At 46.9% G+C, this 283,580-nt stretch overlaps 20 protein-coding genes and 3 long non-coding RNA genes across 31 annotated transcripts; 10 read left to right on the top strand and 13 right to left on the bottom strand.

Moving 5' to 3' along the window:
• Positions 1-36,238: 36,238 nt before the first annotated feature.
• LOC135389979 (uncharacterized) lies at positions 36,239-40,672 on the bottom strand. Its single transcript, XM_064620008.1, has 2 exons — positions 39,938-40,672; positions 36,239-38,434 (listed from the first exon to the last, which is right to left on the bottom strand). Exons 1-2 carry the CDS (start codon positions 40,587-40,589, stop codon positions 36,375-36,377), a joined length of 2,712 nt encoding a protein of 903 aa, XP_064476078.1. The 5' UTR covers positions 40,590-40,672; the 3' UTR covers positions 36,239-36,374.
• An 8,751-nt stretch (positions 40,673-49,423) lies between these two features.
• On the bottom strand, positions 49,424-52,821 carry LOC135389978 (uncharacterized). The gene is made up of 2 exons (XM_064620007.1): positions 52,105-52,821; positions 49,424-51,594 (listed from the first exon to the last, which is right to left on the bottom strand). Exons 1-2 carry the CDS (start codon positions 52,754-52,756, stop codon positions 49,532-49,534), a joined length of 2,715 nt encoding a protein of 904 aa, XP_064476077.1. The 5' UTR covers positions 52,757-52,821; the 3' UTR covers positions 49,424-49,531.
• A 5,834-nt stretch (positions 52,822-58,655) lies between these two features.
• LOC135389976 (uncharacterized) lies at positions 58,656-60,743 on the top strand. Of its 2 annotated transcripts, none has more exons than XR_010421644.1 (4): positions 58,656-60,071; positions 60,139-60,258; positions 60,328-60,504; positions 60,592-60,743. It is a non-coding gene; the product is annotated as an uncharacterized LOC135389976 (long non-coding RNA). The 2 variants fall into 2 exon arrangements; XR_010421643.1 differs by having other exon boundaries at positions 60,571-60,743.
• A 3,756-nt stretch (positions 60,744-64,499) lies between these two features.
• On the bottom strand, positions 64,500-70,996 carry LOC135389975 (phosphate-regulating neutral endopeptidase PHEX-like). The gene is made up of 2 exons (XM_064620006.1): positions 70,912-70,996; positions 64,500-66,592 (listed from the first exon to the last, which is right to left on the bottom strand). The coding sequence occupies exons 1-2, from the start codon at positions 70,948-70,950 to the stop codon at positions 64,634-64,636; spliced, it is 1,998 nt and encodes a 665-aa protein (XP_064476076.1). The 5' UTR covers positions 70,951-70,996; the 3' UTR covers positions 64,500-64,633.
• A 1,137-nt stretch (positions 70,997-72,133) lies between these two features.
• LOC135389187 (uncharacterized) lies at positions 72,134-77,168 on the bottom strand. Its single transcript, XM_064619253.1, has 3 exons — positions 77,044-77,168; positions 73,775-73,838; positions 72,134-72,982 (listed from the first exon to the last, which is right to left on the bottom strand). Exons 1-3 carry the CDS (start codon positions 77,166-77,168, stop codon positions 72,134-72,136), a joined length of 1,038 nt encoding a protein of 345 aa, XP_064475323.1.
• Positions 77,169-86,920: 9,752 nt separating this feature from the next.
• Positions 86,921-89,878, bottom strand: LOC135389186 (uncharacterized protein K02A2.6-like). The gene has a single exon (XM_064619252.1). It carries the CDS (start codon positions 89,876-89,878, stop codon positions 86,921-86,923), a length of 2,958 nt encoding a protein of 985 aa, XP_064475322.1.
• Positions 89,879-95,692: 5,814 nt separating this feature from the next.
• LOC135389185 (uncharacterized) lies at positions 95,693-97,504 on the top strand. The gene has a single exon (XM_064619251.1). The coding sequence runs from the start codon at positions 95,693-95,695 to the stop codon at positions 97,502-97,504; it is 1,812 nt and encodes a 603-aa protein (XP_064475321.1).
• A 22-nt stretch (positions 97,505-97,526) lies between these two features.
• Positions 97,527-99,260, top strand: LOC135389184 (uncharacterized). Its single transcript, XM_064619249.1, has one exon. It carries the CDS (start codon positions 97,527-97,529, stop codon positions 99,258-99,260), a length of 1,734 nt encoding a protein of 577 aa, XP_064475319.1.
• A 36-nt stretch (positions 99,261-99,296) lies between these two features.
• LOC135389183 (uncharacterized) lies at positions 99,297-100,835 on the top strand. Its single transcript, XM_064619248.1, has one exon. It carries the CDS (start codon positions 99,297-99,299, stop codon positions 100,833-100,835), a length of 1,539 nt encoding a protein of 512 aa, XP_064475318.1.
• A 7,002-nt stretch (positions 100,836-107,837) lies between these two features.
• Positions 107,838-111,819, top strand: LOC135389974 (uncharacterized). The gene is made up of 2 exons (XM_064620005.1): positions 107,838-108,537; positions 109,127-111,819. Exons 1-2 carry the CDS (start codon positions 107,892-107,894, stop codon positions 109,411-109,413), a joined length of 933 nt encoding a protein of 310 aa, XP_064476075.1. The 5' UTR covers positions 107,838-107,891; the 3' UTR covers positions 109,414-111,819.
• Positions 111,820-115,774: 3,955 nt separating this feature from the next.
• On the bottom strand, positions 115,775-132,673 carry LOC135389182 (uncharacterized). Its single transcript, XM_064619247.1, has 6 exons — positions 130,364-132,673; positions 128,173-128,314; positions 124,565-124,634; positions 122,268-122,322; positions 118,298-119,174; positions 115,775-117,952 (listed from the first exon to the last, which is right to left on the bottom strand). Exons 1-6 carry the CDS (start codon positions 132,671-132,673, stop codon positions 115,893-115,895), a joined length of 5,514 nt encoding a protein of 1,837 aa, XP_064475317.1. The 3' UTR covers positions 115,775-115,892.
• Positions 132,674-151,455: 18,782 nt separating this feature from the next.
• Positions 151,456-160,841, top strand: LOC135389973 (uncharacterized). 2 transcript variants are annotated; one of them, XM_064620004.1, is made up of 5 exons: positions 151,456-151,619; positions 154,948-157,919; positions 159,790-159,866; positions 159,929-160,020; positions 160,676-160,841. In XM_064620004.1, the coding sequence occupies exons 2-5, from the start codon at positions 154,968-154,970 to the stop codon at positions 160,678-160,680; spliced, it is 3,126 nt and encodes a 1,041-aa protein (XP_064476074.1). In that variant the 5' UTR covers positions 151,456-151,619; positions 154,948-154,967; the 3' UTR covers positions 160,681-160,841. The 2 variants fall into 2 exon arrangements, with proteins under 2 accessions (XP_064476074.1, XP_064476073.1); XM_064620003.1 differs by having other exon boundaries at positions 159,929-160,841.
• A 1,829-nt stretch (positions 160,842-162,670) lies between these two features.
• Positions 162,671-174,906, bottom strand: LOC135388231 (ribosomal oxygenase 2-like). Its single transcript, XM_064617641.1, has 9 exons — positions 174,721-174,906; positions 171,867-172,227; positions 170,483-170,602; positions 170,221-170,352; positions 169,401-169,507; positions 169,193-169,313; positions 168,188-168,416; positions 163,597-163,682; positions 162,671-162,991 (listed from the first exon to the last, which is right to left on the bottom strand). Exons 1-9 carry the CDS (start codon positions 174,789-174,791, stop codon positions 162,827-162,829), a joined length of 1,392 nt encoding a protein of 463 aa, XP_064473711.1. The 5' UTR covers positions 174,792-174,906; the 3' UTR covers positions 162,671-162,826.
• LOC135388232 (arrestin, lateral eye-like) lies at positions 173,079-174,682 on the bottom strand. Its single transcript, XM_064617642.1, has one exon. The coding sequence runs from the start codon at positions 174,471-174,473 to the stop codon at positions 173,268-173,270; it is 1,206 nt and encodes a 401-aa protein (XP_064473712.1). The 5' UTR covers positions 174,474-174,682; the 3' UTR covers positions 173,079-173,267.
• Positions 174,907-175,510: 604 nt separating the features above from the next.
• LOC135388234 (all trans-polyprenyl-diphosphate synthase PDSS2-like) lies at positions 175,511-181,432 on the top strand. The gene is made up of 5 exons (XM_064617643.1): positions 175,511-175,913; positions 177,181-177,511; positions 178,135-178,383; positions 179,630-179,794; positions 181,158-181,432. Exons 1-5 carry the CDS (start codon positions 175,645-175,647, stop codon positions 181,308-181,310), a joined length of 1,167 nt encoding a protein of 388 aa, XP_064473713.1. The 5' UTR covers positions 175,511-175,644; the 3' UTR covers positions 181,311-181,432.
• Positions 181,433-185,070: 3,638 nt separating this feature from the next.
• LOC135388230 (autophagy protein 5-like) lies at positions 185,071-191,200 on the bottom strand. Its single transcript, XM_064617640.1, has 6 exons — positions 190,874-191,200; positions 189,535-189,665; positions 188,571-188,649; positions 188,187-188,441; positions 185,431-185,539; positions 185,071-185,368 (listed from the first exon to the last, which is right to left on the bottom strand). Exons 1-6 carry the CDS (start codon positions 190,982-190,984, stop codon positions 185,241-185,243), a joined length of 813 nt encoding a protein of 270 aa, XP_064473710.1. The 5' UTR covers positions 190,985-191,200; the 3' UTR covers positions 185,071-185,240.
• Positions 191,201-193,793: 2,593 nt separating this feature from the next.
• LOC135388229 (probable D-lactate dehydrogenase, mitochondrial) lies at positions 193,794-195,405 on the top strand. The gene has a single exon (XM_064617639.1). It carries the CDS (start codon positions 193,897-193,899, stop codon positions 195,340-195,342), a length of 1,446 nt encoding a protein of 481 aa, XP_064473709.1. The 5' UTR covers positions 193,794-193,896; the 3' UTR covers positions 195,343-195,405.
• Positions 195,406-197,842: 2,437 nt separating this feature from the next.
• LOC135389972 (membrane metallo-endopeptidase-like 1) lies at positions 197,843-201,865 on the top strand. Its single transcript, XM_064620002.1, has 2 exons — positions 197,843-198,011; positions 199,805-201,865. Exons 1-2 carry the CDS (start codon positions 197,973-197,975, stop codon positions 201,830-201,832), a joined length of 2,067 nt encoding a protein of 688 aa, XP_064476072.1. The 5' UTR covers positions 197,843-197,972; the 3' UTR covers positions 201,833-201,865.
• A 1,643-nt stretch (positions 201,866-203,508) lies between these two features.
• LOC135388227 (uncharacterized) lies at positions 203,509-231,664 on the bottom strand. 2 transcript variants are annotated; one of them, XM_064617637.1, is made up of 13 exons: positions 231,498-231,664; positions 218,904-219,055; positions 218,243-218,287; positions 218,134-218,179; positions 216,990-217,081; positions 212,697-213,758; positions 212,373-212,574; positions 207,398-207,557; positions 205,850-205,986; positions 204,701-204,827; positions 204,197-204,376; positions 203,993-204,139; positions 203,509-203,770 (listed from the first exon to the last, which is right to left on the bottom strand). In XM_064617637.1, the coding sequence occupies exons 2-13, from the start codon at positions 218,905-218,907 to the stop codon at positions 203,588-203,590; spliced, it is 2,385 nt and encodes a 794-aa protein (XP_064473707.1). In that variant the 5' UTR covers positions 218,908-219,055; positions 231,498-231,664; the 3' UTR covers positions 203,509-203,587. The 2 variants fall into 2 exon arrangements, with proteins under 2 accessions (XP_064473707.1, XP_064473708.1); XM_064617638.1 differs by lacking the exons at positions 218,904-219,055; positions 231,498-231,664 and having other exon boundaries at positions 218,134-218,190.
• On the bottom strand, positions 228,851-230,775 carry LOC135389971 (uncharacterized). Its single transcript, XR_010421642.1, has 2 exons — positions 230,690-230,775; positions 228,851-230,291 (listed from the first exon to the last, which is right to left on the bottom strand). It is a non-coding gene; the product is annotated as an uncharacterized LOC135389971 (long non-coding RNA).
• A 267-nt stretch (positions 231,665-231,931) lies between the features above and the next one.
• Positions 231,932-232,748, top strand: LOC135388228 (uncharacterized). Its single transcript, XR_010421309.1, has 2 exons — positions 231,932-232,227; positions 232,570-232,748. It is a non-coding gene; the product is annotated as an uncharacterized LOC135388228 (long non-coding RNA).
• Positions 232,749-233,833: 1,085 nt separating this feature from the next.
• On the bottom strand, positions 233,834-235,728 carry LOC135389970 (probable D-lactate dehydrogenase, mitochondrial). Of its 4 annotated transcripts, none has more exons than XM_064620001.1 (2): positions 235,578-235,728; positions 233,834-235,432 (listed from the first exon to the last, which is right to left on the bottom strand). In XM_064620001.1, exon 2 carries the CDS (start codon positions 235,402-235,404, stop codon positions 233,968-233,970), a length of 1,437 nt encoding a protein of 478 aa, XP_064476071.1. In that variant the 5' UTR covers positions 235,405-235,432; positions 235,578-235,728; the 3' UTR covers positions 233,834-233,967. The 4 variants fall into 4 exon arrangements, with proteins under 4 accessions (XP_064476071.1, XP_064476068.1, XP_064476069.1 ...); XM_064619998.1 differs by having other exon boundaries at positions 235,583-235,728; XM_064619999.1 differs by having other exon boundaries at positions 233,834-235,485; positions 235,578-235,727.
• An 8,242-nt stretch (positions 235,729-243,970) lies between these two features.
• LOC135388226 (gamma-tubulin complex component 3-like) lies at positions 243,971-271,409 on the bottom strand. Of its 3 annotated transcripts, XR_010421308.1 has the most exons (25): positions 271,145-271,409; positions 270,998-271,043; positions 270,874-270,932; positions 270,752-270,819; positions 270,334-270,420; positions 270,077-270,242; positions 269,886-270,010; positions 268,538-268,732; positions 268,354-268,471; positions 268,185-268,279; positions 267,913-267,984; positions 267,724-267,834; positions 263,874-263,979; positions 263,680-263,807; positions 263,538-263,602; positions 262,493-262,628; positions 260,355-260,423; positions 260,153-260,291; positions 258,643-258,731; positions 258,416-258,547; positions 258,197-258,325; positions 256,666-256,743; positions 251,263-251,417; positions 247,537-247,700; positions 243,971-244,151 (listed from the first exon to the last, which is right to left on the bottom strand). XR_010421308.1 is itself a non-coding variant. In XM_064617634.1 (24 exons), the coding sequence occupies exons 1-24, from the start codon at positions 271,218-271,220 to the stop codon at positions 244,061-244,063; spliced, it is 2,535 nt and encodes an 844-aa protein (XP_064473704.1). In that variant the 5' UTR covers positions 271,221-271,409; the 3' UTR covers positions 243,971-244,060. The 3 variants fall into 3 exon arrangements, 2 of the variants coding, with proteins under 2 accessions (XP_064473704.1, XP_064473706.1); XM_064617634.1 differs by lacking the exon at positions 247,537-247,700; XM_064617636.1 differs by lacking the exon at positions 247,537-247,700 and having other exon boundaries at positions 256,666-256,740.
• Positions 271,410-283,580: the final 12,171 nt, after the last annotated feature.

The raw sequence follows: 283,580 nt of genomic DNA, 5'->3' as shown, positions 1-283,580 counted from the left end.
CACCTGTGATTACAAGCTCAATTCCAAGCAAGATGTGTGACTGGGTACGAGGCACAAATGGCCAGAGCAGATGTGACTGATAAGGAATGTGATAGTAAAAGTACCTTTCCGAAGCTTCCAGGGGCCTTGCGGAGAGCCAGCATCATATGGCGAGAAACTCACTTTCGTAAGGAGGCGGCGTAATCCCGAAGGCCTACAGGAAACGTATTGTCCAACTGGGGAACGAAGAGGCCCACACCAGCCCTCTTCTCTGAGACAGACGCGTCTGTTGCGATGACAAGGTGATTGGGAAAGCAATACAGATAATCGGTCAACATCGCCTGGACAGTCCTCAACGGAATAGTTTGAACGTTGAAGTGAAATATGTACACATATCAGTGATGTTGACCGTGATTTATGTAATCGGGAACACAAGGTGAGAAAAATTCCCGGGCAACACTTTCAGGGGTGTCAGTAGTTGTTGAGCGAATGTTAACGGAGGTATGTTCGATTTACGCCAACCACCTCGCTAGCCAAAAGGAAATGTCTCTGAAAGAGGTATTATTCTTGTGCACAAGAGATTCCTGACATTGAGAGGGAGAGGCACTCACACCCGTGTAACGCAAAATGAGCAGCTTGGAGCAGTTTTCAAGGACGGGGAATCTGTCAAACAATGCTGAAGAATGCGGTTTAAAAATCGTGTGTCCACAAGTGCCAACTTAGTTGCAATGCCCAAGTTGAGAGGATGAAAAAAGGTGGACTACCTTACATCAGCACAGATGGAAGAAGCTGAGGAATTGTTAAGAGGTGAAAAAAAAGAAGAAAAGAACAAGACTTACTAAAGGAGGACGCACAGACAAAAAGAAAATCGTAGTCGTGCAGTACGTACAGAAGTGAACCCATATAATCTAAAAAGATTAGGCAATACTTATGGAGTGAGCTTAGTTATTTCGGCCCCATTAAGGTGGTGTCCCTTAACTGGAACTGAAAAGAAGAAGGTCGTATGCCACGTAGGCTGACGTAGCACATAAGACAACATATGTCCAATGTACGTCACGACTAGTGTAGCAGATTTCGCTGACGTGTAATCGAGTGTACATTGGGCAAACAGAGCGCTACCTAAATACGTGCCTTAAAGGAGCTCTGAAAGCCATCTCAAAAATCTCCCGTTCCGCGTTGTGGAAGCAGGTAACTGAACTTGATGAATAACACGAAAATTTTCTCTGTACGCGATGTTTTTCGTAGAAAAAGAGGCACTTGAACATCGCCGCGCGTGTTCCCACTCGACTCGCTCCTCCGGGTCAAACGAGGAGCAGAATGAAAAATACGTCATTGGTGACGTAATAAAAATTGAAAGCGGCGACTGCGCTTCTATCCGGGTCAGTGCTGACTGGTTCTCTTTTCTTTCTTTCCGTTTTCTTTCCCCCTGCTTTCTCCCTGTCAAGGGATGAATAAGGGAGGACCTCGGTATTCCTGGTCGTGAAACCCCCGTTCTCGAAATTCATGTTCCTGAAGCAAGGAAAACCACGGGAAATGCTGCTTCGTAAGATGATATACCGCGATTAAGAACATAACAGTTCTGCGCTGTCTCTTCTCGAGGAAGGTTGTGCTGCAACATGCCTCCCTCGTCTGACACGTGTGCATTCTGCTCCCAGGCCTTTATCGGCCGTCAGCAAAAACTTGTTTGCTCTGGCCCATGCGGGCAACGTTTTCACTGTAAGTGCTTGAACATTACTCCTGTTGAATATGACATGTACTGGGTGGACGATGCCTGCATCTTCAAATGCAAATCCTGCACAAAACGTGCAAATGCGGATGACTCTGTGATTCCCTCAAGCCCTGCTACTGGCGCTTCCATCATCGCGAGTGGTCCTCTTTCCGCCCAAGGTAACGCTGAACAGCTAATGGCCCTGTTGGTGCAGAAAGTCGATGCTCTCCATACGGAAGTGTCTGAACTGAAAGACGAAAAAATTCAGCTCCTGGACCTTGTACGAAGCTTGGACAAAAATGTAAGCTTTCTCCAAATTGAGCTCGCGAAGCAGAGAGCCGATTTCAACCAGAAGCTAGGTTCCTTGCGCTATGCATATGCCACATCTGTGAACTCCCCTGCAAGTTATTCTTCGCTTGTTAAGAAGATTCCTGCTCGTCTTCCCACCGTTCCTTCGACCGAAAGTTTGCCTTCTTCGCGTGTCGCGAAGAACGCCGCTGCTCCCGGCTCTTCACAAAACCAGGTCCATCATGGCATGGCCTCGTCGACAACTACTTTGTCTTCAACCGCCCCTCCAAGAGACACTATCGACGAACAAAGTGAAGATGCTGGTTTTACTACCGTCAGATATAGGCGAAAACAACGTCTTCCCGCTTCCACCGGGACTGCTTCTTCGTCTGCTCTTCGACTAGCTACTCGGCCAGCCCCTACCCGTGCACTCTTCGTGTCAAGGCTCCACCCGGACACCACTGAGGATGACGTCTCACAAGTCGTAAGAGAAGTCCTTCGGGATAAACCGTTTCGTTGTGTTAAGCTAGCCACTCGACATGACTCTTACGCATCTTTCTGTGTGGTGACAGACGTACTAAGTTTCACAGATATTAACTGTGCCAACGTGTGGCCTGAAGGATGTTTATACCGCGTGTTCATGGGGAAGATTCCCGATGCATCGGCTAACTCTGATCCTGAAATACCGCCTCTGTAGCCTCACCTAATTTCAAAATGGTGTGCCCACTTACCATTTATTACCAAAATGTGCGTGGTCTTAGAACAAAGTCTGCTGAATTTTTAACCAATGTAATTTCACTTGAGTATGACGTGATCTGCCTAACGGAGACATGAATCAACAGTTCCTTTCACAGCAGTGAATATTTCCCTTGTGAATACACTGTTTTTCGATGTGACCGCGATTACGAAAATTCTGGGGCTCGCTTTGGTGGTGGTGTGCTAACTGCCGTTCGTTCTTCTCTTGTTGCTCATCAACGTTTTGACTTGGCAACTCAACATGAAGCCGTCTGGGTAGAAATAACCCTTGGTCCTAACGACCCCCTCATTATAGGTAACTGTTACATTCCACCTAAATGCGACCTTCCCTACTTCACTTCCTTTTTGGAGACAATAGGGAGTGTTCCCCACCTTTTTAGTCATCTGTTTCAGCTGTACGGTGATTTCAACATTCCTAACATCGACTGGGGGCTCCTTGATATCTCTCGCACCTCTGGTCTGACGAGATCTAAGGCATCTTTCCTTTTTAATTTTATCAGTTTCCACGGTCTCCTGCAGCTTAATCAACTAAGAAATTCTGCTGACAACACGCTGGACCTGGTGTTATCTAATTTCACACCCGATATCTTTCAGGGTGTCGAAGTCCCGCTCGTTCCCTCTGATAAGTTTCACCCACCTTTCTACCTTACTTTTCCAGTCACTACCTTATCTTCACGACATACCAATCAACGTCTTGTCTCTCCGCGGTACGATTATCCCCGTGGTGACTACCTTGCGCTATACAATTGCCTCTGCTCTACAGATTGGCGCCCTGTGATAGAATGCGCCAACGTTGATAATGCTGCTGCGCTTTTTACTAATGTTGTGCAGTCCGCTATAGGACAGTTTGTTCCAAAGAAACATTTTCACTCGCCTAAGTATCCTCCCTGGTTCTCCCATGAACTTAAAGGACTACTAAGGAAAAAGCTGCACTTTCATCGAAAGTACGTGCGGACTAAACGCGTCGACTGGTATCTAAAATTCGAAGAAACACGTAAGCTCGTCAAAACTATCTACAAAAGGGACCGAAAAACACACGAGGACTTCGTCCAAGCATCTCTATCTGCTAACCCAAAGGAATTTTGGAGGTTTGTTAAGGATAGAACAAAATCTCGTGCTGGCGACATTATGCTGAAACACAATGACGATTTCGTCTCGGCGCCTTTGGCAGTTGCGAACTTGTTTTCCGATTTCTTTTCTTCTGTCTTCTCTAAATCTGCCCCCACAATCACTGCTCAAGCCTCTCCATCTAATCTTAGCCTCTCGAGCATTGTTATTGATGAACAGGAGGTTTCTCGTGCCATCTCTTCATTAAAATCAACCTTGTCCTCTGGCATAGATAATGTCCCTAATTTCATTGTCAAGGGTTGTGCCAATGTCCTCGTGCCTGTGCTGACTTCCCTTTTTAACCGCTCCTTACAAAGCGCTCAGTTTCCTGAGGTCTGGAAAAAATCTCTCGTAGTTCCTATACACAAAGGTGGTTCACGAGTTGAAGTCTCAAACTACAGGCCCATATCCTTGTTACCCTGTTTCTCTAAAGTATTTGAAAAGGTTATGTTTTCGCGACTATCTTTCTACTGTAAACATTTTCTTACATTTACACAACATGGCTTCCTACCTGGCAGATCTGTCGAAACCAATCTTGTTACATATATGAATTTTCTAGCGCATCATGTTGGTAAAAGCATGCAAGTAGATTCTGTTTATTTCGATATATCGAAAGCGTTCGATTCTGTGAGTCATCAATTACTTGTTGATAAATTATCCATCTATGGATTTTCATCAAACTTATGCAACTGGTTCACTTCTTATTTAAGTAACCGCAACAACGTTGTTATTTATAAAGGTACCCAATCCCGTTCATACTTGATGACCTCCGGTGTTCCTCAAGGCTCTATCCTTGGGCCATTACTGTTTAATGTTTTTGTAAATGACCTTTCCACTTGTGTGCAACACAGTAACATTCTTCAATACGCTGACGACCTCAAGTTGTTTTGTTGTATTAATCATGCTGACGAATGTTTGGATTTACAAAATGACATCACTCGTGTACAGTCTTGGTTTACACGGAACATGTTGAAACTCAACGCTCTTAAATCTCATGTAATCACTTTCACTCGGAAAACTACCCCCATCCACTTTACCTACTCTATGGCGTCAACCACCATTAATCGTGTTAACTGTATAAGAGATTTGGGCATCACTTTTGATAGTCATCTCTCTTTTCAAACGCACATTACGCATATCACAAATCTTGCATTCTCTAAACTAGGTGTCATCTCGAGACTTACAAAAAACTTCTCGCACCCCCTATGCTTCTTTCGCTTATTTTTTTCCACGGTTCTCCCTCTCATCGAGTTTTCCTCTGTTGTATGGAACTGTTTGAACAAATCTCTCACATCTGATGTCGAAAAAGTCCAAAGACGATTTATTCCTATTTACCACGACCGATACATTGGTAAAACTATGTATTATAACTACGACCACATTCTTGAAAAACTTAACCTACCCACCTTAGCTCATCGAAGGACATTGCGCGACTGTCATTTTCTTTTCAAGCTTGTGCACGGCATCATTGACTGCCCTGATTTGTTATCTTCGGTGTCTGTTCATCTACCATTGCGTAACTTGCGATCCCAACCTGTTTTTCATGAAAATATGACCCATTACTGTGCACCTATATCTCGCTTGCAGCGCACCATGAATACTCTCTGCCAGAATTATGATATTGACATCTTTTTTTTCTCATTCTCATCATTTAAATCTTCTCTTCCTAACAGCAACGCGAGAACTGTTTAACCCTTCACATTTCATTATTTGCTGTTTGTTGTTTTATGCTTTGTGTTGTGTTCCCTGTGTCGTGGTGCACCATCCGTTAGACCTCACGGTCGTTGATGGGTACCCTCAAAATAAAATAAATAAATAACATCACTATTTAACCACTAAAATTTAGGGGTTGTCCAAGTCGTCTTAGCGAACGAAAGACACATTTAGCAGTCATTTGGCTTAGCAAGGCGGCATGTTGGTTAGCTAGTTGCGTGCTTGCAATATTATGGCTGGGTAAGTCACAGTTAAGTCACAGTTTGCCGTTGGCAGTTTTCCGCGCGCGACATGTGCTTTTTATAGTCAGTTAAAATTTACTCCAGTCACATGTTGTTTCAGTGCATACCGATATGCCGGCGGACGCAAACTTAACCGGCGTTGAAAGATGAAAGTCACTGAAAAGGTTAGCCAGCTGTAGGACTCGAACCCACATCTTCTGGATTACCGGTCCAAGGCTCTACCGATTGAGCTAAGCTAACACGCCTTGTCAACGACTTCCAGGGTGTGTCGTCTGAAGGGACAAACCAGTCACTCTGTCTCACTCATCCTCCTTTCACTCTTACATTTTTGCACACTCATGCACACATTCATACGACAGGGATTGACGCAAATGGCAAATGTTGAACATGAGAGAACTGATGTTCAATTGGTAGAGCCTTGGACCGGTAATCCAGAAGATGTGGGTTCGAGTCCTACAGCTGGCTAACCTTTTCAGTGACTTTCATCTTTCATCGTTAATTTCTTAGGCAACTGAGGCCTTGTATGTGATTGTCCGTTCTATGTTGTTCCAGCCTCAGAACATCAGTTCTCTCATGTTTAACCGGCGTTGTCGATCACTATATGCCCAGACAGAACACCATCTCCTACGGACGTACGAAATAGATCCCAATGTCCATATCCGAAAACTGACCTCCGTGGGACTCTCCTCGGATATTCGTGGAAGGATATCCGTAGCCGTATATCCGCAGGAAGTCCTGTAGCGGCCGTTTCACGGATTGTCCCGATCAGCTCCTTGATGGGATGCTGTACGGATCATGTATTTGAAGAGAGAGAGAAACGCGGGACGATGTAGCACTGCAGAAATTCCGCTTTCCATGAACCAACTCACTCTCTCAAGCTACTTGAGTAAGAAACAGGGACATTACCTCTACGCCGACTTAATACGCCAAACAATTTCTCATTTCGCCGTTGTTTGTGCACGCAATCGAATTAAACTTAGACAGCTCACCCTTCATTTCGACTCACAGGCGAACAGGGCTCTCGAATGTGTAGAAGCTCGCGAGAACACCAATGTGTCTGTTCCCTGTTTGGAAGTGAATGCAACTTCATTTCCAAAGCATTTCGGCTGAGTGGCCCAATCTCTTGTTGCTGTTTCTTCTTTCTTTTCTTTTTATTTTTATTTATTTATTTATTTATTTATTTTTGAAACGCCGAGCTGATCTTCCCTCATGGGAAGCAAAGCGGAGCAACAGAAAGTGAAACGAGCGGCGACGGTGGCAGATGTAAAAAAAAAATGGCGGAAACACGCTTTATATTTTACTACAAAGCGTATACTGACTTCTGAAAAATAAAAAATAAAGTAACAAGCACTCGAGATACACGCTACATCCCAGAGAGCTCCTGTTTCTGTCCGTATCTCCTGGTTATGTCCGCAAAGTGCACGTTCGTAGGAAGTTCGAAGCCCGGCCAAGTGGATCTCCGTAGTATCTCCACTGGAGGCATGCCATTATTCTGCGGATATCCGTATCTCCATGAAAGTATATCCGATGGACATCTGTAGGACAGGATTTTCTGACTGGGTGGTGGATAAAACTGATGCACTAACAAAACAAATGGCGCGCAGCACGGATGAACTCAAACTTGTGTGTCTGCGTCGTCCACATTTGTAGTCTGCATCGGCCAATTCTCGTGTAGCTCGGTGATTGGTAAGTTGACCATAAATTGTGGTGGTCTTATGACACTGCTTGGTTGGTGTGTAACTCAGGCAATGAATGTTCAACTCCTGATGGAACGATGTGCAGGCGACAGCATATTGCGATAGATTTCACTGGATTGTATCTGACAACGTATGGGCAAGAACACTCCTCCAGCGGAATAAGGAATTAACTGTGTGGCTAACACAGTTGCTTGTCGAAGTGACGGGCACTAGTGATCATAGCGAATATTGATATTCTGACATAGCGAACGGAATTAGTGGTCATAGCGATGTAGCGATCATTTTGAGGCGTGAACTGAAGCAGTGCTTTGTGCTGCACTGTGTTTATACGTATTGCCACTAACAAGAAACAGTCACCACGATAACGAACAGCATACAAAACACAGACACGGACAGAAGAGCGTTCAACTGGCACCTGAAGTTTATTTTCATAATCACCTACTCCGGAAGGTCGCTTTAGGGAAAGCAAGGTCAAGTGGGGATAGGTTGACCTATTTTTGGTTGACTTCTCGGGGAGTTCAATGAGGATGGCGTCTACAACTCACATTCTAACCGTGAACGGTGTCTGTAGACCAACCTTCGTTTACTGTATTTGATAAACCAAAGAAAAAGCAATAAGAAACTTGTTCCACCGTTGCAGCGGGGTTCGGAGTGACAAATAGCAGACGACGTTCTTCGAAACCAATCAGCGGCTCCACTTTTCCGACGTCAAAAGGACGCAAGCGCCTCGACGGCTCGTTCGGGTAGTGCCACCGTTGCGCACGGTAGCGATTTTCAAAATCTAATTCTGCGATATTTGTGCACCTATTGATAGAATTACTTCGCATGGTGCATTTTAATAAGCTTACGAACCGCTTGGTTAAAAAAAATGGTAGTGATTAAAGTGCTTTCCGAGCTCCTTTAAAGCCCAGAAACAGATTTGTTCTTCCCGAGATATGGAAAATTTGGTCAGCTCAAGAGAGGGAAAGGAGAATTAATGTCGAATCTAAAATAACAAGAAAATGACATGTCTGGGCCAGCCCTTTTGTGACGCGGTCTCCGTGCGTTACCGCTATCTCTCAATGACACGGCTGCGTCTCTCGCCTGCAAAGAAAATATTTCCGTGACCTGGTCTAAAGGCTGGTTCACACTGCCACGTTCGCGCTTACGGGCTACGGGTTGCGCTTACGTAGTACCCATCTCGTTGCCGGCTACGTTCCTGCATCGTTGTTCTTAACTGTTAATGTTCTTAATTAACGCCATCGTCGACAGTGCAACGTACAATTCGCTACGTCAGTAGTATAGTTTAATACTGTATAATAACCGTTACGTACAACGACCACTTTTCTCTAATCCAAGATGTCCGACTCTAATCCAATTCTAAGCCTCAATCCAGCTCTAAGCCACCACAATCCAGTTCTAAGCCAACACAGTCCACTTGTAATCCAACACAAGCCAAATCCAAAGCCATCTGATTGGCCACCATTAGCCCCACCCACTTCACGTTGATTGGTCCACGCCAAGCCCCACTGATCACTGATTGGTCAATCGTAGCTCTGCTCCTTTATGCTAATTAGTTGGCTTGGCTCCGCCCACTTCACGTTGATTGGCGCACACCGAGCCTACTGATCGTTGATTGGTTGATCGTAGCTCCACCCCTTTATGCTAATTAGTTGGCTCCGCTCACTTCACGTTCATTGGACCATGCTAAGCCTGCTGATCGTTGATTGGTTCATCATTGCTCCGCCCCTTTTATGTTAATTACTTGACTCTTCACGCTGATTGGTGCACGCCGACCCCGCTATGCTAATTAACCGGCTCTGCTGATTGGTCCTACTCTCCAGGTGCTCCGATTGGCATGCCTTCACCTGCGCGACAGCAGCCCCACTGCGGCTTTATCTCAGATGTTCAAACTTTCCCGGTTCCGCCCACTTCATGCCGATTGGCCCGCGCTAAGCCCACCATAATGGCTAGCAGTCCTGATTGGCCTACTGAACATAGCCTTCACCGATGCCAGTCAGATGGTGCGCGGATCGCTCGGCAGTGGCTTCAGATGGTTCTAACCCAATTGGCCATCTCTATCTCAGATAGCTCAACGAGATCGAACAGACATTGAAAAAAATACCTTTCAACGTTTATTGAGTAGATGTTTGAGGAAAAGCATGGCAGTCTTGGAGAGGTTGATTCCTTTGATGCTGGGCGTGGTTCCGCGGAAGTGACGGATCATGTAGACGTCTTTGGGACAGCGTCTGAGAAAAATTTTGTCCTCTGTGAGTTGACACTTCCACGTGCACTGGATATCTTCGTAGCTATCGCTCACGTCCAGCGAGTGAACGCACGTACGCAGCGATCCAGTAACGTTCCTGTCCAGGTTAATGCCGGGCCGAATTGGTACCACATGCCATTCCCTGATGGCCAAGATTTCGCCCGGGCTTTCGTGCGCGTACGTGTGCTTATCCTTCTCCAGCTTGATGCTCGCCGTACAGTTCCCGGTGTCCAGCACCAGCGCGCACGAGACGAGCGAGAAGAGAACGAGGTACCACATCCTTCCAGAGATGCAGTCCAAATGATGCTACGCCTACTCATCCACTGCATTATCTGGGCGGCGGGGGAAAGAACGCCAGGTGAAATCCCACTATCTACGTCATCCACTCGAGCTCGCCATATTCGCAGCTTCCGTACGGGTAGGAGTCCACGTCACTGTAGAGGTATCGTTTGTCGTCGTACGCCATCAGACTTCTTTTCACATTTCTGATGGTGTACATGCACAATTTTTTTTTCCCATTATTGACACCTGTTCGTGCGATACGCTGGCGTGCTTGAATAGGGTATCGTGGTACGTATCGTGGAGGAGGTGTTTGCGCACAATGTTCATTTTGACCCCTTTAGCTCTTGCTATCTGTTTTCCCCCGGCTAATTTGATGGAATACATTTTGGCTTTCAAGCATATTACTTCTTCAATGGGTATGCTACCCATTTCACTTTTGAATGCGCCAAGCCTACCGCGATTCCTCTCCCTGTACAGTGGATGATCACGATCGAAGGAAGACAAGTCTAAATGGTCGTCGGCGATCGCACGTAACTGATATTCGTAGCCCTTGCAGAATAGGCCGAGGATCAAAGAATCCATGTCAAAGTAGCAGGTCATAACCGGACAAGTGAGTTTACTCAACAGGGTTTCATAGTAGAACGTGTACAAGAGTTAACTTACTCAGTTCTAAAATCGTGAAGCCAATCTGCAGGGGGAAATCGCATCGCACTTTTCTCTTGCGCATTTCGTATATGACGCAATCGGGGGATAAAATTTCCATTCGTACGCATTCCGCCTGACTCCCGAGGCGACTCGCGGTCTCCTCATCGAAGGCTACTCGAATGTCCCGCATATTAAATTTATTTAGCAACGTACGCCCGAAGACCGCATTATTTGAGATTTTATAGAAATTTCTCTCGAACGTCGTGCTGGAGGCGACGCGTCTGGCAACATTGTCCTCGATGTAGGGACGCACGAATGGTGCCTGCTGAAATTTTAGAATTCGGTGAATTTTCGTCACCCGCATGCCCAATCTACAATAGAGCGCGAGCAGCGCGTAATGAACCACATACTCGACCTTGTCCTTGCACATGAGCAGCAGCTTTTTGCTGTTCCCCGGCTGATACATCAATTCTTCGAGGGGCATCCGCTGAAATGGTGAGAGCCATTCCTTCAGGACGACCGCCTTATCAGGAGCCAGGGGGAAGTACCGCGTCAGCGCGTGGATAGATTTTGGATACTCCAAGTCGCACACGTACACGCATCCCACGTACGAATCCGTGGGGTGACGCATAAAATCCACGGAGCTAAAATCCTCGACCCATTCAAAATCACCGACTGGGAGGTGCTTTATCATACTGAATCCGTAAAGATTGTTGCAATCTATGTACGATATGGTACACCTCCTCTTTATCGGGATCGTAGCCACTGCACGGCGGGTTGTTAGCCCGTAAATGACGCCTGCTCGCCTGACAGAGTCCGCCTCTAACACTCGATTCGATGGTTCGGTACATGTCCTCGTCGATGATCAGTTCCAATTTTGCCCGCGTGTAATTTAGAGCGCATTGCCACGAATAGGATGCTAGAGAAACGCAATGAAGCAATTCCAAACCGCGCGCGTCATAGCACAGGCGTCGGAAGTGCTGCATTACGTCAGCGTGTAACAGGGCATCCGTTTTCAGGTACAATGCATTATAATCCCTCAGATTCGAGCATCCAAAACGTTCAAATATGTGCAGCGCGTACTGATAGTCTTCGTCGCTTACATCCTCCCCCATCAGATCGTTTCGTAAGGCGGATTTTGCCGGCAGAGCCAATTCGTGGTAGACCGCGAACGAGCTAACGTGGCTGTACGGGAATACACCTTTACGAAGCAAAATTTCGTAATCGTCTCCAAATACCTCCTTCAGGCATTGGAACGCCTCTGCGCCCCCCATGGATTTGACAGTTTCCACGAGCTCTCCCAGCGACGAATTTAGGTACTACATGGTATCTCTGAATAGGAAGGTGCCAATTTCGAACAATCAGGTTTTTTCCATTGAACTGGCCACGATGAAGGGAGCTCGCTTCCACCCGAGAAGGTGAAATTGCCGCAGTCCGGCCAAATCGTAGGCCAGATTGTGCACCATGATGGGCAGTTTTTCCCGCGTCGTGCACGCCACGTTACAGGGGTTGCACAGCGTCGCGATGTAATTTGTCTCGCCGGTAGTACAATGCTTGGAATGGTCGTGATGCCGGACACGTGGCAAATGTTGCGTGAACCCCCGCCTACAGTACGCGCAGTAGGTGGCAGCTCTGTGCCGCGCTCGTTGCTCATCATTCAGCACCATTTCGGCAGGGCATGCGTTCAGGGCGATCATCTCGTCCTGCATTTCTTTCACAAAGCTTTCACGCACTGCCTCGCGGAATCTTCACCGTGGTGCGTCCTGATGCGCATCACCTTCGAGTCGTGGGTGCGCACGAGCACGGCACAGAAGCTTGAGGTGACGTGACGCTGCATGTCCACACCACTGGGCGCGAGTACGCTCTCCGTGTCCAACGCGACGACGTAGTTATACTGCTGCGTGTACTGTATTTTAGTAAATTCTGGAGGGACTTGATTCCGAAAAAATGTTCATCTATAACCAATAAGTGAATTTTCATTTCATACTCGAGTTTTGGGGATCGCGACACGTGCACTCCCTGATCGGCGTACTCGTATACGTACACGGATATGTTGTTTTTGTCTTCAAATTCGTCCAGATCAGAGTAGGAAACGGGGAAGCGACTAGGCCACCAGTACTCCGCGGCATAGTTTTCACATTTTTTCCACGAATTCCTTTCCTGTGGGTGCAGGAGGGCGGGCGTATTGTATTTAAAACACTCACCCTCCTTACGTGTCGGTAAATGAATATTCGTTAGCACGTTCCTGCACTGAGCCAAATGATCGGGAAGTGCACCATTGCATCCGAATTTTTTAGTTTTAACAGCGGAAATACACATTTGAACGTTTTGGACGTCGGTGGACACGAACCCACTCCCTTCCCGCTGATAATTTTCGACGCGCCCCGTGGACTCCTGAATCACGTCCATTAGGGTATTTGCGATGGCTCCGTCGCTGTGGACTTCGCGAGCAAACGCCATAAACTGGGCGATGTGCGCGATTATCTCCCCCCGAGTTTCCTTCACCATTAAAACATCAGAACAAATGCAAAACCTAAAGGGTATTCGTTGCGCTCTCAATATAGCGACCATATCGCGAAAATGAATCATTAAATATTGTTGTAAATCCTCTACTCCCTGATCGTGAACAGGTGCCAATAGCACGTATCTTTTGACGATACCTCTAAATGCGGTGTCAGTCTGGAAGAAGGGCAGGAAGGATATATCCACGTCGGGGTGCAATCGCATCACATGAGCAGACAGTGTAGGAGGTGCGCCGTTCCGAGAATCGTCGTCCGATTCATCCTCGATATCATGAGGATCAAACAAGCAGAATACACACTGAGGCACTGAAAATAAATGGATCCATAAGAAATGTGCAACAAGTAAAGGGGATAACTTACTTGTGAAGCGAGTGAAAGCAGACTGTTGCGCCCCTGAGGCGACCGCGTCGCTTATAAACCAGCATCCACGCTGCACGCACCAACACGATGGAGCTTTCTTGTTTCCGCACAGTGATGAGGCCACGTTGGGGCCATCTGTCTAATATCAAAACGCGCTTCCACCCATCGCGGCGAAAATGAGAACTCTATGGTGAGCTTTTTTTTATCCCCATCGAAGAAAATGTTACGTGTGTTTCAAGGTGATGTACAGAGACCTTCTCCGAGAAATTGGGGCACCTTGAGGATGAGTCGGCTACATGTTCCAACACGTTGGGGCCGCATGTTTTATATCAAAACGCACTTCCACCCGTCATGACTAAAATGAGAATTCTATGGTGAGCTTTGTTTTATCACCATCGAAGAAAATGTTGCGTATGTTTCAAGGTGATGTAAATAGGCCTTCTCGGAGAAATTGTCTCACCTTGAGACAAGCCCCAACACGATGGTGCCATCTGTTTAATTTCAGAACGCACTTCCACCCCATCATGACCAAAATGAGAACTCTACGGTGAGCTTTGTTTTATCACCGTCGAAGAACATGTTGCATATGTTTCAAGGTGATGTAAATGGGCTTTCCCCGAGAAATTGGGTCACCTTGAGGATGAGGCCACGTTGGGGCCACCTGTCTAATATCAAAACAGACTTCCTCCCCGTCAGGGCCAAAATGAGAACTCTATGGTGAGCTCAATCGAAGAAAATGTTGTCAAGATGATGTAAACAGATTTCCGTAAAACGTGTAAACGTTTCCAGCCATTGCCTATAAATCGTATTGTCTGTTGAGGAGGGGTTCGCATTAAGTGAAACGACGCGCTTTATCCGAAAAAAGAAGAAAGAAAAGCTCCCCTCGCGAAGTTGTAAATCTTTATTTTCGGGGGTGGTATCCCGAGAGCGTTACTTGCCTCAGTCTCGCCATCGAAAGAGCAACCGTGAGTACCAACTTATTTTCACTCCATTAGGTATAGATTTGCACGCATATTTCAGATGCAATGCCCCACCTGCGGCCATCAATTACCTGAGGGTTCCTATATTCGCGTGCTCGTGGTGGGAGGCCCGGAGGCTCCACCGCCTCCCTATAGTAAAGCGCCTCCACTGAGGTATTTAGAGCAACAACAACAACAACCACTCGGTAGAGGTCGCGGGCGCGGGTTGGTGCTCAATACGCACACGAATGAACAACCTTTCGCCGTCGCCGGTCGAGGACAACGACGCGCACTGTAAACGAAAGTAAATAAAACACAGCGATAAAAAACAGTGTTCTATGTGTTCGTGATAATTTGCGGTGGGGTGGAGAATAAAGGACACCAGGGGCCCTATCCTGGTCAAAGTAATCTACCTCGATTACTTGAAATTTCTTCTGTCATTGGTGCACAATCGAAAAAGGCGTGAATATTAAAAGTGGTTGACACCTTCTATCAACCAATCGCCCCACGTGTTATCTTGGAAAGCGACCCGCCTTATCGGTGTTTCCTCCTGAGAATCCGAAGACCACACCTGTGATCTGCCTGCCCTGTTTGTTGCTTCGGTTCTTAGGTGTCGGAAACAGAAAACTCTACCGGCGTAAAACTAAATTTCGTGGAAAATGCGTGGAAAAGCACGCTCGTAATTTCCTTTTTTGCTGTTTGTCATTTTTCTTGACGTACAGGTGTGCAAGACGGCAATGTTTGTGTGACACCGTGATTGTACTTTGCATTTATAATTCGGTATGTGCCCGTGAGATGGCGCTGATGGCAGGCAACAAAACGATAAAAGCGCGAAGGATCATCGCAAAGGGTCGAACGGACAGTGTGGCGCGAGCCGTAAAAGCGTTTATGAGAAATCGGTTCGTGCTTTAAATCTTGAGCTTTATTTATGAGTTTTTCTTTATATTTTTCTGCGAAATGATAATTCGCATTTCAATATGCTTCTTTTGCTCGTGAGCTGTGGGGGTGGTAATGATACCGCAAATGAACTTTGATAGTTTTACTCAAGACACAGTGAACTTTGATCGATGAGTTTTTTGTGTGCACACCGCTACGTTGCAATAACATTGATTGTACGACGTACGGCTCGGACGACGCTTCGAAAAGCCCGCCGCTTTCACGCATACGATGCCGCGATCGGCGCAGAGAAACGGTGTTACACGGTGCTTCTTTCTCACTATATTAAACACAAACGAAGAAAGACATGAATTTGTTGTTGTGACGAGCACATACAGACTTTATACAACACAATAAACGGAAATGCACATGCGGACCCATCACGAAACCCATCGCCGCTCAAAGTAATCGACCCTCTTTCGCTAGATTACTTTTCAGCTTTGAAACTAATCTTTTACGTCATTGTTACGTCAAAATGACGTAAGGTCACGGTCCGAGACTGGGGCCGAGAGGCTGCAAAGGAAAACTAGGTATAAATTTCAATTGAAATGGGCGGGATTTAAGGGCGGAGTATTTCGTGGCAGCCCCGCCCTACAGCTTGTGACGTAAAGTAATCGAGGTCGATTACTTTTGACGAGGATAGGGCCCCAGGCGTTTTTAAGCAACAAACAACTTTTCTAGCAGCTTTATTGATTTTAGGTCATTAGCGGCGAGATTATCGGAAAACAGGCATACAATGCTCTTCAGTGATTTCCCTTTCGCAAACAATGTCGCCACGATACGACAGTACACACCACACAGGTGGAGAATAAGGCTTTGAATACAGACATCATGATATTCGTCGACGGTGAGGCGTTTCAACTCGGGTTCGATGGGTGGTAATCCGCAGGAATCAAAGTAGATGAGGTCATCCTTCATTTTCGCGTACAGAATCCAGTGCTCCCCGGCATGCTGTTGCCGATCGGTGTTCACTACGATTATTCCCGGTCTATCCAGCGCTGGCAGACTGTCGTCTCGAGCGTATACACCAGGAAGAGTGCCGAAGTGTAATCGTTGCACTTCAGGAGTCTCTCGATGCCTTTCTGGAACATCGCTAATCCAGTGTGACGTTCCTGTTCTTATCGATGGACATGATTCTCGCACTCTCGGACAGTATCAATACGGTCGTGGGTTCGGCCAAGGCACGTCAGAACTTGAGTTGCAGACGAACGTTTCCACGCCTGATCGGTGACAGGTGGATGGAGGAATACTCGAGATCCAGGTCATAGTACGGTAGGAACTTGTTTCCAATGTAGTGGTCGTATTCGTAGGAGACGTGCTTCGCACACAGCTGCTCCAAGAGGTTGAAGTAGCTTCAGTGGTCCAGGTTATTGTTGAAGTCGAACGTGTCAATTCGCTGCGTCCCGTGCACGGTGAGCGTCCCAGACTCAATGTCGCAGTTCACAAATCGGTACGGGTCCCGATGGAATGCTCCCTGGTAGGCTAGGGTGGGCACGAATGCGACCACTACCTTAGACGGGATCTTCTCTGGAAATAAATCTTCCAGGCATGCATCCAGGTTGCCAACTGGTAGTGAACGAATACGTGATTCACTTCCGGCCAGTGTGTAGAGAACCTTGCGCTGCTGCAATTCCGTTTCGTGCCCGAGGAATAGGCTGGGAGACACAGTGATTTTCTTTATGTACAAGGCAGCACTCATGATTTCCACTTTCTGCGTGTGCTGGTCCTGATCGGTCTTCATAATGCGGAATTCGTCGGAGCCTTGATAAAAAACAAGCCTAATTTCCACTCCCGATATGAGTAGCTTAGGCTGCAGGAAAATCTCCGAGTTGATCTTGGAAACCAGGTCGATGGTCTTGCCGTCCCGTGTGAGGTTATATCGTTCGGTCGGTCCAGGAGCGCGAATGTTGTTTTCCAGTTGACGCGCTTCTTCTTGCGTGTATACAGACCCGCTTTATGCACGGTATTTTGCTCCATGGTGTGGCGTGAAGCAAAATATCCAGGTAGCTTCTATAGCTATACAAATCATTATTCGTAATCATGGTCTGATTCAAGAAGACGGCGAACGGGTTCACAGGGTAGACCTCGTCGTAGGTCGTCCGTTTAGTTGCTGCGACCGCCGTCTTTTTTATGTACGGTGGTACGCGTTTAAAGAGTGGAATAGCGAAACGCCCGAGCTGAGAAAAGAAATTGCCTCCCCTCTGGAACAGGTGCGACCTGTATACCGTCGAAACGCCAAATCCGTAGATTGGTACCGCTTTAGTGTACATGCTTAAAGTGCAGCGTCAGCGTCGATCTACCGCGATTTTGTAGCTGTAGCTTGCGACCCGTGTCGTCGCGTATAGAGACGATGATTGAGGAAATTTCACGCTGCACTAACTTAAAATACTGAACGGGAAGAAAGCAGAAACTGAGTTGTTCTTTCGTTCTATCGTATACGAATGTAATTAATTTCAGTATCGGATGCCGCCCGTTTCCCACTACCGAGCGCGTGACGAGATCTGTGTATATCATAATACAGTTAATGGGAAGATCTATGGTCACATCGTCGACGCCCGTATCATTTTCGGTAAATACGGTTTTCGAGCCGAAACCCGGTAGGTACGCAAAGTAATCAGATAATGTAAGCGACACGTTCTCCCGCAAGCTCAACGAACACTTGCTTGCCCATGCATCGTACGTGAGGGAAGCCTCCGGCTACAGACGCTCATGGATGGCACTCAGAAGAGCTTTGGATGTTTCGTAGTAACTAGGTGGAAGTGAAATGCGCCGACTTTCCGTCTCTCGAGTGTTTATGTGGATGCGGTACGTCTTCACTATGGGATTACACGTGACGCGCTTTCAGGATCCTTCAACGTGGATGTGCTTCACCTGAATGAGGTCCAGGAACTCGCTTGACAAGTTGAAATTCGCCGGGAGAGAAAGCGAGTAAGTGTTGTCTTTGTATTCCACCCTTGATTCTGTATCGTTCGTCGCTCTAAAGAATTCGTTGAATATGTCGATCGGGGTTCCAAAACTAAATCATTATTGATCACTATCACCCGGCGAACTCGCATCATAACGGCTCTTTCCTACGCGAGCGGTAGCACGTTTGGGACAGCGCGTACTCTACCGCCCTCCGGGTGATCTCCATCGATGTCGACGATTCCAAAGGCGAGATGCAGCGGTCTGTTGATTAATTTCACAAGAGCGCACGCGCGACGGTAGCTTAAACACGTAGTGATCTTCCTCGTAAGTCCACCCTATCCCATATTCGGGGAATATTTTATTCAATAGCGTGTCCATGTCTTCGAACGTGAGCTGTTTTGTTTGCCACTTCTCCATTGATAGCGTTATCAGGTTATCCGGCGCATGGTTCACGTTCAGGAAGCTGTTGGAAATGGAAAATCCCTCTAGACCGACGACCTACGAATCATCCAGGTGTAGCGGCTTATCTAACGCGATCGTGAAGTCATTCAGCGTGTTGGACGAGTGCAGGTCCATGCTGGCGTTCGAGAGCAGATCCACGTCAAATTCATTTTCTGACATCACTGGCGGGCACCCAAGAATCGTGATCTTTGCGTATCCGAACCAACGAACCAATTAGTGCAATAACCCATTAATTTTCTTCTTTCTAATCACCGCGGATATGAGTCGCTTATCGTACGAGGAAAGATGGTGGACGGGCTGCAGCTCCTGCTCATAGAATGATCCCAGTATTTCTTTTCCCGTCGAATCTTTCACGTACAGTACGGGTGGATCGGTCTTTCTCGTTCGCGACACCTCGAACACTTCGGCCGTCCCCCTTTGATCGTAGCCTTTGGCGAACACGCCGCGATCTAACGCGAGCGTCACCTGGTCCCCTGCTTTATACTTGCTCTCGCGGGTCGTCTTACGATTCAATCTGTTGAACAGAGCTACTTCATTTCCGCCGTTCACGTTTTTCGGCTTTTCGCCCGTGGCGGAGTGTACCGAGTCGTTATAGTCGGCCACTATCTTCGCCAGCGCGTTGAAATAATTAAACTTCCCCGTACTAGTGAAATGCCTGGCTATTCTTTCTCTAATTGTTCTCTGCACGCGTTCACAGGAAGCTGCCTTTATTCCACTTTGCGTGCTATAGTGATTTAGTAGCGACTGAAAATACTGACGAACGAGGGAACCCCAAAATTCGCTTCCGCGATCAGTGAGGAGATTCTTCGGAATTCCATGACAGAAAACTCGTTGGAAAGCTTTCTTTACGTCTTGCGGGCGCTTTGTGCGAATGGGGACCACGTACATGTGCCTCGATAGCGTATCTATGACCGTTAAGATGTACCTGAAGCCCTTGTTAAATTTCTGATATTTACGCATATCCAGTAGGTCTGCCTGATATAAATCCCTCACGTGAGTTGCGATGATAGAGCGCCGCTTAAATTTTTTCTTCACTGGCTTGTGAAGGGTGTAAGCATCTTCTTTTTTCAGCTGTTCAATGGCTTCTGCGCGCGTGAGCCTGTGATAACGTCGGTACCAATCGACTCCACCTGACCCTTTCTTCGTGATCTTTTTATAAGGCCCCATATTTGCTCCAGCGAGCAATGCGGTGCATTTTCAGAGCGCTTATAATTTTCGATACTTTTTTGTACCATCTGGGTTTCTTAATGAGCGCCCTACGACGTGCTAAGTAGCTCACAAGGGCCACAATGTTTGAGCGATCGATTCGCTTCCCTCTATATACTAGTACATTATCCGCCTGCCAGGTGAAAACTTTGTTCAATTTTTTTAGCACAGATTTCGCGCGTGCTTTATCAACGCCGGAGGGTAGAAGATAAAAATCGAATTGATTCGGTTCCAGTTCGGGTGCCGAATGGACAGGTTCAGAGGAGGAGGAGGAGGGGAGGAAGATGATAGTGAGCGCGCTTCAGCAAGTAATTGAGGGCTTCCAGTATTTTGCCCACTTTTACATCATCCGAATCGTTAGATTTCAGAACTTCACCTATTTCTATTCTATGAGCCATGACCGATGGCTTTGGATATCGCTCGCCCGGCGACTCCCGACACGAGACTTGATAGCCCTGAGAGGAGCAGTGGAAGTATGGGAATGAGACCACCTCGTTGTTGCCTAATATATTTCTTCAACTGTCCGGGGCACTTATGAAGTGACTTGTAAGCGAGGAAGCGGAGGATTTTTTTTGTGTTTCCTCGAGTTTTTATGAAGTTCCGTCGAAAGTGGGATATTTCCACGTAGAATGTTCAGACAGATTTCCGAAATGATTCGAATGTCGTCGCAGCTGAGCTCTTTAAGTAGTTCTGCGTGGTGCATCGGTTTGCTGGTGGCCAATACTTTGAGGAACGTGAGATGTCTTCTAAGATCGGCCGTCATTTCGCGGGCGTAAACAGGAACTGCCCATCGTGCGGTAAAATACCCGTTCGCAGGCTATGGGAAGGAGGCGTTTGCGAGTGAAGATCTACAACTAAATAACCGTGCGCTTCCTCCGTTGCCTGGTTATATGCGTCGAGAAAATAGGAGAGCCTCTGTTTCCCGAATACCTGACGTCCGAAGGTTTCGATCTGTTGTACGGACCGAACGTTCCGGAACAATATGATATAACTGGCGTTCAGCAATATCGTTCGAAAAGAGACGTTGTGATAGAACAAGGCTTGTGCGATCAGGATCACGGACGCATTCTTATGGTGGCTACCACGCACAAACAGCGACTCTACCTCCGATAGAACCCCCCTTTTCTGTAATTTGATCGTCAATAACTATGAGGGTGGGATATTGTTCATCCCAATCTGTGAGTATCCTGTGCATAAACTCCACGCCATCAAAATCCTTTTCCCATCCAGCTGCATACTTTCATACGTAGAGTATCTTCTGCGGTGAAATGCTAAATAACTCGGGGTGCCTTATTATATTATGCGTGAACACTGTCTTGCTGCACATGGACAGGCCGGAGATGAGAATTCGAGTGGGGTGCTGGAACTGCGTACGCATCGTGCAATAACTTGAGCAGACTGTGTAGCGAGGTGTGATGCATCATTATTTTCATCCATAGCTCCTAGCGCGATTGACGATCGTCTCCAGGACTCTTATTTCTTCCTGACATAGTTCCTGATGCTCGCACAGTGATTGCTCCCTGTAAGCCGACAGGTACTCATTCAAGATTTCGCGTATGATGTCCCGCAACCTGTTTGCAGTGAAACGGGAGCGCAATATGTGACAGCACATCTCGACGAAGTTCTCTCGCTCGTGTGACGCCTCAAAACGGAACCGCGCAGAGTTGATGCACCTGAGTCGCGCCATCTAGTGGCATGAGGTAAGTTTGGACATATGAAATAGAGATACCCAATTGGGTTAGAACCATCTGAAGCCACTGCCGAGCGATCCGCGCACCATCTGGCTGGCGCCTGTGAAGGCTATGTTCAGTAGGCCAATCAGGACTGCTGGCCATTATGGTGAGCTTAGTGCGGGCCAATCGGCATGAAGTGGGCGGAACCGGGTAAGTTTGAACATCTGAGATAAAGCCGCATCGGGGCTGCCGTCGCGCTGGTGAAGGCGGGCCAATCGGAGCACCTGGAAAGGAGGACCAATCAGCGGAGCCGGTTAATTACCATAGCGGGGTCGGCCTGCACCAATCAGCGTGAAGTCAAGTAATTAACATAAAAGGCGCGGAGCTATGGTGAACCAATCAACGATCAGCAGGCTTAGCATGGTCCAATGAACGTAAAGTGAGCGGAGCCAACTAATTAGCATAAAGGGATGGAGCTATGATCAACCAATCAACGATCAGTAGGCTCGGTGTGCGCCAATCAACGTGAAGTCGGCAGAGCCAAGCCAACTAATTAGCATAAAGGAGCAAAGCTATGATTGACCAATCAGTGATCAGTGGGGCTTTGCGTGGACCAATCAACGTGAAGTGGGCGGGGCTAATGGTGGCCAATCAGATGGCTTTGGATTTGGCTTGTGTTGGATTACAAGTGGATTGTGTTGGCTTAGAGCTGGATTTTGGCTTAGAATTGGATTAGAATCGACCATCTTTCGATTAGAGAAAAGTGGTCGTTGTACGTAACGGTTATTATACATTATGAAACTATACTACTTACGTCGGACAGATTCATTGAGTGAAGATATCACCTGACAGACCCACTGCTATATGCTAATTGTCATCCATGAGTTTTCTTTTTGCATGACATCCCTGTAGTCGCTTCTTTTGCTATTGTATAGCCAGGGAAACTTCTGAACTTGGAGAATAAGAGCTTCTAAGATACCCAATGTTTGTGCCATCTTTGCAAGGAGACGTGCGAGACAAAACGCATCCGAACTTTGCTGCCATCCTCTTGGCCAGTGCGCTTAGGGTTACGGAGCTTGCAAGAGAAAAGTTGAAGTTGCCTCTACTAGAGTCACTAAATAAGCTACGCGAAGCGAAGCGAAGCTTATTTAGTGACTCTAGCCTCAACTCCTTGCGGAAACGAGCTTGCGGGCGCCGTCTCTTCGTCATCATGGCAACCCCCACCGTAAGCGCCCGTAACCCGTAGCCGCAAGCGTAAACGTGACAGTGTGAACCAGCCTTGACAATTAAAAGTATTTCTACGAGGGTGACATTTCGTCCCAGTATTCGCACGAGACATCTTTCTCCAGCAACTATGAGCATTTTTCGAGTTACTAGCAGTCGGCCGGCACTGGCAACCGTCATCAACCCCAGTTGCTCGGAATCGCTTCCCGACGGAAAACGTTTGCTCATGCACTGGCCAATCAGCGATGGAAGCATTGCCACGTGTCCGATGGTGTGATGTGATTTCGTTCATGGGTTCATGAGTTTAAATCCTGCAGCTGAGAACTACATTTTTTTTCATGTCAATGTATCCAGTTTTTGAAGATCATGATGATCTTTTGGCGTAATAAACTGACTAAAATTAGATAAAAAAACAGCAGCTAAAGAACAGACACCACTAGTTCGATTCGAGCTCACATCCTCCGTTCGTCGTACCAGTGCAACTGTGTTCCTCTGCTGCCAAGTCGGCAAGCTGGAGCCAGATCGATGTTGTTTTCTGCCGTCTCCAAAAGAAAAGAGTTGTCTGCGGAAGACATGTTCTCAGAGCTTAATTTGTTCTGGAACGTCACAGTATCATCACGTTGCTTTCTTTCGTTACCTGCTGTTTTATCCACCTAGAGTTCAACATTCCTTTGTTTCAACAAAAGGTCATACGCCGATGTGACAGTATCCAGGCAACATTTAATCCTCATGGCAAACGCAAAGCAACGTGAAGCAAAGTTAGATTTCTGCGACAAGTATGAGAATTGTGTTCAGCAGTACGGCCGATTGCGATATAGTAGTAGGTCGTGCATCCCCGCAATTACATTTGCAGGCGACAGAGCGAGCAGCGGACTAAAGACACACGTATAGTTGCAACTTCCAACCATTTACTTCACACTACACACAACCACATACAGTCAAGCCTCGCATTACGAACACCCTTCGTTTCTCAGAAAATCGTTCGTAAATCGGGGTATTCGTAAATCGAGGTCCGAGGTGTGCAGTGCACAAATACCTCACAAAACCACGGGAAATTGATTTGAATAAGCTTTGTTTTTGAAAATATTGCATAATTGTACTTTGCACCATACTTTCTGCAGGTCTATCCTGTTTAGAAGAGATGACAGAAGTCTGACACCTGACTCATCCACCCGGTCCTTAAAGTACCGTATCGCTCGCGGATGAGACTGTTTCTAACGGCAAATATCACGCTTGTCACCGGCTGTCAGGACTGAACGCCTTCTCTTGGAACGGCAAGATGTTTCCATCTCGGAGACCTCGTCCAAACTCACAACCGTTCGGCTGTAAACGTCCGAATTATTCTTTCAGGAAATGGTGAATCATGTTTGTGGAACGTAGTGGCGTTGGGACATTGTATATGTCTGACCTTGGCAGCATGTACTGAGGAACTTTCATTATCCTCCGATCAATTGGCCTGTCCTCTGTACGTTCATAACGCCCGTTCGTATATCGAGGTCAGAATGGCTTGGCTACTTTGGGTCCGTTCCCTAATAATCCGTTCATAGTTCGGATATCGAGGGTTCGTAAAACGAGGTCAAAATACACGGAAAAAGTTTGGTTCCCTGTGGAGCCGTTCGTAAGTTGAGGGAATTCGTATATCGAGGGTTGATAAAACGAGGTCCGACTGTATACACAACGTAACTCAGCTAAAGTACGCCACCTGATGCTCGAAGATTCGAAAGACCCAATATACCCCCGATCACAGAGCGCAGAGACTTGCCAAACCTTATCACGTAAATTTGCTACCCCGGTTGATAAGCTGATACTGCTTTATCGCTGTAGCCAAGCTGCTACCGCTATCTTTTTTCTGTGCAACTGTTTTTGTTTAGATGACATGATTATGATGCACGTCTTTCGAATGAAACAATACACTATATTCGTTGTATAACGGATGGCATCAGAGTGTAGCGAGGCAAGTTTGCGCCGAGGGCAGAGTAAATCTGAAGCGCCCCCCCCCCCTCATCCACTGCCGTCGGAAGCCCTGTAAGCAAAGAAATGAATGCCTAAGACAGCGCAAGAATCTGAGAACACCTTACTTGTAAAGTAGGTTGCGTTGTCGGTGATCAGCTGTGCGGGAAACCCGAACCGGCAAAAGGTGTCGAGTAGCTTTTCCCACACTCTTTGGGAAGTCAGTGTCCTGAGAGGGAACAGCTCAACCCATTTCGTGAAATGATCAGTAACCACGAACAAATACTGGTTACCTCTAGGACTACGGGGAAATGGTCCCATCACATCACAAGCAACTATCTGCCAGGGTCTACTGCTCTGAACAGGCTGTAAGCGCCCAGGGTGTAAACCACCACGAGGTTTCGCTCTCTGGCATACGGGACAAGTACGAACATACTTTGTTACATCCTGCCTCATTCCTGGCCATGTCGCAACACGACACAACTTTTCATAAGTTTTCCTGCCGCTGCTGTGACCTGCCAAGGCCGAGTCATGAAAGTAACGTATGAAAGATTTACGCAACTTCCGTGGCACCACGACTCTGAACGGGGATGAGCCGTCGTCCTCATCCGCCTGGGGTATGTATCTGAACAGGATGCCATCCTCGCCCAGCAATAGGAGTCGTGCCGTCCGTCAGTCGTTCCGGTGTCCGCCGAGTCTTGCTCAGCTATCCACTGCGACACCCGCTGACAAAGGCCGTCCGCTCTCTGAGCGTCTAGGAGCTGCTCTCTGCTCACGACCGTGCCCCAAGACGAAGATGCGTCTCGTGCCACCTGTGCTGCTGCCAGAAGTTGAGAAGGCGCCTCGGTGCCTTCCTCTTCCCCCTCCGGTAGAGGCGCGCGGGACAGTGCGTCTGCTACCACGTTCGTTGAGCCCCGCCTGTACTCCACGGTGAAGGAGTAGCCTTGTAGCATCAGGGCCCACCTAGCAAGTCGTCCAGACGGGTTATGGAGCCGCTGCAGCCAAGAAAGTGCCTGGTGGTCAGTCTGGACAGTGAAGGTACTGCCGTCCTGGTAAAGGTCGAACTTCCTGAAAGCGAAGATGATCGCCAAGCACTCCTTTTCCGTCACGGAGTAGTTCCGTTCTGCCGGATTCAGCGTGCGACTTGCAAAAGCCACTGGACAAAGAGTAGCGTCATGCTCCTGCAAGAGAACTGCGCCAACACCATAATCGCTTGCATCTGTTTGCACAACAAATGGTCTGTTAAGGTCGGGCAGATAAAGCCTAGCCGTATCAGCGATTGCTTGTGATAGAGCTCGAAATGATCGTTCCTGCTCTTCTCCCCAATTCCAGCACGTGTCCTTGCGCAACAACTGGTTAAGCGGCTGCGCTAGCTCGGCACAATTAGGAATGAATTGTCTGTAAAAACCAACCATACCTAGGAAGCGCTGCAAGGCTTTGACGTTACCGGGAACCGTAAAGTCGGTGATCGCCTTTAGCTTGTCGTCGTTAGGACGGATGGTCCCTCCGTCCACCACAAAGCCGAGAAGGCTGATCCTAGACGATGCCAGCTGCACCTTGCGGGGGTTGATCGTTATGCCCGCTTCGATCATCCTTGCAAGGACGATTGACAGGTGTTCCAAGTGTTCCTGAAAATTTCTAGAAAACACTACGACATCATCCATGTATGTCATTGCGAAATTGTACTTCGCATCTCCCAACACTGTATCCATCAACCGCTGGAAACTGGCGGGTGAATTAGACAGTCCGAAAGGCATTCGTACAAATTCAAACAAACCTCTATGACACGTAAAGGCTGTTTTTGGGACATCCTCTGGGGCAACTTGGATTTGCAAAAATCCTCTACTACAATCAAGCGTTGAAAACACAGTTGCATTGCCCAGGGAATACAAGATTGACTCAATGGACGGGAAGGGATAAGAGTCCCTTACAGTTACTGCGTTAAGTCGACGGTAGTCGACGCATAACCTAGCCGTACCATCACGTTTCGGAGCCAGAACAACAGGAAATGCCCAAGGACTCTGGGACCTTCGAACTGCACCGGTTTGGAGCATTTCGTTAAGAGCAGCGTCTAATAAAGCACGCTGATGCACACTCAATGGTCTCGGATTACAACGCCAGGGTCTAGCGTTACCGGTGTCTGTGCTATGCTGTAACACAGACGACTTACCCGGTTTTTCTGTAAAGATTCCGTCAAACTGCCGCAGTACTTGTTCAAGCTGACGGCGTTGCTCCTCGGGACCATGGAATGACCCCAAGACAGTCGGCAGCCCAGACGTTTCAACGGACGCTGCCCCAGCTTGCTGTGCTGCGGCGAAGCAGAAAAATCCCGACGAGCTGTGGTACACGTATCCTCCATTGGGCAGGTCCAGCACCAACTTCTGCCGGATGATGAAGTCTCTGCCGAGGATAACAGGAACAGCCAGGCCAGGAAGGTGCACGAAGCGCTGCTTTCGTCGTCTACCATCCAAACGTACCCAGAGCACAACTGCTGCCTGTGCTGGAACGGCGTCATTGGAAGCAAGACGAAGAGTGACATCTGTGGATTGCAATTCCACATGCCGTGATACGCAATGTTCGTAAACACTATCCCCGATAAGGGAAAGCGTAGCTCCCGTGTCGATAAGGGCAATGTAATCTTTACCCAAAATTCGAACGGCGATGTTTGGTTCCTTATCCTCGATGTAATCTCGGACAGAAAAAGCAAGAGGAGCCAAAGCATCTCTTTGCGTTATCTTACCGCTTGCAAAGCTAGTTTTTGACTGATCAAGGCCACGGATAGTAACCGTCTGCTCGCTTTCTTCGCAACTTGCCGACGTCGTTGAGCGAGCATTCATGGACGCCGGCTGCGACCGTTTCCCGATGACACATTACGGGTGTTTGGTCTTTGTCGCGGGCATTCCCGACGAAAATGGTCAGGGCTGCCGCAATTCCAACAGCCGTTAGGCGCTCGTGGCTGCGGGGGCGCAGGATGATGCCGCTCCCGCTGCCGTGGGGTTTCGCTAGCTGAAAGGCCAGGTTGACCGCGACTTCGGGGCGGGACGGGTCTGTCAAGGCTCGTTCCTGCGGGGATCGTCCTCTGGTCATAGAGGAACGGATCTAGGGCTCGGTGGGATGACTCCGCATTGTATGAATTACGGGGGTTGTCACCCAAACCTGTTGCATGCAGGCGTTCGACCGAGGTGGCTCCTCCCGACCACGCGCAGCGCGGTTCCAACGCTAGCTCCGGGGGCGGAGGGGGCCGGTATTCGAGCTCTGCCAGGAGGTCACCTTGTATTGAACGAGCCTCCTGGGCCAACGCCTCAAGGGTTTTAAAGCGATGGGCTCTTAAGTAGGGCCGGAAGCGCGGGTGGCACTGACGGATCGCCCGTGCGACGCGCTGCTCTTCGTAGCAGTGGGATCCGCTCTGCTGTACAGATCCTGCAATGCCCGAACGAATTCAGATAAGCTTTCCTCAGGATGTTGAGTACGCTTATGCAATTCCTCTAGGACACGGTATTCGTAATCCGGGGGAAGGAATTCGTTTTTGAACCGCTCCTGGAAGTCCTGCAAGGACGTAAACTCCGATTGCAACCGAAGCCAGCGGGCGGCGTCTCCGACCAAAGCAACCTGCAGGATGCGTTGGATTAGATCGTCGTCCGAAGTTCCCATACCCGTCTGATAGGCGGTAAGGTCGTCCAGGAAATCGGCAACGGACTTCTTATCGGTGTAACCTGAGAAGGTAGGCACCGGTAAGTTGAGTCGTAGAGGCGCTTGTGCCTGCGGCGGCGAAACCGACCCGGCATCCAGGCGTTGAACCACCAACGAGCACAACTCCGTCATGCGTGACAGGAGTTCTGCCGTTGCGATGGCGTCTGACTGCGGCGCGGGCACCTTCGCCTTGTCAGCCATCAGCTCCGAGGGCTCGTCCACCGGGTGGGAGCTGAAAAACTCAAAAACAAACGAAAAAACACACGCAAGAACACACACCCAAAAAACTAACAGCAACAACTGTAAACTACAAGAACTATTACAAACTCACAGTGCCGCATGTTCCCCGCCACGGGACGAACGAGCTCGAACCCCAAACGTTGGGCGCCAGTTGTGGAAACCTAAGTTCCCACAACCTCGGGGCGTCAGCCCGTCCGTTCCTTGCGCGAAGGAACAAGCAGCACAACAGATTCAATCAGAACACATACAGGTTTATTTTACCTTCAGCCGTCGAGAAAAGCCAAGCGAAAAATGACCCCAGTTCTACTGAGACCCCCGCTTTTATACGACGTTTGTCTGCCACGCCCCCTTGCTGTCGCTGTGGCACTGCGTGCCCCGTATCTTTTGATTAGATATCCCACAACACTTATTTGCACTGCCGAGATCGTAAATTCAAATTGTCTTCGTTCCCGCTTTATCCTGTCCAATCAACCTGCCAGGGCCTGCCGTTCGGCCATTCCCAGAAATCCGGGACACGGTTTCTTAAAGGGACTGTCGCATCCGGAACCGTGGTTACGAATCCAATACCATTGTGTTCGGTACACTACCACGAGCTATTTGCCAAATTTTCTCCTTCCAAAACGGACCGGGTGATGAGGAATCGAATTTAAAAGATCCGGTTTCGTTTTGATCCTCGAAAGCGCCAGCGCCAACAACATCGCGTGACGCAAGGTCGAATCTGGCTAATCCGCTGTGAAGGACGCTGTCGTCTGCCGCCAAGTCTGGGACTGCTTTGTTTTTTTCCGGCACGTCGCCCGTATTCACATGTGACACTTTCTAGTGACTCGGATACTATCGCTACGCTTGCATCCTTCGCGTGGGATGTCGTTTGGAAACCGACGCAGCGTTCCCGACTCCAGGAAAACTTCCTTCGAAAACTTCGATGTTTGATTTCGCACGCCAAGGATACAGCTACAGCCAGACCCCAGACGAAGCGAAAGTTGGAAACTAGCGGGTATCCAGATGAAGCAAGGAGTGTTCATGCTGTGCGTGTATGCTCCTCGCATTTCACCGATAATGTGTACCTGGATGAGAACATCATGGAAGTGCAACTTGGATTGACACAAAAAAGGAACGAATTGAAACTTGACGCCGTTCCGACAGTGTTCCACGAACAAAGCGAGCCAGCAACTTCGACAGTAAGTCACAATGTCTATGTAGTTTCCCAATCGGGTCTGTCACTCTTGCGCGTGAGTAACTTAGCAGCAAAAGACGAAATCGGTAAAGGTATCCCCTAACCTATGATTAATAACTAGATAAATTAAATACCATAAACAAGTTCAAGTGATGTCATTCATATGAACGTGATTGACTTTTCTCGTTGTCGGACGCGTTATCATGAAACTTTCACTGTTACTGAACCTGTGACTTTTGTGGAATGTGGTTGACATGATTGGTTTTCATGTGTATTACAGCTGCAGGCAGTTCGACAGGGTCAAGCGCAAGTGGTACGTATATTACTTAAATACATATAATGTGTTTAAAATTTTTGGACACAGAACAATTCGCAAACTATGAACCCCGATCACTAAAAGGAAGAACTGACGCTGTTTGTGTGCTGGTGTTAGAAACAGGCGCTATACAAACAGTACCTCTGTCCGTAACATAAGCGCCATAACCCACTTCCCAGTTACCTTTTATCTCTCTGTTTGTGAACTGTTTGTGTGCTGTAGGGCGGCGGTTTTTGCTGTTGTCGTAGCCAACTTGAGGTGCACTTTTGACGTTCTGTGTTATAGAAGGACCAGGTGCTGCTGATCAAGTCCCATCCATCCATGAAACGGCATCAAACAATGTACGTGTGTGCACGGCAATTTTGCTGAGAGACCTGGTTTTTACACTAATGCCTTTACGACGCCTCTGACAAATTGGGATCTTCCAGAACAGTGCTTTCTTCATCCAAGTTCAAGAAGTAAAGAGAATGACTTCATGGCTTCTACTGACATCTCACAGCTACATGCCAAGACAAAATAACTTGACAGCAGGAAATCAAAAGAAAAAAAAAAAAGGTCCGTTTCAGGTCCACCCAAATCTTTGTGCAGAGGCTGACAACAACAACGCTATTGTGAGATGATGAATGATGCTGATGCAGCGTTGAGCTTTTTTGCAATGCTATACATTACTGCTGGTTAAATGTAAAATGATGCACCTACCTCCAGACATTAAAGGGGCTACCAGAGATGTAGTGTCAATTCAACAGAAAACCTGCATGTTCTACGAGGCACTGTCACATAAGCATTGGCCAAATTTGCTGTCCTGTGAGCTTTGATAGGATATGCTGTAGATAGTAAGAGGCTTCTTACTGTAAAAGGGAGGTGCATTAATCGAGTAGTGGGGTCTGAGGCATGAGGGCCATTTCAGGATGTACTAACCCTTCTAAAATTTTACACTTGGTTATGCCCAGAGATCGATCCAGATCCCCCCCAACACCCCGAGTTTTTTTTCCTGTGTACCACTGTTATAATGAAACAGTCCAATTTACTGTCCAATCGTCCCGTTTTCATTGCAATTGAAGTACTTACAAAACTGTTTATTTTACTTTTTATTTTTGTGAGTCCCCGCTTCAGATCCCAAGGGACATTGCCAGTGTGGTGCACACTGATAACTGTCTGTGCATAGCAAATAATAAATATCTGTGCGTGAAGAGTTGGATGTGGACTTGTGCAATGGCTCTTGAATGGACAACACTCAGTCAACACAAAGATTTATTCACATTTGCGTAACTTATTGCCTGTCATTATAATAATTATTATAATACATAGACAAGAGGTAATGCTCTGCCAAGGATCTCTGAAGTTAGTCTTGAAAGCTGTTTTCAAGACAGTGGTGCTAAAAAATTGGATCAATGGCAGGTATCAAAATTTGTTTTGCTGTATCAAGGCAGAACAATCTTCCGTGGGAATGACAAATTTTGGACATTCCCAGACAGATGTATCACTTACTATGATAATGAGGTGTAACTGTACCATTAGTGAGTTATGAAACGTTACCTGAAATTATTTGACGTGTTATATCCCTCACATGCTATAATACTGCCAACGATAAGAAGCATTACACTATCATTAAAAGTATAACTGTCACTTATGGCCAGGTAGTTTATTGCTCCTGCCTATTCCTTTGCACTTCTCGGGATTACTGTGGTAACACAGATTCTGTTTCACACTTCTCAATTGGAAACTACGCAAGTCTATTATGGTGTAGGTGTGAACAGGAAATGAGGCACACTAAAGATGATAGTCCTGATAGGACCAGGATGGAAAAACGTTGGCGAATCATGCAGACGACACACCCAGGTATCTGTCGTCTGTTTTTCGGTCCAAGGAATCTCCAAACCCAGTTGTAAACACACAATAAGCAGTGAACCTGACGTAGTACCTGACCTACCTGACCGTAACCTGACGCAGTAGCTGTAAAAAGAAAGGACACTTTCCTAAACACGTAGCATAGTAATTTCCTGACAATCATTCTAATTCTAACCCGGCCCTTGAGTTGCACAGTTGGTTAGAGCCTTCGTAACTGTCATGGGGCATTCGTCGTGTGTGCAAACAACGACAACTACGAAAATAAGGATTGCTCGACGTGCCTATCTATCGTGGGCACAGTAGGCGAAGACTGTGATCGTCGCTGCAATACTGCGGTAGATACACCACTAGAAGTTCTGGCCGATGACAGGGAGCTGGGAACAAAGTGTGATGCGTGCATGTGGTGCGTGCCGTCATTGCACAACTCTACCACTTCACCAGCACTGCAGCATATAGGTACTCATCCAGTTCCTGAGGAACACAGACGCCGCACAAACACTTGGATTGTTTCCTGCGTCGTAGTGTGAATGTCACGGGATTAAGTATTGAGCACTCCGATCATGAACGTACCTAAAGCAGTGGTCCTGAGGCTCGTTCTGTTGCGCTAACGCAGCTGGGGCACGTACATCACCAGCGACTTGCAGAATAAGCGGATCCGTCGAATATGGGCCGTCATCAAACATGTATATTCGTCACGGGAGCTATTACTAAAGGCATTTGAACAGCACGACTCGCCACTTCCGCGTTCCGAGTCCGCCATCTCCGTATGTGCCTTCCCCTTCGTCTCCCTGACCTTGCTCATGCAAGCTGCAAGCCGCGGGGACTCCTCTGGCTCGCCGCGTTCTTATTGGTCAGATTCCATGTGACGTGGCTAAAGATTCTCAGCAGGGAGTTCCGCTTGACGCCCGCTTCCGTCGTCTGCTGTAGCGCCGCTTACACACGAATTATGCAAAAAGTATTCCGTCGATCGGAACGGGACTTTCGGAGTCATGGTCAGTGAAGGACGGGGAATCTCATTTCACTGTGATTTCGGAATCGATCTGTGGTCGATGCGACTGTCCCTTTAAAGTTGGCTTGACCGGCGTACCCGCTGCCCTCCATTGAAGCAATGCATTCCACCTGGTTTTGTTAGAATATCTGTTGGCGCTGAGCTTTAGAAAGAAAAGCCCACACATGGGTGTTGCTGTGAGAGGCCCATCGATGGTGTACTAGAGGAATGGAAGCGCAAGAGCGTCGCAGTTTTGTTCCTGGAGGACTTATTTTCGCCGTGTTGGCTTCATGGCAGAATGCACTGGTGTGCTATTTTTGTTGTACTTGGCTAAAACGGTGGGTTCTCCAGAAAATGCGCATGTAGGACATGACAGTTGAATTTGTCTTGTACGCTTTGCAACTTTGTGCTCTGTTGTGGGACGCCGCAATTTTGTTCCCACGACAAAAGAAGTATTGACAAGCTCGGTGTGGCTTGCGAAGCGTCTGTACCTTTATTCTTGCAGGGAGCAGGTACGGGCAGCGTTGGGCCAGTGGTAAAGATGTTGGTCACTGCTTTCGGGAGCCGTGGTTCGGTCTGCTCGTTTTTTTTCTTTTCTTTTTTTCCCTTTCTTCTTTCTTTACTTTTTTTTTTGTAGAGGTAGTTAAACAGAGGTAGGTATGAGAGTAACGGCAGGGCGAGAGCGTCAGAGTTTTGGCTTAATAATGCCGTACTGGACCTATGCCACACTGCATGGCGTTCAGTTTGATTTAGTTGCCCTAATGCTGTGCGATCGCCTGTGCAGTTAATACGTGAATAGCAGATGACTTCCCCTTGCACTCCCGCTTACTTCACCGCTACAGGAATCCCCTTTTTGCACAATACCATGCGCGTTTGTTGTAATGTAGATTATTGTCAATCATTTAAAATAAATTTCGGACTTGTGGCATAAACGCCCTTTCTTGACTGTAAACTCCAGGTCGATGTGACAACGGAATCAATTATGTGGGCCAACTTTGACGCGCTCTACTGGTAAGGGTATTTAAGATGAACGAATTACCACGCGTGTTCGTTGTAGCATTGATACATGATATATTTACCATAAATTTCGGACCTGTAACGAATGCAAACATCTCAGGGAAAAGAGCTGTAGCTTAAACGTCCTTGTCCCTGTCAAGGTGGAACTCATCAAATTTTCATGGATAGAGGTCGACCTGACACGGAATCGTCGTGCGGGTACACTGTAACGCTCCCTAATGGCGAAACTAATTAAAATGCACAGAGTGCCACGCGTGTTTGTTGTAGTGTAGAAGCCTGTCAATCATTGACGCTCAATTTCAAACATGTGGCTTAAACGTCCTTTATTCCCTATCAAGGCGGAACTCGTCAAATTTTCATGGATAGAGCTCGACCTGACACCGGAATCGTCGTGCGGGTACACTTTAACGCTCCCTAATGGCGAAACTAATTGAAATGCACAGAGTACCACGCGTGTTTGTTGTAGTGTAGAAGCCTGTCAATCATTTACGATCAATTTCAAACATGTGGCTTAAACGTCCTTTATTCCCTATCAAGGCGGAACTCCTCAAATTTTCATGGATAGAGGTCGACCTGACACCGGAATCGTCGTGCGGGTACACTTTAACGTTCTCTAATGGCGAAACTAATTGAAATGCACAAAGTGCGACGCGTGTTTCTTGTAGTGTAGATGCTTGTCCATCATTTACCATAAATTTGAAAGATGTGGCTTAAACGTCCTTCGTTCCCTGTCAAGGCGGAACTCATCAAATTTTCATTGATAGAGGTGACACTTCAATACATCACTAGTTAGCAATGAACCCTCTTCCTCGCCTTCATCCACTTTGCTGCGGTGCTCTCTGATTCTGTCATTCAGGCGCCTAGAAGTCTCCCCCACGTAGTCCTTTCTACACGGGGTAGGACTCGAGTAAACCACGCCCACGGCACAGTCCACAAAGCATACCTTATGCCTAACACCATACACACATGTTTCTCCTCATCCGCCGCAAACATAGCCGGAAAAGCACGCAATTTCCTGTTTACGCTTGGCACCACTTTTACTCCGGACCTCTGGCCGACCTTCACAAAACGACCCGTAAGTCCGTGGACTTCCGCGTAAGTCCCGTAAGTCCGGGATCACCACAACCTTTGCCTCCTCCTCCTCCTCCACTCCGTGTGCCTGAGGCCTGCGACTCTTTAGCATCCTTCTAACCACCGCCCTGACAAAGTCCTGCTGGTATCCCGCCTGGAACACCCTCTGCACATATTCGGTTAAGCTAACGGTGACACGATAGTGGCAGCTCTTCATTACACTTACTTCATTACTGGAACAGGGCTTTTACCACACCCATTTTTACGGTCTTAGTGCGGTTCGAAGTTGTCCTAGCTATGCACGCCTCTTCCTTGCTTCGGAGTTCCCTCCTAGTAGTCAATAATAATAATAAAAAATCACTGCACTCTTTAGTGCACTGCAGGACGCGTACGAAGCGCGATAGCATTCCAACAAAAAGAGTGCGGTCTTTGCGCTGTGACGCAACCGCAAACCCGACCTAGGTCGCCAATGGCCTCATTCAAACGACGTGTGCCACATCATGGGAGATGCGCTTTGCAGCCAGACTGACCGATCACTGGCATGGATCACTGGGCGTTCGCTCGTTGGTTCCAGCCAATATCGTATGCCAGATTTGGTTTGATTCCACCACCCTGGGTTTTGTCCAAACGAATGACGGCACAGTTCTCGCGTGAAGGCAGACCAGGACGCGCATCAAACCCCTTGTGTCCCCCCAGTCCTTCCTGCTGTCCTCTCTCCATCGGTCACCGTCTGTACGGTTGCTTCTAGAGGCTAACACGGAATTGAGAAAAATCACACATTAGGACGTTTTAGCACATCGAATGCGTTCCACAGAAATCAAAACAGGTCTGTATTGTATTGAAATTAGCTCTGAATTGGTGAAGTTCTGTCTGCCGCTGGAAATCGCAACACCTTCCGTGGATTTTTGTGTCTTGTACATTCGTACGCTTTTCGAGCGATGAATATGCTCACCCTTCGTTGTATTGACTTATTGCAAATCGTACTATATAATAAACGTAAAGGCAAGAAACACATCCAGACCTCGTATTTTGTAGGGGACATTGACCATTTATCTCCCAATATTCCACATTCGTGCATATATCCACTATTCCTTGCATTCGCTCGTTCTCAGACTACTGACGGAAACATACGAAGAAACAGAGTAATGTCAATCTGATGAACTGAGGCATCACACCAAACCCACGCAAGCAGTATCAGCAGAAGTTGGCTTCGATGGGCAACCGAAATGCTTCGTAAACTCGGGGTTGACTAGAAGTGGAAGGACACATCGCTCGTTGAAGACCATGTTGTATCCATAAACATCCCTAGACACGCAGGAGAGCAGACAGAAGCGAATAAAAAAGTACTGGCGAACTGTGTTCCAGTATTTTTTCATCGCAGATTCGCCCAGAGATTCTACCGTCGACCGAATGATGTAGAAAATGATGCTCGCTCCGTACGTCCAAACAAATGCTTCGCTGTCAAACGGATTAGCATTCTCAATAGCACCCACATCCAGTTCCCGGTCCAAGGTGAGATTTCTCAGACAAGAAGCCGAAAGGAACAGACGCTGTTGACCGAATCTTCGAAGACCCCCAGATGCTGAATGAAGTAACTCATTTGCGATCAGGACTCCGAGTGTGGCGAAGTTAAAGTAAAACGGGATTTCATCTCCGTAATAGATCGGCGGAACCTGGTAGGCAGTTGGTACCGTAAACAAGGGTAACGTGAACAAGTCGCGTCGAGTGTGCTCCACGATGGAAGACAATTGGCTCCTGCGAAGTGTATCCACGCGCTCGTTGTAGACTGTTTTTAGTAGCATTTTCACTTCTTTCACTCTAGCGTTAATCCTAATCGAAATAAAGTTCCCCGTCAGGTTCCAATTGGTGTAATCGATTTCTTTTTCCATGTCAGAGGCCAAATCCGCTTCGTCGTACGTATATATTTTTACTTTCCCGATTTTCTTTCTCGCTTCCTCAGCCGCGAAGTTGTTGAACATAGACAGCACTCGGCTGTCTTTCAAGAAGCTGCGTCTGATGGAATCCGCGAAACGTCGAGCCGCAGATGAGCTTCCATCATGTCCAGATAATTTGGCCAGAAGGTACGGCAACGTACGGGTCAGAATGCCGCTCGTTGCACGCAAACAGATGAAGCTGTACATATCTGCATTAACTATTCTACGAAGGAGGTCGTATCTTAGTACGCCAGCAAGGAGGTTGATGGCGTAATAAGCTTTCCTAACTTCTATGGCTCCTACAGGTGACGTTGTATTCTCCAGCACTCTGTACACAGCTTTGATGACATCAAACCCAACTATGCGGACGCTGTCGTCGATTTGCAATCTCAGCTGTGTCGGTACGATGCTGTTGATGAGACCTAACACCATTTGAGGATCGGTGCCCTCAAATAAGCCAACGAGATTGCGAAATAAATCCTTGGTCACCCGTGTGCGTTGCAATAGGAGCTGATAAATTGCTTCGTCCATTATTGCCACTTCTTTGGTAACGGCTTCCGTAGATGTTGCGCTCATGCCAGCTTGCTTCAACACCGTTTCTGCGAAGTCTTTCGTTAAATGACCCATGCCAGTCAACGCATATTCTGGAAGGTAGTCGTTATAGCCGGAATATATTTTTCCTGCAATGGAAGTTCCTGGCGCCAGACGCAAGCAGGTTTGTAAGCCTACTTTATGAAATCCCACTGTGAAGATCGAAAAAATACCCGTCTTGAGTCCAATTTCAAGAAGGCTCTTCAGTATTTGCGGAGTTGTCTCGGCTTGTAATAGTTCGTCCAGCTTCAGCTCGTTGATTACTTGCGCTAGGACTTGTCCGAACTTCATTTTGGGTGAACGCATGTGGTCCAGGCATGCTGTGTAGATCTTCACTAAGACGTGCGTACCGTATCGGTCGGGTTGAACACCGGTGCTGGATTCGATGGATCTAAAGATGGAACTGTCGAAAGCACGTTGAGCATCTATCAAGAAACCGCCTTTGTTAGCTTTGGCCCATTTACCACATACATAGCCGTAAATGTCTTTGCAAGGGTTGACGCTGGTGTCGAGTAGGTGGTCGGTGTCGCTCTGGATTTGTTTGCACTTTGCAGACGTGCACTCTATAATGAGCACCGGGTCAACGTAATGACGAATGGCGAAGAAGAGTACCACTCCAACGACGGAGAGAGAAACGACGATGCACAAGAGGATGGGCACTGAAATGCGTCGAGGCTTTGGGCTGAGTTTGTCTCTGATGGAGGCTGCAACAGAAAAATGTCCATGGGTGTACGGTTGTGGATTGGTATCATGAAATAATCTTGCCGAATTTATTGAAGAGAGCATTTGCTATGATTCCGCACCGCAGACGCGCAGTTGTTTAGACTGGGGTTGCCGAGTTGCCACTCCGGGGTTGGAATAATTCCAGATTCCGGATTCCAGAGCAATGGTTCCGGATTCATTCCAGATTTATCAGATCCCAGAATGGAATTGGAATGGAATGGCGGAAACTATCGTAGGAATGGAATGGGAATTAGGCATTTTTTTTTGCAGGCGGAATGGAATTGGAATGGGCTGGTCTGGGTACGTGCCACACGGTCAAGGGCGAAATAACCTTGTCTTTTTGCTTTTTCCGTGATGGGTAATGTCAATTTCGTCTATAGCACTGCTGGGCTACCTAGCACGGTTACCGGTCCCCGTTCTTTTATTGATGGAATTAAAGGAATGGAATGAGGTTGACAAGCCATTCCAGGAGTGAGAATTGGCCATACCTTTTCATTCCGAGGAATTGAAAGGAATGGAATGGGTATGGGAATGGAATCCCATTTCGCGACCCTCTTATAGACCATGAGGAAAGATGGGCACTAACTATTCGGGATCACTAACGCCATTGAATTGGCGGCTGTGAACTGTCATTTCACTGAAATTCAAGAAATTCTAAAGCCCTAGTGGCGACTGGACACTATTAAGCATTGTGCGCTTCGCTATTCACAAAAGAGTGTGTGTCAACCTCTTTGTTCTACAAGCTTTCCGGAGTACTACATCTAGTCATTTTCACAGTGCAGGAACCAGGACAGGCAGCGTCACGGCACCGGGAAAATAGATCTGCAATACGTCAGGCGGATGTAGTTCCGTATCGGGACCACTGTTTTTTTTTTAAGAAAAAATAATAAAAACAAAAATCAAACGCTTTTACGTGAAAGAGGACCTAATTAGTAACGAAATTAAACAGGAATGGCCGTCGTATAATGCATGAAACGTATAAAAATTAAATTTTGGCGCCCGTTTCTCGAAGGCGATCAGTCTTTACTGAGGACCTTCTGATCTAACATGAGGCACAGTCTCGACGCTTGCGGGGGGGGGGGGGGGGGGGGGGGGGGGGAGCGGCGACCACCCAGACCCCCAATCTGTAAAACCTAACGTAGACTAACCTCACTAAAGTCAGGTGATTTAGCCCAATTCAACGACTCTACCTCTTGCAAGATGGCCAGTGTCGAGTCCGTTAAGCTTAGCATTCCCGTGCTTCTCCTGCGCTAAAAGTGAATAAGATGGGGTTGTTCAAATGCATATGGAAAAACTTGTAGTCCACAGAATTTTATCATTCTTACATTTTTGGATTCAGTATATGACCTTCTTGCACTTCTATGTAATATTTACATTCCTAACGCATTCACTAATATTTAAAAACGAGTGGATACGGAACTACACCCGCGTGCTCGCTAGCTGGCAGACACAGTGTATAAGACACGGCTGCACAAAACACAAACCTGAAGTCTTTCTTCCCTCACTATCCAATTCCGTGTGGACAGTCGTCGACTTTCGCTTTCCCTTGTCGTATGCGACTGCCGATGAAGTCTTTCTTGCCTCCACTCCTCCAGGTAGAGGTTGTTCTGGAATGTCCGGCGATGGTTGTTTACGACCGACTTGTCCAGGGATAGCCTCCTCAAGCTTCGCGGGCACGTGTATCGATGCACTTGTCATCCTCCTGACCTGCTTGGCGACGTATTGGGAACGTGGCGACATCTTGGCATCGCCGACCGTACTTGCCGAGATCAGTGTGTCACCGAGATCAGCAGGTGGGGATGGTTCTGGAGGCGCTGCAAAGCTGGTCGCTCTAACCTTCGTAGCACCTTTAGTGGATGACTTGGCCGGTTCATTTTCCTTCACTTCTATGTTGGGTTTCTTTTCAGCATCGGGAGAATGCTTCTTAGAGGTGTGGGTGTGGCTCGGCTTGTGTACCTCTTTCGATGTCGAATGCTTCACGTCGGAGGCCCTGGACGGCAAGCCTTCTTTAGTGGCTTCCATAACGTCGTCTTTCGCGGACACTTTTGACGTTGTCGAACCATGCGTGCCTCGCTTCTTCGAATGTTTTTGGCTCTTGGTCGTTGAACACTTCCCAGTGTCGTTAGCCTTCGCCATAGCCTTGGACCATTCAGGTGTAGAACGTTGTAGTAGCGAATGAAGTGCACGCCTTCGCCGCGTGGAAGCTGTCCCAATCACGAGACCAGCAAGTGATGGCAATTCTTTTTCTTCTTCCAAGGAACAAGAAGATGGCAATTGTGTCTACCACTGATCTCGATTGTAAAAGGCTGGATCGCGGATAGGGAGCGCGAGCGTGCGGCAACCGGCCGCCATCTTACTGTACCCAAAACAGTCGCTGCAGCGATCATGGCAACTTTTTCCAATTACGGTCGTACCAACCGTACCGGCAAGGATACAGGGCTGAAATTTCTACAGGTGAGTCATTCTTTATCAAGGAATAAATAGGCGTCCATTTTGTACATTTATTTGACAATTATGAAGTGTTTTTTTGCCCAAAACCAGCACTGGGTGCAAGTTGATTGATCGCTCTTCCGAGGTTCAATCGAACACACTTGCATTTTACCCGGCGGCAAATACAGTTTGAGTGCATAGTATGCTGGAGAGAACATGTTACACTACACTGATAGTGTTGTCATCAATATGTGCGAGCACTCGAGCGCTTTTCTGCATGCATTGCTAGCACGGTACACGGTGTTCTCTACGGAAGCGAGTGCACAGTCATTTCTTTGAATCACTTTCGCGCACAAGTTCAGTATTACGACGTAATGAGACCAAGAGAGTCAATCTTTTTCATTTATTGGTATTGTTTTGTGCCTTGGTTTGATTTGTGACAAAGAATCCTACGTAACGTTGGTGTGGTGTGACTTAGATACCGCCTTTGTGTCTGAGCTATGTTGTAAGCTTGTTGGGATAATAATAATTTTTATTAATAATTAATAATGTTAATAATAGTTTGTAGCTTCTTATGTTATTTGTAGCAGTGTTTCAAAGGTGGTCTCTCAATACAGGTTTCCTCACGGGGGCTACCCAGAGGATCGTCTGTGCAGTGTGATGCGATCGAGCTTGCAGACAAGTATCATGTGTTCCTCATCCACGGGTTCCTACTTTACGGGGAGGAATCACCTCAGTGCACGCACTGTGATGAGCCTCTCTCAATTTTGCCCATTCTCTCTACATGTTCATATCATGGATCACGGATCATATCATGGAGAGTTTTATATGCACCTTAGGCCCTTCACCCAGCATTGTCTTGGTGATGAAGCTACAATTCTTTTTAAAACAGCGTTTAGACGTTGCAATTTCTAAAAGATATCGGGATTGTAAACCCCGTTTTAAACTGATGTTTTAAACATTTATGCAATGCTTTTGCTAAACAACATATTTATTTTTAACTAGTTGCATCCTAACCAGTGTTCTCTCCTTCAGAGCTGCCTCGACATACTCAAGAAATGGGTGCAAAACCTGAGCAGTGCCCACAAACTCCGATCACCGCAGCACCTCCAAAAAGTAAAAGCATATGTGTCACATGAGATTTTTAAAGGTATTCATAGTATATAATACCTTGTATTAACTGTTGTAGATCTAGCCCACCTCTACAGTATACACCCTCAGGAATTAAAACTTGTTGGGGAACTGTGATCATTGTTTCAGTTAATAGGCATGCACATATATGCTATAAGAAAATTATTTCTTGAGAATGCACTACTATTGATCACATTCGTGCAGCTGTAGGTTTACCTTCGGCCTCTTGAACTCTCTGTAGTTGCCTTAGCTACAGGAGGAGTGTCCTCCAGCATGTCAACTACTTGCAAAAATATTGGCGTATTTAAGATTATGACACAATTTGAAGGATTTCAATTCAGGGAATTTGCAGTGGCAGGGCCTGCCACAGTGAAACTTACTGAATATTTTATGGTGTCGAAGTGGCGGTTCCTTCAGGGTATGAATATCGTAGATGGGAGCGTGTCCGTCCTGTGTAGTTTTTCCCCCATTCGTTGCTCCTCAGACTCAAGGAGACGTTTCCGTTCAATCGTATACACCAGCTCGCTTGTCTACTCTACTTATGTCCTTGAAATTAACAAAGTGTGATTTGCATTAAGCAATTTGTAATACACTGAACACATAGGCAGCAAAACAAAAATTTAAAATTCAGCATGTATGAAAATTGGGTGCAACAAATTTACATAGTCTACCTGTACATTGTTATTCCTGAGATATATATTGTCATTGCAGGGAGGTCACAAAACAATAAACGTATTGTTTTGTCACCTCCCTGCACATTCATTGTATCTTGAAATGCATATATGCAAGAATAAATGTTGAACTTGAAAAATGTATATTCACTTTATTCACAGAGCATAACATCACTTATCTTCTTTACAAGAGCATATCGTGTTACATCTTTGTCATGCAGAATGCACAACCAAGAAAGCCATCTTCCACTAAACATCACGTTTGACATGATTCAGTTGGTATCATTTCATAGACAGTGTACACCAGGGCTCCAGTTTCAAGCTCCAAATCGTCATGTTGCAGTTTGGAAACCGTATATTCGTAGTGCAAGAGAGCCCTCGCACATTAAAATGTAAGATGGGACTCCTATGAGAGAGACTCACGCTGAAGAAAAGTGTGCAAACTGCGGAAAGTGTCATAGAGGAGATCTTCAGAAATCATGCCTGGTTTCACGGCAGTGCTACCACACTCCCTTTTAGATGACGATGATAATGATTGGAGTTTCAGATGTGCAGTTGCATTTTTTTTAAACGTGCTCCACATAACAAGCATGACAAAGTCAGCAGTGGATGGCAGGCCCCCGTCCCTACGCAGCTTTGTTCACGCTGCAGTTCTATTCAGCAAAAGCATGTGAGTACGCGAGAAGGACATTCAATTTCACCTGCAAATAATCAGAGCAAATGAAGGAAGAAACAAACAAAAAAAGAAGTGCTGTACTTGAAAAGGAGATATGTCTTGTGTCTCAAGGAGGTGTTACCACTTACTAAGTAACTTGATTAAGTTTACGTACATCAATACCTAAATTAACTGGCCTAAGCGTGATAATTGCGTGAAGTAATTGTTTGGGATGCTTCGGTGTGTCCATATTTGCGAGGCATTACGTCGAACACACCACTGTCGTTCACTAAAAGACCCTTTCTTGCTTGATATAAATCACAACGCATACGCCTGTCTAAAACAATGGCTGTGATTCTACGGTGCGATTTCTTTCTACCATGCGGGTATATCCTTTCTGGGACCGTTCTTTGTGGAACAATTTTTGTCCACAACGCAGCACGGGAGATTATTACATGGTCGTTGTTAATCTCACATCGTTTCTTATTGAAATATTGGCTGGGAAACGTGCTGTAGTACAATCCCCAGCGCTGCACTGCAGTGACGGTCTAGTTTCGGAATGAATGCAAAACATAACGTAATTAAGAATCGAACGGCAGGACACCTGTGAAACACTGTTAGGATACATCAGTATACTGGCACCTTACAAAATTGTGCGACGACAAACAACGATCAACGCCTGCAGCGCAATAAATACTCACAATCTCTGTTGCCTCCCATTGTTTTCTATGGGCACACACAGCGCTTTAGGGCCTCCCAACATGGCGGCCCGAATGCGTGCCTCTCCCCCACGAGCCCCTCTCCCATGCGCGATCCAGCCTTTATACATAGAGATCAGTGCTGTCTACCATAAACTGTCTTCAATAACGTCGTCATCTACCTCTTCGTCACTAAGTACACTGTAAACTTTTTCACACCTTTAAAGGTGTGCGCTATGCACATTCAATCTGGTTGCGTAACATTGCATCTCCAGGATGATATTTTACAAAATTCGGAAAGCATTACTAAAGATCAAGTGTCAGTGCAAATCTTGCTTTCATTATGTCTTGGATATCGTAGGTACGAGCTAATGCATATATGCATCGCCATCGATAATCGAGCACGCGCAAGTGTCTACAATGCTGTTGAACAATGTTGAGATGTTGCAAGACTGAATTTTTGGAGGACAGACAACACTCGAGTAAAGAAAATTTGTGCGAAACCGTGCTCCATTATGATGTTACCAAAATTACACCTAAAAAGGCGTGCGCCATGTACGCTATTACACCTTTAAAGGTGTGAAAAGATTTAGAGTGTAGTGGCAGTGACGGAAATTCTCCACGGCCGTACGGAACTACATGTAGAATATGTGTGCATCCCTATAAATGGTGCCCTGATATTACATGCAAGGTTTGTCTGCCCGGTGTGTCAACATGTTGCACGTGCCGCAAGGTAGGACTGCGGATAATTTGGGCCATCTGGGATGCTTTTGACGTGCGCCGCAAATCTCCGACACACAATACTGGAAGCAATGTTGACCTCCCCCACAATTGCTACCGTCCTCGGTCAGGATGGAGCCCGCGGTCTTGAGCTCAGCAAGCGTATCCCTATGAATTGTTGTTTCTCTTGTGGCATTATGCAGTTCATAATTGCCACAAACATAGCGTACACCCACCGTTTTTATCAAACCAAGGGAGAGAATCTGGTACGACTGAGCACTGCAACACGATGGCCGACAGGGAAGAAGACGAGCACTGTGCTATATTTCCAAGAAAATACGTATTGACGAGACCAACAGGCTTTTTAAATGCCACCGTAATCACCGTTCGCGTGTCACTTTACAGGAACCGGTCGAAAATTCACCCCCCCCCCCCTATCCCACTTTTATAGGAACAGGGCCTGCTCATCATGTAATGCCACCGATGCCTGGCTTATAAAGAGTGACCCCCCTTTTTCTTATAGTGACGTCCGACTCCTGCTCCTGCTTTCTCCACCAGCGGCATGGCCGGGTGGGCTAAGGCGTCAGCTCGTTGGTGGTAACCAAGATCGTGCTGAAGACTGGGAGGTGGTGGGCTCGAATCCTGCCGCGGCTGTGCTGTCTGAGATTTTCCCTGGATTTTCCGAAGACTTTCCAGACGAATGTCGGCGCAGTTTCCCCTGAAGTCGTCCCAGGACGCATACTAATCCCCTGTCCCCCACTGCTTCCTGCTGTCCTCTCTCCGTCCGTCCACATCTGTACGCCGCTCATAGCCACTGTTGCTTCGCGGCCCTAACACCCAATCAAAAAAAAAAATATCCTGCTTTCTGCCGTCAGCGCCACTTGTAGTGGCGCAGCGATAAGCTTTTTCGAGTAGCGTATATTCTCTCGTCACGTATGGTGGTGCGCTCTGTGAAGATGATTAAACTTTATTGCGTCTTCAAGATGGCCAAAAATATTGAGGATTTTTTTTAGTCTCAAGTTTGAGGAAGGGAAATCGACTCAGACCGCATGTTTTCACAGAACAATGTGTTCTCAGCCAGGCTGAAGATTGATACATTGCAAATATGTCTCCCAGTTGAAAGACTGCGCGGTGTACGACGTAAACACGCTTATAAGTTGTATACGTTCTTCCTGTATTTCGCGAATTAACGTACGCACCGAAGGGCACTAATATTCATTATTACATGTCAAACGTTCTTTTTGCGTACCTCTCAGCTTGACAACGTGTCTGCCATATGTACTAGTAGCAGGCAACGCGGGCACATACAATCATGCTGCCGCACTTCGTGTTTACGTAAACAGTGCAGAAGATGTATGATGCACGACAAACAACAGTGGGGAAAACCCCAGAGGGAAACCCGAAGGACCACGTGACTGATTCATCGCGGATCTTTTCCATGGTGGTACTATTGTGTTCCTCTGCTGCTTAGTCGTCAAGCAGGAGCCAGATAGATGTTGTCTTCTGCCGTCTCAAAAAGAAAAGTGTTGTCGGTGGAAGACACGTTCTGAAAGCTTTCGTTTGGGAACGTCACCGAATCATCACGTTGCTTTCGTGACCCGCCGTTTTGTCCACCTAGAGTTCAACATTCGTTTATTTCAACAAAATGTCATACGCCGATGTAACAGTATTCTGGCAGCATCCAATTCCTAAGGACAAGAGCCCCAACAATTATTTCTAAAAAAAGAGAAGCAACGTGAGATTTTTGTGACAAGTACGAGAATTGCAGCACGGCCAGTTACGATATACTAGCACGCCGTGCATCACAGCAAGTATATTTGCAGGCGACAGAGCGAAAAAATCCCAAGAACACACATGATCCTCAGGATGTCCCCACAGTGTCAACGTGTCCTCATCCTTCGAGGTGTACCCCAGAACGTCCTGAGGATGACACTCGCGGACTGTCCGTGAAGAGTCATTCAGGTACATCCTGTGCCTGTCCCTGTGGGTAGCTAGCGGGACGAGAAATATTACTTTGTTCAGTTTACCTGCTCAGACTCTCTAAACACATTTGTTTTGTACTTTGGACCGATCCTGGGACCTGATCATAGGTGAGCAGTTTCCTGCGGCCTCACTCATCCTCACCTCACGAAGCACAGACTTTGTTGGCCTTACTCACCCTCACAAAATTTTCCTTACCAGTAACTAAACCTAAGTCACCCTCACATTCCATTTTAAATTTTGCCCTCACAAACCTCACCTCAGGGCATCGGGATCCCGAGAGACTTCACCATTCTCATTCTCACATGCCTTCACCTCATGAGGCTATTCACAACTCTTATGGCCTCATGTATCTTCACCTCATGAGGTCCTCATCCTCACGTGTCATCACCTCATGAGGGCCCTCATGTCCTCACGGCGCCTCACGTACTTTCGCCTAATGAGGACCTACATGGCCTCACGAGTCCTCATCCTCACGTGCCTTCACCTCATGAGGGCCCTCATGGCCTCACGTACCTTCTTCTCATGAGGACCCTCATGGCCTCACGACCCCTCATCAGCCCTCGCCTCGTGAATACCGTTATGGCCTGACGTGTCTACAAATCACTATAGGCACACGAGCCTCAAAAGGACTTTCCGTGATGTTCACATGACACGTCGGCGTTGAACTACTATGTCAATGGTTGGTACCAATGATACTGCGCGGCATTAAACTTTTTATAGGGTTTCGTGCGGTGCTTGGATAAATTCGGTAACAGTTGTTACTGTCACAGTGAGGTTTAACGTTAGTGTTTGGCATCAGCAAAGAGGAGCCCGAACCCATCACCTCATCCGTGAGGTCCCTCACGGCTTTCGGGACCCTCTCGCCTCACTGTGCTCTGAACGCCGGGAATGCCGGCACTACCGTCCTCCGCTTCAAAACCTGATCCGTTTCATTCTTCGAACTGTACTCAGGTTCCTCACGCGTAATACCTATAATGTCGTTATGATAAATCAAGACCGATCAAGATGATAAATCAACAGGTATTTATTGCGTTTTATACAGAAACCTGAAAGGCGATGCCCGCTGCGGGCAGCAGACGGCAAGCATCTACACATGTCTAAACAGTCCACACACAGTTACTTCCTGGCATTCTCTCAGCAGCTGCTGTGATGTGGTCTTCATATTTATGTTTTACTCCTCTTGCGTTTGCTGTGTACAACATTTCGCGCTGCCTTAGAGCCGTGATTACAATTTCGTAGACCAGGATACGTGTCCGCCATGTTTTTTGTCCTCTCCGCTGCCCTTCCGTCCCAGCATTCCCGCTCGTGGAGCGCGCTGATTGGCCCTGACTCACAACTTTCCCGGCGCTCCCGTCAAAAGTAGAAGCAATCCCTACTCTCGCGCCGCGATATTCGACGCCTTCGCGGCTTTCCCTGCTCTCGCGTATTGCTGTGTGGACGTGACAAGTTGTCCGGCATTTCCATCGTTCGCGGCTTTCGCGACGTTCAGTGCCGTGGTGTGGACGGAGCATAACACCACACACACATGTTTCTCCTCATCCGCCGACAACATGCCTGGCAAAGCACACAATTTCGTCTTTACGCTTGGCGCCACTTTTACTCCAGACCTCTGGCCGACCTACATTAAACGACGCGTAAGTCCGTGGACATATGGGATCACCACAACCTTTGCCTCCTCCTCCTCCACTCCGTGTGCCTGAGGCCAGCGATTCTTTAGCATCCTCCTAACCACTGCTCTGAAAACGTCCTGTGGGTAACCCGCTTGGAACATACTCTGCTGCTAATGGTAACACGATGGTGGCAGCTGTTCATTACACACGAATGGAACATGGCATTTACCACACCCACTTTAAAGATCTTGGTGCGGTGCGAAGTAAAGAGCAAAAGAGGCTTCCCTGTTCGCTGTCCTAGCTATGAACGCCTCTTCTTTGCTTCGGAATTCCCTTCTAGTAATCAAATAGAAAAAATCACTGCTCTCTCTTGTGCACTGCCAGACGCGTACTAAACGCGATAGCATTGCAGCAGACAAAGGGCGGTCCTTGCGCTGTGACCGTACATGGTTTGCGTGCGACGCAACCGCAAACCCGACCATAGGTCCTCATGGGCCTCATTCAGACGACGTGGGGGATGGGAGATGCGCAGTGCAGCGACACTGAGCGGTTCATGGCATGGATAAAAGTGTCCGCTCATTGGTTCTAACCAATATCGTGCGGAAGATCTGGTTTGAATCCATCACCGGCTGTGTTTTGAATCCACCACCCTGGGTTTTGTGGCAGACGAATGACGGCACAGTTCCCCCGTGAAGGCAGACCAGGACGCGCACCAAACCCCCTGTCCTTCCTGCTATCCTCTCTCCATCGGCCCACGTCTGTCCTGTTACTTCTAGGCGCTCACACGGAATTAAGAGAAATCACGCATTAGGACGTTTTAGCACATTGTTGCGCGGCAATGTCAAAATTCTTGTCAGCGTCAGCAAAAATGACTTCCGCTGGAAATCGCAACACCTTCCGTGATGGTATTTTTGTATCTTGTACATTCGTACGCTTTTCGAGCAATGAATATACTTCCCCTTCGTTGTATCGACGTACTGCAAGTCGTACTATATAATCAACGTAAAGGCAAGAAAACACATCCAGACCCTGTATTTTGTAGGGGACATTGACCATTTATCTCACATTCCATATTCGTGCATATATCCACTATTCCTTGAATTGGGTCGTTCTCAGACTACTGACGGAAACATACCAAGAAAAAGAGTAAAGAGTAATGTCAATCTGATGAAATGACGCATTACACCAAACCCACGCAAGCACTATCAGCAGAAGCTGGCCTCGATGGGCAACCGAAATGCTTCGTAAACTCGGGGTTGACTAGAAGCGGGAGGACACATCGTTCGTTGAACACCCTGTCATATCCCAAAACATCCCTAGAGACGCAGGAGAGCAGACAGAAGCGAATAAAAAAGTACTGGCGAACTGTGTTCCAGTATTTTTCCATCGCAGATTTGCCCAGAGATTCAACAGAGGACCGAATGATGTAGAAAATGATGCTCGCTCCGTACGTCCAAAGAAATGCTTCGCTGTCGAACGGATTGCCATTCTCGATAGCACCAACATTCAATTCGCGGTCCAAGGTGAGATTTCTCAGACAAGAAGCCGAAAGGAACAGACGCTGTTGACCGAATCTTTGAAGACCCCCAGATGCTGAACGAAGTAACTCATTTGCGACCAGAACTCCGAGTGTGGCTAAGTTAAAGTAAAACGGGATTTCATCTTCGTAATAGAACATCGGGGGAACCTGGTAGGCAGTCGGTACTGTAAACAAGGGTTCCGCGAACGAGTCGCCTCCAGTGTGCTCCACCACGGAAGACAGTTGGCTCTTGCGAAGAGTATCTGCACGCTCGTTGTAGATGCTTTTTAATAGCATCTGCACTTCTTTCATTCTAGCGCTAATCCTGATCGAAAGAAAGTTCCCTGTCAAGTTCCAACCGGTGTAATCGAGATCTTTATCCAAGTCGGAGACCAAATCCGCTTTGTCGTACGTGTATATTTCTACCTTCCTGATGTTCTTTCTCGCCTCCTCAGCAGCAAAGTTGTTGAACATAGACAGCACTCTGTTGTCTTTTACGAAGCTGTGTTTGATAGAGGCCGCGAAACTTCGAGCTGTAGATGAGCTTCCATCATGTCCAGATAGTTTGGCCAGAAGGTACGGCAACGTACGGGTCAGAATGCCGCTCGTTGCACGCAAACAGATGAAGCTGTACTTATCTGGATTGACTCTTCTACGAAGGAGGTCGTACCTTAGTATTCCAGCAAGGAGATTGATGGCGTAATAAACTTTCCTAACCCCTATGGCTCCTATTGGTGACGTTGCATTCTCCAGCACTCTGTACACAGCTTTGATGACATCAAACCCAACTATACGGACGCTGTCGTCGATTCGCAACCTCAGATGTTTCGGTGCGATGCTGTTGATGAGACCTAACACCATTTGAGGATCGGTGCCCTCGAATAAGCCAATGAGATTGCGAAACAAATCCTTGGTCACCCGTGTGTGTTGCAATAGCAACTGATAAATTTCTTTGTCCATCACCGTCACTATCTTGATAACAGCTACCATTGATGTTGCGCTCATGCCAGCTTGCTTCAGCACCGTTGCTGCGAAGTCTTTCGTTAAATCACCCATGTCAGTCAACTCATATTTTGGAAGCTTGTCGTTGTAGGCGGAATATATTTTTCCTGCAATGGAAGTTCCCGGCGCCAGACGCAAGCAGGTTTGTAAGCCTACTTTATGGAATCCCACTGTGAAGATCGAAAAAATACCTGTCTTGAGTCCAATTTCAAGAAGGCTTTTGAGTATTTGCGGAGTTGTCCGGGCTTGTAATAGTTCATTCAGCTTCAGCTCTTTGATTACTTGTGTTAGGACTTCTCCGAACTCCATTTTTGGTGAACGCATGTGGTCCAGGCATGCTGTGTAGATCTTCACTAAGACGTGCGTACCGTATCGGTCGGGTTGAACACCTGTGCTGGATTCGATGGACCTAAAGATGGAACTGTCGAATGCACGTTGAACATCTACCAAGTAACCGCCTTTGTTAGCTTTAGCCCATTTACCGCATACGTAGCCGTACACGTCTTCGCAAGGGCTGATGCTGGTGTCGAGAAGGTGGGCTATGTCGCTCTGGATTTGTTTGCACTTCGCAGACGTGCACTCTATAACGAGCACCGGGGTAAAGTAATGACGAATGGCGAAGAACAATCCCACTCCAACGACAGCGAAAGAAACGACGATGCACAAGAGGCTGAGCACTGAGCTGCGCTGGGACTTTGGGATGAGTTTGTCTCTAATGGAGGCTGCAACAGAAAAATATCCGTAGGTAAGCGGTTGAGGATGGCATCGTGAAACAATTTTGCCGAAGTTATTGAACTCTATTGAACATTTGCGATGATTCCGCAGCGGAGATGCGCTGTTGTTATAGACCATGAGGAATGAGGGGCATAACTAACATAAAATCATAGCAAAACTAGCATAAAAGCGGGATAACTAACGCCAAAACTGTCATTTCATTGACCGAATTCACCACATTCTAACCGTACTCAAGTTACACACTTATTATTAGGCACTTATACACATTATTATTATTATTAGGCACAGTCCTTCACACGATCAGGAGGTTCTGCAGCCCTTGTGGCGACTGGATAATAGATATGTATATATAATATATATATAATAATTATGTGTTGCGATAATTGTGTGTTGTGTGCTTCACTATTCACTTCTCTGTTCCACATGCTTTAGAGCCACCAGCGTATACCCGTTTGCCGGCCTACACATTGTACGACATTGCTGCACAAGACACACACCTGAAGTCTTTCTAACCTCGCTGTCAAATTCCGTGTGGCCAATCGTCGACTTTCGCTTTCCCTTGTATGCGACTGCCGATGAAGCTGTCCTCGTTGCCTCCACTTCCCTGGGCATAGGCTGTTCTGGAATGTCCTCCGATGGTTGTTCACGTCGGTCTTGTCCAGCGATAGCCTCTTCAATTTTCGCGGGCACATGTATCGATGCACTCGTCATCCTCCTGACCTGCTTGGCGACGTATTGGGAACGTGGTGACATCTTAGCATCGCCCACCGGACTTGCCGAGCTCGGTGTGTCACCGGGATCAGCAGGTGGGGATGTTACTGGAAGCGCTGCAAAGCTGGTCGCTTTAACCTTCGTAGCACCTTTAGAGGATGAGTTGGCCGGTTCATTTTCCTCGACTTCTATGTTGGGTTTCTTTTCAGTATCGGTAGAATGCTTCTTCGAGGTTCGGGTGTGGCTCGGCTTGTGTACCTCTTTCGATGTCGAATGCTTTACGTTGGAGGCCCCGGAATGCGAGCCTTCTTTAGTGGCTTCCATAACGGAGTCTTTCGCGGACGCCTTTGACGTTGTCGAACCACGCTTGCCTCGCTTTTTCGACTGTTTTTGACTCTTGGTCGTTGAACACTTCCCACTGTCGTTAGTCTTCGCCATAGTACTGAACGTTTCAAGCGTAGAACGTTGTAGTAGTGGAGATATTCCACGCCTTCGTCGCGTGATATCTGACCGAGTCACGAGGCAAGGAAATGATGGCAATTGTGATGGCTTTGTCTTCAGTGACGTCATCATCCTCCTCTTCCTCACCAGGTGGCGGCAGTGACCCAGATTCGCCACGGCCATACGAAACTACATGTAGAACATGTGTGTATTCCTATATTAATAATATAATATAGTAGAAGTATATTATAGTTAATATATGGTGCACTGATGTTACACGTGAGGTTTGTCTGCCCAGGGGCGGATTACTGGCCACTTGTCGGTGCGTAGCGCAGCGTCGTCCAGAGCCGTTTATAGGGAGAGTTTGGCCATTAGGAGGAGCCTAACTTGTAGCGCGTCATGCAACGTCACGGCTAAGCCACCTCCCTCGCCGTGCTCTATTGTTGTCCCGTTGTCAGTCGGTCGCCGACGCCATATTGATGCTGATCGTTGTTTACGATGCAAGGAGGGATGACACGAGCGAACATTGTCCTTCGAAAGCCCTTCGTCCTTGAACTCTTTCAGTTTGGCAACAAAACCCCCCTTTACCAGAGGCGGCTGTGGGTCATAAGCCGGTTATTCTTGTAGATTGCATTCATTGCGACAACAAAGCTGACGGACAGCATCAATATGGCGCGCATCAGATGGCTGATGAGCGGATTCTGCTTGGATTCAGTCTTTTTGGGCGGCGCAACGACGTCAAAATAGGCTCCACCCACGAGGCGGCAAAAGATCAGAGAATGGCCAAACTCTCCCTATAAATGGCTCTGGCGTCGTCTCCATAGTAACGCGTGCTGCACGTGACCCGCTTCGTCGTGAGAAGGAAGAAGTGACCTTACTCGCAGCCTGCCACCATCGCCGGGTGTGTGGCGTTCGTAGCCATTGGGCGAGGAGGTCAGCCGACGCAAAACGCTGCGATGTTCGTCGTTGAAAATGGCGCTTGTGTATGCATTTCTAGAGGACCAAGGAGCCACTTCAGTGCAGTCAACGAGGACGTTGCGTGCGTCTTCTACGAATGTAATGCTAAAATAAAATACGCAATTAATCCTCAACACATGTGTCGCGTGAAAAGAAAAAGAGATAGCTCCGAGCACCGAAGGATTCCCTTCGAGCCGGCGACGGCAGCAGACGACACTGCACTGCATTCGCATTGGCTGATTCGTGTCTTACGTGCTCATCTAGCGAAGTATGTGCAAGAAGGTTTCTTTCCACGGGGTAACAAAATTTATATTTCTTAGAGGTAAATACAAAGTAAGTTAATGTCATCAAATTTAGGCTTTTTGCTTGACAGACTCGAGTCTGCCACCGAGAGTAGCGTCATTGCTCCTCGCGCCGGCGAGGCTCGCCTATCCAGCGGACGACGGTGGCCTTACTGACCACTTCAGATCGTGCGTCGGCAGCGCGCGCTTGCCCGACGGTGGGCGTTGCCACGTTAGGCCGACGCACCGATGCAATGGCCAGTAATCCGCCCCAGGGTGGCAACATGTTGCACGTGCCGGAAGGTAGGACTGCTGATAATTTGGACCACCTGGGGTTCTTTTGACATGCGCTGGAAATCTCCGACACACAATGTTGGAAGCAATGTTTACCGCCCCCACATTTTCTACCTTCCTTGGTCGGGATCGAACCCGCGATCTTGAGCTCAGCAAGCGTATCCCTATGACCTCTTCTTATCCTTGTTCGACTTGCAGTCTAAGAAAAAAGGGTGTGAAAATGTGATAACTTCTATAGTTACCAGCTATAGGTCAACATAGCGTCTGATCAAGGGTGTGTCACGGTGGCAAAAGCAGTTATCATATATCCAAATTGCTACAAAAAGGCGTACGCCCCCCTCGCTCACCGAATCAGACGAGGTAATCCTATCATTCGTGGCAGAGAGCGAGGTAGCACGTTGAACGTTGCAACATTTTAGGCACAACATATGCGACAACCTCCTGAAAGGTGTAACTGCTCCACCCGTTTTTTCTGAGAGTGTGAGACGTTGGCCGTTATCCACCAAGGGAGATTGGCCAAGGCTAAGCTAAATGGTTGCAAGCTATGATTGATAAGGATGATGAATTTTTGAGTTAACAGAACTTCAGTACAAGGTGTGAGAGAGTGGGGGAGGGGGAAGAAAACGTCACAGCCAAACGAGAAAAAAGACGTTACTACGAACGTTACTACATGCTACCTACACTCTTAGAAATGAACTTCATCACATAGCACGCTCCTAGCCAACCATCATCCCGAATGACAACGTTCTCGCCCCTGATTTGCTGAAAACGGGAGGAGGAGCCTATTTTGTGTCCATTTTGCGCGGCACAAAATAGGCTCCTCCTCCCGTTTTCAACAAATCTAAGGCGAGAACGTTGTCATTCGGGGTGATGGTTGGCTAGGAGCGTGCTATGTGGTGAAGTTCATTTTTAAGAGTGTAGAAGACGAAAATGCGATGCGATGCAAGATGCCACGGACAGACTCCACTATCCCGTGTGGACAGTCCTAAATGATAATAAAGAAGTTAGCACAGAAGGAAAGTCATCAAACATGCGACAGCGTAGGAGGAGGTGCTCCACTGTTTCAGTCTGTACGCAGTGGGTGTACGTTGAGGAATGGCAAGTTGCTGCACGATGCATATAGGAATTGAGTGGCGGGTCAAGGCCTCGATGGCGCGTCAAACACACCTCGGTCCGTGTTGAAAACGGGGGGGGGGGGGGGGGTACGCCTTTTTGTGACAATTATGACCAGCGTAAGTGTCACGAAAAGGCGTACGCCCATGTTTTCAACAAATCAGGGCAGATAACGATATCATTCGAGATGATGGTTGGCTAGGAGCGTGCTATGCGGTGAAGTTCATTTTTAAGAGCGTGGGTACGAGGAACAAAACGTAATTAATAGCTAGGGCCCGGATTTGTAGGCACTAACAGGGGGCGCTCTTGACCGCATAGCACGCAGTATGACAATCATCATCGCGGATGATAATTCTCTGTCTCCCGATAAGCTGAGAAAGGGGGCGCGCCCCGTTTTATGCATCAACATCTCTTCCAATCGGAAGATAAAACAATACGGTTCTAAAGGTTGGTTGGCCTAGAATGATTTATCCGACGAAGAGCGCTACCTGTTAGCACCTAAAAATCCGGGCCCTATTAATAGCCCACATAAACATAAACGACGGTTCTTTGCACCAATGTGAACCTCCGTTGAAAATTTCACAGCCAACAGACTAATAGAGGCGGAGAAAATGGGCATGGCGAATACCGAAACTCACGCGTCTCTGACATCACAGCGCACGGCGCTGCCAGTGAGGCATGTCACGAGAAGTCACGTGTTTACGGCTCCCAATAGTAAAGGACGCAACTCTGGGCTCTCTGACGTCGGCGCTTTGCTCGTCGGAGTGTGTTCGAGGGCTTGTATTTCGCTGAGTAAGACACGTAAAAGAATAATTATTTTTCCTTCAGCATTCTGGGGTGCAGTACGTCGCGTCCACGATGTAATGCCAGAATCATGGCGAGAAACTCCCTTTCGTAAGGAGGTGTGTAATCCCGAAGGCTTACAGGAAAGTGATAGTCCAACTGAGGAATGAAGAGGTGCACACCAGCCCTCCCCTCTGAGACAGACGCCTCTGTTGCGATGACAAGGTGTTCTTGGGAATGCGATGTAGATAATCGGTGAACATCGCCTGGAGAGTCCTCAACGGAATACTTTTAACGTTGAAGTGAAACATGTAAATCAATTACGTTCACCGTAGTTGATGTGACGGGGAACACAAACGGAGAAAAGCTCGCGAGCGACAGTTTAAATCTCGCGAAACAAGGATTAAAGGTGGCGGCATGAGGAAACTCCGCGGTTGAAGGATTAAATACGACGGCAAAAACCTGTAGATAGAGCCCATAACATGAAGAATTCTACAGAGAGGGGAAGCCAACTTTTGTAAGTGACCGTCAAATAAAAGTCAAAATGCGCCACCCATATCGATACCGTGGTCAGAGGTCCACGAGGAATAAGATGAGACTATATGGTTTGGAAATTGACTAAACTGGATGCGACCGTCCCTTTAAGTTAGCTCTGCTTCAAGCTTTGCATAACTTAAATACTCTACTCAGGTTACTTTGACCTTAACGCTTTGTGTGCACGAGCAGAAATTATTACGACGCACAGAAATTTTGTCAATAAGTATCTTGGACACAACTGTTATAATTTAGTGGAGTGTCGGCTGGTTGGTAGTGTGTAAATAGAGAGTTTCAGTACATCGTACGCTATTGCCTTTGCGCACGTAAGGGATAGCGTTGACGTTTGTGCGCACGCCCATAACAGAAAGAGAGCTTCGCGCAGTGCGCCGAACCACCAACGCTAATCCTTACCTACGCAAAGGCGACACCGTACGTTACGCTAAAACTCACTATTATTACTGAGCGTTCTGCTTGCTGCTGTCGCGTATCTTGCGTTCTGGGATGACATCACATGCACTCGTACCGACATTTGCCTTGAGCCCCCCCCACACCGGCCACGCCCGATTGGGGAAGGCCCACGGAAGGTACCCTGGCAGTACAATCTAACGGAATTTCAACCCTGTCAGTCCCAGCATGCAAGGCGATCATCTTAGCCACTAAGCTACGCAAGAGCTGGTGTACCGAGTGTGTTACTGAGAACGACACCAAACTATATGGTGAAATAATGAGAATATTGAATAAAGATAACATTGGCAACATGTCCCCGAGCTTCGGGGAAGGGACATAACAAAACACGGACAGCTCCAGATAAAGTCATGGAACTTTCATGGAAAGTTTTTATGTAGTGGATACAAACACAGAAATTAAAAAAAGAAAACTACGAGAGCCAGGAGGACATCCGGTCGGAAAGCGTATGGAACTATTCGACGGCGAATTGCCTAAAGTCTATTAATTGTTTGATTAGATGTTTCCGCGGGAAGCGCGAGATAGCAGAATTGAGGCCAATCATTATCTAAGGCCGCCCTCTTTCTTAAATACCCTAAAGCTAGCACGTGTTTTGAGATATAAATCACTCAATTTCGCTATGCCAATGAGCGGAAACCTATGCCACACTCTTCTCAAGCGCAAAAGAAGCGACGAGCGTTCGTGTCGGAGGGCCACGTGTTTTGTAACTCGTTGGAGTACACTCTTAACCTGGTTACCTGTATGGTAACTTTTAGAAGCATATTACCTGTACTTAGAAGTAACTGAAAAGATTGAAGAGTTAACACCGAATTTAGAGGTAAAAAATGATTTGTGGTGGTTACAGGCTCGTTCTTAGAAGTAACCCAGTGCGAGACACAAGGTTAGACAGTCGTAACTTCTATAATGTTACTTCGTCAGTGGAGGTGTTACTTCTACAGTGCGCTCTTTACGTCTCTCATATATCCTCGCCTGGCACGCGCGGTCAAGGCCAGACGCATTTGTGTTAGACGCTGCAGGCTTCAGCAACCCGCGGTTTCCGCTGTCTTACGCTGTTCCCGTGTCCATGGCTTTATGAAACAAAGATATCTGGGGCATACCAAGAGGAAGATCCAAGGAATACGACGAATGCAAGCAGTACATCGCCGATGCGTCCGCCCGTGAAGTCAAGTGCGTATATTGCAATCACGGTCCCGGTTGCCACAACAAATTAAGTGAAATTGGCAAGCGATTCACTAGATGCTTTCTTCAAATGATTTCGATTTTGTTCTGCGAGAAACTACGGGTTTGTTGCAGCACACACATTGCAACGACAACAATGGAAAATGTACGTGTAAAACGCAAAAAAAGTGTAAGATGAGGGGATTGTGAGCTGGATCACCTCTGTACTTCTGCAAACACATTTATATAGTTTCTGGATTCTTATATAGCATCTCCTAAAGGTGTTGTAGCGGCCGGTGGACAACGACGATGGCCACGCGCCTGGAGCACCTGCCTCAGTTCCACCGGCGCGGCCATGGAGATAGGCCACCGTCATCGCCTCTCCGTGGCATACCATCATCGCCGGTCGGGGCTCATGTAGAGGAACAACACCTCCTCTACATTTGGTGACCCGAACTATGAACACCATGTTTGGCGTAATTCGGTCCTTTTACCATCCCAAATTTGGCAACCTTCCCGCAAGTCCAGCACCGACGGCACGCTGCCGCGCAGCCTGGAAGCTCTCATTTCCTGTCCGACGCTACAATGGACCGCTATGGTAGCTCTGTGATACGGCAACCGATCGAACCTGATGCTCTCCACGTATCCTCAACCTCACCTGTCCAGACCCACTGGCACGACTTTCATCCGTCCTCAACATCCTCTTCTCGTTCCCGAATGGCTTCCTGGGCTCGGCAAGCAGACTGCTGCATACCGACTTACTGACTTCCTCCTACAAAGCACGACCAATCGGCACACACGCGCCTCACAGCTTCATCAACCATCACTTCTGCCCGATGTTCACCGCACCCCGGCGCTCCTTCACTGCCGGCCGCGACACTCGAGCCTCGCGCTCACCTGCCGGTCGCGGCAGCCGACGCCACGGCATGCTTCAGCCGGCGTCTCGGCATCTCTCAACGGCTCGCACAGCCTCACCCTCTCCTCCTCTGACTCTCAGAGCTTCGGCTCCCGTGCCGGTAGCGGCACCCCAGGACCTCCACTTCCCCAGCGCCTCACAATTTTCCTCCCTCTTCTCGGGCTACCGGATGTGATTACTCATCAGCTGTGATGCTTCGCCACTGCCTGCCGTGCCATCATCGTGTTCAACCGTGCATGCTAACCACGGTCGCCCTCGCTGCCCTCCTCCAGTGAAGTCGCGGACATCATCTGCTTTATCGCCGCTCCGCGTCTGAGGGGGGGAGTGATGTAGCGGCCGGTGGACAACGACGATGGCCACGCGCCTGGTGCACCTGCCTCAGTTCCACCGGCGCGGCCATGGAGATAGGCCACCGTCATCGCCTCTCCGTGGCATACCATCATCGCCGGTCGGGGCTCATGTAGAGGAACAACACCTCCTCTACAGTGTCTTCCTGGCCAATACAGTGAATGACCCCTCTATGAAATGTCACTATGAAATGTCTTCACTATACTGTTAGTGCCCGTGTACCATTCGTGAATATTTCCGTTCTGTGGAAATCGCCCAATGTTGGAGCAATGTGTGCTGTGTTCCAATACCATGTTTGCGCTCACTGTTTCTTTTCTTCTAGTCGTTAAAGAAATGGCCACTTGACATGCTTGCAGAATTTTCTCACATGGTGCAACCGGTACGGAAGAGGAAAAATGCCTGAGGACAAGCATAGAAAACTGTCCAGGGAACTCAGGGATGAAGTCGCCATGTTTTCGGAGTAAGCATTGGGCAATCTAGACTAAGCTTTTACTCAGTACAGCAGTGAACTTGTTTTACAAATGCAGTGAGAATCACCTCATAGAGGAGTGTTCAAAAGGAGAGGCAAAGTGGACATACAGACGTATGGGTGATGCTCTCGCCGAAAAATACGCTTCCTTGCAACGGGAGAACGCGCAACCCGCCCTGTGAGTACCCACGCTAAATTCATGCTGATTGCCTTGCTTAAAGCCGCAATTGGATATTTTCCCATGTAGATGGTCTGCACATATTTCATGCAACTCTATTGCCTTGAGAGCGTTTTCATGAAGAGATGATATAATGCTCGAAGAGTAAGGCGACAGAGAAAGAGGAACGCTGTTGCAGGAAGTCCACCTACACCTGCGCGTACCGAGGAGACTCTGTCAAACGAATCTGCTGCGGCAGAGCTGAAGGTATGTATTTACGGTAATTGCTAATTGTTGGTTTGGCTACCCTTCTACTGTGCTTCTTGAATACAGGCACTGTCATCCTCCACACAGAATCTTGATTATGACACAGAGAATGACTGTACTTCTGGAGTTAACCATCTCTGACCGAAGAGAGACTCATCTGGACCCCATCCTACACGTGGTAATTAATATTCATATAAGTGTAACTCATTTCATAGGTAAAGCCAGAGAGTTATATTTGTTATTGGAGTCATATAGCATGCACTGTATTATATTTCGCTGAAATAAAAGCATATCAGATTTGCATAATGTGAAATTGTGGTCCATACACAGCATCATGCTAAACGCAAAACGGCTGGAAGAATGGGACTTCTAAGATGGGAGGAGCATGAACAGACTGTAACCTATGAATAGAGAGCAGCACTGTAACCTCTATAGAGGTTTCCACGTTGAAAGTTACTCTGTGCCCATCTGTGATAGATGGGTAAAAAATTGCAATTCTCTTACCTTTACTAGAGGTTACTTCGCTCAGAGTGTAGCCGCTGATCTGACGGCCAGATAGACCGCTTTCAGGCCCAGATAAGTCTAAGGTTATGTCGTTTGCGCGCTCCAGCTCTAGTTTCGGCTCATTCGCATATCGAAATTTGGCGATTTATATCTCAAAGTACGCGTGCTTGTTTCGTGGTTTTCAAAAATGTGAGTGGATTCAAGTAGTTCGAATAACGATTGACTCGAATAGTGCTGTGTAGCAGTTTTCCGAAAACGTTTCATTGAGTGTAATTAGTCGTCCGGTACTTGCATGCGCTTTCCCGCATGGCGTCAGTGCCGCTCTCACAGCTTCTTCTTTCTAACCTGTGGATAAATAAGACATTCTGTGCAGCGTAAAGAGAGGAGGATGGCGAAAGGGAACACAGCTTTGCCGTCTCTGCAGGAGCGACTATGAAACCTGTTACCTGACTCATTCAATAGTTGCTGGTTTGATATTTGTCAAATGTTCGTTTGCTACTCTTTTTCCCCCCTCCGCGCTCACATGGACATGTTGCGAACGTCAAGCACACACCAGCTCACTTGCATAGTACTGTCACGTTCATCATCTAAACAAAATTACTGAGAGCACGAGTGACGTCAACGTGGTATACGAGTTGCAGAATTGAAATGGTGAGAGCGCCATCTACGGTAGATGCGTTCAGTACGTGCCTTGTAACCACGTCTCTTTCGACGTCTTGCGTATTTCGCAAACGCAACCTCGGCGACGAACGCTAAAGCTGCTATGAGCTGCCCGAATACGAAAATGTAAAAGTGTTGATGGAACGATATCTCCATTGTTACAAACTCTGGTGCTTTCTCCTCACGCGGCATGCCCTTACGTTCCGACAGTATGTTCATTCCAGTTTCCGTCACAGCCATCATGAACATGCGAAAGCTATCAATATACGGAAAATCCTTGGGTGTTGCAGCGGTGTAATACACTGTAGTGAGGTGTTCCCGACTTGGTGCAAGATTGTACAGCTTAGCTCTCTGTTCGTAAGGACCACCGCTCCATAGAACGTAGACATGCGTTCCACTTTGTGCCCATCTAAAACATTCTTCGCTATGGAGTGATCCTAAACATCCTTCTAGTTCTTTGCCGCATGTTTTTCTCAAGGTACAAGCCACTCTTATCGTCGGACATTCATTTAAATAACCCGCATTTGTTTGGCCGGGGTTAGCGCAAGGCCGTACGCGACCAGCTGCCGTGAGCCTTTCGAGATCTTTTATGGTTTCAATCGACCTGGAAGCTGACGGCACGTTGACACCTGATGTCAGTACTGACTGAAGGTACACATTTATGGCGAGCATCCCGATGATCCAGAACATGCAAAGGCACTTGACTGTCCAGCAGTTCGCTCCCGGTGGCATAGGGTAGCTTCTATTTAAGCTCGTGCTGACGAGAAAAAGCACAGCCTTGTCTGTTGCTGAACGTCGTAAAGATAACTTTCTTTGGGCAACGTGTAGTAGGATGATCGGGATAGCACTGATCAACAAAAAGAGAAGTAGTAAAGAAAGTGGAACAGAAGTGGACACCAGAGTCGGCGGAACCAGTTCACCGGACCGGCTGTAAAACGTCATAGCTTTCACCATGATAACAGCACCTAGGTCAACCCTCTCAAATGAGGAATGCCACATGAGAATGGGAACGAAGGAGAAATCGATTGTTTTCTCAATAGTTCTTTCCAAAAAACTCCATCTTGGTGGGTCTATGGTGAAGACGTAAGGCTCAACCGTAACGTTTAAGTGATTCAACAGTTCCAGGACGACATCGGGATTCCACAGCAGCTTGAAGTGAAGAACTAGTTCACCGTTTGGTGCTTGCACATTGTATCCGACTATGAAGGTTTTACTCCGTAAGGAAGTCCAGAGCCGTGTCTCCGTCCTCTTGAAAACCGTTTCGGGCGCGCAAGAAGTTCTCGTCGTGCAGTGACGATAATTTGAAACTGGAGCGACAAGTTTTCCATCTGCAATCCAGCTTATCTTGCAGGCTAACATGGGGTATGACTCCAGCTGCAGTTCCGCACCCGATGGAAGGACGAACACAATATGAACGAGTGACAGTTCATAAACCTTTCTATTCAGCTCGCTGAGTAGGTTGCTGCGAGACGCGTTGTCGAAATGAAGCACCAATACCAGCATATTCACATTTCCCTTAACCTTCTGAACTGCCTCGTCTATCCCAAGGGTTGTGTTCGTGTTCCAGATGGTAACCAGCACGGGGAGGTGGGCCACCCAATAGGTCACTTCTCTTGGGACCACGCTGCCTTCCAACCAGAGCGTTGCCTCTGTTTCCTTGCTGTGCTGCAAGAGTTCAGTAGCGATGTCAAGTTGTTGCTCAATGTCGTTCTGACCCTCGACAAGGAGGCAAAGTAGGAGCAGAGTAGCAACATTCACCAGCATCTTCGTTTGAAGTTCGGGATGCAAGCACTTCCTTTCGGAAATGTTAGTGGAAGTGAAGAAATCTTCGCTGGATATTCCACATTGAAAGCAAAAACTTGATCGTGTTTTAATTGCATCCTGACGAGTGTTCTCATTATATATTAAAATCGACAACGCGATTAAGTTCGTCGTTTCCCTGGGGATTAAAAGCATATTAGGAATGTATTGAGAACGCGCATTATGCTCCACGTGCAGGCGCGACCAATCGATAATTAATCTCTGTCACTCGATATCAGTGACGAATAGTTCGTAGAAACTGCGCGTCTTATGTAGAACCATCATTGTTATTTTTCTGTACATGGCTTCGGGAATATCACGTGATGCGATTCAGTAAGTATCGCTGCGATTGCGCGTCTACTAGAGGCGCATCGGGAAGTCAGCAAACTTTGACTAAGGAAGCCGTGTTGCTTCTCTTCTAACGTGATGTCTGCAAGGTTTATAATTTACTCTGGCGACACTAATTTAGCCAATATTGAACCAATCTAATTACCTTTTTTTCTGTTGTCTTGGCACCGCGATGCAAATGTAGCCATGAGCGGTGTACAGACGTGAACAGACGGAGAGAGGAATGCAGGAGGGAGTGGGGGACAGGGGGGGGAGGGATCGGTGCGCGTCCTGGGCAGACTTCAGGGGGAACTGTGTCGACATTCGTATGGAAAGTCTGCCGGAAAACCCAGGAAAAACCTCAGACAGCAAAGCAGGTGCGGGGATTCGAACCCATGTCACTTCCCCGTCTCGTCGTGGAAAGCGATCATCCTAGCAACTATTCCACAGGAGCTGGTAAATGTTAAATTACGTCAGACAAATCAATTTAACCCCGCGCCACCCGTAATGCCAAAACGCTACATGAACTAAGCACACAAACGATCGGAAGCACGCAGGCAAGAGGTGCATGGAACCACGTTGCTGTGGTGAAAGAATTTGGAATGAAAAGGCAAGGCCTCATTGAACAGGCGATGAAATATCTGAAAGCACGATAAATCAAGTGTAGAGCAAGTCTGGAATATAGGTCTTAGGAAGACTATAGCGGAACATTTTATTTCTAATAAAGGTCATCTCACAAGTTATTGTCCACTTTCTAGGAACGCTCTTTGTGTGATGACAACGGACCAGACAACCCGGACAATCAGTCAGTACTCACTTGACACCTCAATCGTGTCAGTCACATCACATTACATTTCCGCGACGGGTTCATCGGCGACCCACTAGAGCAGTTAAACGCCATTGAAAACGGTTCTAAATTCTTCAGCACTCCATTACAATATTCTTCGTGTCCTGGTTTGCCACGCCCGCACTGAAGGTAGCACATCGCAATGAAGAACAACTGGTCTGGACTGTACTCGGAAAAGCCATCAATGGAAGTTCCAGGTTCTGCACCAGTGCCGCCTGCCTTCCTGAATGCTTCCCAAACGACGCTACCAGAAATAGTTTTGTAGAAGATGCTTTTAGACGTCGACTTCCCACTTAAGCAGGAAGGCAGTTCTGTGACAGTGCGACCCCACGACTGTCGTTTAGCCCATGACACGTCCCTGATGATCACCTCGGCTCTGGCTGCGGCGACCAACCATCCCAAAGCGCCGTATCGGAGCGCGAACGGGATATCCGCAGCAAAGAAGGGAGGCGTGAGTGCTACCGGCCAGATGACCAAACTTTCAGTGTTCTTCCGGTACAAGTTGTAGTAATCTCTTACATGCAGGTACGAGCCGAAGTAAGATGTGTCTTCTGCACTTCTTTTCCTCCATGCAGCTACCGCCTGGATGTGGTTCGTTGTGAAACGTGTGCCCATATCGGGAAAATGCGAGAATACTCGGTCAAGATCGGATATGTTTGTCAGCTTATCGTAGTATAAGAACAAAGCGTCGAAATTTCTTGCGGTATCGGTGTATAGGGCGTTACGTTTACTTATTTTCCGTGACATGTGTTCGACTAACGTCTCGGTGAGGTTCCTGACGTCGACGTATACTTGTGATGAAACGACCTCAGTGACGTACGGGGCGGACAAGGCGACGCCCATGTAAGGCTCGACGTGGTGCAAGCAGCGTATGCGAGCTGTGCTTTCCGCGTCCTGTGGGTTGTTGTACAGGGCAGTGCTTAGCCCTCCTATCATGAGGTGACCAAGTGCGAACAGTACGCACCAGCTGGTTATCAGGATCATGTTCCGCTCGCCGACGTCAAGGGTAACCTCGTTGAACGCGTCGAAGAAGGCCGTATTGGTGAGCGCAAAGGTGATGCTCTTGCTCGGAGAGATTTCCAGGAGTTCTTCGAAGACTTTCTTCCACCTAGGATACGAGAACGCTGTACTGTGCGCCTTAAATTCTTCTTCCGTCAAAATACCGGTGCTCTCTCTGTTCAGGGCTGGAATTAGAGATTTAAATATGTTGTTTTCCAGCATTTCAAAATTATGGAATTCAGAAGCGTTCGTTTCGCTACCAGAGATAATGGTGAACACTTTCTTGTGGTAATCGCGATAGCTTTTTCTTTCGATCAACTTCAAGCGTTCCCTGTACCAGATCGAAAGAACCGTCCCAGGTGTGATGCCAACAACGACGGCGTCACCAGTGACGACCGTTTTTCGGAAATCTAGCAAGGGTTGTACGTTCCAGTGGACTGCTGCATACGTCATCACCTGAAGCAAGTCACCGTCACCTTCGACCACCGGCCAGGTCACGTTGCCCTTCCTCAAAAGCTCCTTAAATTCGTCATCCTCGTTTCGCTTTCCTGAAGTGACATCGATACAGGATTGGTAGAACTTTGCAGCCTTTTCGACGGAAGACTGGTCTTTTGGGGGAACTTGCACACTGTTTAGCGTCTCAGACAGCTCACGTAAGAAGTCGTGAAGGTGCACTTCTTGGACGGATTGATTATTGCTCCTGTCCCAGCCATCGCAAACGAACTGGTAGAAGTTGACGCACGGGTTCACGTTGGGGTTCACGGAACTTGCGAAGAGACGGCCGTATTCGAGGCACTCCGTGGTACTGCAAGCATTATATTGGGATTGGTAGAAGGCGACAATGGTGACCACAGATAACACGACGAGGAGAAGAAAGCCACTTGCAGAAGTGCAGACCCATTCTCGTAGGTCGTGGGGTTGGAACGTGCTTGTGGTCTGTCCAGTTGTTCTCTGCCATGAAATAAGAAACAGATTCGGTATGAGGCGATATTTGTAAGTCCAATGAAATCCGGTGACTCGTGGGAGCGCGCATAACACGTAGTTACAGAGGGCAGTCATTAGCACAGTCACAGCGTTACTTAGAGAGACAGAGAGAGAGAAAGACTGCACAGTGCAAGATGACCACTCGAATGTCACAAACCAACCGATGAGCAATACAAAAGGATACAACAAATGACAAGGAAAATTCAAATATCATTCAGGACGAAGGGAAGACAGCCTATTTATAAATATGTCACTAGTTGTTAAAGGAGCATTAAAGTGGTATCTAACATGGCCCAAAACTGCTGTCATCTTGTAAAGCAGTATGTGAAAAGCATTCCCACAAAATATTTCTGTCCAAAGTTGTATCACCACGGTACAATTAATTTGGAAAATCGCTGCCGCGGTGACAGGCCGGAGCGCTCCAACTGCAGACCACACCCACTCTAGTGTGACGTTCGTGGTAGAGAGCCCCTCATTCGTTCGTAGGAAAAACCGTCTGCTACGAACATTGCGAGCTGCTTCTTGTTGACTTCTATTATTTATAGGATTTATATCATGTTTTCTTAAAAAAAAAGAAGCATATACGCAGCCTGAGAAAATAAGATTACGATCTCAAGAGTAATATATCCGTGGCTTCTGTGCAACCTCAGAATTCACAGCAGCAGAAAGCTAGCGATGGCGGCGGTATTGTGGCGCCACCTGTTAGCCACTGAACCAACTGCGCGGTGAAAACTGTCGGACAGGCTGCACACTGTGGAGAAGCACGGGGTTTTTGCTGTACAAACGCAGTTAATTTCGGGCTGCACCACTCGTTCTTCCCGTGGTGGCTGCGGTCCGAAAAAATCGTGGTTGTGTCGTGGACAGCCTTCAAACCCTCCGTTTCGGACATCACGAAGCCGGAGAACGCATGGCGTCTCCGAAGCGGTAGCAGACGCTCCGGCCTGGGCGATGTTGCTGACCTCGATCATGTGATCCCAAGTCCAATGAGGAGCGTCCTCACCACTTGCGTCACATAGTGACGTGTGTGGTGGCGCTCATCACGTGCCTATCGTGAAGGCGAAGGAGGGTGTTTCGCGCGCGGGAGGTCCGGGGAGCTATTGCAGGCGTCCCAATTTAGCTACGGTTGCACTAATTGTGAGAAAACTGTTTTCGGCCGCCTAACATTCCATACTGACCAAAAACAGAAACAAAGTTGTGGGCCTCTAGACTGCTCCTTTAACAGAACGAGGTCCCGAGGGAGACGGTTACACTCTGGGATAGTTTTGACAAAAAATGAATTTTTGAACACTGCGTTGTTGTGACCACAGCCCAACAAACCATATACATCACAGCTGCATCCTCGCCATCTCACAAAATGGATGTTGGGATATCCATGGGAGCTTCACAGAGATCCCGTTTACGTAGAACGTACATCCAGGCGACTGCCAGATTCCTACTGTTTTCACGCCCCAGTACCGTCGCATAGACATCTATTTTGGATATTTGGTTGTTTCAGGGAGATATTAAAATGTATACCATTTTTGTGTTGAATTAATTTGAAATTGATAGGGATTGATTGCTATAGCAAATGAATGCTGCACACACGAGTTAAGCAAAAAAGGCATCTACGTTTGGCAGCCCAACCCACTTGGGGAGGGGTGCCCAGAAACCTTTCGGCCACAATCCAAGACCAACGCACATCGCGCGTTAATACATGTGCTTTCGCCTTCCACCATTTGAGCCGCAGGCTTCCCTTTTGGCCCCTCCATCGCGGACGCGGATTTCAAGAGATACCACAGCGAGCATATACTGAAATACAAATTATTGGAGTACGTTCATCAAGTGTAGCGTGGCGTATCACGTTTGGAACGGTGACAACGTCTTTGCAGTTGACTTGTGAGTCTGCGAACGATGTCAGCGTATACCCGCGAACGTTCCAGACACCCCATCCTGGCAAATATCATGTTTTTAACTCAAGCTACCGTCTATAATATGTGTACTTAGTAAATAAAGTAGAAAACCCGAAAATTTCCCCCACAAGGGTCACGTGTCCTAGATGTCTCCGAAAAATAACGCGCGCCTGCTCCTTTCTTTTTACATCTACCAGATGTCCCAGGGATCATAGAAAGTAAGACACTTTTCGAAGTCGCATTGTGGACATACAGGTAACGTCGCATAGACGTGGTGGACATATGCGACGTGTGCGACCTTTGTGGGAGGTACCTGGGATATTTCTGGCTTGCTGGGAGCTAGCTCAGGTCCCCATAGAGTCACGAGTTTGATGCAGAGTCATCAGGCCGGGAGCCTCCTATATTTCGAACCGTGCCTGCTCTCATACTGGGCACCGTGATCATCACGTTATAACGAAGTCAACGGGACATGAGTGATATTCGACACAAACGGCAACAAAATAGTCAAGAGTAGATTCGGAAGCGTGTGGATGCGCCGCTGGAGCCTTAAAAAGTACCCTAGCCCGAGTAAAGTACTTAAGCCGGTAAACAAGTCTGAATGGTGAGCACCTCGGCAACCTTTTAATTTTTGTGGAAAGGGAGAGGGAGAGATAGAGAGAGAAAAAGAAACGTTAGCTGGGTTTGGCGTACTGGAGTTCGCCGCGCCTGCCAGGACAGTTCGAATAATCAGCTTCGAAACGCATTTCAGACGACGTGTGACTTCGAAGAAAACGATAATCCGAAAACTCGAATCAACTACAGCGACAGAGCTATTCATTTAAAATCTCCTTTTTGCTACGTGCATGCATGCTTCGCAGTGTCGATTGTGGTCCGACACAATCGTACCGGACACTTCCTAGGACTGCCCATAAAGCCGATATTCACCTCCGCACAGACACGGAATACCGCAGTGTTGCCGGAGTATGCGGCTGAAAGCTCGCTTGGGAGACCTCAGAAAGTCGCTAGATGTCGCTAGATGAATTAGTAGTGTTGCTAGAGAATGTCTCCAGACTGATTGGGAACTAATTTTTAACAGAATATTTTTTCGTGTCACCAGCGTAGGGGACTATGCTGACACAATTTCCGAAGTTTCTGCTTACTAATTATAATTCAAAGCGTCCTATTGAACGGTTCAGTTTCTGACATCAAGTGCGGCTCGACTATGTAGCTCGACTGCGCGTTTCTTTTTACTAGAAAGCGCTGCACGAGCAAAGAACCTCATGCTTTGACGTCATGATGATTCCAGAGCAAGGGATGTGGGTTGTAGCGGAATCAGCGCGTAGTTGAACGACGCAATAATGTTCTGAGCAACTTAATTGTATCCTTACGCAAGTATGAATATGTGCGATTTATTATTCCCCCTTGCTACGCACATATCCTCACGGAAACTCTATTCGCTCCACACAATTCAGATACCCGAGATGTGCACAGCCACAAGTCATTTCAATACTGAAAATAACTTTAGACGATAAATAAGAAGTTTCCCCCCGATTTAGAAGCCCTTTAGAAGATTCCAGCGGGCGTTGGTCGGCCGAGACCGCATTGGGCGGTTGACCCCTTGAACTTTGGAGTGAGCAAAGGATGTAAGTGACGCCAAACCGCTTGCAGGGTCTGGCGACCGCTCGACTCTATTTTTGCGGGTGAACTGCGCTGGCGTTGAATGCAATATGTCAAAACTAGGATATATTTCAGATACAGTGAACCCTCGTTATTATGACCATGGTCGTTCCCGAAAATTTGGGTCATAACGCGGAATTGTCATATTAACGGGGGACATTTGCAGAGGTTTCACTAAATTGTTCTCCAGGAGTATGGTCGTAAAGCGCGTATGTCAGATTATCGGGGGTCATATTAACGAGGGTTCACTGTAATCGTCATCCTTGAAAGCCGTTCTCCATGGACCTTTTAAAAGTCGTCGCTGTAAAAGACGTTACCCGGGTCACTAGCCAGGTCGTCATTCGCACAAGGGGGCGACTGGCGTTCGATTGTTCAGGTTCGTAACGCATTTCCCACGAGAGCATGAGACTTCAAATAAAGCGATGATTAAAAACGGCAATTTCGTTGCAACAAGCCTGTACTGCATATTGTTGCACATATTGAAGAGCGCAATAAAGAAGGTAGGAGTATTGAGAGAGCTGAGACGATGGCGACTAGCTGTTCCAAGATCCATAGTGCAAGAAAACTTGAGCTTAAGGACGCTTCGTGCTGTGTCGCCCTTTACGTGTCCTCAAGCTCCAGGTTTGCTTGCACATATAAGGTAGGAGTACAGCCTCCCTTTCAAACGAAATCGATTGATTACATGAAGACCTGATACAGCTGGCACCTACACCGGGAATACCGAGGAATAACGTTGCTCACCATGATGGTTATGGTAGAGGTTTGGTCGCCCGAGCTCATGTTCTTCTTCTTCCTCACAGATACTGACCGTGAGATTGTCTCTAGATTGGCCTTGGGACGGGATTGGATCGGATGGTTTTTTGGGTGCATGCGCGTGCACCTTCTTCTTCTTCTACCAATGAGATAATGGCCGTGAGCCACTAAGGGAGATTGGCCAGGACAAAAGGGCGTGAGATGTTTGTTTATGTCTGTGCAGTAATGATGAGGACTAAGGCCAAGTCGGATCCAAGTAACTTATGACATATATGACATGTGATGACTAATGCAGGAACTGGATATGCACGTATGTAGGAATATGCGTATGGCGACTATACAGGGCCAAAAGGATGGCTGTATGAATGTGTGTGTACGTGAAAGTGTATGAGAGTAGGAAGGAAGTGCCTAGAAACGGTTCGAGAGCACGATGTAGGATGCAAGACCCGCTACCACAGCCCTATGACAGAGCGCAGTGTGTGATGCTCCGAGAGACAACAGTGACGCCAATGAGAGTGGAGCTCCTAACAAGCGTAAGGGTGTCCAGATATACCTGCGGCGTAATTGGCCGAGCTGAGAGCACCTTCTACACCCCCGGTCACTAACAATATCTTCCTCCAAAACTCCAAAAGTCTTCTACGTCCGAATTTTGCCAAATTGGCGCAATGAAGGTGCATAGAATGACCTGAACGACCAACTATAAAGCTTCTATTACCCGCCGTTGTAGTTTGTAACTATACCGCTGATCCACTTTTTCATCAAAAGAATACGAAGAAGAAGCGAAACAGCCTTAATTTTTTGCATTGAACGCTTGACCTGTTTCGCGCGGAAGCCCGCTACGTCTGATTTTTGGACCTTGATTCGATTGTGGTCTTCCTGGGGTGTAGCCTGATAACTCGTGCGCAAGTTCTTCGATAGGCGTCGTGTGCATCAAATAACATGACGAGATCTCACGAACGAACTCCTATCTGCATCTATTTATTAAGGTTGTAATAGGCGTAATATTGCTTTTCTACGCTTCGTAATTCTACTTACATGTCCTTGTTCAGCACTTCTCCTTTATAAGGGTACAGGGATGTAGTTCCGTATCGGGACCACTAGCTTTTTTTTTAAAGAAAAAAGAATAAAAACAAAAATCAAACGCCTGTGGGCGTGTGGTGAAGAAAGGCAGGCAGCAAAGTAGGAAGCCACAGTTTATTGGGCAGCGCGATCAGTGGCTGCCAGAGGACTGAACTGCCTGGCACAGAATGCCAGGGAAGCGCATGTCGCGCGGCGCGTAGCGGTGGCAACTTATTCTTCGTCGGCTGCCACAAGGCCCCCCCGCTAGAGACAGACAAGGGCTGTCCGACCAGTGCACCCGTTTAGGAGAGGGGGCAGGCGGAGCGGATGTGGAGGGTGGCGACGTCGGTGTAGGTGTCCGTGGTGGGGCGTCGGAGGCGTCTTCCGGAGCTGAGGAGGCCGCAATGGTAGGGCATTCGACGAAGGCAGGCTTGACTCGATCAGCGGATACGGTTTCAGGCTGTCCACGGATGGAAATGCGGAAAGTCTTCTCGCCCCTGCTGAGGATGGTGTGTGGCCCTGAATATGGAGGCGTTAGCGCCCGACGGACGGCGTCTGTGCGGAGAAAGACGTGTGTCGCTGTTGCGAGCTCCTGCGGGACGTGGACCTTGCGGGAGGAGTCCGTACGGGTGGGGGTCGGCCGAAGGGAGGCGAAGAAACGTTGGAGGCGTTGGAGATACTCCGCGGGCGGGTGTTGTGGAGGGACGAAGAAATCCGCGGGGAGCCGAAGAGCAGACCCGTACACAAGTTCGGCGGAGCTGCAGCCTAGGTCGGGCTTCAGGGCGGCACGGATGCCCAGGAGCACCAGGGGTAAGTGGTTAACCCAATGGTCACGGTCCTCGCTAGCCATGAGCGCGGTCTTGAGGTGTCGGTGAAGGCGCTCGACGAGGCCGTTTGATGCGGGATGGTATGAAGTGGTGCGGAGCCTGGTGGTGCCGAGCAGCTTTGTGAAGGCGTTGAAGAGGCTGCTCTCAAACTGACGCCCTCTGTCAGTGGTGATCTGGGACGGGACGCCTCAATCAAAACACCTCAAAACGGAAAAACGGAATCAAAACGGAAAATTTCGGCGAAGGCCGAGGTTCAGCGTGGCGGACTGCTGTCGGAAAACTGGTATGCCGGTGTCGTTGACAGCGGTGAGGTAGAAAAGTGGAGGCCTGCGGCGGTCTGCGGGAGAGGCAGGGAGTACGCTCACGTCGGGGCCGGTGTCGACGAGAAACCAACGACGTAGAAGAGGCGGCTGCTCGCCGTGGTGGAGACGGTCGCAGCCATTACCGGTCTCCGGTCGCGTTTCCCGACCAGGTACAGGGCCTCGTGCAGCGGCGGGCTTCGGTACCAAAGCGCTGGTGGTACCAGCACGGGCCGATAGGCGGGTCTTCGGCAGTACGTCGAGGTGAACGCCTGCGGCTGGATGAACGGGAGCCGAAACGCCGTGGACTACGATGGCGCGGTCAAGGGCTGCGCGGCGCAACAGCGGACGCCACCTTTACGCGCGGCGCGTAGCGGTGGCAACTTATTCTTCGTCGGCTGCCACACGCTTTTACGTGGAAGAGGAAGTAATTAGTAAGGAAATTAAACAGGAACGACCCTCGTATATTGCGTAAAATGTATAAAAATTTAATTTTATCGCCATGACCTTCTGACCTAACCCGAGGCACAGTCTCGACGGCAGCACCGCCTACTGCGTGCCTGGTGGGGGAGGGGGCGCCCCCAGACCGCCCCCCCCATTCTGTAGAACTTAACTTAACCTAACTTCACTAAAGTGAGGTGATTTAGCCCATTTCAACGACCCTACCTTTCGCAAGTTAGCAAGTTTCGAATCCGTTAGGCTTAGCATTCCCGTACGTGTTTCTCCTGCGCTAAAAGTGAATTAGATGGGTTGTTCAAATGCATATGAAAAAACTTCTAGTCCACAGAATTTTATCATTCTTACATTTTTAGATTCAGTATATGATCTTCTTCCACTTCTATGCAATATTTACTTTCCTAACCCTCTCACTAATTTTTAAAAACGAGTGGTCCCGATACGGAACTACACCCGAGGTACAGCGTTAATACAAAAACGCACTTTTTTTCGGATATGGGCGACTAGACGTACCGCGATCCAGACACCTCTATCAATTGTTACGTCATTTGAAGAACTGTAGCACCCAAGCAGACGTCAACGCAGAGGCACACATAATATCATCTGCTCACGGTCGGAGATCAGTCTAGAAGCAGCGAGAAATAGTGAAGAACTTACTCGGATTGGTAATATAGCCTAAAATGCTGCACAGAAAATGTAGGACCGTGCAATATAACTTCTGCGCGTCATTCGCTCGACACGCCCTGTTTTCTACGATATGGTGCAATCCGTGGTGCAATTCACACTGTTTCCGTTTGTGACGACGACGACAGCACACAGATTAGACATTTCGTCCACAAAGTAGCAACAACAACAACAAAGCACGCGGGCACCTTTCTTTCTTTTTGCACATGCTTTTTGTGATAAAGGCTAAATATGATAAATATGATATAGTGGCGGACCGACCGACCGCAGAAGCGAGCCGAGGTAACCGTGATCGCATTGGTTGGACATGGACCTATCGGATTCATCTATACAAAAGGTGGCAGAGCAAACAAGTTAAAATTGCCGCTTTGTGCCGAGAGGGCTACTTTGGTATAGTTCATAGCCTGTCTTCGTGACGTTCGCAATCCCTGCTGCATTTCGCGCAGGCACGGTGCAACGCAGGTCTGCCGACGTCATGCTAGGAGATCGGACGTGGTCGATGCCTGCTATATTGCAGAGCAAAAATATTGTGCAAGGTCGCTCCTGCTGGACTGTTTGACGAATGAGACAGAGTTGTTCTATTACGAAGATGGAATCCCGTTTTACTTTAACTTCGTCACACTCAGAGTTCTGATGTAGGTAACCCTGTGGACATACAGCATGACTGCGATATTCTTGCGCCCTCTTTCAGTAGGTATTATTGTTTTCTTTTCTCGCACCTTCTCGTAGCAGTCCGGTTTTTTATTCTCGTACCTATAAGAGCAGTGTGCAAGTATCCAGCTATACGGATTCACACAGATCGATAAAGATTATATAAGACATAGTAGTATACTACTAGGTCCTATAGCCAAGAGTTTTCTCTAATCCAACAGAAGCCAATTCTAATCCAATTATAAGCCAAAATCCAGTTCTAATCCAACACAAGGCAATTCTAAGCGATCTGATTGGTCGCCCTTAGCTCTGCCCACTTCACGTTGTTTGGCCCATGCTAAGCCTACTGATCGTTGATTGGCTGGCATAGTTCTGCCCCTTTATGCTAATTAGTCGGCTTAGCTCCACTCACTTCATGTTGATTGGTGAATGCTAAGCCTGCTGATCGCTGATAGTTCTGCCCCTTTATGCAAGTTAGCCGGCTCCGCCCCCGCTTCACGCTGATAGGTCCATTCTAAGCCTACTGATCACTCTCCACATTTTTCAGACTTCTAAGCCCTGTGATTGGTGGAACCCATTCTAAGCCTACACCCTTAAAAATGAACTTCATGGCATAGCACGCTCCTAGCCAACCATCATCTCGAATGATATCGTTATCTGCCCTTATTTGTTGAAAACGGGAGGCGTACAACATTTTGTGACAATTATGATCAGCATAAGTGTCACAAAAAAGGTGTATGCCTCCCATTTTCAACAAATCAGGGCAGATAATGATATCATTTGAGATGATGGTTGGCTAGGAGTCGTTGATGATGATGGTCATTGATGGTTCCCTGCAAACAAAGGCGGGAGATAGGACGGCGTACGACGAGGTCTACCCCGTCAACGCATTCGCCAGTTCGCTTTTCAAGAATGTAGCCGTTTCTTGAATCAGACAACGACTACGAATAATAGTTTGTATAGCTATAGAAGCTATCTGGGTATTTTGCTTCTTGCCAGCACCACGGAGCAAAATACCGCGCATAAAGCGGGTTGTAGACGCACGAAGAAGCACGTCAATCGGAAAACAACATTCGCGCTCGTGGACCAGCCGAACGATACAACCTCACACGGGGCGACAATACCATCGACTTGGTTTCCAAGATCAACTCGGACATTTTCCTGCAGTCTAAGCTACTCATATCGGGAGTGGAAATTAGGCTTGTTTTTTGTCAAGGCTCCGATGAATTCCGAATAATGAAGACCGATCAAGAGCAGCACATGCATAAAGTGGAAATTATGAGTGCCGCCTTGTACATAAAGAAAATCACCGTGACTCCCAATCTATTCCTCGGGCACGAAACCAAATTGCAGCAGCGCAAGGCTCTCTACGCACTGGACGGAAGTGAATCACATATTCGTTTGTTGGCAACCTAGATGCATGCCTGGAAGATATATTTCCAGAGAAGATACCGTCTGAGGTGGTTCTTGCATTCGTGCCCACCCTAGCCTACCAGGGAGCATTCAATTGCGACCCGTATCGATGTGTGAACTGCGACATTGAAATGGGCGACACTCACTGTGAACGGGACGCAGCGAATCGACACGTTCGACTTCAACAATAACCTGAACCACCGAAGCTATTTCAACATCTTGGAGCAACTGCGCGAGAAGCACGTCTCCTACGAATACGACCACTACGTTGGAAACAGTTTCTACTGTACTACGACCTGGATCCCGATCAATCCGTCCACCTGTCATCAATCAGGCGTGGAAACGTTCGTCTGCAACTCAAGTTCCGACGCGCCTTGGCCGAACCCACGACCATACTGATACTGTCCGAGAGTGTGAGAATCATGTCCGTGGATAAAAACGGGAGCGTGACACTGGATTAGCGCACAAAATTTCGTGCAAGACTTTTAAAATATAACGATCGGACATTGGCACTCTTCCGTAGTGTGTACGCTCGAGACGATCGTCTGCCTGCGCTGGGTAGACTGGGAATAACCGTGGTCAGCACCGATCGGCGACGGCAAGCCGGGGAGCATTGGATTCTCTACACAAAAGTGAAAGATAAACTGATCTAGTTTCATTCCTTCAGATTGCCGCCCATCAAACCCGTCAGGAGTTTCCATCAGGAGTTCCACGTACACGGCCTCCTGTACCTAGTGTCCACCATGCGTAAGTCCAACACGTCAAGCTTTTCGTTCTTTGGAACAATACTCATTTTCTGAATGTCCCCATCGCCGGGTTCCTTTAATTTATCCAGCTTCTCGAAAATAGATGACATATCTCGCTTACTTTTCAGTGCAACTTTCGACAAACACTGGATGAACTGAAAATGAGAACAACAGTTACCTAACTTTCCTCATCTTGAAGACAATAGTGAGACATACCTTTCTCGTTGTGCGCTTCACCCGGAGTCTACCGACGGATATAACATGAAGTAGCTTCACGGAACTCAAGTGAGTTGTATATATTGCAACTTTTATATCAAGCACCCCTGAAGGGGGCTATTTTTAGGCGCAAGGGTGGTGCACCGTAGCGATTTCGTTTACACGAAGTTCCAATAACATAGGAACAACTCGTGATATATGCATGGCGAGCACGCATGTTAGCTGCGAAGGACTTGGATAACCCCACTTGGAACTTTTTGGTAACCAAACTGCATAAGCGAACGTTTCGGCATGTGGAGTTGAGAGGGCTAATCTGTAATACAGACGGTCCACTTTGACGTGGGCTCATTCTTCAGATAGACTTGTTTCATTAGACAGCACAGTTTTCTTTTGGTATACATTTTAATACGTGCAGCCTCGATTTCTCGGAAAACATGATTTACAACCCCAAACTGCAGACGCGAGCGAGCTTTGATATAAAACAGATGACCCCAACATGTTGGGACATGCAGCGTGGCTATCTGCTGAAGCTAGATGACCTCATTTCTTGACAAACATGATTTATGGCCTCCAAACCATGGGAGTACGCGGAAGCGAGCGAGCTTTGATATAAAACAGATGGCCTCAACGTCTTGGGACATGCAGCGTGGCTGCTGAAGCTCGATGACCTCATTTCTTGAAAAACATGATTTACGACCTCCAAACCATGGGAGTACACGGAAGCATGCGAGCTTTGATATAAAGCAGATGGCCCCAACGTGTTAGGACATGCAACGTGACTGCTGATTTATAAACCGCGGGAGCGCCTCAGGGGGGAACAGTCTGCTTCTAGCCACAACTTGCTTCAAAAGTAAGTTATTAGTAGTAGTGTATCAGCTCAACTAGCCCACAACTCACACAGTGGCCTGGACGCCATTAATGAGCAATTAGAGCTAATTGGGACCCCCCACATTAATCAGGATAATTCAGGGAGTCATTACACTAATTGGGGAGCATCTAGGACGTGTCCAGACCACTGTGTGAGTTGTGGGCTAGTTGAGCTGATAAAAATAAAAAAATAGATAGAGATAGAGTGGAGAGAAGGAGTTTAGTTGAAGATCAACGACGTCATCTTGAAGAAAGCGGCCCGGAACGGCCGCTGGGCGACGGAGCACGGAGGCAGGTTGCAAAGCATCGCAGCACCAGTTCCGGACATCCTGTGACGTCATCACGGCATGTCTGGGCAGGTTAGGACAGCTCTGGGCATGCAAGGAGAAAAACACTCGTAATACAGAGGCTGGGAAAGCAAGAGTATGCAAACCATCAATAGCTAACAAGAAAAAACAATTAGTTACACAAGAAATGATCCCACCACAACAGGAGCGCAGAACGATGCGACTGCTCCATCCGAGAGGCAGGCAGAGAACTGACTCGTAATGGTTTTTTTCTCCTGTATAAAGCCCCGCAGCTGCATCCCCTAGCGGTTACTTTCTCAACTAATCTCACAACAAAATTATTAAGAATCACGCCAGCACTACTCCCGTTCCCAAGGCAGAAGATGATAGAAAATGCCGGGGATGTCCGGACAACAGCAACCAGCACCGACGTGCACGGGCACGAAAATCGCAAAGAAAGCGGGAACAAAGTTGACGAAAGCATTAGTTACACAACAAATCACCTCACCACAGCAGGAGCGCAGACCGATGCGACTGCTCTCCGTGACAACCAGCCAGAAACTGAGCGAGCGCGGGGAGCGCACGTCTGCTTTCTGCGACAGCCGGAGAGAAACTGACTGGGGCGCCGCTCCGCGGCCGCTACGCCTACGCGCTCCTAGCGCCCTCTGGGGCGACCACCTCCGAGAGGCTAAGAGTGAAGAGCATTCCTGCGCCCCCTGCTGGCCGTTCTCATTGGTCGTGAGGCTAAGAGAGAAGAGCATTCCTGCGCCCCCTGCTGGCCGTTCTCATTGGTCGTGACGTCATCCTATTGTCTCAGGGCTACCCTGTTTTTTTCCACTAATGCTCCTTTGGTCAATCTACAATGAAGCCACAGTATGACGTCATCATGCACCTGCGTGGCTCAAGGACGCGTACGCTCTAGACAAGGGACCTATTATTTATTGAATCACTATCCCATGGTTATTTCCTTTATTCTTCTATAACGATTGAATAGGAAACTATTGCAGAAGAGCACCATGCATGAAAGCTGATCGTAGGAATTCCAAAGTCTTACTAAATGAGACTTGCAAAAGAACAAAATGTCCTAACACGTAACTCCATCAACGACAAATAAGAGGACTAGACACTCAACAAATCAACACAGAGTACGGGTAACCAGGAGCGCAGAACTCAGGGCAGCACTATCGTCAAGACAACAATGTTCCTTGTCAAAAGAGAAAAAAATACTAAGCGTCAACAAAGGAAAGCATGCATATCGGGGCATGTCAGGACACGTCAGGACAAATCGTACGACTGCTGGGCAACAGAGGAAAACAAACACTTGAACAGAGTGAAAAAGGCACTCACCATCATTTTTCCCGTTCACAGCATTCCCTCATTGTAAATCCGCTCGTCACAAAATCCACCTGCATCGTCGAACACCATTCACCAGTGACGAACCACACATCCGCACCCCATCAGAGGCAGACAGACAGAACCCCACCGAAGCTACGCTCTTCCACTGACGGCCAACGCCAGGAGCAGAATTTGCGTGTCGAGACCCGTCAGTGTCCAAGAGAGAAGTGAATCCTTGCGCCCCCTACAGGCCATTCTCATTGGTCGTGACGTCATCCTATTGTCTCAGGGCTACACAGTTTTTTTCCACTAATGCTCCTCTAGACAAGGTCAACCTGAAACAATAGTCTCTCGGTATGACGTCATCATGCAGGTGCGTGGCTCAAGGACGCGTACGCTCTAGACAGGGCACCTGTTATTTATTGAATCACTATCCCTAGTTTACTTCCTTTATTCTACTATAATGATTGCATAGGGAACTATTGCAGAAGAGCACGATAGAAAAGAGGCGATTGTAGCATTTCATTCCCAAAGTCTTACTGTACAGGAAAAAAAATGGTTCAGCAAGACATAAAGTCACACACCTGTACCCCTCGCGGTTACTCTCTGAACTAAATGAATCGCAAAATTATTAAGAATAGCTCTACTCCCATTCAAGGCAGCACTATCGTCAAGAATATTCCTTGTACAAAAAGAAAAAAAACTACATGTAGAAGGAAAGCATGTCAGAACAAGCCCAGGCATGTCAGCACATGTTTGTCAGACAAGGGGGGGAAAAGCGAAAAGAAACAAAGAAGGAAACCAGCATCAAACTATTTCTAAGCACACGCACTCCTCTTATTCAAAAACAGTGCTCATCATAAATCTGCCCAGGACAATACACACCATTTTTCTATTGCCACACTTTTTTCCAGTAACGGTCAATGCACTGCTACAGACTGCGTGACGTCATCACATCCTGTCTGAAGAAGAATACACCGGCAAAGACTCCTATTATTTATTGAATCGCAAGATTATTTCCTTTGTCCTACTCTTAATGACATTGATTCTCTCATTAAAATTCAACAAAAAAGCACCCCGCATATTAACGATTTTCACCCCAAAGGCTCCTCATGGTCATTAGAATTACAGTAAACTGCCACTGCTCTTTCAAAATAATAAGTGAGGCCACTCAACATCACCTCCAGGCTTATGTAATACATGACCCTTTCTATGCTCATACATTCCTTGTCTGAGGCTACACCTGCGAGCAAAAAAGGCGCGAAAGCCGGGGGCAAAGTTCCATTCGCGCATTGCGAGCAAAAAGGCGCGAAAGCACAAGACAGAACGCCTTTACGGGAACACGATGGCATTCCTATACTATATTAATGATTATTGCATTGCAGTTTAGAAAAACTACAACTAAACTATAATTTTAGGAGCCCATTAAAATTCTACTTTCTATGGAAACTATAATTGCCCTATTACTTGGATCGCTATTAATGAAGCGTCCAATTTTTTCTCTCTTCCCATTTCAGCCTTGTCATGCAGGGAAGCAGACTCATATCCAAAATAATTAATTTACACTGAGGGTGCCGTGCTTCAGGAATTCCTATCCTGCGCTCAGATGCAAGCATTTCTTCACGGATACATTTAACAGCTGACTTCCTCAACATATCGAACACCCAACAAAATCAAACAAACAATCAGAGAAACCCTCTTCTCAGCTGTATCATGCGACTGTCTTCTTCGTAAAATCGGTGATCTGAGGAAGAGAGCAGCGAAAAATTGCGCGCACTTGTGCTTGACTTAAAAAACCTGAAGCATATGCCAATAAACCAAGAAAAAGACACTCATGTCTGGTATCTGATAGTGCCACATACACAGACGCATTGCCCTTGCGTAAAGAAAGCACAGGACAGGGATACACAAATATCCTTAGGTGAGCAGGGAAAAGGCTTAAGACCTCAGGTCACCACACATCACCACGCGGCTAGCACAACATGACACCAACAACATACTAGCGGCGGGAAGAACTGCAACACTGCTAAACAAGTCCAGACATGCCACGATGACGTCACAAATCAGGGTAAAAAGCACACGCATGCACGCACAGAGGACAACGCATTAAACACACGGAGCGCTCTGGAATAATCGTAGCGTTACCGCACATCGCTACGAAGTTCAACGTCTAACACAAGACGGCAGCAACAAGATATTAGCGAAGGGTAAAAATCGCAACACTACTGAACAAGTCTAGACATGCGACATCGAATGCGAAAACACTGGTGATCGGGGAAAAGGCCTAAGCCTGCGGCGGATCATCATAGAGCATACACAACTTCATTTTTCTATTTTGCGTAAACTAAACGCGGTCTGCTTGGAAAACGACGTACAAATTTTCTTAGGGAGCAGAGAAATATATAAATTTGTACTCCGTGCTCAGATACCAGCATTTCTGCTCAAAAACCTGCAAAATTAAGCTCTGCTTACTTCGTCAAGATATCGAACACCCAACAAAATCAAACAAACAACCCCACTTCCACTGCTAGAACACTATTCAGCTTTTACGCAGGAGGCTTTCGTCTACATAAAAAGTAGAGAAAATAAGAAAAGAGCAGCGAAATATTACACGCACTTTTGCTCGCATAGCTATAAGAGAAAAAAATAAATAAAAGAACGATGCACACGCTAATAAACTGTGACAAAGACACCCTTTTCTGCTATCAGATAATTACTGCATAATGCTAAATACTCATTTGCATTGGCCCTGCGTGAAGAAAGCACAGGACAGGGATACACAATCTATCTTAAGCGAGCGCAGAAAGTCACTTCTACTCGAACAGCTTAATACCATAAAGTCTGAATTTTTGCAAAGAAAATAAAGCCTGAACAGCGCTACGAAGGTGACAGACACATACTAACAAACAAACAAACACTTCTTCGAGTCTGTATTATCTTTTAAAAAATAACGAAAGCACACATAAAAAAAATCAAATCGGCTAGGTAGCCTACCAGACGTTGCGCCTTAAAGTTGGCTGCACGCAATGCGCGGAAGCATGCTGTGAAGCCAACTTGCGAAACTTGCGGTTTTGCTGGATGCACATGAAGTCCGATTCCAATTGGAAATCGCGCTAAGGACGTGCCAAACGTGGAATTTTCGCAAGATTAATCCCAATACCTGGAATTCTGTTCATTTTAGCGGGAATGCTGGCGCTTGTGCTCCATTATTCGAAATTTTCGAATATTCGAATTTCTCGATTATCAAATTTTCGAATACGAATAGGGTTCGAATATCAACAATATTCGAACAATATTCGAAATTTCAAATATTCGCACACCTCTAGTGAATACTGACACTCAACGATATATAACAAAAAACAAACAAATTCCATTCTCATGAACTCTCCTCTGCCGATCGGCTTTCTCCTGCTCTACCTGGATGCTGACTTTTTCCCCCTCACCTACATTCTGAGTAAAAGCAGTGACAGAAGAAAAGAACCGCGAAAAATTACACGCATTTGTGTCACAGGACAGGGATACACAAATTTCCTTAAGTGAGCAGGGAAAAGGCTTAAGTCGTACCGCTCAGGAATAATCGGAGAATCACCGCTTATCGCTACGCGGCTAGCGCTTGAACAGCGCTACGAACGTGATAGATACATACTAACAAACAAACATACAAACAAACAAACAAACAAACAAACACTTCTATTCATTTCTATTGATAAAGGCGTAAACCACACTACAAGAACAAAGCACGCTGCTTCAGGAAAGCGTATCAAATGCATCGCAACAGGACCGGCTCTCATAAAATAGCCTGCCCAAAACGAAGACTTCACCAGGTTCGCGAGGTAATTCCATTAAAAACGCTCTCGGTCTATCCTACAGATAGCAATGCAAGCGCTGCTACCCTTATTTTTTAAGCCACTATTCCACGCAATAGTACATAAATGTATCACTCGTGTCACATGAAAAGGCACACACAAAGAACTTACTTGTCAAGTGGGATCCCTGGTTCAGGAAAGCGCGCGCGCCCGCGCGCACACATACACAGACACACACTCACAAAAGCAACACGCTCGCGTGCGGTACCGCGTTAACGCGTCGGGCGCAGAATCGCGTTCGGTTTCGGGTACAGCATTGGGGAAACGCGGCCCGGCGTGTTGCCGAAACGTCTTCGTCGACGCGGGTGACCCTTTCTTCGAGTTTTAAGTAAATTTCATTCGGAAAATATTCGTAACTTTTAATATCCACGACATAAAGAATTCGCATTATGTTATAGTGTATATAGAAAATATCAATCCATTCGATTAAATTCTCTGTCATCGTGAAAGAGTGCTCGTCAAAGTGAGCGAATTAAAGCTTGCGTATTGTGAAATTACACATTCTACAACACTGATCATAAATCGCAACACTTGTTCAAATTGTGATTAAACTCTTACTGATGTGTGGTAGTCACCACTTCTCCTGAATGTGGATCGATAAATTTTAGCAATTAATCCACAATCATATATCTTGTATAGTATGTGTGAGTATATGCACAACTTTTTAATCTATATCTTTAGAAAAATGCAAGAAATATCGTGCTTTTCCTATCAAGTCATACAAACGGACAACTGTGTTGACAAAATATTTATTTATTTATTTGTTCCGCACTCCAATCGGTTGCTCGTCAAAGACGCCTTTTCTTCTTCTGTTTCACTCGATCTTTAGGGGACAGCCATCCGGTTCGTACATGATACGACAGCATTCATTCCAGAGGTAAACTAAGACGTGCAGCAGATGAAGAGCTTGAAGAATATCTATGCCCGCGATGTCTCTGTAGCCGTATCTCTTTAGGACTTCGCGTGATATCATGAATAGGTTCGCATCTCCTTTTTCTAGCTCAATTTCGTGGTATACTCGTAGGATCTCGTCCATGGCATCGTCTACCCTGTATATGGTGGTGAATCGTTTCCCGATGAAAGCTTTATAGAGACCCCGCGGTACTGCATCTTCCGGAATCCAACCGAAAAACACCGTCAAAACATCGAGGACCGTTCGCTCTGCTGAAAATAGTGCTTTTGATTAGACAGCGAGGATAAAATCGCAATACCTTTTCTAACTGGACGTTCGAAACCGTCTGTTCATGCATTCAAAAATCTTTTGTGCGGACGAAAGAGCTTTATTTTACGTGAGGATTACACAGCAGTTTCACTAGATCTTTAGGGGACAGCCATCCGGTTCGTACATGCTACGACAGCATTCATTCCAGAGGTAAACTAAGACGTGCAGCAGATGAAGAGCTTGAAGAATATCTATGCCCGCGATGTCTCTGTAGCCGTATCTCTTTAGGACTTCGCGTGATATCATGAATAGGTTCGCATCTCCTTTTTCTAGCTCAATTTCGTGGTATACTCGTAGGATCTCGTCCATGGCATCGTCTACCCTGTATATGGTGGTGAATCGTTTCCCGATGAAAGCTTTATAGAGACCCCGCGGTACTGCATCTTCCGGAATCCAACCGAAAAACACCGTCAAAACATCGAGGACCGTTCGCTCTGCTGAAAATAGTGCTTTTGATTAGACAGCGAGGATAAAATCGCAATACCTTTTCTAACTGGACGTTCGAAACCGTCTGTTCATGCATTCAAAAATCTTTTGTGCGGACGAAAGAGCTTTATTTTACGTGAGGATTACACAGCAGTTTCACTAGATCTTTAGGGGACAGCCATCCGGTTCGTACATGCTACGACAGCATTCATTCCAGAGGTAAACTAAGACGTGCAGCAGATGAAGAGCTTGAAGAATATCTATGCCCGCGATGTCTCTGTAGCCGTATCTCTTTAGGACTTCGCGTGATATCATGAATAGGTTCACATCTCCTTTTTCTAGCTCAATTTCGTGGTATACTCGTAGGATCTCGTCCACAGCATCGTCTACCCTATCGATGGTGGTGAATCGATTCCCGATTAAAGCTTCATAGAGACCCCGCGGTACTGCATCTTCCGGAATCCAACCGAAAAACACCGTCAAAACATCGAGGACTGTTCGCCCTGCTGAAAATAGTGCTTTTGATTAGACAGCGAGGATAAAATCGCAATACCTTGTCTAATTCGGCCGTCGATTTCCATTGTGTGTGCCCTTGACTCTCTTCAGTGTTTCTTATAAATCTGCACCATCATACGACCACAAAAGCCAGAACTTGTTTGAGCACGCTGAAACAAGTTATGATATGGTACGCGCGTGGGAGCGGGACTTGTTTGATCGCGCAGAACAGTTTACGTTGTTGCCTGATGCGCTGAAAACACCCGCCTGGGAACCCAAACTAACTTCTTTTACTAATAGCCAGAACTTGTTTGAGCACGCGCACGCACCGTGATGCGTGAAACGGCTTGACCTAACGCACGCATGCGACCGGGGGAAGCCAACTTTACTCGTGTAGAGTGTGTTTTGATATGTGTACCCCGAAAACAATTTTTTTTCCCATTTCCAACTGTGGCTATGTGAATAGCGGCATGTAAGCTGTTCAGAACGCTGGCTCTCTGGAAGTATGAACCGGTTGGATAGAAATGAGTCACCAATGCAATGGCAGCTGTCCATCTTTGCAAAGACAAGCGACGCCATCTCTTGTATGTGTAGGGCAGATCATGTGAAAAAGTTTCATTGTGAACCAGTGAGCAGCCACGGATGGGACAGGCTTCACCTAACGCAGGCATGCAACCGGGGGAAGCCAACTTTACTTGTGTGGAGCGTGTTTTGAGATGTGTACCCTGAAAATGTTTTTTTTTTTTTTCAACTGCATCTATGTGAACAGGCGGCGGCATGTAAGCTGTTCAGAACGCTGGAGTCACCAATGCAATGGCAGCTGTCCATCTTTGCAAAGACAAGCGGCGCCATCTCTTGTCTGTGTAGGGCAGAGCCTGTGAAAAAGTTTCATTGTGAACCAGTGAGCAGCCGCGGATGGAGGCATGGGCCGATAGCAGTTGGAGCCTGTTAGGGAGCTTGTGATATCGCCGTAGCGAAGGAAGCATGAGACAACGCAAGCAGGGCCAACCGAAAGAATGCTTGTTCTCAAGGTTTACAGGTTTTTATATCTACACATGTCAACCCCAAGGTTAGTAACATACACTCAAGTATTAGGCCAAACATAACATCTCCCCCCTCTTATAAAAAAGTCTAAAACACATAGTCCTTCAAGTCACATAGTCCTTCATCCAAGTAGGCGGACGCCGATTACGCGTTCCTGAGGCTCTCCCAGCAGAAGTGCTACGTGCACCAGGGTCCACGTCTTCCACTTCGCCTTCGCTATCGGGAGGCAATTCCTCAGCTGTTGTCTCCGCTGCTGGGGCCGTTGCCGAAGGCTCGCTTGGACTGCTTGGCATACGCTCCTCCCTTCCCGGCGAAAGCGCGGCACCGCTGGACTGTTCTTGTGATTGCAGATAACGTGATGGTCGGACGTTTCGCCGATGTAGGTCATACAAGTGCCAAAGATGTGGTCCTGAACGGTCTTGTTCCACTGGTTGCGTCATGTGTGAAGCAGCAACCAACTTTGATGCATTCCAGGTACGCCCATCTTCGAGCACAAACGTTCCAACCCCTTTCTTCTTGACAATTTTTAGAGGACTGGTGTATGACAAGGCGCCTTTCCCTTCCGGAATCCATTTCCTCACTCTCACGTAGTCTCCTTCTTTAAATATCGGTTTCTTCACACTCCTGTGTGCGTCTGTGTATCTCTTAGAATAACTTTGCTTTCCTTCTACGTGCTTTCGCAGAACTTCCTTTGTTGGCGCTGACTTTGGATGAAGTTTCCTGGATGGTAGGCCTACAATGTCAACTTTCGTCCTTGGCTGCCGTCCGTGTAGTAACATGGCAGGGGAGGCCCCAGTTGTAGCATGTGGAGTACATCTATATGAAGCAAGGTAGTTGAGAACGGCGCTTTTCAACGGTCCGCTCTCCAGAAGGGCAATTTGAACAAAATCCTTTAGTACTCTATTAAATCTCTCAACGAGGCCGTTCGCCTGCGGGTAGTAGAGCGATGATGTATTGTGCCTGATACCCCTCTCTGATAAGAAGTTTTCGAACTCTTTGGACTTAAATTGGGGCCCGTTGTCGGTCACCACGGTCGCAGGGTAGCCTTCCCTGCTGAATATAGCCAGAAGAAAGTCCATTACTGTACGAGAGGTGACGGAATCCGTAAAACACACTTCTGGCCACTTCGAATGGTAGTCGACGAGGGTTATTGCGAACTTGCAGCCTGGAGGAGCGTTGTGAAATGGACCCACGATGTCCATGGCTACTTGCTCCCATGGCTCCTCTGGGAAGAGGACGGGTTGCATCGGCATAAATGACGGCTTGGCCGTTTTGTCGCATGACTGACACACCAAACAATTTCTCACCGCAGCTTCTACTTGGCTATCCATTTTCGGCCACCAAAAATTGTTACGTAGTCTTTGCTTAGTTCGCACGATTCCTTGGTGACTGTCGTGTGCAAATTCCACAAACGTTGAAGTTAATGCTTCTGGTATAACAACTTTGTTGTCCCTGAGCAAGAGGCCGTCCACTACAGACAGTTCAGCTTTGACATGGTAAAATGGCCATAGCTCCTTCGTCACTTCTTTCTTTCCTGGCCACCCGGTAGTCACAAATTCCATTACTTTCTGAAGTACATGATCATCTTCAACGCTCTTCTGCACCTCGTCTTTGGAAATGCATGCGGATATTGTAGCAATAATTTCTTCTTGAAGATTGGGAGCTTGCGTAGCTGAAGCAGGTAGTCTCGAAAGTGCATCTGCTACCACGTTATCAGATCCACGCTGGTACTGGAAGTTGTAGTAAAGCAGTCGCGCTGTCCATCTCGAAATGCGGACTGGTCGCCGGCCGGACCCTCCAGATGATAGTAAGGTTACCAGAGCTTGGTGGTCAGTTCGTAATAAAAATCGTCTCCCCCACAGGTACACGTGCCATTGTTCGCACGCAAATAGGCACGCCAATGCTTCTTTTTCTCCGACGGAGTATTTACGTTCAGCGGAAGAAAGCGTGCGAGATGCAAAGGCAACAGTCTGTAACCCTTCTTCACTTCGTTGCTGTAACACGGCTCCGAGGCCACAGTCGGAGGCATCAGTGGTCACGACGACCGGCAAGTTCGGGTCGAACATCTTTATGGCTCTGCACGTTGCCACAAGGTCCTTAATTTCCTGGAAGCTTTTCTGCACACTTTCATTCCAGGTGAACTGGCTACCTTGACGTAACAACTTTCGAAGAGGTTCGACTTTATCCGCAAAATGAGAAATAAATCTCGCATAATAGCCGCATAATCCCAAAAAGGAACGGAGTGCTGCTGAGTCCTTTGGCACTGGCGCAAACTTGATTGCATCCACGTTCGATGATAAGGGCTTTACACCTTCTGCAGAAATAGTGTGTCCCAAGAATGACAGTTCCTTCACTTCAAAAATGCACTTCTGGTTCAGCTTCAAGCCCGCTGCTGAGATCCTTTCAAGGACACGACGCAAGTTCTCTGTGTGCTCCGCTCTTGATTTGCCAAAGACAATAATATCATCAATGTAGCACAACACTCCCTCACATTCCTGCAAGATGGCTGTCATCATTCTCTGAAACGTTGCAGGTGCGGACGCAAGGCCGAAACATACTCGCATAAAGCGAAAAAGTCCGTCGTGCGTTATAAAAGTAGTGATCTCACGACTATCAGGCGTTAGCTCTAGCTGATGGTATGCGGAGGCCAACTCTAACTTGGAGAACCACGTTGCTCCGGACAATTGGTGCAAAAGTTCTTCCATGTGTGGTAACGGGAATGCGTCTACAACGATCGCTTTGTTGGGTTCACGGAGGTCGACACAGAGTCGTAATGAATTGTCCCGCTTCCGCACTACTACGATTGGCGAAATCCATTCAGAAGCACTTACACGTTCGATGATGTCTTCTTGTTCCAGACGTCTTAGCTCTTGCGAGACTTCCTCTCTGAGTGCAAGCGGTAGCCGTCGAAGTTTTGCAGCAACTGGCTTAACGGACTTTTTGAGCTTCACCTGATGTTTGTAACCCTTCACATGTCCAAGAGTTCCAGTAAAGACACCCGCGAACTCTTCCTGTAGTTTAGGGGGAAGGGAAGTCGCCGAGAAGGTCTCGTAGCAGGTCATTGTTGCTCCCTGAATATGAAGTCCCAGGTTACGGATAGCGTCCAGTCCCAAAAGCGCAGTTCCTCTTTGCACAACGTAAAATAAAACTGAAGTGTTGTGGCCATGATATTCCACCGGTGCAAGAAAACATCCTTTCACTCCTATTTGTTGTCGAGAATAATCCAGTAGATTCACGTTAGCAGGCGATAACGGGAACTTTTGAGATAAGGCTTCCTTGTAAACATTTTCCGGTATGAGCGATACGGTAGAGCCTGTATCTACCAAAAAGTTCAGCGTAGTTCCGAAATAATGACGTTGACGTAGATTCCGCCATTTGATAGACGGTCCTCATTCACCTTGAGTATCTCGTAATCCTTTGTTGCCGTATCTTCGCCGTGGCAATAGCGCACGTTCTTGTCATCTGGATTTTTACGCGATTGGCACATAACCTGGAAGTGCCCAAGCTTGTGGCATTTCCTGCAACGCTGCTGTCTTGCAGGGCATTTTTCGTTGTTTGCCAAATGCGATGCTGATCCACAACGGTAACATATTGCTCTCGGCTTGTTCTTACCGTCACGCTGCTTGTAGTCGCGGTGCTTACTCCGTGTGTTCACTCTTTGTACTTCCTTGCTGTCGAATATTTCCAGCTCTCGCTTCGTCACCTCTTGATGAATACCAATTTCGATAGCACGGCCCAGAGTCAAAGACGTTCCTTCGTACAGAAGTCGTTCTTGTTGTCGCGATGTAGTGCGTTCGACTATCTGGTCACGAATTGCATCATCCGTTGCCGTGCCGTAGCTACACGACGAAGCTAGCTCCCGGAGGCTCGTAACGAAATCCTGAAATGGCTCACCAGGTAGCTGCCAACGACTGCGAAACCGGTGCCGCTCGACGAGCTCATTCGTTGTCTGAATAAAATGTTTGTCCAGGGCACGTAATGCAACTTCATAGTCGTCGAGAGTTGAGTCCGCTTTCTTTGCGTTGTCCAACCCCGAAGCTGTGGGTAGCGGCGGTGGGCTCGTGTCTGGCGGGAGGCCGTAGAAAATGCGCTGTCCTTCGACCCCAAGAGAATTTAGCAGGATTGCTTTACGGCGCTTCGCAGGAAAAGCGTCTCCTCCCACTGCTTCCAAGTAGTTCACGAAGACTTGCTTCCATTGCGGCCATGGCACTGCAGGTGCGCCAGGTGTAGGCAAAAATGGCGGAGGGGGCGGAATTCCAGCAGAACAAGCCATGCTTAGCAGAAAGCAGGCGAGATAACACCCGGAGCAGTGAACATGTCGGGTTAATCAATTTCCATCGTCGCCACTGTGATATCGCCGTAGCGAAGGAAGCATGAGACAACGCAAGCAGGGCCAACCGAAAGAATGCTTGTTCTCAAGGTTTACAGGTTTTTATATCTACACATGTCAACCCCAAGGTTAGTAACATACACTCAAGTATTAGGCCAAACATAACAGAGCTCTAGACATAAGTGACCAATGAGAGGCTTGTAGTCGGATGGGCCAATGAGCACTTGCAGTTAGATGAGCCATATGGTGTCTATCGAGGGAGCTGAGTGACCAATGAGCGCAAGAGATGACCGAGATCTCTCTGATGCAGCTGAACCTACCCACAGGCTGTTGTACCAAATAAAGGTTGAAATCAACAATTGTCGTGTGTCTTGTCTGAAGCTGCTGCATTGTGGTTTAGGAGCGACAGGCTAGCCAATCACTGTTCAGTAGGCTTAGAAGTCAGTAGGCTTAGAATGGACCAATCAGCATGAAGTAGGCAGAGCTGGTGAAGAGTTGCGCCATCTGGTGTCAGTGGACTTAGAACGAGGGCCAATCGGTGGGGACGGCCAATCAGAGGGCTTAGAAAGTGTGGGAGAGTGGTCAGTAGGCTTAGAATGGACTGGCTTAGAAGTCAGTAGGCTTAAAATGGACCAATCAATGCGAAGTGGGTGGAGTGATTAAAGAGTTGCGCCACGAAGTAAGCAGCATCAGGGCCAGCCACAGCTGTGCCCTATGACGCAGCTGGACCAATAGCATAATTTCTATTAAATGTGTAGGGAACCTTCTTCGGCGCCGTCAGAGCATGCGCGTTGTGAACCAATGGGTGGAGGCATGCGGTTAGCACGGGCCAATAGCAGTTGGAGCCTACCAGCCCCCGCTAAAGTTATCTTATGGTAAAAGTCCCACAGTTAAATTTATCTCGTCTAGAGATGAGTCTGAGTGACCAATGAGTGGCTTGCAGTTCAATGGATCAATAGCAGTGACCACTTGCTGTTAGATGGACCCATCGGAGTTGGAGCCTATGAGGGAGCTGTGACCAACTAGAACCAATAAGAAGCTGGGTGAGCGGCCACGTGCAGTCAGATGAACCAATAACGGTTGGAATCTACCGAGGGAGCTGAGTGAGCGTGAGAGATGTCCACATAGACCAATGATCTCTCTGATGCAGCTGAACCGGGAGGCTGTTGTACCAAATAAAGGTTGAAATCAACAATTGTCGTGTGTGTCTTGTCTGAAGCTGCTTAGGAGCGACAGGTAAGCCAATCACCGTTCAGTAGACTTAGCGTGGACCAATCAGGGCCAGCCGTCGGTAGGCTTAGAATGGGCCAATCAGCGTGAAGTGGGCGGAGCCAGTAAAGGGTTGCACCATCCGATGTCAGTGGGCTTAGAACGGGCCAATCGGCAGACTTACATTGGGAGGGTGATCAGTAGGCTTAGACGTCTGAATCAGACCAATCAGCATGAAGTGGGCGGACGCCACAAGGTAAGTTTGAACATCTGAGATGAAGCCGCAACGTGGCCGCTGCCGCCGGGGCCGCGCCTGGACAGTAGGCCACCCGCTAGCCCGGGTAAGTTTGAACATCCGAGATAGGGCCGCGGTGGGGTCGCTGCCGTCTGGCGGGCGCTAACGAAGGCTATGTTCAGCGGGGCTTAGTCAGCCAATCAGTGCGCTTAGAACGGGCCAATCGGTAGGCTTAAACGGGGGACGGGCAATCAGAGGGGGCTGGGAGAGTGATCAGCAGGCTTAGAATGGACCAATCAGCGGTCGCGGCGGCCAATCAGCGTGAAGCAGGGGGGCGGAGTCAAGTAATTGACATAAAAGCGGCGGAGCTATGGTGAACCAATCAACGCGAGGTTTAGCGCGGTGGCCAATCAACGGGGGGGCGCGGAGCCAAGTAATTAGCATGAAGGGGTGGAGCTACGGTAAACCAATCAATGCTCAGTCAAGGCTTAGCATGAGCCAATCAGCGTGTGAAGTGGGGGCGGAGCCAATTAATTAGCATGAAGGAGCTACGGTCAACCAATCAAAGATCAGTAGGCTTAGCATGGGCCAATCAACGTGTGAAGTGGGCGGAGCTAATGGCGGCCAATCAGATGGCTTTTGATTTGGCTTGTGTTGGCTTAGAACTGGATTCAGGAGATCACAGGGTGCGTCAAAAATTATCAGCGGGAAGGGAGTGGGTTCGTGTCCACCGACGTCCATAACGTTCAAATGTGTATTTCCGCGGTGAAAACTAAAAAATTCGGATGCAATGGGGCACTTCGAGCTCATTTGTGTAAACGCAGGAATGTGCTAACGAATATTCATTTACTTGCACGCAAAGGAGGACGAGTGTTTTAAATACAACATGCTCGCCCTCCTGCATCCACAGGGTTGGAATGCATGGCCAAAAAAATATGAAAATCATGCATCGGAGTATTGGTGGCCGAGTCACTTCCCTGTTTCCTAGTCTGATCTGGATGAATTCGAAGAAAAAAGATATCCGTTTACGTGTACAAGTACGTCGATCAGGGAGTGCAGTGTCGCGACCCTCAAGACTCGAGTGTGAAAAGAAAGATCACTTATTGGCTATAGATGAAATATTTTTCGGAATCAAGTCCTTCGGGTGGTTACTGATAAGGAACAAGCGTTTCGCATGCGAACGTTGCACGCGCTCTTTTAAGGAGGAAAAGAGCATATGCTCTTTTCCTCCTTAAAAGAGTGCGAACGTAAACGAAATCCTATTGGAATTTTGCGAACCGGGCAAAAATTTTGTAGAGTTTACTAAAATACACTAAAAGCAGCAGTACAACTACGTCATCGCTTTGGACACAGAGAGCGTTCTCGCGCCGAGTAGTGTTGGCATGCAGTCATGTCATCTCTAGCTTCTGTGCCGTGCTCGTGCGCACCCACGGCTCGAAGGTGATGCGCATCAGGATGCACCACAGTAAAGATTCCGCGAGGCAGTGCGTGAAAGCTTTGACGGAAATGCGGGACGAAGTGATCGCCCTGAACGCCTGCCTCGCCGCAGTGGTACAGGTCCCGACAAAAGTTTACGGAACGCTGCAGTGGTGTATATAGTCATCTGAGCGACACGGTTGCTGCAAACAGGAGCAGATAGACTTACAAACAGGTGACCGGGTACGCGACGTACCTAGGGTGTCGCGGAGATCAAGAAATACGTCGCTCTGGTGTTCCGTAAACTTTTGTCGGGATATGTACTGAATGATGAGCAACGAGGCCAGCACAGAGCTGCCACCCACTGCTCGTAGTGTAAACGGGAGTTCGCGCAAGATCTACCCCGTGTCGAGCATCACGACCATTCCAAGCGCTGTACTGCCGGCGAGCGAAATTACATCACGACGCTGTGCAACCCCTGTAACGTGGCGTGCACGACGAGAGGAAGACTGCCCATCATGGTGCACAACCTGGCCTACGATTTGGCGGGACTGCTGCGGGAATTTCACATTTCTGCGGTGGAAGCGAGCTCCATTCATCGTGGCTAGTTCCATGGAAAAAATTCGACCATTAGAAATTGACACCTTCCTATTCAGAGATACCATGCAGTACCTAAATTCGTCGCTGGGAGAGCACGTGGAAACCGTCAAATCCATGGAGGGCGCAGAGGCGTTCCAATGCCTGAAGCAGGTATTTGGAGACGACTATGAAATTTTGCTTCGCAAAGGTGTATTCCCGTACAGCCACGTTAGCGCTGTCGCGGCGTACAACGAATTGGCTCTGCCGGCAAGATCCGCCTTCCGAAACAATCTCACAGGGGAGGATATAACCTACGAAGACTACCAGTACACGCTGCACGTATTTGAACGTTTTGGATGCTCGAATCTGAGGGATTATAATTAGGGTTTCCGGTTTTCGGTGCTTATTTTTTTAGACAAACGTTGGAAAAAAACAGTGGTTATTCCGCTCACCATGAAGCGGTGGCTCATCAAGACGCTCGGTGAAAATCGACAAGAAACGACACTGGCGCTAGCTATACACTCTAAACCTTGTAACATTTAACGTTACCTCCAAAACAGGATAACGATAATGTTTGAAATAATGTTACCGTCTTCGAACATAGAAGTTACATTTATGTTTAACAGTTATTTCGATGCTGCTTGGGCGTTATTCAAGGTTACTTGCATATAAATGAGGGTCGTTATCTCTAAAGATGACGTAACCCATAACTTTACCCCTTCCTCCTCATTCTCTTTCCCAGACAAGAAAGAGGGTCGAACGAGTGTCCGTGAAAGAAAGGTGTAGCAATTTGAAGCAGGTGCTGCCTGTTGCATATTTTTTTGACAAGTGTGAAAGACGAGGCCGGGAAAAGCTAACCACGCGAGGGAAGCGCACGTTCTGGCATTCTGCGATCTGGCCTGCTTGGAACCGGATGCTCTGCGAGACGGCTGCAACGCTGGGAGCTGTCTTCAAAGGGCTTCTCATCATAATAAAGGGTTCGTTGTGTTTGGGAGCTGCGGAATTCAGGTCCAGTCATTCTTAGAGTGGAAGTTCCACAACATCACTGGTGCCGAAACCCGGGACCTGTCTTCGCAGCACGACACTTCGAACATTCGGAGAGGAATCATGGACCGGCCCAAGCCCAAGCGAGCAGCACGCCGTGCCCAAGTAACGAGGATAGTCAACGAGGTCATCGACCTTCGACAGAATCTCAGCGTAAATAGGACCACGTTGAATGGACTACTGGCTCGATTGGAAGTGGCCGATCGGGAACTCCGAAAGGTGAATGAGGAGATTGAAGTCTACATCAAGGAGGACGAACTCGCAACGGAATACGAAACCATGTTTAGTTATGAGGAACAGGCGGCCAATGCCATGGCCGAGGTGCAAACCCGTCTAGCCGACCTTCACTCCGTGGAACAGCAGGTAACTTCGGTGACCTCAGAGGCTCTTTTGCCTGCCACGCCACGAGCCAGCGAGCAAGCTCCGGCAGGCGTCAAGCTCCCAAAGCTGCAACTGATGACTTACGGGGGCGAGCTCACCCAATGGCAGATGTTCTGGGAGCAATTTCGCACTGCGGTGCATGACAACCGGCGACTCAACAAGACTGAGAAGTTTCAGTACTTGACCACTTTGCTGAAAGGCCGAGCTGCAGCCGCCATCCGTGGGTTGCAGGCAACTGCTAGCAACTATGACGACGCCATCGAGATCCTGGTACAGCGTTTTGGAGATACGTATCAGATTGAGCGAGAGTATCTGGCCAAGCTACGAACTTTGCCAGGGGTAAAGTCCCGAAGAGATCCGTCAGGGCTCCGACGTCTGTACGACCACGTTCAAGCCAATGTTCGTGGCCTGAAAGCCCTGGGTGTAATGACAAGCAGCTACGCACCAATGTTGGCGGACATCCTTCTGTCCGCGATCCCTTCGGAAATGGTTGTCGAGTATCACAGGACCGTGCGGTATGGAACGACTGCCCTCCGCGACACTACAGCCGTTCAGAGCGCGACGGCCACACCGGAAGCTCAAGTTGCTACGGCCGAGGGAGGGACAGATGAGTTGACTAAGGTTCTCAACTTCATTGCAATCGAAGACCAATCGACGAATCGGTGCACCAGAAGAGGACATCGTTCAAGGTACTGTCGCGCCAAGGTGACCTGCAGCAGTTGTGGCAGCAGGCACGTTGCCGTAGTCTGCGACCCGTCGCGATCACAACCTGGACGTGCTTCTGACGCCGTGGTGATGACCAGTGTGATGGCAGTGAGCAACCAGATCATAAGTAACAAAGACAAGCGACCTCATGACACGGAGGTACTACTACAAACTTTTCGGGCTTGGGCTTCATCTGACACTGCGTGTACCCAGCTACGAGGGGTGGTGGACGGAGGGAGTCAAAAAACGTTCATTCGAGAGGATATTGCGCAAAAGCTCAAGTTACAAGTTGTTGGTGAGGCGAAACTACACATCCACACCTTCGCAAACCAAGCCACAACCACCAAAGTCCACCTGGGGAGAGTAGTAGAAGTGCACCTGCGAAGCCAGTACAGTCCACTTGACTACGTGATACGTGCAGTCACTATCCCGTTCATCTGCCAGGATCTTCCCGAAGTGCCTACCACTCAGCAGTTTGTGGAATTGTTACGACGAGAAGGACATCTAATTGCAGACGACGTTCTATTCCCAAGCGTGAACTGTGAAGCAGGCATAGGTCTACTGGTTGGCAGCGACGAATTGTGGAGACTCTTAACAGGAGACGTGAAGAGGGACAAACAGGACGACAGATTGGTAGCCATTGATACGGTCTTTGGCTGGACCTTCCAAGGACCCTCTCGTCTCGGCAGTGAGTGCACGGAACGATCGACAACAGCCGTGTGCGTCCTAAGGATGGGATGCACAGCCGAAGAACAAGACGTGATAAAAAAACTTCTGGGAGTTGGATAGCATCGGCATTCGGGATGAAGTCATGACCAACACCGAACATGACCAGCTAGTGCTGGATGAGTTTAAGCGAAACATTAAGATGCTGGACGGACGCTACGAAGTGGCCTTGCCATGGAAAAGTCTCAAGGGGGAGCTAGGCAGCAACCTTGAAGTCGCCGAAAAGCGGTTGCAAGGGCTTGTGAAACGTTTAGCCCACAGTGACGCCGCCATCCAGCAGTACGACGAGGTCATCCGGAACTACCTAACAAACGGGCACGCGGAGGTAGTCACCACCAACTGCGCGAAGCCTGGGCGGATCTACTACATGCCTCACAGAGCTGTGGTCCGTAACGAGTCATCAACCACAAAGGTTCGAGTGGTGTTCGAAGCCTCGTCGCACGCGCCAGGTGTTCCTTCACTCAACGATCATCTGGAGAAAGGCCCGAAATTAGGAGCAGATCTAATTCCCGTATTGCTGCGCTTCAGATTACACAAAGTAGCAATCACCGCTGACATTCAAAAGGCGTTCCTGCAGATTGGCATCAAAGATGAAGACAGGAATGCGCTGAGGTTTTTGTGGTTCTCTCAAGCTCCATCGCAGAACAACCCACACCCAGACGTCCAGTGCTGGAGAATGACAAGGGTGCCTTTCGGTACGACGTCAAGTCCCTTCTTGTTGACTGCGACTTTGCAGCACCATCTACGGTCAGTGGACGAGCCCGATAGAGACCTTGTTAACAAATTAATTGACGCATTCTACGTCGACGATCTGCTTCTTGGCGTAGCCAACGATGAAGAAGGAAAGAAAATCGTCCAAAATGCTCAAGACCTCCTAGAGAAGGCAGGCATGAAGTTATCGAAATGGACTTCAAATTCAGCTGAGCTCCAAGACATGTTCTTGAATACATGCGTTGGCAGCCTGAACGACGAGAAGCAGTTTTCAGAGCTGTCGCAGACCAATGTCCTCGGTGTTGCGTGGGATAGGCGCAGCGACAGGTTACGGTTCTCAGCGGATCATCTCATGGAAGTAATCTCTGACATGAGAGACACCAAGAGGGCTATATTGGGAGCGTCCGCTAGGCTGTTCGACCCGTTAGGCTTCTTATCCCCGTACACTATCAGAGCTAAGATGCTCTTCCAAGAGCTTTGGAAGGCGAAGCTGGATTGGGATACCAGAATTCCTGACGATTTGGCCAAGAAGTGGCATGCGTGGCGCGCTGAGCTACCCGACCTACGGGACGTGTCCGTGCAACGATGCGTACTCCCGGAGAGTGGTTCGGTACGGTACCAACTCCACATCTTCACAGACGCCAGTCCAAGTGCCTATGGAGCGTGTGCATTCCTTCGAAGCACAAGTGACACCATGGAGACGAAAGTGGTTCTACTCTTCGCCAAATCACGCGTGGCGCCACTGAAAGTCATCACGCTACCCAGACTAGAGCTACTGGGAGCTGTGGTTGGTGTTCGAATCGGGAAATTTCTACATCAAGCACTGGCTCTACCGGATGAGGAGATGACTTTCTGGACAGACTCCACTATTACACTGAGTTGGATCCAGAGTAAAGCAAGCAGGTGGAAACCCTTCGTCAGAAACAGGGTAGCTGAGATCCAAGAAAAGAGCAGTGTGCAGCAGTGGAGGCACTGCCCTGGGTATGAGAACCCCGCGGACGCGGTGACGAGAGGACAAACTGTCAAGACGTTGTCTCGAAACAAACAGTGGTTTGAGGGGCCATCTTGGCTTTCGAAGCCGGAGCAGTTTTGGCCGGAACAGCATTAGAATGATGTCAGTGCCTTCAGCAGTGTCACGGATGAAATGACAAAAGCGGCGGTTCTGACAACTGGCGCAGAAGCAACTTCCCCTTTGTTCGACCTTGCTACGTACAGCGACTACAACCGCGCTCTGCGCGTTACCAGCTGGCTCAGAAGGTTCACGAAAAACTGCCGTCGTAGCGTGCGAACCACAGGGCCGCCTACAGCCATCGAGATAGCGGAGTCAGAGACGTTTTGGGTGAAACACACTCAGAAGGAAGTCTTTCCTGAAGAGATTCAAGCGCTGACAAAGAATCGTAGAATCAGCGAAACTTCAAGGATAGCTCAGCTCAACCCTTTTCTCGACGAAGGTGGAGTAATGCGGCTAGAGGGCCGGCTTCAGTGTTCAGACAACTGTGAGGATATCAAACATCCCATCATACTACCGAAATGCCACGCCTTGGCTAGGCTGATTATTATGAACACGCACCGACGCATGCTACACGGCGGGGTACAGACGACAATGTCGGCTTTGCGTGAAAGATGGTGGTTGCTTCAAGCTAGACAGGCAGTGAAGTCGGTCATCCACCGGTGTGCTGTCTGCGTGAAATTCCGGGCACGACCAGCGTCTGCGCCAACAGCACCGCTGCCAGCTACCCGGACCGACCCGACTCACCCATTTGATACCACGGGTGTGGACTTTGCTGGACCCCTATATGTGAAGACCACAACCAACACGGCATCACCAAAGTGTTATGTCGTACTTTTCACTTGTGCGACCACGAGAGCTGTACATCTGGAGTTGGCGACGGATTTAACAGCGAGAGCCTTCGTCATGGCTTTCCGGCGATTTTTGTCAAGGAGGGGGGTACCGTCTACCATCTACAGCGACAACGCTCTGGCCTTCAAGAAAGCGGCGCGAGACATCCGAGAGCTCTGGAAAGCCATGTGCAGCACCGAGTTTCAAGATTTTGTCTCGACAAAACGGATTCACTGGCAATTTATAGTCGAGAGGGCAGCCTGGTGGGGCGGCATGTGGGAACGGATGGTTCGAACTGTCAAGAACTGTCTACGCCGATCCCTGGGTCGCCAAAGTCTCACATTCGAGGAGCTAGAAACTCTTCTCTCAGAAGTAGAAGCTGTCGTGAACTCAAGACCATTAACCTTTCTACATTCGAGTCCAGAGGAACCCATCGCGCTCACTCCAGCGCACCTGCTGATCGGAAAGACCTTGACGGCCTTGCCGGAACAACCTGCGGCTCCTGTGAAGCCTTCGACAGCCAGTACAGCGGTCAAAAGATGGCGTCACCGACAACAGATTGCGGACAGGTTTTGGAAGAGGTGGAAACACGAGTACCTCCTTGAACTTCGGTCGGCACATTTGTGTCGCGCTCAACGTAACCAAAGAGCAATTGGCGAAGGTGATGTGGTCCTACTGCATGAAGACAAGGCGCCAAGGAGCATGTGGAAGCTCGTGAAGGTGACCGAGCTGTATAGGGGGCGAGACGGCAACGTACGTGCCTGTCAAGTCAGACTACCCAGTGGAACTGTGACTCGTCGCCCTGTACAGTTACTGTACCCATTAGAACTTGACTGTAATTGACTCTTGAGTGACTTGAACGTTTTTTTTTTGGAGGATGTTGCATATTTTTTTGACAAGTGTGAAAGACGAGGCCGGGAAAAGCTAACCACGCGAGGGAAGCGCACGTTCTGGCATTCTGCGATCCGGCCTGCTTGGAACCGGATGCACTGCGAGACGGCTGCAACGCTGGGAGCTGTCTTCAAAGGGCTTCTCATCATAATAAAGGGTTCGTTGTGTTTGGGAGCTGCGGAATTCAGGTCCAGTCATTCTTAGAGTGGAAGTTCCACAACACTGCCATCCCTAGTAGCACAAAACGTTTTGTAAACGTCGAGGAAAGGTCTAGCCACAACCACATTTTCATCTAGGAGACGTCTTCAATCTGATCGACATAACGTCTTCTATCCCCGGATACGTTGACGCTTTCCCGAGTCTTGAAGACGTGTTTGTGGCCGTCTTGAAGACGTTCAAAAAATGTTTAGAACACTAATTTGAATGTGAGAAAATTCAGCCCTGTGGATATCCACCGGGTACAGTTTTCCGGAGATCTGCCTCTTTTTTCATTTTTCAACCTCAGTCACCGTCACCACACGTTCCATTTTCTGTTTCTCCAAGCAGAACTGCAAGCAGCACTGCCGCGTGGCATTTTGGCCAAAATCGAAGACGCGGTTCACCAAGGTGGACCGCATTAGCAGAGGTCCTCCCACCGTAAGAACAGCAGGCTCCCTCCACGGCGTTACACGTAGGGGAACCAGAGCGCAGAGGTGACCATAGACCATGGTCTATTCCCATGCAAAGGGAAAACAGATACTATGCATTGCTCATCTTCGAAACTCCCGTAAACTCGATAGCCGTGCTCGCCTCTGAGTCAAAATGGAGGGTGAGGTGTCTAAGTTTATTTCAATTATGCACACAAACAACACTGAAGTGGGAAATTTCTGGGAGTATTAACTCACCGTCAACTCAACGCCTGTGACACAGGCGTTGAGCAGTAGGAAAGTAGCACCAAAAGCAGTAGGAAACACAGGCCCTGTGTTTCCTACTGCTTTTGGTTTGAGACAGTCAGTAGGTCCACCGAAAATAAACTTATACAGTCCACACAAATCGTCCTCGTCTAAGATACGTCTTGAACACAGTTGGCGAAGACGTATTATAAATGGAAAGCTGGTACGTCTTGCAAACGTGAACGGAAGATATTTACAGGATGTCTTCCTTAAGGATACCTCTTCAACAGAGATGCCGAAGACTTATTATAAACATTAAATCGGCGCGTCTTATAAACATACTATAAATTACGGCGTGAAGTGGGTGGGGCCAAGCCAACTAACTAGCATAACGGGGCAGGACTATGCCAACCAATCAACGATCAGTAGGCTTAGCATGGGCCAATCAACATAAAGTGGACGGAGCTAAGGGCGACCAATCAGATGGCTTACAATTGGCTTGTATTGGATTACAGAAAACTCTTGGCTATAGGACCTAGTAGTATACTACTGCAGTAGCTAGAAGGAGAAGTGTGCCGGGCGCCATATATACACGCCATGCGATAGGGAAGCGCAAACCGCAATGACATGTTCTGGCGCCGCAGAGGGCGCTACAACCACTATGCAAGTCGGGTCGCTGGAAGCAGACGCTTACTTGTCAACTCAACTTGTGTTGTTTCAAGCATTTGTTTGTGCAGTTTGCGTGTCTTTGGGCGCTTTTGCGTGTCACTTAGCGAAGTCAGGGTATCCAGTCATCACGGCAAGGTCCATGCCATCGAGAAGACGAACATGAGGTCTTCCTGTTCCGACCACCGAAAGGAACTGTCTGCAGAGAAGAGTGGAATCGTAACGTAAAGCGCGCGGAGAAAGAACTGACAACTGACTGCGTTGTGTGTAAACGGCACTTCGAGGAAGGGTATATCGTGAGGACTCTTCGGCACGTCATTGGCGACGAAAACGTTGAAATTCCGAGGGACAGGTCATAACGGACGATGCAGTTCCAGCGCTGTTTCCGGACGCGCCGAAGTATTTCACGAAGAAAGTGCGCCTATCAACAGAAAAGAAACCTGGATTCTGATGCGCAGGGCACAACCTCAACCCGTAGTGCATCACCAGTGATGGAAACGATTTTGAAATCTGTAATGGAGTAATCACTGTGCGCCCGGCACACTTCTCCTTCTAGCCACTGGAATAATACTGACATATCTTGTAAGGGTATAGAGCGAGGGTTGATACAAACATAAAATAAAAATAAAACATGTATAATAAAAAGGAGTGTATGGCTCCACGAGTTTGAAAAAGACAGATGAGTTGACAAGACACTGTAGTATTATACATGAATGACCACTGTGGCGATGTCAGTACTTGGCATGAAAGGCATTCAGGCCACATTCAGGGTAAACAGAGCTCAAGGGTGTGGAAATGGCGACACATAAACTACCTGGCGTTCTATGAATCTGTTGACCATGGGAGATCGGTACGGAGCAGTTATATCAGAAATGTAGGGAAAGGAAGGAGAAAAATAGATAAAATTACATCGGTGAGGCAGTGACCAAATGATAGAAAATGCCTCAGCTACCTTCATCAGTAGCGATGTAGGGTAGCCCGCCCTTTTTCAGCCTCTGAACTTGAGCAACTGAGTTCGCACTTGTGAACGCACGATTTTTCAACCGCATTCTTCATCATTGTTTGACAGATTATCCGTCCTTGCAAAATGCGCCAAGCGGTCATTTGGCAGTATGATTTGTCCTGGTATGAGCTGAGTGTGGTATAAGTTGTCCCGGTATGAGGTGTCTATGAGGTGTCTCGGTATGAGCTGAGGTAGAGCTGTATACATGCTGTATCCATCATCCTGAAGATATTTCCACATCTAACAGTTGAGCCTGGGTCCAAGATAGTTGTGGTGTTAGGGTGCGGCACAACTGTAGAGGGGAGAGGGGGGTGATTAGGTCTAACTCATAAGCCTGTACTGTCTGATGTGTCCAGGGGTCGCACGCTATTGCTATCCAACTGGGAAGACACTGTGCAATTATGCCTGCAGGTTCGGAAAAGGGTGGGGGTAGTAGTATAAGGGTACTCACCTCCGCCACGACGGGAGTAGCCCTTCCCTAGCGTGGTAAAGCCTGAAGGGGGGGGGGGGGCATACGGAAATGGCAGGGACCTCTTAGGTGTGTCCTGTTGATATAATGTTGTAGGCCTTTTGGACACAGATGCTGGTTCTCCTGCTGAAGTTTGCAGCCCACCTCCACTGCTGTGTCGAGGGACAGGAGCAGCGCGGCATTCTCTTGTAGCTGAGTTAGGAACTGGCGTCCAAAGAGGCGGACAGCGTCTTCGCCCGTTGGTTTTGGGACGCCAGTCCCCAAGGCCCGCGTGCTCTCTGGGAAGGAGAGCAGAGCACCCTCGCTACTCTCGCGTATGGTCAGGGCATTACTGCGAGCCAGCAGCCAATAGCTCGGGCTACAGTCCCGACAGCCTTGGTCGGCGGGCAGTCCACCATCGCGGTGACGAGCCTTGCCAGGGGCTCAGCAACATCCAGGAGTGACACCTGAATCCGATGAATCCTATGGTCTCGTACCGTGGTGATCGAGAAGTTGCGGCCTGCCCCGAAGCTGTGGACCTCCCGATTCAACAAGGGAGCGGGAGCAAGGGAAGTTTTATGGCGGGGGTGCCTTTTGGTCGCTGGCACCTCTCTGCTCTTCCCTCCAGATGCCAGGCCCGGATCACGAGCTCTGCGACCGCTGGGGTGCAGGTTGCTGTAGACGTCAGTGGCTGTGGAAGCAGGACGGTCACCCGAGGCTTTTCCCGTGGGTCTTCCTGCTCTGCAAGGGTCTCTCCATTGGCACTGGATGATGCGTGCTGGATAGCTTGGGGGGAGCCCTTCGCCAAACCGGGCATGGGAGTCCTCTTGTGCTAGGGGTAAGGGTGGTCCTTGCGGTAAGACTTCCTCCTCCACCCTCTCCACAATGAGGTGCACTCTGGTCAGGTACTCGTGGAAGAGAGCTGTGGGGTTAGCCACACCCTCGTCCACAGCATTTAAACGTGGTGATGAATCGAAGTCACTGGTCATATCTGTTACGGACAAACAAAATCGTTACCCTGGGCCATGACCAGGTTTCCAATCTATCCCCACTCTAGAGAGTGAGTTTGAGTGAATTTAGCGTAAGGACAGGGATTGAGCATAGAAACCCCCTCACAGGGGTCTCCCAATCAATGAATGGCAGACCCCTCAATTGTGTGTAGACTCAGTTGTGTGCAGAGGTGCAGAGGAGAAGTGAAGATAATGTTTTTAAGTTGAGCTGTGCATCACGTGGTTCTCAGAAGGCCTCCAAAGCCAGCTCGCAATTAAATACTAGAGGGATGTGATCATGCATTGATAGCTGGGTATGAGAAGGGCATAAGCTTCTGCGGGTGCGAAAGGTCGTAAATTATTCTGCAAGGGTTCTTGTTACAACGTAAAACAGGAAGAACGTAGGTAGCTCAGCAATTGCGTTAATTGCGCCAAGAATGGAAAGTGTTCAAATTTCTCTATAGGAGGTCTCCTTTTCTAGGCAAAAAAACAGGAAGGGCATAAACTGCCCTGCAGGACGTTCCTTGTCCAAGGCAAGGCACGAAAGAGCATAACTTGCTCTACAGGATATTTCTTGTTCAAGACAGAGGAAAGCATAAAATGTTCAGCAAGGGTTACTTGTTTCAGGCAGGGCAGCAAAACGTAACCAACTTTGCGATATTTATATGGCGCAAGATTGAAATGTCCCTCAACGTTGTGTCACACGAGGCAATGGAGGGGCTAGCAAAACTATGTGTGCCGCAAGATGACGGAGCAAAGGGGAGGAAGTAGTAAAGTGGAAGTAGCGGATCGGAAACAAAAACGTAAAACATGTATATAGGGAGCTTCCACTCTCTCAGAGTGTGTTCAAGAAATAAAGAACCTGTCCCCGATCCCAATTAGAACTCGTGTCAGATTCGGTGGGGTATACTAAAACCGCCACCAGATGAAATTAGCCAAAGTCCAAAATAAGATGAAATAAAAGGAGGGCCCGTTTAAAGTGACACGTCGTCAACGCGGCAAGAGGTATGGAAAATTACTTACAGCACATCAGCAGTTAAGGTAAATTTGCAAGTAGTTGAGAACTCCAGAAGGATGCACCAAAATAGGACGTGACAAGTCGGTGCGGAGCCAAAGAAAAAGGTGAGGGAAATAAGGAACAAGGGAGGAGGAAAAGAAGGAGTAACAGGGTTGCTTCCTCAAGTCTTTAAACGTGTCTAGTTTTAGCTGGGTCGGAGAGAATGTGCTATGTGACCCGAAAGATATTGAACAGTAATGAGTTTTTACTGTCTGCGTCAGATACACAATGCTGATATTTTGCGCATGCGTGTGATGTGCAAGATGAAAAAAAAATCTCAGAGTTGTCGCTAATAAGCACGAAGAAAGAAGGCCGTGAAGCACACGGAAGGCTAAGTGAAAAATATGCGTAGTAGTTCTAGCGCGCTGTAAGCTAAATTCTGTAGTTAACTACAAAAAATAAATTTAACTAGTAGTTGTAACTACCATTTTTGCAAGTAGTTTCTAACTACTGTTTAACTACCATGCAGTATAGTCTAACTTTCATTTCATTTATTTACTTTAAAGACCCTTATGAAGGGAATTACATAAAGGGGGGAGGTTATGTACCAAAAGAGACAAATAGCAAAAATGATCTACACAAAAATACACAAAATTTGTTCATTCAACACAAAGAAATGCATTCGTTGTGAAAATGATCATAGCACTTGGAAATAAATGACGATAGAGTTTGTTCTGATGCTATGTGGGCAGGAAGGTCATTCCAGTTTGATACCATCAGCTGGTGCGGAGAGTAGAGGAATTTTTTTGTTCCCGTAGGTGGAGCAAGTACTTTGTGCGGGTGATCAAGTCGTGGAAATAACTTGTGAGGGGGTTGACAGTAACTTGGGTAGGGAAGAGGGTGACCGTAATATAACTTAATGAAAGAACGCCAGGCCTGATATCTTTTGTCTGGTAATCAAAGGAGTAAGAGAGAGTTGGGCTTTAATGGCTGAGACGCTGGAAAAAGGATGATAATTACGAACAATAAACCGCGCTGCTCTGCTCTGTACAGATTATACTTTGTCGATTAAGAGATGTTGGGATGGGTTCCAGATTGTAGAGGCATATTCCAGCTGTGGTCGGAATAAGGTTGTGTAGGCGAGAGACTTCGTTTCAGGTGAGGCCAGGTGCAGGTGACGCTTAATAAAGCCTAATGATTTATTTGCTTGAGTCACGATGGAGTTGACGTGTGAGGTCCAGGTGAGGTCGCTTGTTATAGTGATACCGAGATATTTATACGCAGATGTTCTTTGCAGTGAGGAATGCGGAGTTGTGTATGTGTACATATATGGGGCTGTCAGAGAAGTGACTGTCATGCATTTAGATTTATCGTCATTGATTTCCATAAGCCATTTAGAACACCAGGAGTAAAGTCTATCCAGGTCAGATTAAAGAAGCTCGCAATCCCTTACTGATTTGATACTTCGGTAAATACAGGTACAGAGGTAGTCGTCTGCATACAGCCTGATTGTTAATTGAACAGAGTCACGTAAATCGTTGATGTACGCCAAAAACAGGATAGGACCCAACACAGAGCCTTGAGGGACTTCGGACTTCACCAAACTGTGTGGCGACTTTTTACCATCCATGATAACCGATTGATATCTATTTTGAAGGAAAGCACGCAACCAATTTAGAACTTCAGGATGTAGCTTGTAGTTAGCAGTCTTTAGGCGGAGTCGTTCATGCGGGACCATATCGAACATGTAACTAGTGGTTTAACTACAAGTAGTTAGCTACTGCACATCTCGGATTATTTTTATTATTATTATTATTATTATTATTATTATTATTATAGGGGTACACACATATTCTACATAGTTCCGTATAGCCGTGGCAAATCTAGGTCACCGCCTGGTGAGAGAGAGAAAGATTATTACGTCGCTGAAGGCAAAGCCATCACAATTGCCATCACTTCCTTGTATCGTGACTCGGCCAGCTAGCACGCGATCTTCACTACTACAACGTTCTACACCTGAAGGGTTCAGTACTATGAAGGATAACAACCCTCAGAAGTGTTCAACGACCAAGAGCCATAAACATTCGAAGAAGCGAGGCAAACGTGGTTCGACATCGTCAAAGGTGTCCGCGAAAGACGCCGTTATGGAAGCCACTAAAGAAGGCTTGCCGTCCAGGGCCCCCAACGTGAAGCATTCAACATTGAAAGAGGCACCCAAGGCGATCCACAACCGAACCTCCAAGAAGCATTCTACCGATGCTGAAAGAAACAACATAGAAGTCAAGGAAAATGAACCGGCCAAGTCATCCTCTAAAGGTGCTACGAAGGTTAAAGCGACCAGCTTTGCAGCGCTTCCAGTAACATCCCCACCTGCTGATCCCGGTGACACACCGGGCTCGGCAAGTCCAGTGGGCGATGCCAAGATGTCACCACGTTCCCAATACGTCGCCAAGCAGGTCAAGAGGATGACGAGTGCATCGATGCATGTGCCCGCGAAGCTTGAGGAGGTTATCCCTGGACAAGTCCGACGTGAACAGCCATCGCAGGACATTCCAGAACAGCATGTGCCTGGGGAAGTGGAGGCAACGAAGACAGCTTTATCGGCAGTCGCATACAAGGGAAAGCGAAAGTCGACGATTGACCACACGGAATTTAACAGCGAGGGAAGAAAGACCTCAGGTTTGTGTCTTGTGCTGCAGTGTCCTACACTGTGTATGACGGCTAATGGGTACGCTGGTGGGGTTCCTCTTTAGGAACAGTGCCACGAAAATTGTAGGTCTCTCATCCACACTTGGTGTATAGCCTGACGTATTGTGGATGTATTTTCCTTGTGCCCTAACGCTGTCTCTCCTGCTTCCTGTGCTGTGAAAATGTACGCGAGAAAGCATGTAGAACAAAGAGGTTGTCAACGCACAGAAACTTTTTTTTAAAATTGTGAAGCACACAACACACACTAGCGTCCATATTGAGAACCAAACTCTTGTGGCCACCAGGGCTTTAGAATTTCCCGACCACGCGAATGACTGTGCCTAGCAAAATGTGTAACTTGAGTACGTGGCGAATCGGGTCAATGAAATGACGTAGTTCACAGACGCCAATTCAATGATGTTAGCTCATCGCGGATAATTAGTGACTCCTTCCCCATGGCCAATAACAACTGCGCGCCTGCGATGCGGAATCATCGCAAAAGTGCTGTTCGATAACTTCGGCAAGATTGTTTCACGATACCATCCTCAGCTGCTCACCTATGGATATTTTTCTGTTGCAGCCTCCATCACAGACAAACTCATCCCAAAGTCCCGGCGCAATTCATGGCTCAGCCTCTTGTGCACCGTCGTTTCTTTCGCTGTCATTGGAGTGGGACTCTTCTTTGCCATTCGTCATTACTTTGACCCGGTGCTTGTTATGGAGTGCACGTCTGGAAAGTGTAAAAAAATCCAGAGCGACATCGTCCGGCTACTCGACACCAGCATCAACCCTTGCGAAGACGTGTACGGCTACGTATGCGGTAAATGGACCAAAGCTAACAAAGGCGGTTACTTGGTAGATGTCTAACGTGCTTTCGACAGTTCCATCTTTAGGTCCCTCGAATGCAGCACCGGTGTAAAACCCGACCGATACGGTACGCACGTCTTAGTGAAGATCTACACTGCATGCCTGGACCACATGCGTTCACCAAAAATGGAATTCGGAAAAGTCCTAACACAAGTGATCAATGAGCTGAAGCTGAACGAACTATTACAAGCCCAGACAACTCCGCAAATACTGAAGAGCCTTCTAGAAATTGGACGCAAGACAGGTATTTTTTTCATCTTCACAGTGGGATTCCACAAAGTAGGCTTACAAACCTGCTTCCGTCTGGCGCCAGGAACTTCCATTCCAGAAAAAATATATTCCGCCTACAACGACAAGCTTCCGGAATATGTCTTGACTGCCATGGGTGATTTAACGAAAGACTTCGCAGCACCGGTGTTGAAGCAATCTGGCATGAGCGCAACATCTATGGAAGCCGTTATCAACGAAGTGGCGGTGATGGACGAAGAAATTTATCAGTTGATATTGCAACACACACGGGTGACCAATGATTTGTTTCGCAATCTCATTGGCTTACCTAAAATGGTCTTAGGTCTCATCAGCAGCATCGTACCGAAACATCTGAGGTTGCGAATCGACGACAGCGTCCGTATAGTTGGGTTTGATGTCATCAAAGCTGTGTACAGAGTGCTGGAGAATGCAACGTCACCTGTAGGAGCCATAGGAGCTAGGAAAGCCTATTACGTCATCAACCTCTTTTCTGGAATACTATATAAGATACGACTTCCTCCGTAGAAGAGTCAATCCAGATAAGTACAGCTTCATCTGTTTGCGTGCAACGAACGGCATTCTGACCCGAACGTTGCCGTACCTTGTGGACAAATTATCTGGACATGATGGAAGCACATCTGCAGCTCGACGTTTCCCGGGTTCTATCAAACGCAGCTTCTTGAAAGACAACAGAGTGTTGTCTATGTTCAACAACTTTACGGCTGAGGAAGCGAGAAGGAAAACCAGGACGGTAGAAAGATACACGTACGACGAAACGGGTTTGATCTCGGACTTGGAAAGAGACATCGATTACGCCGGTTGGAACTTGACGGGGAACTTTCTTTCGATCAGGATTAATGCTAGAATGAAAGAAGTGCAGATGCTACTAAAAACAGTCTACAACAAGCGCGTGGATACACTTCGCAGGAGCCAACTGTCTTCAATGGTGGAGCACACTGGAGCCGACTTGTTCACGGAACCCTGGTTTGCGGTACCGACTGCCTACCAGGTTCCCCCGATCTTCTATTACGAAGATGAAATGCCCTTTTACTTTACTTCGCCACCCTCGGAGTTCTGGTCGCAAATGAGTTACTTCGTTCAGCATCTGGGGGTCTTCGAAGAGTCGGTCAACAGCGTCTGTTCCGTGCGGCTTCCTGTCTGAGAAATATCTCCTTGGACCGCGAATTGAATGTTGGTGCTTTCGAGAATGGTAAACCTTTCGATAGCGAAGCATTTGTTTGGACGTACGGAGCGAGTATCATTTTCTGCATCATTCGGTCCTCTGTTGGATCTCTCGGCGAATCTGTGATGAAAAAATACTAGAATACAGTTCGTCAGTACTTTTTTATTCGCTTCTGTCTGCTCTCCTGCGTGTCTCGGGATGTTCTCGGATACGACAGGGTCTTCAACGAACGATGTGTCGTCCCACTCCTATAGTCAACCCCGAGTTTACGAAGCATTTCGGTTGCCCATCGAGGCCAATTTCTGCTGATAGTGCTTGCGTGGGTTTGGTGTGATGACTCAGTTCATCAGGTTGACATTACTCTTTACTCTTTTTCTTCGTATGTTTCCGTCAGTATCTGAGCACGAGCAAATGCAACGAATAGTGGATATAAGCACGAATATGGAATAATGGGAGATAAATGGTCAATGTCCCCGACTATAATAAGAGGTCTTAATGTATTTTCTTGCCTTCACGTTGATTATAAAGTATGATTAGCAAGGGGATACGAAGGTGAAGCATATTAATTGCTCCAAAAGCGTACGAATGTATCGGGCTTGTACAAGATACCAAAATTCCACGGAAGGTGTTTCGATTTCCAGCGGCAGCCATTTTTGCTGAGGCTGATGAGAATTTTGACATTGCCGCGTAACACTTGCCATGACAGTCTGCCAATTTTTTTGTAATATGTTTGTAGAAGGGTGATTAACACTGGACAGAGTTTTCGACATGTATGCTTGATTCGTTTAATTCCTGTGGAACGCATTCAGTGTGCTAAAACACCCTAGTGCGTGACTTCTCTTAATTCCGTGTTGGCGCCTATCAGCAAACGTAGAGACGTGGACAGATTGAGAGAGGACAGCAGGAAGGACTGGGGGACATGGGGGGTTTGGTGTGCGTCCCAGGCTGACTTCAGGGTGAACTATGGCGTCATTCGTCTTCAGAAAACCTAGGGAAAACCTTAGACAGTACAGCCGGTGGCACGACGTTGGCTAGCACCGACGAGCGGACACACTTAACCATTCGTCCGTGCCACTGGTCGCTCAGTGTGGTTGCACAGCGCACCTCCCATCATGTCGCCCACGTCGTGTGAATGAGGCCTATGACGACTTATGATCGGGTTTGCGGTTGCGTCGCACGCAAATCATGTACGATGACAGCGCAAGGACCGCCCTTTGTCTGGTGCAATGCTATCGCGTTTAGTACGTGTTTGTACAGGTTGTAGTGTGGTGGTTTGTACTGATTGTAGTGCAGTGCTAGAAGGGAACCTCGAAGCCAGAAGAGGCGTACATAGCCAGGACAACAACTTCTCTTCGTACGTCTTTTCCTTGTCTCTGGGTTCACTTTCATCATGTACAACCAGCTAGCCTGAATTTTATGAATGTTTGTTTAAATAAAAGAACGTTCCAGAATGAAAGCTCTGAGAACGTGTCTTCCGCAGAAGAGACTTTTCTTTTGGAGACGGCAGAAGACGACGTCGATCTGGCTCCTGCTTGCCGACTTGGCAGCATTGGAACACAGCAGTACGACCATGGAAAAGATCCGCGATGCATCGGTCTTGTGGTCCCTCGGGATTCCCCACTGTTGCGGCTTTGTCGTGCATCGTACATCCTCTGCACTGTTCACGTGCACACAAAGTGCAGCAGCATGTTTGCATATGCCCGTGATGCCTGCTACAAAAGCACCTGGCAGACGCATTGTCAAGCTGAAAAGTAGGGAAAAAGAACGTATGACACGCAATATCGAATATCAGTTCCCTTCGGTGCGCACGTTAATTCGCGAAATGCACAAAGAACATGAACAACTTATAAGCATGTTTAAGTCGTACACCGCGTTGTCTTTCAACTGGGAGACATATTTGCATTGTATCGTCAGCCTGTCCGAGACACATATTGTTCTGCAGCGAAAACATGTGGTCGTAGACGATTTCCCTTCCTCAAACTTGAGGCTATACGAAAAAATATCAGGTTCTTTGACCTTCTTAAAAGCGTACTAAAGTTTAATCATCTTCACACAGCACACCACCATACGTGACGAGAGAATATACGCTACTCGAAAAAGCTTATCGCTGCGCCACTACAAGTGACGATGACGGTAGAAAACGAGCGCCACTTGGGCAGCCGAACGTCCCTATATGAAAAAGGGGGTCACTTTTTATAAGCCAGGAATCGGTGGCATTATATGATGAGCAGGGCTTAATCCCAGAAAAGTGGGATAGAGGGGGTGAATTTTCGACCGATTCCTGTAACGGGGCATGTGGAAGGTGATTACGGTGGTATTTAAATAAAGCCTGTTTGTCCTGTCAACACACATTTTGTTGGAAGTATAGCACTCTGTCTTCCCTGTCCGCCCTCGTGTTGCAGTGCTAGGTCGTAGCAACTTGCCCGTTTCACTGCCGTTATGTGGTCTTCTATCCTGCCTCATAGGGGTCTCAGTGGTTTACCCACATATCCTTCAGGGCAACACATCGCCTCATGCATGCTCCCAAACCCCCTCCCCCTTCACGCTAACCACGTTACCCAGGCACGCCAACCGCCGCTGCAATGCACTGTTCCCCTGTTAATGGTTATGGGAGTGATCATATTATTCTCCATTTTCTGCTCAATACTACATTTTCATGCCCTGGTCTCACTTTTTTATATTCCGTTTCCATCAACCACATTAGGCAGGCTTCGTTCTTGGCCGCCCGTCTCACTGTCTTCACTAGGGGCGCCTCAACAACTGGTCTTTTGGACAAAACAACTGGTCCGTGCAGCTGCCACCTACTAGCTAATCAATGGAATACGTTATTGTCGGGGGGAACTAGCTTCGGAACAAGTTATTTCTGTGCGCAAATCTAGAAACGCCTGAAATCGGCTTAGAAGTACGCATGACGTCAATGTTTTGCACCCGCACGCTTCAAAGTGTTGCAAAGTGTCGCAAACGACGTACTTGGAGCACATTTCAAACTTGTACAGTAACTGCGTATATTTTGCGAGTAAGCCACAGAACCATTAACCGCCCATCAACATCCAGCGAACGTTGGATTGTGGATGCTGGGTACGTCTCACGAAGTACACATTTGCTCCCGGATACGTTTTAACTACGCCCATACTACCGTGCTAATCAAGAGAAAATTATGCGAAATGGACGTCGTAGGACCGCCGATGCGGATCTTCGAGGGACCTGTGGAGGATCTCTATCCCGGCCCCATAGGTATCGCGCGCCTATGGAAATATCGTAATTTTATTCATGATATGAACACAAGGATGCAGGTGTGCACCCAAAATACTTTATTTCTATGTGGACTTAATTTACACGTGCATTCGTACATGCCTGCAGGCACATAAGCAGTACAAATAATGAAAGAACACAAGGTGCCATATTCAGATCATTCCCGTTAATACAGATCGTGATCACAATATCCCTACGTCATGTAGACAAGAAGAAAAAAAAAGAAACATCGCCCATGCTACTCGCTGTATAATTAGCTGACATCTTGCATGGAATCGACGCAACTGTATCCTCAGGCTCCTTCACGCCTTCTGAATGGATACCGGTCTCTTTATATTGTTCCTTTCTTTGTCTTCCTTTGTTCCTTTTTGTCTTCTGCGGGTTGCGAAAAAAACAAGCCTTCTGCGCAGATTTTTCCTTTGGCGGCGACGCAGTCACGCAGTCAGACGACAGAGCGGAAGAGAAGAACGAGGAGGAGGGTGAAGAGCGAAAATGAGTGCTCAAACGGCTCTTTGTGGACACAGTGCGGATGGGGTGCGCACGGCGTCCACAGGGTGATATATGTGGGACGTCTGCTGCTGTATACTCATTGGAGCATCCCAACTAACGCGTCCAGGAGGCGTTCAATGAATATTCACTTTAGGCTGCGGATGCTCTTACCCTTGTCGGCTGTTCAGGGGCGGTTCCTGGTTGCAAATGCACTTTCAAAGGTCATTCTTTTGTAATATAATTAATACCCTAGTCAGACGGCAAACTTAAGGCTGTTTGTGGACCGGCCATAACTTCATCGGTAGCCCAACCATCATTTCGAATGACATCGTTCTCGGCCCAGATTGGCTGAAAACGGGAGGCGTACGCCTTTTTGTGACAATTATGCAGTTCATAATTGTCACAAAAAAGGCGTATACGTTTTTTTCAACAAATCATGGGAGAGAACGATGTCATTCGAGATGGTGGTTGGGCTACCGCTGAGGTTACGGCCTTTCCGCCGTCTGACTAGGGTATTAAATATTTTCTTCAATAACTTCTGCTCATTTTCCAAGCTACTTTGAAGATTCGTCTCTGTGCGTGACGCGGAGGTCGAGTGAGGGACTCTCTTTTACTCCTGGCAGTGCGCATGTGCATTAGCATCTGAACTATTCAGAACATCCACACCTCTTTGGTGCAGTGGTACACTCTTAAAAATGAACTTCACCGCACAGCACGCTCCTAGCCAACCATTATCTCGATCGTTATCAGCCCTGATTTGTTGGAAACACGGGGCGTACGCCTTTTCTGTGACAATTATGAACAGCATAAGTGTCACAGAAATGGCGTACGCCCCCCGTTTTCAACAAATCAGGGCAGACAACGATATCATTCCAGATAATTGTGGGCTAGGAGCGTGCTATGAGGTGAAGTTCATTTTTAAGAGTGTAGCGTGCTTGGGGAACGTGGTTAGCTTGAAGGGGGAGCGGGTTTGGGAGCATGCACGAGGCGATGTGTTGTTCTGAAGGGTATGTATGTTAGCTTCCCTCGGAGACAGAATGGCAGAGACTGGTCGTTTAACCACCCCGCCTGGTACTCTTACATAGTTCATAAGGAATCGCGTGAATATGCTTCCCCTTTGACTTATTATCGATCGTACATTATACTGAACGTAAACGCAAGAAAATACATCCAGGCCTAGTATTTCAGTCGGGGACATTGACAATTTATTTCACATTATTCCATATTGTTGCATTCGCTCGTGCCCAGATTACTGACAGGAATACACGAAGTATGAAGACTAATGTCAATCGGATGAACTGAGGCATTACACTAAACCCACGCAAGCACTATCTGCAGAACTTGGCCTCGATGGGCAACCGAAATGCTTCTCAAACTCGGGGTTAACCAGAAGTGGGAGGACACAACGCTCGTTGAAGACCCTGTCGTATCCATAAACATCCCTAGACACGCAGGAGAGCAGACAGAAGCGAATAAAAAAGTACTGGCGAACTGTGTTCCAGTATTTTTTCATCTCAGATTCGCCCAGAGATTCTACAGTCGACCGAATGATGTAGAAAATGATGCTCGCTCCGTACGTCCAAACCAATGCTTCGCTGTCGAACGGATTAGCATTCTCAATAGCACCCACATCCAGTTCCCGGTCCAAGGTGAGATTTCTAAGACAAGAAGCCAAAAGGAACAGACGTCGTTGACCGAATCTTCGAAGAGTCCTAGATGCGGAACGAAGTAACCCATTTGCGATCAGAACTCCGAGCGTGGCGAAGTTAAAGTAAAACGGGATTTCATCTTCGTAATAGAACATAGGCGGAACCTGGAAGGCAGTCGGTACCGTAACCAAGGGTTCCGTGAACAAGTCGTCTCCAGTGTGCTCCACCACGGAAGACAGTTGGCCCTTCCGAAGAGTATCCGTACGCTCGTTGTAGACGGTTTTGAGTAGCATCTTCACTTCTTTCATTCTAGCATTAATCCTGATCGAAATAAAGTTCCCCGTCAAGTTCCAACCGGTGTAATCGATATCTTTATCCAAGTCAGAGACCAAATCCGCTTCGTCGTACGTGTATATTTGTACATTTCTGATTTTCTTTCTCGCTTCCTCAGCCGCAAAGTTGTTGAACATAGACAACACTCCGTTGTCTTGCAAGAAGCTGTGTTTGATGGAATCCGCGAATCGTCGAGCTACAGACGCGCTTCCATCATGTCCAGATAATTTGGCCACAAGGTACGGCAACGTGCGGGTCAGAATGCCGCTCGTTGCACGCAAACAAACGAAGCTGTACTCATTTGGTTGGAGTCTTCTACGAAGCAGGTCGTATCTTAGTACGCCAGCAAGGAGGTTGATGGCGTAATACGATTGCCTAATCCCTATGGTGCCTCCAGGTGACGTTGCATTCTCCAGCACTCTGTACACAGCTTTGATGACATCAAATCCAACTATACGGACGCTGTCGTCGATTCGCAATCTCAGCTGTGTCGGTACGATGCTGTTGATGAGACCTAACACCATTTGAGGATCGGTGCCCTCGAATAAGCCAACGAGATTGCGAAACAAATCCTTGGTCACCCGTGTGCGTTGCAATAGGAGCTGATAAATTGCCTTGTCCATTATTGCCACTTCTTTGGTAACGGCTTCCGTAGATGTTGCGCTCATGCCAGCTTGCTTCAAGACCGTTGTTGTGAACTCTTTCGTTAAGCCTCCCATGTGAGTCAACGCATATTCTGGAAGGTAGTCGTTGAAAGCGGAAAATATTTTGCCTGCAATGGAAGTTCCTGGCGCAAGACGCAAGCAGGTTTGTAAGCCTACTTTGTGGAATCCCACTGTGAAGATCGAAAAAATACCCGTCCTCAGTCCAATTTCAAGAAGGCTCTTCAGTATTTGCGGAGTTGTCTCGGCTTGTAATAGTTCGCTCAGCTTCAGCTCGTTGATTACTTGCGTTAGGACTTGTCCGAACTTCATTTTGGGTGAACGCATGTGGTCCAGGCATGCTTTGTAGATCTTAACTAAGACGTGCGTACCGTATCGGTCGGGTTTAACACCGGTACTGGATTCCATGGCTCTAAAGATTGAACTGTCGAAATCACGTACGACATCTAACATGAAATAGCTTTTGTTGGCTTTGGTCCATTTACCGCATACGTAGCCGTACGCGTCTTTGCAAGGGCTGATGCTGGTGTCGAGTAGGTGGTCGATGCCGCTCTGGATTTGTTTGCACCTTGCAGACGTGCACTCTATAATGAGCACCGTGCTAAAGTAATGACGAATGGCGAAGAAGAGTCCCACTCCAACGATGGCGAAACAAAGGACGATGCACAAGAGGCGGAGCGTTGAGATTCGTCGCTGCTTTGAGCTGAATTTGTCTCTGAGTGCTGCAAGAGAAAAAATGTACATATATGTAAGCGCTTGAAGACTGTCGTGAGACAACCTTTCCTAAGTTATTAACTGGAGAATTTGCGATGACTCCGCAGAGCAGATTCGCAGTTATGGGCCACAGGGAAGAGGGGCACATAATTATTCGGGATGAATTAACACCATTGAATTGGCGGCTGTGAACTGTCATTACGTTGACCCGATTCTACACGTACTCAAGTTACACATTCATTTTGTTACGCACAGTCCCTCACACTCCTGGGGAAATTCGTGAGCCCTGGTGGCGACAAGACTTTGGTTCCCAATATGGACGATATTGTCTGTTATGGAAGCACGAGACAAACCTGAAGACTTTCTCCTCTCGCTATCAAATTCCGTGCGGCCAATCGTCGATTCTCGCTCTCCCTTGTCGTGGGCGACTGCCGATGAAGCTGTCTTCGTTGCCTGCACTTCCCCAGGCATAGGTTGTTCTAGAATATTCTCAGATGGCCGTTCACCTCGGACTTGTCCGGCGATAGCTTCCCCAAGCTCCGCGGGCGCACGTATCGATGCGCTCGTCATCCTCCTGACCTGCTTGGCGACATATTGGGATCGTGGTGACATCTTCGTATCGTCCACTGGACTTGCCAAGCCCGGTGTGTCACCGGGATCAGCAGGTGGGGATGGTTCTGGAAGCGCTGCAAAGCTGGTTGCTTTATCCTTCGTAGCACCTTTACAGGATGACTTTGTCGGTTCATTTTCCTTTACTTCTACCTTTGGCTTCATGGTAGCGTCGGTAGAATATTTAGCGACTTCGGTGCTCCTAGCCTTGTGTACCCCTTTCGATGTCGAATGCTTCGCCCTGGACGGCAGGCCTTCTTTAGTGGCTTCCATAACGGCGTCTTTCGCAGACACCTTTGACGTTGTCGTGCCATGCGTGCCTCGCTTCTTCGAATGTGTATGGCTCTTTGTCGTTGAACCCTTCGCAGTGTCGTTATCCTTCACCATAGTAGTGAACCCTTCAGAAGCAGAACGTCGTAGTGAAGATGTTGCACGCCTTCGTGTCGTAATAGCTGTTCGAGTCACGAGGCAAAGAACTTTTTCTTCTTCTTCAGCCACAAACTGCAACTTCTTCTTCTTCTCCCCAGGAAGATGGCCGCGATCCGCAAGGGGGGCAACTGCAACTTCTTCTTCTTCTTCCACCTCAGAGCAATGGCCGTTAGCCACTGAGGGCGACTGCAACTGCAATTGTGATGGCTTTCTTCGTCTTCCCTTTCGTCCAGTGGACTTTATCCGCAAAATAATGGTACCATGATATTACACGTAAGGTTTCTCTGCTCAATGTGGCGACATGTCGCACTAGCCGCAAGGGTAGGACTGCGGATAATTTGGACCACCCGGGGTTCTTTTGACGTGCGCCAGATATCTCCGACACAGAGTGCTGGGTGCAGGGTCTGCAAAGGGTGATACTTTTATCTTCAATGACGTCATCATCTTCTTCCTCCTCACCACGTGGTGGCAATGTGGCAGTGACCTAAGTGGCAGTGAGCCGCCTTAGGGTGCCTGAATGCGCGCGCTCTCCTTCGTCGTCGTTGACAGGGTGGAGACTTCCTAGTGACCGCCGAACGCCATTTTCGCTCACTGACTGCCGCTGTTTGTGTAGGAGCGAGGCGGGACTTCGTCATTGGAAGGGTGTTTTTGGCAGAAAATGGTTGAAAAAAAGTGGGAAAAAGCTTAGAAAGGCGAAATTTTCTATCAGAACACATAGCTGCAAGCGGCGCTTGTGAGTGAACATGGCGGCACCTCCGCCGTTGTCCCCACCCTGTCAAGGAGGAGGAGAGAGAGCGCGCATTCAGGCACCCTACCCGCCTCTGTGAAGAAGAAGAACCTCAAACTCGCCACGGCGAAAGAGGACAGTTGAACTAGTGGAACGATCGAGCTGTCCACGACAGCCAACAGTGGCGCTGCAGTTGACGACTATGAAGATGCCATGGAGTTTTTAAGGAGAATAAAAATGCAATTATTATTGCAGTTACAATAATTATGATTCAGTGCTCTTAGCAGAACAGAAGAGACAAAAGTCTGAATACGTAAAACTGTTGAGACGCAGATGACGAGCTTTGCAAAGCATACCCTGACACTGCAGTTGGCGGCAGCAGCCCGCTGCAATAGTTTCGCCACTTCCCCATCGAAAAATCCATCAGAGCCAATTCTAATGGAACCATTAGGTCAATAGGCCTATCGTAATTTCAGACATCTCCAATAGGACTAACGCTTTAGCGGTTTGGTGGAACCATTAGGACCTAAGAGTCTAACGGCTTGATAGGAGCTCCACAAAAGCAAAAAGAAAAAAGAAATGTAGAAAATTAAAATTTGTTTCTGTCTTTTTTCCGACTCCTGTCATGACACAATATAGTATCTCTTGCTTGAGTTCTTTCTTTTGTTTTTGTTTCCAAGACTTTTCAAAATATACAATGCACGCAGCATTTCAAGAAGTATAAAAAGAAAACGCTCTGCAGAACTGAAGGCCCAAAAGCTCATTTAGGATGGCAGTGTCCATTTCCTTTGATGCATTGGCATCAAAGTGGAAGTGTCAATTGTCATCAAGAAGGCGAACTACCTATGGAGGTATATAGTCCCCTTTGCATTGACACTAACTGCACGTTACAATCCCAGAAGCTCGATAACAACAATCCAAACACGGGAGTGTCGCTGCGGGGGACAGTACAGTCCTAGCAAGCTGGCTAGAATAGGACTTGCCACTCACCGTGAACGTGACGGAAAAGTCGAGTAGACGTCAGCCAGCGGCGAGAACACTCCAGAAGGCCGTACAGTGCTTCTTTACGGGCGATGTGGCTACGAAGACCTTCCCTGACAGCCTGAAAAATAGCTGCGTTTCCGAAGTCTGGGCCACCGAAAGCCACATAGCAACGGTGGATCCAAATTTGAAAGTTTATCTCCGTAATTAACAAAACCAATTGTTTACGCTGAGTGTGTGGGACCGGCAACGGTAGGAACCGCACGGTGGCCCAGGAGACGGTCGAGAACTGAAATACCTGCGTTAACCTGAGCCACAGCAAAAGAGAAAGTGTGTGTATTACCATCAAGCAGAAGAACTACCTATGGATGTAGCAAAAGAGGAAGTGTGTGTATTGTCATCAAGGAAGAGAACTACCTATGGAGGTAGCCCCTTTTACACAGACTCTATCTTACATACCAGATAACAACGCTCCAAAGCGAGATTGCTTTTTGTACGTGCCATACCATGCGAACAATCGCTTTAACCCTCTTAAGAGTCGCTACGGGGGGCAGTACAGTCTTAGTGGGCTTACTAGAACATGATATGCCTCTCACCATGGTCAAAGAACCGTGTCGCTGTAAGCCAGCGGCGAGAGCACTCCACAGAACCAAATAATGACTGCTCACGGATTATATGTGCACGCAGCACGGCTCTCACCGCCTGGAAAATAGCCATGCTCCCAACATCTGGGCCCCCGAAGGACAGCCGACACCGGCGAATCCAAATTTGGAAAAAAATGGAACCCGAGAAAGGGACAGAGGAGGGACGACAACGAGAACGACGAGAACGTGTCGTGTCGTCCCTCCTCTGTCCCTTTCTCGGGTACTAATTTTTTCACCATGTACCAGCTGGCCTGCACCCTTGCCCTTTTGCCAAATTTGGAAGTTGATTTCCGAGATCAGCAATGATAACTGCTTCCGCTCTGCACGTACGACCGGCAACGGCTCCAGGTACCTTACGGTGGCCCAATCAACTACCGGGAGCACAAATATTTGCGCCACCCTACTCCACAGTAAAAGTGGAATATGTCATCGCAAAAAAACAATGTTCTGCAGTCTCAGACATGCCACAAGACAGACAACCGTCCGTGTGACATATTCGAAAACGGTGCAAACTTTCCCACAGTGAGGGACACCATGGGGCCGCTTCCACTAGAGACTAGCGCGCCGTGCATCAAGCCAGCCTGTACTGATACGCCGCCATGCGAATTTCGTTGGCACTGCTGGCCTTGCGGGACCCGGTCGCATTTTCCTGAAGGCGGCGTAGAAATCATAGACACTCCACAATGAAATGTCTTCACCTGGGCATTGGACACGCAAGCGCCGCACAACAGCAACACAAGGACTAAAATAAGCAGGGAGTATTTCCGCCCTGGGACGAAGCTCGGAACTCTCTAGGGACCACCTGGCGGCGTATCCTAGAAAAAAACTGCACCCTTGCGTAGGCCGGGTGCTCCGACGCACAGAGCGCCTCAAAGAGAATACGCGATTGGAGCGCCAAGCACTTTCCTGGTACAGGTGGTACTCCCAACCCACCCAGATCACGGCTCCCGTGTAGTTGAGACCTACAGACCCATTCAACGGATCCGCCCTACAGAAAGCGGAACGCGTGTCGTGTGATAGCAGCTTGTATTACTGTTAGTGGGTTGAAACAGCCGCTCAAAACCGCAAGCGACTGTAATAGCATGCTGCTAGCAGTCGAGGCCGAAAAATAATCGGCACATCAACAAATTTAAGCTGTCGCAGCACAGCACTACGGCGTCTGAACACTCGAGGTCAGTTGACAGCTGAGACCCCCGCACTGTCAAGAACTATACCTAGGATTTTAACCTAATGATGTGGAAGTGGATGCAGATAGCACAAATACTATGCTTATAGCTTGTCTTCCGTGATTTGGTGGTGGTAGTGACGTTTATTAGGAAAAAGAAATGTGGTCTGCATGCTCAGAATAATGGCGCCAAGTTACATTTCCAAGGGAGCGGACTAAGGGAAGAAAAGAATAAGCTAAATTAAAAGAATAAGCTAAAGCTAAGCGGCGAATCCGAGAGTCCTGTTTGCAGCCGCGGTTATATAGAAAGGGTGAGGTGTGCCTCAATTTATTTCATTTACTCGCACAAACAACATCGAAGTAAGGAATGACTTGGCGTATTAACTCAAGACTAACAGAACATCGTTGATTCTTACTGCTTTTGGTTGAAATATTCTGCAGGTCCATCTAGAATCGAACTCCCGTAGTGCAATCGCGCGTTTTTTTCGCTCTCGCAACACTCCATGCCATCGGAGAATTTCGTGAGGACTAGGAAAATTGCCGACACGTGACATCCGGCGGATATACGGAAAGGGACGCCCACCTATGAAGCACCTAGTCGTTTTATGGATGCTCATGGTACTGGCACATGACACGTGGCCTTTTTATAGGCTGCGAGCGTCGCGCGGTGCTCAATCGTCTTTACACGCTGGGGCGTTCGCAGCTTGAGTCACTGAGCGCTGATAAGTTCTAGGGAAGTTTTATGGGGATCACGTTTCACGAACCATATTTAACTGATTCTTGAAGCAATATTAGAATATTCCGAGTCGCAATGAGTGAGATGGCATGAAACATTAGTAGCTTGACGGTTGGAGGTCTATCGGCCTGTCAGTACAATGCGAGCTGTCATATTGAATATTGTAAAGACATTGGCTACTGCGTTGCTCATTTCAGCAAGGACTTTCGATACAAGGAAACACTAAAGGGCAAGACCAGCGCAGGACAGGACACAGTTTCCACCTTATCTTTTGCAGTTCTGTCATTTACGGAGTCTTGCATGGAACGTTTTAGCGATTATACGCTATGCCACATCTCTGATGCCCAATTAGGGGCTCCTGATCTACTATGAGATATCACCTGTTTGACCGCAAAGCGTCGTTGACGAACCATTGGGTTCTCCTGTGCGACCACTAAGCTCACCTGATGGGCAGTTGGATGCCCTTTGTTGGGCAGCCAGGGGCGCTGTGGTACCATCAGGCCTTTTTGTGCGGCCATTCGGCCCACCTGACGGGCTGTGGGACAGCATTTGTCGGACCGCTAACAGTCCTGTTGGACCACTAGGAGTTGTTAATGGGCCGACAAGCTGTTGATGGTCCATCAAAATATTTTGCGGATTCTCGTTGAACTACTCCAACAAGCGTAGTTTTCGTGTGTGTACCAATGCTAATAATAAACTGTTTTTGAAATGCAACCACCTTGTTTCCATGTTTGACTCTTTTTAATCGTTGTGAAATATTTGTAGCCAAGCCAGTGGCACCCGGTGTAGTCACGTATCCCTAGCCGACGCGAGCATTGCTATAGTGAAAGATATACAAATAACGCCACCACATGACCGCGGCCATATGTTGACGTGCATTCTCACAGGGGCGACATAAATCCGCCATCTTTTTAACTACCCTCAAGCGGGTGCCTTTTGCAAAACCGCCACCTTGTCCTTGTCGCACGTCATAGAAAAAGTCACCCAGGCAAAAATCTAGGATGGTCCCTTACTGGCACTACAGTTGTTTCAGTTGGGTTCAAGATGGTCCCAGCCAGTTCCAGAGTGGTATACTTTTACTCAGGTCCCATTGTGGATCCTTGGGTAGCATGAGTGGTTCCAATGTGCTTCCAGGCTGGGTCCCGTCCTGCCATCCCACCTGAAGTCAGGTTCCATTGTGGCTCCTTGGGTAGCATGAGTGGTTCCAATGTGCTTCCTGGCTCTGTCCCGTCCTGCCATCCCATTTGAAGTCAGGTCCCATTGTGGTATGTAAAGTGGGATGTCTGGCCCACTGTGTGTCCATCTTGGGAGTACAACCCACCAACCCACTTGAAGTCAGGTCCTATTGTGAGGATGTCTGGCTCCAGTGTTGCACCGTCCCACTTGATATTGGAAACCACTTTGAAGACAGTAGCACGTATGAGTTATGCATGTTCCGTGGTCTCTTACAATCACATGTAGAGTTCTCCTATTTAAAACTTTTTAATTCCATTTCAAAGTACTTTAATTGTATCACAGGACCAAGGTACTACTCTTGTTGAACATGTGCACTTCGTGAAGTGTTTTCCATCACTTCCACCAATGTGCCTATACCACCTAGTTCCAGTTCACTACCAAGTGTTTTCCAACTGGTTTAACCCAGGCTCCAGTTGAACTGGACGTGCCTATCATCTAGTTCCAGAGGGCGAAGTGGATGTGGTAGTAGGCAAGTGGAGTTGTCCCAGGTCCACTGTAATTTTGACACCTGCCCCCGAAATATGTGGACCTTCACCTGAGTGAATTGAAGACGCTCTGCATTCCTTTGCAGGTGCATACAGCTGCTCAAATAGTATGTGCGATATGTGCACCTGGCGTTTTTGCAAGGCAAATGATAATCTTAATTTACATTTCATCATATATCAATCGTTTATGGTCCTACCGCAATTCGCCCAAGTTACTTTTTTGTCGGTAATTATGCCAGAAACATTTGCGCAGCGTACCGAAATCAAACTTTGCGTAATTTTCACTTGGTATTGAAACCGAAACTTAAACGGCCTCGCCGTCGACAAGAGTAGCAGACTGAACGCCATCTGCATCAGTATGTGTTTCGAAATGCCGTTGCGGTAGGTGGTTTGTGGTCGGTAGTTCCTGACAGACTTAGTGATGGGCAATCCAGTTCACCTTGAGTTCACTTTGATGAACTCGTTCGTACAGTTCAGTTTGGTTCACTGAACCGTTCAAAAGGTTCGTTCTTTCGTTCATCTTGCCGTGACGTCATAACATCATGTGACCGATCCCAACGGCGAGGTCGGCGGCCTGCTTGCTGCAGTCACGTGAGATTTCTCCGGCGCGCCATGCCGGCGGCTTTTGGAATACGGTGTCTGATACCCGATTGTGCATGTGTTCTGGTATTTTATTGTAACGGCAGCTACATCTTTCAGACTGTTATTAGCGGCGGAGCGGAAATAATGAGTGAGGCAGAAACTGCAGCAGCTACTTATGTGCAGGATTGTAGACAGTAACTGAGTAAGAGTTGTCAGTTTGTGGGTTCCAGCCTCAAAACTGAAGGGCGAGTGTGTTCCATTGTGTGTTCGTTCATCGCAATACGGCGCTAAATCCAACAGTCACATGCCGGTCATATTGATCATATGTCGCGATGAGCGAATGCATATTTATGGAACCGTCTCGCTGTCTTGAAGAAAAGAAACAATTAATTCCGCCGCACTGTAATGTTCTCGTATAGATTATGTTATGTATGTAGTGTATGTTTTGTTCTTCCCGAATTTTACATTGTATTTAGACAAATAAAGGTCTTGGTCAATCTTGAACGACCCTTGTATTTATCTCGGTACAGAACAGTCATCCAGCGCCTCAGTCAACCCTCTTCCTTCGACATCTTAGCAACAATACGATGCAAACACATCTGACCCAATTTCACGGCAATACCGACTCCATTCACTTCTCAATTATTATTACATAACGTGTCATTAACGTGCTTAAAGGAGCAATAAGGTGATATTTAACATCGCTCCAAATTCACCGCGTTTGTCAAGCTGTCCACCAGGAGTCACCATGCAAAATATTTTCGCTCTGCGGTGCGTTATAGCTGTGCAACCGAAGTTACAAAAGACAGTCGGAGGAAGCAGCCGCAGACGGCCGACACGATGCTCTCGTGACTATGTGAAGGCTCCGTGCTTTGTTTCTTTATTTGTTCTTCGCAGCTCACGCGCCGCTTTTACATGCTTGAGTTGTGCCGCTGTACGTCAGTGGTAACGTGGGGGAAGTAGCATACGTTACGACGTCCTCTCGTTCTGCGATGCGCTCTTTTCATGAGGAGGGGGATTTTTCAAAGGTGTGCGGAACAGAGCCCGCGCGCTCGCTCTGTAGGTCACCTACACTCATCGTTCATTCGCAGGAACTCATTTTATTGGCTGGAGAACACTCTGCACCGAAAAACGAAAACAATTTTGGGGGTCACCTCAGTGGTCCTTTAAAGATCAGTGAATGAATAGCAAGAAAAAAAGTTACGCTAGTTTATTTCCAACTCCAATAGAGAACGGGACATATAGTGCAACAGGATACAGACCACTCGCATCGACGGATCATCACGTTCTCGGAGGTGTACCGGGTTCGAATCTTCTCACCGGCTGTGCTGTCAGCGCATATTTCGCTCGGTTATCCTCAGAGATTCTGAGGCAAATGTCTGCACAGTTCTCTGTGAAGTCGGCGTAAGATGCGGGACCTTCGGAGCAACATGTTGCCACGTCGGAAGGCAAATCACTCGGTAATCAAATGCCACAACAACGATAACGTTCGAACGCACTACACTTACGAGAACGGGTTTCCGCAAGTCGATGTCTCGACCACGTCTCTTCCAGGCGGCAAACAAGCTGTGCAGAACTCGCATTTTGTAGAAAGGTGTCATCACTATACTCTCTGCACGTTACGGGAAGGAACGCCTCGTGTCTTACTGACGGGCGCATACAGCACGTACGACTGAAATTTCGACTAAATGAGGCATCTGCTAGAGAACGCTAAGGGCACCGATTCCGTTCCTTGGAACGGAGTCAACACCCTCTTATCTCTAGCAAATAACAGTAATTGCTGAATTCGATTTTGCATATTTAATGCGTAGCTGCGGGATCCAGACGAGTGTTTCAAGATCGGGGTCTCCGTGCGCACATTAAATCACGGACAACTCTTCATAACACCTTGCTTCGCAACTTGACAAGCTCATCTGTCCTCTATTGCCTTCGGAAGTAGATGCACTCAGGCACACGCACACCGCCTCCGCGTGTACGTTCTCTCTTTCACTGAAGTGGCTCCAATCAGCAGAGCAGTCAAGGGGTTGCTGGGATCTAATTGGTCAATTTTGTGCCCATCACTTGACCTGGTTCGTTTCTTCCTGCTCCTCTGTTACCGAGCGGTCTTGTCTGCCGGTGTGGCGACATGTTGCTCGGGGGGACAGCGCGTCCTGGGCCGACTGCACAGGGAACTGTGCCGACATTTGTCTTACAAATATCGATTCGTTTCTTCATAACGTTGCACACATGTAAGAAATTAACGTGACATTTTATAACTAGTGTCACAATCTGTAGTCACGTGAACTCACGTTTCACCTTCTTCATCTTCTGACATGCGCGGCGCGGGAACCCAGAGAGGAAGGAGGGCTGAATGGCAACCCGAGTTCCTTTTTAAGGTGCACGCGAAAGAGGAAAGAGGAATAGGAGGCGTCCTCCGTTGCTTCGTGACATTATTTGTTGCATTGGCGGTTGCTAGTAGCTTTATATTAGGAAGGCTTCTACGCCCTTCGTTCTTTTTCAAGAAGAGGAATTTACGTTTGGGTTTTGGGGCCTCTAACATGTTGTTATTATCGTCCTGTGTAGAACTACGCACGGGAAAAGGTTCTGACATGTCAGAGCCTGTGCCCTCTGACGACCCGGTAGAACATGCTGTACCTTCCTTTGTCTCGAAACTTCGCTCATTTGTTCGTGACTCCTGTTCATTTGTTTCCTTAGTGTTTTCTTGTATTGGCTGAGGCGTTCCATCAACCCCACAGTCTGAAGCTTCGTCGAGCACAGTGTCATGGTCTGCTCCTTCCTGAAGTGTGCAAGCGCACATCTGAGAGCAGCAATGGTTATGGCTTGCAGATGAATTCGAGCTCTCAGTTGCCAATAGCGCCTTCTCATTCTCCTTCATCTGCATCACCTTAGCTAGGTCTTGACCGGATGTTTTACTTCCATGAACAAGAGACACTTTATGAGCTCGACAGCGAAATGATGTAGCCCTCTCAGTCCGCGAAGTACGTAATTGGTTCATATGGGCTGACTGATGGCACGTGGCCGCAGTTTTGCTGCCAGATGCGTGAGTTGTGCTTGCGGGATTCAGGTACCTGTCGCTCAGTGGATTTCCACAAACGATTTTTGGTTTGCCACGGGGGAATTTCAGGTTTGTATGAGCCGGTAGTCTTGGAGTTCCCCTGATGATGGTGAAGACGCTGTTGATTGGACTAGGGAGGACTACCGGCAAAAGGCGTTTCTTCAGCAGCACTGGTGGCAGCTTTCCCTTTTCTTTTTTAGCTGCGACGTCAAAAGATATACATGCCTGTCAAGAATATTTGTGAACATGTCGCACTTTAGTCTATGCTATATGAACTGAGAAGGTGTCTAAATAGTGCTCCAGCGCGAATACAGTATTTTTTTGGCTGAAAACAAAGCAAAAAAAAAACGCTGCCGACAACGCTGGTGATAGGTGCAGACATTGGATCTCCAGGCAAACTGAAGCTGAGCCGATTATGCGCCGCAAGGTTAGTTTTTCTAGCTCATTTATTCAAAAAGTCAAACAGCGTAATTAGTTTTGGTACACATTTCGACCAATTTCGACCAATACGTACGACAATACATTTCGACCAATACGTATTTTGCTGATCTCAAATCAGCGCAGTTTTGATATAGCGAAGTGTGAAACGTAGGTGACTCTGAAATGCAATTATGCGAAACTGTCTTGTGGCGCCAAAAACGTGAACGGAAACTAAACAGCGTTTAGTGTTTTAGTTAAAAACGGAATCGACACGCGAAAGCTACATATTATTAGAACGTGCATACAGTATCAGTACTTTTGATGCTCGTTTTAGGCACTTAGAACTCTGGTGGGGAGCCATCCTGCGTTTTGTGATGAGGTTATAAAAAATGCAACTCAGAACCACATCAGGAATAATTTTTCACCTTGAATTACCTGCGTTTGTCACGGAACTGTCTGTTCCCTTTTCCACGTGTTCCGAAGGACTGCGAGCATTGTGTGAATTTGTTACTTTTATGTTCTGAAAACAGGGCACAAATTCACAAATTATAGTGAAAAGCCTGAATGAAGAAAACGTATACCTTCATCACACGACAGCTTTGTAAGGCTGGCCGTTGATGTCCAGCTGCAAGGTAAGGACTCCGTAAACAGCACTTATTCTTCTTTTTTTTTTTTTTTCAAGATATCCGCACACAATAAATAGCGTACAAATCCGCTCACTTGATGACATGTGTTGGTGTTCCCTCTGAACACGGCAACTCTGATTTTTGACAGCGCAGGACTCCACATTTGCACCTGTTGTCCTATCGGTTTTACCACCAGATCCTTTAATGACTTCTTTCCCGTTTGTACGCCTATGAAGACACAAAAGGATATTTCTGTTCTAAATCGGAAACTGGCTGGAAGATGTAGTGACAACCACAGACTTTTTTGCAATGAAATTTTCATTTTGAATGTGCTTGGTTGCGAAACGGCGAAACGGCATTGCATGGCCAATTCCACAGAATACAGAACACTGCAAGAAATTATTTCAGTCCGTTCTCTGTGGTAAGCTGAAAAGGAAATGGTCGTCCCTATGCCCTGTCACAAGGCTGGTACGTGGCAACGGAGGGATGTCCCACGCTTCGGTCGAGTGTGCCAAGAGCTTTAAGCAATGCATTAGCGCCTTAATAATGTTGGGATAGGCTCTGGGTATCGCGCCTATCGCGCGACTAATGCGCGACTAATACAGCCATCAGTCCAGTCAATGAAACTATGGCGGGCTAGAATAATGAAACCTCGCGAATCGCACCCAAGCCTTGCTGTTCGAAGATGAAGAAGTTTATTATGTACTTACTTCCTGCACCTCACTTCCCTTTTCAATGTACGGTCCTTGAACGTCAAACATTCCAGTTTTGAATTCCGCTTCGTATTACGTTGCATCGGTTGTTTGCTCGTTAAAGCTTCATCGAACTTCTTGCACGAACTGCATATATCGACTTCTTTATCCGGAACAGCTTCAGCTGTTCCACTTTCCACGAAGCTCTTCCCCTTTTCGGGTTGTCCGCTTGTCAACGCTTCTGATCGACCCAAATCCATCACCAGCTGCATCATGGATTGCAACACAGGGACGGAAAGATCACATTTTGACTCTTGCGAATTCTTCCGCTGCACATTGTCGTTCGTGGCAAGCGTCTCAAAATCAATTGGTGCCACGCTGTGAACCGTACATGGCACTCTGCTTCCAGAAGCCAGATAGCTGTCATGTTCTTCATTGGCACTCTCAACCTGGCATTTGCTGCTGTTGTACTCCGCATGCCTTGAAGCACTTTGAGCGTCGGTGCAGTTTTTCGTAGTTCTCATAGTTAGCGTAATGGTCTGTAGGCGTGCTGTAACCTCCAAAAGCTGGTCATCAGTTTTAGGCTTCTCCGTTGCACATTTCTCTTCCGCATTTTTGGTTTCATCATTAACTTTGTTTGGGGCATGGGAAGTACGTACATCTACATGATTCGGCTGCTCTGATCTCTCACTCTGGACGTAGACTACCGGATTTCCGACACCTTCGTTTGATGCTCCGAACTGCAGATCACTCCATGACTTGGAACGGTTGCGGGTTCCCGATATCTTTCCTGCAACTGGCTCGGAGCCTTCAAGTAACATTTCTGGAGCCGTGAGAACGTCGAAGGTGAGAATTGCGGGAAGACTGCAGATCCTCTGGCTTCTGAGGTCCTGCATGACGCAACGGGCATCGCCATGGTTACCGCGGTCAGTAGGAAAATTTTTCACTTCACAAACAGCATGACGTCGTTCCGCTGACTGCTCTTTAGACTGGCCAGTATTGCGGGTTCTTCTACGACGAGGCATTAAAGGACCATCACAGTCCTGTTTAGGACCACCTGCTTCGTATTTGTTGTCACGTCCTGACGTTGCCAAACGTGTGAACTTTGATGGTATGCCTGCTGGCAGGATAGCTTCAACAAAGTTTACAACGATATCTTTGCTCGGAGTGCCGTTAAGCAGTACAGGAATGCTTGCGTCTGGAAGACCGGAATGTGATTCGCCCAAAGTTTTAGGACCAGAATAAGGCACAGCTGTTATATTTTCATTGTTTTTGAGCCCTCTTTCGTCGGTCCGGCGCGTGCTGTGTGATTCGCCAAGGCAGGACCCCTCACCATGACAGCTTCGATCTATGGTATCAATACTTGAAGGCTGTGGTGGACGCCTTGGGCGGTGTTCACAAGGGTCCATGCAGGTGTTGACAACTAGACTCCTACTTTCCATGGGTAACTCCTTTATTATATCGTGAAAGCAGTCACTGACATCGTTGTTCGTTAATTCACCGCCTTCTGGTAGGTCGTAGTGCAGGTTTCCTTTCCTTTGCCCCTCCCTTTGAGTACCTCTGTAGTCAGAATTCTGCTTACATTCCAATCGACCTACTGTGGACATAGCATTAGGACAGCGAAGCAAATCGTGCGTTGTCAAAGCGGTTGAGATAATCTCCTTCGTCGACGTAGCTCGGAGCCTCGGTGTGTCGACGGGAAGTTCTGTACCAACCGATGACGAGGACTCCGTAGTTTCAGCTTGGGCAGGCTTCTTCGTACCGGAACCAAGCGAGTTTCCATTCCAGTTCATCCCAGTAAGGGTGTTCGGTATAGTTGCTTTCACATCACAGCAAGCTGATACTAAATTGCCTCGTGCAATTGCCTGGTCGATGTCGTGCTCGCAGTTTCCGCATGTGATCGGTTCAGCCTCCGCTACTTCAGCTAATGTTGAGGCTCCCGTCTGTCCAACGAATTTTTGGTCAGCGTTACTGCAGGAACCTTCTCTCTGATGGGCTGCATTAATGGTCTTAGTTTCTTTCTGCGGCATGTGTCCGATACCATTAAAATTCGTAGTGTCGGTGCTTTTGTGTCTCGTCGGACTGGTCTCGGGTTTTGACGTTGAGCTTGTCTCCACCGTCTTAGACATGGGGAACTCTTCACGAACTATGGAGTTCTGCGATACTGTCGAGACGCAACGTGAAAACTGTCTCCCTGACGGTGTTCGGTGCTTGCCGCGCTTGGCGAAATCTGTTTCGATACCTCGTGCGTGCGAAAATCGTCCTCCGGTATTGTCCACACGCGCGACACTTGCACCAGCACGGCGTGTGTTGTGGCTGCTCGTTCCCACTCCGGGTAACATCTCGTCCAGGACACGTCGTCTGCTCAAGTTGCAATGCTTTACGGCAAAAGACAATGTCTCCGGTTCTTTGTTCTGTCTTACGTTCTGCGTTGAGGCGTTCGCTCTTTGGCTTGTGCTCCTGTTTGCAGTATTATCGATAACGTGTCGTGTTATCGTCGTAGATGACGTATGACCCTTCCTGACACTGAGTTTGCCGTTGTCTGTACGACATTTCATTGCTCGCGTCTCCTGATGAGTGAGGAATGCTGTTTCTTTACAACCGACAAGGCCTTTGTTGCGTCGCTGCATATCCTGCTGTTGACGTTGTCGTTGCTTGACGCTTGTCTTCTGACTGTATTCGTGAAGTGTTTCTGTGGAAGTTGTCAGTCCGGTCGCATTGCGTACGTGACTCTCGGTACAAGAACTAGTATGCGTTGTACCTGACTGACTTATGTAGGTTCCAGTACATGTTTTAGTATAAGAGCTCGTTCGACACAGATATGTAGATCTCTTGCAGGTTCGTGCTTCGGTAGTGCTCATCGTGCCGGATGTAGGTCCAATATGTAGAACCTCGTATGGGTGTTCTGGAGCTTCACACGGCGGTAGAAAGTTCGGGATTCCATTACTCCTTGTGCTGCATGATGAAAGACATCACACCAATGAAATTGAACGTTGCAGTCGAATCGAATATTTCCCATAATGTCATTGAATAAGACGTTATTGGGTGAGCTATATTGCTCTCTTACCGAATGTACTGTACATGGGCGGCAATGCCTTCCATGGGCGATGTATGTACTTGACAACATTCATCGTCATCAGCGGTACCTTGCTCACATGCCGCTTCAAGGGAGTTGGGAAACCCTCCTAATGTCTGACACCGTGCGGTTGGTTGTACCTCATGCAGCGACGTGACCTGGTCTGCAATGAGATGACGTAAACAAAAAATAAGGAAAAGAACGGCGCAACGAGCCACCAAACGAAATATTTACTAAACCTCACCAGCGTTGGTGTCCAGGTGGTCAGGTAAGTGTTTCCCAACATTTGCTTCGACACAGCCGGGTGCACGATAGAGTGTCGTCAGCGCTTCCATCGGTGACCTGCCATTCATATATGGTAAGTTGTGGCATGGCGGTGGTATGGTATAGTTGTGGTACGCGAGCTGAGCAAATTCATTCTGTACTGCTACTCCATAGTACAAAGCTGCACGCTGAGGTAAAAGAGTACGAGTTATAGAAAAATAGCAGTAAAAATAACTGAAGAACTGAAAGATATATACATTACTGGAAAGAACTGAAACTGAAGAAAGATATATATGACAGGGACTCTGATCAGTTGCAGGACCCGAAAACAGACAAGGAAGTAAGACACAAAGAGTAAAAATGCTTTGCCCGCCCCGATATCAGTAAGAAATGGATGATGTCACAGCACCCAGTGCACACCACCTAAGGAGAGCAGGCCAAGCACCAAAAAAACATCACAGTGTTAGCCGCGAACTGGAACTGAAGGCGACTGCGAGCGACAGACTTACGTTGTTTTCCGCTATGGCTATACCTTACGTGCACGACATAGTAAGGCTGTGAAACCATACGAAGCAAGGGTAGACTTGTTCAAACGTACGCCTTTTTTGTGACACTTATGTTGTTCATAACTGTCACAGAAAATGCTTACGTCTCCCGTTTTCAACAAATCAGGGCAGGTAACGATATCATTTGAGATTATGGTTGGCTAAGAGCGTGCAGTGCGGTGAAGTTCATTTTTAAGAATGTGAGCAATACTTATTTAATATAATGTTATGCTAATGTAGTGCTATTATGTATTGTGGTCCCTGGATGAGATTCTTTGGTTTGTTAGTTCTGTTGTTTATGATTAGTGTTATGATTGGTGATTGCGGTAGTGTTGATCCCCACTGTAACGGTCCCACTTGGGACTAACAGTATTCGAAAATAAAAATAAATAAATACCTGACCTACTATGAAACACTGTGTTATGAAACCCTGTTGCTAACATGTCCTTCTCGGACACAATAGGTCTTCGAACGTTATTGTGAAGGGGCTCATTATTTCATTCCCCACATCACCACCAGCGATGGGGTAGAGTATCGCCCCTGGCGATGACACTCCGCATTCCTCATCTTAAAAATAAAGTTGTTGTTGTTGTTGTTGTTGTCCTTCTCGGTCTTTAGGAAAGACCTGAAATCAAAAGCAAGGTAGCCTACGTGTTTCCTTCCTTGTCTCGGTGATGAGGCTTCGCACCATACTTCAGCAGCAGTTCCACGCATTCTGCGTGTCCACGACTAACAGCATAGAACAGCTCGGTGCGCCCATTGGCGTCCACGTTGTCTACCTTGGCTCCGCATAACGAGATCAGCGTTTCGACGCACACGACGTGACCCCGGCCAGCTGCGTAGTGTAGGACTGGAAAGAACACATGTTTAGAGATCACAGGCGAGCGCCGGGTATACTCGTGCTTCAGATATAAAAGGAAACATCACTAGGGCCATTTGCTGTGAGGCCAAGACATATAATAATACTGAATTCAACTGATAAGAAGTGTGCGCGTTGTGGGTATTCCTCTGTGCCGAGCCCGTCCCCACTCGCGATTAACGAATAAGCATGTACCCATGTTGTATAGTACCCATGTGAAATTCGTTCAGTAAATCTCTCCCACACATAAACATATTGTCGTGGTAAACTCTAGTTGCTGTTCTCTTCGCCTGGTTGAAACGGATCGGTCGGTCCCATAGAACCCAGTGTGGCACGGAAGAATTCCGATAGCGTTTGTCATTCCAGCAATAATGCCCTGCAGTCTGTTGCACTGTACATCAATTGGTTCAGTGCACCCTTTAATGTCATTACCTGTAAGGCCATACCTGTCCCTCGCTGACACGTCAGCACCGGCATTCACCAGAGCTGCAATAGCATCACTTGTCGCTGAAGAGCAACTGGCGTTGCTCGCATCGTTGTCTGCAACGCATCGAAAGAATGAGCACTCTTGCACGCCATATAAGGACATAGGGCTCCTCACCAAAGCTGACGGCCCAATGCAACGGCGTGCGTTCGTCTTCGTCGCGAAGACTAACCCCAACCCCTACAGAAATCAGGCGTCTCAAGATAGCAAGCCCATCATCTATGTTGTTGGCCAGCACGCCGTTGTATCCACACATCTGAGCTGCATAGTGTAATGGATGGGCTCCATGGACATCAGCAGTCGAGGGATCTGCCCCAGCAGCCAGCAGGATGTCGAGGGTTTCGGGATCGCCACATACTGTAGATCAGAAGCATATGTCTCAGTGCCTACGAAGTTGTGTGTGTGGATTCAGTAACATCGTCCACGCGCACTATTTCCATATGGGAAGCAGAGCACGTTTCTCCTCGCAGTCAACAGATTGACTTAGATGTTATTCCTATAGCATATATATAACGTGTTTTTCATCCTGGGAAACTGCGCGAGAAAGCCTTTGATGAACAGCGGGACAGTCGTTGGTGTTGAAGTGCTACACAGCGTCCTCATGCAGCCCTGATGACAAACAGCAGTACTACCACTTCGCTTGACCGCGTCTTCTCTTGACAGGAGGCTATTATATACGGTAACTTCAACCCTTTAGCTCTCCCAGGGCACGTTTTGAAGCATGACACCATGACAAGAACACCGTGTGTTGTTACTTACAGTATCCAGATATGTGCGATATGAAGCCCATTGTACGTGAATAGCAATTTCAACGTCATTAAGACTCGCCCGGTTTCACCAACACTGGTTAACCTTGAACCGAGATCAAGGGTTGCTAAAACTTATTAGCACTTGACACTCAATTCTTTTTTACAAAACGTTAGTTGGTGATGTGATGAATGTTTCAACGACAACAACTCCCTTTAGTGAAGCAAAATTAAGCGTTAAATTCAGGTTAAGGGAGCGTTGATCTCGGTTCAAATGTTAATCGGCGTTGGTGAAACCGGGCGTTAGTAACCCGATCAGGGCACTGATTGAGTTACACTGAAAGCTATGCGGTACGTGATGTTGCCGCCTAACGCCTCCTGACGGGCAATAAGGAGAGGAACCCAAAGCTCCTTACCAACTGCCCAGTGTACGCAAGAATGCTTGTTTTCATCCAGACGCAGGACATCGGCACCGTTGTCGATCAAGTAGCGCACCAGCGATCGGTTGCCGGAAATCACTGCGTAGTGTAGCGTAGTAAAAGAGCTCTCCTTGTGGCTTTCCAGCCTCGATGAAGAAGGCTGGAGTGCTGCATGGCGTTCTGGTGGTTGTTCTTCCGAGGATCGCAAAGATACCTGTGTGGCACAGTTCCGGGCGTCGGCAGCGGCTGCCTATAGTGCGAGAGGTAGAATGTGTGGCGTCGATATAGGAACGAGCGGCGCTGGATCAGGAGAACGTGCAGCATGTACAGCTCCCGTCAACCTTAACGGTAACACGGTAGGAGAGAAATGCTGACGTCTGTAGCACACTCTGAGCGGAGACAAGAAGGGGACGCTACGCAGATGGTTATAGCGAATGTTTGATATCGTCGCCGTTGAAGTACTATTGCATCTACTGCTGAGCTGCAGGTCACATCATGCTGTGATGCGTCCAAATGCATGTGGCTCTCCAGACAGTATCAAATGTTTCCTAAGCTTCGTCATTTCTTCTTTTTTTCATGAACGACACCCAAGTGGATGGCAAAGACGACATCTAAGTAATCAAAGTTTTCTGGACGAACCTAACACTGCCTAATAGGCCTGTAAGTATACATATAGATGGATATGGTCGTGTGTTCGGTCAGGTTTTGTCATATATTGTGACCATTTCGTAGACGAGCGAAACAAATATTCTATTCAAGTAGACGCTGCTTGTGCGTCGTGAAAACACCAATCATCATCTTCATAACTAGACGCCTAAGTTGACAGTAATGCCCTAGTCAGACGGCAAACCTAAGGCCGTTAGCGGAACGGCGGTTACTTCATCTGTTGTCCAACCATAATTTCGAATGACATCGTAAACAGGAGGCGTACGCCTTTTTCGTGGGAATTATGAACAGCATAATTGCCACAAAAAAGGTGCGCGCCTCCTATTTTCAACAAATCAGGGCAGAGAACGATGTCATTCGAAATTATGGTTGGATTACAGGTGAACTAACCGCCGTTCCGCTAACGGCCTTAGGTTTGCCGTCTGACTAGGGTATAAGAAATCATGCTGTCCTGAACACGCCTAACACTGTTTCCTGAATAAGCCGAATTAGACGACTAAGACGGAAAGTGGTCAAACTTTCCTGAACACTCCCAACACTGCAGTCACTGAATCAGTGTAGACAGATAAGTTGTGCGCAGAAGATGACGAAAGTTTTCAACATGCATTATTAGCCCTTATAAGCCCCTCCCTCTTCCTCGTTAGACGAGATAGTACTTGCAAATGAAGATATGCAGGCAAGAAATGAGTCAGGCTCTACCATTGGCGAGCCTCGTTTCCAATGTCCAGGCTGAGGTCGTCATGCTGCCCACACATTGTAAGAGAAGAGCACTCCGATTTGAAATCAGACATTGGTTATCCGCTCATGCCACAGTGGCTTTCGAATTTCCTTGTAAATCACAAGTGCCATACGCAAGTTCGAATTTCGTTTGTTCTTTTTCGTATCCAGTGTAATATTTTACAGAGAATTTTAAGCAAGGATTGCTTAGAAGCACAAAGATGAGCGCTCACGTTTTTACGAACACCTGTACAACAACAACAAATAAATCGTGACTATGACTTGGGGTGATTCATCACTGGAGTGCAGTACACTACCCCATTACACGCAAAACATTAGATGTGAGACATGAAAATGAAGTTATAGTTATGTGCAAGTACAACAATTGAGCTCTCCTCCACTGGCTGCGCTGCGCTACGTCACAAAAAATGAAGGTGAAGAAAAAAGAAGAGAAAACATGAAAGAAGCACAAATGGTAATTGAGATACACTTATACAGATAATTACCCACCAATACAATGTTAGGCGGCGTTCAGCTGCATGTTTCGTATCAAGAATAATGCCCTTTTTTGTGGAATATAGATCAGCGTGTAATCCGTCAGCTCGGCGAGATAAACAGCTCTCTGTTTGCCTAAATCAACAACGTCGACGCCACTGCCACCAAACATAAACTGGTCGAAAGTGCAATAGGCATTACCTTTCTCAAGTCTTTGACAAGGAACGGCGGAGTCTTCCACAACACATCCTGACGTTCCTCGCCTTCGAAGCCTGGATAGAGCCGCTCTGGCACTCTGAAGAACAGTGCTGCCCAGTTACGTCTATCGCTTTCCATCTAGCTTCAACCACTTCAAAAATGTTATGGCGCTTCAAGAAAGTACGCTATGAAGTTGCATATTCCTTGTTGCATCGTTCACCGTACAGGTTATGGACCTTCTGGAACACCAAGACCGGCGCAAAATAGATAACATTGCACTCGAAACATTGTCCAGGCTCTTGCCTTCGTGGACACGAGTAGAAGATGGGAGAGAGGCACGACAGGAAATGTCTTCGTTCATCCAGCAGAATATTCCCAGCCGTGACCAACACTTAGGCGAACGCGTCGCGTAACAGATAGCGTTTCAGTTGCAGTGGTGGGGTACGACAGCCAATGGGCGTGGACGACAGGCAAAGTCGATGATTAAGGGTGAAATTCAAAACGATCATCTACGCCTACTAATGAACGACTTCGTGGCTGGAGTTGCAAACGAGGGAACGGCTTATTTATTGACCACTGCGAAACGGGGCCGTGATTCGCATCGAGAATAGTCGGTCCTGGCGCAGCAATGGCTTTTGAGTCTTGCAACGTAGGGTACAGAGTTGAAAAGGGGGAGGGGGAATCGGAAAGTTTCCGCGATGAACGTTGTTCTTGCTGGCAGCAAGAGCGTGCCACGCCCGGGTTCGCCATATTTTGGCGATTTTTTTTCTTTTCTTTTTCGCTATCCAGTCTAAGTCAAGCTTTTAGCTTTTTAGAACAGGCTGCCAGGTTGTCTCAGACTGGACCGCTGTTAACCCATATCAAATATACAAACGTAAGTAAACAGGCTAGCTTGTGCAGAAACGTAGTCAGAAAAACATTTCAGAAGGAGTTCTACGGGGGCTTTGCGTGGGGGGAGTTTGAACCACCGAAGCCCCCCCCCCCTCCTCTCTCTCTCTATCTCTATCTATCTATGCCACTGAGCAGGTGCGAAGTATCCATAACTAATATTCCTAGAAACCGAGGAACCGAGGAGGGAAGTAGGACGGGTACATAACACGAGTCAGAACCAGCAAAAATAACTTCGTTTTCCGTGAGTCTTTATTTTCGGTTTCAATATATCTCACTCCGTTAACACTGAAAAAGTTCCTGGTGCTGGTTCAGAGTCGTGCTATGTGTCATCCTTCGTCGATCTCAAGGAATATTAGCTATGCGAAGAAGCACGTCAGACAGTAGGCGCAGTATTCTCTCGTGTCGGCCTCCTTGTGAGATCAAGTGGACGCTCACTAGGGGACCGCCTCCTAAAGAGGATGCAGCCGCCGGAAATAAGACGTGATCGAAGAAATGTATTTGCGGTTAAAGCTGTACTGGCTAGTCTCTGTGTGTTTCTGCCTTTATTTTGTTGACGACCCGCAATGTGAAGTTGGGTACAAATGGGTACCACTGACTCAATACATCGAACTATTGCTATTCCGTATTGCAATATTTTCTGATCTATACCATCTCGAAATTTCTGAAAGTTCTGTTTCGAAATACCATTTCTATATTTATAAAGTTATTGTTATTTATAAATTTATTGAAATAAAGTTGTTGTTGTGTTGTTTTCTGTTATAAACATTCCCGATTAGTAATATGAACGGCGATGTTTGCGCGTATTGTGGATTTTTTATTACGATACAAAATATGAGCATTAGTATTACCCACAATTTGAACGCGAATAATAGCCAAAATGATGTCGCGATATCGCACTCCTAACAGGGGTTCCCAAATAAGATACTGCGCCGCTTTTCACCAGAGCCATTGAATTTACAAACAGCAGAGAACTTAAAGTCAGTGGAGAAACAGGCTCGCGCGATTACGGGGGGCGGGGATATATTTATTAAAACAAAGAAAAAAAGGGGGAAGATTAGGGCATGTGCCACGAATTAGGCTGAAGAGTGCCGTACAAATCTGGAGTATTACGAACAACAGAATTTCCCATATAGTGAGATAACAGACATATTGAATCGAAGCACAGAATATGTCCTGATGAAATGCAGTCCACCATATGAAAGCTTGTATCATAATAAAGACAGCAGATTCAATGCTTCAGCTTTTTACCATTTTTATCACTATCACTTTGTTGTAAGACCTCTATAGAGTGGACGTAGTAGCACGGAGGGAAAGAAGTCAAGTTCCCGGAGATCAAACAGCGCTTAAAAAAGTAGACATTAAAGACTTTCTTACATTTTTTAAGGGTACTAGCTTTCGCGTGGTGGACTAGGAAGGACCGTTCGTGATCAGAGAGCACGAAGTAACACCTCCAGCAGGGTATAGCGTTAACAATGTTCTCATTCTTAAATCTGGCAAGCATAATACAGTGCTTTACAGTAATTTACATCGATTTACAGTAATTGATTTACCATATACGATTATTTACAGTACGAATACAGTAATTGATTTACAGTACGATTTACAATATGTGTAATTGATTTAGAGTAATTTATTTACGGTGATTTGCAGTAATTGATTTACGCGTAATTTACAGTGATTTACACTAAGAGTTCACGCCTATTAGAATCGAGCCACTACTATACCCAATGAAAAAGACAAAGGCTACAACAGGTGCCTGTAAAGCGTGCTCTACCACAGCACGGTGGCGTTATGTGGGGAAACTGGGTTTATATTTCGACCCTGCTTTACCTTTCCATTTCGTTTCTACTTGAAACTGTAAACAGCATACAAACTTCTCCACGCATCAAAATTGTGCATGTATCTTGCCAATACGCGCTTCGAGTGTGACATGACATACATACAACGACATAATATATAAGCTGTACGAAGTACCGCTCGAATCCCCAAGTCACCCCTCCCCCCTTGTTACTGCTGCATTGCTATATTACGGTTTGGGAGAGATACTTCATACAGGGGAGGGGGGGGGGGGGGGGGGGGCAATGTAGCAGTTTGGGCTTGTTGGTACATGAACATCGTGTTACAAGCGCAGCTGAACAAGGACAAACAAAGGGGATGCAGACAACAGAGCGCTAACAAGAAAGGTGTTGGAAGTTAGCGCTGTGTTGACTGTCTCCCCTTTGTCCCTGTTTAGCTGCGCTTGTAACACGATGTTCCGGATATAGCGTTCCACTTTGTCTAAACGTCGTACGTATTCCACAGCTGCGTTTCGAAATTTTATTTAACAGCGCGCATTACAAGATACCAGCTACCTTGTTTACCATTTCTTTGTCTTCGTGGCAGGCGGCGTTACAGTGGCTCTGGTCATTCCAATCTTCATGAAACATGAAACTTGCCATCAGCATCGCCCATTGCGATTAAACCCCCAATTCATCATCATTAAAAAAGCCGTTGCTGTTCGATAAGCTGATAAGCCCGCTGTCAACTCCACCCCTTCGTTCTGTAACCTTAGCCCTAAAACGCGGATGAGTTTCCTTCCTACGTCGAGCGGGGAAAATGTAAAACTCTTTGTGTATTTCTATTTCTTACTTTCTCGTCAAAGAAAGCAAGATATGGGAACTTTCTTACAGTTAAACTTCCCTGACTTAAATTGCAGGAATGTACGAAACCGTTCATACCGAGTCTCACCAATACATTGCATTACGCGGGGGCGTATATGTGCATTGGAAGAAAAAAAAGAGGAGAAAGTGAAAGGTTAGTCAAAAACTCAATGTGGGCTTCCTATTCCAGTGAAATGGACAACTGCAAATGAAAAAAATGACGAGAAAGATTTGGGCACGAAGAGAAGAAAGAGAATATAATAAATCTCACATTGCACAGTATAAACCACAAAACCTTCGCAGCACTGGCACCCTAGAAAGAGAAAATCTGTTTCTGGGGGAAACACCCGCAACCTGATTAAATGCGTTATGTAACATCAGGTACGCACATAAATAATCGATATACACACGAACAGACACAAATCGGCGGAACATTAATCGGCGGGACTAAATGGAAAAGCAGATAACTCATGCGCAACGAAACCCAATGAATCACTGGGGGCAAAAAAGAGATTTAAAAAAAAAACTCCAATTGAATCAGAGGACCTAAAAACCCGTAACCAGATGTTCCCACCCTTCTAATAATCACCCATGATATTGAATACACCCACTTTCACGAATACTTTTTCTTCTCCCCCCCCTTTTTTTTTCCTTTTTTTCTTCTTTCTTTCTTTTTTGCTGGACAGCCTAGAAGTGAAAGCGAGACGCCCTGACGGTAGCGACTGAAATTAAGACCCTCGTCACGCAATTGCTCTGCCGCCAGGGGGAACGACCGGGCTCCGCCGGTCGTTTAAATGGAAATGAATATTATCGTCATATTTTTCTTTTTCTTGCGCAGCTCATCTCAAAAATAGTTGATAGTCGAGTGAACTAGTGACTAAAACGCTCTACAGCCGGCCTCCCCATATGCGAGCTAACGTTAATATAATCCGGCGCACGTTCTCCCTGTTAATGGGGTCGATGTGTACAACGAGGGTACTGGAACAGTTGTTGAGTATTAAATATGTTGTTGCAAAGGTGACAGTGCAGTGAAAAATTACGACCGCAAAGTGTGTCGCCGGTTGGAAAAGGGCGACGCGTCGATTTTGTAACACGTGTATTGTTACAGGAAGACCCAAGGAATGCTTCCAGTTATATCGGCAACAAACAGCTGTGAAGATGATGGAAAGTGACTGTACTGGTGGCGGAATACAAAAACAGAAGAACACAGCACAAGCGTCAAGATGGAAAGATTAGCCCCCCAATCGCCCGCCCACTCCTTCCTGCTGTCCTCTTTCCATCTGTCCACATCTGTACGCCGCTCATAGTCACAGTTGCTTCGCGGCGCTAACGCGGAACCAAAAAATTCGTTGGCGATTTAGCGTAAATGCGAGAGGAATGCGTTAGCATCCTTTTCTGGTACATACTTGACTTCCGGGTATCCACTTCCGGTTTAAACCCAACTTCCGCTTGTCCACCTCCAGTCAATGCTTGGTTTCCGGTTTGACACTTTCAATCACTATATGCAAGTCCATTTAATTACCCTTTAATTACCTTAGGTGACCACAGGTTACATGACGTAATCTTGAATTCCCTTAATTACCTTTAATTGCGTTTACTTGCCTTAATTATTCTCAATTGCCTTTTAATTGACGTTAGTTGCCTTTAATAACATTTAATTACCTCCGGTATAACCTGCGGTTACATTCGGTATTCTTTAATTTCATTTTTTTCTCGTAATTCCATATACCTTACACGAATATGACTCACGGACATCCGCTCAAACGTTGCCTGCCTGCGTACTGCTGATGAGGCCCAAGAAGGCCGAAACAGCTGTCCAGTACTGGCATGGCGACGTTTGACTTACAAAAATACAGGGTGTTTAAAAAAACGTGTCATTCGGACTTTATAAAAAAACGGGGCGACGGAAAAATACGGAGTAAAAGGCACTTGTGTGGCAACTGAATTTGCCATCTTGCAAAAATATTTTCATTTGATTTTAGTTAAAATAAATTGAATTTCTTTAATTGAACTCCAAAATTTTCCAAGTCAACCTAACGTTTTTTTTACAGAATTAGAGAGCCCGTAGCTAACTTAGTCAGATCCACCAAGAAATCCGCTCGATATTGCAAATGGAACTGCCCAAAAAAAGTCCCGAAGTTGAGGCTTCAGAAGTTTCGGGTATTCAACAGCGCACCAAATCAGTCGGAAAAATGCGCGGAGGGAGGACATGCTCCTGCCCCCACGAAGCTAGAACAGTTTATCGCAAAACCGGCGTGCAGCACAAGACGCGCAGATAACAAGGCAGGTGACATTCCACCATACGTTGATAAGCGGCAAACAAAAATGATTCAGCCTCTTTTTTCCCGCCCTGTGTTTTTTCGACCTTCTATCTTTCATGGGGGCAGGAACATGTCCTCCTCTCCACGAATCTTTGCGTCTGATTTGGTGCGCCGTTGAGTACCCGAAACTTTGAAGCCTCAATTTCGGGACTTTTTTGGGCAGTTCCATTTGCAATATCGAGCGGATTTCTTAGTAGATCTGACTAAGTTCGCTACGGGTTCTCTAATTCTGTAAAAAAAACGTTAGGTTGACTTGGGAAATTTTGGAGTTCAATTAAAGAAATTCAATTTATTTTAATTAATATCAAATGAAAATATTTTTGCAAGATGGCAAATTCAGTTGCCACACAAATGCCGTTTACCCCGTATTTTTCCGTCGCCCCGTTTTTTTATAAAGTCCGAATGACACGTTTTTTGAAACACCCTGTATACAGGGTGTCCCAGAAAACGTGTCATTGAATTATAATAAAAAAACTACACCACCTAGAGTCATGCGGTCAATGGCATTTGTTCTTACTGGGTTTTGCCACCTCCTCGTGTGAATGTCGTGTATCGTAAATTTAATTATGCAAATTTTTGCGAGCTTAAGTCGGAAATTTGCCTAGTAAAGGTCACTGTTTTACCCCACCAATGTGAAGAGCGTGTCTGATTTAGTCAAATTAATGATAATTGACAGGGATATTCAGAAGCTATCCCATCGGAAAAAATAGCCGAACATCATGCTCTACGGAGGCCGCACAGAATAGCGCACGATGAATTTTTCAGCGCAATCTTTGTCAGTCCGACGAAAGGAGGTTGGAAACCCAGCCCTCCCCGACATCGCAGAAAGAGATAAAACAGGCACGGCTTATCACGTCCGACTTTCGCTGGGATAATGCTTTCCCTCTCCCAATTTTAGGAACTGTTACTTTTTCTACTACCACTCTGTGGGCTGGCTTCGGAACCTCCTTTCGTCGCACTGCGAGCGATTGCGCTCAAAAAGTCATCGCGCGCTATGGTCCGGTGCTCCGAAAAGCATGATATTCGGCTATTTTTTCCGATGGGATAGCTCGTGAGTATCACTGTGAATTATCATTCATTTGAGTGAATTCGGCACGCTCTTCATATTGATGGGGTAAAAAAGTGACCTTTCCTTGGCAAATTTCCGAGTTCAGTTCACAAATATTTACATAATTAAACTTGGAGTACATGACATTCACATTAGGAGGTGGCAAAAGCCTAATAAGAACAAATGCTGTTGACCGCATGATTCTAGGTGGCGTAGTTTTTTTTATTATAATTCAATGACACGTTTTCTGGGACACCCTGTATGCTATACGTGCAGCCAAAGAGCTCCTGTTAATTTTTTTTTCCCTTATACACTTGACTGGCTTTGCACTGGGCTTTCAGAGGTGTCTTAGGACACCCTGACGTGAGGCATCACGTGCCACGTGACCTTCCGACGCCATCCGCTCAAACGTTGCCTGCCTGCGTACTGCTGATGAGGCCGAAACAGCTGTCCAGTACTGGCATGGCGACGTTTGACTTACAAACATATGCTATACGTGCAGCCAAAGAGCTCCTGCTATTTTTTTTTCCCTTATACACTTGACTGGCTTTGCACTGGGCTTTCAGAGGTGTCTTAGGACACCCTGACGGTCCACTTCATGTATACTATACGGTCAACTTTATATATAACTTGGTGGCCCACCAACCATGATAGAAATTCATAGTAAAAAACGTAGTCCCCGGAGAGACATGCGGTCAAGGGATTTTTTTCTGCCAATAACTTTTGCCACATATTGGTAACATTTTTATTTCATTTCAATTGACGGAAAGTTCATTTCTTGAATTGAACTCCGAAATTTTCCAAGGCAACCTAACGTTTTCTTTGCGGAAATGGGTTCCCCGTGGTCATTTTACTCACCCCACTCGTAATGCAATGGCAATTGCCGAATTAAATTCGCCGAAAATCCGTGGAAATGAGCCCTTGGCTCCGCCTCTTTTTTGACGGCTCGTAGTTTGAGCGCAAAGCTGCGAAGAAAGGAGGTTACATTGACACGCCACACGAGGAGGGAAAGGGTTAAAAGTCTTACCCACGGAACAAACACGCGCGGTGAGTGCGGGAATCAGAGCTATCTTATCAAAAATGATGTCACCCGACGGCTTGTAACCCTTTCCCCCCTCATGTGGCGTGACAGTGTAACCTCCTTTCTTCGCAGCTTCGCGCTCAAACTACGAGCCGTTAAAAAAGAGGCAGGGCAAAGGGCTCATTTCCACGGATTTTCGGCGAATTTATTTCGGCAATTGCCATTGCATTACGAGTGGGATTATGTGCTATACGGAGTAAAATGACCACGGGGAACCCATTTCCGCAAAGGAAACGTTAGGTTGCCTTGGGAAATTTCAGAGTTCAATTCAAGAAATTAACTTTCCGTCAATTGAAATGAAATAAAAATGTTACCAATATGTGGCAAACGTTATTTGTAGAAAAAAATCCCTTGACTGCATGTCTCTTCGGGACCTACGTTTTTTACTATGAATTTATATCATGGTTGGTGGACCACCCTGTATACAGCCCGTTCCAAGTTATTATGCAAATCCGATTTACGTATCATAACGATGTATTTTTTGTTTTCTAAATTAAACTCATAGGTGGTATCGTGTTTCGGTGAGTCCTGGATCACTGATGTCAATCTCAGACGCCAGTGATAACGCGTTTGCCCAGTCACCCAAGATACAGAAAAACTAGGGGAGAAAAGCGTTCCACATTATTATGCAAGCAACTAGTTTCAAGCAAGATGGGAAGGAAAAAGGACCTCTCCGCTGCTGAAAAGAGTCAAATATTACAATGACTGGCACAAAGTATGAAAACATTGGATATTTCAAGACAACTTAAGCGTGACCATCGGACTGTGAAGACATTTGTGGCTGACTCCGAGCACAGAAGGGTCCGCGCAGATAAAGGCACAATCAGAAAGGTTTCTGCCAGACAAATGCATCGGATCAAGAGAGAGACAGCTAAAGTACCCTTACAAAGCAGCAAACAGATATTTGAAGCTGCTGGTGCCTCTGGAGTCCCGCGAACCTCAAGATGCAGAATCCTCCAGAGGATTGCAGCTTTGCATAAGCCTACTACACGGCCACCTCTCTCCAGTGTTCACAAGCAGAAACGTGTGCAGTGGGCACAGACGTACATGAAGACTAATTTTGAAGTAGTCTTGTTTACTGATGAATGCCGCGCAACACTCGATGGCCCAGAGGGATGGTGGATGGTTGGCGGACGGCCACCACACCCCAACAAGGCTGCGACGACAGCTAAGCAGGTGGAGGAGTAACGTTTTGGGCCGGAATCATTGGAAGAGATCTGGTAGGTCCTTTTAGGGTCCCTGAAGGCGTGAAAATGACCTCTGCATAGTATGTAGAGTTCCTGACTCAACACTTCCTACCATGGTACAGAAAGAAGAACCGTGCCTTCCGTAGCAATATGATCTTCATGCATGACAATGCACCATCTCATTCTGCAAAGAATACCTCCGAGTCATTGGCTGCCACGGGTATAAAAGGAGAGAAACTCATGGTGTGGCCGCCATGTTCGCCCGAGCTCAACCCTATTGAGAACCTCTGGAGCATCCTCAAGCAAAAGATATATGAGTGTGGGAGCAGTTCAAGTCCAAGCAGCAGCTCCTAGAGGCTATTTTGACATCCAGCAAGGAAATTCCTGCATAAACCGTGGAAAAATTCACAAGTTTGATAGATGCAAGAGTTCTGAAGGTGATATCAAAGAAGGGGTCCTATATCAACATGTAACTTGGCCTGTTACGATGTTTTCTTCTTCTTCTTCCACTTCGAGGGCGGTGACCACGATGTTTTTGACTGAACCCCCCCCCCCCCCCCCCATCCCATTCATCTTCTTTCGACTTCCTAACGTTGCAAATGCAACAAATTACCATTTTCGGTTCACTACAACATACAAAACGTTTGTTGTGCATAATAATTTGGAACACAAGAATTTGATTGTTTCCTCTGCTGAAAAGAAGAGAAGCAAACTGTTAGCATAGGGAGGCTTGTCTAATAAAATTTGATTTATACCACAAATATTGATGATTTGGTCATTATAATTACCGTCATCTGCATAGACCATTTAGGAAAATCAGATAAAAATATGATTTGCATAATAATTTGGAACAGAGTCTATATAACTAACTATATAGGGGAAACTTTATATATAATGAGGGGGAAAAGCCAAAGAAACAAGTAAATGACATTAGTCGTATTTGAAATTAAAAATTACAGATTAAGATGGCTTCTATGGCTGCACGCAGAGGGTGTTTCAAAAAAACGTGTCATTCGGACTTTATAAAAAAACGGGGCGACGGAAAAATACGGGGTAAACGGCGTTTGTGTGGCAACTGAATTTGTCATCTTTCAAAAATATTTTCATTTGATTTTAATTAAAAGAAATTGAATTTCTTTAATTGAACTCCAAAATTTCACAAGTCAACCTAACGCTTTTTTACAGAATTAGAGAGCCCGTAGCGAACTTAGTCAGATCCACCAAGAAATCCGCTCGATATTGCAAATGGAACAGCCCAAAAAAATTCCCGAAATTGAAGCTTCAAAGTTTCGGGTATTCAACGGCGCACCAAATCAGTCACAAAGATGCGCAGAGAGCAGCACATGCTCCTGCCCCGATGAAAGATAGAAGGTCGAAAAAAAAGAGGGCGGGAAAAAAGAGGCGGAATCATTTTTGTTTGCCGCTTATCAACGTATGGTGGAATGTCACCCGCCTTGTTATCGGCGCGTCTCGTGCTGCACGCCGGTCCGGCGATAAATTGTTCTAGCTTCATGGAGGCAGGAGCATGTCCTCCTCTCCGCGCATCTTTGGGACTGGTTTGGTGTGCCGTTCAACACCCGAAACTTTGAATCCTCAATTTCGGGACTTTTTTTGGGAACTTCCATTTGCAATATTGAGCGGATTTCTTGGTGGATCTGACTAAGTTCCGTACGGGCTCTCTCTAATTCTGTAAAAAAAAAGTTAGGTTAACTTGGGAAATTTTGAAGTTCAATTAAAGAAATTCAGTTTCTTTTAATTAAAATCAAATGAAAATATTTTTGCAAGATGGCAAATTCAGTTGCCACACAAATGTCGGTTACCCCGTATTTTTCCTCGTTTTTTATAAAGTCTGAATTACACATTTTTTGAAACACCCTGTATATTCCTTGTATGTGAAGTAAAATTTTCAGCTGTGTTTGAGAATTCGTGTTTGTGTCTGTCCCTTCGTGTTCCCTAGTCTCGGGGTTTTTACATTATGCATATTGGAGAGTTTTAGTACAATGGAATTCTACGAAAACAATACCATGAAAGAATTATCAAATCCAAGCTTAGCAATGTGATTTAACTCGATCGAAAGAAAGAGTGTGATTGATTTATCAAGTTTTCCGAGCTGTTATCGTGAACACCTTCCGATGTACTGAAACCCCAGTGAGGTTTCCGATAACGGTTCCCCATAACACGATAAGTCAATGGCGCTCACATTACGACACTTGGATTTGAAACTTCCTTTATCGTTTTCGTAGAGTTCTTCTGATGACTCGCTATATTATCAGAAGCGACCGATTCCCAATGCATTTGTTCGTTCCTCATATTCTTGTTTCTTTTATGTTATTTTTTTACTCAATGAGAAAATACGGACCATGTAACAATCCCAAGCAGCACAATGTACTGGAAGTTGAGTGCAATAGGGGTGGACGGTATGTGTCTTGTTAATGTTCTTTAGTTTCACGAGTGTGTTCAAGGCCTTCCACCTACCCGTCCACCCCTAAGTCCATACTTCCCATTGTATGACCACAATAAATGACGAGCAGATAAGAAAGGTCATGTCCCTTGCTCTAAAGCTATGGTACAAATCCAGCTAGTATTTGGTAACATCGGTGATATCTGCCATGGCAGAGACACATTTTCAGCTCCAGTGTTCATTTCTGTTCTTCGTTTATATGCATTTCTGTATTCATTTCTGTTTATGTTTCTCTATGGGAGGTCACGTTAAACTAAATTACGCGAATGGTTGAAACGTCATTTAACATATAAGGACATTCCAACGAACGGAAGACCATTTTCTTTTGACTGTTTCAAGGACAACTACGCGGGTAGCTTTAACCCCTGACAATATGGACGGCGAAGTGAACGTTACAACAGCGTTATGACGTCACACAGCAAACTATAAAACGTCAGCATATGATCGCATTTGTTAGCTCAGTTTCGAATAATACGTCGTCCAGAACATTTATCGATGTCGATAGTTTCTGTCAAACCCCAACTAAAAAAAAGACGTAATATTGTCATTATCGTATATCGAAACACTCTGAACAAGTCTGTTTCCTTGTGTAATGTTCCCTAGAGGTGTCTTTAATGTATAAATACTTAAATGAAAAGAAGCCAGATTATCAGGCTTTGCCGTATCCAGTGCATGCGAACCACGACTGTCTAGCACGTCACACTAATCCACTGCCCTGCACAAACGCGTATACCGCAGCTTACGCGCTACAAACAAAAGTTCAAAATCGTCTCCCATCTCACGTGCTTTCTAAGCACCGCGTCTTAACGCAACTCTCCATTAAAAAATATGTGTGACGTCACGGTAACCATAGCAACGCCACAACTGCCATTCATCCTGCCTAACCTATTTTGGTCCCGACTCGAGCGCTATAGCAACGCTATCACCACGGACGCACTCAAATGACAAAAGACATAAGGAACAGCATGAACAATATCCGTAAAGCTAGAAAGCAATTGCCAGGGAAGTAAACACTGGTAGGCGCGTGTTTGACTAAGACCGCGTGTAAGAAGCGATAACTGGCCATCGTCCGAAGCGTCAACCACGAACCGACGTAAATGGCACCGCATAAAAGGAACGCCGCTACAAGTGGCAAGTCATTCTCCAGCACCGAGTACTCTGGGTAGCCGCACAAGGCCTTACTCTGTGCAGGTGAGCGAAACTTCTACATTCTCTCTTTTGGTAATGATAGCGCATGTGGCTTAGTTGGGTGTCTTGGTGCAGTAGCCGAGACAGCTCAACCTTGACAGCGTGGCAATTTCGTGCATAGATAAAATAGCTTTTTTAAAAATGAAATAGTTTATGCATAGTGGTGCATAGATAAAATAAAATAGTTGGTGATGATGATGCCCGCATGGGCGTCGAAACGTCATAGTAAAGTTGTTCTTACGTTATGTTAAGCCAGTGTATTCCTCAATCCATCATCATGTCTTCTGGCTTTCGGTCCATCTTCAAAGCATAGCTAGCGGGATACGCCCTGTTGACATTGCAGCTTCAGCTGTGACGTCACACGAATAAGAACCTAGGCAAATTCTATTGGCTCTCAGGCACACGTGGCCGCTCCAACTGTCGCTGCCCGCGGGATCCGCCAGCCTCAGCGATATGCATAGCCATATTTCACATCTATACAACCTAGCACGGGGCGAACTGTCACTTCTCCTTGAACTCGGAATACGGTACTACGGTTTATCTCTGCGCAGGGGAAAAGCGTGTTAAGTTTAGAGAAAACACGTGATGAAGTGTCTATCCAATCACAAGACAGAGAAGAAGGGACTATTCGATTCGTCCACAGAAGAAACCACGTGCGCGTCAACCTTGAAATGTTACACCCCCCCCCCCTTATTTGTGAGAGGGACCAATGAGGTTGCTCCAGGGGAAATAGGGAAGAGGGGGAAATTGTGAAGCTGCACAGAGACAGCGGATCTACTTGCATAGCGTACTGCAAAAGACGTGGGTTTCGGAAAAAGAATGGAAAGATTTTTCGCACCACGAATCAAGAGTACGTAAAAATTGGACCATATTCAAAGGAATAGCGAAATGCCCTCCATGTTTTTTGTTTGTTTTTGGCTGCTGTGTCCTGTGGTACTATTAAAGAAGAATGGGAGGGCACGAAAAAAAGCGTCACAAGGAGTACACATTCCGATAATTCCGATACACATACGAATTATGCACCTGGGACTCTTAAAACAGAGCGTCAAATGCAGTCTCCACTCTGTGACATTCATTTACTCCCGTGCATTTACTCCCGAAAGGGACTATTTCTTGTGGCAATGCATTTACTCCCCAAAAAGATTAAAATGACTACAGGAAATACTGACCTTTTTTCGTGGCTCATATAATCAGTCAACAATACAACCCTTTCAACTTTTTCTGAAAACCTTGACAACACACGTCCCATCAAATACCGTGACGTTGTAATGTTCGCCAGAGGAGGGCCAGTTTGCTCTACGTTTCAAAGGCGACAGTTATAATACATACCCGGATGTTACCCACTCCTTCCTGCTATTCCAAATGTGATCACCATCGGCTAATAACCCACCTTGTGGGACGTTGTATCGCCAACTGTAGGGGACAAGCGCAAGGTTGCGCACATCACGCCTCAAAAAGAGTGAAGTGCTATAGTAGTGCTATAGAGTGAAGTGAATAGCAGTGCTAAAAATGAAGAGCAGGACGTATTAGCATTCTAGTTTCGGGATAGTGTTTTGGATTTATTTTTTTTATTTTTATTTTCGCGAACAGCACCGGGAAATTATTGACTTGTATAGTGCGCTGCACTGAGTGTTCGTATTGCCACCTGTGACATGCAAGGCAGGAGGTAGAAGAACAACAACATTCCCGGTGTGCGCAGCCGTAGCGTCAGCCGGAAGCAGACGACGGAGCAGTGTCCCTCAAATTTCCCATGCTGCTTTGCGCCGGGCGCTTGGTAGCGCGCGCATCTTTATAAAATCGTCTATTGCTACTGTTCTTTTTTTTTTCTAGCATTACGCAATTCATTTTTTCTCTGTACATTTCATTGTGAATCGTTATCCGCTATCAATTTTCTGCATTCATACCGCCGGTATACAGGGTGCATCCTGCCGAAGATTGCTCGCATTTTTTCTGGGATTGATAAGTCTGAGCCTGAGGTCAAGTTCCTCAAATAACTGTAGATCTATGGCCTGTAGACCTGAGGTCAACTTCGCCTACCGGGCAGGATCAGAGCCGTATATTAAAAGGGAATCTGGCCATTGGGAGGAGTCACAAAAGGAGGCTCGACCTGTCAATCACAGTTTCGCTCCTCTGATTGGGTTGCTTTTTACCAAGGGGGTCGCCATGACACCTTACTGCCACCCAAAATGGCGACGAAAACAAACAGTGGTGAAGCGGAGATTTCGCGACAAAAAAATTTCATGTACTACTCTGATTTTACGCTGCAAATGTACATTTTCATATACGTTTCTTAGGAATCAGTTTCAACGTACGCTCATCCATCGATATCTAACCGAAAATAATACGTTTTGTCGCCGATGTTAGGCCTAGTGAACACCGCGATCACAGCGAAATCGTAACCAAAACGGCACTGTGCTGTACAATCTTATATTTAATTGATGGATTTCATGGATATAAACATTCCTGTCTCTTATATTCCAACTATTCATGTAGATTTGTTTGAAAATAATACCGACAACAGAATGTGTCCCAGCAGGTGGTTCTGCCGGCAGCGGTACAACGACGGAAGCAGACGACAATTCCCGACGTGCCTTACACTCCCTAGGTGGCGCTCATCAAATTTGCGCTAACAATCCACCACTTTTGCAGATTGCGAGAGGCATCCATTTCAATCCCATCCAATCCACTTGCCACCCAAAATGGCGCTGCCCGTGTTGGATAAGGGGGCAAATAGTGAGGATAGGCTGATTGATAGCGCCCCATATTTCAAGACTTCATTGGTCGGAAAGCTGAAACAGTGGATGGAGCTTCAGGTATAGGCATGACCCATTAATGGTCAGACTCCCTTTTAATGTACGGCTCTGGGCAGGATCAGAGCCATGAACAGTGCCATTGGTTCCGGTATGTACGGTACCTTCAGGGTGACGTTGTCAACGGTTCACTAACACTTCCTATTGTTTCGTTTTTATAGAATTCCATTGCATATCGGCGAAAGCTCTTTACTATGTTTGTTATCTGCAATCGCCCAATCTTCAGGGCGCCCCACCCCAAGCAGCAAAATGTACTAAAAGTCGAGTGCAATAGGGGTGGACGGGTAGGTGGAAGGCCTTGAACAGACTGATGAAACTAAAGAACATTGATAAGACACATACCGTCCACCCCTATTGCACTTGACTTTCAGTACATTGTGCTGCTTGGGACAGTGTACTAGAATACGTAGTATTACGTAACACATCATTATGTACACTTTGTACATATTCTTCCAGCTACGTAATTGTTCGAACACAAAGCGTCGTTTATGTTTAAATCGCAATCAATGCGCTATTTGCAGGTTCAGAATACTCCGCCGTGATGGTTGCTTCTGCCTGGTACATCCTGGTATTCATCGCCATTCCATGCCAGGCCTACTTGGACGACTGCGTCCGACTGGACCGCCTGTGGACTGGATTCAGTCCGACGGACCATCTCCAAACCAACCACTATATCAAACTCCGCGCAGCCCAAAACACAACGAACCCCGAAGCTTGTACAGGTGACCGTACGACTCAAAGTAATATTCACCTGTCTCCACTCAACGGCCGGGACACCGGGTTTCGAAGATACGTAAGCCCTAGCAAGGGGAAGGGCGTACGGCTCCCTGAAGATAACCAGAATGTCAGGTCCGAAAAGACCGTTCAAAATTATCGCTCAAGCAGGTTAGATACTCGCTACAAACTGGACTTCAACAGACAAGGTCGATATACCGATGCGAGAAGAGTTGTCGCAAGCGATACAGGTAGGGTCGTATCGACCACGACACGTTACAGAATGAGGTCTGAGCGACAAAGCGAAGAACGCTTAACTCGTTCTGTGGACTACAGAAGAGGCGGTGAAAACAGTGATAGACGCAGCGAAAAGAGAATGAACTTGCCTGCTGTGCGAGAAGTCCGGTCAGTTGGCCTTAGCACAGACGAACGTAACCGCAGACAGCACTACGAAAGGGACCGTGACCATGTTCGGAATAACCGTAACACAAGATATTATCAACATGAACCAGAAGAAAGCAAGGGGGTGAGCGATTCTAGCAGGAGTAGGACGGAAGGTCGGACAACCGACGCCCGTGGTACTGGTGTAACAAGGACAGCGCGAGATACAGAATACCGTAGGGTGACTGAACGCAGAGCTTTTTCTACTGAATCTAGTAATATTATCGTAAGAGATGCAAGTAGGACACGGACAGAAAGGCTTCAGGCTAGAGGTCATGACAATAACAAGCACACTGAAGTCCGCACGGCTGGGGGCCATGAAGAAGCTAACGCTTTCAATTCCGCAAGTGACGGTCGACATGCCGAGGTCACGAGAATGGTAGTCAGCAGGAACGCTAGAAGTATTTCCGAAGAACATGCTTCTGTCGAACGCCGTCAGACAACGCAGCGCAGAGATGTTACCACCGACAATAGGCTGATTTTTGCTCCTAGTGGTTTCAACCTACGAAGATTTACGGCCGCGGCTCCTTACCGAAACGCTGGAGGGACCACGGAACGCAATGCGCGTTTGATGCGGGAATCTCGTCTTGCAGAATCTCGAAGCCACATAGCCGGACAAACCACTCAACGACAGGACGTGCGACGTACGCTCGCGGTAGGGTCCTTCGAAAGTCACCGCGGTGTTGACGTTACAAGGTTCACCCTTCTTCCTTCAAGGAGGGAGGAACGCAGGGAGGTCGCTAGGTATTCTAAAACCATGCCCCTCAACGACGAAGAATACCAACCAAAAGCCGCACGATCCACAAGAGACGAATCTAGAGTTAGTGCAAGCAACAGACAAGGTGCCGCAGAGCAGGTACGACGCGCAGCGAGTCACAATCGAGAGCTCAGTGGAAGGGACAACAGAGACATCGCGACTCGACGGGTCATTGCTCAGCTTGATGAGCGAAGAGGAACAAACGCTGCTGAAAACAGACATAGCTTCCAGAATAGTCGAAGCCGAGAGGAGGAAGTGGAGCTCGTCCGAAGAGCTACATGGGATACTGAATCACGACACAACTACCAGAGAACAATCGCTGAGCCCAGAAGAAGCCGGTATATTGTAGACATTGACGTTGCAGATCACCATTCAGGGAACCAGCGTAGGACGTTCCTAGCCGTTAGGTCAATCACGGCTACATCGCGGCGTCTGTCTCTCCGTGGTTCGCAGGCACGCGATAAACGAGAGACAGTGTTCAGGAACGTTCAAAGAGACGTACGCTCCAGAGAAACACCCAGATCTTCCAACAGTGGACCTCAACGACGTGTCGGAGATCTTGACCGTCGTGATGATATTAGAAGATACCGAAACAGGGAAGACGATGGAGTTTCAAGGCTTGGAGTGGACGCTCGCGTGAGGCAGGCCGAAAGGTATCAGGACGTTTCCAGGAGAATCATAACCGCCACTTCCGTACCACCCGTTGACGTGGACTCTCGAAGAGTTTCTCAAATCCGAAATCACGACGGCCACGGTAATATCCGGCTTCTTCAAACGAGGTCAGGGATAAGGAACAGGGAATTAGATCGGTCTTCAAAACCCGTACGGGAAGCTCGTCTCGCACGCATTGAAGCTCGAGATGCTGGAATCCAACGGGACAACCCGGTCAGTCTTCGAAGAACAGATCGAGACACGGCGTCACGCATATCAGGCAACAAAGATGAACGTGTGAACGTCCGAAGCACCCGGCGCTTTGACAGAGTTCGAGAAGTCGTGCAGCATGCCGCGAACGAAAGGGAAGATGGTTCCCTAGACAACAGGAGACGAGATTCTCACATACCGTTCACCACAAATAGCTTCGACGTTAGAATCAGAGGACACCGTTTGGATGGGCTGTCGGGGCGCGCCATCGACATTAGGAGACACGCACAGGGGACTTTCCCGTCCGAAACTCGCCCCACGTCTTTTCTTCGGGATGCTCGTAACACAGAATCACGTAGACACACGCCGAATGAAGTACGCCGGCTTCCAGAAGCTAAGCGGAGAATCACTCAACAGCGTGGTAACGTAAGGGATGTGGAAAATCTTCCTAGGGGAACACGTCACGATGGACGGCAGGCTGTTGAGCGCAGGCTCAGCAGCACATTGGACAGATCGCGGAGTGCGCTTTCTGTTACGGACGCCCCTATCCGAAAGAACATCGCTGCCATGGCACCGATGCTGGCCGTTGACAGAAGCAAGGGTCTTGAAGCCTCAAGGATAAGCGATGAACGCAAGAGGTTTGCGCTCTACAACATGGGAGAGGACGACTTGTCCCTTTGGGACCTGACAGACCGAAGGCACAGACCATATAGCATGAAGGTTAGTATATGCCGTTCCATTCGTCTCTACTAGATTTATGGCCCCTTCGGCATCTGCCACAGACATAACTCCGTATGCTAGTTCCACGTCTCCTGTGGCACAACAGAGCGACTGTATTATGTTTTACTTTTACTTTTTGTGTGTTCTATGACGAATTTCAATACGATTCAATTAATTACGTTAAGGTAGTTTTTGTTGTGTTATGTGCCTTTAGACGGGATACGACTCTCTCTGGCGACATCCCGACTCGCATATACTGGAGTAACTTGCTCAGTTTCGTGATTGCACAATGTAAGATAGGCTACGTTATGTATTTCCCGAAGCATGGAAGTATAGTGTCAAAAATACCGCCCGCGGGAGGCTTCAAAGTGGCGGCGAGTACTATGAAACACGCAGAACTAGCCATAGACACTGTTTGCTGAGGGGTCTTCAGCCAACGCGAAAGTAATAGAGAAACAACATTCCCGCCACGACCAGGCGGCTTTGAAACAGAATGTTGCATCATCACGCGAGATTGTTAAGGCAACTGCGAAAGTCGCAACCCGGAAATTTTTCGTTTTTGTCTGCGGTGGATTGTGCAAGAAATAACATGACGAATGGTGTAGATAAAGGCTAGCTGGTGTATGAACTTTACTCCATCTGTGTGCCCAGACCCAGGCTTGTACATTATGAAGAAATATGCGCTCTTCCGCGAGAACAATTATCGTAGCCAGAGAGAGAGAGAGAGAGGTCTTTGAGAGAGGGGCGGTCTCTAACAAGCTCTCAACTCCTTCAGAGAGTCCGCAAGTGAACGAGCGGTGTTGATGTCACTCCTAGAGATGCGAAGCCCCCCCCAAAAAAAAAATGTTGGGGAAAAAACGTTTTTCTTTGTTTTTTTCCTCGTCTCCAGAAAAGTTGCCCAAAATTTCCAGGCGACAAAATTCAAAAATGTAAATTTTCGTGCCTTCGATGCGTTCCAACCCGCCAACAGTGCCTTGGGTGCCTCTAATCCGCCAACGACCACCAACTTAGAGCTCAGTCTGGCTGCTCCAAGCGATCGCCGTCGCGTTCACATAATGTTGGAGTTCTGGTCGGAGTGGACGGGCTGTTCCAATAGCAGTCTCATGGGATGCTCTGCTCTGCATTTATTCCTAGAGGGCGAACACTACTAAAGTTTCTAGCTCATTGTATGCTGTGGCTTGACCGGCAATGCTTCGACTCAGCAGTAAGCGCGTTTGTTTCAATTTTTTCCAATTTTTCGGAAAAAAAAACGAAGAAAAACGTTTTTTGTTTTCGAGAGAGATTCAAAATTTCCGGAAATTTTGCATCTCTAGTCACTCCGCGTCGTGTAGACCACGCCGCATGTAGCACCGCAGCTTGTCCGTAGCAGACGAACTTTCTGTGGGAAACGAGACCTTGCGGCTGATCGCAACGCTGAGTCTACGTCACACCAATCTGATTACGTCACGGCAGGAGATTGGGATGGGTCAGCCTCCAAGGTCAGACACTGCGCTCATGCGTAGTTTCAGATTTTTTTAAACTGCGCTCTGCGGCAAGACAGAGATCAGCGAAAATATTTTGCACGGTGGCTCTTCATAGACAGCTTGACGAATTAACAAAAAGAGTAAGTCGGGGAACAATTACAGCTTCTGGACTCCTAGATTACGTCCCCTTTCAGTCTGCGACCATAAAATTTACTCCCCCGCCTTGCAGATACCCCCTGAACTTCGCATGTACTTCCATTTAATCCCAAAAGGGACTAACTGATGTGCCAAATGCATCTACCCCCCGAACGACTAAAATTTGGCATTTTTTTAACACTGTGAAGTGTCAATTCGTTGCTCCTTTAAGACTGTCTACAATACTTTTCTTTTTTTTTTCTTTCTTGCAGGAAAACCATGACTTCCCATACGCCAAGCAACAAGCAACCAAGTACAACCTTGACTGGATCTCCGGTTTCTACTCAAGGTTCGCGCACTCTCAGCCACAAATCACTGTTTTACAACAGCATTTTCTCTTTTACATTACAGCTTCACTACTGAATCGTGCATGAGAACCGTAGTCTCTGTCGGCGCTGCAGCTGCTATCCTCTGGTCTTCCATGAACCCCAAGGCTACGATCGCTTAAAGGAGTACAGAGGGCCATCCAAAAAAATTTCAGATTAAGACATCTGATGAAAGTGTGTGTGTCATTATACCGAATAGCGCGAAAGGCTTTGATGTGTGCAATTTGTTTCCCAGAAAAAAACTCGCATAAACATAGCTCCGCGCCTTCACCCTTAACTCGCCACTCCAGCTCAAACGAGGATGAGGAGGTATGATCCCACGTCACCGATGACGGCATAAGGGACTCGTTCTGGTTTGCCGGTCAGTGGGGGTCAGCGCATTGTCCCTTTGCCGCCGTAAACCTGTTTTGCCAGTTTTCCAGAGAATTGGGGATAGAAGGAGCGGCCGAAGCATTACCGAGCAAGGAGAAAGGCTTTATCAGAACCCCGAACAGCCGAGTAGCAGACGACAGCGGAGTAGCAGACAACATTTCTCTAGGCCAATCAGCGAGCGTTCTCCTTATAGCGTCAGCGCGAGGTTCCAGGCAGATCACAGGCTGGTACTGCTCTTCACCACCGTTGCGCACGGTCGCTTTCTGCGGCGTATTTTAAATTCAATTTATGCGATAATTATAACTCTGTGGTGTAAATTACTTCGCATGGTGCATCTTACTGGCAAACTTAACAGTTTTATAGGAAGAAAACAGGGTGTTAAAAATGACTTCTGTGCTACTTTAAATCCACCGCGGCCGACCTCATCATCCCGCTGAGTAAAACCCTGTCCAGTAGAAGACCTCTAGAGAACCTTCCCTGCTTGTTCTCCATGCCATCTTGCCCATATGTGTAACACAGACCAGCTAAGATGTATATTTCCTGAATAAAACCAGAATCACCAGCATTGCAAACTGAGAACCCCAGTGTCACTTCATCATAAACAGGGTGTTCCACCTTATGTTCCCATGAAAAAAATATACTTGCCTAAATCTAAAGCCTGAAAGTGTTGTGGGCATACTTTTGCCATGACTTCAGACGCTGACAACTTGCAGACCTCGAAGTGATGGTTATCACTTTTCTTTCTTTTTTGTTCTTTCAGCTATGTGTCACCATTGCAGTAGGAAACACATTTTGTGATATTAGAACAAGGGAAGGGTAACGGTAATGGTAACGATAATGGTAACGGAAACAGAAATGGTATATTACCAAAATTGGAGATGGTAACGATAACGAAAACGAAAACAGAAATGGTATACTATTACAGAAATTGGTGATGGTAACGATAACGGAAACGCATACCATGGTCCTCCATTACTGGAAACGGAAACGAAAATTATCGTCCAGTATTGAATTCGGGTAATGGCTATTCCTGTTGTGTGATGGAAGTTGAGTGACTTTCCATTCTCGTTTTTGTATTTTGATGACTCCATTCCCTGTAATGCTCTACATAGTATACGAGAGCATGGAAAGAGGCACAATAATGGATTTCGAGGGTGCATCCCTCGTTTACCTCTTCCCAGTCCTCGGAACTCCATGACATCAACACATGACTATACTCCACCATAGCACAAGGATGAGAGCCTACGATTTTAAGTTACATATTTCATACTTTTTTTCATTTCACCATGACCATGGCAGTATCATTTATTACTCAGAGCGTCCGCTTATGAATGAGACATTGGATGAAGGTTACGCCCATCTTGAGTTGCTGGACTCCGAGCGACCAAAGACATGTTCCTACATTATTCATTTTAAGGCTTGCAAGATGTGCGCATCCCAACGACGCAAAATTACTTGTGTAGTGTGTACGCGTGACACCGAAGCAGCACTTGGGCAAAATAAGGTGCTAATAGAGCCGGACAGGCTGTCCTCCCGCAGCTGTGTAACAGCCGTTTTCTTACCGGAAACAGTAACGGAAACGTAACGGAAATGAAATGGGAAGGCCGGTCTCAGAACGGATGACAGAAACGAAAATATAGCAGTAACGAAAGTGGAAATGGTAACGAAAATACGTCCGTTATCCTTCCCTGATTAGAACGCTGTTTATCAGACATGTGCTTTCTCTATGTCACTTCGCCTGCGTGTGTCCGTTTTTCATTGTCTCGCTAGTCACAGTTTTTTTTTTCATCATGTCGTATTCTAGTCACTAGCTCGCTTGCTTCTTAGCCATTCTTTCGGCGCTTTCTGTTTCTGGCAAAAATACTTTAGGTTGACTAGCCATGTTTCAGAGTTCAATTCAGAAAATTGAATTTCTCGTCTCTTTAAGATTGATAGAAGTGGTCCGAAGTCATGGCAAAACTTTGTGTAAACAGTGTTGCCCCTGTAGTGTTTAGACAATAAGATTTTTCAATATAAATTTGTTAGGTGAAACACCCTGTACATGCAACAATTTGTGATGTCGATAATTTGTGCAATGCATTCCAAAGTGCACGATAGTTCATGTGTAATTAATAAATATGCCATTTCAAGGTGTTCATATATTATGGGAGTTTTCTCCTTTTTCTGAGCAGTATACCCTGCAAACTCACTAGGATGAGAAACCGCCCTATCGTGTAGTCAGAAAATGAACCAACACTGCTCTACTCATTACGCCTCACAGAAAGGTTCTGCATGGTGTAACTTCACATCGTCAATGTGTTGTAGGGTGTTTTAAATGGTGTACCGCAGTGACACCTTTCTTGCAGTAATAGCACGAGATACCATAGCAAGTAATGCAGGTGCACGACAGCTCCAATCATAATGTGTAACAATTTACTCCATACATACCGACCTTAAACAATGGTCTCTGAGATCATCAGAGGCATTTATGAAACAGGAAAAAGAAAAAAATGACAAGCAATTGCAAGTCGCAAATGAATCCATTAATGTAAAACCTCATTCTTGGGGATGTTCACTGGACCGTTAGCAGATGCAAGGACCAGAGAGTGGTTAGGAAGACTGTCTTTTCTTCATCCTTTGGGAGATCCAATTCTTCCCCTTTGATGAAATCACGTCTTCTACAAATCTGCTTCAACGCGGGCAGGAAGTGCTCGGGAAACCTCACAATGCCCGTCTCCTGCAGAAAACACACCGTTTACCAACAGCACATACTATGTCATTAGATCCCCTAGCATTCTCCAATTCCGTGATTCAGCGAAATTTTGCGGAATTGGCCCTGTCTCACATAAACCTGCTGTTCCTTCACAATTGTCCCTTTTTCGTGGAATATTCTATATCTTTCAGAATTATGTGAGGATTTCAACCGACCTGCCACATTTTTGCGGGTTAAATCCGATCAGTCACGACGGCAATGCATGATGCCACTGATAATGCTGGCACGCTCACAAGGCTCAATGTGCCGCAACGTAAGGAAACTTAATGACAGCAACACCCAGAGAGAGATTCACAGAGTTGGGTCTAGTGTTCTTTGCACACTGAAAACTTAAGAAAGGCTGGAAAAGTGTACGGGATGAGTCAGTGTGCGATCTTGGGAGAATGCTGCACTATTTTCATCTCTTCTCTTTTTTTTTTATGCTTGTTTTCTTTTGCCCGCACATTTGAAAATCCCACTTCGTGGAAAAGTAAATTTTCTACCTCAGGAGGCTAGGGGGCTTCTAGAAAATGAATCCTTCTAAACACGTACAAAATGTGGTGCAATGCAAGTGCTTTTTCATAACTTACATTTTCGTCATGCTCGTCAGAAAGCATCATGTGAGTTTCTCTGTCATTGTGAACTGAGGTGAGCAGTAGAGCTTCCCTCTCATCACCTGGAAGCATAGAAATCATAAGGAGAGAGGCTACAAGGAGAGCTGGGAGAGAGTGTAATGGGAGAGAGTGTAATGGGGGAGAGCAAAGGAGTTGTACGGAGGCGAGACCCTCTCCCAATGTCCAAGTCCGGGAGCCGCCAAGATCAATGTTGTGGATTTGGCCACAGCCTTTCCACGCGTAAAGACCAGGCACGTTCAGCACCACAGTATCCAATCCAATCCAAATCGTGCTTGCTTCCACCGGGCTCAGTGTGGCCACACCGTATGCGAAGTGTGTTTCTTTTGTCTGATGTCACGTGTGTGCTTGGATTGTGTCTTATTCCGTAAGGAACGAGTATCGTACGGTTTAAGCCTTCTGCTGCAACATGAAAGAACCGTGCACACAACGTGTAAGACACACCGTTCGTAACACGCTTGGCCTAACGCAATCACTGTGATGGTGTGCGCAAACGCGACCAACAATGAATGATGCCGTGTACTCGGCGTCTGCAAAGCCAGCAACCATCTTTGTTTTCTGGGGGGGGTCAAGACTCTTCCTGTTGACTACACAGCCAAAAAAAGGCACCAATTCGCCGCTGTCTTTAATTGGGTTGGGTTTAACATCACGAACGATGTTGATAGGCTGAAAAAAATGAATGCAAGCACGAATAGGATAACTTTCTCCCCTGAGCTGTTTTGATGCTTGTATGTAAACAAATATTCCAGAAAGAATTAGCGTCTCATATTTCCGCAATCGCGTGAATTTCGAATAAACGAACCAAATATTTTCAGTATTCGTATTTGATTCCAAGATACTGTATCTGTAGCTTTCGCACAAATCGAATATCTTCGAATGTTTGAGATTTCCCAAATGCACGAGCCTTACGCGTTGAACCCATGCAGGGTTTTCCCAGTGCATTTTGCAGCATTGTAGTGGTGCGTCAACATCACGCAAAATAATCGAGTGTGTCCGCAAACGATTTCTTTCCTTTTTTTCATTCCATGTTAGCACCGGAAAGCAACTTAGGCTATAAGCGGCACACAGATGTGGACAGATGGAGAGAGGACAGCAGGAAGTAGTGGGGGATGGGGGGTTTAGTATGCCTCCTCGGCTGACTTCAGGGGAAAATGATTTCTTGACAGCTTCTCGATGCAGAGGAGATTGAATCTAACTTCTACGATACCGAACTACGCAAGTGCGGCGTGCGCGGGTTGCGTGCCCATGCGCAATCTCTATCGGCACTACTAGGAATTTAGTGCAGAGATGGTTTTGTTTCGTAGTTCTTGTACGTGGCTTCGTGTTGTGCTCCCTTAAGCTGACCCTCCTCGTTTGATTAGAACGTTCGAATACTGCACCTGAACGAGGGATCAGTGTTAGGATAGTCCAATGGCATGCGCACCGAGGGCTGCGTGTGTGCTACGCAGCGTGTAGAAAGCCAGTGTAATGCTTACCATCAAATTCCCAAAACACCAACAAAGTATGTACAGCAAAACCCGCGTATAACGATATCCCTCGTAAAACGATGGTTCATGATTTTACCGTCAAAATATACATTGTTTCTATGGGAACACAACCCGCGTATAGCGATGGAAACAGCGGTTCCGAGTACTAGTATAACGACGTTGTCCCGTGCGCGTAAGATATAGTGGAATCTCAATGATACGAATCTCACAGGTAGAGGAAAAAAATTCGTATCATCCGTAATTCCCATCAAAAGAATGAAACCAAAATAAAAACTGAGGGAAGGAAATAGACAGTGACTGTTCATTTTCTAATACTGTCAGTGAAAGAGATAGGTGGCAACGCTTTTGTGTCTCCGTATTTGGCCAATACTGCTGAAATTCGCGAGATGATTCGAAAGGTCTAGCACGTGCTTTCCACACGCGAGTCTCGCGACAGTGTTCTAAAGCGAGCTTCCCCTAAAGCACGCAGGCGTTAGGTGAAGCCGACTTGCGGAATGGTGATGTGTAGTGTTGCCAGAAGTTGTCCTGCTATGTTCCCTGGCTCCCTCCACGAGTTCTGATCGCTGTTTTCCCAAGCCAGTGCAGTGTCACACAGCTTCGCGTTTTTTTAGCATCTGTTTCTTTTTCTTTTGCTACACGCGGGGTGGCGCCCGACTTGTCGGGGACGCGCTATTTAGATAAGCCCTCGTTTAACGATGTACCCTGTATAACGATGGAATTCGCAATTACCGTCAATATCGTTATACGTGGGTTTCACTGTATACCGCATCTCCATTGCACAACCATACTGAACTACACCACAGTATCTCGAGCTAGTTTCTTAAAAGCGGTAGTTGTGAACAAAACGGGAGGTGTCCCAGCCATCACATCTGTGATAAAGTGAAAGCAACTGCTGTCACTTGAGAGAGCAGCAGCTTTGACGCAAAAGCCAGCTGGAATTATAGTACTCAATGTGCATCCTTTTAGCACCCTTTAGCAGCCTTTAGGATCCTGCCATCTTGTCATATCGATGACATTTGGGATGTTGCTTGCCGCTTTCTTTTTTTTTTGCAACGCTGGAGTTAACCGGGAAGGGACCAGCCAATAGTGTCCGTCCCATTCTATCTGCTGAATGCGGAAATGCGCACCGGGTAGCGGCATAGGCGAGGTAGCTTCCTAGTTTCTGCCTGATTTTGCACCCCTAGCACGCGTTTCCCAGTTCTCGATTTGGCGACCTGACATGTGTGACGTGAAGTTTGGAACATGGCGGACTCTGGCAGAAAATGCAAAGTGCTGACGCTGCTTTAAAAGATGATGTTGCCGCAACTGGTGGACAGGAACGAACTGGCGCGTAAGCAAATCACCGACAAATTTGCCATTTTGCAATCGACAGCTTCTGTTTTGGTGAAGAATAGGGGCATTTTTCTAACACTGCAGAGTTCCTATTTGTACGTAGCACCGTAATAAATCTCTGAATGACTTGTCCCGCTCCATATATGACTCCTTCAAAGCTACACCTGATACAGTAAAGATTTCCACAAGTCCCGGTCAGTTTACTATAAAGGGGTTCTACTGTACAACATACATTTCAGACATAATGCGTTTCAGAGAGCCCACAACCTAGACTGGCTTGACCAGTTTTTGTGAGCCTTCGCTCTCGGTACGACGAAAGGAGGCTGCCAAACCCAGCCCACACTTTTTTTTACTATAATTTAATGTCACGTTTTATGAGACACCCTGTATGCTGTATGAGCCCATTGCAGTAAACAGGTTTGCTTGAAGTCATTAAGTTGCATTTAGAGATGGGTCGAATCCAGAATTTCGCGAATCCGAATCCGAACCCAAGGAAGGTTCTGCGAATCCACGAATCTTACGAATCTCGAATCTTTCGAATCCTTTCTTTAAAAACAGTTAAAAAATGCAAAGAAAACAAAGCCTTCTACTGGTGTGTGTTTTGAAGCAGAATACGATATACGTTTGTTTAATGAAAAAAATATGTAAAATAGTTCAGTTTCAGGAGAAAGTATAACCATATAGTTTACTTAACATATTGTTCATAGACTACAAGAAATACATAGATTCTTGAGTCTGAATTATTTTCATAAAGCTAAAGCAAGAATCGAAAGCAAAACCATATAACTTTTAAACTTGTAATATAACAGTTCTTGCCTGAACTCTTTCAGTCCAGAGCAATGCAAACAAACAAACAAGAAAACAAACGACGGCCAATGAGGCTCTCGGCGGACTCCGGAGGCGCCAATTTGAAAAAAAGAAACTAACAAATGTGGTCGGTGGATTCGAAAGATTCGATTCGCCGTTTTGGGCACTGGGATTCGGATTCCCGAATCTCGAATCCCTGACTAGGATTCGTGGATTCGAGGATTCGCGGCTTCGGTTGACACATCCCTAGTTGTATTTACTTGATTCGCTATTCGAAGTCAAATATTTGCAATATTCGTATTCAACATTTTTACTATTCGCACAGCCCTACTGCAATACGAATTGCACCCAACACTTGCAGCTTTGTGACGTGAATAGGGTGGACAATATGATGTAGCACTGGGCAAATTTGTGAGGCCTATCACTGTATCAGTGTCCAGTGGCAATTTATATTGACCATGGGGGAATCACATGCATTTCACTGAACCAATATTGAAGGTGACAGAAACAATACTGATATATTGCTACTCAGCACAGGCATTAAGTGCCTAAGCTTGTTCCTAATTAAAACGTGTGATGTTAAAAAATGTGTTGTGAAATATATTGAATGGTATATGAAATAATGGGCATGGAACATTCCTAACCAAGGGTCTCTCTAGAAGCTGGGCTCAAGGCAGTCATCATGTTCGCCACAACCCAGCGCCAGCTCTGGCATTGCTATGTGTATGTTACATCGATGCCATCATCATAACATAAACCATTTTAACCAGCTCTCTAGTATCTTATAACACTGCAGTTCACAAAGATCGAATTACAGGCCTCGTTGTGGCACCACCCAACAACTAAACATGAAGCATTTTTCAGCACTAACCAACACCAGACACTAAGCATCGTACGTCAGCCGACTTAAAACCGCAACTTACCAGATTCGTCAAGCAGGTACGTCACATGGCTCGGAAACGTCAACGTGACGCAGCTGTTCAGTGTGGGAGGTTCTCCATCCGGAGTCTCCGAAAGCAACCCTCGTTCAAGGCGAAATGGAGGCAGCCGCGTCAACATGAAGTCACGGACAAGATCGTGCGGTCGAGGAATAGCGCCCGAGAGGTTCTTCAACTGCTCTTGAAAGTGCTCGACTGCTGATTCAATTGTTGACTGGAAATGAAGGAATGCCTACAGTTACTATTCGCATCTCCAGAAGGCTGCGGACCTAGCGGACCCCAGCAGAAGCACTCAATGAATTATAGTAACAGCAGACGACAAGTATATTTCGCGCTGACCCGAAACTGCCGCAACTTCCCTTCGTATGCGATGGAGTGTCCTGGCTTACAGAACTCAAACAGCAACAGAACTGCTCAATTTCGCGGTGCAAAACTACAGCGGAGAAGAATATTCAATGTCGGGAAGAGGAAGAGGAAAAAGATACTATCAAATGAGCGGCGTGAACGAAAAACAACGAAAACAGCAGGAAACCACGCGCGAGTTATGTTATTTGGATAATTTTTGAAGCGTGTCTCGTGGAAGAAGGCATGAAGCAGGGCGATTTGTTCATCGGCAGTCATTCTTTTCTGCGCCATCTTGAGGAGGACGCGAGCGCCTCTATAGGTAGTTGGAGAGGCGAATATGTTGGAATGAGGTAAACCTTTAAGAAAGGGTTAACAGACATTGGCAGTTTAAATACAGTTGCCACTTCGACTGCCGGCAGTAATTAACCAAAGGTGGGAGAGCAATTTTTGCCGAGTATTTCGAAGGCCTCATTTTAAGGAACAGGGCAACATTAATAGCACCTATGTAATAAACTGATCCAAAATTGTATTATAAATTTAACAAGGATCCATTTGGTGAAATAAGACCACGACTCAAAAGTACACTACCCACACACAAATATTAGCGGCCGTAGAATATGTAACTCCGGAAGAATGTCAGCTTACCTTTCCCATCCTACAAGCTGGAAAGAATCCAAGTGGCAGGCCTCTTCTCAGTTCGACTGTGGAGTCCATAACCTGCTCTACTAGGTCTGGTAAAACAGACTTGAGGTATTCACCTACAGAGCTGATGATATGAGAACACAGTGAGCGAAGCAATCTTCCCCTGACATCACCATTATGCGCAGATCGGGAAAGGAATAATCAACATTACTGGGCCTGATAGGTGCTTATGGTGATGTGCGTCGAATGGGAGTCCGAGTCGTCTGGCGTGTGGGCTTGGTGGATGGTTCCGCGCGGCATGTAAAGCAAGTCACCTGGCTATGGAATTTTTTTTTTTTGTTAAAAACAAACAAACAGGCTTGCTCATCAACTATAGGGTGAGTCTAGCAAACGTTACACATTTGGAGTGGACCGGAAAAATAGAAGACGGGGTTTAGCCAACCCCAAACTTCGCAAACTGGTTGCCATTTGTCTCTAGTTTTGTTGGAATTTTTTATGAGCTCTATGGTTCTGTAGAAGAAAAATTGAAAATCAGGAAAAATCTCACTCTGTGCATTTCCTATGGCCTATCTCACTCAAAAGCCGCCATTTTCTCCTGTGTGCGCCTCATTTTAATTTCACCACACACAGGTGGCATCAGCGTACAGAAGAAGAGGAGGAGTGCATAACGTCAGAATCATGGTCAGAATGGGCATGTCACATCGTTGCAGGCAGCGCCGCCTGTGTGACGTGATGTGAAGCGGACGCAAGAAAAATGGCGGTGTTTGTGTGAGATAGGCCATTGAAAATGCATGGGGCAAGTTTTTGCTCGATCTTCAATTTGCTTTCTACATTAGCATTGTGCTTACAAAAATTGCAATAAAACTTGGCACAAATGTCTAGCAGTCTTCAAAGTTTGGGGTAAGCTAAAGCCAGTCTTATATTTTTACGATGCGATCGAAATGTGTAACGTTTGCTAAACTAACCCTGTAAATGAAACAATTTCTATTCAGAATATGCAGAATACGTAAAACGGCTTTGCTTTTATTCACCTGCAGCGTAAACTCGTGGGTAGGAGACCCTATTTCGTCCTGACTAAAATCTTTGCTGTACGTCCGTGGCAGTTCAGAGGGAGGTTTGTACAACTTCCAGCTTTTTACCCCTTCGAGCTGTAGCACAAACACCTTGAGATGGGAAGTCAGACGTGAGGCTCGCGTAACAAGTTACGCAGGCACACAATGCACGACCCCCAAATTGAGTTCAAGTAAATTCACGGGAACCTTCTGTTCAAACAAGATGACGAAACAAACCTGCCTCAACGTCATCGTGGTGGGGGGCGAGACCTTGCGACCTGGGGGGTGTAATGTACGCGTTGCAACCCACTAAGCAGCCAAAGAGGCATTCCATCTGTTCCAGTGCTTCCCAAAGGCCATCCTGGAACACAAAGATTATGCCTTATCGCTAACGTGTCAAGAAGTAGGCTTCTTGCAGTGTCCGTTCAAGAGATATTAAACTGAGCAAAGGTGCATCCCAAACAGGGTTTAGGTGGCGTTCACAGCGCACCGTTCAATGGCGTTGTTGGTAATCGCTCTAAGAGGCAGAGCGTACCATGATGTGGCGTCACACGCATGTTTTACCGTTTATACCGCAAACAGTATGCAGCATTTTCTAATCGATCAATCTTCTGTGGTTCGAGAAACTGAAAACTTGGTTCACACATTTTCATTCATGAAACAGTTACTTTGTGGCCTACAAGAACAAGGTAGCTTCACTTCAAGAGATATAGAGCAAGATAGACTATACTTCCCAACATTTGATAAACTGATGCGACTTCGTTTTATGGCCCAGTATGAGGAACATCCAGAAAGCAGGTTCCATTGCAAATATTGGCATCGTGGGGTCACCATTGTGGGGATATGCGTTCGAGTTCAACAACTTTATTTTCTTCGTAAAGTTGGAAAAGCCGACTCATCGAATTGTTCGGTTTGTGCAACGGTGGAGGATAGTGAGCATATTATAAATTATAATGCACTGCACTAGGTATGCGTCTCAAAGAGCTACACCGAAAGCTACACCTGCTCGACTAGACAGCAGTCTCTTCAATATAGTGAAGGTGTTGAGCCTTTGGGCACCGAACACGAGGGATGCTGCCTTGGGGGCACTTGTAAAATTTGTTCAGAGCTGCGGGATGGACACCACCTTTTAAGATCCTCTGTGATCTTGTGAATAGTGGACTTCTGAATAGCGAACATGTGCGTAGTGAATAGCGAGCTTGCGAGTAGAGCCCAAGAGAGGTATTTTTGGGGAGTGAGGGGCGAGAAGTTATGTTAGGAGTAGCAGAACAAGTCAGGAGACGAGTTCAGTTTCTCCTTTCCAGAACAAACAAACTTTATTTTGATGATGATGATGTGTGAGTTCACATGCCCACTGGACAATAAGACGGGGGATACAAAAGCTGATGCCCGGCTATGGCAAGTGCCTCCCTAATGGTGGAAACTGTGTAAAAATGTAGTTTAACATACGTGGACCCAAGCGCTAATAAAATGTTCCAAAAACAGGTTCCCGTGCTTTTCAATAACCAGTCAAAACTTGCCCTTGCCCCGCTCAATGCTTTCATTCATTCACTTCAGAGAACATTTCTACCCTGCATGCACCCCTGCTACAGTCGAGCGAAAATTTTTTTCACATCACTACTCACTATCCACCGTTGAGGCTGATGGACCTGCAGTGTGGCCCCCTTTTCCTTAAGCAGCTGCTCAAGCTTCTTCACTGTTGCACGCCCTTTCTGCTCAAAGTTTGTCCTCTTTCCGTCAACGTACTTGCATGCTGCAATGTCCCTCTCAAACAGAATTTCCATTGCGTTTGTCAGAGGGAAAAACATGCCCTTTGTGAAGCATACGGGATAAAACGTGCTGGGACCATCTCTGTTCTGAAGAACCAGTGGTTTCTGTTCCCAGTACTCCTTCTTGAAGGCTTCAAACTTAATTGGGCTCAGCAGAAACTTCATAAACTGTAATGAAGTTTTGAAGTGCCTCTTTATTCCTTCCGCTGCAGTTTTTCTGAAAAGGGTTTATAAAGATACGAGATGAAACTCACAGTATTATCAGACCTGCAAAGTAATTAATTGCGGGTAATTCAATTACAGTAATTAATTGGATTATCAGTAATTAACCACTAGCAGGATTACTTTTGATATTACATAATTGTTACTGTAACTTAATTACTTTTCAAAGTAATTTGTAATGTACAGATTTACTTTTGGAATCACTTTGTATGTATAGACATTACAAGAGCAGCATTTCCTTCTCTTAATAAGCATCAGTTAGAAACTGTCATATTGTAACTATGACTCGTAATTTAATTACTGTTACGAGCATGCAATTATAATTACATGCAAAGTTACTTGTGAAAAGTAATTTCCACAGTCGAAATATTACTTGACAAAGGCACGTATCCCAAAGTACGTGTGACAAAGTACAAACACATAAATGCGTCAGCTTTGAAGCAGAAGTCTCCAAAACTGCACTGAATGCAAGAAATCTTCCAAGATTACTTGTTTCTTTTTGCTGCTGTTGTTGTAGCATTAGAAGCTTCATACCACGACATAACTACAGTACAATGTTCAGTTTACAAAGACAAACTAAACACTACTGTACAGTGCTACTCTGCTCTGTATAAACCTCCTTCTAATTGGAGCACTGTCCGGTTTGGTAGCGTCTGAGAGATGTTCAGGACATCAAATCAACACCACACCAAACTTGGCTTCTGCAGTTGTGCTCTGAAATACTCTGTTGCTACTGACGCATTAGTAATAAATATGCAGTTGCAATTAAGCAATATATCACACGTTCAAATCATGACTTCATTACTCAAATAGAGAGACAACAAATAAAACTCAAAGGCGCATGCATGCACGTGATGCCATCATGTTGCGAAAGTCTATTTTATTCAAAAACACATATCAGTCGGAAACGTGACTCAGCATTATCATTACATATCAAACCCCTGAAATGGAAACTACAGTCTTTAAGATGTTGAAGCTGCACTCCACAATCAAATGGACTAATCACAATAATACCCTAACCTCACTTGCTCCCACTCAACCTTCTTGTGCATCCTCACTTATTTGCCGATGCCACGCAAAATCTTCGAAGACCAAGTTGGTGCTCATCTCGCGGGTCAACTGCTTCTTCAACTTCGACCTGTCGATCACTCGCTTCTCCTGCAGCTTCGGACAGGCGTCCTCCGGTTCCGGTTTGGCAAGCTTGAACGGAACGTCCGCGATCAGGTCACCCGACATCGGGCCCAGGTACAGCTGGACCCTCAGCACGTAGGATATGATGATACCGATGGCATCCTCGTGGTTGAGCGTCGAAGATGCCAAGCACGACTCGGTTTCCTTCAACATGCCGTCTAGGGCAATCCCGCGGCGGTCCCTGTTCTCGGATGCGAGAGGCAGAAGGTGGAACTCCTTGGAGAAGGAAGCTCCAGGAGGGATCGGACAATTCTCGCGGCACTCGATGCTGGAAACAACCTTACTGTAGTGGCCGTGGACGAGGGTCACTTCCGTGTTCTGCAGGACGAGGATCTTGATGTTGCGGACGCTCTTCTTCGAGAAGTTCGACACAGTGACTTGGGCGTTGATCTTGTCGTCGTGGAAATAGATCTCTTTGTCGAGCACCACTTCCAATTCCACCTTTCCGGGACTGAGCATGAAGCCTTTGCAGACGACGGTGGTCGGCTGACGTTCCCTCTGCGTCAGTGGAGCATACTGTATCTTGCGGATGGCCATGTTGACCATGCTACGACGGTGCGGTTTCTGCTTGTCGTCGTCGGCGACGTACAATCTCAGTTCATACTCAACTCCGAGAGGCTTGCCCTGGTCCTTTGGTCCGGGCTGGAGAGTTACAGACATGGGAGCATTGGTGGGCAACGTGAAGCAGAAGGGGTAGGCATTCGTTCCAAGCTTGCGGAGCAGACGTTGCTGTAGATCCGAAACTTGCGCAATCTGATTCTTTTCGGGCACAACTTGGTCGTGAGCTAGGTAGAGCTGGCGGTAGAACCGCAATCCCATGATTTCATCCTCTTCTCGTCCATACCTGAAGGTCGTTATGACTTGCCCGTAAACCTTTCTTCCTTTCAGGTAGTCGGTTTCAACAAGGACGACGCCTTCTACAGGATCACACTGATCACCGCGTTGTGCGAAATCACGTGTGCCAACATAGACGGTGACCTTGCCATTCGGTGACGTTTTCTTAAATACCTTAACGGCAACTATCATGCAAAGAAGAATTAAAAACGCCATGGTGGCATACGACCGCTTTCGCTATGTCGCCACTTGCCACCAACCTCGGAGACAGAGGATAAGACGAATGCGTCATTCGGGGAAGAATTTATAGGTTTTGGGAGGGTAAGGCTGCAATGTCAGGTGATTTTGAACACAATTGGATTACTGCTGCGAGAGGAGTACATTGCTGGGCTTCGCGAAGCCATGAAAGTGAGTCGTATTCCGGGTTGGTTGCTATACTCGGAATAAGTTGATTGTTGCTCACCTTTCCCGCGACGAGACCTTTTGCCGTTTGCCGCACGGGATTCCTGACATATTCTCCCGTTTACCCGACATGTTACCGACAAATTTCGTCCGTGACCACTCACGTGTTCAAGTCAAGAACTTTCGGAAATTTACGGATTACCCGGTTACGGGTTACGGTTTGCTTACCAACGTTGCCAGACTCGTCGCAAAATTTCGTCATTTCGAAGCCATAGAGCCCTTAGAGCGCAGTCATGAAATAATGCCCCCCAAAATTAAATCTATAGAAGTGAGCCAGCTCCCTACTCCCATTCCTGAACCAAACGGTGTGAAATATATAGTGATTTCTCTATTTGTTTCTAATACAGGTGATGTGATTATGTATGTGATATCATATGTATTCAAACGCTGAGATAGCTTTGCTTGCTCTTTGGGATAACGAGGCAAAGGTATCACGAACGTAGGACAGTTACTCGAAGCGTACTGAAAGGTTATTATTGCCTCCCTGATCCAATTAAAGTCCACTTTCGTGTTCTATGACAAGGTGTTTTCGATGCATTGTCTGTGCCAGGAAGAACGTTTTTCTGCTTCAAATTTCGTTTTGATAATAATTTCGATTTTTTTACATGTTCCTTGTCCACCTTTTTTCATATCAATACACTGCGTATGAAATGACATTAATGTTGGTGATATCTGCTATGTTGAATGCCGAAAAGCGATGAGATCAGTGTCGTCTGCTAGAAAGGTAAGAGAGTGGAGGAAAAAGGAAAAAGGAACACCCCGGAAAGACACCTCTCTCTCCAACTTACCTTCTCTCTGTGCTTCCGGTTATACGAGCATGCTGTCTTTTCTAGTATTATGGGTCACGATGTTATGAATTTTGTGTCTCATCGGGCAAGTGCAACAGTCCGCCTCACAGGGATAACACAGGAGGAAGCAACACAGTATGAAGCGCATTTGGCACAAAAGTTTGGGCTCTTTACGTTGCACACCAGTTTCTGTGCAATGCTTCATCGGTAGATCTGCATCAACGAACATTTGGCCCTCAACGAAAAGCACGGACTGGAATCGTGCAGTGTCCAACGCTGAGAAAATAGTGGGATACCCAACTTCTTACTTTAGCTTACGGTGCCTTTTAAATGACGAAACGTCCAACATAGCATTTCACGTTCGAAAACTAATCGGTACAAACCATCCGGTGCTCAAGACAGCAAAGTGAGTTCTAAAAAATCAGTTTCCTTTGATCTGCTTTGTATTGTCTCTTTGTGCAGCGGCATCACATCTGTCATTGTGGTTCCGTTATCATTGACAGTGACCTTTTGATATATGCGTATGCAGACGACTGTTTCCAACACTATGATGTGCGCTCTGAGGAGCAGAAGGCTTCATATTTATTCTGGTGTTTTCATGTGCGTGCACCAGTAATTTCAGTTCTATTATATTATCGAGGCTAATTCCCGAAGCAGAAGCCACTGTCACAAACGCGAGAAGCGACCTTGAAAGAATCGGCCCGTTTGTCGTAACGGGAACTTCGGTTATCAGGGTTGCTTGACCGGATGACCTAGTGCCCGCTGCGCGCTCATCTGTTTCACTTGCTCTCGAATTCAGAAAAACTGGTCTGCCTCCGCGTACCACCAGTGCACTGGTCGTTTCTCTCTCTCTCTTTTCCCGATTTGTTTTTGTCTGTGGAGGCCTCAAAATTCCTGGATGGCCCCCACAGGTTTCCGAAAGTGGTCTGGTGCTTTTCGCATTCCAAGTGCAGAAGACCATGCCAAGATAACATCATCAAAGTGCACAAAACTGCACAATATCTCGTCGATGTCAAAAACTTGACTGACATATTTCTCCCAGAAATCAATGTCAGGAAAAGAAACACAACATAAAAAACTATGTGCTTCAGTAAAGCTTTAGATTCTAAAGGGATATGACAGTGACCTTATTACGAGGCGTATCAAGACATAAGATGTATGTTGATGGACCCAATGTTTTTCATTTCCAACTTTTGCTGTCTCTTCTTGTGTATGTGTATAAGAGATAATGCCTCCATCAAAATAATCATCAGCATAAAGCTTCACATAAAGTCTGCTACCAGCATATCAGATCTATCACTTCTAATCATGTTGTTATGGCTAGGTCAGGGGTCGGGAACCCCTATAGTTCCAAGGGCCACATTTCACCCCCACCCCACCTTCTCTTCGACTTTTTTCCAGGGGCTGCAGATGAGATTCGAAAATAAGTCTAAATTAGCCTGCCGAAGTTATTAATTGCTGTTGAATGACAAGCTGACCATTCCACAAGTGCAACTAATACCGACCTCTGGGCTAGTTGTAGCTAGAGTTCCCGACCCCTGGGCTAGGTCTATCTTTCAACGCAGCTGCCAAAATGTTTGACAATCTCCATGCATAAGATGTCACAGGAATACCTGCAGAAGTCACAGCTGGATCGACCACGTTCACACCAGTTTTCTTCGTCCTCGTCACAGGCGGCTCATCTACAATGGTCGAACCAATATTCAAACCCGAGGCCTCATCGTCCTGTTGCTCTCCAAAGCATCCGGTCATCCGCGAAAGGCGGGACTGGAAGAGGAGCGCGTCGCGGGGATCACCCAGCGGCAGCGCTCTCTCGCGGAAATCACGGAAATGATCCACACAGCGCACTTGATCCACCGTGGGATCCTGAACTTGTCCAACGACCTCTTTCCAGACGCAACAACCCTGAAGGACCTCCAGTTCGGCAATAAGATTTCCGTACTCACTGGAGACTACCTAATTGCCAATGCGAGCAAATTCTTGACTGACCTCAAGAACTGTAAGGTAAGATTTGCTCTACAGAACACTTCCAAAGGTTGTTGTGGCACGAACGGTGTTCTTTTTGCTGAAGCTGTGCATGGGGTGGAGTGTGGCATATCACGTCATTATGTTCACCGCTTTGTCTCCGTATAGTTATGATATTTAAATAATGGCTCTTTGCTACAGCCTTAGCATCACAGCAATCTAGCATGTATAAAAAAAATGCAGTCTACCTTTATCACATGTAGCCTTGTGTTTTATGGTTAAACTCAATAAAACCTGTTTTTACCCCTGGTTTGCATCATCAACATAGTGTAAAACCCAAAAACAGCTTGCCGAAAGGCATATTTGGCCACCAATATGGCCACTGGAGCATGCTAAGCACTGAATCTGCTTTTCCACCTGTCATTGGCCAGCTTTACACTATTTCACAGCTTTTAAAGTAAAAACCAATGTTTTCCTCTTTGGTTAAAAAAAGAAAAACGTAAAAACCTGAAAATGCAAGGTTCCTATTAATAAAGGGTACCATTTCGCTTTGACCTTTGGGTTTTCTAGTGGTTGACTACTTAAATTACATCAACACTTAGTGATAATGATTGCACTACCATAAACAGGTTATCAGTGTTGTCGGCTTTGTGTACTACTAGGTCGTGGACTTGGTTGCCACGGCGATCGGAGACTTCATGCAGTCAGAATTCATCGGGGACCACGACCAGCAGGGTCACCCCATCCCGTATCCTGGCATGACCATTCAGAACTGGGAAGAGAAGAATTATCTGTCCACAGGATCACTCATGTCTAACAGCTGCCAGGCAACACTGGAGCTGGCGGGCCACGAGGAAAAGTTCCAGGAGCTCGGATTCGAGTTTGGGAAAAGCATTGGGCTCGCTTGGCAGGTAGGACCCAGTCTGGCAATCTAAATGTCAGCAAACGAGCAAAAAAGTTTGGGGGCGGGTCTCTTTCCATCGGAGGGGTCTGCGAAGCTTTTGACGTAGCATTTACTCTGGTGAATCTTGACGTATTTTTCTTGTTTGTGCTGCTTGTATGTACTTGTTCTTTGTTTTATCTCTTGGTTTTAGCGCTTTTAGCCTTTTCCATAATTTTGTTTATCTAAATAATTTGTATAGTTTGACATAAGCAAATTATAATAATTTAATTGATTTAGCCCTACATCAAGTAACGACAGAACGTTATATGAAATTTCTCACGTGTCAGCCCATAAAGGATCAGAAATATGTAAATTCTACGTCAACAAACCACAGTGTGACAAAGCGCGGTTCAAAGGCTACACATTTGTGATTAAATGTCGTTCAAGGCACAGCTTTGTCTTCTTTTTCTATCTCTGTACCAGGGAAGGAATTTGAAGTGCCAATTAGCATGGTAGGTAAATAGAGTAGGTTCTTTTTCTTGGTGTGTTCTCTAATACACCTGACACACAACTCAGACTCCTTTTTGGTGGGTGTTTTTTATTGCTGTGAAGGACACCTTGCTGAAAGGAGGTCATGCCGGTGACATGCGACAGCGTCAATCTGCCTTTCGCTCAGTAGCGCCATCTGAAATGTGGCTAGAGAGTACTGTACTCGCTCAATACTGTACTTCGGGACGTCTTTATAAACTGTAATTATTCAATTAGCTGCAGATTGATTTTCTAACTTCATCCGTTAAAGAATTAAAATCTTCAAGTCGCGCATAGTTATTTTCAATTGCCATGGTCCAATAACTGTCGGCTGGCTCTGTGTTCTGATGCTACACGTTTTCGCCCGTTAAAGAGATGAGCATCCTTCTCTTCTGTAAAGGTTTGCTTGTGAGAGGGAGTATCTCCGTGTGTTGTGGGAAGCAAACGCCGTCCTGGAGGGTGTCCTTCACTAGAAAGGCCTTCAGGCTGCCTGTGAGTCGGGGATATAACATTCACAACCAGCAAATCTGTAGCGAAAGCCCGTGGTTTAGCAGTAACAGTGGCTCTGTCTTTCACAGGTGTCTAAAACATCTCTTTACTCATTTTTACTATTCTTTTCAAATTTTTACGAACCTTGAACAACATTTTACTAATTTTACTAGCCATCACTTCTATCTCTCCCTTTTGCAGAAGAACTGCCTCCTGGAGACTTTATGTAATGCAGGTTCTTGCCTCTCTCCCTCTAGGTTCATTCTGATCTACAGCCTTTCGTAGACACGTACAGGAACCCACCCGGATTGCCCTTCAGCCTTATGTCAGCTCCTGTGATACTGCAACTTGAGAACGACTCTAGCTTGCTCAAAGAGATCAACTACTGCCGCGACAACCTTGAAAAGCTGGACTACCTCAAGGTAGGAGAGCATCAAACCGTTGATGCAATTTATGCAGCACATAGCCAAAGGCCGGCAACAGTCGCCTTTCTCATGGGAAAAGCCACACCTAGGTGCCGGATTAGGTTTCATTGTTGTGCTACAGCCTTTCTTTCACCACCCCCTTCTCGGGTGAATTCGTTTGACACGTTGTCCGCTGGCGTATTGTCCTGTGTTGTTTCCTGACCTTCCGGGTAATTTGCTGCTGAAAATTTGGACACGAACTGGTACCAGCTCCCCCGCTTCATCCCTGTTGTAATAGTGAACACAATTCCGTGAAGTACAAGCACCACTGGATTGTGGAGGCGTATTTTGAATAATCGGATCTTCTTTCTCTAATGTTGTATTCTAACCATGCTGATGTATAGCTTGGTGATAAATGCAAAAAAAAAAACACGGACAGACAGAGGACGGCGTTTATCACCGCATGACTTAACCATCACGCCCTACACGTTCTCTCACTTCTGATGTATAGCTAGACCTTTGTATTTTCAAGTTGTTACTTTTGATGTCTTCCAAATTGGGGGTCCAGGTTTTACGTTTGCAACTGTAAAACAAGCACGGAATCGGATGATATTGTGTGAAGGAGCAGAACTTTGGATGAAAGGGAGAAAAGACGAACATGAGTTGGTTGGGGGCAGAGGTAGGGTTGCCACCAGACCGGTATTATACCGGCACGGCCGGTTATTTGCGCGCTCTGCCGGTTGCCGGTAGGAAGGTGATACCGGCAGCCTTTTGCCAGTAATTGTGGCTCAAGACCTTTCATAGAGGCTTTTACAGGGTTTTCCCTTCAACATTTCACTACAGCTTGAATAAATCTGCAGCACAGACCCAACTCTACAGTCACCAGTCATTTTCTTAGTTATTCATTATTATGATTATTCATTGTTATTATTATTTTCATTGTTATTCATTACATCTTGTGTTCGGAGGGGACAAGAGCAGTGGTTGTGCAAAGCTGTTGGTGGTTGTGTCGAGCCAACTAGAACGTCCCTCACCCACTTTTTGTTTCCCACGAGCCTTTCCTCCTTTCCATCTATTCCAACCTCCTCTCCCCAGCTGGTATTTTTCACTCCGAAAGGTGGCAACCCTAGGCAGAGGCTTGTGCAAAGTATATTGAGTGTTTACCCGAGCATGCATAACTACCTGCGTTTGTGCCTTTGGTGAATTTGGTTCTCAGCGTTTTACCCAAAGTGGCGATGATTGCAATTCGGGAGGACGAAGCTGGTTTGTACCGGGTTCACGACTGTAAAACACGAGCTCTCTCTCTACACGTAGTCTGGTGCTCTTCTCATGTGCAGCGAGACAATGTCTGAAATATTAACAATTACTGCGCCTATTTCAGTTGCACACGTGTATAATGAACGGCGATGGCGTGGAGAAGGCCAAAGCCCTCTTGGAATCCTACACGTCGAGAGCCCTTGCCGTTCTCAACAGGATTCCTCCGTCGGAAGCAACGACGGCCCTGCGGAACATCATTCAAGCACTTAGGGAGTGAATGTTGTTACTGGCACGACTGTTGAAGCATCGGGTCACTGTTAGGTCATCATCACTAGGATATATATATATCGCCCAGTTATGTACATTTACAGAATATAGTAAATTATTTTTTACCGCACACTTTACTGCTTGGAGGGAAGTTTGTCATTTTACCGGGGAGGATGGGGAGGCTTGTAGCCCGTTCCCTGTTTCACACGCGTACGGTCATCGTACTGAAGTCGCATGTCATCTCACTCTGGCTTTGGGTATGAAGGTACCGTATTTACTCGCGTAATTTGTGCCATCGCATAATTTGCGCACCCCCACTTTTTCACTAAAAAAGTCGTGAAAATAAAAACTTGCATAATTTGCGCACTCCTACTTTCGTGTGCTACAGAGGTCGTTCCCCCCTGACGCTCTCGCGTCACGGGGCGCATGCTGCTCCTTCTTTCGAAAAAAGAGTGAGATCCTCACCACGAATTCCCTACATCATGTTGCGTAATGCAAGCAATGACTCTCCCTTGGTGGAGGAGATAAGATCAAAGGGATACCCCGTATGGAATCTTATCTCTGTTTTGACCTTTTATCCCTCACTACAATAAACCGTGAAGCTGTGTGACATCGCCCTGGCTTAGGAAAGAACGACCAGAACACGTGGAGGGAACATATCAGGAAAACTTCTGGCGGCAACATACGCGTCAGCATTCCACAAGCTGGCTTCACCTAACGCATGCGTGCTTTAGGAGAAGCTCGCTTTAGAAAAAGCGTGGAAAGCATGTTCTGGGCCTTTTTGAATCATCTCGCAAATTTTTACAGCATTGGCCAAAAACAAAGAGAGAAAATCCTTACGACCAACTTCTTTCACTGACAGTTATAGAAAATGAACAGTCACTGTCTATTTTCTTGCCTAAATTTTTATTTTGGTGTAATTTTTTTTATACGAATTTCGGACTATACGAATGTCTTCCGCTACCCCGTGAGATTCCTATCACCGAGATTGTATTGTACTATTCACCTAAAGGACCATCTTTTAACAGATTTGGGACATTTTTCAAGTCGGCTTGTTAATGCCTCGCGTAATTTGCGCACCTCCAACCGTCGCGTCATTTTTTGGTAAAAAAAGGGCGCAAACTATGCGAGTAAATACGGTACTCGAATCTAACACACACTTTTTTCCTGTTTCTTTTTTTTTTTTTTAAGAAGAGGCGCGTGTTAGAATCGGGGACGGCTGCGAAAGATGCAGTGTATACCAAGCTGGAAAACCGGGAATTGTCGGAAAATTTTGATGCGACCGGAAAAGTCCTGGGGATTGTCAAGGAATTTGCCAGAGAGCAGCTGAAGTCAGGGAAAATTGCAGGCAAGTGCCATAACGGTGCTCAGCGAATTGCGAGCGCAGATCATGGTTGAGAGACCACACCGCAGCAACGTCGCCACGAGTAGCAGTTCACCAATACGACAAGCTCAGAGGCAGAAACGTAGGGCTGCCTCACTAACACTCAGTAAATGATGTGTTTTATGAGGGACCTGGTATCAAAAGGTAGCAGCAGGCACCAAGTTCCCTTTTGTTTTGGTCAGGGAATTCGTGCGGAATAGTCAGCGAAAACCTGGAAAAGTCGGGGAATTTGTAGGCTGCAATTTGGTAGACACCCTGAGATGGCGCGGAGGGAGGTTGACGATGCGCAACGCCCCCACTTTGGTCGCGACAGTTTCACAGAAATTGCCGGATGAGTACGAGGAGAAGTTAATCGCATTTGATTTGATTTGAAAGATATGTGCTCAAGCTCCGAAGGCGATTTGATGGGACAGATAGGGAACGCGAACCAAACGCCAATCTTCTTCGATTTCCCGGCAAATTACACGATTGAAGCTAAGGGAGCCAAGCCAGTGCCAATTGTCACCATCGGAAATGAAAAGGCCCATGCCACTGCAATGCTTTGTTGCACAGCTGACGGCCACAAGTTGCTGCCGTGCCTGATATTTTGGCGGAAGACACTACCAAAAGGCACGCATTTTCCCCCGGCGGTGCGATAGTCCGAGCCAACGAAAACGTCTGGATGGACACGGATCTTATGCATAATGTAAAAACCCCGAGACTAGGGAACACGAAGGCACAGACACAACACGAAGTCTGAGACTTTTGAGACTTCGTGTTGTGTCTGTCCCTTCGTGTTCCGTAGTCTCGGGGGTTTTTACATTATGCATCATCTTCACCAGCTCGCTTGCTTCCTAGCCATTTTTTCATTGACGGATCTTATGATCGACTGGATTGACGTTGTGCGGCGAAAAAGGCCTGGCGCTTCGATGGGACCGCACGGCATGCCAGTTTTGGATTCGTTTACGTGCCACGTGAGTGATCGTGTAAAGGACAAAATGAGCGCATGTCAAACGGACGTTGTGATCATTCCCAGAGGAATGACTTCGCAATTACAGCCTCCGGACGTATGCTTGTTTGAACAAGCCTCCGAGAGACAGAGTGTGTGAAATGTACAGCGACTGGCTCTCAGGCTATTCCCACACAATGACACCCGCTGGACACATACGACGAACGTTGCAGCTTGGACGTTGCAGCAACGTTGGACAACTCTTTCAAGAAATGCTGCTCTAGTAGCATGCTTGACGGCACAGAGGATGACGTGGTGCGCTGCGTTGAAGGTGCTAGGGAGTTATCCGATGACTCTGACAATGACTCCGTGAAAATAAATACTTTTGTTGCTGTTGGTATCTGCCTTTTCACTCGCGTTTATGGCTAGAGCCTGAAGTTTTTCGGGAAATATTTTTTTCTAAATTCGGGGGTAAAAATCGGGTAAATAAACATGTGCACTAAATTCATGTGAATTCGGGTGAAAAAAACTTCCATTACGCTAAAATCGGGGAGAAATCGGGCTCAGTTATTCAAACTAACTAAACAAACCCTAGAGAGGCAACCTTCAATTCGGGGAAGAATCGGGTAAAACCCTAAAACTTCAGGCTCTATTTATGGCGTATTTTTGCGCCCTCAAGGACGATGCGCGTTAGACTCGGGGGCACGTTAAAACCAACTAAATACGGAATGTGTTCGTAATCTCACAGAAAGAAACTTTCTACCAACATTACACAGCACACCAAAACTGTGAAGTAAATGAGCAATTAATGACTTTTACAGTAATTTCTAGAGAGGAGTGCGGGTATGAAAATCCATACCTGAACCCGCAGCAATGTCATCGGTGCAATCCGCACGCGCGCACATCCAGACGTGTACCCGCAGCCCAAGGCGTACGCGGGTTTCGGTTATGCCACACGATCGTCACAGCATGAAATGATTTATTGATAAGGGTTACCGTTAATTAAAAATATATACCCAAACGAGGTCCAAACACTCGTCTCACCTGCTGTTTGCAGTAACTTAATTTTGGAGATCCATCTCAACTTAGCATCACATACAACGTGAGAAAGTCAGGAACAATCGCTCTTTCAACAAACGCAATATGCTCAGTGGCATTCCACATGTACAGCTCGCATCAGAGTTCATTTGAACGTCATTCCAACCTGCGGATCCTGGTGGTGCTTAGTAGAAATAACGGTGGAGGGTGTTTTGGTAATCTGTCTTACAGTTAGAGGGGTGTCCATCGTTACGAAGACGTTGTTTTCAAGCGGAGGTGTTCAGGTTAACTCTGACACGAGCCGTACATATGTACATGTTCCTGATATAAAGATCATATATTGTTTTACTGTCAATATGGTTATAAGCAGGCTGGGCCGTAATCATGAAGAGGAAGCAGAGAAACGACTACAGGTACACCTCTGTTTTAACAACACCAGATAATTTAATATTAAGAAAGCCCTTGCACAGTATACCTCATGGAATTCAGTGTTGTGTGCATGGTACATGGAATTCCATTCCACATATTTACACGATAAAAAGGTCTTGGCAAAAACAAGCAGACTGCACTGGAGAAGCCCAGTACAGGCCTCACGAGTTCTGTATGACACACAAGTGGAGAAAATTGTCCGGGTAGCTCAAATGCTCACTCATCCACTGCAAGGGGGTGTCCAAGGGAACCTGTATGCCATGCGTAATGACGGAGTATTTTATTCCACCTGCAAACGATGACATTTAAGTCCACAATTGGGTGGTGCGGAAGTGGCAGCGGGCAACTTACCTTCGCCAAGCACCTCTGGAACTACTTGCTGAAGCAGGCTTTCTAAGGTTGCTTTCTCTCCAGTGCCTGTGATAGGCGACACCAGTCTCTGGACCAGTGAATCATCCGACTGATAACAGAGACACCAGATTTGATGAGCTGATTAAGTGACAAGGTGACAGAGAGCATGTTTCGCCATTTAAAGGAGTACAGAGGGCCACACACAAAAAAATTCAAATTAAGACGTGTGATGAAAGTGTGTGTGTGTCATTTACTGCATAGCGCGAAAGGTTTGGAGTGTGCAATCTGTTTCTCAGAAAAAAAAAAAAACTCGCATAAACATGGCTCCGCGCGTTCACCCTTAACTCGCCACTCCGGGTGTAACGAGGAGGAGAAGGTATGATGCCACATCACCGATGACGTTACAGGGGCAACTCATTGTGGGTCGCTGGCGAGTGGGGGTCAGCACCCTGTCCCTTTACGGATGTAAACCAGTTTTGCCAGTTCCCCCGGTGAATTGGGGATAGAGGGAGCGGCCGAATCATGGCTGAGTCAGGAGCAATGCTTTTTCAGAATCCCGAACAGCCGAGTAGCAGACAACAGCTGAGTGCCAAGCAACATTTCCCTGGACCAATCAGAGAGCCTGTCCCCTGTAGTGTCATTGCGAGGTCCCAGGCAGATCACGGGCTGGTACTGCTCTCCGCCACCGTTACGCACGGTCGCTTTTCGCGGCGTACTTTGAATTCAATTTCTGCAGTCATTATGACCCTATGGGGTGAATAATTTCTTACGGTGCATTTTACTGGCCTGCTTAGAAGCTTTATACGAAGAAAACGGGGTGTTAAAAGTGACTTCTGTGGTACTTTAAAGGAGCATGGAAGTCACCCCATTGTTGTTTTTCGCTCCGGCATCTTCTGCAACCAATAAAATGAGCTCTTGCGAAAGAACAATGACCACAGGTGACCTACAGAGCATGCTTAAGCATTTATAAGCGGCGCGTGAGCCGAGAAGAAAAAACGAAGTAAACACGCACCGAGCAGTTTCTATGTCACGCGAGGCTCGTGTCTCTCGTCCACAGCTGCTTTCTCCGACTGTCTTTTGTAAATCGTATTGTGCAGTGACAATACACCGTAGACAATATGTTTTGCATGGTGACTCCCAGTGGACAGCTTCACAGACGAAACACGGTTTCGAGCCAAAGGAGCTGTGTAGAGGCCCACAACTTTGTTTCTGTTCTTGGTCAGTATGGAATGTTAGGCGGCCGAAAACAGTTTTCCCACAATTAGTGCAACCCTAGCGAAATTGGGACGCCTGCAATAGCTCCCTGAACCTCCCGTGCGCGAAACACCCTCCTTCGCCTTCACGATAGGCACGTGATGAGCGCCACCACGCGCGTCACTATGTGACGCAAGTGGAAAGGTTGCTCCTCATTGGAGCTGGGATCACGTGATCGAGGTGAGCAACATCGCGCAGGCCGGAGCGTCTGCTACCGCTTCGGAGACACGATGCGTTCTCCGGCTACGTGATGTCCGAAACGGAAGGTTTGAAGGCTGTCCACGACACAACCACGATTTTTTGGGACCGCAGACACCACGGGAAGAACGAGTGGTGCAGCCCGAAATTAACTGCGCTTGTACAGTGAAAACCCGTTTTCATCGTGCAGTTGGTTCAGTGGCTAACAGGTGGCGCCACAATACCGCCGCCATCGCTTGCTTTCTGCTACTGTGAATTCTGAGATTGCACAGAAGCCACGAATATATTACTCTTGTGATCGTAATCTCATTTTCTCGGGCTGCATATATGCTTTGTTTTTTTTTAGAAAACATGATATAAACCATATAAAGAATAGAAGTCAACAAGAAACAGCTCGCAATGTTCGTAGCAGACGGTTTTGCCTATGAACGAATGAGGGGCTCTCTACCACCAACGTCACAGTAGAGTGGGTGTGGTCTGCAGTTGGAGCGCTCCGGCCTGTCACCGCGGCAGCGATTTTCCAAATTAATTGCACCGTGGTGAAACAACTTTGGACAAATATTTTGTGGGAATGCTTTTCACATACTGCTTTACAAGATGACAGCAGTTTTTGGCCATGTTAGATACCACTTTAATGATCCTTTAAGGGCATTTGGTGTCCAGCAGTGACATGAAGTAGTATTTATTGAGATTCGTTTTCCCCATCGTCCCATCAAGAAAGCAAGAACCATAAGAAAAAGAGAATAAAGAGTTTCTCGCTATGTCTGCAGTTCTCATCTGAACAACCTTTGTTTTTTTTTTTCATTTTCATTATTGACGTGTTATACAGTAGAACCTCTAAGTAGTGAACCACCACATAGTGAAGATACAGATAGAGTGAAGTAAACCTGCAGTGCCCAATGCGTTGAAACCCCAACCATGAACGTACTGACATAGTCAAGTTCTTTAGTGGCCCGACCAACCTCACGATAGAGAGGTTCTACTGCATTCCCTTACAGGTCATATCACAATTTCTGTCTCTTATCATTAGTAGCATCAAGCATGCCTTGCGCAATCAGTCTCAACATTGCTACCGCCTCTATCTATCTATCTAAAGCGAAACTTCTCATACGAAATCTACGGTGTTTACTAGCAGACGCTCGTAACACCCGTACAGTTCAAGGTGTGCTTCTTGGTGGTCCATTCCAAGCTGCACAGGTTGCCAACATCATTCCATAAATTCGATGGTATTGTACTTAAACTTAATAAAAACGACAAAGTCACACAGCGTGCATCAGTTCGTCAAGACGCAAGTTCAGCCTCACCATGTAGACCCGGAATGGGACGTGTTTGAAGCACTCCCCATTGATACGCTCCATCAGCTTCTTATTTGTGGCCCAAAACTGGTCGAACTTTCCGTTCTGTAGTCCCATCCAGAGCTGATTATGATCTTTCTTCTGCATTGTGCCCATGACCTGGCTGCGGTGTTTTAACATGTCTGCCTCTTTGATGGACGACATGAAGTGCGCTTCCACTACCGTTCGACTAGTACAGTGAAGGATTTCGGATTCTGGAAAGTTCTGACAGGTAAAGGCACAGTGAGGCACCCTGCCAATATTCCATTACATCAGCTCATACAGAATAGGATGATAACTCAGAAGGAAAGCGGATAAGTGAAGAGTATGAGAGAGCATCCCTGAAGTTATTACCTGAAAGTGTACTGTTACACTCCAAGGCAGCACCGAGTCACTTGCCAACAAGTCGTACAAGACTCCGATTGGTAAGTGCCTGAAAATATTAATGCAGTCTACAGGGTGTGTCACGAAAAATTAGCCAACGTTTAAAAATAGAATTCTTCGTCGCACACCAAAAAGACGGACTACATAGCATTACCAGTGGTGTGAGGATACTCAAACTATTTTTTGTAATTAATTACATAGTGCAATTAATTAGTCAGCTTTTTAGTTACAAGGGTTAGAGCCGAAATGTCAATGAGAAAGTTGTAGTGGTCGATACCATGACATGAAACCCGTTGATTGCAACTTTGTACCTTTAACGCATCCTTCTTTTTTTGTCTTTTTTACTGGCTACAAGCAGTAACTTTCGGGTTTGCAAAAAATCAACGTGGGACCTGTCGCAGACACGCGAGGAGCACCGGGTCACAGCTCTCTGGAGCGTCCTGATATGGAATGAAGACTAGTTCTCATTGACATTCCTGGCGAGTCTCCAACAGGTCCAGCATCGACCTTTTGCAAATCCTGAAGTAAGTCTCTGGATTCGGCAAAAAAGGATCTGTTAGAGGCAAAAAGTTTCAATCAATGGGTTTCGTGTCATTGTATCACCAGCTACAACTTTCTCGATGAAAGATGAAAGGCAATTTGATTCTTAGGCAATTTGAGGCTTTGTATGTATTTGTCCCTTCTATGTTGTTCCAGCCTCAGAACATCAGTTCTTTCATGTACAACTTTCTCATTGCCATTTTGGCTCTAATCTTTATAATTTGAAAAACTAACTAATTAATTTCACTTGTACACATTTTAATTCTAGCGCATTTTCTAACATATCACTTGGACCTCGCTGTATAATTTATTGAACTTCTAATTACGTGATATCCGCACGTTAGTATCGAGCACTCACTCTGAAAATTACTTTAACGAGAAAAATGTGTCATACCATCTCAGAGGCTGTCCGTTGAAATCCAACCACATCTCATTGTCGTGATACCTCTCATCTACAAATCTTGAGAAGTGTTTGTGAACCTTGTCTACCACAAGCGGGAAATAGCTGAGGCGAGGAAGCATCAACTGCAAGAGAAGAAAATCCTGTTACAAATTCTAATCAAATAGTCTAACTCCAAACAAAAATTGAGAAAGAAACTGGTTGAACTCCACGACGAAAAAAAGACTGAGCACTGGGCAGAATAAGTTATGTGACATAAAAACTGTTAAAAAGCAAATAATTTTACTCGTCACCGACTTGCAAACATGTGTAGGAGCTTGGTGGGAAGTAGAGTGGTGGGAAGTAGAGTGGGAAGATAAAGTGTCACAAATGCCATGCTAATGTGTACTGTGCTTAGAAAATTGAGATTTCTTCAAGTAACTGCTTCCATGTTATCGTCTATATGGAAATAACAGCCGTTTCTCCCTGACAGTGTTTGCACTCTTGGCATTCTTTTAGACATGCTGCTCGGATACGATTTACATGATTCCTTTGCTGACTGTTTTTGTTTTTGTGCTGCGATTTTCATCACTGAACACGAATCTTGCATTTCAGCAGAACCAAGTATACCAGGTATTTTGCACAAATCCAAATGGAATTTTAAAAACAGCTTCATTATATGATTTCTCATAGCTTTGTGTTTTCCATGCACCAGGTTCTGTCACGTTATGTATATACATTTTTTATTCCATGTTAGCAACAGTGGCTATGAGCTGCGTATCATCGTCATCATAGACAGATGGAGCGTGGACAGCAGGAAGGAAGAAGGGACAGGGAGGTTAGTATGCATCCTGGGCCGACTTCAGGAGGAACTATACCAAAATTCGTCTGCAAAGTCTGTCGGAAAAACGGGTGAAAACTTCAGACAGCACAGCCGGTGCCGGGATTCAAACCCAGTCTCGGCGTGGAAGGCGATCAACATAACCACTACTCCACGCGGGCTGGTAACACTGGTCTAACATCATACTTATGACAGATACATAACTTACGGAACTGTAAAACCATGGTGAAGCTGCACAACAATACTATTGCATTTCAATGATGGGGAGTTACTTGACAAATGGAAAATTTCACAAAATCAGCTTCCCTTGCATTTAACATCTGAGAATAACATGCACATTCTGAACCCGTGACATTCACAACATAATACGATCGAGACCTGTTGCTCAAAACCCTGAAAGTCTTGTGAAGACGTGATCATCTTCTCGTTACGCAGGGGTAGGATATTGCATTTGCGTAGCTCTGCTTCTGGTCATGGTTGTGATTATTCACTTTCTCGAGTGAAGATGCTTACATAGTACGGTTCCGGTTCTTGTACAGTGTGTACCTCTTCCTCAGCAAGTCTGAAGCAAACAGGTAGCTTTCCATCCCAAATCTCACGCAGTACTTCCCTGTCTTCTGCCATTTTTTCAGCTGCTGCTCGAAAGCCAAATATATTCTCGGTAATTTGCGGTCAATGGCTGACCATCGTAATTAATCGTAGTTGTTACATTACACTAAATAAATGGTGACGGTATGGTAACATACGACTACGACATACAACGACATATCACAAATTTATCACGGATGGAGGTGAGAGATACTGGAACTGAAATGTCCACATGTGATCAATGTTGCCACTTTTTCTGGTGCGGAAACACCCAAAGCTGGGTGAACATGTCCTCAAACCCCACATAAATACCTAGTTAGGTGAAAATTGTCGTGTTTATGTGAGCTTCATCCGGGGATTATGATATTCAGAATCAATTCCGCTTACGTCAGGTAAGACTAAGTTCAGATTCATGTCTAATGGAAATGGTGATAGGTGGTGGTGTAGTGATGAAACATGAAACCATACTGCTTGCCGAAGTTGACCACGCTCAAACAGGCAACGTCGATCACGACTATCGCATGGGGGTCGTGAGTCCTGGGCCGACTTCATAGAGGGCTATGTCAACATTTGTGTCAATGCGTCTGAGGAAGACCCAGGGAAAACACCCAGGCAGCACAGCGGCAATAGCACAGCCGGCGCACGGATTCTAAACCGGCGAACTCAATCCCCAGTCTCGGCGTGGAATGCCAGAAATGGTGATCACTTTCGCGACTCCAAGCATTATGTGCATTATGCGACTAGAAGCACCGATCGCGCCAGGGATTTCTCTACACCCCCCCCCCCCCCCAGGGGGTGTACACCCTCCCTGTATTTTTGCACCCCCCCCCCCCCTGAAATTTCTCAGGTGATCCCAACCAGCTGGCCACAACACGTTCTGGTAGTGAGTCAGGCGCAGCGAATTACATCCTGTACTGTCAAACTTGGGCTGTAGGACCACAGACACGCAGATGATCGTACCATGCATTTGTCCAAAATTATTTGAGGGTGATTGTTCAATGCATATATTGCGCGCATATACGAGCAAACGCAAATTTAATGTGGATCATCAAGAACCATTTGCGCCCAACTCAATCAAGCGAGGTATTCTGCTTTTTTCGTCTGAGGTTTTCACCGTTAGTTGCTAGGTATTCATTGAGACAAGGCGCTAGTCTTTTTTCTTTGTCGGTCGCGTGATTATGCATCTTAATGTTGAAATGCCGTTCATAATGAATCTGCATTCTAATGTAGTGTGTTAATAACATGTTCAAATAAAACGGGAAAGCTGTCCAGATATTGTGCCACGATTATTTCCGTGTCTAAGAAAGATTCCGCAAGTGGAACCTTCACCAAACATAGCCCCCCCAGCAGTGAATTTCTGGGCAAATCACTGAATCGCGCCAACCTTGTATCCCGGTCGCGCAACGTTGACCATTTGTGTGAATAACTTGTGTTTCATTTTGCAGAACTTTGAGGGCCGGGCAGGGGCGGTTTCTTTGTCGTAGCGCGTAGGGGGGGAGGGGCGATCACCAACTACCCCTCCCCCCAGATCCGTCACTGGGGTCACTGGGCCCGGGATAGATTCTCACTGCTGCAAAAATCCCTGGGTTGCAAATATTTGGGGCCATCGTTACCACAATTCCGCTATAGCTGTAACAGCGAGCTGTGTATCATTGTCGACACAAACAGTTTTTTTTTCTTTAGCAGCACCAAATTTTCAAAAGAAGAAGGAGAAGAATTGCATTAGGACACTTTCGATTTATCTTTTGATTTGTAGAAGAAGAAGAAGAATTTTGTCGTTTGCTTGCCCAGGCTTGGCGGCAATTAGGAATACGATTTCTTGTGCAGTGAGATGGTTATAACAGAGGCATTTCAATTACATGTGAGGTAGCAGATTTGGAGGCAGTCATTATGCAGTGATTTATCCAGACCTCCCTACACCCCCCAAATGTTCAGTGACACTCCCCTCCCTAACTTTTTCACCTGTGTGCCTCCTACAGGGGGTGCCCTTGCGAGTTCAGCTTGAGACCCATGTCGGTAATAATATGTTAGCTGTAATGACGTAACTGTAGTAATGACCCCCGCCCCCTCATTTTTTCTTCCATGCTTGGGATTTGGGATAAGCTACGGTCATTATTGTAGACTTTCTTCATACACACACACACGCACATACTGAGTTAAACACTCTTTAATACTTGCGTTTTACGTTCCATTTCAACGTTCAGGATCAAAAGCGCGGACACCTAGCCATACCGCGTCCCGCCGATGCAAGCCGCAACTCTCACCTTCTCCGTTCAATGTCCAACGTTCAACAGCCCTTTAAACTCAAACATCCTCGCTGGCGCTCTAGCGTATCCGATGCCATCTAGGTGCTTCAACATACAACTGGATCTTCTTTCGCGTATGGGAAGCAGTGTGACCAGCACTGTATGATCATACATGTTTAAGGGATGTTTGTTATACACGTTCTTCATACATGTATGACGGGATGTTCGTGTATAGTGAATAACCAGTGTGACTCCGGCAGAGGTAGATGGACACTTCTCCCTTACCGCGACATAAAAACAATTGCGACATCTCTATAATTTTGGCGGCGGCACGCGTAGACTGCAGGGGTGGTCAGGGGCTGAACCCGTAACTTTAAACAGACACTTAGGGACAACTATTATGCGATGGCAGCTAAAACATTTGTTTTAGTGGTTTTCCCCAAGCAATGAATCAGTATGAATTTTTATAACAAAATCGAGGAGGGTCGAGCGTCAGCTCCGAGGCGTTTGGCATGGAATGACCCAGTTTCCATTCTCCATGGGAAGAAGAAGAAGAAACCCTTCTGGCGCGTTCCAGACGTACTGTGTCCCACTGGCACGCGACCTTTTCGAATAACGCATTGTCTTCAGAAGGCACTGGAGAAGTAGTGAAAGACAGTTGTCTTTTTGGCTTCACGCACGATAACAGTTCGCAAGACTGCTATGATCCCTTCACAATTCCTCCGACGCCTGTCGATGCATTTCCTCGCCCAGCAGCGTACGCGCGCTCTCAGCCAAGCCGTCATCGACGAAATCTCCTCTATCGTTGGACAAGAAAATGTCAACCGCTCGACTACGGTACGGCAGAAGCATTCTTTTGATCAGGGCCCTTACAACCCAGCTGCACCGGACATAGTCGTATTCCCAGGAAGTACCGCGGAAGTGAGCAGAGTCGCTCGTACCTGCTATGAGCACGGAGTGCCCATGGTTCCATACGGCTACGGTTCCGGTTTCGAAGGCGGAGTTCAGGCAGTCAACGGCGGCGTCTGCATCTGCTTCCAGAACATGAACAAAGTCCTGGAAGTGCAAGGTAACGACCACACCGCCATTGTCCAGCCGGGAGTCTCTTGGCGTGAAATCAACGCCTTCGTCCACCAGTCTGGACTCTGGTTTCCCGTCGACACCGGCGTGGACAGTTCAATTGGCGGAATGTGCGCCACGTCTGCGTCCACAACGAACGCGATTCTTTATGGCACCATGCGTCAGAACGCACTGAATTTGGAGGTTGTCCTTCCGGACGGTAAGGTAATAGATACCGCCGGGAAAACCAAACGATGCTTCAAATCCACAGCGGGGTACAACCTCACGAGTCTGTTCATCGGTTCTGAGGGTACGTTGGGTATCATCACAAAAGCCACCCTTCGCTTGTATTGCTTGCCCGAAGTGATAACAACGGCTGTTTGTACGTTCCCGACGGTAACATCGGCCATCGACACGGTATTGCTTCTACTTCGTACGAATATCCCTGTCGCTCGGGTGGACTTTATCGACGACTTGTCCATTCGAGTGTGTAACCAGTTTACCAACAAGTTCACGCCCGCGGTACCTACGCTTTTCATCGACCTTCACGCGACAAACTCCTCCACTAGCGAATACATCAAGGATGTGAAGGAAATCGTTCATGATAGCGGAGGCGGCGACTTCAAATGGGCCACCGACAAGGAAGAGCGGAGTCGGCTCATGTGGTCCAGGAACTCATTATACTTTGCTACGCGAACGATGAAATCGGAAGCTCGCGGTATCCTAAACGATGTCAGCGTCCCGATATCGAACCTCCCCGAGCTGATAACAGAGACCAAGGAGGACATTGAAGCCGTGGGCATCGTGGGTTCGACGCTGGCGCATGTCGGGGACGGGACCTTCCATACGACGGTTCTCTTCGACCCAAGTAACAAAGAAGAGCTCGTCAAGGCACGGGAAGTATCTGCTCGTATATCTGATCGGGCCCTGAGGCTGGACGGAACGTGCTCGGCCGAGCACGGCATTGGCCTAGGGAAGAAAGACTTGCTGCTCCGGCAGGTGGGGAAGGATGGACTTGAACTGATGAGGTCCATCAAGAAGTCCTTCGATCCTAAGAATATTATGAATCCAGGAAAGATATTTAGTTAGGAGGCGGGATATGAATGGCAATCATGTGGTGGTTGGTCAAAGAGATAAAATTGTTTTTAATGATTTGAGTTCACATCACTAAGCATATGTCGCGGGGGGTTTTAGTGTCGACCCTAAAAACAGTGCCCCGCAGGATGTACCAGAACTTTGTACGTTACAGTACACGAAGCGACGATGTTCCACGTCACCTTTAATGTAACGTCAAATATGTCTGCAACATTTCGGGGTCGGGGGTGCTACGGGAAATAACCGTAGTCGCATAATCCTGTTTGCCTGGTTGAGTGTGTGTGCAGTGCGTGATGTTAGCCCTGTATGGTGCCCGTTTACATCGCATTTTTGTTAGCGCCGCGAAACAACTGTGGCTGTGTGCGGCGGTCTGCCAGAAAACCTCAGCCGGTGGTAGGATTCGAACCCACCACCTCCCAGGCCTCAGCACGACCTTGCCTACCACCAACGAGCGGAACAATTGAGTCCAATGAATTCAGCAGCAAAAGTCGTGACGTCATTGTCAGCAGCTGCCGTTTTTACTCCTACCGAGAATGGGAGTCGCCGGCTTGCGAATTACCGGTTGAATTGTGTTTCATCACATCTCAAGGGAGTTCTCAATCACTCTTGTCTCTGTGTCTCCGCTGACACACTGGCCAATATGGCACTTTCGGGACCAATCCTGGATATCCTTCCTCCAATTGCTGACATCGTCCGGGCGCGTTACAGACGTTTCCTTTCTCTCGCGCGGCGGCGCCCTCCACGTCCTGGCTATGAGCAACTCTCATTCCGTTGGAAACCTGAGCAGTGTGGCTGCCGTGAGACCGAAACTTCTGTAACGCGCGCTCGGTGCCTGTCCCTCCCATTAAACTTCTATCTTCACCGTTTTGGCCTCGAATCGTCACCTGCGTGCCCGCACTACGATCAAGACGAGACCGTCCATCACTTCTTCCTTGATTGCCCCTCTTATGTCACCATTCGTCGTCGCCTTCTCGTTCCCCCTCTTCTCTCCATCGGTGCTCCGCTCTCCCTGACATCTCTGCTATCCCTTGGAGCCTCCCATAACGGCATTAGGGACCGGGCTATTCTCCACAGCATCATCTCATTCATATCCGGCTCTAACTGGTTCTAACTCGGTTTTACCATCCTGTTGACCGCACCTTATTAGTCCTGGCCATTCTCCCTTGCGGATAAGCGCTCTCGAGGAGCAACAACAACAACTTCAGTATTCACCACCTCCATCACTTCAACCATCACATTCTCCCGCCAGATTGTCATCGTCATCGCAACAGGTAGTCAACTTTAAAGCCCTGGCCAATCTCCCTTGTGGCTAACGATGGCTGTGGCTAGAGATGGGACGAATCCAAAACTTTTCGAATCCGAATCCGAATCCAAGGAAGGTTCTACGAATCCAGGAACCTTACCTTAAGAAACTCGAATCTTTCGAATCCTTTCTTTTAAAAGAGTTTAAACAGAAAAAAAACACTTGTAGTGAAAAATGTTTTGAAGCAGAATATGACACCAACAAATCAAATAATGCTTCAGTTTCAGGAAAAAATATACCATGTAGTTCTTCTTAAACGTAAGTTATTTAACGTGTTGTTCGTCGACTACATGAAATGCATAAATTCTCGAGTGTGAATTATTTCCACAAAACTAAGCAACAATCAAAAGCAAAACCAGGTTACTTTTAAACTTGTAATGTAACATTTCCTGCCTGAACTCCTTCGGTCCAGAGCAATGTTGTCGTTGTTGTTGCTCCTCAAGCGGGATGGCGCTGTAATGTAAATAAACAAAGAAGAAAACGCCTGTCGGCCAATGAGGGAAGGGAGTTGCCTCAGGACAGAAGCCGCCGATATTTCGAACAGAGACTGTTCTTCTTCTGGGCACCGTCCTCATCATTGGCATGGTATTTAAAGGGTTAGGTGTGACGTGTTTAAAGGTTCATGCGAATTTAAACCTTTAAACACGTCACACCTAACCCTTTAAATACCATGCCAATGATGAGGACGGTGCCCAGAAGAAGAACAGTCTCTGTTCGAAATATCGGCGGCTTCTGTCCTGAGGCAACTCCCTTCCTACATCTCCACCGGTTCGCTGGATTTCTACCCATCTATGTCGGCCAATGAGGCTTTCGGCGAACTCTGGAGGCGCCAATTTGAAAAAGAAACAAACAAACGTAATTGGTGGATTCGAAAGATTCGAATCGTCGTTTTGGGCACTGAGATTCGGATTCGCGAATCTCGAATCCCTGCCTAGGATTCAGGATTTGTGGATTCGGTTGGCACTGGGATGCGCGGCTGCTGACAACGTTCTTCTTCTTCTTCTCCTCCAATGGACAATGGCTATGGCTGAACAGTGGAGAAGAAGAAGAGCGTTGTCAGCAGCCGCGCATCCCAGTCTTTTTTATATTTCATTTGACACGATTAAATAGTTAGATTCGACTAATACAAGTTAACTTCTAAAATATTGCTTGAAGGGGTCGAGGTGTTTCATGCAGTGGTACATGGTAGACAAGGCAAACGATTCTAGCACGTTCCGTTATTCTTCACGTGCTACCACCCTTCACTTTCACGTCTGCAGCCGAAGCAATCGTATCTCCTTTCGACGAGGTATTACGTGTCATCTACGTGTCATCTACGACCATGAGTGTGGGCGACGAGAGCGACTTTGTCTTCAGCTCGGTAAGTCTCATTTGTTCCCATAGGAATACGGAATGCTAGTCAAGGTCGTGCTGAAGACTGGGAGGTGATGTGTTCGAATCCTACCGCCGACTGTGCTCCCTGAGGTCCCCCCCCCCCCCAAGAGAAGGGAGTAAGATTACTTCTTTTGGGGACTAATTGCATTGCCACAAAAATTTGGGCCCCTTTAGCCCCTTTCGGGAGTAAATGCATGGGACTAAGCGAACGTCAGAGTGGAGACTGCATTTCACGCTCGGTTCTAACAGTCCCGGGCATGCGCATGAATGGAAATATACTTTGAATTAAACCGTCAATCGTGGTATGTCGAGTGATATAAAATCTTGCGGCATGCAATAGGGCACAATTTTGAAAGAACTGACCGCTATCTATCTCTTCCTCTGCGTGGGTGGAAAATTGTCAAATTAGCTAAGTTATATAGTCTTACTCCATAAAATTAAAAAAGAGCACATGTTTACGTAGACTGTTGCAGTCCCTGGGAGTACATTTCGCGGTTAGGAGAATAAAATGGGTAGCAGTTGCAATCCAGGGGACTAGAAGAGCGTGGGCGTTCCGGCCGACTTTTCAGGCGAATGTCAGCACTGTTCCCCTTGAAGTCTGCCCAGGACGAACATTAACACTCCTGTCCCCCGTTTCTTCCCATGCTGTCGTCTCTCCATCTGTCAACGTCTATACGCCGTGCATAGCCGCATTTGCTTCGCGCCGCTAACACTAAATAAAACAAGAATATAAAGGAAAAATTCATCTGTCGTGTCAAATGTGTCCTCTTCGTTTAGTTCTCCTCAATGGTGCTTGTGCTTGTGCGACGGAAGTTGACTAGTTTTGTGCTGTTGTGATAGAACCAAAGGTGATGTTGGAGTCAAACTGTACAACCACGTTCTTGCATATAACTATAAGGCATGCATCCATGACACTGTTAACCACCGCCAGCCCGCTCCTAGAAGTACTGGTCCACAGTGACCCCACAGAAATGCAAAACGTCTTCATGTCCCCTTCAGGACAAAATCTAGCTGTTAAGGCTGGCCCGCCATGGTGCGTGTTTCTGTGAATATCGCGCTGCGTAAAACTCTGCATAGCCACGCCCCGTGAAAAAATACGCCTGTAAAACCGCATGGGGCCCAAATCCCGCTGCTGCGTGCACAGCGGGTTTGCGTATATACTTTACAAAGTGTTGGCAATATTTTCCTCTCCTTCCTGTTCCGTTCTAAAATGGTTCTTTATTCTGTGTGCGATACTTTGTAATGACTTTACATTTGGTAAAAACGACCCTCACGAGCGAAAGTTCTTGTATTTCGAGATGCCTTTCTGCACTTTTTCGTAACAGCGGCCACTGTTAAAAAGGAAGTGGGATGCTGGGCCGGAACCAGAAGTGACATGCTGCGCCTTGATTGGCTGCTATGCACGCCCGTGAACTGACTGCTGCGCAAGAAAAACGCTTGTTCTGTGACGCCTTTATCACACCCAGCGATCTGGCCTGGGTGATGATTTTCAAACTTTCTAGGATCACGGACATCACGCTGTCCTACACTTATGTTGGACGGTGGAGCTCAGTTCGTATGGGGATAGGTGACATAAATCTTGCACGCACTTCCAGTTATACTCGCCTATACAGCCACCCTTGCCGTGCACCCTTGCACACACTCGCCTCTGACGAAACTGTACTTTTTCTCTTCAGTCGAAACTGTCTGTGGAAACTATGCTCAGTGGAAATTGCCTTTTCTCTCGAGTTTGCTAGTTGTGTGCATACATATTTACACATATTATCTTCCTTGCTACAGACAGTCAAGCGAGAGAGCGATCCCGAAGAGGAAACACCTAGCCCATCACGCGACTTGCGGGAGTTCGCCTTGTGGGCAGCATGCTGCTGCTTCCTTATCGTCATGGTACCGATCGTCTTGTTCATCATATTCTACCAGTCCAGCCTGCCCATCTGCAGCAGCTGGCAGTGCGTAGAATACAGTCGTCTGTTCTCCAGCTCTATCAATCCCAGCATGAACCCGTGTGTAAACTTCTACCAGTTCGTTTGTGACGGCTGGGATAAAAAGCACGACCGCTCTGTTAAAAGAAGGCACTTCGACAGCTTCGTACATGACGTGGCCAATGAGCTCGGCGAGATCGTGGCACCAGGCGTCCATCAAACAGCGATAGAAAAGTCTGCGAAGTTCTACCAGTCCTGCCTACAGGTCCTCTTGCAACAGAGAAACGAAGATGCTGCATTCAAGGAACTTTTAAAGAACGGCAACGTGACATGGCCTCAGATCGAAGAGGACGGTGACTTGCTGGAAGTCATGACGTACGCCGAAGTGCACTGGAACGCTCATCCGTTTTTTGTCTTCAGGAAGGATGTCGGTACGGACGGCTCCTTCATAATCCACGTCATGCCGGGCTCGATGACTTCTATTTGGCATGACGAACGGCTAAAGCTTAAGCAGAGGAATCAGTACTACGTCTATTACAACAGGGCACATCTTATTATGACAGGTAACGAGCCGAACGCCACCGAATTCCGGGACCATGTTGCGATAGAAGACAAAATTCTAGACAAGCTAATCGCAGCTCTTAAACTTGGAGGAGACGACATCTTGACGGAAGAGGAGTTCAAGAGGCACAGCACTGCGTTCCACTATAACCGATGGAGGACAGCCTTCAAGGAGCTCCTGGATATTCCAACAAACGAGAACATCAGCATAGCCATCAGCAGTGTCTCCTATTTCGACGCTTTCAACGAGATTACTTCGGAAGTCGGCGAACCTACTATGATCATGATGATCGGATGGCATGTCATCTTCATACTCGGCCACCTCACTCTGTCAGGCCTGGGTACGTCCCTGTACCACAACTTACGAGAGGCTGAAGAAATAGCCCATACGAAGTGTGTGCTACACGTCGAGAGGTACATGGGACTAGCGGTATCGGCGCCGTACGTGGTCAAAGTCATTCCACCCGACGTTTATTACAATGCAGGAAACCTTACTCAGATGATCGCCGAGCGGACCCTGAGAAGGCTTGCCAAGCATCACGGACTCAACTTCAATTACACCGGCCATCGGCAGGACCGCTCCGGAATGTTCCAGCGCTTTGACAAGCTGGCCAATCTTTCTGAGCTTGATCAAGTCTTCTCGACCTTTCCCGACATGCAAACTCTGTTCTGCATCAACCATGTCAACGCTGTCCGCGCCTGGAGGAAAAGGAGAGAGGAGGAGAGCGCGTACTTTGGCCAATATTTGCGCGTGCGAGATTACTACGACGTGTACAGGACCGAGGACGACGACTTCGTCATTTCGCCGCTAGCGCTTACGCACCCCTTATTCGCCGCAGAAACGACCTACGCCCTTCAGTACGGTGCTTTGGGACAGCTGGTTGCAGGAGCCATTGCCAAACACATCATGAAGAACGTCCCGCAGCCGCAAAGCGAAGCATGGACCGCCGCCGTGACGAGGTTTACTCGCTGCTTTAATGGAACTTCGTTTTCAAAAGAAAGTATCTTCTACAGGATGGTTTCGGGTAGAGTTCTTTGGGAGGCATTCAACAGAGCTGCGGGTTCCACCATGAAGAAAGAAGTGGAATCGAAGCACGTAATCGTCTTGAGGACCAAGACAAAAGAAGCCCGGATTCAGGGCTTCTCGAAGTACAATCCCGATCAGCTGTTTTTTATAGTTATGTGTTATATTCAATGCGGACACAGTAGGAGAGAGTATCAGGAATATTGTAACGGCGTGGTGAGGAATCTGGAAGAGTTCTCGCATGCGTTTAACTGTACTAAGGATTCGCCGATGAATCCCACGCAAAAATGTGCGGTCTTTTAAGAGCAATCGCCACGTATAAACGTTTTGCTTTGATGTTTGTTCTGGAGTTCACTTTATACTTACACACTCAGCACTGGGACTGCTGCGAGAGCAGCGCTGGTGACTTTTGCAAGGGCGGCTCATGTGGCCATCTTTATTTGAATCCACCGTGCAGAACAGAACTGCGTAGTTCTCGAGTGCATAATAGCGGCGTGGGGTGTATGCACGCGGGGGACCTAAGGCGTTCGCCTTACTCTCCCCTCCTCCTATCGCCGGCCCTGAGTCTACGCGAATCAGCTCCATCGCTACAAAACACGCTCTGTAAGCGCGCGGGGTCACCGCGCATGACGCAGGAGTGACGTTTCAAGGACGCCTTTGATTGGCTGGACGAAACGTGCTCGCTCCTAAAAGGTAAACAATGCAGCGTCTAGCCGAAGCTGAACTGTAAAACAGCGAATACGGCTCTGATATCGACATCAAAAGTGTGACGTGACAAGACAGACAGACAGACAGACAGACGTGAAAAGAAAGTTGAACGTAGGAAACGCGCTTAGGCGTGAATTCCTGGACGTCTGTATCAGTTCGAATGCGCGTGCTTCATTCAGAGATCGTTCATACCGCGTCAGGGTTACGCTGTCGACCTATGGACAGATGCAGTGTGCTTTGTGTGAATGCCCCAACGGAAATGAGAAATGTAGTCATGCCGTTTGCTGCCATCAAGTACGTGTCAAAAACTAACGTACCGCAACAGTAGAAACGCCGCCCCAACAGTACCATACCACTAGACATGAGGAGTGTATTTAAGTGTGTTTTTAAAAAGGCCAAATTTAGTCATAGAACTTGAATACTTTTTCTGTACATTTTCCATGTTACACTGAAAGCACTACTCTGTGCGTCACCCGGATGTCAAGCGAAATATTCCCTTTTGTCGCAGCAATGCATCATGTGTGTATGAATGCTTCAATGACCGAAACAAGCGGGACATCCATGTCCCTCTTTTGAAGGGGTAGCATACTGTGCCTCGGGTTTGGGCGGTTTGGGGGCACGCAGGAAGCGATGTGATGTCCTGAACGGTATGCGGTTAAACTATCCAAACCCAATCAGACAGGACCGATGTCCGCCGGAATGTGACATCAAAGTATATAGAAAGTAACTCGTTACTTTTAAAAGTCCTGAAGATGGTGCCTCGGAACTGCGGCGTCAAAGTAACGACAACAAACAACTCTGGTAGCTGTATCTTGCCAGTCGCGACGGTCGAGTGCCTTCTGCCACCGCCGACGTTCCCGTTTGTGTCTTGGAACAGGGAAGACAGATACTTCGTCCAATTGTCCATAGCACGTATTTATCACAACACGAAATCCACAACACGTATTTACCATTTTGTCGCTTAAAAACGACGTAAAACACAACAAACTGACAGCGTGAAAGCGACCGATCAGTCTTGTTTACCTTTTTCGCTGCTCGCACGTGGTGCAATGGGCTTCTCCACCAATAGGAGCTCGCCACATCACCGCGCGCGTCACTTCACTCTCTCCCCCTCCTCTTCTGCGCAGAAACTCACTTACAAAGCGTATAAACAGCACATAGGTAGCTCAGTTGTAACCCTCCGAGTAACCTTTCCAGGACGACGGGCTTGGGTTGTCCGTCGTTCGTTCGTCGCCAAGCTACATTGTACAAATCCGCTGGCACCATTTAATTTGTACAATATATTGAACCTTTATTCGGTGGCATCTCTATATCGCGGCAAATCAATAAGCATCGGACGGGAAGCCGTGATCATTTCCGAATGCTGGAGCAATCTCCGGAGAACCCTTGATTCATGTGATGCTTAATCCAGTGTACTAGGCGCAGGCCATCTTTGAACTGGTCGTCAGGACACAAGTGTCTGCTATCGGAAAATTCCAAGTCAAATACCGCCCAACCTCCGTGAAAATCGTACTCCTTGGCTGCTCGGCACATCTAGAAACATCAAATACCATAATTGCAACGTTAACACATCCCCTTTCGACGATGGTCGGGAACCTGGCAGAGGACGGGGACGTTTTCGAAATTCACACTGCCGACCTTCTAGCGTTATCACTGCATTTTCATATTCAGTTCATCGAAGTTCCTCGAGGTGTACAATAATCAATGCGGTTCACTAGCCAGATTGCAGCATGCACCTACGCCGTATATGCGTACCTTAGTTGCCATGGTGATGTTATCATCGTATGCCATCACAAACGACCAGGTCTTGGTCCTTATGTACTTGTGCTGTCGTTTAACATCGTGCCATTCTGCTCGTGGGTAAGCATGAAAAGAAGCATACTGGCTTCCCCTTGGACAGCCCTGCATCAAAAGGACAAGTATGGCTAAGAACCTAGCGTGAAACATTAGCCGCCAGACCTTATCTTGATACCCCAGTCGTATGATGGAAGTGCAGGATTGCGTGGTTATGATATCGTCCCATTCTTCCTGGTCGTCCAGTTCCTTGAAGCTTGCCCAGCGTCCACTGATACTCAGGGACAGGAGTTCCGTTACGGTCGACGAAGCGCCGATAAGTTTGCGTAGCTCAAGTGCATTCACCTAAGATGATTTTTACACTGCATTACACATAGGCCACACCGTTGATATTTTGGAAAGTACGATGTTCTAAGCAAGCCGCGGCGCTGGCACGTCCACATTTCATTCTTCTCGAGTGCTATGTTGTAAGAAACACGAAATATACACACAATCCCCACTCAACTCATATATGGCGTTGAGGCTCAATAATGCTTGCTTCCGAATTCAATAGCAGACTACCCAAGGCAAGGCACATGTTTTCACTGTCACCGCACATTTCACGCAACAACTGCAGTCTCTTCAGCAAGGAGGACACACCGGCAAGTTTCGGTGTGAGTCACAACTTACGAACGTCGGCTGATCGGGTATAGTAGGCCTAGCCCAAGCCGACGGTCCAATAGCCCTGCAGCGGGTATCTCCAAAAAATTCCTTGTTGAAACTGGTTACGTACACCAAGGCGTCCGGCTTGGCCTCACTGAAGCGGCAATTGAAGAGAATGTGTTACAATTTTGGCTAAACTATGATTCGCTAACGTTTGCTACCGACAGATTTCGAATGTGCTACAGCGCTGTATAGCGTGGACATGTGCCAATTTTCATTGGGTCAACGCCATTTTGCCGCAAGCCCCGCTGAAGCTGATGGAAAAGTAACAGTTGTGAGGCTGAGGCCATATTTCAGACCCTGTGAAGCGCCTCGGATTCCCGACAGAATGACTGAAAAGGGTAGTGTTAAGATATGTGTAATGCAAAACAAAGCTATGGCAGTTGATATGATCAAGAATACTTAATTTATACTTACACGCATATTCATGTACGCATGCACGCATTAACCATACTTAATATTTGTAATTTCGCACGTCACACATGATTGACTGATAGAAGCGACAAGGCGCTGACAAGCTAGTGCATATGGTCAAGGAAGGGAACCCGAGACAGGGATGAAGAGACGACACAACACATTCTCAACTGGTGACTTTTGAGAATGTGTTGTGTCGTCTCTTCCCATCCCTGTCTCGGGTTCCTTTCCTTGATGATTGACTGATTTACATGATTGATTTTTTGCGACTGCTTTCGCTGCATTGTGACGCGTTCTCACAGGTTCGAGTTCTGCAAGAAGAGTTCTGCCAAGCAATGTTCATGGTATGCCTGCCGGGCGAGGACTACTGCGACGGAATGGTAGTGGGACCACAGTGAACAATACATCGTTAATGTTAACGGCACACCTGGGAATAATATGCGTGGGGTACACAAGACAGTGGAAATCGATGCTCTATGTGTGCATATGTTGCTTGTAAGGGTGCTGCGAAATGTCGATGTACAAGACAATCGTATTACGATAGACATTTAGGCACAGAACGACAGCCCATGCAGTTCAGAATACCGGCGCCCTTAAGAGGAGCAGTGTTTCCTAAACTTCTGTCCAAATCTGTACCACTATTTTGCAACATGCTTTAAGGTATGCGTGAGCCAACTCCATATGCAATTCATTATCGCTCACCTCATGATCTCTTGAAGCATCTGCACGTAAGCGTGATCGTTATCTTTCGTTTCTTTCTCCATAACAGCAACGCCCAAGATGATGTAACCGTTCTGCTTCGTACGTCCCTCAAGGTCGTGTTGAAGTCTTCGCAGTGTCTGACGAGAAGAAAAATACGTATATTGACTGCACATTTGCTAGTTTCAAAGAGCACAGACTGCCGCCACACAGTAAACGCCAGTTCCCACATACAGTGCTTCGCTCTATATAGCGCTCTACATACAACTCAACACACGGCGCTATCCTGTTCGGGTCACGGGAAATTTCGTTGAGACTTGACGCACCGGTACTACCGTGATCGTTTACTGTTCGCGTTGGGTATCCGCAGCGCCATGGCGGGCGACACCTTTGATGCTGTGGTTACCATGCATTGGCAAATGAAATTCGTAGCCATTTTAACGACGTCGTCGTCGCCTTGATGCCTTGCTGCTTCGAGTGGCCGGATGCAAAACAAACTGCAGCTTCCGCGATGACACCTCTGAAAGAGGCTTCCGATTGGTTAAACGCAGACTTAAGGCCTGTTCCGACATATAGCAGCGCTCTATTATAGCGCTATAGCGCTCTATATAGCGCCGGTTCGCACTTGCAAAGCGGTGCTAACGCTATAATTTAGCGGAAGTTCGGTGGTCGTTTCCGGTCTCTCCTATCATGGCGCCTCCGGAGTTCCACAACATGCGGACGAACAAGTTCGATCGACTGAGTGAACGAAAAATACCAGACATTTTGAATGACAGACTCGTCGGTTCCAATGCGGTCGCCGTGCAGTGAAATGGGGAAGCAAAACAACTCCACGACTTCCTCGACGTCATCGCTGAAGGGCCGCCTCATTGGCCACAAGAATGTAGTGCTAATATTAGCGCTGAAATAGTTGACACGAGCTCAACTTTGAGCGTTTTGGAGCGCTGCGAGGAGGAAAATATCGCCCTATTTTCTAGCGCTTTAGCCTCGGCCTTTAGCGCTCAAAATAGCGCTAGAAAAGTTGAAGAGTTCTCTACTTCGACAAGCGCGCGCTCGACCTCGTCAACTATGCGCTGTCTCAAGCGCTATGTTTTCCTCCTCTCAGTGCTGCGAACCGCTATAAAACAGCGTTGTTTTAGAGCGGTTCGCAGCACTGAGAGGAGGAAAACATAGCCCTCTCTTGTGTAGCGCTGTGTATCAAATCGCTATATGTGGGAACTGGCCTTTACACACTGGTACTTGGCGCTCTCGACAGGAATGTCGAATTAGTCCAAGAGGCAGAAGACAACCATAAGCCCACCCTGACTCAAAAGCAATAAGACGTGTCTACTACTAGTACGTTGGGAATGTGGCACCTTCTCTGCGTGGTGAACACAAGGACTCAAAACGCGATCGCAAATAGCGAGAAAAGTAGGACGGACTAACGGTATCTTCACCTGATCGCTTGAGACCGCCCTTGAGAGACGTGATGCGACATAAAGCTATGTTCTCGGACAACCTAAGAGCCAAAGTGAGACCATGCGAGGGAAATACGGTACGCGACTGACTTGCCTTGACCATGCTGACCACGCCTGAGACCTGTACCATGTCCGTGTAGGGAGAGACCTCCAGTTCCAGGAAGGCATAGCTTCGAACTCTCGCCGCCCATAGCTGTTGAACAATATCTTGACCAGATGGTTTCTGAAGGCTCCTCATGGCCTCATTACGAAACCTGAAAAAGAAAAGACAATGACACACAACACGGTCCATGAAATACGTATGGACGACCACAACGCTCAGCCAGACAGTATACCGTGAACGTTGTAGTAACCGCCATCAGATCGTTGTAAAAATTGTGCACGGTCTTCGTAATCTGAAACCTTTCCACGTGATTTTTCTGACAAGGCTGCCAAATGCCTGTGCCACAGAACAACGCCAGCTCCCCAGATATCAGTACGGGCGCTTGGGTGACGGCAGCTGCGGCTTACGCTTTGTATCTGTTTCAGGGTGCGTTCCAAAACAAACCCTCGAGTCGAGTAGGTCACATGACCGAGTTGTACCATGTGACCACAGAGTACGCGCCCGGTCGAGTAGCTTTGGGAACGCATGGGGGACTCCGACCGAGTTAAGATGGAGGCCGGTGTCATCACCGCTCTCACCTCGCGCGCGTCAGATTTATTTTACAGAGACGACGATAACGACGACTGGAAATGTATTGTGAGCTGTTTTCGGTAATCACCATGCCCCATCGGACATAGTTGAACTCTGTCTTGTCGGCCCAGTGGGCATTTGGCTTTTTCAGCACTTTGTGTATGTAGTTACTTACTGGACAGTTACATTCAGAGATTGCTTGTCTGGTAGTATTTCTTCCAAGACGCTGCAGAATTATTCTTAAGCCCCTCTATTGGAGAATGAAAGGGAAAAGCAGCTGACATTGTCGCCATTTATTTGTTAATTGTTTGTGGGATGGAAGACTTCACGTACCATTAGCTACCCCAAATGCATGAAGTGGGTACATCCCGTTGCATTTGGTAGTCAAACGAAATAAAAAAAGAAAAATGTTAATATCATGACGACAGAAGATGAAAAATACAAAAGGTGGAAGCTGCTGGTTGGAATCCTGGACCTGAGGTAGTGGTGCGGCAGTGGTTTGGGTCATGGAAATGTCCGCGGGGTTCGCAGTCGAATGTGTGCTGACCCAAGCAACAAAATGTACTGAAAGTCGAGTGCAATAGGGGTGGACGGGTAGGTGGAAGGCCTTGAACAGACTGATGAAACTAAAGAACATTGATAAGACACATACCGTCCACCCCTATTGCACTTGACTTTCAGTACATTGTGCTGCTTGGGGAACGGCTGAAATAAAACACGTAATCAGAGCGCGATGAAGCGGTTCTGATAGTACACGTATCGCGAAGCGCGCAGAAGCCTACTGTTTCATTCACCTTGAAAGAAGCCTGAGCTTGGGCGAAAAGACGGGAAATTCGTGACACAGTTCTGTTGTTTGTGTTGTCCCTTCCTTCCACAGCTCAGAATTTATCCAAGTTCCACCCAGGCATTTATCCAACAGCTAGCCTGCGCCTATGGTACATATTTTATATGAAACCTGTTCACACCAACGTACCGACAAACCATCTGACAACTGTGAAGGTGAAGGAAGAAAAGTAAGATTCCATTTAAAATCCCATTTCGGACACACGCACACAAAAGTAATAATAATAATAATGCTAGTCAGTAATAGCCCTTGCTCCTAATATAGTTTTGAACGTTTCACATAGAGCTGTGCCTTTACAAGGACCACGTGGCTACAAGGCAGTGAAACAAATAAACATTGCAGGGCAGCTGTTAGTGAACATATGCTAAAGAGATAATGGAAAAGCGACATACATGAAGACAAAATAGAAAGGCGCACCAGCACACTTTGTCCACGTTGTCCTGGGAAATGTATCCGGCCCAAATGTCTTTGGGCGTTCTCCTGGTCCTCATAAACCATGTCGCGCAATTCGCATCGGAAGAGTGTTGCCATTTTGGTGTCCAGTTGTGTATTGATAACCCGTCGTGGAGGTAGAGGCTTTTCGACAACCACACATGCAGCTGGTTTCGATACCGCGCTTTCGCGGGAAAGAGCAGACGACAAAAGCATGACGTCATTACTCGAGCGAACCTTCCCTGACCGGCCTTCCGAGGAGAGTTGAATCGAGTTAATTAGTTACTCCACCTTGTTTTGGAACGGCGCTTCGGGTAGAGAGCTACTCCCGGGTTGACTCGAGTAGGTTTTGGAACGCACCCTCAAACTTGCAGAACACACCTCTACTTACACATACCGTACGTGTATTCACACGAGCGACATTCCCACAGAAGCGGAAGATGCGAAAAGCGTCGTAGCTTTCTGCTGTCACGTGAGCGCAAGCGCTCAACGTCGTGTCTTCACGTACACTGTTAACCGTGGGGAATATCCTGCTACACAGCCACAAGATATTCCGTAGCAGACGACAGGAAAACACGCTGACGGTGTCGTCTGCTAAGTGTCGTGTGCTAAATGCGCAGTACGCCACTCCCGATATTCCGCACCGTGTGAATGCTCAACGTAACACGGGACGGAACTCCGGCTCTGTGAGCAGTGTTCTCGCTTTTCTTCCACTAGCATATTTCGTGAGGATGTCGCTCGTGCGAATACACGGATAACTATTCCCACATCACATTCACTTTACATTTACAAAAGTGCTATGTAAGCGAGTGTAAAGCGCGGACCCCATAACAAGCGACACGCGACGCGCTGCAGAATTTGTCGCTGTCGCGTCTGGTCATGGCGCGACTTCCTGGTCCATTTGAGCAGCGACATTTCGTCACCGAGAAATGATGTTTTTGGAGAAGCAATGCTTATTTTATTCGAGCTAAGTTGTAAATTGCCATAAATATACCAAAAATAGTATTTCATTCGTCAAAACGAGGGGAAATTGTAATGAAGTAGCTATGTAATATTCGCCGTAACGCAGTGGCGCTGCGGTTGAAGTACCCAACGCCCCGCCCACTTCTTCGTCTGCTAGTTTTGTTGGTTGCCCTCTCCACCCTCTCCCTTGCCCACGCGTTCAGTTCCTGTTTCACGCCGCCAAATCTAGCTGGTTTTGTCAAACAACAGGCAACGAACTCAGCGACATGCTACAAATATCTACTGGGAGTAGATGCAGAAATATTGAGCCGCGACAAAGCTTTTTTGACGCTCGTGTGGCGGCAGTGACGTCGATTTTGTCGCTTCTCGCGTGTATCTGCCGCGTGTCGCTTGTTATGGGATTCGGGCTTAATGGCAGAACGATCAACGAGCATTTGGAAGATGTACTTTTAAGGTGATCCCGGTGGACTCGCTCGATTTTTCATCACATGCCGTTCTTGCTAGGGTGCGCCGCGAGAACGGCGGTGAACGTTCCCCACCCGACGGACGGGCAGACGCTGTGCTCCTGTGGACATACGCGTCCAGACTATACAGGGTGTTTTTTTTTTTTTCCTTTTATTCCTCAGATTTTTTTGTAAAAAAAAAAGACTATGAGAATCGGCTAACTATTTAGAATCGGCTACGCCCGTTCTGATTTACAGATCAGAAGCTCTAGACCTCTGAGAATGTGCACATGGCTAGTTTTTTTTTTAAACGTGAAAAATAAAAATTCCATATTCAATTGCAAATTTCTGTCTCATCTTGCCCCACCTTCCCCTATACACCCCATCCGTTCCCATTATCCATACCCCTACACACCCCTAAACTCGGATCCTCGACCTCCATTTGTTGGAAGCATGTCGAAGCGCCGGAGAGTACGACACAGGAACAGGAAATGAGGGACGTGGACGACAACACCCCTTTGCACATTGCAATAGAAGAATACTTCCGGTCATCGGGAAGCACAAATGCCATCCCAGGGCACGGAGCTCCACGTTTATCTCAATTGTCTAGTTGACCGGACAACGCTCATTTACACCTTGACCTTGGGTAATACCCCCGTCATCGGGAAATTTCTCCTCACGAGGAAATTTTCGAAACCCGAAATGTTCGCGTCCCCCTTAAATTCGCGAAAATGTCCATTAAGGGGACGCGAAATAATAGGACTCTACGGTAACTAAAATGCGCTAATTAACTCTTTAACAGGGTTAAAGCGAGCGAGTCTTCAGAGTGAGAGACAATCGTCGATGAAAGTCATTGCACCTTCAAAAAATCCTGAAGCAAGGGGAAGAGGGTTCAATCCACATCAGAGGGCCACGTGGCTTGGAGTGATGGAGATGATTGGAGCAGGTGTTGATCTGCTGGCGAGATACACCGCTTTGCGGCGCAGATAAGGTTACGGGGCTCAAGGACACGCACTTCTCAGACGCACAGTTTCATTTACGCCTCATTTGAATAGCAATGTTCGGCGATAGGTAATTTAACGCGCGCGCTCACTTCAGGGTTTTTAGAGGGTGGGATGTTTTTCATCGAGGATTGTCTCACACTGAACGCTGGCTTTTATCCTAAGACTCGTTTTAAAGAGTTAATTAGTGCATTTTAGGTAATGAGTCATGTAGAAGCCACGTACTCTCTGCGGGAGGACGTCTGCCTGGCCGCATACTTAACTCAACTGCAAAAACGGCGTCCCTGCCTATCTCTCATAGCTTTTTATAAAAAATTGCAACGAATTAAACAAAGACCCTGTATATCATATATCATGCCGGGATGTGCCATGACTTTGCAGTATATACCTCGTACATCGTATGTACATCGGCACATAGCACAAGCGTAGAAGGAATACCGCTCGACTCCTCCTATGTCCTCTGCGTGTTCAGTAAGGTTATTGCACACAAGGACGAAAATCCAAAAGTGCTGCCAGGTATATGTGCACAGGGAGAAAAAAAGGGGGGGGGAGTGCAGAAAGGAAAGACTGAAGAGGAGCTTTCGCTCGAAACGTCACCCCCCCCCCCCTTTCTTTGCTCCCCTCTCCGGTGCACCAGTTCCCCGCTTTTTTCTCCCTATTGCACACACGGCTGGCAATAAAGACGTTGCCAACGATAGCGATATGTCACCTACTTTTCAGGAATTTGGATAGCATATTTGGTTATCGTTTTCTCTGTGGTCTTCCTTGCGAACGCTGCAGTGCCAATACTCATGGGGTTCAAGAAGGGTGCGTAGTCTTCATTGTTGGAGTCGTACACAAGGACGTCACAGAGGTCAGCTGGAGGAAACTTGTCTTCATCGCCCAGGACGCACAGGAGGGTCTTTGCTGACAAGCCTAAGAAGACATGCCGACATGTATGGTAGTTAAACATCACACGGTACGTCAGAAAGAGAAATGGAATCCCCACGGCAGACTTCTATCAGACTCTTCGTTGAGAGACAGCAACGTATACTTACGAGGCTTCAAAGTTGTGGTGGTAGATATGGTCTGTGACGAAGTTGCAAGGATAGTTATTGGATTATGCTCGGTAACCGTGACCCGTCTAGTTGTTGGCTTTCGGCTGGTAATGGTAACTCGTTTGGTTGTCGACTCGTTTGGTTGTCGACTAGTAAAGGTAACGCGTCTAGTTGTTGTCTTCAGTCTGGTAACGGTGGTTCGTCTAGTTCTTGGCTTTCGGACGCGTCTTGTTCCTGGTTTCCGCCAAGTAACGGTGGCTCGTCTTGTTCTTGGTTTCGGTCTAGTAATGGTAACTTGCCTGGTTGTTGACTTTCGACTAGTAAAGGTAATGAGTCTAGTTGTTGTCTTCGGTCTGGTAACGGTGGTTCGTCTAGTTCTTGGCTTTCGGACGCGTCTTGTTCCTGGTTTCCGCCAAGTAACGGTGGCTCGTCTTGTTCTTGGTTTCGGTCTAGTAATGGTAGCTTGCCTGGTTGTTGACTTTCGACTAGTAAAGGTAACGAGTCTAGTTGTCGGTTTCCGCCTAGTAACGGTGACTCGTCTAGTTGTTGGCTTTCGACTGGTTATGGTAGAGCGCTTAGATAGTGGCTTCCGTCTGGTGACTGTGTCTTGTCTAACGGTCGCATTTTGACTAGTAAAGGTAGCGTGTCTAGCCGTTGATTTCCGTCTGGCAGAGATGGCTCGTCTAGTCGTTCGCCTCCTTCTTGTACGCGCAGAACGCCTAGTTGCTGATTTCCGGCTCGTGTCAACAGCGCTACTAGTGCTAGTCGTATGCTGTTCGGCAAGAGTGTGCCGTGTACTATGCTGTGTAACAGATATAAGTATCGTTGTACTCGTCGTTTGTCCAGTGCTGGGCGTCAGTCCTGTAGTAAGCGTGGTACTTGCAGTTGTTGTTGGTGTTGTTGCTTTCAGAGAAATAGTGTTAGGCACCACTGGCATCGTTTCAGTGTATTCGCGTTCAAAGGCTCTAGGAGGAGCAGAGATCGACACGTAGACCGCCCCTTGCCCTGATTCACTTTCTTGTGCCTCAGAAGTATCGTCGTCATCTCCGCCAGATTTTCTTCCTGTGAAGCGGAACGTTGGATTTGTTTGTATCGAAACTTGAAATCGAACTACTGACTGAATCCTATAAATTAAAATGCACTTCGAATGCATCATAAAAGCTCACGCTGTAAGATTCCACACAACAGGAACCGGTCCACTCGTCACTGGAAGACTCGTCACAGGATAATTGGTCACACCGGCCCTCTGGTACGAGGTCGTTTTGTCACCGGAACACTTGTCAAGGGGGGCGGTTCGTCACCGGAACGCTGGTTGCAAGGTTGACCCCGTTCCAAAGGGAACGCATTTCACCGTGTTTTACCAAAGGGATTAGTCCAGTGCCCGACCCGCACTTCCGCGAACCCGGATTCCGAAGACCGCTGACCGTACAAATTTCACGTCTTTGCTAAGGGCACGGAGAGCATGGAAGTGACGAAAACTCAGCGTGGGGCTCCGTTGCTACTCTACCAGGGATTTTCCTACACAGTTAGTAGAAAGTGCAGTTCTGGTATTTATTGGGTATGTCGAGATCGTGCTATCTGCAAGGCAAAGATAACTACTAACGAGTCCATTAGCGCTGTAGTGCGAGTAACTGGTACTCACACGGAGATATAAAAATGTTAATGAGCGCATTTCCAGGGTTCTAGAGGAGCACTCCAGCGGATCTCGTCTTTGCACTCCTCAGAATATTGCAAGAAATATCCGGTTTCGAGTCCCATGTTGTATAGGCCCGTGCAAGCTCAATAAAACCGCATTTGTCGTTTGTTTTCTTTAAACCGTGTCGTGGCATTAGTTATATTTATTTCAGTTATAGCGTCATGTTTTGATCATAGCTGACAACACTGTGTACTGAATCATTCATACGAATAAAGAAAAGTAAATTTGTAGTTCTAGAGTCAAAATCCACGCCGTGACACGAGTGTTCACCGTGACGATTATTCCGGCGTGACGGCAGTTCCTCGTACGAGATGCCCTGTGACAAACAGATGTGACGAAAAATCATTGCAGTGCATACCAGTCCGAGAGCTTTACGTCGGAGTATATTAGAGGAGCAGCGTACGACACCTCCATAAATTTGTAGCTATGGGATCTCCGAACTTGCTCGCACTGGAGTATCAACTTGTACAGTTAGGCTTCATCATGATAAGTTAGGTTACGATGGGAGTTTCCAAAAGCGTGGAAGTAGTGTCAAGAGTACCGCCCACAGGAGAGTCCGTAGCGCGAGTACAATGCCCACGGAAGACGTGTAGAAACCAGAATGAAGAAATTACTTCCCCTACCACATCCAAGTGGCACTGGGACAGGATGTCGCATCAGAGTAAAGGAGCAATGAGATTGTTAACGGATAAATGAAATCCCCACGTATAAATATTACATTTGCGGCAGCGTCGTATTTTGCAACAACACGCGCTCTTGTACAAGAACGATGATCGTAAAGGGGAACCTGCAGCGCAATCGAGATTGAAGCACACCGTGTATACACACCCTCTAGAATCCTCTCCCCTCTTTCAGAGAACCAGTAAATGAATGAGTCTTGCTGACGTCACTCCCTGACGTGGAGAGTCCGCCGCAAGCAGCGCCGCGCTTTGTCCGCAATTTGTGGAAAGTGAGCGAGGTTGCCAGATTTGGCTACATTCTGGCCGCCGAAATTTGGGCAATGGTGACTTGGCTATTTTCTGGCTATTTTAGTGGATACTTCTTCGCACTATATTTGAGAATTTTGTGCACCTAAATCAGGACAGTTTTCATCGTGCACCACATAATGCCGAAGTACGCACAGTGTGTTCATCCCTGTTTCACTTGATGATTGGTATTCTCTCAGCCGATACAATGTCCTTCGTACTGCTACCGTTTCAGCACTCTCTAAAAGGACCTTCATTCAATACATGATACCTGCACACCACTGGCTACACAATTCGCTACATGCAAGTGAAGGTGGCTAAATTTTGCTACTTTCTCATGGGAACGTTGGCGACTACTCAAGATTTTGATCTGGCAACTCTGGAATTGAGATGCTACAGTGATGCTAGGTCACAAAGACCTGATTACGTCACGCCTGGAGACCGGGTGATGACTCGAGCTGCTCTGCTCATGATGTCTTCTAGAGGGAGTTTTTGCGAATTCAATTGGGCAGTGACAAGGCAACAGTGAAGATATGGTGGCTCTTGGTTGCTTGATGAATGAAGAATTGGGTTTCAAGCAATGCTTATTGTCACTGAAATGGTCCCTGAAAGTCATCTACTGAGGCCGAAATGTCAGACATCTAATGTGTGAATGATGTGGTTCTACACCTTGAGTAATCGCCCTTTTTGTATAATTGCGGATCGTCACCACGGTATCAACAATATCGTCATCACTCGAGATTGTCTATTGAGAATATCGAGTAATGGCGTTAGTGTTGACCGAAGATAGTGCTGAGTGAAGCTCCTTGGAAGCCAGCAATGTCCACCTCTTACAACGCCCCATGATTGTTATCAATTTTAAGGGCTTCGGGCCAGGAAGCCGTGCATCACGCCATCTTTGTGTTGAGAAATGAAGTGACAGAGGGTGGAGCCCAACTGTGATATGGCACACCAAAACGACACAGTCCTCCATGGGGTGAAACCAGTGGCGTAGCCACGGGGGGGGGGGGGGGGGCTCGAGCCCCCCTACCTGCCAAAGACCGATCCACACAAATCGTGCAAATCCGAGGAGAAAATAATATATGCGGGGACCAGTGTGACGATCGCGAAAGTTCTTGCAGTTCATGGCGTCCATCTAAGCAGCACTCTTGAACGGTATTCAAAGTATGAGCTTTTCAAGCTACATCCAATCTTGTGACACGGTCTCATTGGTCATGACAGCCTACAAGTAATCGTATTGCGAATGTCCGAATCAATTCTTTTTTTCATCACCATTGTGCGGTGTGCACAAGTATGTGTGTCTTGTCGCACACAGGATCAGCGGGGAGGGGGGGGGGGCAGGGCGAGTTTTCGTATCGAGCCTCCCCCCCCCCCACACACACACACCTTGGAAGTCTGGCTACGCCACTGGGTGAAGCACAGTACGCTGAGCCTGGCACAAATCGATCCCCGAGATTCCTTCGCAAAATGCTACCGCAAGCAACACTATGAATGCTCTTTACGTTAAGAACAGTAATTGCGCGCTGCCGAAAGACAACGCGAAAGCTGTTATCAAGCAACATTTCTCTAGAACCGCAAGTTCTTCGTACTTGCCTGTCCTACAAATTCTAGGTTTTTCTGAGAAGTTCTTACCCAGAAACAATACGGCAGACAATATTATTCCTCCTATCAGGAGCAACAAGCCGATGACAATCATCCACTTCTTGTTGTCGGACTGCCACGAACTGCACAGAAAGAGGGGTGAAAAATCAGCCTTTCATGGAAGCGTCCATCAAGCGTCCATCATCGGTCTTTGCATCAAGCTATAAAGACGTGTTACTTGGCGTAACATCACTTCGGACACGGTCAAAGAAGGTGACGGTAATGCATTGCTGTTTGATGGCGCATGAGTCGCAAGAAGGGAACTACTGCGGACACATACGGTCGTATTCTTGAAAGGTCCTCTAGTAGACACTCCATTGGAGCTGCTACTGAGACCGACTTTGCGCTTCGTGAATCGAACTCCTCTCGGCATGCCTCAGGAGCAGAGGAAATCCTCCACTCTTTCCTTGAGTACGCCGAGGTAGCTTCGAGGTAGCCTTGGCACGAGATGAGGGCTGGAGTGAAGGACGATTGCTCGAGGGTCTCCTAGCTGGAGGGATCGTCCGGGCCAAGGCTCCATGCCAAGCATTGAAGCTCAATGGCTTTACAAGTGGTGCAGTGCTGCTTTCTTTCACTCACAGGAGCATACGGCCGTATTCTTAAACGATCCTCAACCTGACAGCGAGCCTCAACTCCAGTGGAGTAAGGAAGCGCTCCTCCACTTGAAGAACCATTTCGCGCAGGAAACGGTTTCCTGCGCTCGAGAGGCGTTTGGAGTGAATATCGATTTCTGAAGCACAATGCCGGTCTCGATGATCGTTTAAGAATACATAACTCGGCACACAAGTTAGTGGTCGTGTTCTCCGCCGCTCTTCTCGGTCGATGTCCTTTCATGCCGTGCATTAACGTTTGCTCTCCTTGCTGTCGCTGATGCAGCGAAGTAGGTACGAACGCTATAGCGGTATTTTCTGACACTTCTAAGCTTTAACCTAACCTTCGTAACCTTTTGGAAGCGGTGCGTTCAAGACAAGCCAAAGAAGATGACATATAGGCGGTTTATAATGCTGAAGGCCCTGCTAGGAAACGCAAAAAAGCGTTCGAGATACAAACTAACTGTGAAGTCCCATCTCGCAGCCCGAGTAACTGATGTTAGAAAGCTTTAGCTAGTGAACAGTTCTCATGATACGGCACTTACGAATCGCCTGCTCCAGTTTCTTCTCTAGATGCTGGCGGTGACAGCTCTGCAAAGACACTATTATAATGAATGCTCCCTTTTTTTCTTTTTTGTCTTTACGCAATCTTACCTGACATACTGGTCATATCAGTCTGCGCTGACGTCTCGATCTCTTCTGCAACGCAAAACAGAGATAGTGAGACGAGTTTTCTAGCTCCTGAGCACAGCTGTACACTCGAACAAAACTCGGATTTGGGGGGGGGGGGGGGGGGCGAGGAGGATTCCGCAAAAAAGGGAAGAACAAACGTGCCAATGTTGCGGTATTCCCAACGTTTTGATGGCTAATGATACAAAACCTTATTTACACATATATTCACCAACGCAACCACGGTATCCACAAGCCTGCTGTTTTGTAACCAGCGTGTCAGTTTTGTAACAAGCTTCTTCCAAGATTATTCGCTTCCACCCAGACCCCATACTTGCCTTTGTTCCAGACCAGGACGTGGCGGGTCGGAACCCTTAAAATATGGACCGAGCTTTGATCATACAAAGTAACAAGATGTTAGTACACGGATCTGTGTGCCTTGGTGAAGCTATCCTCTCGGTATACCCCAGTTGAAAGCAAACACATGACACAAATAAATAAGATCGACTTCCCTGTCGACACTTGTACGGACTGTGACAGATATACTTGATGAGGTGGGTTAAAATATTTTCGCCCAAATGTACATTCCTAAACTATACTGTTAATTAGGGGAAAAGCCACCTTTAACCTCCTGGGGTACACTTACCCATATTCACGGTGCATACGAGATCAGTCGCACCAAAACACGCAAAGTCACGAAGAACGCTCCTCCTTCTTCTTCCTCAAAAGTGGCAGTTGCTTCGGCAAAGAACGCTGCCGTTCCAGGAATCCTCTTCTTCTTTCGTCTCGTCCAGTGGCCTTGATCCGCAAAGGGAAATGGATGGATGGATCAACGTTACTAGATCTAGGTAGGGTTGCCACCTTTCGTAGTGAAAAATACCGTCCGAGGGAGAGGAGGCGGAATAGAGGGAAAGGAGGAAAGGTTGGCAGGAGAGTGGGTGAGGGGTGGACAAGTACAGGGAGAGAGAAACAACGCGCGTGCTAGCTCAAGATAATACGAGGAAACATGTTCCTGTGTCTGGCTGGATCATTGATGTTGATGATGCTGGAAATTGCTATGAACAGGCATGTACGCTGATAATAACAATTAATAATAACTTGTGAACCGTTTTCTATTTACTTGTGAATCGCTGTCGCCGGAAACTTGACATTGTTTTTTCACGTTCTAATAATGTTAATAATAAATAATTAAGAAAACGAGTGGTAGCTGCGGAGTTGGGTCTGTGCTCCAGATTTATTGAAGTTGTAGGGGAATGTTGAAGGGAAAACCCTGCCAAAGCCCCCATGAAAGATCTTGAGCCAGAAATACCGGCGGAAGGCTGCCGGTATCACCGGCAACCGGCATCTGCCGGCAACCGGCAGAGCGAGCAAATTACCGGCCGTGCCGGTATAATACCGGCCTGGTGGCAACCCTGGATCTAGGGTGTGTTCGTTTATTAAACTCGCGCGACCCGCGAGTCGGCGTCGTGACGTATGAGAGTCATCGTACGTCATCGACTCTAGCGACCCACCTCGAAAGGAGAGTCGCTGCGAGTCGACCCTTGTTGAATCCTCGAATTTTATGTTGAATTCCAATGGCAGAGTCGGAGCAAGTCGCACACTCCGCAGTGGAGCGGCTTGATCTGGCCTAGAGCAAGTGATCCGAATCTGCGACTGGAACACTTGCGGCCAACTTGGAGTTTAGCCCTGGCCAATCTTCCTTGGTGGATGGCGGCCAGAGACGGAGGAAGAAGAAGAAGATTGTGCTCATGTTCCAATACAACGCCATGTTTTGCAACATCCTAATCTCCTAACGTTGACCTGTGTGATGCTTTCTTCAAGAAACAAAATTGCTAACGTACGACGCGAAACACTAGTCACGGCGAAGACTCGTCGAGCAGCGGCCATGTTGCCGAAGCAGAGACAGGAAATAGGAAGCACGAGCGACGAGCGACACGTCACGTAGAGTTCCGGTTGAATCTTCCGGGTTCCGGGCGGAGCAGTCTCGGTTGCTCCCTGGAGCGACCTTGGCTCGAATGCCGCTCTGAAGCTCCCATTGGAAGACTCCAGAGCTGTTCCCAATCTGCTAATGGAACAGACTTGCTCTCGGCGGAGCAACAAAACTTGCCCTTGAAACACTCCGAATCTGCCATTGGAATTCAACATTAGAACGGGAGTTAGTGTCACGTGGGTGACGTCATGAGAGCCGCGCTGCGGCATTTTCGCCCACCAAGAGTCTACTCTCTCGGCTCTCGAGTTGTTCGAGTCGAATAAACGAACGCAACCCTAGTAACGTTGAGATGGATTGTGGTGCCCCCTAGGCAATTGGCTAGGAATGATGATGATGATATCCATGCTGATGCTGCCGCTCAAGTAGCTCAAGCACGCACGTTGCTATCCTTCTTCTTCCTCACACAAGAAGTGGCCGTTACTATTATGTTATCATCGTAGCCCAGTTCTCCTTATACTTGCCGAAGCAAGCCGTAACCGCATCTATATTATACCTCTGTCAGACGGGCACATATACGGCCCTTAAAGTTACGGCATTAAGGAACGGCCGTAAGTTACATACGGCCCTAAGCTCTGGGGTGCTGCCAGACAGTATCCGTGAAGGCATATTGTCGATGATGTCCACGTCGGTAAACAAGTCCGTGAACGTTGAATGTAATGTAGCGAAATCACGCTTTTTCTTACTGAAAGTACACGAAAACAACGTTTTGTTGGTATTTTCAAAATACAACAGCAAACTATATTTGCTTTTAAGTGCTTTGGATATTTTTTTGAGTGGCGTCCGACTTTTTGCAGACGACACGGTGCGATGCCGCGTGCAGTGGTTCGAAGGTGTAACTGCAAACGTAGCACTTGTACAGATGGGATAAAAAACGAAGCAAAGTGCAAAAACGCCAGAAAAACACGAAAAAAAAAAGACAATATTACGTCTGGTAAAAAGCATTTTATTTCGAATTGAATTAAATGTACTAAATCCTGTTTATGGTGTGCTTGGTAACGAGGCTTGGGCAGTTTCGATGGAATGACTGTCTTGCGGGAATGCCGTTGCCCTTCTACCTCAGTTTTGTCGCAAAGGCCTTATTACTGACCGTCTGGCAGGAAGTTAATGACAGTATGCATTTACGGCCGTGACCGTTAAGGCCATATATGTGCCCGTCTGACAGGGGTATTACAGCTATACTAGCCTACGCAGCAGTTAGATTAGAATTTCGTCTGTGGAACCCGGAGGTGGTGCCCCTATGTTGTAAAAGGGATTAACCGGCTAGAGCCCTGCGCGGATGAGGTTTTTGGCATCCGCATCCGACCCGCATCCGCACCATACACAACAGTTTACATCCGCATCCGATCCGCTGAGCAAAACGCACCATCCGCATCCGATCCGCAAAATCCGCACGTTTCGAAAGACGCGTAAAGACCGCCGGAAGCATGTTGGTATAATTTCGGATGCCTCCATGCTGTCACGGAAGGACTCAGTCATGACGACAGGCAAATGTAAACCTTTCAACAAACGCGATATGGAGAGGCTTCTGGAACGCGTGGAACGCTACCTCGTCGGCGCTCGCGCGGTTCGAGACGCCTGAATGCCTCCTCTCCCGTCTTGGCGCCGTGCATGGTCAAAGGTGAACCAGAGCATGCGCTCGCTGTCGGCTGTCGGCGCGCAATACAAATAAATTGCGGGTGGAAAAATAACAGCACGCGGTATATCCGCATCCGACCTCGAGCCATCCGCATCCGATCCGCACACCGCAGAAAGTGCTAAATTTTCATCCGAATCCGCAAGTATATTGCGGATATTCGCGGATATCCGCTTCCATCCGCGGATGGTGCAGGGCTCTAACCGGCTGTATTCTGGGTTCGCCCTGAGGGATCCGCCGAGCCTATTGTGCTCAAGGGACGCCTAAGTTGCCCGAAAGTGGCCCCCTCAATAGCAAGCATGCAAGAGGTGCCGCCAGGGCTATTGAGAAAAATTTCAGTGCACTGGGCACTTCGGTCGTCTCAGAGCGGAGCCAGGATAGGGCGGTAAGGTTCCGTGAAGTTGAACAGGGTTTGTTGGAAGCTCGTGGTTGATGAAGAACTGGATTTCCTACGCTGTCAGTAGTGGTATTCTGATACTCCCTGTAGAGCAGGGGCCTCAATCGCGCAATCGTGGTCCGCTATGACCTAGCGTGAGCGTGCTCCCTGTACAACGCTCTGACCGCCGTCTTCCCGCTCTGTTCTACTACTTGTCCGCCGCGAACAACACCGGCATCCCAGTTTTCCAGCAACAAAGCCTCACCCTCAACATCAGCCTTCGTCGGAGCTATACCATGTGGGTTTTCATGGTGGCAGGCGTAGGTCATCCTCGGCGTAGGCCTCTACTTCGGCTTTTCCATCATCATTCCATCTCCTTTTCCATCGGAGGGAGGAGGAGGAGGAGTGTCGTTGGGAGGAACCCGAGAGGTCTGCCTGCCTGATTAGGCGGCATGTTTCTCGGGAAGGGAAAGGTGGTGGAGAGGAGGAGAGGGTGAAGTGGAAGACCGAGCGGAATCCGCTCGGGGGGAGGATAGCTGCGTCCATGGGCCGACTTCAGGGGAACTGTGCCGGCATACGCCTATTACACATCTGAGGGAAACCCAGGAAAAACCCCAGACGGCACAGCCGGCAGGCGGATTCGAACCGCGGACCTCCCAGAGGGCATCGGCTTTTCTATCGGCATCGGCATTCCATCGGCTTTTCCATCATCATGAACCGTGATGTGGGCAAGCTTACGCTTGTCCCATCCTACAGTTGGCAATACAAAACGAGCCATCTCCGCCGACGCCCCCACCGTCGCCCCTGGCATTCTCATCAACGCTTTGCAGTCACCTTATGCGGCGCTGTTGCGTTGTTGCGTGAGTGCCTCTCTGACACAGCTTCCCGAGTCGGTGCGCCGTGTGGCCCATGACGTCGTTCACCATATCGAAACCGCCGGTCCTCCCGTTTTCGCCCGCGCGCGGCGTCTCGCTCCCGAGAAGCTCAAGATTGCCCGCGCAAAGTTCGACCGTATGCACTCCATCGGCGTGGCAAGACCCCCTTCCAGTGGCTGGTCCTCGGTTCCGCATATGGTCCCCAAGAAGAGCGGTGATTGGCGTCCTTGTGGCGACTATCGTGGGCTGAACCTTGTGACCGTGCCGGACCGTTACTCCTTGCCTCGGCTGCAGGACTTTACTGTCAACTTGCACGGCGCACCGATCTTCAGCAAACTTTACCTGATGAAGGCCTATCATCAAACCCCCATTGCCCTAGCTGATATTAAGAAGACTGCGATCACGACGCCATTCGAACTCCCGCGTATGCCATTCGGTCTTCGCAACGCGGCACGCGTTTCAACTTTACATTGAGTCCGTCACCAGAGGCTTGACATTCGTCTACTTTGTCATATCTGTCTACTTTGATGACCTGCTCGTGGCAAGCTCTTCGCCAGAAGAACACATTCAACACCTTCGTCAGGTTTTCAACCGCCTTGCTGCCTATGACATCGTCATCAATGTCCAAAAGTGCGTATTCGGCGTGACCTCCACAGAGTTCCTCGGTCACAATGTCATTCCGGACGGCATTACCCCCCTCGCGAGCAAGATTGAAACCATCTCCAACTTCCCGCGGCCATATTCCTTACGGCTACTCCGCCGTTTCCTCGGCCTCATTAATTACTAACGCCGCTTTATTCTCTATTGTGCCGCCACCTTGCGCCCTCTGGAGGCACTCCTCTCTCGATCTCATCAACTGCTGGTGAGGTACCTTGGGATCCCGACGCCAACTCGGCTTTCCTCAAGATCAAAGCTGATCTCGCCGCTGTCATCCTGACCGACCAAAAGCCCCTCGTCCATGCTCTTCGGTCTGGGAGCAGCCGCAACTCCCTTCGGGAAATCAGGAACTTCTCATTCCTCGCCGAGATTCGCAAAAAAATCGTACGTCGGAATCTGTCGTAACTCGGTCATACGAGAGAGTTACGCAGGGTGTAGGAGCGAACCGAAAACCAGAACCTAAAACCGAAAAAGAAAACGCTATTTTGGTGCGAACCGAAACGGAATCGAAACCGTATACGTTTTTTTCGCTCAGGAGGGAAACCGAAAAATTTATTTTACGGTTTTCGGTCTAAGAAAAAACTTCGCCGGTGTTGACTACGAATAGGCGAATGAAACTGACGTCGTGTGTTCTGAAGTCATGTCATGGATACTTCACGAAGGTTACGGTTACGGCGGAATGTATGTCGGTATACTATGACGCTTAGGCTCCCTTTGTAACGTTTTATCGTTCGCGCACATAAACTTAGCGGTACATGTGACCGGTTGTGACTCTTTACCAATGTGCCGTAGTGTTCGTTTTAATCTCATCCGCCCAAACTCTCCTCAACTAAACAGCGACCCAAGTGGGCTGCATAACGGCTTCTCTATCGGTAATGCCGCGCAACACGTCCCTTGTTTGAGAGCAGCGAAGTTGAAATACGTTTACGTATCCGCGAGGGCAAGCGCGTGCGAAGTGACGCCTCTTTTGTGAACAGGATACGAATAGAAGAAAACGGAGCCGTTGAGCGCGTTTGTGAGTGAAGGCGTTCCTCGATTTGCGTCGTACTCGTGCGGTGGTGCTTGCTGGCTAGGAAGCAGCAACAGACATTCGGATGGGACGCGATCGCACCAATCCAGCAAGAAAGTACTTTACGTATGACATCACGATAAACAAGTCCGTCTGTATCATGCGCTTCAAGAAAGGAGAAAGCCTATTTGAACCACCACCTACAGGAACCAGGAGCTACCAATTTCACAGCTGCCTATTAATATTAAATACCATCTATGTGGAATAAACGGGGTTACATTTTGCAACATTGATTTTTTTCTTCTTCTGGGAATGAATATGCTCACCAGAACCGGAGCCCGTTAAAACCGGTATGAACCGTTATTTTTTTGCTCCGGAGCAGAACCGGTACCGGACCGTTTATGACAGAACCGGAACGAAGCCCGGAACGAAAAACGTTTCGGTTCGACACACTGGTTACGACGAGGTCTAGATTCACGAAGGGCGCGCGTCGCAAAATTCTCGCAACTTACGGTAAAACCCTGCAAGAGCTCCCGAACGGTCTTACGAGGAAAGATGGCGGCGTACTTGGCAGTAATGGATTTGGAGACGGCAAACAAAGACTCTGTCGCCGCAGACGCTTTGCCACAGACCCTTCGGTACTATCACTCGTATATCGACTATCACCCCGCCACAATCGACTTTTCGATGAATCGAAATCGCACCCCGCCGCGTCGACAATCAAGCGCGCCAACGGGCGCTTGATGCAGCAAGTGCCAGTCCACTTTTTCTCAGCTGCACCTTCTCAGTCCAGGCAGCAACAGCACCAGGTGAATGTAGGTACACAACTTCCAAGTGAAAGACGCACGAGTGCAATTCTGAAGCTGGTAAGTACGTCTCATGCTACACACCATTCGCGTTCAGCGCTCTTATTTTGCATGTGTTGTAGCAAGTAATTCAGTGGCATAAACCGGCAGACTGGTGCGTAATGTACACCCATAGTGCCAAGTTGCACTAATTCTGGTGACGTGTTCGTGAAACCTGTGTAATCAAACTGTCTAATTGTCACCTGGTCGCGGTATATGAGTACGAAATATCGTGGTTTCGGCAGTTATCAGTAATCTTTCGTTGTGCTTAATGGTTCCTATTACTTTGTATTTGTGTTTCTACTGAGAATTATCATACTGTATTCTTAACTGGAGCAACGAAATTACCAAACACATGAGGATTGTGTTGAAACTCAGGACATTGCTTATTTTTACTGATTTCAGATTTTCAGGCATGGAGAGAAGAAATGCAGGATGCAGCCAAGAGTCATTTTACTAAAGGCACGAAGTAAAAAGATTGAAAGATGGAGGTTTAAAGTGTTGTTATATTTGTAACTGATCGGGTGCTTTTACAGAGAAGAACGTCAAAGGAAAAAGGTCCATAAAATCATAAGGTTCCGTCAGGCATGGGGCAACCTGCATTGATGATTCGTCTGCATTGTTCCAGACTGGCAAGGTTCGAGGACACAACGGGACATTCCTAAGGGGCCCCCTACCATCTCGCTCATGATCAGAGCTGACAATTAAGGCATAATGGTTTCAAATTTCCAAAGATTCTCTAAGAAGTGGCATGCATTTCAGAATTTGTATGAGTACAACACAACAGCGTGTACAGCCCGAGACAAAAGTTCACGGCACTACGCCTTTCTTCATCGGAGCGGTCCCCTGCCAGCTACCAGCAAAAAATAAGAAACGGGTCTATCTCTCAGTATGTGCGTCCGCTCTTGTTTGATGGTAGGGTGTCACTCCAATGGAGAAATGTGACACCATGGTGGTCCGTAAAGATTTGTACCAAGCTGCACATCGTACAACCCCGACAACTAACAAACACTGCTCGGTAAGGTCAGTGTTCCAATTTGAGATTTTGCTGCCTATTTCTTCCCAAAAGGCTGCTCTTGCTTGTGAACTCCGGTGTACCAAAACAAGTTCAGAACAAATAATTTATAGTTAGACTTTGAAGGCAGTAGTCCACATAAATAAGTTTTACCTCTGAGATGATTGCCCATTCAAGGCAACAACAAACTCGTAGGTTCACCACATCATCTAAACTTCCTCGGCCTGTTACAGCTTGTTTCTGTCCACAAGGAGTGGTGACATGAACTATCATTCATCGAGCATTTGTCAGGAGGTTGTTAGAGGAATCAGTCAGACAGATGTGCTTCAGATTTTTTTTTTTTTTTTTTCAGTTTTCAGGTTTTTATTGTTATTCCATGACAGTATACACTGATACTGATAGTGGGCAAGCCCTGTTGAACAGTCCAAGACACAGTCAGTGCAAATGTCTACACAATTTGAGGGGAACAGAAATACCAAGAACACATGACAAGTATTAGAAACAAATAGCAAATGAACGAAGAGAAATGCGAATCATCAAAAAGTAATTGCATGTCACCCTACGTATCAGCAGAAAAGTCCTGTTTGATGGTGTTTTTGAAGGATGCCAGATTATTGTTGGGACGAATGCGTACACCAGTGTTTCTCAAACTGTGGGTCATGAGCTGTTGAAAGATTCAATGTTTCATGCCCAACCAGAGGGTAAAGCTCAATTCATGTTCAAAGCATTAATGGACTGTCATGTGTTGTCAAATGACAGTGTTGCATTCATGAGTAAATGATGTAGATGTGAAGGTCCTTAAACATGAATTCAACAGAAATCCTTTGGCTGGGTGCATTTCCTGCTGCTTTGCACACTCTTGGAATCTGGTTGAAAACTGCCCTGCTACTATGGCTTTCTTCACACCATCTGTGCATCAATATTCGAACAGATTGGGACAAAAGTTTATGGAGTGTTTCATTTCTTCATGGGAGTGACACTCTAGCAGCAAACAGGAGTGGCCACACACACTGAGAGGTGGACAGAACAGCCAGTCACCTGTTTCTTATTCGATATCTTCCTGCTAGCCAGCAGGGGGCCGCTCCGATGAGGTGCAAGGCAACAGGCTCATTGATATAGTGTCCAGCTGGAATTTGTGGTATTTTGGAACGATGTATTGCTAACGAGACCAGTAAAAATATCCAAAACTGGACCTGGACTGTGTGTTTGGCTCACTGAGGTTACCGAAGAGCTACGTTTCCTTGAGGTGTGAAACAAAGCTTGATAAAATGAATCAACCAAGTTGTGTGATCTAACTGGCCAATACTGAGTAGATTTACAATATAGATTTGCAATATCTTGAGGACTTTTGCTCTCTTGTAACAAATGCTAAATAAATGCAATCAAGCATACATTGGAACTCATTTGCTGAGGCAAGACACATGAACATACAAACATATGTGATTGTGCTAGTTATTTTCACGCACATAGTATGATCTTCTGAATTCCCAGTAGCTGTTCGAACACATAGCTCCTTTCACATAGCTGCACCCGTTTTAACTCCTTGCATCTTTGTTGAGACAAAGCGGAGTTGTTTGGCATTTTTGTTCCGCAGTATCACAGCAGGTTTAGCACTGCATAGCCAAGATCGTACCTTTACTAGTGCATCTGGGAGGTCCCCATAGAACCTCCCATAATATTTTCTGGCTACCACACGGATAGCCAACACTAGCATGAGACAAAGTAGAAGCCAACTTGAATATACAAGGCGTAATGATGTGCATGAAGAATTTTAAAATGATTGAGCATTGTATGCGAATTACATTATCAAAATGTTGATGAGAGTCATGTACCCCGGCCACCATATTTTTGATGATAACGAAAGACTGCAATTGAGCTGGTGTGATGCCAATATATTTTTCCTTTAATCTAATGAAATAATTATGCATTATATATAGTCATGAAGAGTTTGCTGATGGATGTTGGAAGCGTGTACATTTCCTTAGATAAATCATTCACAAGAATACACACAGCGGCTTTGAGCTCACCAAGGTTTTATGCAATGCCAACTGATGTTAGTATTTTCATGGTAAAAAGCATCTGTTGCAGCTGAAGAAAACAATACCATCAGTCAGGGCAGTTGTCTCGTTATATTGCAAGAGAGTACTCAGTACTGGAGAGATATAAACACACGGAATAAAACAAACTGCCTAGTGCAGTGAGTGGAAAGTTTATTCCACTTCTTATTGGCAGAATATTAACACAATTTTTTCTACAAGATTTCTCATGTCAGAGCACTTTATAGGATATACAAATTGCCAATTATGTGTGTTATGTGTATGTATATCACCACACTTAAATGTATTTAACCTGCTGTAATATACCCCACACCAAGCTAAAAATGGGGCATATTGTCTTCAGTTGAAAAGTCAATGCAGGAGAGCATGCATGGCTATAAAGTGTTTCACCTGAACCATTACCCAAAATGTATGAAGTGGCAGTACACAACTATCACATAGAATGACCCATCTGTGGTGCTATGTGTAGAATCTATGCACACTTTTCTTTTGATGTTAACATTGCCTTGAGTTTGAGGGAAAGCACAGGACGAACACAAACACACGAACCAGCAAAGAAGCTTTAATACACGAAGTGAAGGAGAGACGGGTAAAAAGAAAGTATACACTTCGGCATTAACATCAAGTCAACACCAGCTAGCTTCCCTGCTCCTCCTGTGTTCATCACACTTTTGTTGGTGCCCAAATGCCTTAACAGCTGTTTTTGCATGCCTGTCATGAGAACTAGCAAGAAATCCTCATCTTGCAACAAGTCAGTATTTCCTCGTTGAAAGACAGTAGGATCATCCTTCTTGCCTTTGTGTGTGAGGGAAAGCACTGGACTGTTTGTTTGGGCTCTGATAGAACTGACCAACAAGGCAACACTGGTTTGGTTGTCGTCGTGTTTCCTCTCACTGTAACATATATTTTAGTCCCTCATGGTGATGTACAGGTACTGCCTTGTATAGAGGTGAATTGGATCCTTTGAAACGTGCCATCCAGCACACCCCAAATACTGAGCTGCATAGTACGCTGAGTGCAATGCCGTCACGTAGTTTCCCTAACATAAACTAATAGTTTCTGGAAGGTAAAAAAGGACATTCCAGTACAACATAGTGTTTTATAAGTGCCTGTACGCCCGCAGCACATTGTTGCCATCGCGGCTTCTCCCGTACCTGTTTTTTTTTTCTTTTTTTAAGGAGTAGCAAGCTGGCACTTGCTTGGCTGACATCTCCTTTTGTGTGAATAAACATATACCCCCCCTGCACGGGCTGCCTCTATTACATCGTCCTCTGTTTTTGTAAGTGGGGTGTAGGACAGCCCCAAAATCATGTGCATAATAGGAAGCTTGGAAGACAAACGAGACCTTGCCAGTCTGGAACAATGCAGACGAATCATCAATGCAGGTTGCCCCATACCTGACGGAACCTTATGATTTTATGGACCTTTTTCCTTTGACGTTCTTCTGTGTAAAAGCACCCGATCAGTTACAAATATAACAACACTTTAAACCTCCATCTTTCAATCTTTTTACTTCGTGCCTTTAGTAAAATGACTCTTGGCTGCATCCTGCATTTCTTCTCTCCATGCCTGAAAATCTGAAATCAGTAAAAATAAGCAATGTCCTGAGTTTCAACACAATCCTCATGTGTTTGGTAATTTTGTTGCTCCAGTTAAGAATAGAATGATAATTCTGAGTAAAAACACAAATACAAAATAATAGGAATCATTAAGCACAACGAAAGATTACTGATAATTGTCGAAACCACGATATTTCTTACTCATATACCGACTTCGGTGTTAAGATGGAACAGGTGACAATTAGACAGTCCGATTACACAGATTTTACGAACACGTCACCAGAATTAGTCCAACTTGGCACTATGGGTGTACATTACGCACCAGTCTACCGGTTTATGCCACTGAATCATTTGCTACAACACATGCAAAATAAGAGCGTTGAACGCGAATGGTGTGTAGCATGAGGCGTACTTACCAGCTTCAGAATTGCACTCGTGTGTCTTGGAAGTTATGTACAGGGTTAGTCTAGCAAACGTTACACATTTTGATCGCATCGTAAAAATAGAAGACTGGGTTTATCCAACACCAAACTTTGCACACTCGTAGCTATTTGTCTGAAGTTTCATTGGAATTTTTTGTGAGCATTATGGTCCTGTAGAAGAAAAATTAAAAATCGAGCAAAATTTCACTCTATGCATTTTCTATGGCCTATCTCACTCAAATGCCGACATTTTCTGCTGTGTGCGCTTCATTTTCATTTCACCACACACAGGTGGCACCAGCATACAGAACAAGAGGACTGGTGCATAACGTCAGAATCGGCATGTCACGTCGTTGTAGGCAGCGCTACCTGTGCGAAGTGACGTGAATGTGAAGCAGACACAAGAAAAAATGGCGTTGTTTGCGTGGGATAGGCCATTGAAAATGCATGGGGCGAGATTTTGCTTTATTTTTAATTTTCTGTCTACATGACTATAGTGCTTACAAAAAATTTGAACGAAACTTCAGATAAATGGCTATCAGTCTGCAAAGTTTGGGATGGGCCAAACCTAGTCTTCTATTTTTACGGTGCGATCAAAATGTGTAACGTTTGCTAGAATAACCCTGTACATACACCTGGTACTGCTGCTGCCTGAACTGAGAGGGTGCAGCTGAGAAAAAGTGGACTGGCACTTGTTGCATCTGTAGTAACAGAGCGGCCAATTTTACAATTTTGTGCAGACGCCCTCACCTTTTGAACCGCGAGCATGAAACTCGCAGGCGTTGCTGAAACGTTCCCTCACCTTGTTGAACATCGACGGACGAGCGGGACATCCAGCGAGGAACTGGAATGGAATATTTGGCAAAGTTGCTTCACCGCCACCGCTACCACAAACCACAAATCTCATCCTCAAGCAAACAAACCGCTGTGTGCTAGCGCATGCGCAGGCGAAGCGAGCAGACGGCACGGCGGCGGCAAAGAGAGACACGTGACATCACTTCTAGCGCATGCGCAGCGCAACCAGCCGCCGGCTCTAAAGCGAAACGCACCGCCTCGAAAATATTGTCGCCACCGGCGTGCCAGCTCGGAAGACCTCTCATTGGCTGCGCATTATATGTATAAATATTTGGATGCTCATTGGTCTAAAAAACTGGCGTCAGTTTCCTTCGCGCTGATTGGGCGAGAGTCATTTGAGTGAGGAGCGAGCATCCGAACGCGCGAACCGCTCAACGGAAGCAGTCGAATGGAGGAGAAAGAAGTACGACAGAGGAGACATCGCGTCTGTCCGGCCATGCGTGTTCTCTTGGACTGCAACCGTTGTGCACGCAGACGCTACGGGGTAGTTTGAGGGCTTTGAATGCTTTAGATTTAGATTGTGGCAAACTGCTAATGTGAGAACGGAATGGCACATCCACCCCATCATCACAACAGCGGGAAGACGAACATGACATGGAGTCCGCCTGCACCTCCAAAGGACGCAGAAATCGTCAGAGAGGAAGTCTGCACTCTTTCCGACGTACTGCAGGTGAACGGTAAGACAAGTTATTACTTTTTTGTGACTGAAGGAAGTAATGCAGGTTTATCAAGTTAAGTGTATTACGTACAGCATTTACGAGTCACTCGGTACGTTAGCGGCGTTTCATTGTGCAGTGCATTGCCGTAACGTGTACGTTTTTGATATGCCGTTAATCAAAATATGTGTGGTTATGCTACTTGCCCCTCATGCGCGTCTCAGCCGTTCATTCACTGTGATCTACAAACATTCGTGACAAATGCCTTGGTGTTCAAATACGAAATCAAGATAGATTGCCTATCATAGCAGTGATTTTCGAGCAGAGTTACTGATCATCAATATATTTTTTGTTTTGTTTTAGTTCTCCCGCAACCATCGGCAACAACGATGCACATAGCTCAGCATTGGCTTTTGAACGGCCCTTGGATGTCGAAGTACCTAAAGCTCCAGTGAAGCCTGTTACAAGACGTAAAAAGATATGTACTGTAGCTTTTTCGAGGCAGTTCCCGAGGACAAATAAAGTTGATTTGTCATACACCATTGCTTTTTGATTGTCTGCTTCGGGACAGCATGATCGTTGCTCTACAGCAAGACAACAAGCGCCGAACACAAACGGACGAGTCTGGGGGGGGGTAGGGGGGACGAGAGGAGAGACAAAAAACTCGAGGAGAGAAGGGGAAGGAGGTTGGGAAAGGAGGTCGGTCTGCGCATGCGCACTGGGCCCCAGCTTTTTTCCCGCGCAGCAGCTCGGGGACGCTGTGAGTGGCTCCTCGAGATCACGTGGTTTGGGCGCCCGCCATTTTCCCTGGACCATTGCGTAAACGGCAGCTTCCGGCGGATGGCGCAACTGATTTTCCTCTCCCGAAGGCCAAGTGTTTCGACTGTGACTGTACGGCATCCATTATCAAATATCCGAAATAGAAGTATATCCCCCCCCCCCCATTATCAACCTTGGCTATCGAGAGCACGTGTAGTAACAACACAATTGGGGACAGAAGACGACTTCTTCTAACGGGACGACTCTTGTACTATTGCAGACTTTCGTAATGGTTACCATAGCGAAAATGCGTACTCTCGCACCCGTTGGCTGTTTCTCCCCGAGTTGCACAATGACAGGAAATGAGCAACTCTCTTCCTCGGCAAAGGGATACGCTTTCGACTACGATAGCTTTGTGAATCGTGCTTCCAACCGCCTACGACGCCATTGTACGCGCGTCGCAAGCTGCGACGTAGTGCGTAGTGCATCTTATCATTACGACTGTATTTGTGAGCTCCTGGATGGATGGATGGATGGATAGTGGTGACCCCTGGTCGTGTAACGCGCCGCGATGACGATATGACGATATCGGGCGACACATACGACATTTTGTGGTAATTGCCATGTTATTTTTATTTTTTTCTGTGTGGCCCTCTATGAAGATGTCAACGCGACCCGCTACTAGATTTGAGCGTGAGACCCCTGGTGCAGAGTAACGCGCCCACGTTTTAGCCAATAGTGACCATCACAATAACTACCCGTAGAATATCTGCCCAGCTGTCAATGTAAATACTAGCGTCCACGAACACCCTTGACTTTCCCTATACTCCGTTACTGCTGCGAACACTGATAAGACATAAACAGGAAAGTGTGTCCACAACCACATAATTTTTATCACCCATTATCTAATGGGTATATTTTGTCATTCAACGTTATGCCAGGGTCACAGAATTCCATAGACGCACAACACACCGCAGGCGATGACCCGTTATACCAGAGGTGTCAGAAAAATATTTTCCCTGGATTCATAATATTCTTGGGATCCAACGCCGTTTTGATAGACTTCATAAGTGCGAGCGCATCATTGCCCATCTGCCGATGAAGAAGTTCCCTCCTACCCAGCCCGATACCATGTTCGGCCGAACACGACCCGTCCAGCTTCAGAGCCCGATCCCACACTCGAGCAGACACCTCGCCAACTTTCTCCGCTTCTTCTTTGTTCTCTGGATCCAACATGATTGTCGTATGGAATGTCCCATCGGCCATGTGCGACAGCGCAGAACCTATGATCCAGTTTGCCTCGAAGTCTTCTTTCGTTTCCGTTATAAGCTCAGGTAGATTCCCTATTGGAACGCAGACGTCAGTTGCGATTATCTGAGCAGTGTCCCTCATTCTGTATGTTGCATAGTGCAACGCGTTCCTGGACTTCCACAGGAGGCTTCGCTGTTCCTTGTCGGTCGCCCACTTGAAGTTACTTGCTCCGTTATTGTGGACGATTTCTTTTACCGCTTCGACGTGACATCGAGTCGACGCTGTAGTGCCGTGAATTTCGATGAACAGTGTAGGCATTTCTGGTACTGGCTTGTGGATGAAATGGTTGCACACCCGAACAGATACCTCGTCCATGAAATCGACACGGGCAAGCGGAATGTTGGATCGGAGCAGCGAAGCTACTGCGGTCATAGCCGCAGTTACAGACGGAAACGTACAAACAGTGGATATGATGGATAGCGGAAGACAGCGTAGGCGGAGTGTGGCTTTAGTAATCAGCCCCAGCGTTCCTTCAGAGCCGATGAAGAGATTAGTAAGATTGTATCCCGACACAGATTTATTGCATCTCCCTTTTTTGCCAGCAGTATCGATGACTTGTCCATCAGAAAGTACAACTTCGAGATTGAGCACGTTCTCTCGCATGGTTCCGTAAAGAATGGCGTTCGTGCTTGACGCCGTCGTTGCGCACATGCCCCCTATCGAACACTCGGCACCGGTATCGATCGGGAACCAAAGCCCGGTATCGTGAATGTACGCGTTCACTTGACGCCAGGTGGCGCCAGGTTGAACGTCCACGTAGAAATCGATGGGGTGGACGTCCACGATCCTGTTCATGTGGGCGAAAGAGATGCAGACGCCACCGTTGACTGCATGCACTCCACCTTCGAGACCCGCGCCGTAGGCATAGGGCACCATAGGGACGCCATGCTTGTAACAGGTCTTCGCTACGGCGCTCACTTGCGCAGTGTTTTCTGGGTAAACGACGATGTCAGGTAGGGTTCGGGCATAAGGGCTATGGTCGCCAGAATGCTCCTGTCGCACGATTTCAGAACTGCTGGCGTTCGAGCGCCCGACTATGGCGGATAGTTCGTCGACGACTGCGTTGTTAAGAAAACGATGGCTGGTAAGGTGCCGGGTCAGGTGTCGCTGCAATAGCGGGAAAAACATGCTTGTTCTCGATGGGGTCCCGGATGATCTGAATATAAAAGATGATAGCGGTCGTCGACAGAAACACAGGTTACCTGGGGTCTGCGAAACGAGAACAATTGGAGACATTTTTCTTTTAGCAGGTGCGAAAGAAGCTCCGGAAAACACCGCAGGGGATGCTGAAAAGCACTTACCTCACCTTCTGTAGACCATCCTTCTTTTATGCTAAGGCGTTGCACAACCCTGAACGTGGTCTAATGATTTTGCTGGGCCGCGCTAGCACCGTCCCCGACATCCTAAGAATAGTGGCTGCATAACATTTGCGCGCGCGTCGTCAACGTTCTTTACCTGCTGATTGTTGTTGTCCATGCAGGCAGCAGTTTATCCAGACACGCAAGCTCGGGAGGCGAGGGATGTCGCTAAACATTAAGGGGATGTTGGAGGTCATGGATGAATTACTGCATGCAGGAGGGACTGACTCAGCCTGGTTGGGACGAGACCACATGAGACAGATGTGCCGTAAACGAGGGGCATAAGTGAGGCTTGAAAAGTAGGAGATGGTCGCTGTGGTGAAAATTAAATGGTCTTCACATGCGTAGCGCCTCGCTTCAGGGCAAGAGCACTCATATTTTTGGAAGGCGACGTGATCAAGCACGGCGTGGCCAAAAGAAGAGGAATCGACGCAGTTTGGAGACCTTCTCCTCCTTTCTGATAAGCAAGTCCCCACAGTCCAAAGCTGAGCTAAGCCCTCTAGGATTTTCTGAGGTCGCCTATTGGTATCCGGCAGGGCTGGGCACGATACTTCAAAAAAGTATCTTCGCTACCGATACCCGATGCCCTCACAAATTGTATTACCGATACAAGATACATAACCGAAATTGATTCTCGATACAGATACTCGATACCGTATCGTCGATACATCACTGAAATCCCAATATAATAAAGCTGGATATATTTACGTCTCCATTTACGTCTAGTTACATACATTTACGTCTAGTAAAATATTTTCCATCCAAGATGGCACACCAGAGTTCGTCAGCCATAGCTGATACTTGATTTTCTTAGTTGGCCGTTGTGAATTGTGAGCGTGGACGTGTGAAGTGGACGTGCTCTTGCGCACTGAGCAGGAGGACATCGTGCAGCGCAGTTCCAGAAGCCGTGAGGTTGGTCCTCTGTAAGGCCGCTATGTATGACGCCTTGCGTTTTCGGAGCGCCCCCCGTAGAGAGACGGAAGAAATTTTTCTGGAACCAACTAGAAGCCGCGCGCGCCCGCGAGTGCGTCCCAGACCACGGCCCAGGGCCTCCTCTCCCGGCTACCTTGACGATGGAGGGCGCGCGCGGTCGTAAGCTTCGAGCGAATTTACGGTCGACATGCCTACACCGCTGTGGCCTGGTTTGTATACTGCCGCCTAAGCGAGCGCCGCCGACCCTAAGTCTCAATATCTGCGACTTTTTCAGTATCGAGTATCGTTAAAATGCACGATACACTAAAAATGTATTTTCGATACCGATACTCCGATACTCTCATTTTTGGCACGCGATACCTAATACCGATACACAAACTGTATGGAAAGATAGTATCGAAGATGTATCTTCGATACTGCCCATGACTGGCATCCGGCATGGGCGTACCGAGAGGGGGGCAAGGGGGTCCGTGCCCATCACCGGCTGGTGACCAAAGAGTTGAACCGGTATTTTTTCGGTGTTCTCCAATGTGTATCTGCAGGCTGTGTGGATGTCGCAAAATGAGCTACAAAGTGCAAACGGGTAAAATAGTACATATTTATCTGTTGTGCTCCGAAAGTGCGGTTTGCCAGGTCGAAGAAACAGCGAACGCTTTCTTCCACGCACTTTTGATGTTTGCGACATTCCCCGAAAAATAATTTGTTGCCTCTCATTTTATCTCATGCACATTCATTTCGTTCGTGCTGTAGCAAGCTACAAGGCAAGAACTGCATGCGATGAAAGATGGAAGTCACTGAAAAGGTTAGCCAACTGTAGGATTCGAACCCACATTTTTTCAGTGAGAACATCAGTTATCTCATGAACTGCATGCGTTTAAGCAATCAATGTTTTTTTTTCATTCCGTGTTAGCACCGCGAAGCAACTGTGGCTATGACCGGCGTACAGATGTTGACAGATGAAGAGAGGACAGCAGGAAGGAGTGGAGGACAGGGGGGTTGGTAAGCGTCCTGGGCCGACATTCGTCTGGAAAGTCTTCCGAAAACCCAGGGAAAACCTCAGAGCACAGCCGGTCGTAGGATTCGAGCCCACCACCTCCCAGTCTTGACTACCACCAACGCTCGGCCATGCCACTGGTGACGGTCCCCAGGACGTCCCCACAGTGTCATCGTGTCCTCGTCCTTCGATGTATATTCCCAGAATGTCCTGAGGATCGCGGATTGTCCGTGAAGAGTCATTCAGGTACATCCTGTGCCAGTCCCGGTAGGTAGCTCTCGGGATGAGATATACTACCTTGTTCAATTACCTGCTAAGACTCTCCAAATATTCAGTGACGCGGTTGTTTTGCTTTCTAGGCCGACCCCAGGCGTCCCTACGTAAAATTTCTTTCCAAAAGGGTGGCTGTCCATGATACCCGGACCATTTACCGCGGAAAAGCGTGATTCTGTAGCACTGCTTTTGACTTGTGAAAGTCCTACCCGAATGTCTCAAACCAAAAGCAGTAGACATGGACGAACCCACAATTTTGCGAATCCGAATCCACGGAAGGTTCTGCGAATCCACGAATCTTACGAATCCTTTCTTTAAAAAGAGTTTGAAAAGCCAAGAAAAAAAACTTGTACTGGAGACTGTTTTGAAGCAGAATATGACACATTTGTGTAATAATGATAAAAAAACTCAGTTTCGGGTGAAAGTATACCCATATAGTATATTTAACATATTGTTGATCGACTACGAGAAATCCATAAATTATCGTGTCTGAATCATTTCCATAAAGCTAATGCAACAATCAAAACCAGAACCATATTATTTTAAACATGTATTAAACTTGTAATGTAACAGTTCCTGCCTGAACTCTTTCAGTCCAGAGCAATGTAAACAAAGAAACACGAAAACAAACGTCGGCCAATGAGGCTTTCGGCGGACTTCGAAGGCGCCAAGTTGTAAAGGAAACTATCAAATGTGGTCGGTGGATTCGTAGATTCGATAGGCACATCCCTAAAAAACAGTAAGAAACGTAGACTTCGCCTTGCTTGAGAGTTGACACTTCAAGCAATTCCTCGCTTGAGTATTGTGTGTTTGCTAATGTTAATTAAACTTCGATATCTGACGCTATACGTTTTGTGTCAGACGCGAGCAGGACTCCTGAACCCACGAAGGATCGCATAACAAGCAATAAATAGTGTCTGATGTTCCTTCGGAAGGGAATTCCAGTACCTTTCGAAGTGGGTTTCTCGGCCTTTGTGCTCCGGGCAAAACTTCTTTTCAGGTTTTCCTCTTCTTTTCAACTCGCCACGCTCATTTCCGTTATGGAGAGGACTACACTTTATGCGACAGTTTGTCAATATGAATTGACAGCAATCAATCAGTGAAACAGAAGTTGTCAAGACTGCGTATGGTTTCTGACGAAAACAAATAAGGTACAATAAAACGATGCTAGATTATGTCCCTGCTGTGTCATCACACTCTCCTACATCGGTCCTTGAAGACCTCCTAGGGGCAACCACAAGGGTATCATGAGGACATCTGTGAATCTCATTTTAACACATGGGTAATACCCTGAGGACCGATTTCGCCCTCCGGAGGACGTCCTGTCTGTCCCTATATGATAACCGTGGGATGTCCCAGGGACGACAGTGTGTTCTTAGGGTAGCTCTTTTTTCTTTGTCGGTCGTGTGCCAAAACGGGAAAGCTTTGCAGATATGTCACCACTGTGCCACGATTCTTTCCGTGTCTAAGAAAAATTCCGTAAGTGGAACCTTCACCAAGCATACCGCCTCCCTCCCCCCCAGCAGTGAATTTCTGAGGAAATCACTGAACCGTATAGTTTCGAACAGGTTTGGCCGCCGATCACCAGCTACCATGTCGCGTTAGACGCACCGTACAATTTACTATGACAAAATACGTTAATCTCTTTGTTTTATCCAGACGCAAATATGTGTCAGTAAGCGCTAACGAACGGCATAGCAGAGCCATTTATAGGGAGAGTTTGGCCATTCTCTGATCTTTTGCCGCCTCGTGGGTGGAGCCTATTTTGACGTCAGAGTTGTGTATTGAGACGTTGCGCCGCCCAAAAAGCCTGAATCCAAGCAGAATCTGCTTATCAGCCATCTGGTGCTCGCCATATTGATGCTGTCCGTCAGCTTTGTTGTCGCAATGAATGCAATCTACAGGAATAACCGGCGTATGACCCACAGCCGCCTGTGATAAGGGAGGCTTTGCTGCCAAACTGAAAGAGTTCAAGGACGAAGGGCTTTCGAAGGACAGTGTACGCACGTGTCTTCTCTCCTAGCATGGTAAACAACGATCAGCATCAATATGGCGTCAGCGACCGGCTGACAACGGGACAACAATAGAGCATGGCGAGGGAGGTGGCTTAGCCGTGACGTCACATGACGCGCTTCAAGTTAGGCTCCTCCTAATGGCCAAACTCTCCCTATAAACGGCTCTGCGGCATAGTGGGCGCGGGCTCCACCTCTGGAGAGACGGGCGCAGCCGTCGTTTTTGCTGAAAGTAGCATCACGTGACTTTGCCGCGCGCAAGCGAGACTATGGGTTCACGCGTTTTTCCTCGCTAGGTTTTTCTTTTATCTTTCGTATGTTACCGCGTATGTTGTCCATTATTGTCTTCCCCTGGACTCGGGTTTTAACGATTTCAAAAGGTACTCAGTGATGTACTGCTTTTGAAGAACAAATATTATATGACGCACACCGCCGACACCATCAGCTTCCCTCAAATGTTCAGCAAATCTCTTTTTAGCTAGAACCACATGCAGAAAAAGAGAGCCGCATAGCCAGTCACTTCCCTGTGGATTTTGTGACAATGGAAATTGTAGTTTCATCTTTTTTTCACGCAAAATCACAACAGTGCATCACCTTCAAAGTTGAATAGGTTATTTCGAGTAAGGCTTTCATATTTTCAGATGTGTAGAAGGAATACATGAATGCGACGAAAGTGCTTTATCGCAACAAACCCGGTCGCGATATCAGCGATAAGTCGATACGATGCGGTTTTGTCGCGCTTATGTAACGGCGGCCATTGTGATTTTTAGCAGGCGCACCACAAAGTTTACAGTAAATCGTGATCATATAACTAGAAACTTGGATTTCACGGGGACTTCGTGTTAGCATTCGTGGAAGCAGACACTTCTGCAATTTCCTAAACGGCGACTTCATCAGCTGCGAATGACGACATGGCGGAGTGAAACGCAGTCACATTTCAGTGTCCCGAACTTGTGTGTATTCTCTGAAAACTAAATTCCACATCGAACGAGCTGTTTTATCGCATGATTGTGTCAATCAATAGACCTCTACCCAAGAAACGTCATAATGAGGTTGGTAGACAGACTGAAACCGAAACAAATCGGAAGAGGGGAGGGCTGGGTTCCACGAATAGGTACGTGTTCGCTATCTGCTATTAAACAAATGACGTCATAGTGTCCGACAGCGCCACCAATTTGGTAGACTTGAACTACACTCGAAGCTAGGGAGGGGAGGGGGGGGGGGCGAACAAGGTCGCGTCCGAAAGCCACTGTCTTGAGGGGATTACGATGGTCCCTGAAAGGGACGAGACCTTCGGTCCTACTTTTCTTTCAGTAGGAGGCAGCGAACAAGTGCCCCCTCGTGGAACGCAGCCCTCCCCTTCCGATTTGTGTCGGTTTCAGTCTGTCTACCAAACGTCACGATGACGTTTCTCGGGTAGAGGTCTATTGAAATAAGAAAAGTAGGACCGAAGGTCGCGTCCCTTTCACGGATCACGGTAATCCCTTCAAGACCGTGACTTTAGAGCGCGACCTCGATGGCCTCTAGCTTCGAGCGTAGTTCATCTCTCCCAATTTGGTGGCGCTGTCAAACACTATGACGTTATTTGTTTACAAACAGAGAGAGGTCTATTCTACAGCGCCCCCACGAGCCTCGAACCACTGAGTCACGAGTCACTGGAAGGAACCCACAGGGAAGTGGTTGAGAAAGCGGTGATCGAGCACGTGATCCCACTTTCGGTTCGCGTCCGACAGAGCGCGCCATCACTCTGTCCGCACCGCGCTCAGTAACCGGTCACGTACCTCGATGTAGAATCAGGAGCGCATCCGACAGCAGTCAAGATAGAGAGGAACTCGCGCTTAAAACCCATATTTTAACCTTGTTTCAGTATATGTAATGCCTGAGGTTTTCGGGTGTTACTCGATTCTTCTCGAATTCACTCCCCGAATCACACATTCAGTGATTCGGATCGAACCCGATTTCACCCCGAACAGGGGGTCCTTTTGTCGCAGGAACCACGGCGCCAGACTGCAGTAGTGGGAGAGGGAGTGAAACCGCAGCTGTGAGGGCGAAATCTTGGGAAGTTTCCGCAGCGTCAAACTGTCGCGCGCACACTGTGGCATTGTACGCGCGGGGAAGAAACGCCCGCGGACGACTATCCAAAACGCATGGGACGCGGACAGAGCACAGAGAGGGGGACGCGCGCCAATGTTGTCACATTCGTCGACCACAAGCTTTCGCGCGCGAATATCGTCGTTAAATCGTCGGGAAAACGCTGAGGCGCGCGCTACTTCCGGCAGTTCCACGTCTGTCGCGCCCGTTCGGGATGGCTCTAACTGCCGCGGTACAGTTGTTGTCTCGTGTTTGCCTTTCATTGTGTTCCCCTGCCATGGGGTTCTAACGATCTAAGAATCCCATCCGGATTTTAACCTTGGTATGGGCTGCCGTGGAATGAGCCGGGTGAAATTCAATTCAGCAGCCTCAAATTAAATACCTTTGCATTCTTATCTGCATGCTTCAGAGACTTCCATTTATTATGTACTTGAGATCTGTTTCATGTAGAGGTGTGCGAATATTGAAATTTTCGAGTATGAATATCTGCAAAATTGTCCTTCGAATATGGAATATCACGTCATAAAATAACGGCTTCTTAGAGTAACCACTAAGCCCCCAAAACTAGCATGGTCAGTTTTGTTCTGCTGACAGAGAAAAATGCCTCTTGAAAACTGCCAATAAGGAATACGTATTAATGTATTGGCTTAGCATAAGGCATACATGCCTATATGCACACGCCTGCAACTTCCAACCAGTAACCTGTTTACCCATGAGACCATTGATCCAATGAGAACATCGAATCTCTGAGTCACTGGTAGCATTACCATTTTCAGAACAAAAATCGAGAGTTATAGCGCGAGGAATCTGGTGGTCGTTTTTCGACGCTCAAGTAGAAGCGCTCTCGTTTTCCTTTCCTCTGTATGCGGGGCAGGGAAAACACGGTCGCGGGGGTGGGGGGCAGAGTGCATGGGGACAGACTGGTCCCCACAGCTTTTCCCCCACCCCTACACGCACAGGAAATGAAAACGGGAACACTTAGCTACTTGAGCGTCAAAAATGACCACCAGAGCACCTTATTTCCAGGCCCTTTCCTCGCGCTATAACTGCCTCAATTTTTGTTCTGAAAACGGCAATGTTACCAGTGACCCCCAAGGGATCCGATGTTCTCATTGGGTCAATCTTCTATCGTTGATAATTAAAAGGATAATTAAGGAAAGTTAACTGATCAACAGAGAAGCTTGCCTGTGCCGTCGTAAGGTGGGGCATTAGGCGTAGAGTACATTGCCATTGGTTAAAACTGCGAAAAAGTGATTTTCCTATTTTTTAAAATTATTTCTATAGTTACGGTGGACACCCTGTATATAAATATAGATACAAATATAAAAATGAGCGAATGCTCCATGGCTGCACGTGAGGCATGTTTAGAATTCAAGCGTGCCACAATCCCAGCTGTGGACGGCAGTTTCGAGCTTGTTGGCTCTAATCGGCACAGCGTAGGGATGTGACACGTCTGCACAAACACTGTCTCTATAAGACATCAGTGTTAATCAATGCTAACACCCTGGAACATTGATGTCCTGTAGAGACACTGTTTGTGCCGACCCAAGAGCGTGTCACATCCCGACGCTGTGCCGATGAGAGCCAACAAGCTCGAAACGGCCGTCCACAGCTGGGATCGTGGCACGCTTGAATTGTAAACATATAAATAATATATATACATATATATGTATAAAATTTTTGGAATATGAATCAAATATTCGTGCACCTCTAGTTTTGTGACTCATCCAACGTCCCACTCCCAATGTTTAGTGACACCTCCTAGTGTCTTTTCTATACGCCCTTCAAGGGAATGCCCCAGCTACTGCTGCATTTGACGCAGGTTGGCGATGATACATAAAATAAAAATACATACCTCTGTTACAACGTAACTGCAAAAATGACCTACAGACAACAGTATGTGTTACTGATACATTGTAAACCGTACGTCGCTCTCAGACGACAAAACAAATATATATATATATACACACAACCGTAGCTACACGCCACTACAGATTAAATATGTCAGTGTTATTTCACAATCTCCACAGGAATATGTAATCAACATTGGCATTTTATAATGATTGGGAAGTGATCAACAATAACTATTCTGGAAGAGAGCCCCGTATTTGGAACATGCCATCTCATGACTTGAAAATTGGGGAACTGCAGTGAATAGATGAAAGCCGTCTGCCCAATATTCGATCCAGGACATCTTCTCCCTGACTGTCGGACCTGCGGGACAGATCAGCAGAAAAGAATTAGTAGGGGGAACTGGAACCTTATTCACATGCTGTGGCACGCTTACATAAAGGACAATAGGGCTGTGGAAATATTCTGAACTCCCAAACAGAGCACTGAACCAAAATCTTTATCAGCTAAGGTTCAGATGTAGGAAAGCTGGTTTTCGTTCCTGCTCTGCTCCAGGGAACATTTGCCATTTCAGTGATGGAACTGCCTCAGAGCCCACGGGCGCTGGCGCTGGCGCACAAAAAAGCTGCATTTGGCGCAGAATTTCACAGAATGGCGCACCTCCGCCATATGTATCCCACTGCGTCCCACCGCAATACGTCGTGTTTGCAATGCATACTCTCCACTTTATGGCGAATATCGGGGTTCAGGACATCTGGGAACAATTATCGGCACGTACGGTTGTCCTGAAAGCTCAATTTCTCGCGCTCTCCTTACGCGCCTACACTCTGCGAGCACGCGCGATGTTACGTAGTAGCGGAAAGCGTGGAGCGATCCATAGTACAGGCGCTGGCAACTCCGGAATCAGCGTCGTCAGTTATTCCCATCCACAATTAGTTAAAACGCGGTTGTTTAAAAACAACTCCCATGCAAACGAGCCAATATTCCATCGCAGGCACGTGGCATGCCCACATGTTCGGTAAATTTGTACAGCCATTCTCTTTGAAGTACAACAACGTAATATTCGGTTCAGCAGTGACATCCCGGCAGTTTAAGAATCTTCGTCGACTTGGCGGGCTCGGCCGAAACGACACGGCTTGACTCGGCTTTGCTGTCCAGAGGCATCACGAGAATAGACAGGGCGCAGGAGCATCGCTCGCGGTTTTTGTTTCGTTTTCATGCATCCAAACCGGGGCATCTTTGTTCGGCACAGCTGTGGCGCAGAATTAGGGAAAATTGCTTTTTCGGCGCAGGGTGGCGCAGGCAATCCCAAATGGCGCACTTTGGCGCAAATGGCGCAGCAGTTCCATCACTGCCATTTGCATCGGTTCATACCAATTTGTGAAGGCTTAAACCGTTTGATGTAATGTTCTGCCCCTCCTCCCTTTTAGCAGACTATCAGGAATGGCAAAAAAAAAAGAAACAAGAAAAAAGTTTCGTAAGAGCAGCGATCACTTCATTTTCAATTTCCGTCCTCAATTCTGGTTTCAGGCTCTGTGTGTGTCATGTACAAACAGTAGAAAGGAAGGCAGTATCAAACTTTTACATATTGAACCAGGCCAGGTGAAACACTGAACCAGGTGAACCTGTCATCACAACCGAGACTACGCGTTCAATCTCATGTTCTTGCGTTCTTACACACCTGCCAATAATCAAAATCCAAAGGGTGCTTTGCCTAATTCATTGTAATTTATAAAACATACCTAGCAGCGGGAAACGACTTCTGCGCATTGGTGATGCAGTGCCAAGGCATCCTCTTTTCAGCACATTGCACACGTTCAGAAACACTCGTCGGCTGAAGCAAAGTCTCGTAACGAAACAGTGGCTCTGGCTGGCATTGAAAATTTTGTTTTGAGGACTCATGCATCAACCATGCAGGCAACTATAGATAAATTTGTTTTAAATATCTCTCCATTTGTAGAGTGTTGAATTAATAAATGTACGCTATGTGCGTGGTTACTTATAATTAGGGAGTGAATGCCTCGAGTTGAATGCCTTTCTCAGATTCGGGGGGTAAAAATCTAATTCGGGGAGAAATCTAGCGATAATTGTGCCTTTTGGTGTTTGTTTTTCCTCTTGTCTATTGAGTCCTTTCCTAATCTCTCTCTCTTTTTTTTTGCGGCATCGTGACCGTCCAACGGTAACCACCGAAGGCATAGACGATGTTGACACAGATGGTGTGAATTGCTGGGAATGTAAGTGACCCATTCTCACATGTGTTACATATGGCATCCTTTGTTAGTCTTCAGTGGAAACATCGCTTGAGGATTTCATAGTGACTGGAATTCGGGGAGAGATCGGGTTTAACCCGAATTGGTCGGAGGTTAGTTCAGGTGGAATCGTGTTTAACCCGAAAAAGTCACTCCCTACTTATAATGAGGTTTGTAGAGGAAAATGTGTAGAGGAAACGCTTCGCATGTGCAGCTACGCACATAATAAACCGTAATTTTGCCTCGAAACACAAATTTCGATGAATTTTTCTGGCAATTCTATCAAAAACTTGTGGTCTGAATTATCCAGAATCTACTCTAGTTACAATGGTCAGGTTAAGGAGGACACATTAAAGAAACTTAGAAAGTCTCATTGTGACTGTTGGTAGGGGTTGGACCCATACCAAGACAAATACAAACAACTTGAATACTCACATGGGACATGCTTAAAAGCTTTGAGAAATTCCCTCTCTTCTTTTGACAGGCCAATAGATGCATTGCTTACACAACCCTCCCTCTTTATCGCAATCAAAACTGCTTCCCAGATTTTCCTGGCCTGCCTTCCTCAAAGCTTTTAAGCATGTCCCATGTGACACGTGTAATAAAGTCCTTGTTAGTGCGCTATTTGTCTGCATCTTCATCTGGTTTTAGTGCTTTTAATTTCATAATGTCAAAGAAACCATGCATTCGTAAAGGCTCTACACCAAAATAGTTCCCCAAAAGAGGCTGTGCAGTCCCATGCACCGATCGGGAGATACAATCGTGCAATACTTCGGCATAGTCATACTGCAGTACCCTGCATTTAATCTTTTACATACAATTTTGTTAACATGGTTACCGAGACACTGTGTACAGTCAACCCTCGATTTATGAACCTTCGATTTATGAACCTTCGATTTATGACCAGGAACACGAGGAACCAAACTTTTTTACATGCATTTTCCCCTCGTTTTATCAACCTCGATATCCGAATAATGAGTGGAATTTCTAGGAACCAACTAGTTGTTGCCCAGCGTTTTTGCCCTCAATTTATGAACGGATGGTTCCGAGGTCAACAGAAATGTTCAAATGGATTATTCTGTGGTCTTATGAATGATGCTGGAACGGATTAATCTTTCCAGGTATTGCACCCTTCGTTTTTAACCCCTCGAAATTCTAACAGCAAACGGGTTTTCTGGGGACGCATTAGGTACGACCACGCGTATAGCAGAAGGCCTGGTCGAAAGCAACATTACACAATATATTGAATTACAGACACAATCCCAACTCACAAATACTGTTTCGTCAGCCGATAGTACTGACCTAACGGAATGTTCGATTTATAAATCCCTCGATTTATGAACGATTTTTCCAGGAACGGAGGGTTGACTGTATGTACACCCTTGTTCACAATGTCCAAATGTATCTCTTGAATGGACGTGTGGCGATGGGAACCTGTTTCATTCACGCAGCTCTTTTTGGCAACCATGAAAAACTATCCTCTGAAATGACTGCCATACTTGTCGTTAGAGTAGAGAAGAATCAGCCAACCACGTGCATGCACAGTTTTATCGTTCCTCCAGCTGTGGCAGAGCCGTACGTGACGCGCCAATCACAGAGGAATTTGCAGGGAGAGAAGGGACGTGCTGGCCAATACAGTGCTTAGAGAACAGGCGGGAACATGCTGGGAGAGAGGAGAATCATCCACCTCGTCAGTCTCTGTCAGTATCTGCTTCAGCATTCCAATCAGGAGAGTTACAGCTACCTTGAGCAATATGTGTCATGCAAATTATTCAATATATTTGACCGGATGGCACACTAGCAGAAAAAGAAATATACCATATTTACTCTCATAATTAATGTGTAATTAACGGACCTCCAGTTTGAGCTCACAAACGCCGCTATTTTTCAAAGGTATTTCACATACCCTGACTTTGGAAGCACCACAGGCACTACCGCACAGCGATAAGCACTGTAGCGTAAAATGAGCAGCAGTTTTGCTTGCGTAATTAATGGACGTCCTCTACAGAGTCGCATTTTTGGTTAAATAAAATGTCTACATTATGCGAGTAAATATGATAACACGGGAAAGAAATCATGCAGGGTATTTCGTGCAGTGGTGTGCACAGAGAAGCGTGGAAGTGTCCGGCAATGCTGCTTCAAACTAAACGTATAAGACAAGATGACATAGCACTTAAAGGCATAGGTGGGGAAGTTACTTTTATTTTGTAGTGCACTATCGTTACTCACTACTTTTTCGAAAAGTAACGCATTACTGTTGCAGTAGTAGGTAACGCATTACTAACGCCATTACTTCTGATAAGTAATGCCGTTACTTTTGCATTACTTCACCAGTTGTCCTTATAATATGTACCATTTTTGGTTGAGTCACATAAGTGCATTCCGCAAATCAATACAAGCAAGGTTGGGCACAAACAAGGGTCACGCATGAACACAACTTACATGTACGATTTATTGCAACGCAGAAGTAGTTGATGTTCAAAATTGAGCTTCGCCCGTTGGGCTGAGAGGACTCCTAATGACCAGTGAGTGCCCCTTGTCAAGGTTGATAGAGACGGTGACCTTTTATCTCATACAGTACAAATCCAAACAGCCAATTCCTTGGTACTTTGTTACTTGTTCAGAGGGTAGAGGCTATTTTTCTGCTGCTTTTGCCCCATTTGTCCGAAAAATACCAGAGGGAGTGAAAAACAGAGGTGGTAAACAAAGGTGACACCTCAACCAGGGTAGGTCAACAACCCTTCTTTTGCGTTCTTCGTGGGTGTTGATGTGACCTTCTTGTCATTGTTGAAGATGAATAGAAAAAATCGGGGATTTTCCAGGATTCTGCAGGCACGGTCCTCGCTCAAGCTTTCCCGAACACGCAGTAACGCATAACGCCGTTACGCGTTAGTTGTTAAAAATGTAATGACGTTACGTTACTCATTACTTTTCTCCCAAATGTAATGTGTTCTATATTTCACTACTCGAATGTAACACATTACCGGTAACGCACTACTTTGTAACGCGTTACTCCCCACCTATGATTAAAGGTGTTATTGTTGCCGGAGAACCTCGTTAAAGCATACATACCTTATGGCAATGCGGAAAAAGAGAAAAAAGGCAGTTGTGCGCACTAGCAGAAAAATGGCGACTGTACACACACTTTCCTACTAAAAACGGAAAGACCAGAAAAAAATACTGCAAAATGAGGATAGATGCAAGCATTTATTTGCACGGAATGGTAGAACTCAAATTTTCGTTTACGGCAGAGTCGACCTTGAATCGACAAGAACAGTTTCAAACAGATCCAGGCCAGGATATGCAAAGCATGCTACAGTGCCACCACACATGACTAGCTGACACACTGTTCGCGAAGAATACCTGACCACAGTAGCCTGTTCGAGAAGGTGTTACCACCCCGAACCCCGAACTGGGAAACTGAGCAGAGTCACGCGGCAGTGATGGGCACACTAGCCCATCTAGAAATGTTGCCAGCGGCAGCACGGTGCTGCCAGCATGCATTTTGCGTGCATAGTATAGCTAGACCCCTAATTTTTTCAGGTTTTATGATTTTTGAAAATCGAGAACATAAATCGGGTTTTATTTCAAGAGCGTTAAAATATGGTAAAATTGGGATATACGGGTATATATCAGGTGGAGAATAAATGAAGCACATGTCTTGCATTTCAGACAAACATGGGATGCCAAGTGGCTGTGTTGTATGTGTTGTATGTACAGTGCATACTGTTCTCCTATCCCTGTATACGTATATATTGAAACTGCACTTCAGCATGCTCATTTTCCAGGGTCTTCGGATTTTAGCGTAAGTAATGATGGTGCAAATTGGAGGGTAGGATAAACAGGGTTCCACTGGGTTTAACCCTAAAACACAAACTCCAAATATAGCCATGCTCTTTGCTCAGAGAGGAAGGGTAAGGGTCTGCAGAGTGGTGTACGTCGCTGTACAAACTGTCGCCCGAAGGACCACTTCGAGCTTGTGCACGAAAAAAGTATGCATTAACCAACAGGGTACATGCTAGGATACCATGGCGTAAGTACGCATTAACTGCATTGGTTCTGATGGCTGCGGAGTTGGGGATTCAGTGTGATTCCTTTACAAGCGGAACTACCATTTAAGTGGGCACATATTGACGAGTTTCCACCGTATCAATAATGGCATTGCAGCAATGCACAGGTGAACAGCAGGAGCACAGTAGCCAAAACAGTGCAAAAATTATGTGGCCATGCAAACTACTATACAAGAGCTCTGTTCACCAAACGAATGATTGAAGCACATAAATTAACCTTGGCTATGAGCCTTGAGTGTTTACTCATGTTTGGCTTCCTGGTAATTATCTCCACCAAAATGCCAAATGATAGACCTGCTCTAATGTTCTGCAAGAGCATTCATGGTATCGGAGCATCAGAGCATGTTTATTCGCTTTGTGTACGGCACTGCTGGCACGAACAATTGTATAAGTGATTAAATTCGCAGGCTCAATAATTCGCGAATTTGTGAGTAGCCAGGATCAGACAATAATTCGCGGAACCCTAAATTTGCAGTACCACGACTTTCAACCCTCCACCAGGCATCTTAGGAAGTCGCGGGAAGAAGTTAATAAAAGGCATCTCAACTGGGAAGTAACCCATTCCATTTGTCTTCCTTTTGAGTCTTTCTGACTAAGGAAGCTGCGATTACGGGATCCTTACTCGTCTGGTACACACAGCAGGTACGATTGGCACATGATAGTGATTATGAAACTTTTACAAATGGTGATCTGCATGGCAGCATGCATTAAACCTATACAGGCTGTCTGGATGATGCCAGCTTACAAGGAACTTGAATCATGGGATGTGGACATCCGTGCAGGCTTCATGAAGGCCAGACTACTGTCTTCACTTGCAACAGTGAAGAGCTGAGCGTAACTGCAGCGTAATAGTGCAATAAACCACGTACATAAGTTACGTCAGCGTCTTGAGCCTTATTTCGTACAGATTTTGTTCTCGTATTTTTCTGTCATTGGTTTGAAAATTTTGCGGAACTTTAAATTAACTAAGAAAAGAGCACTCGTGAATTTCGCGAACAATTCTGTTACTCACAAAACTGAAGTGAAGTTGTGTACGTTGGAAATAGCGCATGAAAGCTCGATGTCGCTACTGCGTAATTTGGGGTGTAAAAGTATTGTGAAAACCTCAGAGTCTGCGATTAAACACCAGGGTGAGTGTATGAACACAGTTCTTACCGCATAGTCTGCTTCTTGTTCTGGAACGTCATTGATGTACGTAGTTGGCTGTTGTGCCCCTTATAGTACTCATTGAAGTCAAGGCGGAATCCAAGGCCTTGGAGGTTGCCATCGCTCTGATTTGCCAAGCTCAACAGGAAGTGTTCAACGAATCTCTAAAAATAACATTAGGCACAACATGCCACTGACGAAGTTGCATTCTGCTGCAATAACATTCCAATAAAGCAATAAGTAGCACCGCCAATACATTGTTTGGATTATGCTGCCGTAATGCCAGATGCAACACAGAATTAAACAGAAGTAGAATTATAGTTAAGTAGAAACCAGAAGTGAAAATTAAACAAAAGAACAGTGATAGTTGCAGGCCAGTCATTAAGCAAACCACAGTAGCACTTTTTGCCACAATCATCTTGAAAATCACTACAGCAATAATGTTGCATCTGCATATATGTGACAATGTAGACATACAACAACATGTATTTTGCATGTGCAAGTCTGTTCCAGCAACCACCCATTTCTAGGGCTGTGCGAATAGTGATTTTTTGGTTCGAATCAAATACAAATCGAATAGTAGTGAATCAAATAATGTCGAATACCACGCACAATTGCTGAATAGTAAGCAAAAAGTCTGCATTGAAACCAGGTGCTCAGATGCAGTTTGTGAGACTGACTACAAACTACCGTAATTTCACGCGCATAAGCCGCACCGCAGATAAGCCGCGGGCAATACGAGACGACTGATTTGTGCGACAAATGAGACCACAGAGAATTCCATAAACCCTGTGGTCCATACTCCGGGGTCGGCATAGGGTACAACAAAGGAGGTCAGCTCCAGAGTTCTACCCATATCGGATTGTGCCCTTGCTTGGCTTTTTCCATGGATTGATGGGTCAGTGGATTTCCAGTAGACGTGAATCACTGTCACCACTTTCCTTAAAGCTGCTTGGGGGAAGGCACCAGGAAGATCTACTCGAATGTGGACCCGTCTCTGTTACGCACTGTTCATGCATCGACAGGGCAGCGCTGTTCTAGAGACACTGGCGGCCCTTTCGTTAAAACTGACATAAGAGGAAAAAAAGGTAATCAGATAAGCCGCACCGGTGGATAAGCAGCAGAGCGCCCGTGAGACAAAAAAAATATAAAAAAATAGCTCATAAGCCGCGGCTAATACGCGTGAAATTACGGTACGTCCTGGCTACCTTTGCTACACCAAGAAACTCAAACTTGCCATCACTTGTAAGGGCAAAAGTTTGCACATCCCCCTAAATATATTTCCTTTAGGATGTGCTAGAACTGTCCCGAAAATTGTAATTCTGAACGGAATCTAGTACCCAGACATAACGTAGTCGACCGTTGCGACGAAATCCCTTTTTCTATGGTGTCATAGCTGGTCCAGCTAAAGCTTAAAATAATTAACCGAACTTAAACTTCCCTGATAACATTTTCTAAAATATTTCTCAAAAGTGGCAATTTTCACTGATCCCTCAAATCGCATTTTAAACCATGCCTGCAACCCGGCAGCACTGGCAGAAGTGTAAACTAGGCTTCGCCTGACACTCGGTAACATGAGGTGAAGCGAACTTGCAGGATATATTCAAATCTGCAGGTGTGTAAAGTAAGCTTCACTAACACTGAGAGGTATGAGGTGAAGCTACCTTGCGGAATTTCGAACATGGGTTCGGTGTGAATACGAATAGCGCGGTACTGTTATTCGGTAGACATATCAAATATTTTGAATATGCGCACAGCCCTACCCACATTTCCTTTGTTAATTAGCCTACAAACTCTCCCATAACTTGTGTTTGTACAAACCCCCAATATAAGCAAATCAACAACAATGAAAAGAAATTGCTACCAGTAACAATATGAATGAATGATCAGTGATAGGCTGAAGGGAAAAGAACCACATAACCATCTTATGGAACCTGATTTTGATGTCTGGAGCTTCAGTGATATACCTTAAAATTCATGAACTACTAGACTCAATATAATACATATATACTATGTGAGGGGGTGTTAAAAAAAGACCGAACTTTTGCTCTGAAGCTTTTGTTCGCTGTCCTGCATCAGTCTAAACACTGTCGCCCTCAAAGTGCTCCCCTGTGCTGCCCAATGCACCATTCCCAGTGTTTCTTCCACCGCCGGTATGCTTCGTGGAACGCACTTTCTGCTATGGTACGTAGATCCCTCGTGGCATTCTCTTGAATTTCCTGTATCGTCCAAAAGCGACGTCCTTTCAATGTTGTCTTTAGTTTGGGGAAGAGGAAAATGTCTGCTGGAGGCAAGTCAGGCGAATAGGGAGGGTGGGGTATGACGGATACGTTGTGTTTGGCCAAATATTTACGGACCAAGATTGATGACTGTGCCGGCGTGTTGTCGTGGTGCAATGTTTGTTCCTTCCACAGCAATGGCCTCTTTGTGTGCACAGCATCTCGCAGACATACTAAAACTTTTTTGTAAAGCTCCTTGGTAACCATTTGACCATGTTGTACAAATTCGTGATGAACAATGCCATTGCAGTCAAAGAAAGCAATCAACATCACCTTGACCTTCGTCTGCCTCCCCCGCGCTTTCTTCGGCCGAGTCCCTTTCCCCGTCCACTGCAATGACTGCACCTTAGCTTCAGCATTATAGCCACAGACCCGTGTCTCCCATTAAGATCAATTTAAGAAAGCTTTCGTCCGCATTCACATTGGCAAGCAGCTCCTGGTTGATTTCGACACGAGTCTTCTTTTGGTCATCGGTTAACAAGCGTGGGACAAATTTTGCACTGACCCGTCGCATTTGAAGCTTTTCTGACAAAACTTGACCCGACCTGACGCCCACTTCATCAGTGACCTCTCGCACTGTTAACCAGCAATTTTCTCCAAATCACTACATTAATTTTCTGCACACTTTCGTCATCTATTGAAGTGGAGTCCAGCCCCCTCGGATCTTCAGTGACAGACGTCCTGCCTTCCTGGAAGCGTTTAAACCAATCATGGCAGTAGCGTTCTGCTCATGCAGTCTTCTCTGTACGCTTGGCGAATCAAATGAAACGTCTCTGTGAAGTTCTTGCAGAGTTTGAAACAGAATTTCACACACACACACATGCTGCTCTTCAAGCTCTTTCATGCCTAAACAGTCAAAACGTGACGAAGGACTTTGGGGTGCGTGTAGTCCCTGACTGTAAATCGACAACAAACGGTCACAGTGCATTCAGATGAACAGCAGTCCGTTCCATAGGAACACCGGTAGCCGAGCGCCCTCTGCATTCCGGAGGACGTTTGAGAAGTTCGGTCTTTTTTTAAACACACCTCGTACTAACTAAACCACTCTACAGGGTGTTTATTCTTATTCGTTACAGAACTTTTAGTAAAAGACTAGCAGAGCAAAATAGATGCCATTTTTGCAGTTGAGTTCTACGGCCAGGCTGACATCCCCTCGAAGAACGTATGCAACTACAAGATGACTAATTACCTAAGACTCATTAAAGGGGCACTAAAGTGCAAAAATATCTCTTTGCGATATGAAAGATTCCGTCATCATGAGAACAATGCAAAGGAACGAGATTCACCCGCCGCGCCATTTGTAAAACGTGAATAAAGGTGCCAGTTTGGAGGTTCCTCTTTCCTTCCTCCGAATCTTCGCAAGGTACGTCGAGGGTACATCACCCCCCCAGCGCATCCAACTATCAAAGCAAACATATTGCGGGAACTGCCCACTCCCGCATTTAGTTGCCCAATCAACACGAGGCGAGGGAAGCCCCGGCTTGGCAGTGACGCGTATGGATGCACACATCGCCAGGGTGCATCTGCAGCAGCGGAAGCTTTCGATAATACCGCCACACAAGAAGGTAACAGGCACAGAATCAGGCAGCGTTTATGCTGGGCAACTTTTTTCAGCAACTACATGCCGTCAGTCGGCGGAAACCGGGGACCTCCAGCAACCAGAGTTGCTCGGCATCGTTCCCTGAGTGAAACCTTGAGAAGTTGTTCATGCACGCGCCATCCAGTGACGGGGTTCATGGGTTCAAATCCTGCAGGGTCAGCCGAGACACTTTATTTCTTGCTTTTTCTACTAACGCTAAGAAAAAAGACGCCATCGGTGTGTGGCGAAAGTAGCAGTTTATCCGAGCAGTCACCGCTTAGGGGCGGGCGCCTGTAAGGGCACTTTTCCTGCACAGAACGATGGGGCGCCAGTGAGGCGGCGGAGAGAAAGACCTGAGGAAAGAGACTGGGGAAAGATAAAGAGACAAAGCAAGATGGCGACATGACATGTAACGCGTGTGTGTGACGGTGTTCGCGGCTTATCTGTCTTTAAACAGTTTACAGGCGTTTATCCTATAATAATGTATCCCGGAGCTCAAATTCATCTGGTGAGCGTTGGATTCGAACCCATATTCTCTGAATGCTGTAAGGTTGCTTGTAGGTGGAGCTACATAGTTGCAGGTGCAAACGTGATCTCGAAGTGGCAGGTGGGACGTCTTGTCATTACGACGTATCCATTCAGCTTTTTGACGTGAAACTCCTCGTCACACGCCTCACAATTAGCGCGCATCACGAAATAGCGCACACTTTTTATTCTTCCTACGTTGCATCGCGAGTGTATTCGAAATAGTGTACTTGAGGACTGAATATACCTCCCTCCAGTAGCCTGAGACCCACAAACACCAACCTCTTCAATTAACTCTTTAATTAGGGGATTTCGAGCAAAAGCGGGAGATCAGAATGAGAGACCACCCTAGTTGAAAGCCATTCCACATTTTAAAAAACCTGAAACACGCACATGCATGAAGACATCAACCCCACCGAGTTTCGATATGCAAATGAGCCCAAACTGAAACCGCGGCAACCTGGATCGCAAGGGGTACAGCCCTCATTTCACGTCAGAGGGCCCCATGATTTGGAGCGATGGAGATGATTGCAGTAGGTGCCGACGTGCTGAAGGGCAAGATAAACGACTTTCCCGCATAGATAAGCCTCCGTCGGCAAAGGTGACGTGCGTCTCAAGTGCACTTTTTCAGTTTCCGCTCATCTGCATATCAAATTTTGGGGATGGATATCTTAATGCAAGTGCGTGTTTCAGGATTTTGTAAACGTGCAATGGCTTTCAACTAGGATGGTCTCTCATTCATCATCTCCTGCTTTTGCCCGAAATCCCCTACTTTATGTAAGTAACAAACTTAGTCATCTTGTAGTTGCATACTTTCTTCGAGGGGATGTCAGGCTGGCCGTAGAACTCAACTGCAAAAACTGTACCTGCTAGTTTTTTAAATAAAAATTCTGTAACAAATAAAAATAGACACCCTATATATATGTAAACACTGTTCATGCCTGATTTACTTCAATAAACTTGATTTTTGCAATTGAACAAACACAGCAAACACGCTTGAAAAGAACCCAGCTGAAGCATAACACTCACCTCAAATGTATCAGAAATTAGTGTCAGTGAAGATTGAGACTTCAAGATAGCCCTGACAAAGCTAGTTCTCGTGACCTTCTGAAATGGACAGATTCCACAGCTGATTTTAGACTGAAGTGCTAAAAATAGCAGAAAGCTTCCATAACAGCACTTAATAAAACCAGAGAGAAAAAGACCAACATTGTTTACCCATTTTGCTAAATAGCCAGTTTTACTACCTACTTTAAACCCAAAACAAGGTCTCTATCCATGCTTAGGTTCACTGGATTGAGAAGTATGCAGAAGTGAGAGCCCATGTTTTGTGTATGGCACCACCAGAGAGTGCATTTTCAGGGAAATGCCTTTTTCTTCGGGGGAACGTTGAGATACTGCATTACAATGCTCTAAGCATGAATGAGGTCGAAAGGGACATTTTAGATGCATATCGTTCTCACCTTTTTCATCAATAAGTGCAGATAGATGTCTAAACGGATATTTTTATCTCTTATTTTGGAAACCAAAATTAGAAAGAGCTGACCAGGCCCTACCTCCTCTCTCCGAAGCCGACTGACACGGTAGATGGAGGGGCTATGGCATGTTTTGTTAATGCGTCCCTGCTGTCCATGAAGCCAACAGTGGAGGACAAACTGGATCTTATCATCAAAAAAGCTTCTTACACATTTGCTGTGTCGCATCTTAGGCTATCCTATTCGAACATGACTTACATGTAAGTCATGTTGTCATGAACTTCACAGCATCACCACTTCAGTCATGAACTTCACACACAACATGACAGCCTGACATGCAGTGTGTGAAGTTCCAGAAATTGGGAAAGCATTATCCTAGCGGAAGCCAGATGCGATAAGCTATGCCTGTGTTCTCTCTTTCTACTACATATATAGACCCTGAAGTTTTCGGGTTTTATATTTTTCCAAATTCGGGGGATAGAAATCGGGTCAATAAATTGATATAGAAAATTCATGCAAATTCAGGCAGAAAAATTACCATCAGACTGAGTTTGGAGAGAAATCAGGCATTATTGTAGAATAAACGGTCACTTGTACCGTTTATCCAGAGTGCCAGAAGTAAGGGGCGGTCGCATATTTTGTGAGAAACTAGTATGTCGATGCCTTGAGGTGCCTAGCCTAGGTGCAGTTTTGCAGGTAGAAATCGGGTTTAACCCTAGATAGGTGAACCTCAATTCGGGGAAAAATCGGGTTTAAGCCTAAGGCATAAGGGTCTATACATATACTGGTGTGGGCAGGGCTTCCAACCTCCTTTCGTCGAACTGACATTGATTGCGTGACTCCACGACTCCAGTGAAGCGATCTGGTGCATCCTACTTGCAGAACGACATCACCAATGATTCCTTCACTGAAGTTATATCACAGTATTGTTAGTGCCTTTTTCTAGGAAATACGTGCCTCTTTGTGCCTTTTTAACTGCCTAACTAACATAGGCCAATTTTACATGACGGTTTAGAGGCAACCATGATTCGATTTCACTTTGCAGCCCCCCTTTTAAAGTTCATCCTGACACAAAGAGCACTCACAACAGCTGGATGTTTCTTCTCCTCGGCACGGGCATCGATCTCCTTGAGGGCACCGGAAAAGATTTCGTCTTGAACCTGCTTGAAGCGCAGCACTTGCTCGAAGATAGAACGCAACTCCGACAAGACGTCCTGCGCAACGATGATCCCACTCACTCACATTAATCGAAGCCCCGACAAAAAAAAAAACTATGAAGAAATTCACGAAAAGTTCCCACTAACCCGAGAGTCAGTGTCCAGTAGAGCTCGTGTCATGATGGTTGACAGGAATTCCTCGTGGGCTTTGATGATCTGGTCGAGGTCCTGAGCATGTTCCACTTTCGTTTGCAACTCTGCCCATGCACACTCGATCACCTGCACGGAGCGTTCATTGCAGCCACACATGCCCCACGGAGTAGAGGAAGGACTACTAGTCGTGCTTTGTATCCCAAATAAATAACATACTGTACCTCAAATACAATGTAGTACTGTACTTCCTGCATAAAATGCATCATTTCTGCAAGCATGAGGTGGCAGCGGTGCAGCACTGGGAGGCACTCTGAAAACAACCAACAGATCAGACGAGACAATATTTTTCTGGCGATTCCGTAACGGAACTGTGTGCTGTTATGTAAAGCGTAGCCGCTGAGAAGCTCTGGAGTATTTCCCAATGAGGCCTCAGCAGGAAGGTTCAGATCATGCACAAGACAGAGAGCCCCCATCTCGTCCGGCATCCATCCCTGCCAGGACCACAGCCAGCTAGCACAAACGTTGAGGAGACTCCTCATTTCGTACACATGCACTACTATCGTCAGCACTGCATGTGCACAGAGCATTGGCAAAACTACCGAGGAATTTCCTCAATGTTTGTGCAAGCAGGCCCATATATACGTGTATGTACGGCACGTCGGTCAGAGACCCTGCGATTCTCACGCGAGGACCTCTAAGGCTCGAACCGGATAATGTCGCATCAGCTCAGTATGGGCCATACCACCTAAACCTCTTAGCGGTGCAGCCGTGTTCAGCGAACAGATGCAAGGTCTTGACAGAAGTGTGGATGCCAAACGCTGAAGGGGAATTCTCGACTGTTCAGACCTTTTACTTGCTCATCACTGGCCTCTCCAGATTACCTGAGTAGTTCTGCATGTGTCTCGTCGGAAACGCACAAGTTTGCCGAACGCTAGCAGAATCGAATGACTCGTATAGTACAATTCTCAACTAAGAGTGGTGATCTACTAAAACAGCTAACTGAGATAAGTTATTGCAAAGTTTGTTAATTGATCATTAAAATAAACAACGACCATAGGTTAAATACGAGAGAATATACTGTCAACCTAGGCATTACATGCTCTGGTTAGCACAGCTAGCATACAACAGCTAGGTCCACCTATGGGCTATTTATATCCTAGTGCAGAAATTAAACACAACACACTGAATTCAAAGTCACATGATTCAGCCCAGCTTAGGGTACCAGAGACCTAGGTGATTTGGTTGTAGTGGTTGCTTTATGTAAACAGCCTCATACAGTCACCATCAGACTTAACCACAAGATGCGAGCAAGTAGCCTGCACAGACACCAGCACCAAAGGGTGTCGGCTGCTGGGTTTGGGACTAGGGCACATGCAGCACAGCTGGTGATCAGCACAAGTGCAAAGTAGAGACCTATTGTAGATGCAATAACCACCCAACCAAGTCACTGTCGTGAAGTGGAACATCATGTGGTCTCTCAACTCATCACTCATCATCCTCAACTCATCACTCAACTCATCAAGTGGTCTCTCAACTCAGTTATGGATCCATGTCTTGGACATAGCCTCAAACCCAGAGGCAAATGCTCTGTGGCGCAGGTGTCTCCACAGGTCATGTGCTAGCACATTACAGTTAAGTGCGACAATGGCCTTTGGTTTGGCAAGCTGTTTTTGAGTAAAACCTGCCTGAATCAGCAGGGTTTTGCTGTTTTTGAGTACTAATCTTCCATACCGGGTAAGCGATAACGAAGTAACTTCATGTGGACCGTCTGCTCTGTCCATGCTGCCGTGGCGACATACTCCATGTGCTTGGCTCGCCACAAGTGGTTGAACAGCCTCAGGTAAACTGACATGCAGTAAGGTGTGAATACCTAGAAAATATGTTGGCACTCTGTCACATATCGGTTTATCCAACACAACCTAATGAGACTCACCGTTCCTATCGGCCCATCGACGTGATAATACAGACTGAATGCGTCCCACCCTGTATCTCCGGGATTCACCTAAGACAACCGGATGATGTAGTGTTATTTCAGGACATGGTTTATGCTGATAGGGCCCTATGTTTTAGGGTAAAACCCGTTTTTACCCCCGGATTTGCATCGTCGTCACTTCGGGTAAACCCGAAAAAAGCCTGAACACGAACTGGGCGAAGTACAAATTCAGCCACCTCCGCATCACCACTATTGCTTCCAATCGAGATATCCCGAATCCCAAAATCCTGGCCAATTTTTTACGTCCCGGGATTCCTTCCGGAAAATCGCGGGATTTCGCGAGAGCAAATATAGTCCATCAGGTAAAGACTCACTCCTTCGTCAAGGAAATGGCACTTTTTATGGCTGCAGGTGGGAGAAGACCGCTGCCTACACGTGCGTGTAGATATTTGGTGACTGTCATTTCTCCTAGCACAGAAACTGAACGACCTTCAGCTCCACAGCAAGTATTTGCACAACAGTTGGCACCGAACTGGGGGACACCACCCTCGACGCTCTGTGCTTTCTCAGGTTGTATTTTAATCATTGTGCGATGTGATAAGCACGCAGCGACGGTGCTTGTAAACCGTTTAGTGTCTTGTTTCTTTCCATTCGTTTTTGTTGTTGTTGTTGCTGCTGCCCTGTGGAATGTTACATTCATTTTCAATTTCAAATTCACATTTCACGGAATGTTACACCGTTTGAGGAAATTATAAAGTAATATTTCCTGGTACTTCAAGTGCAGCAGGACTTGCCTTCTTTTCAATTATAACAGTGAAATGTAGATGAATAAAAATGGAGTGGAATTACTACACAAAAATGTAACCATTCCACCGCCACTGTTTTACCAATGTGAAAGGTAGAATTGAAAGAATTGAATGAAAAGGTAGAATTGACAAAACACACATGAACTGTGCACAACATGCTGGTATAGTCGCTTGAGGTAGATGGACTTGGAAGTAGAGCCCTGCGTGGCATGCGGGTCGTGGGTCTAGGTTTTGGTGTCATGCGAGTAGCGGGTCGGGTGCGGTCGACGAATTTTACCAAAACACCATTATAAAGAACTCCGAGTTGCTCAATTTCTTACGCGTTTGTACTGCAGTTGCTCAAAATGTGACGTAAGATGTCGCTGACAAGGGTGGAAGGGTGGAACAAACGCTCACACTGTTAGGGTGCAACAGCGCCTGTGTGTCCTCCTTTGTCCATGTCGCGTTTCGTATCATCATGCCTCAAGTCACAAACCAACACGCATTTGTACCTTGCGTTAATTCTGACAGAGAGATAATTCTGACCCACGCAGGACTATACTTGGAAGCACCGTCTGAACTCGTCACAATCCCGAAATCCCGTCCCGGGATCCGAGGATTGACAGCAAAAAATCCAGAAATCCCAGGACTGCAAAAATGGCTCGGGACTGACAACCCTAATCACCACCAGCAATGGGGCACAGTATCGTCCCTGGTGATGAGACTCTCCATTGATAATCTCTCATTAAAGTTGTTGTTCAGTCACCAATACCGGTACTAGAGGACACTACGTTCTGCATCTCATGTTCATGTAAAACGTGAGAGGCACTCCTTTATTTATTCCCCACCCGAAAATCTGCTTTCCCACCAGATATTGCCCAATTTTACCCTGTTTCGTGACCACTGAAATAACACCCGATTTTTAATTCCAGAGTTTCAAAAACTTCAGGCCTGAAACACAAGGCCCTATTTATGCACAGGGCCTTACGATGTTAGGTTTTATGTTCTTCGAAAATCCAGGAGCAAAAGTTTCATTTCAGCCCTGACACAGGATAAAATGAGGCGATATCGCATGAAAAAAAAAGGGAAGTGCTTTTCGCATTTTAGATGACGCAAGATGTCAAGCGAATGCGCACTGCTTAAGCTTAGCGTTCTCTAGTGTTGGCTCGTATTGGCACCTGAATCAGCACTTTGGGAATGTTCCTCCGCCTTTTTTATGGGGTGGGTTTGGGTTTTACCTGAAGTGATGACGATGAAAATCGGGGCAGGACGGGGGAGTGAAAACTGGTTTTGCTGCATGTAACCTTAAAACACGAGGCTCTACACAAGGTTTATTGAGTGCATTTGACTGACCTCTAACAGCTTTGCATCGAGCCGCTGCAGAATGTCCTGGTCAATGAACTGGGCATTTGTGGCCCGGACAGCTTCCGACAGCAGTTCTGTCAACGTATGTTGGTGCAGTGACTCAACTGGTTGGCTCAAATGAGGGCTGCAAGCATGCATCAGGATAAGGCATCAATTTTTCTGGAGTAACTTTTGAACGTGGGGAATAGTTAGCCAATAAACTGAGCGCAGACGATGCTGCCTTGCAACAATTCCCCGTCAGAGGTTCGATACTCTCGGAGGACAGACTACTTTCTGGTGCTGCTGCTGATTCAAGGTTTATCAAAAAGGGTTAAAAATCGGGCTGTTCGGTTTTCTGGAATCATTATTACAACTTAAAGCGTTAAAACCCCAGTGCCGTGGGTGCATCAGTGCATATGTTTGTCTGTCTTTTTAGCACCCCGGCACTGGGGTTTTAACGCTTTTAATCATGATTCAAGGTTTAATGGTGCAGCCGCAACTACGAGCATAATCTCCTTCTGAACCTTGCATACCGCATAACATAGCAGTTCGACAACCGCAGAACAGACACAGATGATGATGATTTGCTGCTTATTGCTGCAGGGACAACTGGTGCCATGATGAATTTATTCGGTTCAATGTGACATAGGTTCAAGAAAATAGTGTAAGAAATGCAGCCTTTCACGGCATCACACTATGCAAAATCAGGATGCGGGACGTTCATCCTCCCCAACCCCCCCCCCCCCCAAAAAAAAAAGAAAAAGAAAGAAGGCAGCACACGCCTAACTATTTGGTGGAAGACGTGACTTTGCAAACTGTCAGCAGCAGATAGCAGCTTTTCTGGCCAGCAAGACTGAAAGTTCTTTTGTGCAACAGGATTGTACACTTCACACGTACTTCTTTGTACAAATAGTATGCTTCCCGGGTCTAGCAATCCTAGTTTCTACCATGGTAATATTTTAATTTTTTTCAATATTTTCAAGCCCTTCCATGCTTATTTATGAACAAAAAAAAACAAATTGCCACAGGGGTCGAATTAGACGTGCACCCTTACTTGAGCACATCCATGAGGTGTCGAACAAAGTCTCCCTGCCCAAGAAGGAAGAACTGACGGAACGCCTAAGAAGAAATAAGACAAGGCTTCAAGAAAGTTGCATTGTATGAGGGTATCCAAGTATGGGGCCAACATCAATCACCTGCAAATGTTCCTTGAACTTAAACTGGGAATTCAGCACAGAGAGCACCCTACGGCTACGCTCACGATATATCTTGTCCAGGAACTCGTCAAATGCCTCGTCAGTGTCTTGGTCAAACAGAAGCTGTACTGCAAGTGCACAGGCATGCACACGGTGAGTTAAACAATAACTCAGAATATGGTGGCACCACATACCAGAAGAGGCACCTAAAGTGCTGGCTATGCTACCTTCCATGCGTGCTGCCGTGCTGTCTCCGCAGACATGCAGAAGGAAGTTCACTGCCTTCCCAGTGCAAAGGATCTAAAATTAATAGAACAGTGAAGTCCCGCTGATCCGTAATTAGGCTTCCGACTTTTCGGATTTATTCGACAGGCTCCAATAAACTCCCTCAGATGTTTTTTTTTTTTTTCTTTCAGAAAACCGGGTTTATCCGATAAACTGCGATGTTTCCAAGGCCCACAAGGTGGCCCTACGGCTTTTCCCCTACTTTCAAAAGGTCCAAACTACTACTCAAACTGATCCAAAACCCCCAAAATTGGGTCTGAAGTCGTAGCCTCCTTCAGGCGCACTGGATACATGAATGGCCCAAAAGGAGGATAGTGCACACACTTGTCCCATCTATTCTATGCACCCTTGAACCACTCGAACTACTACTATGCAGCTCGACTCTACTTGAACCCGGGCACTGGGCTAGTTTGGCACGGAACAGTTCTGTGTTCGTCACAGCTGCTACTCATTTTGAGCCTGGGCACCATTCACAATTTGTGCAAATACGTTTGTTTGTACTCCAATAGCTCTGGGTAGTAAAACATGTGTGCGCTATATAGTGTGGTCTCAGTCACTCTTGCACTTCTTGTCGGCACCAAAATACTCCGAAATTGGCGCCGTCCATGTTCCAGACTCCTTATTTCTCCGAGAAGCTCTGAATTACAGAAAAGTTCAAAACTCCGATAAGCAGCCTCCAAATTTTCCAGGTGAATTGCTGAACATCCAGGTGTGAATTACTGGGATTTTTTTTTTCCAGTGCCATTCTAATTCACTTACATCCACCCCATTTATCGATTTATTTCGAGATTTATCCAAACCCCACCCTAAATCGGGAACGGACCCCTAAAATTTTGTGAGGTTGCGCAATATCTTGTCAAAAGCATGTAAATACAGTAGACCCTCATTATAACGAAGTCATTGGGACCAGAAAAAAATTTTGATGTAAGCGGTATTTCGATAAAAGCGGGAGCACCATAAATACGGTGTAATTTGACCAAAATTGCGTGGGAGCACGTTAGAACAAGTCATTTTAAGATGACAATGAGAAAAGCAGTCTTACAAACCTTTATTGAGGCGAGAAAAAGCTCATAATCTTATATTGCCGGGCGGTATTGCTGCACAGCAACAGCGCGTCTTCCAGTTTCTTGAGGCACTGCAGGGTGTAGGCACCTCCACCGCATTCGACTTTGTTGCACAAAAGACTAGGTATATTATGTGTTACCGCCGTCGATATAATTTCCCGTGTTCCGTCCTCCAAATCTTCGTTTTGACTTTTCGCATCCGACACAATGTTGACGACTCCCTCATCCGTGGTGGCACCAACAACGGGCACGTCCGCACCCCGAAGCGCGACAGAATCTAATACCCTGGTCCATGGGTTCTAGGGTGAACGTCGTGTTCGAACTCCAAAGTGATAGCAGTCGTATGTTCAATTTTGCCGTGACCAGTGCAATTGTCAACGACAAACAGGACATTGCGCTGTGCAGCAGCAAACTTGCGATCCAAAAGTCGCACGTAGTCTTCAAAAATAGCTGCTGTCATCCGTGGACCCTTGTTGCTTCTATAGATGCAATCCTTCAGCATAGTAGCGTTTCGAAAGCAGCGCAGCTTCTCTACCCTGCCTACTATCAGCAAGGGGAGCTTATCTTCCCCTGTGACATTTGCCTTGGCGATGGCCGCAGATGGTGCAGATTTGAACCGTTCACCCGAGGGGTGGGCACGTGCGCGACCACTCTCCTTCACGCTGCCCGTCGTCAGCGTTCTCGAGCGTTCTGGAGGGAAACAGCGAGAAGCGCATGTTGCCGTCTAGCGTGACTTAAGTCGTGGGATGTTGCTGGCCGTGAGACTCTGTATCAAGGCGCTCCTGAGTCTTGCGTTTTCGTACCATGCGGAGTTGGCTCGCGGTAAACTTAGAATAAAGTGGTTCAAAACACATGCATTTCGATCAGGACCTGGTGAAACTTCGCAATAAGCGATAATTCGTAAAGCGCGATTTCGTTTTAACGAGGGGCTACTGTACATCCCCTTGCTGAGCCCAAGCCCCCTTTCTCCCAAGGACCAAATTCTGGGTAAACTATTGCCCGCATTGGGGCGTCATCTACATAATACGTAAAAGGAAAATTAGCCAAGGCAGGACACAAGCACGTTTGCGGCCTGCCTTGGTCGATTTTCGTTGTTTATGTTGTATACGCAAGATGTCACTCTGCCTCGCTTCTGAATGAGTAAGCTAGAAAGGCATTTTCTATCTGCAAACTGCAAAACTGTGCCGGCAACAGCTAGTATACCCGCACCCGTGCTCACTTCTTTCTACTGTTTCAGAAACGTACCAGGGGACCATGTGCTTTGCATTTGGTGGCGTGTGCATAGTAACATCACCTTTTGTGGAAGCCTTCTGCTCCTTTTTTTTTACTCCTCTTTGCCCTGAGAATAGTCAACGCTGTGGACAGAGGGGGCTGATGGTTCCAGAAAAGTGAAAGAGGTGTTTCATGTTTACAGGGTGCAAAAAGCTGATGCGTGAACACTGGCTTTTCTTTGAAAAGCATTTGAGGCTTGCAGGCCTGGGCCAAGAAACAGCTGAACGCGATGCCGGCAACTCTACCATTTACAACATTCTGCGTGAGGGGTGGCTTTACAGTGGACTGTTGTGGTCATAAGTGAAATGTGTGCAAAATATCTGTGTCTTTAGGACTCAGAGAAACACATTTTACTTTAACGAAAGGTTAGAGAGGTAGCAAGCGAGCTGGTGGTATAGATCCATAACTTAAAAATCCAAGACTAAGGGACAAAAAAACGACAAACACAGACAAGGTCTCTCTCTTGGTTAGGTTTGGGTTGTCTGTGTTTGTCATTTTTTTTGTTCCCTAGTCTCGGGTTTTTAGGTTATGGACATTTTACTTTGACATGAAAAGTCGAAATGCTGTTGTCATGCTAATGGAAAGCGCGAGGGCTTACAGGACGCATTAAGTTAGCTTATCCCAAGATTCACTCTCCGGAACGGATGGATCTGGGTAAGTGGGACATGACTAGGGCCAGGAAATTTAGGCATTCAATACGACTGAAATAGGCAGGCACTTAGGGCCGCAAAACCATCAAAATACGCAATAAAATGCAAAAATAAGCACGTTAATATGTTAAGCTTTTTGCCTATGTTAGTGTTTCAGAAAGCTCCATCCAGAAAAAAACATGACACATTTGAAGGCTACGGTACAGTACAAGCTTTGACTTACGGTACATGAATGCTTAGGCAGCCTGGAACCGAGCTATATTGAATAATATAATTCTCCGACCTCTATGATCTTGAAAGGCCAAGAAATCTTTCCATCAAATATACGTGAACCCTTCTAACAAACCAAGGTACTGAAGAAAACCAAACGCAAAAAAGAAAAGAACAAAGAACACAAGGCACAAATATGCAGAAAAAAAAAAGCAAAATGTAGCATTCATCATGAGCCTGAAAGGCACCCTCGCACTTTCACTCCTAAAAAAGGCATCTAAAAATCCTAAAAAGAAGGCCACAATTCAATAGGGTCAGTAAAAAGGCAGGCAGCCCTGCAAATGTCGCATTTAGACGTTTATAGGCATTCATAGCCAAATGCCTAAAATTCTGGGCCCTAGACATAACTGTACTACGTACATATTACATAATTTACAGAGAGCAAAAATGATACCACAACACAAATGGTATCCGTAGAAGCCATGACGAAACACTAAACAACCGTGAGTTCATAGTTTCTTCTACACATAAACCACACCTGTGTCTACAGTCGCAGCGCTTACCTTTCTTGCCTGCGACTCCGCCAAGAAGGATGGTACCATATTCTTGCGGAGGTAGTACTTGTCATGCCACAAGCTCTCTGGTTTGACCGGAGCATTCGAAGCTATGAAGAACTGATAGTACCGAAGTTACAAAGTCGTGCGTGCCATAAATAATGAGCATTGTTTACAAAACTGCAAGTCATGGCTCACCTCGTGGTAGACATCCTCCAGCTCTCCAGTGTGTATCCACCGACAGAGCATGGTCTGCCAAGGCTTCACAACCTGGACCAATGAGGGAAACCTCAGGTCACCGAGTTCAATTAACCCTTTGAAGGGTCACAAAAGAGATTGATAGATACAAAATGTTTGCATGAGAATGAAAAAAGAAAGAAAGAAGCAACATGACAAGACCAGCTGCAACGAGCGCTGTGTCAACTGTTCCATCTATGGCGTATATCAGTAAGCGGGAACACAATACTAACCGCAATCAGCAGTCGCTTCACGAGGGCCACAACTTCACGACCTCCGTGATGCAGGAATGCGTGGACTTTTGAAGCCAGCATTCCCCCCTTCAACTCTGAAATTTCACAAAATCAGATTTTGTACCCCTCGCAGCAAACCCCAGATATCAACGATATTCTGAAGCCCCACCGGCACACGCAGCAACCAGAGCAGCCAAGACCCTCATCTTCTTCATCGGTTCCATGGCCCAAAGACGCAGCCGGAGAAGAGTCAACTTACTGCCACCGTCTTCAAAGTTGTCGCGATGCTGCACATGAAGAGGGGGGGGGCCCTTCAGCTTTAGCCGAGCCTCTCTGAAGCCGCGATCGTTTACCTGGGAATCCAGGACGGCTACGAATCTGTAGTATTCAGAGAGCTCCGTACGGATGGCGGCGACGAAGCTCTCTGGCATGAGGCCGCTCTTACAGCCGCCCGACTTGCTCTCGCAGAAAGCGTTCACCTTACGGTACAAACACCCCAGCTCTACGAGCCTGAGTACGAGCGTCTGGGTTGGCTGGGGCAATGATACCTGCAGAGGCAAATGTATGTACCTCGTTTTGCCACACACGGATCTGAAGATAATTCACACAAAATTGGAGATCAGCAAGCAATTCCTTATGGCTAGTCTGCCCTATTTCAATTCTAAACGCAGTAAGCATTTATGTAAGATATTCAGAGCCTGAAGTTTTCGGGAATTTTTTTCTAATTTAGGGCGGTAAAAATTGGGTAAATAAACATGTGCACTAAATTCATGCGAATTCGGGTGAAAAAACTCTCAGTACGCTAAATTCAAAGGGAAGTCTAGCTCAGTTACTCAAACTAACCGTACTGGTTTGGTACAAATGGTGATGTAACTACATTTCCTGCCAAACAAGTACGGTAGTACATTCCTACAGACATCCAAGCGAGGGCAATTTGCTGGGTAAAAATCGGGTTTCACCTTAAAGAGGCAACCTTCAATTCGGTGTGCAAATTCTGGAATAATCGGGTAAAACCCTAAAACTTCGGGCCCTAAAGATAATGTTTATAAAGTTTAATGCAGATTTCAGTTTACCATATTGATGCAGTGATGTACTGCGATTTCGTGTGAGTGCAGATAATCTTTCTAAACCCAACTCACTTATGCTATAATAGCTGTTTCATTTTCGATTTCTTCTCTTTCGTTTATGAATCTTGTGTGTCTCTACCACAGACTTTTTTTTCCCCGTGTTGGTGTGTTTGCCTGAACTTCACCTCACTCAATGTGATAAACAAATTAGTTATTTAAGAGAGTCTTTGCTGTCAGTTGCAGCTTTGAGACGGAACGTCTCAAAGCTGCAACTGCAGCAAAAGATGTTAGAGATGTTAGAAACATGCATTGCATGCATTACATGCAGAAGATGCATTGTTGCAGAGATGTTAGAAACCACATGCTTGAAAGACGGGGCTCTTAGCCATGTTCACAGGAAGCCTGAGGCATGCACACAGGATATGAATGCAATGAGTACTGCGAGAGCTAAACAAAAGCCAGGTACCACAACACCACAAAAATGATGACAGATGAGAACATCAGGTGGTTCTTCGACAACTTTTTGAAAAACTGTTCAGTGTGACAGGTTGAGAACTTGTAAAATATGTCCGTAGCCTCCAAACCAGTGTGCAATGTCAGACCGCCCCTTCCCTTAATGTCATAAAACGCTTACTTTGGGATTAAATACGAAGCATTCTTTCACTTCGTCGAAGTGGAGGATTTTTCCACCGATCCCTTGAAATGCGTAGAGCACTTCCGTGATCAACTCATCTCCGGAAACGGGCATTGTACCTTCAACTGCAATTGAGTATCAAAAGAGTCAAGAGAATGTTGTTTGAGGTTCACAAACAGTTTGTGGCAGACCTTGGGTACTGAGTCCCAGAAACTGATTAGATGACTTCGTTGAGGGCCTGCTCTTATGTGACAGGGATTCAAGAGAGCCAGAGGTCCTGTCGCCTGTCTCGTCGACAGCATGCTGATGCCGCTGCCTCCTTTCGACCTGGCTACCTAACCGTGGAAGACCAAACCCCTGGAAAACATTAAACGTAACACATAAGTGTGCCACAAACAGACAAAGCTGTATTGTTTGATAATAGAGCCGTATGGCGGTCACTACTCACAGGTGCTGTCAACTTTGACTGTGCTTCGGAAAGGTGATACAGAAAGCTCAAAACAGACGATGGGTTTTTCAGAACGCCTTGCACGTGCTGCAAACACAATTGGAACTATGCTTCGATTACCTGGAGTAAAGTTTGTTGCACTCCATCCATGACGAAAGCAGAATGTAGGCTCTAAGTTAAGCCTAAACTGTGCCTAAAGACCAGTCACTTGGAGATCCCTGGCCTGTAGACCCAATAACGTAGCCTCCCCAAGTATCCTATAGACGTCTTCACATCAGGTAGCATGAACTGAGATTGTGTGATGGTATGACAAAGTTAACAAGCCACAAAACTTGTTCATGGGATGCTTTTTTTACAAGATCAGGTTATGAGAAAAACACAACATCTGAAGAGAGCAACTTAAAACAATCTATCTTACAGGTGCATGAAGCTTGCGCAGTAAGTCAGAAAATTTCACCGCTTCAGCTTCCTTGTGTGCCTGAATGACTGTAAATCGAACGTTACCTTAAACGTAAATCTTAACAATCGCATGCTACTTACAGGACCTGACTATCAACTCGCTTATCGGAAGTGTCTCTTTTTCCACAGCAGTAGTAGCGCTGCAACGATAGCAAACTTGCAAATTTGTCACGTCAAAGACAGGGAGAGCTGGAAAATGTCTTACGTTGCAATGGAATGCAAGGCTATGTCGTATGCTTCACTCACGGCACCTTTAAAGCAGGAAAGAAAGAAACGAGAACTTTGAGCTGTTTGTTAACATTCTTGTACGAACATCACAGGATACGACACCGTCTCCACGATGTTCTCTTACCTGGTGGTAGCCCAGTTATGTGGCAACAAAGCTTATGCAAAAGCAAAGCTGAGTTACCGGCGTCAGTGAAGCTCATTTTGGGCGTCAAAACCCTTGAACCAGTTGATACGCAAGTAGAAATACCGATCGCCTACATTTTGAGCGCCCGCCACGATTCGCGCCACAAACCTAGCTATTCAGGTTCAGGACCACTCCAACAACGCTACGTACAAGCGCAAATTCTTTTGTATCATTGCACGGCGCGCGGCTGCCACCATGCGCCGCTGGAATCTTTTGCTCAGTGTTGACAGATTCGTTCGAAAAAAAATAAGCGTTCGCGTTCCCGTTAGCAGACGACGGAAAGCATTTTTTCTGCGATTACACATTTATGCGCCTAAAAACTTGTCGAAAGCTTTCAAAAACATACTGCTGCTCATGATACGCCACTGCGACGTCTGAGATATCACCGAAAGTAAGGAGTTTCGGTCATATTGCATGTCCTGGTGCACAAGAGAAAAAAGTCAGAAAAATGATGCACATCTGTTCAAAATTGTTGAAATGACAACAAACTCGTCGAATAGCACACAGAAGACGAAAGTGACAGTGAGCTAACCAAAGTAATTGAGCGAGCTCAACATGAATGGTGAACTGAGCAAGGAGAAACATTTGCCGGTCTGTTACCAATGTCATTCAATGGCTTTGAAAGGGTATTGCTACACTATTCTTCTTGTGCGTAGTTCTTCATAGTGGACTGTACGTTTGAAGCCCCAAGTAGTGCAGACATTTTGAAGCTTTTAAAAACTGCTCTCACATGTGAAAACAAGGCAGCTTTTAGTGACAAAATATGTAGGTAAGATTGAGAAGATAAACATATTTGGAAATGACTGTCAGTAAGAAAATGAAAGAACATTATTGGCTCTGAAAACCGGCTCCAGGGGAGGGCACGAAAGATACACGGTGCGGAGACGTGCACTCTCTTGCACAGTCGAAAGCCCGCGATGATATTTTTTTATTTGTACCTCCTGGTTGTATCTGTTGTATTAGGCTGTTTATGGGCACCTGAAAGACAAAAGGATGAGTTGAATTGAATCTCCCGTATATAGTGGCAGCAAAAAGTATAAAAGTGTAAGTGCTAAATTATCTGTTGTTTGATCCAATTATCATGGTTGTCAACCTCGGGACGCGTAAATACCTTCTGATGTCAGAAAGCGACGTAACTTTCACAATAACCGAAGTTAATGATTTATCCAGCCCCCCCCTCCCCCACACACACCCGCAACACTCCCAGCATCCACCCATATGTTTGGTGACGCCCCCCCCCCCCCCGTAACTTTTTTACCTATGCACCCCCAAAAGGAGAGCTTTTGCTATTTCAGCTGTAATGACATGTCGTGCTGTTATGAAGTAACTGTAATAATGACCCCCCCCCCCCCACACACACTTTTTGCAACCCCCGGATTCTGGGTAAACCAGTGACCCAAGGATATCGATAGCGGCTATAAACACGCAGAAGTCACTGTCATTTTCAATCAGCGTGCTAAAGCGTTATTGACGACGTCTAACAACAGGCTAAGGATGGCTGTTTATCGCATTTGGAGCCCAAGTATATGTTCAACGTCAACAAAATATTGTCTATACCTACATGTTGCACTTGTGTGCTATTCTGGGAAAAGGCAAAATGAAATTTGGCCCTTCTGCTGCTGACACCGAGACACCATATGCAGCCAGTATCAAAGGAATATGATACTGAAACGTCATTAGAGCGTGAATGATCAGATCAACTAGTTATACTATCTAACGTTCTCCTGTCCTTCCATTCGAGTCTGTCTGAGTTGCTACAGAAAGCCAGTCCCTGTGGCCGGCCTCCCATTTGATGCCAATACACTCTCTCGTCAATCCTTCTTCCATCAATTGTCCGCCTTCCATTTTGCCAACACACTACGTCGTCAACCTTTGCATTATAGCTGTACCCTTTGCGGTGCTGTTCCCGGGAAGATTTTTTTAAAATCTTTGGTGATTCTCATGGGCAGGCACTGGACATATGCGATCATAGTTTCGGTTTCACACAGCCGCGATACCGATACCAGTGTCGAACCCGCGGTATTACGTGAGGTCGCTTTTTCAAGCAACCGTACAGCAAATAAGGTTTATATAGTTGCGTGAACATAAAGCAGGCTATGGTGTGCCTTTAAAAGCAATTTCACGTTTATCCCTTCAGAAATACAACAGATTCTATCGCAGACGACAGGCTGGACGGAGAACGGTACAATACAACGCAGACGACACTCGTGCTATAGACGCAGACGACAGTTACTCGTTTTCGAGTGCCTGCGGCTCATGATTAGGTGAGCTTGACACATTTAGTTACTGCAGGTTGAATGATTTACTTCCGACATTTCTATATATCATCCTCATTTGATTGACGATCCAGTGACATAATGCGTTTGATGTAATCCGTCGCCAGTTTCTTGCATAAACACGGCCGTGATATTTGTAATTAAGGTTAGGGATAAGACATTGAAAGAGCACGCCTGAGACCAAGCACCCTTCAGTCAAGTTTTACTGTTTCGCAGGAAAAACGCTTCAATTGTCTGCACACTTCAAAATGTGGAAGGCCACAGCCCAAGGGCTTTGAAGCCCGGCAGAAGCCAACAAAACGCATGAAGTTTACTAGTGAGTATATTTATAAGTTTTCAAGGTGATGAATGTATAGTAGGTGAAGCTACAGGATTTCTCATATATTTTAATTCATTGGTCACTTCCTTTAATCCAAGCGTAACGCAATTTAATCCATCGGCCAATCAATTTAATTCAAACCCCAATAATGCAATTCATAATGCAGTGTGTCATTCGTGTCATTCTCCAGGATTTATACCGTATGACTCGACTTCTTGCGATTACTGCTCACCCTGTAGACTATGACTAGGGTTCCGGATTTTTGGATTTATTCGAAAACATATATATAAAAAAGAAACATTAGCCGATAAAATTTTAAGCAATTCGAATTCATGCGAAAAACTCCGATTTTGGGGGTTCTAGTAATCGTGAACTCAGCAAGAAACCCCATGCCCTGACGACTGATTGATTGGGTTCGTTTCATATATTTTTAGGTTGCTTCGCAGAGATATAGATTTTTTTTAGGTTGCTTCGTATAGCGCATCCTTGTTACGGGATAGCCCCCGCGACGAGCAGAGGTAGCTCTCTTGGCTTGAATCCACTGTGCAGCAGTCTTTCACTAAAAGGGACGGTCGCATATCCGTTCCAGTCGATTTCGAAACTGTAGTGCCATTTTATTCACCCTTCGCTGACCACGGTATCGAAAATCCCACGCGAAATAGTAGCGTAGTTCGACAGTAAGACGTAACGGAATACATGACAAGAGCACACGCCGGAGGTTGAGAGTATTCCGGAATTCCCTCTCTGGAAAAACGGGAAAACGGTACTTCCTAAGAACCAATGGGGGCGCGACTTTGAGAAAAGGAGTGTCGCGGCCGTCTCATAGGTTGTGTTCGATTATCCAACTCGCGTGACCCGCCACTCGGAGTCTTGACGTATGAGAGTCATCGTACGTCATCGACCCGCGTCGAGAGTCGGGGACAGGGGAGTCGCTGGGAGTCTATGGGAGTCGACTGTCGAGCACCTCTAGTGTTGTTTCCTCGAATTTGAGAAAGGGAGTCACTGCCAGGGCGATGGCGTCACGACGTCATTTTCGCCCACCAAAGGTCGACTGTCTCTATACTTCCGAGTTGCTTGAGTCCAGTAAACGAAAACAACCTCAGTGACTGTAGTCGACCCGAGGGCATTTTGAGGTCATTTTCGCCATTTCCCAGGTATGCCTGGAAAACGTCCAGCGTCTATGTTATTTGTTTTTCCGTTCTCTTCTGTGAATCACGCTTGGCATCCTCCACAAAGTGAACAAGGGAGCATTAGATGACAATGCAGCAGAATGAACGACGCAAGCGAAATCTGCCTGACAAATGAGCCAAGGAGCGTCCAGATTTCGTCGCCAGGTGATTGTGATACAGATGCCGTTGTAATAATAATTGTACGTAGATTTAGACGTAAGGATGTCGTTGTCTGCAAGTTCCAGCTGTCGCATAACAATAGGCGTTTTTGCAAGGCAGCTGATCATTCCTTTTGAGGGCACGGCATCTCACAGCCGTCATTTTTCCTCCGAAGTTTTGATATTAACTCAGTTGCACAAATAAACGACGAAAGCATCGAATTGTCGTAAAATTATAATTAAAGAAAAACGTTCTCCGACTATGCAAAAAAAAAAAAAAAAGGAAAAGAAAAAGGAAAGAAAATAAACTCCGAAAACCTGGAACCCCAGGAACACCAGGAGTCGCCATGTAAATAATTTTCGCGCTGCGGTGCGTTATAGCTGTGCAATCGAATTAAAAAAAAAGAAAAGAAAAGACTGGGGAGCTGCGCAAAACCGACAACACACTTGCACAGTGTATACAGGCACTGCAGAACGCTAAGCACTGCGCATTCAACACAATTGATTCAACACTGCGCATTCACACTGCGCATTCATCTGAAATGGGAGAAGCGCTTTTTAATACATTATCATTAGAAGCGGCGTTTCAAGTAAAAGTGACGGCGTAAACCCGGACGGTAGCAGCTCCTATCCTCCAAACGACCATTTCCACCGACGTCCCAAATCAACCAAAAGCTCTTTTCCTCCGAAAAAGTATTCGGAGCTTCTGGGCTTTCGGTTGATCTGGGCACGCCGGGTGGCAGTAACCCATATCCCCAAATGCTCTTTTCATCCGTGCGCCCAGAACCACCGAAAGCGTGATACTTGAAAGGACACGCTTCCCCCGTTTAACAGGGAAAGGAGGAACGGTGAGCGGATCCTTGTTTGATCCAAGATGAGTGTGCGGGTATCCAATGTACAGCTCGAAGCAGAGTTAACTGGAACGCCACTTCGACTAGCGGAGCTAATGTCGGGGGAGAGCAACCCTGGCTGCTCTTAATAGAAATAAAGGCAAACAGTGTTTCGACTGTCCCACTGTTGCTGCTGGAGCGTCCGCCTTGCCATGAGATGTTGACTCAGCATTACCCTCAGCTGTGGTTATCATCGCGATGTTTCTTTGTGTTTGCGGCGATTATGTGAAGGTGTATGTCGGCTGATATCGCACGGATGCGATTATTTTATCTCATTGATACACGCGAAGGTGGTCGCGTTCGCTCAGTTGGGCATTTTCAGATTTGTGATGAAACACGGAGATGCACGCATGATGCACGGAGTCTAGTGGCAAATTTATTGGATTTGGTGTCCACCTTTGTGTGTTAATAAGATAACAGCATCGCATCCGCACGATATCGGTCAGCACCCAAGCAGCACAATGTACTGAAAGTCGAGTGCAATAGGGGTGGACGGGTAGGTGGTAGGCCTTGAACAGACTCGTGAAACTAAAGAACATTCGTAAGACACATACCGTCCACCCCTATTGCACTCGACTTTCAGTACATTGTGCTGCTTGGGCATGCACCTTTACATAATCGCCTCAAGCCCAAACAATAAACGTCGCGATGATAACCACAGTTGAGGATAATGCCGAGTCCACATCTCATTCCAAGGCGGACACCCTCGCAGCACAATGGCGAATTCGGGTGATCATTTCGTGGAAACGTTTTTTTCCAGATCCCGAACAGTCATGTTCGTTTGGTCGAAGCAAAGCAATCTCGCATGTTCGCGTGGCGCTTTCCGAGCGCCCAGAATTTACCAGCTAGCACTTTTTTTCCGTCGGTCTCGAAACTATCGAGCAGCGGGTTGCCCAACTGCATCCGGTGTCGTCAAATCCGCACTGCAACGGTGACGAGTGCCCTCATTGGCCCGCACGTCGAAGTTCACGTAATTTAGCAGACGACGGAACCCCAAGACGGGCGACCGCGATGTCCCTAGGTTAATCGAAGTGTGCAAAGTCTGCCCTGCTTCAAAAGGGATAAGGCGAGCCTGATCCTGATCCTAAAACCGCTAGATCCCTGGAACTCATGTTCGGGTGGCAACTGTCACGTGACCCAGCTCGGGAGCCGACCTAGCAATTTCCGAGCGCTAGGCCGTGTTGCCATAGGATGACCACCCGAATTCGCCATAAGTAGGACAGTCGAAACATTATTTCCCTGTATTTCTCCCAAGCGCCACAATAGGGTGGCTCTCTTCAGATTCGGCGGTCGAAGTCGCGTTCCAGTCAAGTTTGCCTCGAGCTGTCCTTCCTGCAGCTCACACAGAGAGGGTCACGTGACCCTAGCCATCACGTGGGTCCCTGGGTGCTGCTCATCCGGTGCTCGAAATGTTCTGTAACGTGATGTACTTCTACACCACCTTTTGTTTCCGTGCTTAATAATTCTCCTTAGAGATCTAGCGTCTGGATCTGCGCGAGATGTAACAGATATGGCTGATATAAAAATGAGAGCTGATGCACGGAATCTATATTAAAGAGGCCTGAGCTTGGGTGGGCAGAAATGACACGACACTCGGTGTGTACAAATGAGATCGCGTTCAAGAAGTGATCTCAACAGAGAGATGTTTCGAAGATGAATTTCATTCGTATGCACGTTGCTCACAGGAGAATCACTATCTTCGGAAGCTCATGGAGGTCCGCGTCATGAGGCACGGAAAAAGAACATGATGGGAATGGTATGTCCTGTGGCTGGAACATATAGCGGGACGGCGGAAAACACACAAACCTCAAGAGCCTTCCGAGGAGATTGACAGTTCAGACGATATGTTGGTTTCATGCATTCATACTGCTTGCAAGCTTTTTCTAGGGGTTGTTTCAGCCGGTTAATAGAGTGTATTCTGAACGTCTGAACTGTATTAACAAAAAGTATTAAAGAAAAGTAAAGGAGGAGGTCCTTTTTGTAACCTTTTTCGGGACCTGTGCCGTGGGCGCTTTGTTACTATTCGTTTTCCACTATCATGACCTACACAGTGCCTGGACACCAGTCACTCATATGGAAAATATCTCTTTATTCTGATCGGATCACTTCTTGAACGCGATCGTCATCAATAATACCTTTCCTTGGCAAACTTCACTTCTGAGTCAGTTGCAGGAAGCATCTTGGATTCCCGTACACCAAAGAACCGCTCACCCTTCCTCCTCACCCTGACAAACGGCGGAAGCGTGTCCTTTCAAGTATCCCGCTTTCGGTGGTTCTGGGCGCTCGGATGAAAAGAGCATTTGGGGGATATGGGTCACTGCCACCCCCGTGCCCAGATCAACCGAAAGCCCGGAACATTTCTTCGGATGAAATGAGCTTTTGGTTGATTTGGGCGTCGGTGGAAATGGGCTTTTGGAGGATATGGGGCCTAAGTCATCCGGTCAAGAGTGAAGTAAGCCTCTTGAGAGAGGAGGAGGGCAGTGGAAAGTTGAGAGTAAGGGAAAGTACACTCTAAGAAAAAAAGGTACAATTTCCTACCCAATGTGGTAGAAGGACGGTACTTCTACCATTTCTAGCCAATCCACACGCGTCTTCTCCTCACTGGGTACAAGCGGCGGCGTCCCTTTCCATTGCTCCTCTCTCTCACGTTTGCTCCAAGAGAAAACGGTAGAATTTCCTACCCAAGTCGGTAGAACGACCGTGTCTACTCTGGAGTTTGTTTCTACTCTGCAGTTATACCAAAAAGGTAAAAACTGGTTTGAGTAGAAATGTGGTTGCAATGCAGCTCTACCGAGATGGGTAGAAAATGATACCTTTTTCTCTTAGAGTGTAGGTTACGGAGCGGAGCGGAGCACGGAGTGGTCTTGGCGGCGCGCCAGATACGCGAGCTAGTCTGAACTTGCTGCTTGCAAGGCGCGCATATGGGCTGAATTCAAGTACACAACGGAGTGTTAAAGGGACGGTCTCGTACAGCCGGGGCGATTTCGAAACTTAGCCAAAACTATCTTCAAGAGTACTGTACACATACAAAGTTTCATTCAGAATAACCAAGAGTGTCCAGGTGTCCACAGCGAGGTTCGCTGCACTCTCGAGATAAACCGACGAGGTCGAGGGCAGCGAGACTTCCACGCGCGCTTCGAAGTTGTTTTCAAGGAATTTGTCGAAACGTGCCGTAATAGCAGACGACGAAACCTGCGCTTCACTCTCATGCAACGTCACGCATGACATCGGCCTGCGGGTACTTCGCCGTCGTCATGGCAATTGGAACCCGCAGAAGGATTTTGGGATCCCTTTGCTCTCGAAATGGGGACAGTCAGACACACACTTGTACAAAATACTGCGCAAAAGTATTTAAAATACGATACTAAATACTCTACGGAAAAAGTATTTAAAACAGAGTACAAAATACTCAAAACTGAAAGTAATTTGAGTAGAGTACTAAATACTCTAAGAAGTATTTAAGATACTATTTAAAGTACTTTAGTATTAGCAGTAAGTGAAACGCATATTCTGAACGTGGCCTTACAAATGAAAGGAATAAACTTCATCAGCCATGCATATCTTTCATTTGCAACGTCTTGGTGTCAAGTAATGTTTGGTGAACCCAAGTAAACTTTGTTGATATGTTCTGACCCAAAACTTCGTAATCCCTCCTGTATGTCGGTTCGGGTCTTTCAACCTCTGGCACGTGTTTATTGCTTTGATGACCAAGGAAATAAATACCGGGATTATCTTGTACCTAATCCCCTGGTGATTCACCTGGAAATATGAATAGGAACGGTTTTCTGACGAAGCTGGCTATTGAGAAGCAAGGCCAGGCTTTGGACCAGCCTATTGTACAAGAGGATAAATGACAGATTCGCGAATTCCCGAAAAAAAGAAAACGAAGGAAAATGGGGTTAAATTCCAGTGAGCTGAAAATCTCGGCACGGCGTGAAGCGTGCTGGATATGGCTTGACGAGGCAGGAAAGTATTTTGAGTACTGAGTAGCAAATACCGAAAAAAGTATTTTAAATACATTAAAAATACTTGTCGCAAAAAAGTATTGAGTAGAGTACCAAACTACCGGAAAAAGTATTTAAAATACTGTATTTTGAGTACGTACTCAAGATACGTACAAGTCTGACTCAGACATATATCTCCGCGAGCGGAGAATGTAGCCCGTGCATTGACTGTGGGGTCTCCGATAATGTGGCGCGTAATCGGATACGTGGAAGCTAAGTCAAGTGTTTTCTTTCCGCCAGTGTTTAATGCCGTTTTTAAATAAACACGCACTCCTTCTCCATGTACGTCGTCAACGACACTTCATTTCGAAACATGATCAGTGTGCAACGGGGAGTGTAATGGAAGCGCGCGTAATATATTTTTGGTAGGAGCTGTAATGCGACCGCGCGCGCCGATGGCCAGCGACTTCAGATTTGTGATCGTGGGTGGGGTTGTCCTGCGACTTTTAACTTGTCTCTGAGGATTAATATAGTCGTTCTAAACCACCATGTTGGCCGCTTCTTAGAATGTGCGTTTTTCGCCTGAGAACTGAAAGAAATGTACGAGAGTCGCCGTGGTCCCCAGTCACTTCCGAAAGTTGTCTGCTCACGCCGGTGCACTAGCGCGTGCAAAAGCAGACGATTCCAGTATCCTATCACTGACTTTCCCGCAGGGCGACGTAGCCGTTCTTATTGTTGCCAACACAGATCGCGGCATGTTCTGCAATCTTTATCAATTTAATTCGGTTATTTAATAACCGTGACGTGCTTTGTCGGGTAAATTTGCAGTATTCCATTTCCAACAAAGGGCAATCGAATGGTACACTTTATGAGAGTGGCAGAGGGTACGAGACCGTCCCTTTAACCGAGTAGTAGTAGTGTGGGCCAAGTAGGCGCCAAAAGAAACGGATTCTGAGCTAAGGCAACGAGCTGCCAAAACTGAGGAACAACGCAAGCAACGGATGCCGCTGCTCGGCGTCGAAAGCGGGCGAACGAGACGGAGGAAGAGCGAGAGCAGCGTTTCAAAAGAGGCCGCCGGCGTGGAAGAAGGCTTGCGCCACTGTTGTAGCTGTGTAGTTAGTAACAGTTAGTGATGGTTAGAGGCGGATAGAGGTGTGTAGTGGGTGGGTAGTGGTAGTGGGTGGGTCGGCTGAATGCTAACGCATTTCCGCTGCGTTAATTACATTCATCGTCTTTCAATTGTTTTTCACCCGAGTATCTGTCCCCCCCGGAGCGGACAATTTTATCAGATTTCTCCCGAAGTAAACCCCATTTTGCCCCAGATTTTCTAAAACATAAGCCCCAAAACCATTGTCCTTTTAGAGCCAGAATGACAAATAGGTCTCAGCTCTACTACCACCTCAGAACCTGTGGAAGTGGCATCCTGGAGCACTGCGATGTGATGGATTCTGAAGCTGCATCCAGGCACTCGATACTCGTGGTTATTACTGCTATGTACATGCAATGATAGGGTTGGACTAGATAGTTGATACTTGGGCACTTAATTGCTTCTTTGGGCCCAAAGCTATCTGCTACAAGGGTCTATGAATGCTGGAGTTTCAATTAAATTGAGTAGGCTATGATTAAATTCTGCAGCGCTTTGACTAAATTGGTCGACCGATGAGTTAAATTGATTGACAACTGGATTACATGAGGTAAAATCGTCCTGTAGGTGTCCTTTCCGGAGAGGTACTCGCCGATTTATGAGAAGCGCGATCGGACACAGATTTTGCAGAATGCCGCATAGTTGAAATTTTTCCATTACAGAAGTCGTCCTTCTATATAGGAAGTTTGGAGCAAGGAATATGTCCGGAATGAAAAAAATGATGTTATTGAAACACATGCAGTATACATGAGCATGCAGATGCTGTACACTCTAAAAAGAGAGCTTCACCGCAAAGCACGCTCCTATCCAACCATCATCCTGAATGATAACGCTGTCTCCCTTGATTTGATGAAAACGGGGGGCGTACGCCATTTTGTGGCAATTATGAACGGCATAATGCCACAAAAATAGTGTACTCCCCCAGTTTTCAGCAAATCAGGGGAAAGAACGTTGTCACTCGGGATGATCGTTGGTTAGGAGCATCATAGGCGGTAAAGTTCATTTTTAAGAGTGTACATATCAAAGGTTTTGGAAGTCGTCATCCTATTGTCTGGTGTATATTGGTTGCACGCCACCCCTGGAAGCTCTTTCCCCTCCCCTGAAAAAATACTAGAAACGCCCATGGTGAGTAGGCCATTGGTAGTACACTCTTAAAGATGAGGTGGTGATCAAACTGCTTGCCGTAGTCGGCCAACATCGCGACTCAAGGGCCGTTCTGAGCCGACTTCACAGTGACGGTGCCAACATTTGTCGTAAAGCACCCCAGGGAAAACACATAGACAGAACAGACGGCGCCCGGATTCGAACCCGGGTCACCTCCCAGTCTCGGCGTAGAATGCTATCACCGTAACCACTAGGCAACGGGGGGTGGTCAGAAGGGGGGTGGGGTTAATGGCGGGATCGGCTCGCGGTTCTGTCGGAAGTGTGCGTCATAACGACTATAGCCGAAAAAAAAAGAACAAGAAAGACGGATGGAAAATAGAGGATGAAGGGCGGAGATGCGCAGAGGGTGCATGAGTTCGTCGGGGAGAGCAAAGTGTTAGATGGGTCGTTGAGCCAGACCTGCCTTCTGCAGAAGGAGAATAAGGTTTCTTTCTTTAGCGGAACGTTCGGCAGAAGAACCACCGGGGTAGAGGATGTCCGCTAGCGTGCTCGAGCGGAAGGTGGCCTCTTCACAACATAACACGCTCCTGCCCAATCATCGTCCCAGAGTGACATCGTTCTTTCCCCTGCTGGAAACGGGGTGCGTACGCCATTTTGCGGTATTATAAAGATCATAATTGCCATAAAAATGGTTCGTCGACGTGAGGGTATCGTGCCTACACTCTTAAACCAGAACTTCACCGCATAGCACGCGACTGTTATGCACTGCATGATTGTCACACACACACACAAAGCGTACGCTTCCCGTTTTCAAAAATTCTTGGAGAGAACGATATGTCATTCGAGATGACGACTGAGTTGGATCTTGCTATGTGGTAAAGTTCTGTTTTAAAGGGACGGTCACATCCAGAAACCCATCTATGCAATCGAAACCACTGTGTTCGGCATCGCCAACAATGTACTTGGCAAAGTTTTTCGTCTGAAAAGTGCGCAGATATTCACTAAACGAATTTTAAAGATCAGTGCTGCCTCCGCAGCTGCAGAAGCTCCGGCAGCGTGACGTCACTCCGTAAGCGGAGGAGTGAGAGGGCGGTGCGCAGAGGAGGAAAGGCGCTGTCCAGGCGCCCCGTAAAGCTACGTTCCCACTGCCGGGAGCGGGAAGCGGCGAATAAAGCACGGCGAGAGTGTCGAGGTGTCCACACCGAGGTTCGCTGCACTCTCGAGATAAACCGACGAAGTCGAGGGCAGCGAGGCTTCCACGCACGCTACGAAGCAGTTTTCACGCGCCACGGACCCTCGTCTTGTTCTCCGCTTTGACTGGTTCGTGAGAGGGACCGTGGTTCGTCGCTGCCATACGCCGTCACCAGCTCCC

This window comes from Ornithodoros turicata, chromosome 3, assembly GCF_037126465.1.
Source record: "Ornithodoros turicata isolate Travis chromosome 3, ASM3712646v1, whole genome shotgun sequence".
NCBI classification, from domain to species: Eukaryota; Metazoa; Arthropoda; class Arachnida; order Ixodida; family Argasidae; genus Ornithodoros; species Ornithodoros turicata.
Note: the sequence above shows the minus strand (reverse complement) of the source record. Positions and strands in the feature narration are given on the sequence as shown.

What these genes read in the sequence shown, in the direction of transcription:
- LOC135389979 (XM_064620008.1), bottom strand. Translation starts at nt 40,589, where the DNA reads ATGGCGAAGGCTAACGACACTGGGAAGTGTTCAACGACCAAGAGCCAA. An exon ending in TGAGGGAAGAAAGACTTCAG is followed by an intron (nt 38,435 to 39,937) that starts GTTTGTGTTTTG and finishes TTTCTGTTGCAG; the next exon opens with CCTCCATCAGAGACAAACTC.
- LOC135389978 (XM_064620007.1), bottom strand. Translation starts at nt 52,756, where the DNA reads ATGGCGAAGACTAACGACAGTGGGAAGTGTTCAACGACCAAGAGTCAA. An exon ending in CGAGGTTAGAAAGACTTCAG is followed by an intron (nt 51,595 to 52,104) that starts GTGTGTGTCTTG and finishes TTTCTGTTGCAG; the next exon opens with CCTCCATTAGAGACAAACTC.
- LOC135389975 (XM_064620006.1), bottom strand. Translation starts at nt 70,950, where the DNA reads ATGAGCTCGGGCGACCAAACCTCTACCATAACCATCATG. An exon ending in CCTCTACCATAACCATCATG is followed by an intron (nt 66,593 to 70,911) that starts GTGAGCAACGTT and finishes ATTTCATGGCAG; the next exon opens with AGAACAACTGGACAGACCAC.
- LOC135389187 (XM_064619253.1), bottom strand. Translation starts at nt 77,168, where the DNA reads ATGTCATCTATTTTCGAGAAGCTGGATAAATTAAAGGAACCCGGCGAT. An exon ending in TTACGCATGGTGGACACTAG is followed by an intron (nt 73,839 to 77,043) that starts GTACAGGAGGCC and finishes ATTCACTTTTAG; the next exon opens with CGCAGGAGAAACACGTACGG. An exon ending in AACTTGCTAACTTGCGAAAG is followed by an intron (nt 72,983 to 73,774) that starts GTAGGGTCGTTG and finishes GTCCCGTCCCAG; the next exon opens with ATCACCACTGACAGAGGGCG.
- LOC135389186 (XM_064619252.1), bottom strand. Translation starts at nt 89,878, where the DNA reads ATGACCTGCTACGAGACCTTCTCGGCGACTTCCCTTCCCCCTAAACTA.
- LOC135389185 (XM_064619251.1), top strand. Translation starts at nt 95,693, where the DNA reads ATGGACCGGCCCAAGCCCAAGCGAGCAGCACGCCGTGCCCAAGTAACG.
- LOC135389184 (XM_064619249.1), top strand. Translation starts at nt 97,527, where the DNA reads ATGACCAACACCGAACATGACCAGCTAGTGCTGGATGAGTTTAAGCGA.
- LOC135389183 (XM_064619248.1), top strand. Translation starts at nt 99,297, where the DNA reads ATGACAAAAGCGGCGGTTCTGACAACTGGCGCAGAAGCAACTTCCCCT.
- LOC135389974 (XM_064620005.1), top strand. Translation starts at nt 107,892, where the DNA reads ATGAAGGATAACAACCCTCAGAAGTGTTCAACGACCAAGAGCCATAAA. An exon ending in CGAGGGAAGAAAGACCTCAG is followed by an intron (nt 108,538 to 109,126) that starts GTTTGTGTCTTG and finishes TTTCTGTTGCAG; the next exon opens with CCTCCATCACAGACAAACTC.
- LOC135389182 (XM_064619247.1), bottom strand. Translation starts at nt 132,673, where the DNA reads ATGTTACCCGGAGTGGGAACGAGCAGCCACAACACACGCCGTGCTGGT. An exon ending in ACAATAGGACCTGACTTCAA is followed by an intron (nt 122,323 to 124,564) that starts GTGGGTTGGTGG and finishes CGCTTTCTGTAG; the next exon opens with GGCGGATCCGTTGAATGGGT. An exon ending in CGAGAGGAGAAAGTCTTCAG is followed by an intron (nt 117,953 to 118,297) that starts GTTTGTCTCGTG and finishes TTTCTCTTGCAG; the next exon opens with CACTCAGAGACAAATTCAGC.
- LOC135389973 (XM_064620004.1), top strand. Translation starts at nt 154,968, where the DNA reads ATGGTTGCTTCTGCCTGGTACATCCTGGTATTCATCGCCATTCCATGC. An exon ending in ACAGACCATATAGCATGAAG is followed by an intron (nt 157,920 to 159,789) that starts GTTAGTATATGC and finishes TCTTTCTTGCAG; the next exon opens with GAAAACCATGACTTCCCATA. An exon ending in ATCTCCGGTTTCTACTCAAG is followed by an intron (nt 159,867 to 159,928) that starts GTTCGCGCACTC and finishes TTTACATTACAG; the next exon opens with CTTCACTACTGAATCGTGCA.
- LOC135388232 (XM_064617642.1), bottom strand. Translation starts at nt 174,473, where the DNA reads ATGGCGTTTTTAATTCTTCTTTGCATGATAGTTGCCGTTAAGGTATTT.
- LOC135388231 (XM_064617641.1), bottom strand. Translation starts at nt 174,791, where the DNA reads ATGTCGGGTAAACGGGAGAATATGTCAGGAATCCCGTGCGGCAAACGG. An exon ending in CAGCTTGTAGGATGGGAAAG is followed by an intron (nt 168,417 to 169,192) that starts GTAAGCTGACAT and finishes CTTCATTTCCAG; the next exon opens with TCAACAATTGAATCAGCAGT. An exon ending in CTGACGAGCATGACGAAAAT is followed by an intron (nt 162,992 to 163,596) that starts GTAAGTTATGAA and finishes TGTTTTCTGCAG; the next exon opens with GAGACGGGCATTGTGAGGTT.
- LOC135388234 (XM_064617643.1), top strand. Translation starts at nt 175,645, where the DNA reads ATGAAGCGCATTTGGCACAAAAGTTTGGGCTCTTTACGTTGCACACCA. An exon ending in CCGGTGCTCAAGACAGCAAA is followed by an intron (nt 175,914 to 177,180) that starts GTGAGTTCTAAA and finishes TCCTCGTCACAG; the next exon opens with GCGGCTCATCTACAATGGTC. An exon ending in GCATTGGGCTCGCTTGGCAG is followed by an intron (nt 178,384 to 179,629) that starts GTAGGACCCAGT and finishes CTCTCCCTCTAG; the next exon opens with GTTCATTCTGATCTACAGCC.
- LOC135388230 (XM_064617640.1), bottom strand. Translation starts at nt 190,984, where the DNA reads ATGGCAGAAGACAGGGAAGTACTGCGTGAGATTTGGGATGGAAAGCTA. An exon ending in GTGTAACAGTACACTTTCAG is followed by an intron (nt 188,442 to 188,570) that starts GTAATAACTTCA and finishes TTTACCTGTCAG; the next exon opens with AACTTTCCAGAATCCGAAAT. An exon ending in TCCCATTCCGGGTCTACATG is followed by an intron (nt 185,540 to 188,186) that starts GTGAGGCTGAAC and finishes CTCTGTTATCAG; the next exon opens with TCGGATGATTCACTGGTCCA.
- LOC135388229 (XM_064617639.1), top strand. Translation starts at nt 193,897, where the DNA reads ATGATCCCTTCACAATTCCTCCGACGCCTGTCGATGCATTTCCTCGCC.
- LOC135389972 (XM_064620002.1), top strand. Translation starts at nt 197,973, where the DNA reads ATGAGTGTGGGCGACGAGAGCGACTTTGTCTTCAGCTCG. An exon ending in GCGACTTTGTCTTCAGCTCG is followed by an intron (nt 198,012 to 199,804) that starts GTAAGTCTCATT and finishes TCCTTGCTACAG; the next exon opens with ACAGTCAAGCGAGAGAGCGA.
- LOC135388227 (XM_064617637.1), bottom strand. An exon ending in GCGTGGTCAGCATGGTCAAG is followed by an intron (nt 205,987 to 207,397) that starts GCAAGTCAGTCG and finishes TCTTCTCGTCAG; the next exon opens with ACACTGCGAAGACTTCAACA. An exon ending in ATGCTTCAAGAGATCATGAG is followed by an intron (nt 204,828 to 205,849) that starts GTGAGCGATAAT and finishes TTGCCGCTTCAG; the next exon opens with TGAGGCCAAGCCGGACGCCT.
- LOC135388226 (XM_064617634.1), bottom strand. Translation starts at nt 271,220, where the DNA reads ATGAGCTTCACTGACGCCGGTAACTCAGCTTTGCTTTTGCATAAGCTT. An exon ending in TAGCCGTCCTGGATTCCCAG is followed by an intron (nt 268,472 to 268,537) that starts GTAAACGATCGC and finishes CTTCATGTGCAG; the next exon opens with CATCGCGACAACTTTGAAGA. An exon ending in CGGAGTCGCAGGCAAGAAAG is followed by an intron (nt 263,980 to 267,723) that starts GTAAGCGCTGCG and finishes TATTAATTTTAG; the next exon opens with ATCCTTTGCACTGGGAAGGC.